We start from the raw sequence: 210,005 nt of genomic DNA on the forward strand, positions 1-210,005 counted from the left end.
GAGTTGGTTTTTTTTTTTTTTGTTCCAATTCGAGCTGCACTATAGTAAGGCAGCAAGGGGCGCAGCTACGGGGGAGCCAAGGGAGGCAGCTGCTGCCCAGGCAAAAAGATTTGCCCCTTGTTTTTCAAAGGTTAGGAGTGACTTTTTGAGTCGTCAAGCACCCAGACTGTTTGAATCTGTTACAGCCTATTTCCAGGAACGAGGAGCTCATTCCAATTGATCTCCACATGAAACCGGCTAACTTGGACTTTCGAACAGATTATCTTATTTCAGGATCCGCCGGACGGGAAGGCGGGTGCAGTCGTCTGACTCCATCTCTGCTGAGGAGTCCCTTCAAATCTACTTTTTGGGTTCTGACAATATTATTAACACGGTCCAGAACGTTACTGATAAGGTGACACACATCACAACAGGAAAGTGAATGTGTTCAGAAAAAAACCAAAAACGTTGGGCGTGAAATGATGATGGAACCACTGCTTTGTTTTTCGACATAAAATCCAACAATTTCCTTGGAAAAGATAAAGTTCCGTCTCATTGGTAAGCTAATGATGGATCCCACAGGTCAGACAGGGAGCGGTTATAATGATGGTAGTCCTTTAAAATATTTACTGAATTACCATCTGCACTTTTATGGCTGATTTGCAGCCATTTTGTGACTCCAGACGACGTGAAAGATCAAATCCATCCTTTTATCGTCTCATGTTTGCTGAGCCAGCACGGCCAGCTTGTCGTCGTGAAGGAAAGTCTTTCATCACGAGCCGATAGGAATCCTTCATAGTGAGGCGTGTGTTCAGAGGGGGGGGGCTGCTGCCTTATTGATCAGATCGGATCTTTATAAGAGCAGCGCGTCTGGCAAGAAGGGATGATGGATTGAAACAGGAACACCGTTCTTCATCATCTCCTTTTCTGACTTCTGTGTGTAGTCAGCGAATGTGGACGAATGAACGCTGATGTTGCACCAGCTGTGACATTCCTTGTAAGAGGAAAAACAATGCGTAAAAGATGGAGAGCTTTAACACATTTTACTTCTCAGATCATTAAAATACTCTTCTGAAGCCTCATTTATAGAAGTTTCTACATAAAGAGAAGTTGGTGGAAATGTGTTCACCAAACGTGTCATATTTAGAAAAATGCAATATCTTTTATTGAATGTATTAATTGATATCTAAAGTAGGTTTTATATATTTTTGGATTGTGCAACTATTTTTTAAGCTTAAAATAAAGCAATCAAACCAAATCAAATGTGGAAAAAGATTTAATTGTGTGTGAAAAATTTTGATGTAAAAAAAAACCCAGAGCTTTTTACAAAAACACACTAATGAAACATTTGTGCGCTGATATTTGCATTTTATTGCTAGATTATTAATTATAGATTATTTCATTATTTATTATGTAATGAGACAGACTCAAGTCCATCCTTCTATCCGTCCGTTTCGGAACGCGCTGGATCCCTTTTAAAACACGGACACATGGAATATTTGGGTTGGGACGTCATTCACACGTCACTACCAAATCTGAGTCCCTGATTGGTCAAAGTTCCACCTGGTTTAACTCTTAACGCATTGAAGGCGTTGAGAGTTAAACGTTTTGTCTGTAGAACTCGAAAATGGTCGTAGAAATTTGCATAATTATGTGTAAATGCGAGATTTGAACTCGAAACCTGGAAGCGCTAATTTACATAGTTTTCATTAGAAGTAGTGGAGAATTGAACGTGGTAGGTGGATGGATGGATGGATGGATAGATGGATGGATGGATGGATGGATGGATAGATGGATGGATAGATGGTCATTGTCAGATCTTTAAAATGTAAAAGTGGTTCATTCATTAAATAAAAAAAAGTAAACTAGAAAGAGTCTCGGAGTTGAATGCTATATGGCTGAATGAAAATTAAACTTAAAGGCTAATAATTAACTAAAAAATAAAGTTGACCACAAAAAAAAGTCAGAATTGCACAATAACAAAAGACATTTTTGTGAAAAATGCCAGCGCCGGGTCTCAAACCAGTGAACTTCTGCACTCAGTATTCCTCATGTATTTCAATGGAGTCAAAAATCCTGGAATATCTTAAAAAGTTCAAGGATTTGAAGGACCAAAATTCATAGCTGGACTAAGCTGAAAGAGCTGAAGATTTTAATAGTCGAATGGTTAAAATAGCTAAGAAATGGTGGAAGAAACAGGAAAACTTCTTTATAGCATTGAACCAATAATCTGCAAATAATAAAAAGTTTTTCTAAATTTTACTACAAAATTTGCATTTTGAATTATTGACTGTTACTACTATTTTTTTTAATTGCTATAGATTGATCTGCATCTAATTCTGATGAGGAAAAACTAGAAACGGTGATACTTTGGCAGAAAAGAATGGAGGTAAAGACAAAGGTAAAGTTTTTTCCTTTTGTTTGTTTCAACATCTCTGCGGGTGACTGCGCTGTTGCACACAGGGAAGCAGCTCGGCCTGCTGGCAGGGATGTTATGGCGTTCGGCCAGCTTCACACCTTTAACACCTGTCCAATTGCAAGCTGCGCGGAACTGAAGTTGCCTTCAGAATTAAGGAAAGGAGAAAAAAAAGAAACCGTGGGGTGGAGGGGAACAGATGGCAGCACAAACACTGCACACCTACGCCGCATTTCAATGCACAGAAGATCAAAAGTCTCAAACGACTTATTGTTTGTTAAAAGACAAAGAATTTGAAGTGAACCGTGAATTTTCTTGGTTCTTTGCACCATAAGTTGTTGAATGGAGCCTCGTCAAATCATAAATACTTTTCTATACTCTTTGTTCTTATTGACGTGTTTTCTTTTCTGCTTTTTTGTTTAAAAGAAATGTTTTTTAATGTTGTTTAACTGCTTGATGCTGATAACCTAAATCAGGTGTGTTCGGTCAGTCAGGATGTGAAATCACTTGAATCAGCTAATCAACAGCAAGCAGTCCAGGGAGAGCTGGAAAACGGCAGGGTTGAGCCTCTTGAGGACCGGGGTTGGCCACCCCTGGCCTAAGCTCTTGTCTCATCCGTTTGAGTGGAGATTTGAAGGAGAAAGTTTTGTCCTCAGCTGAAATTTACCAACAGGTTTATGTGACCCACATATAAGAATGAACAATTTACCAAGTAATCCTTTTGTATTGAGAATAAACAGTTGTAATGTATAATCATATCAAAAATGTGTTGTTTTCTAAGGGGCCTTCTCTTTAAAGAGACTTTAAAACTTTTAGGATTTTATGATCAGAAAAAAAAGCATAAATAAAAAAAAAAGATGAGCCAAAATAAGCAGATGGTAAACAGAAAAATTTATTTTTGTTTCTAAATTCTGTACTTTTTCCTGTTTCAGCAAAGTTTTCAGGTCAAAGGTTGTAAAACTTTGAGTTTCCACAGCTTGATTGCTGGGGCTTTGTTCATTTGAAACTGGAAAATCTATCATTTATTGACAAAATAATCTTCATTTCATTTGTGACGAAGCGGAAACACAAACTATTTGATCTTTTTGAGGAAGTTGAAAAACGTTAAATGAAGATTTAAACATAGATGTCAAATTATCTGTGTATGTTGAGAATTCTTAGAAAACTGTAAATGGCACACAGACCAGTGTAAACGCAGCTGTTTTTGTCCAAAGGAAATTCAATTGAGGATTTAAAATCCAGTTCTGCACATTTTCTGATCTTCTCATCAATCAAATTGCTTCTAATTAAAACCGGACTCATCGCCTCTAAAGTTTTCCACCGAACATGATGTCATCAAATTAGTTTGTCTTCAAAAACCTTGTGCGATCCTAATTTGTGGTTCATTTTTGGTGGCAGCAGCTTGAATGCCCACAATTCCAGAGTAATTAACCAACATCTTTTTTTACCTCGTCCCAGATGTTCCGCGCTCATTCGTTCTCTTCAGACGAATCTGTTACTTTCACACTTTCATCTAATTCCTGCCACAACGCCTTTGCTTTTTTAGCACCTGGCGACATTTTCTCTGTCCTCGCATTTATGCCTCTGCCAACACCTTTAATCGCTGCATCGGGTACGGGAGTTTAAAAAAACAGGGGAAAGTTTGATTTAGGAGTTGGAGCTTGGTCCGTTTCCAAGGAAAATTAGCATTAAAAGAAACAACGGAACGGCACCCTAACAAAAAAAAAGGAAAATAAATAAACAAAAAGACAATTACAGCGAGCAAATTTGATCCCATGGGTTCTCTAGGATTAAAAAAGGGACATACAATACAGACCAAAAGTTTGGACACACTTTTCTATTGATTTGAATGAGAAGGTGTGTCCAAACTTTTGGTCTGTACTGGATGTTTGTTTATAACAAAATAAGTAAATGTGTGCTTTGAGCATCTGGAAAAGCGCAGAAAAATCCAATCCATTATATTATTATTATTATCCACTAAAATCCTTTTTCTAATACCCCCTGTTGATGGTGTACAGAAAGAGTGCAAATATAGACAGAAATTGAGCAAGCAAGGTCAATATTTATTTCCCCTACGAGAATGAAGTACTTGAGAAGCAGGAGATAAACGTTCAGATTTGAATGTCAACTTTATCCTGATAATTACAAGTTGTTTTAAATGTCCTAGACAAAAGATCAGTTCCAAATGAAACGGGGGGGTCATCTTTTCAAATACAAAGAATTTGAGGCAAAGCAGGCAACAGTGGGTGCGTCCGCATAAGCTTCAGCAGTGGGGGTGACAAGAGAATAGAATAGAATTTCTTTATGTAGCACTTTCCCAAGAAAAAAATCACAAAGTGCTTTACAAAAGGAGCATACAATCATATCAAAACACAAAAAAGTAATAGAATACAATAATAAAACAAACACAGTAAAACGTAGCCAAACAAAAATAAAATCAACTAAAACCTCTCCTGAATAAAAACGTCTTGACCTGAGATTTAAAAAAGTCAATCTGATGCAACGACGATGGGAGGGAGTTCCAAAGAGGAGGCTTGAAATGAGAGATCCCCTCTAGTCTTGATGTGGGTTTTTGGAATGCTTCAAAGATTTTGGTTGGAAGACCTCAAGGATCGGGCCAAAGAGTATGGGCTTAAAAGGTCAGATATGTACGTCGGAGCTTGACAAGGCTCTGAAAAAAGTATAAGTAGAATTTTAAAATCAATTCTAAATTTGACTGGTAACCAATGTAGGAGGAGTGATGTGTGTCCGTTTACTGGTTCCTGTTAAAAGCTTTGCTGCAGAGATTTGGGCAAGTCGAAGGCGGTTGAGGAAACGTTTGTTAAAACAGGTAAAAAGAGAGTTGCAGTAATCTAAACGAGAAGAAATAGAAGCATGGATAATTGTTTCCAGGTCAGATCGGGACAAAATATTTTATAATTTGCCACGTTGCTAAGATGATAAAAACAGTTTTTTAATATCGATTTTGAGTGACCTTCCAGGGACATGGACCTGTGAAACAACATCCCAAGATTTCTGAACCTTGACTGGACAGAAGAGCTCAGAGACCCAAGGTGTTGTCTGATGGAAGGGATTTTATGTTCTGGGGCACAAATCAGCGTCTCGGTTTTCTGGGTATTTAAGACTAAATGATTATTGTTCAGCCATGTTTTAGTGCTTGTCAAGCAATTCAACAAATTTTGTAGTTTGTAGAAATAAATTTTGGGAAAGAACAGTAGAGCTGGATATCGTCTGCATAGAAATGATATGAAATGTAGCTGAACTTCATGGAATGCTGGGAGTAGCATACAGCATGTAAGTGCCAGTAGTTGCACGTTTTACAGTCAATCGTTTAACCAAGCAAGTTGAGGTCTACTGTGATCACATCTTATAAAGTTCACATGCAGTGAAGTGCATTGCTGTGAGGTCCAAGATATCTGTGTGTAGGTCTTGGGTGAAAACTTTGAATAAATGCAAGAACTACACTGAGTGACCCCTCTCGCATTCTAAACAGGAAGTACCCGCTGGTTACAGGAAGCCAAAATCCTGTAGACTTCTAAAGAGGGACAAACAGCTATTACTCAGTCATTCTATTTGTCAGAGTAATTATTTATGCTCTGATACCTTTTTTATTTACCATGTTCTTGCAAATGTAACTTTTTTTAATGATTTTTTTTCTGTAGTTCAGGTTATTCAAGTTATTAACTGATCAATCAGATGCCTCCATAAAAAGTATGTGGTCTTATGTTGAAAGCTTGACACGTTTGATAGAGAGATTCTCCTGAGCCCACTTTAAAGTGGAAAGGATGTGTACTTCAAATAAACTTACTCCTAATTTGGCAAGAGTGGTTGCTATAGAAATATTGACTCAGACCGACTCGGACCAATCATTGGTTACTGACATCGCCTGGCTCCAACATGGCGATGTCCATATCATGTAAATATGCCAACTGAATTGTCTCTCTTTTGTTGAAACCCAAAGCGCGTAATTTTCTATGGGAGACGTCACACTCACTTGGTCCAGTTTTTATACACAGTTGATGGGTGGCAGTGATGCAGGTGAGTCAGGACTGATTGTAGCCTAAGCAACAAATATTGACATTGCTTATTGTCCTGAAATCCAATCTGCCCACAGGTCATCCAATCTGCCCAATCCTGGTCCTTGAGATCACCCTGCCTGTTTTCCAGTTCTCTTCACTGCTCTCTGATGATTGGCTCACTCAGGTGTCTACTTATTGTGATTGACTGAACACACCTGATCCAGGAAATCAGCAGCAAGAGGTGCAGGGAGAACAGGTGATGTGGTAGATTTCGAGGATAAATAAGAATTAGGCAGCCCTGATCTGGATCGATTGTCTTTCAGAGTAATTTGATGTTTCCGCACTCTTTTCCGATGACTCAGCACAACTGTTGTCTGATGACTCAGCACTTCATTTTCAAGAAAGGTGTAGCTGGAGACGAACTAACCATAGACTTTCACATGCTGACTAAAATGTTGATTCTCCTCTATTAATGAAAGAAAAACCCACTATGGTCGCTGTACCTCAAACCTGACAAAAGGTGTGTAGTGTATAGGATGGTGATTAGGGTTCTAGGGAGTTCAGTGTATAGGTATGTGGGGTGTATGGTGTATAGGGTGGTGTACAGTGTCATGTATAGGGTGTGTAGTGCATAGGGTAATGTGTAGGGTCGTAGGTTGTGTAGTGAACAAGGTCATCTGTTGGGTCACTGGGTTTATAGTGTATAGGGTGGTGTGTAGGATTGTAGAGTGTGTAGTGTATAGGGTGGTGTGTAGGGTTGTAAGGAGTTCAGTATGTAGGCTTTGTAGTGTCATGGGGTGTGCAGTACATAGAGTGGTTTGTAGGGTATGTAATGAATTGGGTCATGCATAGGGTTGTGTGTACTGTGTAGGTTGGTGTGTAGTGTATTGGGTTATAGGGTTACCAGGTTGTGAATAGGATCGTAGGGTGTGTAGTGTACAGTATTGTTTACAGGGTGTGTATTGCATAGAATCATGTGTAGAGTCGCAGGGAGTTTAATATAGGGTCGTAAGGTGTATAGTGTATAAGGTGGTGTTTAGGGTCGAAAGGAGTTCAGTATGTATGGTCGTGAGGTGTGTAGTATATAGGGTCTTTTATAAAAAGACTATATATATTTTGTGTTTACCACTGTCGGACAGTCATCCGATACATTTAACAACATATTGTACTAAATATGTATATAAACAGTACGTGAAAACCAACTGAACTTGTGCAACAAAGTTCAATGGCTTGAATATATGATAATGGAGCCTCACCGTCAAAGGGACAATTTATGCATAATAAAAGATCCATAGATTGTAGTAAAAAAAGAAAAAAAAGCTATGGACCTGATTAACTACAGATGGTGTCTGTAAAAACAGCTGTGAACTTGACACTAGGTTCACACAGGTTTCACATGATGTTCTGACTGTAAATCAAATAATTCATAAGATTGATAAAACGATACAAGCCACTATGCTTGTTCCAATGTTGCGTTTTTAACCTGGATGTCTTTTCTGTGCATAGCCCCCTCTTCTACACCCCTCCTGCACTCTTCTTCTTTTTCAAAGGCCTGGGTGCGGCCCTGTTGGACAGTTTTACCCTCACTGGGACCCGATCTTCGTTTCTCTCCGTCATGAGTATAAAAACAGCCTGAGCAGATATCGAGCTTTTGCTGCAACAGCCAGAGTGTCCCGCCTTAGCGCTCGCAGACAAAACAACATGCAGCTTGCCGTGAAAATGAGGTCAACGAAAGGCTGCAGAATGTTTCATTTGCTCCAGCAGCATTTATTTTCTATTCTTCATCGCATCAATTGAAGTTACAGTCCAAAGCGCCGGCTAATTCTTCCTTAAAATACTGCACCTGTTATCTATTGTGGAATCATTCTCATCTGGTCACCCACAAATTGCCTTGTTTTGTGTTCAAACCCACAATCAACTCATACCTTAACCCTTGTGCTATCTTAGATGACCCCACCCTTACTTTGACGTGTTCTCCCTACCATGACAAAGGTGGATAAAGGTGGAAAGATTTACCATGTCCCCCAGTGAAGATCACAAATCATTGAAGAAAAAAGGTTCAGCCCACCATCTAGTGGGTCTAGATGACCCAACTCCCAATGTTTAAGTGACTAGGATAGCACAAGGGTTAAAATCTACATAATGGAACCCAATGCCTTTCTGCTTACTCTCAGCATTAAAGGGGTTGGATTGGGGGTGACTGCAGCTCACTGCTCTCCCAGGAGAAAAGTCAACTGCAGAGAATGCTTCACACATAAAGTTGTGTAGCATTCACGAGGACTTGAATTAACTTACTCAATTTGTATTCAGCTCTCTTCTCAGAGCAAGAAGACCGTGGTTCGAATCCTAGTTGGGACCTTTCAGTGTAGAGTTTGCATACTTTCTTTGTGCATGTAAGGGTTTTATCGGGGCACTCGGGGTATTCTTCTCAGAGACCAAAAACATGCTTCAAAAGTTAAGCCTTAGTCACATGCACTTGTACAGGGGTTGACCATTTTTTGGGTTGTCCGGGCACGTGGAGGCTCATCACATCTTAAGGTGAGCGCAGTTCTGTTCCCCTGAAGCTCATGTAGCCACAGTAAGTGCCACCACGAAAATGGAATGGTTGATTATCTGGTATGTGCTAAGTGTATCGTGAAGTATTTGTAAGAAAAATAGAAGTTAGTGTTAATGTGTAGGTGGTACATGTGTCTGTAGGATATCCACACAAACTACGCTCTGATTGTCTAATTACCGAAATTTGCGCTAATCACACAAAAAGCACCATTGGAGCCCCTAGTGGAGTTTTCAAGGTTTGGGGGGTGTCGAAAAAAAAGGAAAAATTCATACAACAATACCTGTGATTCGCTTACTCCACCCTTACTTACTCTTGCTTGTAAAGTATTAGCCATGTCCTCTTGCCAGCATCATGCCTGTGGTAAAAAAAATGTGCATTAACATTTACGGTCTAAAGACTAATCGAGTGGTCTACAACTTTTATACTTCTTGCAGGTGGAGGTGTAGGGTTATGCATTTTTCACCAACAAACAGCCTGTATCCATGAGTAAGGACATTTGTGACCAAAGCCTTAACTGGTGACTCTAAACCGAGGGTGTCAGAATCCAGGCCTTGAGGCCGCATGTTTTCCAACTAACCCGCCATATTGAAGTTCCTCATTGGCAAAACAGACCTGATCCATTAGTAGCTGATAAGTCAGGATTTCTGAAAAACCATCAGGATTCTTGGCCTCCAAGGCCTAAAGTTTGACACCCCTGGTCTAAACTGTCACATAGGTGTGGATGTGTGTGTGATTATGAAGCTCTGCAACAGCATGGCGAACCATCCAGGGTGTGTTCCGCCTTCTCCCAACAATGGCTTGGATAGGCTCCAACAACCCCAGGATCCTGAAAGGAAAGAAGCAGGTTTGGAAAAATGGACGGATGGACTTTTTCCTCTGGTTTTTATCTTAATTTTACTTCCCCTATTCCACAGTAATTTCTATGTCTCAAAATTTACTTTTGTTTCAATTATTTACAAAAGCCGTAATCAAAAGTGGGATATAGAAAGTCTCGGCCTCTACTGTTTCCACAAACATCTCCGCTGGCTGACTGAGGAGAAGTGTTTGCAATGTAGTTTCATTGAATTAGAGATGTTTGGGGTTTTTTTATGTGTGATTTCAGAGGTTAGGAATGCCCACACTGGGGCAAGACGGCAGCTTTATTCAGTTTTTGGTTATTTCACTCAAATGTTTTTTATCATCGCCTTCTTTTTTTGATGAATGAAAGTGCAGCTTTAGCTGCACGGGCTCCTGTGCGCCGCAGCTCCGGCGCTGTGACAAATGACTGGAGACCCAGTGGCTGCAAACACAGTAAACAAGGCTGGAGCTGCCACCGCCGTTCCGCCGAGCTTGCTCCGACTCATTTATCTCCTTTGGTGGTTTGATGACACCATGCTGCAAACACAATGAAGATGGGCACGGCAGTTCATACTGTACACCCCCTGACTCCATGCTTCTCTCTGTGTTTATATGCCTCATCCCTGAACCGCGGCACTTCCTCGCCTCAACACCAGCATCACCATAAATCCTGCGAGAATGAGTCATTTCTGTTTTTGCCGCTCCTCCATCCCACGTTCTCCTCAAACCTGCCGCTAAAGTAATGACATTTTCTTTAAATACAGACAGTTTATTATCGTCTTGTTTCTGCCACCCAGATATTTGTCAGGGAAAACATGCCTTAATATCAACATTTACAAGTCAAATGGTTCTACTTTATTTTCCTTTGCCGGCTTTTGTATTCCTTCATTTGAAATGACGTTTTTGATCTAAAGAGATGTGAAAAAATACCCAGCACGTTTGCAGAAAGGCTGTGCCGGAGGCGAGCAGGAACAGTTTGTGCAAACCAAGAAATATCTTTTTAAAGCAAAGAGTAAAAGTTTGCCAATTTTTTTTTCCAACCTAACTGTTAGGAATAAACAATTGTGATGTAATTCCCAACTGTCGGATGAAGATTTGAATATGTTATTTTTTAACCATTTTGCTTATAAAAAAGTAACAGAGTTATCAGAAGGGTCTTAAACTTTTCTGTATTTATTTAAGTGAGATATTGAAGACGAGCGCCGATGAAAATTGTGTTTTTTACATGTTCTCGTCACAGTTTTCTGACGATGAAGTCCATTTCCCAAAAAAAAGGCTCAAAAAGCATTTTTGAGTATTTCTTTTTTCAAATTGCTGTACATCAGGAGCAGACAGAAAAATGCAATTTGCAAAAGAGTTTATTGATTTATCTTTTGGCTCCCTGATCTGCTCCATCCTGATGCATCCACTTGTAGATGACTAGATCCACGTACGTCTTCATTTTCCCCGTCTGAGCTAGAATCTGGCTCAAAACTGTACAACTGGATTGCTCCAATATTTCTCGCCATTCTTGATGGTCCAGCTATGTTAGGTTTGGGGTATGAAGGACTGTAAGCTACCAGGTGAGCGTGTAAACAGTTATGGATGACGGGAAGGGAGGTGGGGTTGCTATTTGACATCAGTCCCGCTCACAACTCAGAGGAGGATTTCTAATGAACTTCTTCTGTTCTGCTTGAACTGCCTGCTTTTTTGGTTTGCCTAACAAAGGGAAAAAAACAATCTTACCAAAAATGTTTACATCATATGTGTGTCATCCTAGATAGCTCCTTATCTTTTCAGTCCCACATCAATAACATTACTCGGTTAGCCCATTTCCATTTATGTAACATTAATCATCTGCGCCTCTCCCTCACTGTCCTCTCTGCTTCTATCCTGGTCCACAGTCTGGTCACTTCCTGTCTAGACTACTGTAATTCTCTTTGGTCTCCCCCAAAAAACCCTCAATAAGCTTCAATCGGTCCAGAACTCAGCTGCCCGCATCATCTCCAGAACCCCCTCCTTCAGTCATATCACCCCGGTTCTCTACCAGCTGCACTGGCTTCCCATAACCTTCAGAATCCAATTCAAACTCCTCCTGTTCACCTTTAAGCCCCTCCATGACCTGGCCCCTCCTTATCTCTCCGACTTCATCCATATTAAAACCCCCTCTCGTTCTCCTCGGTCGTCCTCCTCTGTTCAGCTCTCTTCCTCCTGCCAGACTTGTCACCATGGGAAGCAGAGCCTTCAGCTGCTCGGCTCCCAAACTCTGGAATTCCCTCCCTCCTGATCTCCGTTACATAGACTCTCTTCCAACTTTCAAATCCAAACTCAAAGATCACCTGTTTCTGTCTGCCTTCCCATCCTGATTCACTTTTGATTTTTCTTTTATGTTTATTGTGCTTTCAATGTTTATTTTTAATCTTTGTCTGTACAGTGTCCTTGGGTTTCATGAAAGACGCTTTAAATAAAATGGATTATTGTTTTTATTTTATTATTGATTTTTTATATATACTAGGAGCTACTAAAATGAAACATTTTTTGGACCTTTCATTTGTAAAATAATATACTAAAAATGTACTGATACTGGAAGTAAGGACTTGACTCATTATTGACTTTTCATGGCTCTTTTTATTTTTATATGTGTGGATTTTTGGTGAATTCGATAACAGTTGTGCTATCTTAGATGACCCCACCCTTACATTGACGTGTTCTCCCTACCATGACAAAGGTGGATAAAGGTGGAAAGATTTCATGTAATCCATGGACACCAGTGAAGATCACAAATCACTGAAGAAAAAAGGTTCAGAGGTCTGTCTAGTGGGTCTAGATGACCCAACTCCCAATGGTAAAGTGCCTAGGATAGCACAATGGTTACAGCATGCACCTCTGCATGACAGACTATAAGTCAGTGATCCAACCATGTTTGATCCAACGTGTCCAAGTGGTCTTTTAAGTATGATTATGCTGTTGTTATACTTGTGGTTTTCTAGGACGTAGTTTTAGCAGAGCGGCAGGAAGTCATTCGAAATTTGCCTAAAAGATGTGTGCGGGAACTTTGATGCAGCGCAACACCCCCCCCCCCCCCCCCCCCCTTCAGCTTTCTGTCATAGCAAGGAGCCTTTGCCCCTCCCAGTGAATTTTCTATGCCACAAATATAGTCTTTTTCAAACTTCCTGTTTTTGTTTGCTAGTGATTCCCAGTTATTTAGATAAAGAAATACTCAGAAATGCAATTTTAAGCTTCATTTTTTATTATACATGTCGTCCATCAGAAAAATGCCACAAAAATGTGTTAAAAACACCAAAAAATAGGATTTTTTTCAGCAAAAATGAAAGCTGACAGGTTACACGAAGGCTTAAAAAAAGCCCCCCCCCCCCCCCCCCCCCCGACACACACATCCAACTCTCCTTTATTTCTTATCAGCTCTGAAGGAACCAAACTTTTCAAGTGAAATTTTGTGCCCCCTCCCACTGTTGCTAGGCAACAGGTTTCATAATAACCTCGGCTGAAGTCTTTCTTGGCCAAAAGAGACAGACAGAGATTTGAGTGAAGCAACTATTGTAATTCAGCAACAAACCTGCGAAATGCGAAGGAAGTGTTGTGTTTGCTGCAGCTCAGTCACTCTGCAAATCTAACTCTTGCCAGGAGCCTCAAGTCATTTCAGCTGGTCGCACACATGCTGTCCGTTTCCTCCGACATGCCTGCCAATGCACTAACACTCCCCCCTAGCCGGGATGCCAATTTCAAAAATGGGGGGTGAGGGGTGTTGCTGTGATTCTAGCTCAGGTTCTTGCTGGATGACTGAGACGTCCTGAATTTTTTTTGTTTTGTTTTTTTGCTCATCACATATTCAACAAAGCGCCCCTCTGACGAACACAGGTACCATCCTCGTTCTCTTCTTTTATTTCAGTCCAACAAGTCTTGAAAGTGGGGCGCAGCAGTGGGGGAGGAAAGGGAGGGGGGCACAACAGCCGTCAAATATAATGACTGGGAATATCTCCAGAAGAATAACACTTAATTATGAACATAATTGCATCCTTGCTTTAAGATGAGGCATAAAGAAATGAGACTGGCATGAAAACACTTTTTTTTTTTTTTTTAAAGGGTGTGCTCACCACATAATCACTGCCTGCAGGTTGACTAAAATGAGGTTAATTAGAAACAGACTGCGTCTGGAAAATGGCAAGAAAAAAGTAATTTTATGTAAGTCGTCGCGTCCAAGTCTGAGGTAAGTAACTTCCATCCATCAGTTGTGGATCAAACTGCATTAAACCTCCCAGTCGGACATGAAACAAGTTATCGTAAGACGAGTTAATACAACAGGTTTTAAGCCACACTTTTTCAAATGCTAAAAATGTCGGTTCAACTCAAAACGTGACCACAAAAGATTCCCACAAAGCTTCTTTGGAAAACAAACCCGAAAAATAATTCTCCAAACATCCATCCGTCCTCGACGATCATGTATGTTATCAGCTGGTCCTTCCATCCACAAATTGTGTCCATCAGGTGGTTTTTCCATCCATCTATAATTATTTACTTCATCCATCTGCTAATTCATCTGTCCATCTACCCAGCTAACCATCAGTTTACCATCCAGATGTTGATTTTTTTGTGTTTAAGGTAATCTTTTATTTTAGTAACATTTTCAAATGCTTTTAACACACCCATTTAAATAATATTTGAATTTATCCAACACACTACTGGATACTAAAAAACACTGTTTATCAGTGTTATTATTTTTTTTTTTTTGTCCGTTGTGTGTTCTGATAAATCCGCTTCAGCATTTGTTTTGGGATAAATCTAAATTTAACCCCTTCACGGTGTATGTCGCTAATTCACAATGTACCATTTTATCCAAGGCTTCAGTTAAACTAGGGTCGCCTTGAACTGAAAAAATGTTTCTACATCACAGGAAATAAATTCAGACATGACGGGGTTAATATTTTTTGCTTTTAGGAGCTGTATGATCTCTGCATGATCCTCGATTCTCGCCTGTCTCTGACCCACGTCTGACAAGACAGCAGTTGTAGATGTCTTGGCCTGTATGTATTAATATGCTGCTTATACATTTATCAGCGTTTGTAAATCCTTTGATACATTTATAAAACATTTGTTAGAATTTATTTACAAATATACATGTTAATAAATTGCTTTGTAATTATTCAATATAATGTGTTTTCTAAAGGTTTATTAGTCCTTTTGAGGCCCCTCAATATGAAGCATGATCTATATGTTCATCTATAAAAGGCTTATTTATGATTCCTTTGTAACCGATTGATAAACACATCGACCATGTCTTCGTTATTAGTTTGAGTGTTTTGCAGCCTCCTAACCCAAAGTTTGGTCTATTTCTTTCTAAAAAGAAAAACAATGTAGTACAAAAAATTAACTGTACAGTGTTCCCTTGTTGTTCGCAGGAGTTATGTTCTAAAAATAGTCCACGATAGATGTAATCCATGAAGTAGAATTACAGATCTTTTAAGGCATCACTACACATTTTATACACTTTTGTCAGACAGACATCAAGATTTTTGGATTTTTTTTTTGTCTTCATTAAACTCTGAAGTGTGAAACCTTCATAGAAAAATAAGTCCAGTATTATATTAGTGTGCTCGTGATTGAAGATTTGGCAAAATAACTAGCATTCTGTACAGGAGACACTGCGCGGAGGACATTGATAGACAAGGTCTGCAGCCAATCAGGACGCAGAACGAAAAACTTGGTAGGTGAGCGCATCTTTGTTCTGTTTCAATCAAATTATATTTGAGATTTTAATGTGGTCAAAATGCATTTCATCTGATCAAAGTGCCTCTTCTGAGGTCATTTAAAACAGTAAAGAAAACTTCAGAAGTTCAAACAATATGTATATATATTTCAATTTAAAGAGACTGTTCTTTAAAAAGTACATTTTCTTGCTCACGTTATGAGAACAAAGTGAAGCGAGAAGTTTGTGGAAGTCTAAAAGAAAACGAGACGCCGTTTGAGGCTCCAGAAAGCGGAAATAAAGAATTCCTTGGAGAGAGTTGTTGACTTAATGCTCAGTTTCCCCACAGTGTCATTTTTCACTTTCCTTATCTCCTGCACCTTGAAGACGGCAGCAGAGCAGTCTGCTGTGCTCCAGGAACGCAGCACTGGTCTCTGGAGAAAAAAAGGCCCTTCGTTGGGTATTGAACAGTCCTGTAACCGTGCCTTTCAGCTGTGTCTGAGACCATTGCCTTCTCTCTGAAATGTTAACGTTTGAGAGTTGTTGTTTTTCCAACAATGAAGGGATGAAAAAAAATTCCTATATCTCTGTGGACATCAGTGCTTTTAGCAGACCCTAGACATCGTCTGGGCTTTGAGTCGCTGACAGACCAGTGTGAAAAACGGAAACGCTCCAGGATGGGCTGGCAGTCGCTTCTAAAACAAAAGTTGTTGTGGGGAAAAAGGGTAGTGCCTTTTTACTGTTGAAAGGTTTTCATTTTCTGATTATTTTTTTTAAAACGGTTCAACCAAAACAAATTGATAAAACATTGTATCCTTTATTTTCTGCTTTTCGGCAGGAAAATCTTCAAATGTATTCAAAAGAGTCCTTTGGTTTTTCAGAAAAATGAATGGACACGTTCTGACCTCTGACTCTTGCAGTGTCTTTGGGATTTTGTTTGCATTACCTTGCTTTTGTAAAGATTCTCTGGGTGCTTGTGACATTGATTCGTTACTTTAAAGTCATATTTCCTAGAAGGGAGAAATTTTGTTGATTAACATCTAAAACCTGGTTAAAAATGATGAGGAAGTTCAGAAGTTAAGATTTCATCTCTTCTACAAGAAAACCTGCAATGTTTTAACACAAGACCTATAGATGCAAAATGTGTTTTTAACAACACTTGATACAAATGTATTAGTGTGAAAAAACAGAATTGTCTTAATGTTTTGACCTGTAGTGCTCTCATCTCTTGACTTTTGATGATGATAATCAATGCCAAAACCTTCCAGAGCGCTGAAACACTGCTGAAGCACCGAACAATTCAGGTGTCTTCCCTTTCGTTATAAGACATGTGACCAGAACAGGAACCTGGACACCAATTTTTAAGTCTGTAACCCTAACTTGGACATGCAGACAGAGGGCCTGTCAGTATTCAATTGAAGTAAATCTTGGGATTGGGATCAAATACTTGAACCTCTTTTTCAAGGACGTGGAACCACAGACTTTGCCATTTTCTTAAAGTAAAAGTTTAGCCCAATCTTTGATTACCTGAGAGCACATTTGACAATAGACTCCAAACTAAGACTTGTGACTGCAACTTGAGTCACAAGTTTACATGAGAGTTGACATATTAGTATGTTAGTCTGATCCATAACTGTCCTCAAAATCTTAGTCTGGGATTATAACTGGATTTATGGTGAAGTTTTGGAGTGATGTTTCTGTGATACTTACAACGGAAAAATGTAAACTTGAATTGTACTTGCAAGGAAACTCTCTTTGAACACTTCCACCTGTACAGTATGCATCTATCCAAAACGTCTAATTTATTCAGGCAAGGAAAGACGTGACTAAAGGCAAGGCCAAGGAGTGACTATCTCACACACTTTTGCAGATTTGATCGCATTTATTTTTGATCAGACTGTGAAGACTTTGGTGCATCAAGTAGAGGTCATTTTTTTCTCCAGGGGATATTTCAGGAGACACTTAAATATTGGCATAAGTGCTGACTTTTTGTTTTGTTGATCATTCAACATAAAAAAGACCACAATGATAGGAGTGATAAGACTAGATGTAAAACTCACATCTCAGAGAAAGATTTTCTTTACTGAACCTTCTGTCTCCTTTAAAGACGGCGCTAAAGCCGTTGTCACATGCATCAGTAGAGGGGTTGACCCGTGCTGCAGGTTCAAGGATTGTCCAGGGCCTTGGAGGGTTGGTTGGTTCAAGATGCACCTTAAAGGTAGCACAGTTATGTTTTTGCAGTTCGCCTAAGAAAATGGAACGGACGTTTGTTCACTTAATTCTTTTCTGTCTGGGATTGTCTCACAGACTCCGTTTATATATTTAGGGAGTGCCAAAAAATGTCCTCACTTGAGTTGCTTTGGATTGTTTTTACACTTGGTTAACCAAGGAAAGAACTGAAGTGGATTAAACCAACAAAAGTGATTAGTTGGGTGTAATCGAGTATTATTTATAAAGCCTTAGTCACAAGGACCTGGGGGGGGCTGACCGGTACAGGCTGGGTTTGTCGGTTGTCCTGGACCCGTAGAGGGGTCATAGACAGGAGCAGCCGCATCTTTAAGGAAGCACAGGTGTGTTTTGGATTTCCCTTGTATCTCGTCCGGCCACCTTAAGGGGATGTCATGAAAATGGAACATACGATTGTTGTGCCTATGGTAAGTGTATTGTAAAGTATTAGTAGCCTAATGTAAGGTGAAGACAATTATGACCCTCGTCATTACCAATATGCAAGTAGTACTGGTGCGTTGCTGATTGTGTGCTCCACGCACTGTCTGCACATGTGATACGTAAATGTCCGTAGGACGCCCAAACTTCGATTTGCATACTCAGGTATGCAAGGAGTGCGCACTTATCACGTGAACAGCACTAATGGGTTTAGTCTGCGGGATCTGGAAACACGCCTGTATCTCGCCTACTTTGCCCTCACTTACCTATGGCTTGTCGTCCAACCGTTCACTACGACTTGTCGCTCGCAGCACCCCATAGAAACAATGTCCATGAACATTTTCACTCTACGGATTCTCCGACCGGTGGAGGACCTTCGTGTTTTGTGCAGGTTTGCCCATTTTTCACCTGCACACAGACGGTATACACCCGGTAGAGTAGCGCTGACAAGTGATTAAACTGAAACAAAAATTCAGGAGCTACAACTCTTCTCTCCTGTTTGTCTTTCTCTCATTCAGACTTGTCATGTACAGATATGTGCTTGATGATACAAAACGGTAAAAAAAGAAAAAAAAATCAGCAGTTAAGGCACATGCTGTTTGCTCAAAGAACTTTGAAGCGAGGACACCTTTAGGCAGCAGAGAGGGAAAGATAAAGGAAACAAAGCAGGGAAACAGGACAGACTGAATCAATGTTTTTGTACTTTCTTAAAAAAAAAAAAAGAAAAGACGACTGGTACAAGTAGTGAATAATCGCTAGATCCTTCTGTAAGAAGAAAAGCCTTCACAACATCCACACTCTTTATGTTCAGACAAACCATTACCCACAGCTGTCATGAAGAGAACACCTCACAGAGAAAATACAACTGCTATTGACTTTGCCTTGCTATGCCAGAGATTTTTTTTTTTCTGTAAAACTAGAAATATTGGAAAATGTAGCTGAAACTTGTTTTGGCAGCTCAGTTCTTGGGTCATGTCTTTTATTTTGAAGGTTTTTCGGTTCTAAATTTTCGCATCGCGCCTCTGTGCAACAGTGCCTTGACCCTATCTCTTTCCCCTCTGGATTCCTTCATCCACCCTGGGGATTTGAGCGTATAACTCAACTTTATAAAGATTTGTCATCAAACCTTCATTACATTCTGTGCTGCAGCTCAGAATGAAGATGATTCTCCTGAATGCAGTCAAACACCTGTCATTTAGAAATGTTGTTGAAATGCTAATGAACCAGCACTCAAGTTGGACATCTTGGCCTCATAATAGACTCAAGCTTCATCTTCAAATCCATCAATCTAATTTATAATCCTGCTGAATCTCTTTCGACTGTTTGGCAAAGGCGAAGTTACACGCTAAACAGGTCACTAGTATTTTGCAGGACCACACACTAGAGCCCTGGGCGGAACTGTTTTCTTCATCCAGCGCCCGCCGAATTTCTGACCATTACCGCCCGCTCCCGCAACGTATGTATTACACTCCCGAATTCTGACTTTTTTCTCAGAATTCTGACTTTAATCTCACAACTACAGAGGCCTGTGAGCAACTTCCTTCAGTTAGCTTTAGCAGCACTGTGGAGTCATACATGCAGAGTGGAATTAACGAAAATGTCCTCTTTAAGTTTCTTGTTGCGTGCAGAAGTTTACCAGGCCACCGATCTTTATTTTGACTTTATTACAATATTTAGCTCTCAGCCGTCCTGTCATGTCACTTTTTATCGTCTTATTGGCCGACAAGCAGGATAGTGCCTCGTTTAAGAATTATTTTTTTTCATAACATTTAATACCAGACCACGCACATTTGCTTCCTTTACATTTCCATGAGTGTAAAGGAGGCGCAGGTTGCAGAAGTCACATGACACGTCGGAGTCATGTGACTGGATATGCAATCCAAGGCAACCGTCATCTCTTCCTCGGAGAGTACAGACAGAAAAAACAGCCATGTGTTGATTATTTTTAACACCCACATTAGCAAAGCTAATTTTTGATTTGATTGTTCCTTTTTCAACATCTAACTATATGAGAAGAACAGTGCTGTTTAGATCTTCTGTTGCATGGAATCAAGTGTCTGTAAGGACAAGGCTTATTAGTAACAAATATCACTTCAAAAAGATTTTAAAACTAAGATACATGGACTATTTACAATAACTAATAATTTGAATGATTTGCTGTTATGAAATGTATTATTGTTGATGTTATGTTGCTATGTGTTGATATGCTGGTAAAAAATGAAATTGTTTTAACTTATTTTAACATGTGAAGCTTTTAAGGTAAATATGATGAATTAGTCACTGTATTTTGTGAAATCAGTTTTGGGTTTTGTGAAATTGGTATAATGTATGTAATTTTTGCGTATGGACCCCAGGAAGACTAGCGACCACTTTGTGGAAGCTAATGGGGCTCCAAATAAATAAATAAATAAATAATCCTGTCTATCAATGGTGCTACAATGTTTACAGAGGATATGCTTTAATTTTTGGACAGGTGTAGTTTTGAGAGTTAGGGACAGTTTTAATGTAACGTCATCAGGTAGTTCTCCAAAATAAATCAGATAATATTGACTCAATGTAGATCAGGATTTTCTAAGGATGCATTTTCACTCTATTTGGATGCACCTGATTTCTCCCAGGTGTCAAATGTTGTCAAAGGTTTGCACACAGTAATATGGAAGGTCCATGTTGGTGAAAGTTCTCATTTATCCAGGTGATGTCTTGAAATTGAGTCTTGGCATATGGATTTCAAATCTTTCTTGAAAGAAAAGATGGAACTCCACATGCCGAGACTTAATTTTAAGACAAAGAAGATGGTTATTTTCTTATATTTTTACTCTGACATCAAATAAAACTCATTTACTTTTATGAATGTATAACTGATGATTGTAATGTTTTTGTGCGCCATTCTGATTTAATTGCTTGAAATAAACCATTTCCAAATCAAATAAAACAAAATCAAAATTTACAGTCAATGGTGCTGACCACTGCACCAAAATACATTATTTATCAACTTTTTTTTTTATCCTAGTCAAATACAGAGACTCAGAGGTCTGATGTTCACTCTGAATTTTTTACACTTTCTTTGCAGGTCGGACTGAAAGTGTCATTTCTGCTTTTTTTTCTTGGATTAGGTGTGTTTAGTCCTCTTGAAACTGTTTTTCCCCAGACATTTTCTTTATTTTATTTGATCTGTAAATACAAAAATTCACAGGGATTTGGGTAGAGATGTATTTACATTTATTTCACATATGAAGAAATGAAAAGTATCTTATTGCAAAAATATTTTCATTAAATAGTAGTGAGCATTAGCAGTTAATGGGTTTATAGGGATTCAACGAATGCAGGGTTATTGGTTGGCCCTCAAACATTTTCACCTCACAAAATTTGGCTCTTTACAAAAAGTTTGGACACCTCTTACCTAAAATAAGAGGCTCTTTTAGATCGAATGGCTCAAGGATATACAAGATTAAGTCATTGTCTTAAAACAGGTCGTTACATCTTTTAAACTAAAAACCAGATCAAAAAAACGTTTGGGCTTTTGCAGTCTCTCACTAAATCTTAGGTAAAATCAGCTTAAGCTTTTCATACAGATCGTGTTGTGAAACATTTGAACGTCCCGACCTTCTTTACTTTCATTCACAAAAGTTCTTTTTCTTTAAATTCTCATACGATCTAACTCACAGAAATGAAATGCAGAGCGCTTTGGGATAAATGTGAAACGCCTGGCACAAGTTAAACCTTTTTTATGCAGCTTTTTCATCAGAGGTTTGTCTTTGTTCTGATGCCAGACATCAAATATTCAAATGTCTTTCCTTCTACTTATTAGAAGATTTATTATTTGTAAGGTAATGATGAATATTTTGTGTTAAATAACCCATATCTCTTTCATGACATTCATATTTGTGGTTAATTTTATATCATCATTTTGCCAGGAACTAGAAATGATCAGTAAGCAGTATCTGGTCTAAGTCATCATTTCTATGACAACCACTCTGGCCAATCAGGAGTGAGTTTATTGGAAGGGAGATGTGAGACCACATATTTTTATGCATCTGAATAGTCGGTAAATAACTTGGATGACTTGCAATAAAGAAAAATATAATGTGAAAAATTATTAGGATTAGGAAGAAGATGGTATCAGAGCTAAACAGTTCATTTGACAAACAGAATGACTGTTTATTTCTCTATAGATGTCTATGGCTTCTTGGAACCGGCAGCTACTTCCTGTTTTAAATGCCAGGGGGAAGAATCCCTCAGACCATGTCTCAGATACAGGCAATAGGTCAGTGTAACAGACTGATGGATTATTATTTATTCATAAGAATTGAACATATATGTTGTAAACAGTTTAAAATGCTCACCATAGTTAAATAGTATAGGCTTGGCTTTGAGTTCGACCCCTCTGTAGACAGTTGAGAGAAAAAGAACTGTCAAAGTCCATGGTGCTCTTCATCCACAGACACACTCATCCATACTTTATTCGGGTTAAGCAGAAGGGCTGCTCTTTTGATTTCTGGTCATCGAATAAACGACAAGATTCTGAAGTGCTTCATTGGAGTCAACATCCAAGAAAGTCCTGGATAACAGTTGTGGTGAAAAGAAACGGCAGGATTTTCATGAATGATGTTGAATGAGAAGGCGGATAATACACTGTTGGGGAAGTCAGTATCTTCATAATTGACGGGGAAAGAATTAAAAAACAGTCTCACCCAGAGTTTTAGAGAGGGGCTCAACAAAAACAAACCAGCATGTTTCTTTGCATCATTCAGCACCCCTGCTCAGGAATGAAATAGAAAACAAAAGAGGAAGTTAGAATTATCCCTGCTCTGACTCACAGCGTGAAAACACTCTGGACATCTCACTTGTGGCACTGATTAGTTCACATTAGCGCTCTTGCAGCGCTTTCTCTATTTCATGTTTCCTCCCACAAGTGAATAAAAAACCTGCTTTATTTCAGTAACCTTAAATTGTTACAAAACACAAGCTGGAGTAAAAGACCTACTCCAATAAAAATGGTGGTTTTTTTGTGTTTTTAATATGTTCTTGGGGTATTTTTCTGATGTGTTAAGCGAATTAGGCTTAAAATTGCATTTCTGGGTATTTATTTGTTTCAATTGTGATTTAGGAGCAGATGAAAAAATGCCGTTGGAAAAAGGTTGTATTTGTGACGTAAAAAAAAAAAAACACTGGATAAGCCACAAGCTCCCTGCTCCGCTTCATTCAGATGCATCCACTTGTAGACGACTAGACTGATCTACATCTTTGTTTTCCCCGTCTGAGCTGGAATCTGGCTCAAAACTGTACGGCTGGATAACTCTACTAATGCTATGTTGGGGTTGTGAGGGGCTGTAAGCTAGTAGCATGTAAACAGATTTCAGGAAGTGTGTGCGTGTGTGTGTGTGTGGGGGGGGGGCACTAATGAACTTGCTCGAAACTGTGGTGATTTCTCACCATTTACTGCCACTCTGCAAAAACTACGTCCAATAAAATTACAGCTGTTCGCTTTGTCTACAAAAAATACAATCATTATTAACCCTTGTGCTTTCCTAGGCACTTTAACATTGGGAGTTGGGTCATCTAGACCCACTAGACAGTGCTCTGAACCTTTTTTCTTCAATAATTTGTGATCTTCACTGGTTTCCATGGATTACATGAAATCTTTCCACCTTTTTCCACCTTTGTCATGGTAGGGAGAACACGTCAAAGTAAGAGGGTGGGGTCATCTAAGATAGCACAAGGGTTAAAAAACAACTGGAAACACTTTTAAAATGGATCAAAACATAATCGGGGTTGGACTTTAAGGAACGCGGTTTGTGAGAATGTAAAAAACTTTTTTTAATCCTTTTTTTTTTAAATGATCTCCACAATATATTTTTTTTAATAAAAAGACAACAAAAACTGTATTCACCACGTTGTTGTGTGTAGCAGGAGCAGACGGTTCTTCCCCCAGCAGTCACAATGATAGATTTCCCATTTGGAAATGCTTTAGTAAGTCACGCAGCCATGCGATAACAGCATAAACTAAAGAGCAAGGACTTCAGGAGACACTTAAGGCGTCATTAGAACCTCGTTACACATCTCATAACAAAGTCAAAGCGTGTCGTTTTAATTAGCAGGGCTGACCTTGTTCTTTGCATCCACACTGCTCTGCACAGAGAAGCATCTAGAAATTCAAAGAGCAAACATCAGACACTTTGTTTGACTTTGGAATTGCAGTGTTTGATTTCCTAAAGTAGTGTTCATCAGAGGAGCTGCAGCACACTGCAGGAACACTGCAACGGAAATGCCCCAAAAACTGGGAGGGGCTGTTCTTTTGATTGAAATATTCAAATCAATAACTCTGTGCATAATTATGCAGAAATTCTGCAATGTGCAGTCAGTGGGTTTCCAAACATTTTGCAAAGACGGCCCGATTTGGTGACGTGAAAATGCGTGAGGGCCAACCAAGGAGTCTGCATTCTTTAAACCCTTATAGTAACAATAAATGCAAATGATTTTTTTTTTGGAATAGTTTGCTTTTCTTCAAATACATTTTGTAAATTTTTAGCAAAATTTTGGAGAATTTCAGATTTGAAGACCAGAAATAAAATCAAGAAAAATGTCTGTCTTGGAAAAAAAAACACCTTTGGCCAAAATTAAATCTGAGATCATTTAAATTTTTCCTTGTTATTTACTATTAAATGCTCACTAAACTTCAAAATATAAATGATGTGAACAGGACCCCCCCCCTCTCTATAATCACCCTCCTACCCCCTCTCATACAACCCTCTCTTCCCTCCTTTTCTTTTCCGACCGGTCCACCGCAAAAATGTTACAAATATGATTAAGATGAATAAAGTTTGGCCTAGATTACAAAAGGGGTTTATTCAGACATACCTCTGGTGTGTCAGAACATTCATAACCTCTGTTGTTAAAGTAAAATAAGTCCAACACAAGAGGCCTTCCGCTCTCATCTGTTTGCCCAGCTGTTGGACAAGTAAAAAAGAAAAAGATGTGAACCGGAAAATAACACAAATCTTAGAAGTACAAACCACTGTGGTTTTGATCACAGAATCAAATAAATCTGTTCTTCACGTTTGGTAATTAAGGCTCTGAAGGTCAAGTAGCTGCAGGTTGTTGTCACAGGTTTATAACGGCTTAGGACATAATTTAGCCAATCACAATCAAGAAATTGTACACACAATGTCCAGTCCTCAACGCTTTTGTCTGCACCACTTCTGTCCAAACAGGCTCTGAGTCTTATTATTTTGGTTTCTTAACACTTCAAAATGAAAGGAAAACCAGATTGTAGCCATCCCTAATGATCTAAAACCATATATTAGTTGAGCTGCTTGATAGAAATGATGAAATATCCGTAGAAAGAAGAAGGTTGTGCTCAGGAAGCCAGGCGGTGGGAGCTGACGTGGACTTCAGATGAAGACACAAAAGTTTCATGACATCTTGAATTGCTTCCATAAGGGAACATCAGGAAAAAACTAAAGACATACAGCTCTTAACCTGAAACCTATTTATCTGGATCTGATTTATGAACATCTGCCAAAGGACTGAAATGTTCTGAAGTGCGACACTCGGACTATGTACCACATGGATCCTGCATTATAAATGACTGCATGCAGACACAATGGCCGTGACCTTTTGAGCGTTGCATCATCAGTCCATTAATAATGCACGCCGCAGCACTTTGCTCGGTGCAATTACAGCATTTCATACTGTTAGTCAGAAACACAACAGCTCACTCTAATGCTGCTTCTCGCCACCTTTGTCTGTCTGCCGGACCTTAAGGGCCCGTTTAAAAATGAATGAGCGGTGTTTACGCTGTAAATATCCGCTGGTGGTGTGCCGTGGGTTATTAGAAATGTAAAAAGCTACTGTTGTGCTTGATTACGGATGTGTCTGCTGTGAACGTGAACTGCAGCATTTCTCACAGTCTGGTTGAAGGACGACTTGTGTAGTTAACAACGTGTACAAGTCTTCCCCTAATTTAACAGTGAGTGGGGGCTGCGGTGATACATTTTTGAGAGCATGTTGAAATCTGTGGAGACAAAGAAGTTACTCAAGTTGCATTAGACAACAAATTAGTGTAACATTTCTTTTTTTCCCTACAGGTCTTTTTAGTCATTGTGGATCCTGCTTTCAAACTTAAAAGCCAGGTTTTAGTCCCCTATGTAAATTCTATTTCTTTCTTTCTCAAAGATGTAATAATTTAACACTTTAATACCACAGCTTTATCTGCAGTGTTGACAATCTTTCAATCACTATAACTCTTCAACAGTTTATGCAGTTTTTTAAATGTATTTTTTAACTTGTACTATTGTGTTGGACAGATTTTACTGTCACAATAGGGGGTTATGAAGCTTCTGACACATGAGGTATGTATTTGTATAACCCCCTTTTATATTAGAGGCTAACTTTATTTATATTGATTATGTTTGTTTACATTTCCTCTTGGACTAGGCGGAAAGAAAGCAAGAGAGAAGAAGAGAGTGAGATGTTAGACATGGGGGGATACGGGTACATGCAAACGGATTCTGAAAGGGAGAAAAGCCGTCTTGCACTGATCTGCAATTCTCTACAGTAGTGAAGTGCTTTCACAAACAATGTAAGTCACCTGATAATGACACAGAGACTTTACAGCAGTAAACAACATCAACATAAATTAGCTGATACTGATGTGGAGAAAAGCAGCTTTACGTAGAACCGCATTTCTCTGTGTCAGAATCTGTCAAAATTGTGTGTATGTGTCTAAATGGTTACTGTAGTTCAAAGAGTGTGTGTTGTTTAGGTGTCGCCGGCGACATCTGCAGTGTTAGATCTTTAAGAGCGGAGCTTGACTACTGTAACTTTTTAGCAGTTAAAGAAATCAGTATAATTCCGTTGGATTCTGAAGTGGAGAAAAGCAGCCTTTTGCCTTGTGTTATGCAACTCTTTACGTTAGAAAACCGTACAAAGCCGACATAAAATTCTGCTTTTTCCACGCCAGCATCAGCTGATCACTTAAACGGTCGAATATTTATGGTATGTCAAAGAGCCTGTGTCAGTTAGGTGTTGCCGGCGACGTCTACGATGTCAGTCATGTCCAACGTCAGTTTTTCTTTTTTTTAAATTTTACATTGACTTAGAAGTTTTGGGAAACATTACAGCTAAGATATTTAGACAGTAATTTGCCATTTAATTGAAACTATAACTGACTCAACCAGACTATTCCCAGACTCAAACCTGTGGAGCGCTGGTACCTATGCAGTGTCAGGGCCACTGCCCCACAGCCCGGGGCAATAGGAGCAACATCAAACCTTAAATGCAATCAAAACGGTTTTCTCTATGAATATTTACATAAAGACAAAGAGACTTTGTAAAAGTTAGCCTACGTTATGAGGAGAAAATCATCTTAAGTCAAAGTACATCACAGCGAATGATTGGCAGCAGTTGCAGTGCAGAAGGGGCTGCAGGTGAAACAGCCAGGGGCAGTTAAGGTATCGACCAAACAGTGTTTGTTGTATTTGTAACATGGAATTGTCTCCATTCAGACAAGTTTAAAGCAATTTTTGCTGCAGGTGAACAAATGGCCCCCGGACTTTGCCATCAATCAGTGGCTCCTCCTTCATTAGTGTACTCCTAAAAACCTTGTGTCTTTGTAATTGTGTGTCTAGTTATTGCAGCCAAGTTAATAATTAATTTGAATAAACTGCACCAACATAATTGGCGAATTCCTGCTCATCTTCTACTTAAGTCAGCCTTTCTCTGCGTTGGACTTAGTTCTATTTTTTGCCCTATATCAATTTTTCATATGTAGCCATTTGTCTTCGGGGAATGAATATCATTTCAGCAGTGGATTCTGGGGTTTTTACCCATCCCTGCAGCGGTACGCTGACACTTCCCCAGGACCAGAAGCGGTGAGGGAAAAGGCTGGCTTTCACTTTATTTTTTACTTAAAACTTTGTCCTACTTCTCTCTGGTCGCTTTGAAGAGGCGTGCCGCTTTGACTTCACGCTTTTCCACTCATGTCAGTTTTCCCGGCGAGCACCCACCCTGCATTCCAATCATCGTCGAATTTTTTTCCCCTTCCAAGTCAATTTCCTCCAGTTGCTATATTTCACCGGCGGCAACAATTGACCCGATCCAGAGCAACATGAATGGGTTTCGGTGGCACCTGATTATCAGGCTGCTTGATGAGTCTGGGCTCAGACTCCCACCAAGCTCTGCTGCTAAGAAAACAGAGACTTGCTCCAGATGGCCGTGCCCTTTAGAAGTCTCTCTCTTTGCTGTAATGGAGTGACTTGGCTTTTACTCCCCGGACTCGGTGGTGGGATCAGTCCAGGCGGCTGCTGTTAATGAGCCTCGGCGTTCCCTCCTCTGTCATGCTGGGATTTCTGGCTCACAGTATATTTTACTTCTGGTTTTTCTGCCTGCATGGAATATGAGAGAAAATTAGAAGGCCACATGACGTTACCACCATCAGTCTGTTCCTGCATGGCACGCACAGTTGGGAGTACAAACCCAACAACTTCCACTTGTACTGAACTCTTTCCTGTTAAAATGATCCATAACTTTTATTTTCTTCAACTATTCAAAATCTTTTCAACAAATATTGCCATATTTTCCACTAAAGCCTTAATTTTTATGTGGTTTATAATCCAGAGTGCCTCAAAGATTCGTTTTTGGTTGTTCTTTCTGATGTTGAAACAAATTTAAAAAGTACACAGCGTCCTGTCAAATGTTTGGTAATTGTGAATACGCTATGGCAGCTATTGCAGCCGTGTTGGAATGTTTTTTTTTTTTTTACTAACAAGGTTGGGAGTTAGTGTAGTCACAGTAACATTTGTTTTAGCGGTATCACCCTGTTTTTCTAAGCGTTGTAAACAAGGTTGGGAGTCACACCGGGCATGTGTGATTCCTTCAAAGGCGAACATGGGTTTTTTAACACGCTTTTAGCATGTTATGTACACATTTGACTGTTGCTGTGCCATACTAGTGCATGTAGTCACAGTTAGAAGAGGCTTGATGCAAAATGTAGAAATGGTGCAAATCTCGCTAATCTTGCGCCAGGCTTTATATTCAAAGCTCTATTCCGATATATGAAAGACTTTCAAACTTTTTCAGACTTTCAAGAGTCATAGAATTCAAGCGGACAAACCACAATTATTCATTTCTCCTCCATGATCAATTTACAAATGGTTCGCACTCGTGTTTTGAAAAGAACAGGACTTCTTTGTAACTACCAAATCCGAGTCCCTGATTGTTCAAAGTTCAACTTTCGTTCCATTGCTGCATATTTTAGACATAGAGCCTGAAAACAGACTTAAAAACCTGCGAAGCCCGAAACGTACATAAATGTGCATTTCCAAAGCCCGGTGTGAACGTAGCAATAGCGTAGCGTCTAACGTGTTTAACATGAAGCATGTTACAAACCAGTTGTAGAATTACTGTGAACACAAAAGTCTGACTGACTGATGGTTTTACCTCTGATATTGTTTTGTCTCACTTAATTTGTCTTATAGTTCGGTTCGCCCTACATATGACATACGTTTGAAAACAGGCTTTTCACTGGCGGTGCGCCTGACAATCTGGTGCGCACTAAAGTACGTAAAATGGGGTACTGGTTTTAAATTGGCTAGAACTGGGATCACCTCAAGGCTGTACATGTTTTGTTTTAGAGCTCTACCTTTATTTTTCTGTTAATCATCAGTTTGAAATCCTCTCACATTTTCTTTGATTTGCATGAATTTGCTCTTTAAATCGTCCCTCCGTCCATTTCATTTTAGAACCCGTTAATTCCCAGTCTGGCTCATGGGGTTGCAAACTAAGGGGCAATTTAAAGTAATAATGTAACCTATGATGCAGTTTTTGAACTGTGGGATGAAGCTTGAGTGTCTAAATGTTCAAAGTCAGATGTTGGAATGATGAAAAAGCAGTGACCTAAATGTCTGGGACAGGATTTGTGAAAAGTAACACAGAGGATGATACGCACAGATTCCTTCAAAGAATGACTATTTCAGGCTGGAGAGAGAATCAGTATTAAATGATTAATGCCTTGCAGGGCTCCCTCTCTGTACTCTCTCTGCCACCTGATGAGGAAGGTTTGAGAACGGGTGAAAACTGTTTTGAACAGAGGTGAAAGCTGTAAAAGGTCTAATGAAAAAAGGAAATATTGAGAACCAGAATGTTGTTTTGGACTGGAGGCAATGTAAACAGCAGAAAACTTCTTTTAGCTGCTAGTGGATGTTTGGGACGCATGGCAGCAAAAAAGGAGACGTCTTAGAAATAAAATAACGATTTATTTTTGGTACAGAAAGATGTGCACAAAATAAGTCCATAAATATTTGGCGGTTAGGTTCTGGATCAGGCACTCATAGGGCCCTACGGGTGCTTGAGCACCTGCCCTTTTAGCATCGTAATAAAAAGTGCCCTAGTGTCCTCTTGTTTTTTCTTGTTTTGTTGTATTAACATTAATACATTTATGTTAGAGATACAAGAAAAAATGTGGCTTCAAAATCCCACCGGTATTCTATTAAACCTGTTTTCTTGGAATACGGGGGGTTCTGAGCTGCCGCTTCTGTCTTTGGAGTTTCACTCACCGCTAGAGAGGGTTAGGGACAGCCGGGGACACTGAGAGTTGCTGCTGCTCCACGGAGAACTGAGGAGACAGTGAAGCTAATCTGAAAGTTCTGGTCTAATTAGTCTTTGTCTATGATTCAAAGAGCTTAAATATAGTTCATAGTTTGGAAAACGCTCTATAATAGTCAAGAAGTCACTTTTTACTTTAGTCAGAGGTCTGAGACGAGCATCATTTCAACACAGGAAGGTGGGTACTAAGTTCAAAATAACACATCAGGGAAATTTCAAAATAAATGAACAATATTTACGGTGAGTTCATAGCTTCCTCACTACAGGTCTGACACTACATTTATCTGTTCAAAGTAATATTTTCTGATTAGAAATACCTTCTGTATCATTCAGTTTAGCAATCTTCAGTAATAAAACCTTTCCAGTCATAAGAAAAGCCTGTTTGGAAGATCAGATGCAAAAGAAAATTTAGCTGAGAATCCTAATCTAGAATCAGAGTCACACTGGATGCAGCTGTCAGGACCTGGAGGTGTAGGAGCCAAAATGCAGGAAGCTGGGCTTGGAGACAGAAACGTAAACATTTCATAAATAGACTGAAACGAGACAAAAACCATGGAGAAACAAAAAGCAGATAAGGCAGATGATCTGACAACATCAAACTGAAAAACAGACACCTTCTACTCACTGAAGACGATGAACAAAAATGAAGACAGAGGCGGATAATTAACATGAACCTGGAGTGACTGCAGGGAACAGAAGACGACCAAAAGACCACTGAAAAACGGAACTAAACTGCAGAATCGTCACAGCAACGGTATGATATCATCAAATATTACTAATAATTTCAGCAATCTGGGGTTGAAAGTTGTTTGATGTCTGTGTTTAAAATATTACCATCTTAAACTTGATTCCTGTTAATTCTGCCCGTAGCACGTTGTGCCGAAATAAATAGCCGCCAGTGTTTTTATAGCTTTGATGTCTTCCAAGTCTGTGATAAAGTGAATGAACTCATGTTGACAATAATTTGTTTACATAAAAGAAATAATTGTATAATTGCACCGCTACTAAGGACACATAGCTGTGTATTTATCTATTAGAAGCTTATTTTCAAATTTTACTTAATTTCCATCATGTTTAAAGGACAAAAGAAAATGTTGTTTTTGCTGCCCTTTTCTGACCTTGAGCGTCTGCCGCTCTAGAATTCTGTGCACGCCCCTGCTCTGGATGGATGACGCCTTGTGTTTATGGGATATGCTTTGTCTATGGATGCATTACCCCAGATGAAGGTGATTAACCCTTTAACAGCAGAAATGTCAGCGGTGACACATAAATAACAGAAGATTTGACCTACCCTCCCACCGTTTACACGATAAACGTGAATCAGCTGATTCTGTCAAAAGCAGCTTCAGAATCAGCTGATTTACGTTGATGTACTCTCTTCATTACTGTAGAGTGTTGTAAATCAACGCAAAGCTGCTTTTCTTCACTTCAGAATCTGTTGGAATCATTTTAATTGCAAATGGTTAAAGAATTATGGTAGTTAAAAGAATGTCAACACTTGAGCTCTATAGCCTGGTATTAAAGGATTAAAAGCCAAACCATGCCTATAAATGGCTCCTGGTGGAGAATTGGGTGGATGAGGTTTAGGGCAACCGTCTGGAATACTAAGAGAATAACACTCAAGAAAGAAGTGAAAATCTGATTCTGATTGGCTAAGAAGAAGTAATTGGTTTCCTGGTCTTCGAGATTTAACTGGACTGAAGTTGTAATGATGAGCGGCGTTTAGAGTACAGCAACAGCAGCCCAAATTTCCTGGAAGCGACCAAAATCTTCCTTGATAAAATTACACCAAAGCTTCCCAAAAGAGTGTACTACAGTAAATACTTATAGTTTTTATTTTTTGATAGAAGTGAAATGCAAAGAAAGAATTTTGGAAATCTAATATAAAAATGTTCAAATGAAAAAAAAAATAGTTTACTAAAAATAACTTATATGACGTGCTGAATTGTAAAATCCCATCCTGGTCATCTTTTGAGGTCTTTTAAACGCGTTACCAGTAATCTTTTAAGTACGATTTTGCTGCTTTTAGTCAAATTAAAAAACCCGTGTCTTTTTCCACAACATAGTTTTTGCAGAACGACATGGAGTTCATTGGAAATTCACCTCTGAGTTGTGGGCAGGTTTGTTGCCGTGAAGTAAGCCCACCCCTACTTCCTGTCATCCCTCTGTTTATTCCAGGGCTGTTCGTTCCTGGTCCTCAAGATTTACCACTCTGCCTGTTTTCCAGCTCTCCCTGCACTGCCGGCTGCTGATTCCCTGGACCAGGTGAGTTTATTTATTCAGAATTTGGCTAATTGAGCTGATCAGCAAACACCAGGGCTTAGAGATCTGGAAAACAGTCAGGGTGTTAGATCTCGAGGACTAGGAATGAGTAGCCCTGGTTTACACTCTCTTCTGCTAGCTTCCAGCCCCTCACAACCCCAACAGAGCATTATTGGTGAATAAAAAATAGGCAGCAATATTGGAGCTATCCAGACTTACAGTTTGGAGCCAGATGCCAGCTCATACGAGGAAAACAAAGACGTAGATGGATCTAGTTGTCCACAAGTGGATGTATCAGAATGAAGCAAAGCAGTGAGCTTCTGGCCCACCCAGCGTATTTTCCTCATCAGAAATCGGATCTTTTTTAAACATACAAGAATATGTTAAAAACAACTAAAACACCATTTTCAATGGAAATGTCCATCCATTCACATCCTCTCAACTGTTCAGATCTTTACTAAAATTTAGCTTCATCACCTTAATACTATAACTGCTTCTTTTTTTTTTTTTTTTTACCATGTAGACATTTGCAGATTGATGTACAGGTTGAGATGAGTTCAAATGAGTATTTCTCAGACCTTCAGGTTTGCTTTTATTCTTAATAATGTTATTTTTCTTCTACTACAAAGTGTTCTCTTTACTGCGACTTTGTGACTTTCAGCCATTAAACAAATTCTATAGCGCGAAAAAAGAAACCTTTTCTAACTGAAAATGAAACGACAGACAAATTGGATCATTATGGAGGAATAAACACTTTAGCGGCAGATCATTCTTTGAGTTCTTGTGTTTGTTATATTCTCCATCAGTGGGAGATGAGGATAACTGAGTTCCTAACTGCTGTTACTTTCCAGCTGCAGCTTTTAACTCGAGCTGTCATCTGCTTTGTTTTTCTTCTGCGTGGTCTGAAACCATGGTTACCGGAATATGTCGCACATTTGTGAAAATACCTTTTTCCTTCCTGTCAGTCCTTCATGTCACCTCCATCACTACACAATGTCAAGGGGCCTCACTTTTTCACTCGGCTTTTAGGAATGCGTTTCGATTTGCTCAAGAATTTCTGCTGGATGAAGGACGGGATTCTTTCAGTTGTTTGCCGTGCGTGCTGAAGGTGGATTAATAATCATGACTCGCTCACAAAGAGGCGTAGAGAGGGCGCGTGCGTCACCATGGCGAGGCCTGAATCACTACAGGAAGCGCGGACCTACAGCCTGTTTGTGTGCCGCACTCTTTTGGATGGGGGAGTATTTTTAAATTAGCCCCAACTGGGAGGGGAGTCGTGCGGAAAAGTAAGAAGGTTGCAAAACAAAAACAATTTCTGATTCACTTCCTGAGAAATTAATTCATCCACTTTAAATAACTCTGGGGGTTAGAGAGCATAATTTTCAGAGTAGCAGCAAAGGTGAGAAATTGTTTTGATATTGCAGCTTGATACCTGGGAGTTTGAAATTAATATAACTGGAATTTTTCCATTTGTTTCTCAGATTAAAAAAAAAAAATAGATGCGGTTACCTTATTTTCCGCACCATAAGGCGGACCTAACAGCCTTTTCTTGTTTTAAATGACAGTGCGTCTAATAATCTGGAGTGCTTTATACAGTACAGACCAAAAGTTTGGACACACCTTCCCATTCATTTGAATGGGAAGGTGTGTCCAAACCTTTGGTCTGTACTGTATATGGATTAATTCTGGTTGTACTTACTGATGTCAACGCAGTTTTGAGAGGTACATAGAGGCCCTCTGTCAAAATTTCAGACACATTTTTTTTCATTGTAAATAAGGTTGGGGTTTTTTGTAAAAATGCTAACGCGGCTAACATGTAGCAGTGGGTAAGTTGGGAGTTAGCGTAATCACAGTAGCATTTGTTTTAGCCTTATCAGTCATTTTTTATGTGCTGCAAATGAGGTGAGGTGTTACAAGTATTGTGAAAACGTTAACACTTCTAATGTGGCTAACGTGTAGCGTGTTACAAACAAGTTCTAGAGTTACTGTGAATGCAATTAAAGTCTGACTGACTGACGGACTAACTTATCTCTGACTCTTTTGTCTGGCTTATCGCGCCTTATGGTTCAGTCCACTTTATATGTCTCATAAATGCAAAAATAGACCATTTATTGGTGGTGTGCGGAAAAAGCGGCTTTATTGTTAGTACTTTTATTCTTTAGCTGTCTTGCTCAGTTATTTCAACTTTTTCCTGCTGCCCTCTGTTGCACAGTGCAGATCATAAATTGTGTTTCTGTTTCTAACCCTGAATTTACACTGGTCCTCTGGCGGATTCTGAAGCAAAGAAAAGCAGCCTTATTCTAATATGCAACACTTTACATTATTAATGTGTTGCATATTGGTACAAAGCCGTTATCAAAAGGCACTTTTCTCTGTCAGAATCAGCAGATACACGTTGATTGTGTAAATGGTCAAAGAAGCTTGCATTTTTGAGGTGTCGCCACTGACATCCTTGATGTTAAAAAGTTCAATTTGACCTCAAATGTTCTTTAGACAATATAAAAATAATTACTAATCCATACCTTTCACTGTCTGGCATGTTGAAAACTCTGGCTTTTTTATTATTTGAATGTACACTACTGTGTTTTTTATTTACAAATGTGTGTCACATAGCTACATAAGATGGGATAGGCTGAAATTTGGATGCTACAACAGGCATCATTTTTCACCTCTGCCACAAACTTACAAGAAAGCGGGAATAGTAAAGTCCTAAAAATGAGGAAAAAAAACCTGCCATTGTTTCTTTTCATACTTTATAGACTCCTTGCCTCAGTATACAACAAAAACTCCAAGCGTCTTCTCGATCTCGCCAGGTAATGGTGAATTATTTATGCCTGTTCTCTGTAGTTTTATTATCAATCGTCACAAGTTTCACTAGTTTGAGAAACTTTCCCTCCCCTAAATCTTGCAGGAGTGGTTGAACATGAACCGCTTTCAGCATCCCTGGTGGCAGAAGCCACAGACTCCCCTCCAAGTCCCCATGATTCATCGGAGGTCAGATTAAAGTGGGTCAAAAACTGACTTTCTCTCTTCATTCAGACACAGAGGCCTCCTTCCCCAAAGAGACAATTAGAGGGAAAAAACCTGTGCTGCCTCAGCAAGCAAATACGATTTCAGAGATGTAACATAATAGAAGTGTGACTTAAGGCATAGGCAGAGGCCACTGTCGACATATTACAAAGTGGTTCTCTGATTAAAGCTGCGACAGTCGTAATAGCATGACAAATGACAATGGGATTTCATGCAATCACAGATATCATGTTCATTTGCGGCTGCACAGTTATTATTGGGAAGGTAGTCCTGCCGTTGAGTTTAATTGCAGTCCTCTATGTCTGAGGCACGAAATGAAGGTGGGAGTGCAAAGGCTCCACAGATTTTATCTATCAGAGAAGCAGAGCTTTGTTTTTCGGTCCCATGTGAAGCAATTTGTTGAGCCAGCACAGACATTACACAGCCAGGCATGGGTGTCAATTATTACAGACAGGTCAGATCCTGATTAAAAGGTCTGGATATAAAAAGAATCCCTGATTTGTCTGTTTTTTCTTATTATTCTTTCTTGAACACTCCTGCTTGCACCGAGAGAAAAAAAATTGCTGGCACCAACACCAGCATGTTCATTTATGAACCATAAATGCAGGAAAAAACAAGAAGGCAGAAACTTATCTGAGGAAAAAGACAAAACCTAAACACAATAAAACCCCATTGTTTTTTTTGATGGTTTACTTAAATTATAAACTTTAATAATTTAGTTTATGTCTTCAGATAATGTAATAAATGGTGATTGTGAAAAGACTTAAATGCAGGGGGTGGACTTCATGGTAAAAAAAAGATAAATTAACTTAAACCTGGTGTACTATGAACAAATCCAAAAACAGGTTTGCTTGAACAGTAAAGAAGTTACAAGCAACTACAAAAAACAAAGCAAGAAAAACAGTTAAACTTAAAAAGGTACCAATTCTCACAAAACCCTCTCCTTGGTGGGCAGATCCCAGAGGCTTGAAGGACATCCAGATACTGATACGTCTAGATATCCACAGTGACACAGGAATGCAGAGGAGAGTCTATCCTGATTTCCTCAGAAATCGATTGACAGAAAAGGAACGTCCAAAGTGATTTCCAAAGGACCAGACGGGCAGAAGAGGAGCCTCCAAGCTTCTTTGATCAGGAATGGACAAACAGAAGAGGAATGTCTAAACTAATGTCCTCAGGCAGGAACCTGCAGAGGTGGAGCGTCTTAAATGATTTGATCAGAAACAGATTGTCAGGAGAGAAATGTCTTGACCGATTTCCTTAAGCCAGAACTAGCAAAAGAGGAGCATCTTAGCTGATTTCCTGAGGAGCGTTCAGTAGAAGAGCAGTGTCCTAGTATTTTTCCTCAGGAGCAAATGAGCAGAAGAGACAGTTCTAAACTGATTTCTAAATGGACCAACTGAAGAGGAGCATCTAAGCTAATCTCCCCAGAAATGGACCTAAAGATAAGAAGAGTCTTAGCTGATTTCCTCCAGAATAGACCCGCAGAAGAGAAGTGTCAAAACTGATTTAATCAGAAAAAAAACTGGTAGAAGAAGATGTTTCTGGTGGCACAAGCGAGCAGATAAGGACCAGCCCAGCAACTACAACAAGAAAGGCTAACAGGGGAACAGGAGAAGGGCCTCCCAAAGACATCATCAGGAGCAGACCAACAAAAGAGGAGCATCTTTGAAACTTGCTTAGAAGCATGGCTTTATCAAAACAACCAAAAACTGAAAATGGCACCAATACTCTGTGTTTACACCAAATTCTGCCTTTAGAAGTCACCACAGCATATAATCTGTTGTGATGCACAGTAGATCTGTGCTCTGCATCTGCTTCTGTAACATCAACCGTCTTCATGTCCTCCTTTACAGGAACTTCCTCTGTGCTCTTTATCTTTCGAGCTCAAAAAAAGAGAAGATGTAGCAGCCCTGAAATACGAATACCAACTTTGATTGGCTTTGATGTATCTGTAAAATGGTAAACAAAGGACAGTTTTCCGGTTTAATACTTGGCAAAACTTTACACGTTTCAGTGGTTTACAAATGTGAGGTTGCACTTTGCCTCAGGATTGTGCCATCTTTGAAGTGGTAATCCTATTTTGCAAATATACTTTAAAAAAAAAAATGTTTTTACAACTTATCAAGAAAATCCTACTATTAGCAGCTTTTAATTTTTTTTATCTTCATTACACCCATATTGACACAAATCTGCCATTCTTAAGGGACTTTGCAAGTTTTGGTTTGCTCTAAAACACCTTCAGCTAATAAAAGGTTTTGTAGTAGAACTTAAACTTACAATCATATGTGACAAAAACTGCACTAGTTTCTGGACATTAACTAATGACTAATTGGCTTATGGGAAACCTTCACTTTGAAAAATAATATATTAGGAGGGACGTCCAGCTCTTCTGTATAAGCTTTTGTAAAGTGTGATAATAATGATTTACCCCATTGGCTTTCTGAAAGAGCAGCCCAGAGTTCAAGAAATTTGTTATTGGGCACCAATTTTGCACCAAAAACTCTAATATGCAGATGATACTCTGTTTTAACTATATTATTTGATTGGACATACGTACTTATTTTTAAACGGCTTGTACAGGAAATTACTATTTGTTTATTTACTGAACTATAAAGTGTATGAAATTGTTTTTTCAAACACAGGATTTCAAACACTTTTAAAACTAAAAATGCAGACCCACCATCTAAAAATATTGACACAAAAGGATAAAAACATTTCGTTCCTCATTCCTAAATATTTTGGCCAAGGCAGCAGCATGTTTTTTGGGGAAATAAAATCACAGTTATTGTCAGATGGTAGGGGGGTATAATTGGCTCCAAAAGTACAAATAATTTCTGAATCCACTTAGAAGCTGTTTTATATTGACTACAGTGATTGGGCTTATAAGCAGCTCCATAGAGCTTTCTGTCCGTCACATCTGAACCAGCTGGTAAAGTAAAAATTATAGACACATTGAATCAGTTATCAGTGTTGGGGGTAATAAATTACAAAGTAACGAATTACTTCAGTAACAGAGTAACGTAATGAATTACAATTCAATTTTCTTTAATCAAATTACAATTATTAGACTACAGAAAGCCTCATTACTTCATTACTCACATTATAAAGACATAATAGAATAGAGGTTTATTGTCAAATGGACAACTTACACTGACATACAAACTGTTGTTCCAGTACAACCCAAACAAGATCAGACACACAACAAAAATACACACTTACAGTTCAGAGTTGGCTGAGGCGCAGCCATGTTAGGCGCACCTTGCTTTGTTAGTTACTGACACATGCATGCATGCGTGCTAATGCAGAGTTGGAGATTGGTCAAAGTAAGAAAAGAAGAGAGTGGAAATATGGACGTGGACATGGAGGATATTGAAATTATTTCCAATCACAAAGGCAAAAACATTTCAGGTAAGTGCAAGTTGTGTCCTCGAGATGAACTGCTTTCCACTGCCCTAGTGTCTATGAGCAACCTTTTTATATACTATGTAGGCTACTATAGAATGTACCTTTTTCATGTTCATGTGGTGAAGTTAATGAGGTGGTGCTAAAAAAAAACTGATTGTTTCTGTGTGGCTTTTATGTTTTCATTTTGTGGATTTTAAAAGGGTTTCTTGATTGTGCTAGCTTTATTCCTTTGAGAATTTGTATACGAGTAGAAGCAAGTGAAGTAACGAGTACTGAATTACTTTTTAAATTGGGGAATGAGTAAAGTAATTTAATTACAATTTTATGCAGTAACTAAGGTACAATAATCAATTATTGTTTGAAAGTAATTTACCCAAAAATGTTATGATGAAATAAATAGTAATCTCAAGCCAAACTGTTTAAATGAAGCCCTCAAACATGTAATTTGTTTCTTTTCTTTCTTTGTTGTTTTTAGTGGATTTTTTGGGGGAATGGGGGGGGCAGGGGAGATAAGACTCAAAACTCATCTCTTTACCTTAGCTTTTAAAAAGTTTTCATATTTCCTCATGTTTTTATTTGACTTTACTAAACAGTTTTTCCCTGTTTGTTTTTGTGTACGCGAGTTGTTGTTATGTTATTTATTTTAGTTTATTTTTATTTTTTTAGGTGTTCTGTACCAGCGATCTACTCTTTTGTCTTGCTTAACTTGTCTTATAGTTCGGTGCTCCTTATTTATGACATAAGTATGAAAATAGATAATCAATTGACGGTCTGCCTTGTAATCCACTGAGCTCTATATTGCCAAAGATATGCTACATATGCAGCATTTTGTGCTGTTATTTTTTACTCAATAGTAATGAAACCCTTTTCTGCTTTTATTGGATTTAAGATGATATGTTACTGATGATCAACAGACCGTGATGGATTGATTACCATGATTGATACAAAGTTCTGTCATTTTTCTGATTTGCTGTATCCATTCAAGTGTTAATATTGATCTTAGGTTGCATGCACATGACTGCATTTCCCCTATAGATCATAATGCTGTAAGCCATAGCTTTAACCTCCTGAAGAAAACATGCCATCAAGTAAAATAATATTATCAGTTTTTTTTTCTTTCTTTCTTTTTTTTAACAAAACTCCAAACGTTATGTATAGTGTTTTGTAAGAAATGGAGACTTAAAATGGGTGGTGCAAAGTATGGGGTAAGATTTTTATACTGTTAGTTCATAAAATACTGAGTGATTATTAAAAACAAATTTGACATATTTGTACACTGCAAAACTTTTTTGTTCTGGAAATCTGATACAGGAACTCAAAGTAGCTACTAATTTGTACTTCCTTTCCCTTATTTCCTGAACTATTGTCATGTGATGATTAGCAGAAAAAAGGATAAATATGGTGGTGATGTAAACAGCTAGATTGAAACAGCCTGGCTCATTTTGTTGCTCACATACAGGGGGGGGGGGTGGTATTCCAGAAAGCAGGTTATGCTAGTTACCACGGAAGTTTGAGGTTAAGGAAGCGGATAACCTCAGCTTTGGGTTTTCAAAAATGGAAGTATGTTTCAGGGTAGGTCAAGTTGCCATAGCAACTCATGCTCTGAACATAACCTGGTCTGGAGCAGGTTTAGTTGAAGGTTAGTTTGTTTTCAGAGAGGTGAAGCAGAAATGTGTGTCCATTTGAAGATGATGAAGATGAGTGGATGAAGAAGCTCAGACATTACTTTTTCCACCATGGCAGCCTGTACTGTCTGTCTTAATTTGTTCTACTGTTTCACAGTGTTCTCACACCTTCAAGTGAGTTTACTCCCAGGGTCTCATCTATGTCTCCCTTTAGTCACAATATAGTTTTGAAGATCACAAAAATCTAATTTTAACCTAGACCGGGCAGTTTTTAGAAATGAATCACATTTAGAGCCAAACACAACAGAAGTTTCTTATCGGGCATTTAAAAACACTCTGAGACTTGTACATCAGAATTAGTTATAAAAGAATGTTTATTTTAAGCTATTGCTTCTGCTGATGGATCCGCAGAGCACCAAATGACAGTGTTTCACATGAAATTCCCTCTTTTTATTCTCTTTTTTTGCTTTTTTAATTTTTTTTTTTTTTTGTGTGCAGGAAACAGTTATACAACAATTTGCGTTCTTTGAGAAAGTATTTGCCTGAAACTCAAACCTACTTTAGTGAAATACTTTTTATTACCACAAGACTAAAATAGGAATGCACATTAAACACACATTTTTTCCCCTGGTTTTCAATTCGGTCATTTGAAGAGGACAGAACAGTAGAAATCCATCATTGATGCATTGAATAAACTGTTTCTTTTTAATGACGGTGTCTGATAGAACCACCCTCACCCACATGATTGAATGCATCTCACATTACATTTCTGTAACACTTGCCCGAGTTGTTCAATATCAGGAAGTTCATAATGTGACACTTGGTGTCCCGCTGGGTTATGCAGTAATTATATGAAATGAATACTTTAATTATGTAGCTGCTTCTGATAAGTGGGTTTTTTGCCCTTGGTGGAGCTTGTATTCCTGGATCTCCAGCTCTTTCTCCACAGATCATGAAACCGTGATCTGCCCCGGCTGCTCTCTTTCTATTTCGGGCTTGGGCGTCTCACCGGGGAGTTGACTATATTGATAATGGTGTGCACACTGCGGGCATAGCTTCCTGTGGGGTTTGTCCTTACCTGAATGGCCCCGGGAGTTATTATCAGTAACGATAATGACTTCTCTCTTTTTCGGCTGCTTTGCCGGGTGACTCCTCAGAAGGAGGTCAGACATAAAAACACCACCTCCTTTTGTCAGAAAGCTCTTAAAGTCGGTCTTTTGTTGAAAAAATATGTCATGAATCCACTGAACTGCCTAAGACAGCAAGAACTAAAAATATTATCATCAGACATTTTGATCTTTTGATCCATTTTTTTGAAATATTTCACTGTCTTAATAAAAAATAAAACTGTTTTGACGACCTTTAAAGGTTTGTCACAAGGCTTTAGTTTAAAGAAATATTTTTACTTCTGGATTTAAAAATGTGTGACAGAGAAGCCATTTACCCATACATTTCCTTTGGAAAACCTCTGAAATGACTCCAACTGCACGTAACAGGAGAAAGAATTCTATATCTGAATCTTATGAGTCTAAATTTTAAGCATTTTTTCAGATCCAACTATTCATTCACATCTTTTTTTACAATTCCTACCACTCTGTGTTCTCTGTATGTTAATGCTTGGTTAATTTAAATGAGTGAATTTACTGATTTTAGTTCATTTCAGTCAGCAAATTCCAAAATAGGTCTCATTAGGAAGGGATTACCAAAAACAGAGATTATGAATCTCAAAGTTGAAAAAAATCCAGGGGATGTAGCCTCTTAAATCCCTATTTGCCTTTATCTAAATCCCATAATATCATATCAATGTTTTATTTGCATGCAAATGTTGCTGTATTTAATAACTTATTCTGACTAATAACATTTTTGAAGTTGTCTTCTTTCCTATTTAACACAATTTTCTTTCACATTTTATGCTTAGAAATAAATGCATTGATGTATTTTCTTTTGTGTGACCTTACTTCTGCCTAACTATTTTGAAAAACTGATATTCTATAGACTTTTTTTCTTCTATTCTTGCATGAGAAACTGAAAATATACACATCCTCTTTTGTCTGATAATTTATTCATATTTTAATGCATCACTTCAGAAAAAGAAGCAGGTGTCTCTGAGAAAACGGTGAAACTGAAGTCTTACTGTAGAAAAAAAAATACTTTAATCTTGTTAACATGCAAAACAACACTTAGAACCAGGGCTGTTATAAACTGCTTTAGATCAGAATATACATAAATATGATTAATTAGTTTTTTCTACTTCACTGTTGTTCAGATGCAGCTTAGTTTTGACATCGAGCTGACATCAGGCAATCCCTGTTCACCCGAACACAAACTCTGATTTGTTTGCTTGTTGTGCTTGAACGCGGTTAACCGGTTAACACTGGAGATGTTACCAGTAGCCGTTGTTACATGTGCAAATTATCTTTGATCGGATCAAAGGTCATATTAGAATGGAACTGTGTGCATGGGCCCAGAAACACTTATTCCGATTATAACAAACGTTTACATACGCCACACTATCGGTCGGGATAAATCATTTGGACATGCGCAGAACTCTCTAAAATACCGGAAACTGGCGTAAAAAAGAAATGAGTTCCGTTGTAAACAAACAGAGATGACCTTCTAAACGTGCTTTTTCAATTATTTTTATGATTATTGTGAATAGCCTGTTCGCTCATCATTTGATTTTAAATCTGTGCGGTCAGTGCTTTTTTGTCGCGGAAGGGAGCCGGAAGAAGGGTTAGGAGTAGGCTAACACGTGCTAACAACATTTAGCCTTGTTTGAACACAAAATCCATGCGGTCAATGCCACAACCTGCATCTAGGCTGCACGTTTATATGCGGGAATAACATCAGCCTTTATTTTGTCTGAACTAATAACACAAATCAACGTGATTGTTTACACGGTTTCTAAAGACTGTGCGGCATTTTTGCTTTGAAAAGCTGCTTCTGTTAGCTCACACACTGCCCCAAAGCCTCTCCTCTGCTTGGGGACACAGTTCTACCAAGAGACACGGTCCTCCTGAGTTCGGCAACTTCCTCACGCAGAGCGGCAAGACGGACTGCACACCGGAGTACACTCGTGACAAAGCATTCTCCCCTGCCCGCAAACACATGCACCACAATCGGATCAACAATCGGCATAACCCACCTATCTCGATCGGTAAGAAGTTTTGATCCGAATGAGTCTGATCGGGGCAGAGTTTCCGAACGGCATGTTTACGCACTTTTGTCCAAGTAAATGCAGCTAGTAACACCTAAATAACACAAATTCTTTGACATGCCATCACTCTTTGACCGTGAAGCAGCTAATTTTGACAAGAGTTTTCATTTCGGTGTGCTTTTCTCTGTGACAAAGTCAGCTGATTTACGTTGACCGCGTGACCAATCTATCGTAGTCAACGTAAAATATAGTTTATCAGGACAAGGTTGATTTTCTCCGTTTCAAAATCAGCTAAAATTAGGTTGATTGGATAAATGGTTGAAAAATTACAGCAGTCAAAAGACTGTATTAAAGTGTCATGGGAATGGCGCCAGAGCGTAGATGAGTGAACTCACTGTGGTACATATCTGCTGTGATCTCTAAACATGCCAGGGTAAGTCACTGTGTCATGTGACTGCTGTGAGGGTAGCGGGGGTCTGCTCTCAGCTTCGGAGCTTCATGTGTAATAGAACAGTTGGGGTCAAAAATTGTACTCGTTGACTGTGTAAGAGAACTGGACCGTGTGAGTGTGACACATAGAAAATGACTTACTTCTGGCTCCAATCAGACAAAGTCAATTTAGTCGTCATTTTTTCACGATACGGATGTCGCCATGTTGGACCTAGATGACGTCGCTAAGCAGTGATTGGTCTGAATCGATTGAAGTTAACATTTAGGTGGCAACCACTTTCGCCAATCAGGAGGGATCTTGTTGGAAGTCCACACCCCTACCCCTTGAAAGCGGGCACAGGGGAACCGTCAATCAGATGTTTTGAACATTTGGAACGTTCAACGGCACCACATGCTTTTATTAAGGCATCTGATTGGTCAGTCTATAACTAGAATAACTTGCAATGAAGAAAAACTATGAAAAGAATGGGATTAGCAAGAACATTTTAACAATTTCTTCATTTCCATTGTCCAAGTCAACAGTGACAGGCATATCTGACATGTTAAAAAAAAGTAGCAGAACAATAATGGTTATTCTGACAAACAGAATGACTTAATAACTGTTTATTATTTATGCTTATTACTCAATTTGGGATTTTGGGATCTTGGAACAAACCACTCCTTTTTTGGAAAACAATAGGGGAGGGCTCACTGAGTCCATTTTTCTTCATACAGTTAATGATTGTACTCTAGAATGGCTTGGAACTGAGTGGCCCTTCCATGCAGCTGTGGTCACTTGGTGCTGGGTAGAAAGTCTTAACCTGTGAAGTTTAGAAAGGCAGCTTTGCACTGATAAGCAACACTGTACATGTGTGAAGTGTTTACGCAATCAAGGTAAATTAGATCATTTGCGCATCAATTATGAAGTCTCTCCCTCCATTTCAGTCAAAAAATACAAAGATAAATCTAACTGGAGGCCCTCATAGTTGCCCCCCCCCTCGCGTTTAAAGTTTTAAACCTTTAACACTGAAGACGTTTCTGTCAAAACCTACTGTGCCCTTTGACAAACTGTAACCCCTTACACGATCAATGTGAATCAGCTGATTTGGAGAGAAAACCGACTTAGCGCTGTTATCCCCAAGTCGAAGAAATTTAAACACTGGGGCTAAAGCTCAGATGAGCTTCTAGCAGAGGTGCGCTACTTCTGCTTCAGGCTAAAGTTGTGGAATTTCTGTTTCTGGCTAATGATGTCAGAGCGTCATCTTGTCTGTAGCCAGGTCAAGCTCACAATAAAACTAAAACATTAAAACTGACATGCCACGGAAATTAATGATGATAGATTTATTTAATATTTTTTTTTTTAAATGTTTTGTGTCTTCAACCAAAATTTAGGACAGTTTGTTAAAAAAACAGAAAAAATCTTGTTTAATATACCACAAAAAGTGATACACGTCTGGGTCACGTGGTATGAGACGTTTCTCTGTATTGATAAAAAAACATTATTGTGAACTGTACATTTTTTATTGCATTGAATCCTGTATAAGATGGGGGGGGGGGGGGGGGGGGGGGTCTGAGACTCATCGTATCTCGTTTTGGAGCTGCTTTAGTCCTTCCGGACAGCGCGCGCGGCAGGACGTCCTCGGATGCTGCTCGTCGGAACAGCCGAACAGGTAAGGAAAAGCGTCCGCGTGCTGTCTCTGCTGCGCGTGCGACGTCCCGCGCGGAATTCTAGGCGCTGTCTTTTTTATTTATTTATTTTTTAAGTTAGCTTGTGAAGCGCGGTTTGAGCAGGCTTCCGGGAGCACATTTAATCCCGGGGAAAAGATAAATGGAGAGAGGGACCTTCTGAGAAGCAGACGCGCGCGCTCCATGTACGAGACCAGCACACGCGTGTGGATGGGGTTGTGACGTGACTCATGAAATTTGTAAGTAGGAATCAGGAATTAGGTCTGAATGAGAAGTGCGTCTTCACGTGCTGGGGGTATAAATGAACACATGTGACATAACATGAATTTCCCTTTGGCTTGAAATTAAGAAAGTTTTTTAAATGGGATAATTTTTTTTAATTTTTTTTTATTTTTAGAAAAAGACTATTTGCTTTATTTACGTTCTATGTAATACATTTTTCTTACTTTCAGAAAAAAAATATTTGAGGGAACACCTTCAGATGTCTGTTGTTACAATTTATGAAAAACAAACAAACAAAAAAAAACTGTTTGGACCAAATTATCATGTTTCCCTTGTTACATTTAGAACCTCTTGTAGAATATAAATACAGATATTTACCCACTAAACTGTTTATCTCTGACTTCATCCATAGGAGGTGGGAATTTTTACTGTACATTTACTCCACCTAACTCAACAAAATTCCAAAAGTGGAGAATAGTAATAACGTAAAGTGACATTAATGTTGAGTTCCCCTGTGGGTCTACTAATTAAGAAATAAAACACACACACACCTGCACACACACCCACACACACACACACACGCCCTATAATAAAAACATTTTAACTCTTAGAAAAAAAAAAGAAGAAAAAAACACAACATATATAAATTACTGCTATTAGTAGAAGATTAACAATGGATGAGTTTCTAACAGCAGGTTAAGTTATTATTGGTTTGAAAATCTGACTTTTAACCATTGACTGTAAGGGTGTAACAATTGATTTTTATAATGATTCTATGCATATCGTAATTTGTGGTTGCTGATAAGATTCATTGATGTCGATGTTGGTTCATTTTAAACAACCTGGGACAGAATGAGTGTGACATCACTAGTAGAAACTGTTCACTTCCTGCTCCAATGAAATGAAGTCAATTCAGTTTTTTGCAATACGGATGCTGCTATGTTGTAGCCAGACGACATTAGTCAGTACGGATGGGTCTGATTCAAAATGAGTCATAATTTCTATGGCAACCGCTCTGGCCTATCAGGAGGGACCTTGCTTGAAGTCCACACCCCTACCACTTGAAAGTGGGCTGCATGAAATCTGTCAATCAAACACTTTGACTGTTTGATGTGGGGTCCAGTGGGCACCAAATGCTTTTATTTAGCTATTTTATTGGCTAATTTATAACTTGAATAACTTGCTCTACCGAAAAAAAGCCTGAAAAATAATTAGGATTAGCAAAAAACACTAAAAAATAAACCAGTAGAACAAGAACTATTCTGTCAAATCTACAGAAGGCTATGGGATTTTGGCTTCTTGGTTCCAGTTGGGACTTCCTGTTTAGAATCCGAGCAAGGGGGAGTCACTCATTGTATACATTCAATAGTTTTTACCATTGGAATCATTTACTTACCTTTGATACAAACCTCTAGTGGTCAATTGTAGAACTGCAATAAGTCATACCTTTAGGTTTGCTTTGACTAAGTCAGTGTTATTCAACTAGTGTTTTGTGAGAGATGGTCAGATGTGCTGTGGGAAATTACTAATTATCACTGATCACTGAAGAAAAACCTTTGATGGTAGCTCCTCCCACACGCAGCGGGAGCGTCAGGTTGATAATCACTCTTGGAGAAAAGTCGAGCAGCGACTTTGACGCCGCTTAAAACCTGGGTGGAGGACATAAATCCTGTTTAATTGACAATTGATTGAATGACGCACGAGGAGGTGTGGGTGTGGGTGGGGGGTGGGGGGGGGGCAATCTGCAGCACACGTTTGTGCAGAACCGGGGCTAGTGATCCGTACGAATCACGGATTATCCGTGCACCCCTAGCAGCTTCCCGCGGGATCCGGTGTCAGACCCTGTGAAAAGTGAATAAAATAATTAAACTCAGAGATGTGAGTCTGTCCGGCATCAGCACCACTGCATTTCACTGCAACTCCCATGATGCATTGGGTTAATGTGATGGCATCTGTTACTGCGTTGCTGTTAACTGTTATGAAGCACAACAAACACAAACATATTTTTAACAGTCTCTAAATATTCATGAAAGCAGGGAAACAGTTTAGTTTTCCTTCAAGTTCATGTTGGAGAACAAAGGAAATACAGTCAGAGATTCCAGTGTTTGGTCCAAATCATCTCAATAAAACAAACAGCTGCTTTCTGATAATATCTGGAATGAAGAACAAATTCAATTTCAAACTTTATTCACTTTTGAAAAACTTGAAATTAGGTTTAAATTTAAGTAAGGTAAAGTGGCCAACAGACACATTTAACTAAAATGAAACATTTAATCACCCAAAAAGAAACAAAACATTTTTATCAGTTTCTTTTTTGACTTAGACAACATAAAAACTAATAAAATGTGAGCGTATTCATTTTTGTGTAGTTACAATTAAACTTATAAGTATGAGTGTAATGTTGGTCTTAGGTCTGAAATTTATCAAACGTGTTGTAATAACAAACAATATTTAAAATACAGCTTAGAAAGAATGTCATTTGATTTGTTTTTTGTGAGATTTACATGAAATTGCATTTTAATAAACTGGAGGGAAAAACAACTACCTGGTCAAATTTTCAACTAAATTATTTGAAAACTTTTATTGAACACCATTGCAACTTTTAGAAAAAACAGTTGCAACTTCAAATTTTTGATGCCTCAATTATTACAAAATATACATCTATACAGAATACAGTTATATTTATTTATTATTTTGGTTGTGCCGCATGATTTTTGTCAAGGAAAAAGTGGACAAAGGGCACAGAACATAGGGGCTTGATCTCGTAATACAAACGACCGTAAATCAGTTGTTTAGCAATTGCTTAATGTGTGAACAAATGGTTTGATAGGTTGTAAAAACCACAATAAGGCATTTTCATTAGCGGTAGTTAACCCCATTAACACCAGAGCTCTAGTTCCCGTGTTTGCATTCTTTTGACTAGTGTAAGTCTTCAAATGTTTACGTTCTGCAGCTTTCCACCATAGTGCAACACTCTTAAGTTAATAGTGTGCTGCACATCAGTGCAAAGCAAGCACGAAAAGCCACTTTTCTTCACGTCAGAATCAGCTGATGCACGTTAAAGAGTTGCAGACACATCCCGGATCTGGATCAACTGATTGAACAGTTCACAATGCTGTTGAACAAGCATTGTTAGAAGAAGAGTCACCACCCAGAAGAGCACCACATCTAATAACTGCTATTAGCCATTTTCATTCAGATGAAGTCCCCTCAAATTGTATTCAATAATCACACTTCTCTGTCGCTTAGTCCACTGAAATGATGATTAATATGCCACTTTGCAGCTTAATTTCTAAGCATGGCCTTAATAAGCCCGCAGCCCTATAAATTACTCTCAGGAGGATTTTGTGGGGAACACACATGGGGCCCTTCATGTCTTCATCCCGCTCAATGACACAAACAGGCTACTCCTTTTTATTCAGTTGTTGTTTTGTGAGGAATGGATGCAACTTGCATTTGTTTTGCAGTCTACATACTTAAAAAAATCTTTCTAAATAGGAGTTTGTAGATTACCGGTGTCTGATTGATTACTTCTCCTGTTTTCTTTTAAATCAACATCAAGCAATGAAATTGCAAGCTCCTTTTCATTTTATTTTATTTGTTCTGGAAATGCCAGAAAAAAATTATCATCTTAATTACCGTATCTTCCAGACTATAAGCCGCTACTTTTGTCACCAACTTTCAACCCTGCAGTTTATTCAATGACGCGACTAATTTATGCTTTTATTTAACGGCGCCAGGAGCGCTCCGGCAGTCTCAGAGGGGAGACTGCCTTCATAATTCTATGTCCATCCACAAGCGCGATTGCTTTGACACTCACTAAAGCAGCCAAACAGCATAGACCTGACTTCAGCTCTTAGACACTTCAGTCATGGTGCAATCAAAGAAACACCCATGCTCAGCCGCATCCCACAATCCTTTGGTGCCATTAGACCCAACGTGCACGTGACCGCCACTATAATATGATAGAGAGAGAGAGAGAGAGAAAGAGAGAGCGAGAGAGAGAGAGAGAGAGAGAGAGCGAGAGAGAGATATAGATATAGATAGATAGATAGATAGATAGATAGATAGATAGATAGATAGATAGATAGATAGATAGATAGATAGATAGATAGATAGATAGATAGATAGATAGATAGATAGATAGATAGATAGATAGATAGATAGATAGATAGATAGATAGGACTTTATTGATCCCCGGAGGGAAATTCGGTTGTCACAGCAGCGAAAAACAAGAAAAATAGCAGTTGGAAGGTATGAAAAACAAAGTAGCAATGAGTAAGAATAAAAAATAGTAATAAAACAAGGTGGAAGTAAAAGTACAGGTCATAAATAACGGATTGAATAAGGCAATAAATAGCAGCAGCGGTTTCAGCAGTCCTAGACCGTGTTGTTGAATAGTCTGACTGCTGTTGGGATGAAGGAGCTCCGGTATCGTTCTTTTTTGCACTGGGGGTGCAGCAGTCTCTGGCTGAATGAGCTACTCATAGTCCTCACCGTTGCATAGAGGGGGTGAGAGGGGTTGTTCCGGATGCTGGACAGCTTGGTCAGCATCCTCCTCTCACCTACAGAGTCCACTGGGTCCAGGGGACAGCCCAGGACAGAGCTAGCTCTCTTCCCCAGCTTGTCCAGTTTCTTTTTGTCCCTATCATTAATTCCTCCACACCAGCAGACCACAGCATAGAAAGTTGCTGATGCAACGACAGTCATGACGCAGCTTTCAAGTTAAAAGCAATCGTTAAAAGCAGTGTAAAAAATCCTCCATCACCAACAGGTTGGAAAAGCCGTGCCAGAAGTTTCCTTCACTGTGGAAGGAAACTTTTGCCGCGCAGAGCCGCGTAGATCGCCCAGCGGCGCATGCCGCGCGCGCTTATAAGTCACTGCTGCTCTCTTTTACTGGTATGTTTTTTCATCCAGCCCTGTTATTTCCACATTGCTGCCGTGTCACAGGAGGAAGGAGGGGAGAGCTGCTCTCGCGTTCCGCTGGAGCTCCCTGCTCCTTCTTAACCCTTGTGCTATCTTAGATGACCCCACCCTTGCATTAACGTGTTATTCCTACTAGGAAAAAGTTGGATAAAGGTGGAAAGATTTCATGTTATCCATGGCCACCAGGTTGGTTCACAAATCATTGAAGAAAAAAGGTTCAGCGCACTGTGTAGTGGGTCTATATGACCCAACTCCCAATGGTAAAGTGGCTAGGATAGCACAATGGTTAAACACGCACGCGGTTTCAGCACAAATACATCCTCAATCTACAACACAGTGTGGTGAACCGGGGGTTAGCCCCGCCTTAAACCCCTAAGACTCATGGGAAGTGGGGAATCAGAGTGTGGATATCCACACCATAACTGAGGGAGCTGTGAGCTGAAGTGAGGTCCATGCTGTTTGGCAGATGTGGTGTGTTCAAATAAATAGGATAAACTACTGGTTACTCCTTTCTCACTAAAACTACTGTGGTCTCAGAGACGTGCCAATTGAAATGCCACAACATGTGGGTTGTATACAAGTAAGGCTTGCGTATGTAAAAAGTGGTTAATCCTCATTAAAGTGGGTGGGTGCGGGGTTGTAATCAGGTGCGCTCTATAACCCGGCAATTTTGGTAGATCTAAATAGAAGTGTAAAGGACATCTTTAACTCCTTAACAACAGAACTTTAGCTTCAGTGCGGACATTCTTTTGTCTAATGCAACTCTTCAACCGCTTATGCAATTAACGTAAATCCATTGTATTCTGGAGTGGAGGAAAGCAGCTTTGCACTGACATGCAACACTTTCCAGTAGTGCACATTGATGCTATACCGCTTGTTTTTGCAACATAATCTTCCCATTTTATTGTGTGAGACGGACTTTGCAGGACTCTGAGCTGTTAACCCCTCTGGTAGTCAAATGTAATGTAAAAAGTTACAATTTTATAAAAAGATCATATAAAGTTATTTGAGAAAAGCAGTCAGTCATATGAAAGATTTGCTTCATTAAAAATCATGTCATCAACAGATAGACCAACCAATATTTTAGCCACAAAGTTAGGATGCAAAGAAATACAGCATTCCCAATGATCCTAGATTTTTTTCTTGCTTGGATGTCCTATTTGGTTGATCAAAAGCACGCATTTTTTCGGAATGTGTGAACACAACTGTATGAAATCATACATCCCATTTTGAAACACTTTCATTACTGACATTTCAGACTGGGTGTCACAGTTCCACACTGTGTCTGGTTGGACTTTCATGGCTTCTGCTGAGTAGCTGCTGTCTGAGCAGGTAGTGAGCGAGTTGGCTGAGGAATAATCTTCACAAGGCGGGATGAAGATAACAGTGATGTATGGAGCAGATGTGGTGGTTTAACACCCAGAGCAGGCTGTTGTCAGGCAGGGTCAGGTCTGTGAGGTTGGTGTCAGGCCTACTATTCGACAGCGTTAATGGCAGCAGGTTGTTGCCAGCGGAGGCCACCTCTATATACAGCGTCTGCAGATGCTATAATTAATTCTGCTGTTGCGGCTCAGGCATCTGTCAGTTGTTTCTGCTCTTCACATAAATACTTTCGTGGCCAGTGGCCAGCCATTGTGAGGCAGTTGTGCTGCCTCTACCGAGCTCCTCGATTAAGGGATGGTTTCTTCTTCCTAATCTACCCCTTACCTTGTCAATACTGTACATATTATCGTAAGCATACAAATGTAAGATTTTGAGGTAAGATTTACTCTAGGCAAGGCAAGGCAAGTTTATTTGTATAGCACAATTCATACACAAAGTAATTCAAGGTGCTTCACAAAACAGAAAAATGCATTAAAATCACAATACATCATAGAAATAATGAACATAAAATTTACTTTAAAAGAAAAGAAAAAAAAATTTGAAAACTGATTTAAAAATAAAGGAAGGAAAGGAAAGAAAAGTGCAGATAGGACCTTTCAGTCATATACACGGCTAAACAGAAATTTTTTAAGTCTAGATTTGAACATGAGCACAGAAGAGGCCTGTCTTACGACTTCAGGGAGGCTGTTCCAGATTTTAGCTGCAGAATATTGAAACGCTGATTCCCCTTGTTTAGTTCTGACTCTGGGGATCAACAGGAGGCCGGCCCCTGAGGTCCTCAGAGTACGAAATGGTTCATATGGCACTAACATGTCAGAGATGTACTTTGGTGCTCGGCCATGGAGAGACTTGTACACAAGCAGAGCTGCTTTGAAGTCTATTCTTTGAGGTACAGGGAGCCAGTGCAGAGACCTGAGCACAGGACTAATGTGATCATACTTCCTGGTTCTGGTCAGGACTCGAGCAGCAGCATTCTGGATGTACTGAAGCTGTTTTACAGCTCGTTTGGAGAGGCCGGTGAGCAGGCCGTTACAGTAGTCTAACCTGCTGGAGACAAATGCATGAATAAGTATCTCCAGGTCTGGCTTTGACACTATGTTTTTGATTTTGGCAATGTTTTTCAGATGGTAAAATGCCGCTGATGTTACTGACTTGATATGGCTGTTAAAATTTAGGTCAGAGTCCATGATTACCCCTAGATTTCTGACTTGATTGGAGGGTTTAAGAGACAGAGAATGAAGGTAGCTGCTGAGACTTTCTCTTTGTTTCTGTGGGCCAAAAATAATAACTTCGGTCTTGTTTGAGTTTAGCTGGAGAAAGTTGTTCTGCATCCACGCACTGATCTGTTGGAGGCAGTGGCTGAGTGAATCCACCGGCCCATATTCACCTGTTGTCAGTGACACATAGATCTGAGTATCATCTGCATAGTTGTGATAAGATATGTTATTACTGCGTATTAACTGCCCTAGTGGCAGCATGTAGAGATTGAACAGAAGGGGTCCCAGGATCGATCCCTGGGGCACACCACAAGTCAAGGCCATGTAGTCTGAGACACAACTCCCAATTTCAACAAAGTATTTCCTGTCTTCCAGATAAGACTTGAGCCAACTTAGGGCAGATCCAGAGATGCCAACCCAGTCTTGGAGTCTGTGCAAAAGGATCCCATGATCAACAGTATCAAAGGCAGCACTCAGGTCTAGCAGGATTAAGACAGTGACTTTGCCATCATCAGTGTTCAGGCGGATGTCGTTGGTTACCTTGATAAGAGCAGTTTCTGTGCTATGATGGGGTCTAAAACCTGACTGGAAAACATCAAATGAATTGTTTAATGAGAGAAAATCAGTGAGCTGTTGGTAGACAACTTTTTCAAGGACTTTTCCTAAAAATGGCAGATTAGAGATAGGTCTGTAATTATTCAGTACAGTGGGATCAAGACCGTTTTTCTTCAGGAGAGGTTTAATGACTGCAGTTTTTAAGGCCTCTGGAAATATTCCAGATTGAAGAGACATGTTAACTATTTGAGTAATTGATGGCAACACACTGTTCAGGACAGACTTTAGAAATCTAGTGGGTAACACAACAAGGCAGCATGTAGACGAGCTCAGACGGGTGATGGTCTCTTGGACAGTTTGGTCAGTGACAGGTACAAAGTGAGTCAGCTTAGAGTGAGTAGGTGGCCGTTCGATAGTTATATGTGTTGTGGAGTTGATGGCTTTTTTAATGCCCTGAACCTTGTCATTAAAAAATACAGCAAACTCGTTACATTTAGGTGTGCAAACCAGTTCTATTGGTAGCTGGGTTGGAGGGTTAGTTAATCTGTTTACTGTTGTGAACAGGACACGAGAGTTGTTGCTGCAACTTCCAATGATTTCAGAGAAGTACCTTTCCCTTGTTCTGCATAAGATCTGGTTGTAAGCGTACAACTCCCCCTTATACATTTCATAATGAACCTGGAGTTTTGACTTGCGCCACTTTCGCTCAGCTCTGCGGCACTGTTGTTTCTGTGTCCTGACTAGATCATCGTTCCTCCGGGGAGCTTTCTGTCTATGTTTTCGCAATTTAACCTTCATAGGGGCAATGGCATCCAGAACATTCAAGATGCTAGAAGTAACAGAATTCAGCATTTCATCAACATTGGCACCAGAGGCGTTTTCAGGGTTTATCATTTCTACAAACTGTGCCCTAGTGCTCTCATTTATTTGTCTCCTTTGGACAGCTGCAGGGCCAGGCGGGGGTTTGGGAGTAACAGACAGGTCAAAGAATACACAGAAATGATCAGAGAGGGCGACATCAACCACACTGACATTGTAAATATTAACCCCCTTTGTGATGAGCAGGTCCAGAGTGTGCCCTCTGCTGTGGGTGGGGCAAACTACATGCTGAATTAGATCAAAGGTTTCAAGGACAGCATTGAGCTCTTTTGCATTTCTGTCATTGACATTATCAACATGAACATTAAAATCACCTGTAATGACTAGACCATCAAAGTCTGTGCACACAACTGAGAGCATTTCAGTGAAATCATCAATGAAACTTTGGCTGTGCTGAGGAGGTTTGTACATGACTATGCAGAGTAAGGGAGGAGTTTGTTTTAACTCAATCTTAAAGGACACATACTCAAATGATGAAAACACACCAAATGATAGTCTGCGGGTTGCAATATTATCTCTAAACAGTGCAGAAACGCCTCCACCCTTTTTATTTTCTCGTATTTCCGATACATGTTTGTAGTTGGGGGGAGTTGATTCGACTAGAACTATGTTTCCTGTGTTTTTGTCAAGCCATGTTTCAGTTAAAAACATAAAATCAAGATTAAAAGAAGAGATAAGATTATTGATTAAAAATGATTTGTTGCATAAAGATCTGACATTGAGTGCGGCAAGTTTGAGATTAGTTTCCTTGGGACTGGTCAAAACCTTCTTACTGGGGATATGAACTAGATTTCTTTGATTGGACAGTCTAACTGCCCTTTTTTGCATTCTACGTGGTGCAACTACAGGTATAGCACCAGAAGGAAGCTGTTCATCACAGGGCCCCAGTTTGACATAACCTTTCCTAGGACACTGGGGGCCCGTTTCATCCTAGCTCTGGGGGATAGCACGTCTAGAGGCGTGCAGGGGAGGTCGAGTTGAGGGTAGTTTGGGTGTTGGACCAGGAGGAGCGGGAGCTGGACGGGATTTGGGTGAACGATGGAGGGGGCGTGTTGGAGGGGCTTTGGATGAAGGACGTGTTGGAGGGACTTTGGGTGAAGGATAAGGAGGGAGTGCTGGAGGGGTAGGAGAGCTCCTGTGTGGTGTGAGGCTCACAGGTGTTAGGGGAGCCATCTTAATTCCTGACTTAATGAGGCTATCAAAATGGCTAGGTAGGGCCATGGGTGAAAGTGGGGGGGGACGAAAAGGAAAGTGAGTCTTCACTGGGAGTAGATGTAGCAGGGGGCGCCCACAGCTGGTCAGACGGTGGTATTTCTGGGGCCAAATCTGGTGGTTGTTGTTGTGGTTCTGCGGTTGGGTCCTTAGCTGGCGGTGGTTGTTGTGATGCTGGTGCAGCTGAGTCCTTAGATGGAGGTGGTTGTGGTGCTGGTGCTGCCAGCCTCATTCTACTCTATGAACACAGAAAGCTGGAAATTACTGTAGAGATGGGCTATTATTCCCCTCGTAGACGCAATGGTGACGGATAAACATGGTTCATTTGGTAGTAAATGAGGGAATAGTATCGTATTTAAGGCTACAAAATGGAGACAACAACACAGCATAAACATTTCAGAGTTTCATGAAATTATCAGTAAAGCAGTTTGGTGTTATTAAAGCTGGATTTAGTATTACCGATTAGTGTACGGATCATTGGAGATCAACTTTTACTACAGACTGGCTATTATTGTAGGCGAATTTTGATACGTCTTTTCAAACTCGTTGTTTGTTGGAAATGGGCTACTAGTAGATAATTGTCAGAAGTAGGAGCTTTGTCTCCCCCTCTGGTCACTGGCGGGAACTGTCTCCAGAGTTCTAATCACACTACAGCTCCCAGCAACCCCAGCACACACTTCCTGGATGCCACACACCTGTCTCTAATTCATTCAACAAATACAGTCTACTTAAGCCCTGCACTGAGCCATCTCAGTGCCAAGTATTGTTTGAGCCACTCAGCCATTCTTACCGAGCGTTATATTTGGACCTGATCTTTTGTCTTCTGACCCAGTGTCTGACTGTGTTTGCCTGCCGTCTGCCCCGAATCTCGCCTGAATCCTGACTACCATTTCTCTCCTCTGATGATCTTATGCCTGCTATTGGGTGTGACGAAAACCGCATCACCGTGATGCGGTGATTAGGGCTGCAGCTATCGATTCTTTTTGTAATCGATTAATCTAGCACTTAATCGATTGATTAATCGAGTAATCGGATAAAACGATTTGTGTGTTTTTTTGAACAACCAAAACAAATAATGCATAACAAAAATGATGTGGTTGTAAAATGAACAAGCATTTGATTTTAAAGATCCGCTCTGATGCAAATGTTACTTTTGGTGTTTTAAGTTGGTCTTGAGAAGTGGCGGAGCTAGAACATTTTGGATGGGGGGGGCAGAAGACTTTGAAAGGGTGGCACAACACCAAAGTGGAAGGCCATTAAAAATAAAATAATCAGAAAAACATATTTGATCATTATCATTGTTTATATTTCGTGTAAAAATAATGCTTTTGTTATTTTTGCAATGCTTAAAGAAGCCTCGCGGTCCGCCGAAAGGCGAGCTACCGCCTGTCCCAGCCCCTGCCTCTCGGCGCCCCCTCGATGCTCTTACCTGAGTGTCCCGCGGGGTCCGAAGCATTTACTTTGAAAAAATTAGTGTTCAAAGCAGGCCCAGTCGCCTGAATACCGCAGCTAGGGGCTCTCGCCGCCCGCCGAGGCGGCCTGCACTGGTCGCCGTGGAGGGGGCGCGGAGCGGCTGACGCCGCCCCTCGCTCGCTGCTGGCGGCACGCGCGGATCCCGCGCCTAAGGCGTCAGGGTTCCAGCGGTCACGCAGATGTCTTCTGTTCAGATGCTGAATCATGGAAGATGTGCTGTTGTGGTATGCCAGCTCTATTTTGCAGTAGAGACACTGCACCTTGTTCTCTTCTTTATTAAGTGTGTAATGATCCCACACTTGAGACAATTTCTGCCGTTTATTTATAGATCAATTCTCCGCCATCGCGCCAACTAAATTCAAAATAATAATAAACGGTCCGTGTGACACAATCAAATCCCTGCGCCACGCGTATAGTGCGCGTCATACGAATTTAACGCGGTTTCGAGGCAGAGTTTTTGCCTTCGAGGAACTTTTGTAATCGAGTAACTCGAGTAACTCGAGGAATCGTTTCAGCCCTAGCCGTGATGACCTCATCACGCACTTTTTGTTTTTTGAAAGTTTTTTTATTTTTATTTTTTAAGTTCTGCATATGGTGCGTGATTTGAACTATAATAAACACATTAAACACATTCATCTTTGCTGATAATTTACTTTTTCTGCTAGTCCTGTGTTCAGACTTCAAGGGTTTCTGGGGGAAACCTTTTATTAGTGTTCTCCTTCACTCCCTCTTGCTGGTGTGCGGCTGTCATTCCCTCTACGATGCACGCGGCGGGCTCCCTCTACTCACACACACGCGCCTGGTTTCAGAAACACATCCTCATTCTACAGCAGAAGTTTCCGTCATACAAAGAAATACGGCAAATTTACTGCGTTCTAATTATTCATTTCCATTGGATTCATTTCCATTACAAGCGTTCTGTGCGTTCTTGAGTGCGCGACACGGCCGCCCGCTGGAGGATTTTGTGTCGGGGGAGGGGGTTATTACTGTTCTGCTTCACTCTGTAACACCAAACATGAACGCGTACTGTTAGATTTCCATGAATATCCCTACATGTTTTGTTTGGGAACTATTTTGTGCAGCGCAACGTTACGTGTCTGTATAAACAGAGGCGGTGTTCTTCATGGGTGTCAGGCTTCATGGCTACCGGAAAGGTGACAAAGTGTCTGCAGTCTCATTTATTACTGGGCAATATAGAATATTCTGAGAAGATGTCTGTACCAGAGAGCACAGGTGAAGCCTCGTGAGCTGCTCGCGAGCGGTCAGCTGCAGAAGAATCAACACGCACCCCCAACACACTTGTGCGTGCTCCTTCCTCCTACACACACAGCGCGCTGACACACATACACATAGTCATTCTTTTATTCATTCATATTCTTCCGTTTTTCCCTTTCGGGGTCACTGGACTGCCAGAGCCTATCCCGCCCACTTGTGGGCAAAAGCAGGGGACACCCTGGACTGTTCACCACTCTGTCGCAGGGTAGAGTGTTACACACCAATGCACTCTCACATTCACACCTAGGGACATTTTAGGTTGACTAATTAACCTATGAAGCGTGTTTTTGGATGGTGTCCCCGAAGAAAACGGTGTCCCCGGAGAAAACCCCTGCATGCACGGGTAGAACATGCAAGCTCCACACAGAATTTGTGTTCTAGTCCCCTATTGATGTTCTAGTCCAGGTCCAGGTCCCCCAGCCGGGACTTGAACCGGGGCCTTCTTGCTGTGAGGCATGAGCGCTAACCACTGTGCCAGCATCGGTCATTCTACAACACCTATATAGTTAGTTCATTAGTTATATAGGTAGTAGTTAGTTGTTACTGTTATTTGTTTATAAAGAATACTACGTTGTATTTGTAGTCATTGCGATGTGGCCGCCGGGGGATTTTGTGTTTGGGTGGGGGGTGGGGTTACACGCGACACCGCGACCCCTGCTGGTTCATTACCGCGGTGATCAAAAATCCCACACCGTCACAGCTATTGACTCCTGCCCGCCTGACCCTGATTTAGCTTTCTGGACTTTTAGCTGAACAAATAAACCTGCTGCATTTGGATCCAGCCATCTGCCTGGTCTTGTGACAGGGGTGTAGGGATTCATTTTAACAATTTGATTCACATCATAATTTGTTATGGCCGATAAGATTCGTTGTCAATGTTGTTTTATTTTGTTCAATTCGATTCAATGACCTCAAATCAATCCAGGAGATCTTTAGCCAAAACTTTAATCAGTGTGACTCAGAGATAAATAACTGGCTACTGAAAAGTGCTGGTGAAGTTTTCCAAATTTCTTGCAAGATAATCAAGTGTAAATAAATATGTGTACAAATGAAGAGGTGAACAAGAATTAATGACAAATTCATTCATTTTAATAAGTTCAGCCCACTGTTGTTTTTCTACAACAAAATAATACATATGGAACATTATTAGAACATTCTAGAAAACTGTATGGTCACATGTCTTTGCAAATTTCAAAGTGTTCTGACTTATTGGACTGTAGTGATGGTTTGATCTTTTGTTGCAGTCATCACACGTCTGTTGTCCGCTGTGCGTTTTACCTAAAAGTAAAATAAACATACCAAGCATCAATCCAAATGGATTTTCCAATATTGATATAATTGACTTATTTCATTTTGAAACAATTGTATTATGGTATTTGTCGATTTGATTAGCAGCTTGCTGCAGACAGACCGATCTGGTTGAATTGATTAATCGTAAACCACTAGGCAATTTTAATGTTGTCAAGGATCTTCACAGTCCCACCAGCTCCCCTGATCGGCAAACTCGGGCTGAGATTCCTCCTTTTAAGAAAACACAACTAGAGTTCATCGTTGTGAAGCATTTAGGAGTTTCTTCTTGGGATTTCACCTTAGAAAAAGTGTCTGTGTCCACTCTGGTTGTTTCCACTTTTAAGAAAAAGACACTAAAGTCGTTGTCACAAAGCACTTGCAAGGTTATTCTTAGCGATTTCACCTCGCAAAAAGTGTTTGAAAACTAATAATGGTCCCTGTATTAATTTACACTGATAAACTGTGGTTGAGTTTCCACTTTAAAGAAAATGACACTAATGTTAATTGTCATCAAGCAATTGTGAGATTCTTCTTAGTGATTTGACCTTGAAAAGAGCATTTCAAAGCCAACAATGGTCCTTTAGTTTAGTTTAAGGTGATAAAAGTGCATGCTTTTGGATAAAAAATAAAAACCAAGGGTATAAGTGTTCATTGGATACAGGAGTTGAGGATCTTTCTTCAGTAGTTTTTGCAGTCCTTGATGTGATAAAAAAAAAACGAAGTAACGTCTATCTCTCAGCTCTGTTGATCTAAACCTTGTGCAGTTGTTGAAGTGACTATTAAACAGACTTATTGCCATACTCATGGGGTTAACGGTTGCATCAAGATAGAAGATGGAAAAATAATCCTCAGGATTAAATTGAGTGTTTTTTGGCCTTGCTCTGAGGGCTCAGGCTGTAATAACAGCATTGAAAGGCTGCTGGAGGTCCTCGACATAGCTGCAATCAAATTACTTCCAACTTCAATGCTCAAAGAAAATACAAAGAGTGGACAACAAATCTTCAATGTTAGAGACCGATATAGTCACAGTTATTGGTGCCTAAGTGGTTCCTACAGGCTCTCATCTCATGGAGTGTACTTACAACCTTTATTATAACTTAGCATTATGCCTTAGTCCTTGTTGTGTGTTCTGGGATATACAAGAGGCTATTTCTTTTCCAGCACATCTGTATGCCATAATAAAGTTATGAGAGGCTTTCTGCAGAGCTCCTACCTGCATTGCCCCTGTAGAGGTAGTTATGAAGCAATCTGTCCTTCTCTCAGTAATGTCTTCCTCACTGTCGTGCTGTTTTCTTCCAGCTGTTTTTCATGCCTTTATTCAGCTTGTAGAATGCCACAGATATGCAGGTGAACCATGAACAGACAGGGAGGTAAATGGTGGCTATGGTGCTTCAGAGAACAAAAAGGTAGACACACTCACTGGCCAGAGATTCAGTATAGAAAGATATTGATCCATTCATTTAATTGAAAAAAGGAAAAATGGATCAGGAAAATAGACATTATAGTCAAAGTAACAGTCCTTGTAAATGTTGAACTATAAAAATCTCATGAGGTCAAGAGAAGGAGGTAGCGGGAATCTGTGCACATCCAGAAAAACAAAGGAGTTCCAGCAAGTATCCTATCCTGCTCACACTTAGTGTTCCTGTCCAGCCAAAATCAACAGAAATCACATTAGGCACTTCATCTGATGCATTATCATGTTGTTAGCACAGTCTTCATCACACACTACTGTGAGAAACTCCTCAGTGACCCCTCCCCGTCCCCCCATGCCTGAAATTCTGCCTGTGGACCTCATAGCAATCTTTCAGAGTGCTCTTGGGCAAGACTTCTCCTGGCTTTTTGAAGGAAACTCGCTTTTTGTGTTCATTTCAAACATATCCCATTTTGACTGCATGATAATGTACTTTTTTTAACAAGTTGATTCCCAAAGAACCAATAAAACCAAAACCCTGAAACTGGTGGGCCGCTTGAGTTCAGAAGGCATAACTGGACAAACGGGAGACCAAACTGCATTTTTTTTTTAGACTCAAACATAAACAATTCTTAGACTGAAGCATTATTATATGTTATAATAAATATATGCACTGGATTCTGTCAATTGATTTATTAATTCAATAATCTGAAACATTCGATGGAAATTGACTCAATCTGCTCAATCTATCTCAGTCTCATATATTGCTCTATTACAAAATGACAATAAATAAAGATTAAGAAAAGATTGTGTATTAAATTTTCTAATTTGCTTATAAGCAAGTAACAATGAAATAAAATGTTTCAGTTGGCTTCTACTAAGCCTGGTATAATGTAATAAAACAGTGAGTAAGAAATCGTTCAATTTATTACAATACATGTTTGATGCTTTCAATGCGAACATACTGCTATGCAATGATTCACTTTTACCACGATTAATTGTGTAACATATGGTTCAGTTTAAAACAGAGAATTCTGGAAACCCTAGTGTTTACATTTCAAATGTTCAAGGGGGGGGGGGGGGCAGTCACCACATAGTTTTATTGGGACATCTAACTTACACGACAGAAAAAAATATACAATGAAAAAATGGATCAGCAAAAACATGTTCAGAAAAAATATTCTGACAAAGATGACTGAATAATAGCTGTTTATGTATCATTAGAAGTCTGTGGGATTTTGGCTTCTTGGAGCCACTGGGCACTTCCTGTTTAGAACAGAAGGGGGGAGGGGGTCACCAAGTCCAGATCGCACATACGGTCAATGGCAGATTTGCTTTCACATTTTTATTTGCATTCAAAAACTATTTTTTTTGCTTTCAAAAACTTTTTTTGCATTTGTAAAACACATGTTTTCGCATGCGTCGCATGCTGACTACTCTGAGCTCGACTTGGTGTGATATAACTGCTACCTCCAAACAAGTTCTCACATGCGTTGTGTGTCATCTCACTTTTTCCCTATCTTTGATTTTGCTGAGTTAAGTTTCTGTTTAGCGTCACAAAGCTATCATCAAACAGACTGCTGATTGGTCCAGATTCTAACCAATCAAATCACCACATTTATCTAACATAGTATCTGCTACCGAGGCTCAGAGGCTGAACCAGCTCTTTTTACCCTCGGTTTTGTCTCTTTGGATGAAGACGTTTCAATTTTTTTTTATCATTTTAATAATAATTCATACTTTCTTTCTTTTTTAGCATTTATTAATTTTTTTATAAGTCAGATTTGTAAATATATGGCTGAGTATCTCCTGAAACTGTACATTTTAGCTGCTGACATTAAGTCAACAGGTTTCTTAAGATTTAAGCACATATTATTTTATGCTGCAGAAGTGTTTGGGGTTAGATTAACAGCAATAATAAGCAAAATAATGATGGCTCACCACAGTAGACTCAATGTATTTAACAGAAGAAACATGTGTAACTTTTATGTTAATTTTCACAGCGTCTTATGTTTTAGAACTCGTGAGCGTTTTTGTCCAAAGTTTTTAAAAAAAGTACTTGTGAAAAAATGCAATTTTCTCTTAATATTTCAACATTTATTGATTAAAATAAAAACAATAGTTCAGATACAAATCTTAAAAATGTTACTTCCTGCAGGACGGAGTCGGAGCTCGGACATTTTTTTTTCTGCAAAACTTGGTTTGATTTTATTTGCTTTGCTGCTCCTTCTGAGTTTTACTCTGGGAGAAACGGGCCAGAATGGTTGAAAACAGCAGAATCCCGTACGAACAGAACCGACACAAAGTCCATCTCTGCAATGGCGGTTCTACACTAACTTACTCCCTGGGCGAGTAGACCCCCCCCCTCCCCCACACACATACAAAATTTGACAACATCCTTTCGTGTTCCCTATCTTCTATTTAGCCATTTTACACAGAAAATGCATGAATTTTATAGACTTGTATTACAGGGGGTCAAACTAAGTCACACAGGGGGCCTAAATCCAAAACTCGCTTTAGGTTTTGGGCCGAAGAAGATAAACATTTACTGAACACACTAAAGCTAAACTTTTAAAACTTTTAAACCTTCAATGCTGAATTTTTTGAACACAAATATGAATAAAAACAGACAGGAACATTAAGCCAAAAATAAATCAAGTTAAACCTTAAATAATATATAATATTTTGCTCTCCATAAAAAAAATTCTGTCAAAATTATACAAATATGAGAATGCTGCACAACAAAACAAACAAAGCCTGAAAATATTTATAATAAGAAATTACAAATCAAATCATTCTGTTTTCTTTGCTCTTATCATTTTTTAGAGCTGGACTCCTGCTTCATTTTTAGCAATAATTTCTTGGTTTGTGACATCCTGTGTGTGTCTTTGTGAAACATATCAGACGGATTGGATCTAAAAAAAAAACTTAATGTGAGTATTATTTTTAGGTCTCCTAAAACATTAAAAACTAAATCATAGAACTCATCATTGGGATAACTCCAAAAATATTTGGCATTTCCCTAATTTTGTGCAACACCAACAGTAAAAATCCTCCAAAAAACCTCAATCCATTCATAAAAAATGATCTACAGTTTATTTATGATCTCTTAAAGTGCAGCTGTTTTACTGCATTACTTGCTGTCTTGGTGTCAAATACTGAAACCAGCTAAATGACAGAAAAGACACGTAATAAAAATATCTACAATAGTTAGTAAAGAATGACATTACTAACATGAGCTGCTGAGTGATCCAACAGCACGCCATGATCGAGGTGTTGCGTAGTGTAGGCTGCGCACCTCGCTGCCTGCGCCCACCACCCCTCCCCTTCCCTCTGGCACGGCTCTGTCTTTATGACGGGAGCGCGCAGCTGCAGCCTAGAGTTGATTGTTAGAGTGAAAAAGACTCCCAATTACCTGTTTGTGTGTGATTCACCCAGCCGCCGGTGAGTTGCGCCCCCCTTTTGAATTTTTTGACTTGTTATGCTCCAAAGACTACCGTAAAGAGGTTTGGGCGCAAGTGTCTGGCAGCAGAGGGCGGTGGTCACGGGCACGTTGGGTCTGCTGTGTTGGAGCGGGGAATTGTGGGAAATAATCCCCATTGCCTGCTAAGGTCGAAATTGGGCTGAGCACGGGTTTGTCTTCTGCCTGAGTGCATTTTCATGTGACTGTCTTACGTTGTTTCACTCTTAGTTATTTCATCCTTTTTTTTTTTTGGACCATAAGTGTGGAGAGGGGAGAGGATGAAGAGATGGGTGCGATGTTAAGTGTCAGATCCGTCAAAATTTAAGCGCAAAGTATCGGCTGCAGTAAGCACGTCAAAATGAAAGCTGAAAGTCTCCTCTTAGACTTAGGTATTTAGGAAACTGCCGCCCTGGGCCACCGCCCACCTCGCCCATATCAAAAACCGCCAATGCATGTCTGCCTCCAAGCACCGTCAATATGAGACAGAGATTGGTTAGAATCTGGACCAATCAGTCGGGTGTTTGATGGCAGCTTTGTCAAACTGAAACCTAACTCAGCAAAATCAAAGATAGGAAAAAAGTGAGATGACACACAACGCATGCGAAAACATTTTTGGCGGTGGCAGTTATATCACGCTGTCGCGCTCAGAGTAGTCAGCAAAATGAAAGATAGGAAAAAAGCGAGATTTGACACAACGCATGCGAAAACATGTGTTTTGAAAACGCAAAAAGTTTTTGAATGCAAAAAAATGTGAAAGCATAATAAAAAAAAAATTAAAAGCAAATATTTAATATTTTCATTTTTAACATAGAAAGTTTTGTGTGCAAGTAGTGGCAGAAATATCACTCCATAGGAGGCTGACTGAAACCTGACATGCAAAAGAGATATTATAGTTGTGTCCTGAAGGGGGCCATCTTGATTCAAAGTGTATCTTAGCAGCCATGCTTGCACCATCTGACACTTTGCACATTTCTTTGCTGTTACTGCATTAAGAAAGAATTTAGTTTTACATGGCCCGGGTGAATATGGGCAGCTGCAAAGACACAGCAGCTCTGTGTGTTTACTCTCAGTAATGCTCCGGCAAACTCAGATATTATAAAAATCAATGTCTAAACACATGGTAATGAAGTCAATAAACAGAGACAGACTCGTGTTTTATCATAACACCAGTAATTAAATCACCTTGTGACAGATGATGTGTTCGGTGGGTCAGTACTAAGTGAAAATATTAATTTGCGGATTTCCAATGCAAACATGTGCTGTTGGATTTAGAGGATTAAGCTTCAGCTGTTCGGATATTTGAATTGGTATGAATAATTGATTGCATGAGTTGAGGTCAAAGAAAACAACAGATTCAAGAATTATTCATGAAACTGTATAAAAACTTTAGGGGGAAAAATGTTTTTGGCCAGGAAAAAAAAGTGATGGAAGAGGAAGAGTGGATCTCAGCTCAGAGTCAAGCCCCTTTCCATTCTTCATCCTTCAAAGCAGTGGAAGTGATTTATTTATAAGCTGAGCTTCTTCTTCCGGGGAGCGTTAAACAAAGGTAGATCAGACAACGGTGACAAATCTGCTGGGAAAAACAAATTACAAATCAAAAGAAATCAAATCGAGGTGTGAACTGGTTAACGCAGCGTTTTGCCGTGCAGGTTTCCGTGCAGCTGCCGCGATCGACAGCTCTGTTCCGCAGCACCTCGACACGCAGCTGATGCTGCTCCTGAAGGGATTTCTTTTCCTTTGAAACTCAATGTAAAACACTGCTATGTGTCTTTAGGACTTTTTGCAGCTGCATGTCAGAAAAACAACATTTCTAGCTGCAGCACTTTCAACAAGCCTCCATCAGAGAGTGAAGGTCACCCCTCTGTCCTGCTACGTCGCCTCACAGCTCGTTGTCCTTTCACAATGGTTTTCTTTCAGTCACTTTGGATTATGGCAGGGCTTTTTCACTGAAATTGCTCATCAGTTTCTTTTAATTTTTTTAAATCTTTTACACCTGCTCATTGGCGACACCTAAATAACACAAGTTCAAACATACCAGAACTCTTCGACCATTTACGCGATTTACGTAAATCAGCTGATTCTGACACGGTGAAAAGTAGCTTTGCACCGATGTGCAACAGATTACTAAAGGAAAGTGTTGCAATCTCGTAAGCAATGTTAAAAAGTGAAGACCCAAAGCGCTAACCGGTCCCATTTACACACTGATGGCAGTTTTTCACTTTTATATCAAAATCATGAAAACCAACATACCTACAATAAAAAACATAAAATAAAACAAGCAAGTCAATACCAACCCTCAAAAGCTGGTGTAACTTTGAAACTTGGTGATGAGCGCAGGCCAAAAGTTTAAAAACAGTTCTTCTAAAATCTTTGCGACTTCCTGTAGTTCTGTTTTTTTTTTTAATTAGGGTAAAACTATTGACCTTACTCGTGATCACTCAAGCAAACAAGATACCTTCACACCGCAATCAGGTATGACTAGAAATTGAATAACAAGTAAATCCCTTATGACACTTTACATTAGATTTTTTTTGGAAACAAAACATAATCAACTACTGGGTGTTTAACAGTCACACAGTGTCAGCCTGATTTTTTTGTCAAGCTGAATATCACACATTTCTGAGCGTTTCATATTGCGGTTAAGCCCAGCAACGGTCGAACGTTGCTGAGCATGCTCTTCCAAGAGGTACTTTCATTGGGACTGCAGGGAAACCATGCCGCTCAAGTGCAAGTGCCAACTACTGTCGGCTTTAGACTAAGCCGCCACTGGTTGATCCTAAGTGGCATGTGAATCTAAAGACGCACAGGTTTTGTTTACAAATCCCACCAACCGCATGACAGGACTTGTCAGGTTCATCAAACCAGACCAAATCCAGAAATAGAAGCTTTTTATAAACCATTAAACAGGCGAAAAGCAGTGTAGACAGGTACAATGTAGATTTGAAATAAAACATAAAAAACCTGAAAAGTTTCTGTGGTTTTACCCTTAACTTGTTCTTTTTCTCTCCCCTAAAGTGGTCAAATATAATATTATACATATTTTATGTGTACATTTGCAAATCCTAATGTATAAATTAATTTTAATTTGAATGCTGTTTGATCACTGTCTCCATTCAGATCTAATTGCTGAAACGGAAAGCGTCAGCTTTGAAATGTAAATTGGGATTGATAATCATAAGACAACACTGCTTTGTGATGAAACGCAATCAAATCCAGACTTTTCCTCGATAATTCATCGCTCACTTCACTGAATTCATTTTAATTTTAACTGCATAGTTTATTCATACACTTCTATAATTTTCACCCCGTTCTTTTAAGGCTTTGAGCCTTACTGCTGCATTTTACCATCTGGATCGGGAGCCTTCTGTCTGTGATGGGAGTCTCTCAGTACATGCAGCCAATAACATGCATGATATATCATTGACTCCAGCTGAACGAGAGTCACTGGCTTCAGCCAGGAGTCGGCATTGGACAGAGAGGTGCAGAACTGTTCTGCAAATGTAGACGCCAACAAACAAAGAGCTGCATGACACAGGGCCACCGAGAAAACAAATGTACAAGCACAGAGCTGTGTCTAATGTTTGGATGATTGAAGCATTTACTCGTGCATTTCCTGAAACTGCCGGCTGAGCAACATCCTGTCAGCTCTTTTTGTATTCAAAGCAGCTTGACAGGTTGAGCAATGTGTTCCCTCCGGTGCTTCTTTCAATTAAATCCTCAGGAAGTCAATTTATTGATGACAATCTAAGAATTTGCATGGATCTTTCTCTTTCTCTCTCTCTCACTATACATGTATATATATACCGGTATGTATATTTTTATTTATTTATTTTTTCATAGTATTGAATATGAAAGACATTTTTTGTAGCACATGTTGCTGAAATGCTTTGAATTGTACAGCATAGCAAGTTAATCCTTAGTCACTACTACACTTACAGCTTGATGCAGGCTGTATACGGGCAAACCTGTATGAGGCAACCAAGGGGCCCACATAAAATAGCTATTGGTGCGAAAATGTTCATACACATCTTATTCTATAGGCATGCTGTGGGCGACAGGTCCTAGCAAACATATAGGTGAAACGTAGGCGTCTCATATGAATTCTTGTTTTAGACCCTCCCTCAATCCTCTGGATTTTGCAAGGGGCCAGTTACTGCTGTTGATGTAATAAGATAAGATAAGATAGGACTTTTTTGATCCCTGGAGGGAAATTCAGTTGTCACAACAGCCAAAACAAGAAATATAGCAGTTAGAAAAAACAAAGTAGCATTAAGTAAGAATAAAATTGTAATAATAGAAAGTGGAAGTGAAAGTACACACAAAAATAACAAGGTAAGTAGTAAAAAAACAGGAGCGGTTTCAGCAGTCCTAGACCATGTTTTTGTATAGCCTGACTGCTGTTTGGACGAAGGATCTCTGGTATCGTTCCTCATGGTCCTCGCTGCAGCATACAGAGGGTGGGAGGGGTTGTTCCGAGTGCTGGCTAGCTTGGTCAGCATCCTCCTCTCATCTACAGAGTCCACTGAATCCAGGGGACAGCCCAGGACAGAGCTAGCTCTCTTCACTAGCTTGTCCAGTTTGTTTTTGTCCCTATCATTAATTCCTCCACACCAGCAGACCACAGCATAGAAAGTTGCTGATGCAATGACAGTTTCATAGAAGGTATTGAGTAGTGGCCTACACACATAAAAGGACCTCAGTCTCCTCAGGAGGTGGAGGCCACTCTGACCCTTCTTATGCAAGAGCCTTGTGTTGGCTGACCAGTCCAGTTTATTGTTGGTGTGAACACCCAGGTACGTGTACTTGTAAACATCCACCCTCTTGATGTCCAGTCCCTGAATGACCACTCGAGGAGACAGAGAAGCCTTTTTGTTGAAGCCTTTGTTTTGGTGGAATTGATGTGAAGGTGATTGAAGGTGTGATAACTGTGTGCCCGTTGAGTGCATGCACTTATCACGGTACAGGGTAAGAGTTATAGGAAATTATACAATCATAATGTAGTTTGTGCGGGCATCAATGTTTTTTATTGATACAAAGTGTTGCACATTTATTAGCTGACAATGGATTGGAAATAACATGGCTTCTATAATCTTCACAGAGTTGGTCTTTAAAAGAAAAAAGTTTTCAACTTGTCGTTGTTGTTTACCTTCGGCATATCCCTTCAGGGGTTGCCACATTAAATTAGCTTTTTCTGATTCGCACAGGTGGTTTAGCAGATAGTTTTATGCCGAATGTCCTTCCTGACACAAACCTGTGTTTTATCCGGGCTGGGGACTGGCACAGGGGGGTGGGGACCGGGTTCCAACTGTTACTGTCAGGGAAACAGATTGAAACCTAGATGCAAGAAGGACTCGAACATGGCATAATTGTTCTAAAAAGTTTATGGAACAAATAAAGTCTAGTTCTGAGTAGAGTGCATTAGATCACATGTGTCAAACTCAAAGCCTGCGGGCCAAATGTGGCCCATCATGTCATCTTATGTGGCCCACAAGAGCATTAAAGTTTTTAATATCTTAAAATCATAAATTGGTGTGTATTGATTCATAATCGGGGAATCGGACATGATATTGAATTGGGCAACTATATATTAGGACTTAATATGTAATGAGTTGACACCCCTGCATTAGAGGCACTGGTACAGTAGACTCTAAATAGAGATTGTGACCAACCTGTGTTGGTCACCAGCTGGTGACCAACAGGGAAAAACCAGAGGGGAGGCCATAAAGGAGACGTCACAGCTAACCAGCAAGAACAAAGCATAAGAAAACCATAACCAAAGTGAAAGCAAGGCGGAAATCATGACATCAACCTGTGAAATGAACAATTGAAACTTGATTGAAACCAAACTTGTGATTTAAAAGAGCAGTGGCTTACAATGCAGATGGGCGGAGTCTAACACATAAGGTGGTTGAGGTACAATTCAGCACCACAAGTATCTTTAATTTCCTTTCATGTTCTGCTCTCTTGTGCTGACGCGGCGTTCTGCTAATATCTCACTTTCCATGAAGTCCCCTTAGTTTAGTTCTGGTGAGATGAATGGAATTTAGAGTGAGCCTTTTAAGGGTTTGATGGGGATTCTCAAAACCTCCCAGTCATAAACCACAAGCTGTTCCCTCAAGTGGCCGCAAATATACCTTTAAAGTTTGCAAGCTCTTATCAGGCCTAGAACAGCGTCACATTCTAGTGCGTGCAGGTACCCGTGTTGCATGAGCGCTTTCTTATCAGCCCTCTTTGAATGTATAACGGAGCTGTGCAGGAATGAATGAATGCCGGTAATGAGAGCTTCCTTGCTATTAAGCCAAATTTTCTGCGCCCCTTTCTTGTTGCGTACACAGAGCAGCATAAACGGGGAAACTCAGCGCCCTGCTGCTTGATTAATGCACCGCACAGTAAATGGGTCTGCAATGATCCGCTGGGCTGATGAGCCGCTTGCTTTCCACACCGAACGGGTACCTTGACAGCGTTTCCCGCTTTTCTACATGAGAATCTGCATGTCCAATGGCGAAAGTGGGCTTGCTTGTGTTAACAGAGGGAGTCGCTCATCCGAAGTAGTATTCCTTGGTTTCTGCTGCACGGCGGCTCACTGGAGCAGGCTCCTTGGTTAGAGGCCAGTATGCCCTCTGCTCGGCGCTCGTCACCGCAAGCCCGCCTTTGTTGATTTTGCTCTCCAGTGGCACTGTCAGTCATCTGCCTCTGTGACCTGACTAATTCCCCACCCGCCTTGTCTAACCCAGGCTGTGGTTCCAGCTTCAGCCTTTACTCTCAGTAAAGCTCCTCGAGACATCATAATTCCAAGGCTACTTGTATCCTTTTCAGAGCGTTGGGGGGTGGGGGTAGCTCCTGACATTTGTGATTATTCTAAACCTTTAACCTCTCTTTTCCATTATATGTACACACTGAGGTGTGATAGATTAGGCCTTATCTCCTCGGCCACATTGCCGCTTCCTTTTTTTCCTTATTGTTTTTTGTCTACACAGAGGAAAAATCCTCAGGAATTCATAAGTGAGCTTTGTCCTAATGTCAGGGCAGCATAAATACAACCCGCAGTGTGGGGGGCTTAAAAGGATCGCTGGAATAGGAAACAAACAAGCAAAAGGATGAGTAAAAATAGTCACTCTGCTGTTACTTTATCAAAACCTTTTCATAGAAATCAGATATTTTTGGAACGTAGATACATAAAAATAAAAATATTTCGTTTGGTTCTGTCTTTTCAAAACCAAATTGAGTCATTTGAGATTTTTGAAAATTGCGTTTTTAATATATATAAAGAAAAATTACGATTTAAACGGGGTTTCTGATTAGTTCTTTCTTTAAATTGCAGTGAATCGGGAGCAGAAGAAAAAAATTTGATTGGAAAAAGCAGTTGTGGAGTTGAAGCTACAACGGCAAGCTGCAAGCTCCTTCCTCCGCTCCATTCTGATGCATCCATTTGTAGACATCTAGATCCATGCACGTCTTCATTTTCCGCATCCAATCTGAAATCTAGCCCAAAAATGTTGTCGTTGTTGTTGAACTGCTAGTTTTAGGTTTGGGGTGTTAAAGGCTGTAAACTAGTAAGAGAGCATGTGAACAGTTACAGATGATGAGAACCAACAACCAACAACCATCCTGCCAACAACTAAGAGGCAAATTTCTAAGGAACAACTGTTGCTCTGCAGAAACTATGTCCTAGAAAACGATTCAGGTTTCATGATTTTGGCTTAAAATGGCATAAACATAATTAAAAGACCACTGGGAATGTTTTCACAGTAGCTCATAAGATGATTGGAGTGGTTATTTAAACCCATAACGTGGTCGAAAAATTCAGTCTGAGGTTGAAAGACTACAGTTCTATTAAACTTTAAAGCAGACGCACAGCAGTACGGACCAAAAAAAAGCCATTGCTCCGATTAGAAGCATTCCAGCGAAAGTTTCCAGTCCTACTTTGCCTAAGTATTTTTGTGGTAAAGTTGTATTGTTTAACATTGACATTCACACAGACATAATTGGTTGGGTAAGCCACCAAGTGAATTCCCACAAAACTGCTGTGGCTCTCATTATTCAGAAGACTTGAGTTTGTGGCTAGGCTTGGCACCTAATATTAGGTGAAACCATTTCCCCTGGTGACTAAGTGACTACACAACATTCTAGCTTGTATTTTTTTTAGAGTATTTTTTGCTGTTGTACTAATCACCATCATGGTTGTACTGGAGTTAGAAAAGGTTGTGCGAAACACACTAATACCATAGGAAACCAATCAAAATATAAAAACTTTTTCAACAAAATATTCAGATTTTCTTAATGTAAATCTCCAACATAAAATGCTTATTTTCTGTTTTGCTAAAAAATTACAATACATATCTTATTTAGTGATGCAAATTGCTGTACATTTATTAGCTCAACATGGGTTGGAATTAATATGGTTTCTATAACCTTCATGAAGTTGGCCTTAAAAAAAAAAAAAGACAGAAAACAGAAAAAAAATGAATAACCTAAAAAAAAACAACCCAAACAACATATAAAATCAAACAGCCTGTTTAAAATGTATGAGATAAAAATGTTATGTAAAAACAGTCATGATTACTTGCCCCTCGTAGAATATTAACATAAAAGTCACATAGTCTATAAATGTTGTTTTGGTCGTGTTCTCTCGTTTCTTCTTGTTTTCACCTGCCTTTTGAGACTTGGTGTCGGGTACTAGGGGCTAGCAGTTGGTGGTTGGAGCTGTGTCTGTATTTCATTACCTGTAAAAATTGCTTCTTTAGTGCCTTTTTCTCCCAATAGTGAGTATGTCCTGAAGATGTAAGGGTTTTACCGCATCTCCCGAGTACTGGCTTACCTTTATCAGCCGTAACCTGAACAAACAAGAACTGGACCTTCAGCTGTGGACATTTCTGGTTGAGTTCTAGCCTCAATCGAATAAGCAAGGAAGAAGCAGGAATGCTCCTGCCGGATTGTGAAAGGTATGATTGGATTAAGTTCAAGCTTCCTGTCAGGTGCTGGTATCTGTGCGGAGCTGGCGGTGATGAGTGAAGCTGCTGCACCTGTGGTGGCGGTGGAGGATGGATGGCCTCAGACTACAAAGTTCAGGAGAAATGTGCCCAGCGTGCCATTAGGGAATAGAGAGGAGATGATTCATTTTCAGCATCACTACACAGAGAATGATCTCATTACTTGGTGTGACTGGACAGTCCCAGATCCCTGAACACTGCAGAAGCCGTACAAGACACAAGGATGTGTTTGTGAGTCGAATACAACACAAAAAAAACCAACGCTCTGGGAGAAACGTTTTGACTTTAATCGTATCTGGTATAGAACAGATGATGTCGAGTTACTTTGTTCCTATGCTTACATCTTTATACTTTATAGTCACATAAATGATTTATTGAGTTGTAATTTAATGAAAAAACAAATTAATCAGTACCTCTTGGATCTTGGACATTTCTGTAATTGTTGCCTTACAGTATGCCCAAAGTTGCGGCAAGTTTTCTTCAAAGTTGCAATATTTTTCAACAATAATTTTCAACTAAAGGCTGTGGGAGGATGTACAAATTTTAAATCAGTTGTTTTTTGTTTACCCAGTTCATTGAAGTGCAATTTTATGTAATTCCACACATATTACATCAAACAAACATCAAACAACTTTAAGCCATTTTCCGCGCATGTTTAAACATTTCTTGTCAGTCGTTGACTTTGATTTGTGCTTCAACTCAAAGATTACAAGAACAAAGCAATTTATCTGCCAAGTTCAAACTGCCCGTTCCATGTTGTGTAATATAGTACAAATAGAATAGTGAGCTGTAGTGAGTCACGATAAAACGATGACCCCACAACCCACAGGAAGCTGGTTACACGGCTAATCACCATCTTTGGCCATGAATTTCATTGTGACTGAGGGTGTATTCAGACTGAAAAAAATCATTTAGTCCTCACTGAGTCCGCTTCATTTGGTCCAGATCGAGTACTAAACCTTGTGTTCGGTCTGTATTCAGACTGCCATCAAGCGGACTTTCCTGTTCCAGACCAACTTTACAACCGTATAAATGTGACTATTGAATTATTTATAGAATATTTTAAACTATTTAGATCTCATTTAGTTTCTACTGAGGATCTGAGCCGGTGCCTTTGAGGACCTGCAATATTCAGTAACGTTTCTCCAAAGGCAGTTGGCGTTTTTAATTTACTGCTGTTGCTTATTCGGACTTTCTAACTGTACACGTCAAAGCTCGTGGTTATTGCAGTTTGTGTGGACCGTAAGAGGCATGAAAGGTGACCTTGCAGCTTAGAGACGCCAGATGGTTAAAGGGAATAAATAAACAGGGTCAGAATAACTTTAAACCTTGACCACACGGCGCAGCTTGCATTCTAACTGGGGTGTTACATATGGAAAGGCAGGTTTTTCTTTGTAAGAGCACAATTCAAGTTTTAAAATTCAGATACAGTGATTTTTCTTTCTCCTCCTTCTTTTATGTGCAATAAAACGAGGACATTGAATGTCTCATGTTTAATAGATGTCAGTCTATGCTGCACATGCTGCTCTGCCTTAAAGTGAGAAGAGGAAGATGGTCCCCAGTGTGTGAGTCAGCTGCTGCAGGTTGGATCAGTGCAGCAGTTGAAGGATGTTGACTTTGTCAAGGTTGACTTCGTTGCACATATGACTTGATAGAGATGACATGATTTCTGCCGACATCACCTTTGATGTCTTTAAGCAGCATAAAGTCCAGGCCAGGATTCCTCAAACACCACACATGTGTAGTTGAAGTCTAAAGGAACCCACCAGACCTACCTTTTTTCATTTTTTTTTATGATAAAGGTTTAAGGTGTTAAGAGATAAAAAAAAATGAAACAAGAAAAATACCAAGTATACACATTATGTGTGTAATACAGTGTTCTATTGCCCCATCCTGGTTCACGTGTCGTGGTCTCACTGTTTTTAATGGTGCATTGTGTTCTGCGTCCTGATTCGCTCTAGGCCAAGGATGTCAGAATCCAGGGCTCGATGGCCGGTGTCCAACATGTTTTCCAACCAACCTCCCTTAGAAGCTCTTTATTGGCTAAGCACACCTGATCCAGGTGATCGGCAGCAGGTGAGGCGGGATTTCTGGAAAACCAGCAGGAGGCTGCTATGGAAGCCTGGAGTTTGACACACCTGTACTAAACAATGATACTATTGCATTCATATGAAGAGAATTGAAATATAAATTTCTCTGAAACAAATCAACTTTAAAATAAAACGTAGCATCAATATTGCAAAAGGAAAACATAATCTCACTTAATGGCTCCAGCCACATAAAAATTGGATTATTTCTATGAGCTTCACTCAGAAAGACCATTATTCTGAATCAAAATGCAGTCTCCTGGTCATTACTGCACTGTGTACAGCTGTAAACCTGGAAAAACCATCTTGTTACTGGGAGGCCAAACAGTGGGTTGCACTGCAGACGGGCCACAGGAGGCATGGTTGGGGTGATTATGGGGAACGACAATGGTAGGGGCCATTCAACACAACTGACAGGTTTAATGAAGCCATTTTGCTTTAGAGGTCTAGAGAAGAGGGGTGTGTTAGGATCAAGAGTGTTAAAGAGGGGAGTAAATTGAACTGCACTTTAAAAGTTATGAAGGGTGAGTCAAGCTTGAATGTGAAAAGGGCAAGAGTCCAGGAGCAGCTTGATGGAACTCAAATTAATTTGTTTAAAATGGGGCTCTACAGTACAATCGACCTCCATAAAAATTAATCTGATTCAGATACGTGTAAAAAAATCTTATTCCTTAGGCAATGTTCACACCGCCTTCGGCAACCTCCGTTCAGGCAACCACTACCAATGAAAAGTCTATGTAAAAGCGGGAATGTGTGCATTTCAGAGATTTGAGTGTAAAATTCTCGTATTTTTCAAGTCACTATGCAAGTTTTTAAGTCAGTTTTCAGGCTCTACATACAAAACTAATGTCCATTAAATGCACATTAAAAAACTACACCATTTGAACTTTGAAAAATTAAGGACTTGGATTTGGTAGTGACATATGGGGTAGGATCTTCTTTATTTCACGGAAGTGCCAACTGGTTGAAATGTGACCATGAAGGAGAAATTAACAATTGGAGTTTGTGCTAGGCTGGAGTTATATGACAACAAGTCTTTCATTTAGCAGATTAGAGCTGGGAAAGAAAATCCTGGAGCAAGATTTGTGAGTTTTGCAGCGCTTCGACATTTCACAACAAGCCTCTTCCAACTGTGAGTACTTGTGCTAATAGTAACAAGTAATGTCAGTGTGAACACCATACGCGATCAGCAATCTCCTTTTAACACAATCTTGAATGCTTTATGGCTCGATAGGTACTGTTTTATGGCAAAAATGAGTAAACCTGACCAGGGCATGTATGTGCCTCTCAAAAAATATCAAGGTCATAGACCACTCAGTGACCCTCTAGAGCGAAAAGGTTCCTGCACATTTTTTTACTACAGGCATCCAGCAAGCCACGGGTCGTAGCGAACACCTATACAAGACAAAGGGGAATAGTAAAGGTAAAGTAGACGTGTTGTTTTGATTTTTCAGTTTTTCAGCCCCTTTAAAACTGTTAGACTGTGCATTGGACTCATGAGTGCTGCTCATGTGATAAGTCTATTTGCGTGTCTCATACAGGATTTTCCATTTTTGCCCCCCAGACAGCCATGTCTAGCTGTAAGCGCAGTTTTGACTAATGCTTTACTAGCAACTAGAAAAGGGATTCTCAAGTTTTTGTAGCGGAGGGCCAAATTAAGAATGCGACTTTAGACTGGGAGCCAATTTTGGCGAAAAAAATGGATAAACAGAAAACGTTGTTTTTAATAACTTTAATGACCAAGTGTCATTTGAACAGTTAACCAGGCCCTCCAGATGTTTTCCCAGTTGCTGTCGGAGGTTGCTGCCCAGATCTTCTACACATCTAGTAATTGTATCATTTGACAGACTTTTTTTTTTTTCATACAATGTCAGCTACTTTCAGTAGACATTGTTTTTCCCCGTCATTGAAGGGCCATTTCCAAAGCCACAAGATAGCTAACTTCTGTCACAGATTCACTGGATTTAGCCATTTTTGTAAACATTATCTGCTGTGCAGCATAGCCTCGTTGTTTTGTTGAAGTTTATTGTTGCCCCCCTCCGGTAAATTTGACATAGTTTTTATTATTTGTATCATAGTGACGATTTGTATTGAATTCTTTGAGCATTGCATTTACCTGCTTACAAATAAGGCACAGGACTTTATCCAGCCCATGCGGTACAAGAAAGTAAGCATTTGTCTACTTAGCTCGAAGGCGCCTTTTCTCCTCGCTAACACAACGTTTTTCCTCAAAGAAATCTGCTCTCTCTCCGAATCCTGCTCTGATTCCATTTCTACTGCGTCACGGTCCTTCCTTTTGCAGAGGCAGTGACATAGAAAATGTTGTCTGCCCTCTTGCGGTGAAATTAATACACTGCACTGTTGACACCCAAGTGTAATTACCTTTTTTCCTGCAGATGTAGCCAGAAACCACAAAACAATATTTTTCCAAGCAATCTACAGCAGGTTTGATAACCATCAATTAGGATTTAGTGAGGGCCACAAAACTTTTTCCCGCGGGCCACCATTGGCCCCTGGGCCACACTTTGAGAACCCCTGAACTAAAGTGTAGACATACAGCATAAATGCCTTCAACTTACAGTAGTCTTGCAAATACTTCAAGACATACTTGTTACACAGACAACAATCATATGATACATTTTTAATAATTGTCATACTAGCCCCAGGGAAACTGCAAAACACTCGTGCACTCCCATCTCTGTGATCCTCCACGGACCTGGACAACCCAAACACCTGCAGCACCTGTATAAGTCAGCCTCCACAGGTGCATGTGAATATAGCTTTGGCAGAATGACAGCCACATTTGACCAAATATATTCAAAACAGATTTATGTTACGGATTTTGAATAGCAGTAGATGGAAAAAAAGATTTTTTCTTTTTTTTTTAATCTCCGCGAAGCCAAAACAATCCCAATTGGATGCAGACATCAAGAGTTTTGATCATATGTTTTATCTCTTCAGCACAGAAAACTCAGCCATGGACTTTAATAATTCTAGAAATGTTTTCGTTTTTCCTAAGTACCCGACCAAAGACACGGATTCCTCCACAATTTAAAAGAAGTCTAAACATCAACTCCAAGAGCAGTTACTTGGTCCTCGGTTTGAAAATTCAAATATTGAACTGTCTGCCAGATATGATGAGGCTTAATGATCAACTTTTTAAAAAAAAGGTGGACTTGCTGAGCTTTCTTCCTTCCTTGCTGCATTTCTATGAGCTTTAGTACTTGAGATTCCTGTGAAAGTACCAAACATGCAGGGAAGCCAGTGAATGCGATCATCCCACAACCTTGGCAGTATGCTTGTTCACGTCTAATGGCATCCTCCCTGGAAAGACAAAATTGGCTTTTAGATTATGTGCCTTAATGTCCAAGGAGTGGCAATCATACTTTATCTCCTCCATGCTTTCGCTCCCTGATGTGTTGTTTTAGAGCTCCATCAGAGATAATATGGCAAGTTCAATTCGAGGCAGGGTTCACACAGACAAAAAAAATCAGGAGAAGTCAGCATGACTGGAAGACTTTCATTTTGTTGACTTTGTCCCACACTCTGATCTAATAAAACCAGTTTTCCCAATTGTGTTAAGTACCAGAAGGTTGATCGGGAAAAAATATACATTATCCAAGCTTATTCAACAGATAAATTGGCTGAAAGATTTAGAAATGTGGCAGTTTGGTGGTAAAAGCTGCTGGTGGAAGGTTGGGTTGGAGCCAAATCCTGAGGCAGAAAGAAAGCTTTGCAAATCTGGTTCCAAACTGTGCAAATCAGCCAGAAAAATGTTTGCCACAGGTGAACTGTGATTCATCCTACAACGTTTAGCTGATCACTGACTGAATGCTCTGATGTCTCTGTGGATGTTTACTCCCACCCAAGATGTGTCCAACCTCTCCAAGGAAGGTTGCTATAATCAGATTCCTCCTGTGCTGTAGAACCATGTAGAACCATGAAGCAGCATAAAGCAACAAGTTGCTGGATGTTTACAATCATTACAGTCAGGTTTATCAGTGATGTAAATCCATAAGGAGGCGGGGCCTGTCCACACACACACCCAGATACCACAAACATATCTGTTGGCTCCAAATAATAAAAAAAAAACGTCCACATACAAAACATGTCAACATGTACACAGTTCAACTGATGTTCACTCAAGCATACTTATGCATTCGGACCGACCCGTGTGAAATATTTCATTCAGTCACACAAACTAGTTGTGCAAAGGGGAGATAGCACCTGTGCTCGAGTGGGTCTTTATGTTCTACTAAAGTGAATGATGGAATGTAATAATACATAGTTTCTGCAGAGCAGCAGGAGTTCATTAGAAATTCCCCTCTGAGTTGTGGGCGGGACTGTTGGCACTGAGTAAACTGCTCTCATTTCATATCTTGCCTTTGTTTAAACGCTCTCCCGCTACCTTACAGCCCCTCACAACCCATTACAAGCCAACACAAGCACATTACAGGTGCTACAAAAATGGCAAGCTATATTGTAGCTATCTAGCCATACAGTTTTTAACTCAGACAGCAGCTCAGACGAGGAAAATGAAGTCGTACGTGGATCTATTCGTCTACAAGTGGATGCATCAAAATAGGGTGGAGCAGAGAGATTGTGGCCTGCTGGTTGTATTTGTACAATTTTCAAATCATCTACTTCTCATTCACAACACAATTTGAATAAAAAAAAAATACTCAGAAATGCCCTTTTAATCTTAGGTTTTTTATATATGTCCTCCATCATCAGAAAAATGCTACAAGAACATCTTAAAAACACAATTTTTGTCAGAGTTGGTCTTTAAAGACTTTATCTGAGTTTATACGTGTATAAAAGTATTTTAGTAGCTTTAGAACATTATTATGACTCAAAAATATAGATACCTTTCACTTGTAGTGTGCATAGATAAACTTTTGCTGAAGTACATTTTTTGAGTAGCTGCTAAAAGTTAAGGAAAGTTGGAAAAAGTTGTACATAGCTGAATAAATGTTTTATGTTGAAGTTTCCCGACTTTTAAGTGGATTCCAACAAACTTTCCAAACTAGCAAAAGTATTTATGAAGTTATCTGTCAACAATGTGAAAGTTTGCTAATATTTGCTGCTCTATCACATTCATTTCAGTGGGACTTAAAGAGTTAAGAATCCCCAAAACATCGTGACGTTGCGATCTGGCCTCAGCACCCGCAGGTCCCTCCCACCCCTAACACCATCCGCCGTCTGAGCTGTGGACAAAAACAGACGGTGAGTGTTAGCCCTGATAGCAGAGGTAACTTTGAGTGGTGGCCTATCAGAGGCTCACTGGCTGTGGAGCTGGATGGGATTTGAAGAGCTGGCCTTCCATTAATCATATTCAAATCAGCTTCCTGCTGAATGCCCCCCTCCAAACCTCTCACTTCTCCCATGTGCTTATCTTAATGTGGACAGATGAAGCCCCGCCGCTCTTTGTCATTTCTAGTAGTGGTGATCATTTCCCACTGACTCACTAGTAATGATGCCAAATTTCCCGCTTACTCAAAACTGTACAAATAAAAACAAATTTGAGAAGATTGTTCTTTATTATAATCATAAAAAGTAATACAATGAAAACATAAATGGTAATTGTTGTATAGTGCTATTTTCCAACTCTTAAGTCATTTTGGATTCAGCTCTGCTTCAATTTGACTAATTTCACCATTACTCAGAAATGACAGCGGCTTTTTTGATAAATCTATCTCCGATGTACAGCTGGTCAAAACACTCTTAATTCCACTAAGAGTTTACAGAAATCTATCCATGTGTAGACAGATAAGAATTTCATTATGCTCCAAAGGACTATGAATATCAAATGGGAATTTGTCACAGATTGCCGTCTCTGTCTGCATCTCAAAGATTTAAAAGAGGTGTTTGCCTGGTGATCCATGTGAAAGACCGGACCTGAATGAGAAATGTAAAAGCGCTGCTGTAAGCAACATGCAGCCTGCATCCTGACCTGTGCTTTAAAGAGCTGTTTTATCAAAGCGGCTATGCTGTCATCTGTCATCAAATCTAAATGCAGCTTGATGTATTGTCCAACCCATTAGTGGGTGTTATAAAGGGTTTGGGTGATTGTTATAAAAAGAGAAAGAAAAAGAGATGTTCTACATTTTTATGCTTTTTCAATAATCTAACTGTTACTTTATAGCAGTGTTGAGAACAATAGTTTTGAAAGTAAATTGATATATTTACTCACTACTTAATCTAAAAAAGAATTGAGTTAGTCGCTGGATAATTCTTTAATAACACTGATGAGTTAACAGAAAAAGTATGTTTTTGCGTTTTGCTACATTCATGTTGGGCATGTGATGCATGTTCAAGAACGCGCTAAATGTGCGTTCAGCATATGATGTTCACAGTAGACTGTCCGACTCCATACTCGCTTACCTCCGCCACCTACAGTTGGTGCGAAACCTCAATGCAATGAAAATAATGGGAATCTTGATCCAAGGTTTTCTTTCACAGCTCCATTCTGATGTATAAAAGACTTTGTGTCATATATTTCCGCCTGGAAACAAACCACAAATATTCATTTCTCTGCCACGATTGGCGATACTGTGAATTAAAAGGGACGCCACAAATAAACCCAAGTCCCTGACTGATAAAAAAAAAAAAATCCACCTATTTTAACTCTCAACCTGCTTTCAGTGGCTGCGTGTTTTGTTTGTGGTGCCAGATAATGGTTGTAGAAACTTGCATAGCGATGACTGAAACACAGATATATGAACATTTACATAGACTTTTCATTGAAAGAGTCACCTAAACACATGTTGCCGAGGGCGGTGTGAATGTAGCTTTCCTGTATTATTTTATTCACACACAACTGGGCTTTTTTTTTTAACCCTTTAAAGACCCACCCCGATCATCTGTTTTGTCTGCTTCTGATTTACAGTGCCTCACAACGACAGTAAAGAAATACTCATTCATCCTTTCATTCATCCATTTTCTTAACCGTTTTTCCCTTTCGGGGTCACGGGGCTGCCGGAGCCTATCCTGGCTACTTGTGGGCGAAGGCAGGGGACAACCTGGACAGGTTGCCAGTCTGTCGCAGGGTAGAATGTCCACAAACACACAACCATTCACACCTAGGGACAATTTAAAGTTGCCAATTAACCTATGAAGCATGTTTTTGGACGGTGGGAGGAAGCTGGAGACCCTGGAGAAAACCCACGCATGCACGGGGAGAACATGCAAACTCCACACAGAAAGGTCCCCCGTTGATGTAATTTTTCACGTCCCCCAGCCGGGACTTGAACCGGAGGCCTTCTTGCTCTGAGGCAAGAGCGCTAACCACTGCGCAGCCGAAGAAATACTCAGAAATGAAATTATTCATTTTGTTTTCGTCATAAATTCTCTATCATCTGAAAAACCCCACCAATTACATGATTTTGAATTGAAGGGTTCTTTAACTCCCCCGATGTTGTCAGCAGACCCTAAATACCACATACTCTTTGACCTACCGTAACTCTTCGACCGTTTCCTTGATCAACTTAAATCAGCTGATTCTGTTGCAGAGCATAGGGGCTTTGCTCCGTTATGCAACACTTGGGGCTAAGCCCATATTCTCTGCAACAGAATCAGGTATTTTACGTTATTTACGTAAGTACTTCACTGCTGTAAAGCGTCGCATTTCAGCGCAAAGCTGCTTTTCTCCGCTTCAGAATACACTGAAATTACATTAATTGCAACAATGGTTGAAAAGATACGTAGTCTCAAGAATGCCAACACTGGAGCTAAAGATTTAGTGTGAAAGAGTTAAATAACAAAGCATGTTTAATTATATGTTAGATGCCTGCTTCCTATGCAGACATTGGTCATCTGAGTTTAATTTAAGTAATGCTGACTTTAATTAAAGAAAACTGTTGCAGTGAAATGTTGAATTGTTTTTACGTCATTAGAAAGTTGGTCACTAATATTGAAAATCAGAAGTTTTCCTCATAAGGAGCAACCTTTTTAATAATAATGAAAAGCAGAATTCTTAAGAAGTCAATTATTGACATATGTTCTGCTGTTTTCTTATTTTTGTTGCTGTTCAGTTGTTCAACTCCACCACCTCACTTTAGCCCTTCTTCTTATTTATTCTGCAGCTCCAAAAGGGACTTTAAGTAAAAGAAAATGTAAATTTCAAGGGTCGGAAATTATGTGAGGTGTTGTCAGGAAACTGCACGCAGAGCATTTATTCCCGGGCCGCTGTGTGATGCTTTACAGCAAGGAGATGTTAATGATTGCAACTTTCTGTGAACACGGCTTTTGTGCAACGCTGCTGCTGCTGCTGCTGCTGGGGTGTCATTTTGTTTTGTTTTTCATTTTTAAGTCGTGGGGAAAAAAATGTAGAGATTTGATTTTACTGAAAAGAAAATGCAATATATTTCTTTTTAGAACAAAAAGCAGGGCAGAGAGAGGTGTACATCTTGTTGCCTTTACTTTACCTATTAGCCATTCAACCTTGGAGTGTCTAAGCACTGGTTTCTACCAAAATATACATTTTTAGAGAGCTTAAACAACATGCAAGGTGAGACGCAGGCATGTCATATGGAATTTCGATTTTTCTTTTACCCCCCCAAACCCTGTGCGCTGTACATGCATCACTCCTACATCATTAGTGCGTGTAACTTACAGTAGCCCACTAGTACTTCACAAAAGACTTACTACACGTAGACAATAGTACGATCCATTTTACTGAGGTGGCCGTACAAGTAGGGGTGTGACGATAACCGCATCACCACCGTGCGTGGTTTCAGAAACACATCCTCATTGTACAACAGAAGTTTTTTGTCTCGTGAGGAAATACGACACATTTACTGCGTTCTAATAATTAATTTCCATTGTATTCATTTTCATTACAAGCTGCGTGCGATCTTAAGTGGCACGGCCGCCCGCCGGAGGATTTTGTGTTGGGGGGGTATATTACTGTTCTGCTTCACTCTGTAACACCAAACATGAACGTGCAACTGTTAGATTTCAATGAATATCACTACATGTTTTGTTTGGGAACTATTTTGTAGCGCAAAGTTACGTGTCTGAATAAACATGGGTATCAGGCTTCATGGCTACTGGAAAGGTGACAAAGTGTCTGCAGTCTCGTTTATTACTGGGCAATATAGAATATTCAGAGAAGATGTCTGTACCAGAGAGCACAGGTGAAGCCTTGTGTGCTGCTCGAGAGCAGTCCGCTGCAGAAGAATGAACATGCACCCCTAACACACGTGTGCGCGCTCCTTCCTCCTACACACGCAGTGCACTGACACACATACACATAGTCATTCTAAGATACCTACATAGTTAGTTCATTGGTTAGATACATAGTACTTAGCTGTTACTGTTGTTTGTTAATAAAGAATACTGCGCTGTAATTGTATTCATTTGCGACGCAGCCGCCGGGGTATTTTGTGTTTGCGACCCCCTTAAGATGCGACAGCTTCTCTCTCAGACTCTCCACAGGCCTAATCCAAAAATCTGCAGCATTCGTAGGTTGCTAGTGCACTGCTTGGGTAAATGTTTTCAAAAGCTACAAATTTATCAGCAATTAAAGACTAATAAATGCATCAAAACCTACTTAAAAATGTATGCATCATCTAATTCAATAAATAAAGTTACCAAATAGAAGTAAAAGTGGCAACAACAAAAAAAGAAATATTGCCAAATTAAGCTCAAAAAAGATTCATCTTGAGTAAAAAATGCTAAATTATGCTAAAAGCTAAATCAGTTAAACGCCCCGTGAGATGGTTAAAAAATGCAAATTTTTGCTATTTATTTAGGAAAATGCTAAAGTTAATGCTAAATCATGCTACATTTTCATCATATTTCATTATAATAAAGGAACCAAAAATGGAAACTCTTTCTGTTTTGTTCTTATATGTGCAAATAAAAGTCTCCTCTTGTTGGTCAGTAATTACAGCTGGAAGTGTTACGATAAAACTGGATTATTGTTCAAATTAGTACCTTTTATAATAAACATGAGCACCTTAATTAAAATGTATTTATACTTGGAGCCAAAACTGTGATTATTTCATATTACTGTAATTACGGCCAGCCCAAGATTGCATCGGTGCGTCTGTGTATTCACAGTCGTGTTGGAAAAAGGACTAATAATGTTCAATTTTCTGCAATTTAAGCAGTCTCAAAGAATTTGCATTTCATGTAGAAACGTGTAAATGTCAACAGTTCTTCAATCTTTCTTTTCTGATGAAATTATTATTAATGCAGTGCGGTAAGACATCCCACCTAAAAAGATAAAAAATGCCAAACACCTCTGTGTCCGACACACTAAATTTTATTTTTATTCAGACGTCCAGAAACCAGTGGAGAAATATAAAAAACAAGATAATTGATGGGAAAAAAATCTTCAAGCATTTAAGGAGGATACAAAGTTGTTATTTGTCAAAATAAGTTACAACACTTGTGTAAATAAAGCTTATGGAGAATTTGGAAACATTGTAAACAAACAGCTAAGTGATAAATCAGCTAAAAAATATTGGGGCTGAAAAGAAGTTCACTCCATTGTTTCTTTATGCTTATATAGCCGAATAACTAAGGTAATTAAGGGGTAAATAATGTTGTATCTCTAAAGAATACTTTGTTGGTTAACCCTTTTAATACCCCAGAAATAACACAACTATCACAATAAATAATACATTCTCTTCTCCTACCAGAACTCTTCAATCAATCAATCAATGTAATTCAGTTGTTTCTGACGCAGAAAAAACTGGGTTTGCATATCGGCTTTCCACCAATATGCAACAGATGACTAACGTCAAGTGTTGCATGTCAGCACAAGGCTTCTTTCCTTCGCTTCAGAATCCACTGGAATTAAGTTGATTGCATCTACAGTAAAAAGAATATCAACATTGGAGCTAATGTTGTCTAGAAACAAGATGTAAATTTAGCTGTTGAAGTTTATTTACAAACCATCATTCTTTAGATGATCAGGGTTTATTTGTTTGCTAAACAAAGTAAAATATGTTCAACCCTTGTGCTTTCCAAGGCACCTTAAGTTAGGAGTGGGGTCATCTGGACCCCACAAAACAGTGCGCTGAACCTTTTCCCGCCAATGATTCTTGATCCTCAATGGTGTCCATCCTCTCCACCTTTATCCACCTTTGTCAAGGTAGGGATAACTCGTCAATGTAAGGGTGGGGTCATCTGGACCCCATAGACAGCACAAGGGTTAACAGACATACATACAGTGGACATTGGTGTATTACTATAGTTTCTGTCTAATTTGAGTAATAAAAACCTTCTGATGTTATATTATTATAGTTTGCCTTAATTAGTTTTCCTCGTGTGATTAAAATGTACCAGCCGTCTATATGGCATAAAATCTGTTTAAAAGTATTGAAATGTCACATTGTCTGAGCCCACTCCCCCTGCGCTGTAGCAGGAGTTCTTTATAAATATGTCAAAGCTTGATTTCTCTGATAGGAAGTGCGTTTTGATTGCCAGAGCACTACTCTACATCAGCAGCCAAGGGGAGCACTTAGCAATAAAGTGCCAGGAATAATCCAGCAGTGAAGCAGCTGTGTGAAGCATCTCTGTTTCACTCCTTCCCCGACTCTGGGTGACATGTGTGTGATTGACGTTCCTTTTTAGAGTGAGGAGGGAAAAAAAAGCCTCGGTTTCTCATCCAGCATCGAGCTGTTTCACTCCAATAAATCCTGACACTGAACTAATTGGTCTTGGTGCTGAACCTTAAATTGTTCAGCGGGCGCTGACAGGCAAGGGAAAACAGTGACTGGTACAGTTGCATGTTCTTTTAATAAAAAACCTGTGTGGAGGTTGCCATCCTAGACTGTCACACTGACAGGCAGAGAAAAAAAAAGAATACATTACTGTTCCGTCTTTGACAGGATCGGGCAACAATTTTCTCTTCCACACAACAATTACTCCTATAATCTTTTTTTCAATTGTTGACATCCAATTACATAAGCGTACTTCACTTTTTTGAAAACTAAAATGTCAAAAAGTCAAAATGTCCTTTTTTGGTATGTTTGTATGGTGACCTGGAAGTCTTATTCAAAGAAAAATCTTCAAAACTTTTGAGAGAAAGTTTATTTAGCCCAATTTTAGCTCAGAATAGGATTTCAACTTTTGAAAAAGTCCAGTGTTTACCCCTCCTTCGCCCAACAGGGACCGGGAAAGGCTAAGCAAGGTGCTTTAAATTAAAGACAAATTTACTAATATATTAAGTAGATGTATTGTTTTTTCCACACTATAGGGCGCAACAGATTGCAACTCGAAACTTAAATTGTCTATTTTTGAACATCTTATATATGAGTTGCATTAAGCAAGACTAAAGAGCCACAGTTGTCTATCAAACAGTCAGACTTTAACTACGTTCAAATCAAATCAAATCAAATCAAATCAAACTTTATTTATAAAATAGCGCTTCTCATGCACTTTGTGCAGCTCGAAGCGCTTTAACACTAAAAACAGTAAACACACAACATTACAATAAAAACCCCAACCCACCCTTCACCCTTCCCACTCCCCTCCATTAAACCACATGACCCATGGCTCCCACGTACAATGAAATATGACTATGTAACTGTAAAAGAATAAATAAATAAATAAATAAATAAATAAATAAATAAATAAATAAATAAACAAACAAACAAACAAGTATGGCTTGGCTCTGCTGTGAGGAAACAGTATCTGGGAATCCTTTCATACCAGGAGCCAGCCTGGCCACCGGAACATCGCCACAGTGCCCACCCAGACCGGGACAACACCGGGGTCCCCCTCACAGCCAAAAGCTGTAAAATTAGACCCCAGCCGCCCCAGCAAGGGCAACAACTGCAGCAACAACCGCTGACCAAACCGGCATCCCTGGAGGAAAAGACCCCCTCAAGAAACACTGGGGCTAAAATCATAAGATGCTAAAATTAAAAACATAAAATTGAAAATAAGATGCGTAAAATTAAAATAAATACATAAAATAGCCTATACTAAAACTAATAGAATAAATTAGCAGTTAAAATCAACTAAAAGCTAAATTAAAAAGGTGGGTCTTGAGCCTCTTCTTAAAAACCTCTACAGTCTCTGCGGCCCTGAGGCTCTCCGGAAGGCCGTTCCACAGGCGAGGACCATAATGGCAGAACGAAGCCTCACCATAAGTTTTGGTCCTCACCTTGGGAACAACTAAGAGGCCAGCACCGGAGGACCTCAGGGTCCGCGAGGGCTCATATTTTAAAAGAATATCATTTAAATAAGAAGGCCCAAGACCATAAAAACATTTATAAACCATTAAAAGAATCTTAAAATCAATCCTGAAACGCACAGGGAGCCAATGCAGCGATTTTAAAACCGGTGTAATGTGTTCTCGCCCTCTGGTTCTCGTCAGAACTCGTGCCGCTGAGTTCTGTAGAAGTTGTAAGTTTGAAAGAGACTTTTTGGGTAAACCAGAGAGCAGGGCATTACAATAATCTAAACGACTGAAAATAAAAGCATGCATTAGTACCTCTTCACAGTAATTCTAGAACTTGTTTGTATCATGCTACATGTTAGCTAAGTTAGAAGCGTCAGCCTCCTTAGTGTATCTACAATACCTGTAACTCCCAACCTTGTTTGAGACGGATAAAAAACCAGACTGATACAGCTAAAACAAACGTCACTTGTACTACGCTAACTTCCAAACTTTGTTAGTAACACGTGAAAAACAGGCTGACGCCGCTAGATGTTAGCCATGTTGGCGAATTCACAACACCTGTAACTCTCAACCTTGTTTGCAACATGTAAAAAAACAAAAACAGACAGACACTCCAACATTATTAAACACAACAAGATTTAATCCATAAAAGACACTTGCCGCACAAAAAAAAGAGGATTTTTTTAAAGAAATTGTTAAATATGGAGTAAAATACTGTAGTTCCTCATTGACCACAGGAGTTAGGTTTGAAAAATAATCTGCAGAATGTGAAATCCTTGGCTATGTCCGAATTCCCACCCTAATCCCTAACTACTAAAAAACTAAATAGTGCGGGACTATTTAGTGCCCTGGATTTTATAAGCAATTCAGACACATCTCTCACTACTTTTTTTTCTTTTTCTTCAAACATTGAATATGACGTCATTGTTAAAATCTCATTGATATGAGCGTTTTGCAACGACCATTTATGAATCCACTGTGTTCTGAAGTTGAAAATGTTAATATTTTATTAAAAGTTACATATAACCCTTGTGCTATCTTAGATGACCCCACCCTTACATTAATGTGTTCTCCCTACCATGACAAAGGTGGATAAAGGTGGAAAGATTTCATGTAATCCATGGACACCAGTGAAGATCACAAATCCTTGAAGAAAAAAGGTTCAGCGCACTGTCTAGTGGGTCTAGATCAGTGTTTTTCAACCTTTTTTGAGCCACGGCACACTTTAACCTTGCCAAAATCCCGCGGCACACCAGCATCCAAAGAAAAAAAAGAAGCAGAAATTCATGGTCTTTGTTGATCGAGCCCCCCCCCCCCCCCCCCCCCCCCCGCCCCCCGCAATCTAACGTGCATTTTTGTGATAGTTGTGGTGGAAAAAGCAGGAAAAGCAGGAAGTTGCGGCAGTTTTTTTCTAAGATGAAATAAAAGTTACGTTAGAAAATTTAGAAACTGTTTGTTGTGGTTTCAAGACGTTAAACAAGGAGGACTCATTGTGCGTTGAGACACTGTCCCTTTAAGCCAGTGCATCATGGGAGATGTAGTGTGAAAACTACCGAAAGAGGGACGAAAGACTCGCGTCTCTGAGCTTCATTGTTTTGTTCATTTGGCCCACGGTCTGACACCAGACTCTGTGGAAAGCTACACCGCTAAAGACGAGCTTTAGCTGGTATTTTTGTTAGAACTGAGCGACTTTTTGAGCTAATTTGGAACAAGGAAGTGAAGACTTGAACCACTTCTGATTGGTCAGACTGATGACATGTGATTTAGCCTTAAAGAATGATTGGCGGAGACAGTTAAAGGGGCGGGACTTTTCCGCAAACACTTATAGCTGCAGGTAAATCGCGGTAACGTCATTCTTATCAAAATGTATTTAATAGAATTAAATAAACACAAAGAAAATGTAATTGTATGATCTTTTATATTCCTAACTACTCAGTTTTTTATCAGGGCCTGTTTGGATGAACAAAGAGCTGATTTCCTGGAGATGGGAAATGTTTTTAGATCAGTGAAGTAGGGCAATTCCCCACGGCACACTTGACCATCTCTCACGGCACACTAGTGTGCCGCGGCACACTGGTTGAAAAACACTGCTCTAGATGACCCAACTCCCAATGTTAAAGTGGCTAGGATAGCCCAAGGTTTAAATAAACTTCCTTTGCAGAAATTGTTCAGATGCAATGCATTGTGGTCCATATTTGCCAATCTGGAGAACATCGATGCACACTGGTTTTTCGCAGAAAATGTCTGGGAAATTTCTAGGGCACTCGATTTTGGAAATGTAGATTTGGACAGCTCTACAAAATGGCGAACGCACTATATAGTGATTAGGGAAGGAATTCGGACACAACCCCTATCTTTATTTTCTGAAACTATTATGTTTTGAGGCTGTCAAACTCCTCACTACACACTTATACACTTTGTTCTCAAACAGACAAATAATTTTACAGTTTTCCCTTTTGTTTAAACTGTTAAAGTTCATAGAAAAAAAACTTATGAGAAAAAAAATTGAAAACGAAGATTGACTAGAGACACAGCCCGGAGGAGACTGTTTGACAATGGTCAATAACCATCCAGTGCCTTGTTAAAAATAAATAAAGGAGCATGTAAAATTGTACCCCCAGAAAATCTACAAAACAGGTAGACTCCGTAAGGTGAACCGTGACATGGCAAGGGGATAGTATACATTCAAATAATTGATGACAATAGTCAATAACGTAAAATGAAACTAAATTAGTTTCACCAGAAAGAATCAAATGACAAAGTTTTTCATTTATCCTATTAATCCTTTAGAACAGGAGGAGCTTTTGCTCCAGTGTTTACATTCTTTTGACCATCTATACTCCTTAACCATCCACATAATTAGCATAGCTTCAGCAGAATTGAAACTGGAGAAAAGCAGCTTTGAGCTGATATGCAACACTTAACAGCAGTTTTTACAAAATTCACGTAAATTAGCTGATTCTGTTGCAGAGAAAAGGGGCTTTGCGCCTAACTTGGTAGACAACATTTTACATGTTGCATATTGATGCAAAACCGACATGAAAACACATACAGTATTTCCCTGCGTCTGAATCAGCTGATTCGTGTTTATCATGAATACGGCCAGAGAGTTACGGTATATCAGAGAGGGTGTTATTTTGGTGTCGCAGAAAAAAGCTACAGTATTAAAGAGCTAATATGCCCTCAGAAATCTGAAACTAGGAGAAATCACTTTAAGTGATGTACAGTACACTCCAAGGGAATAAAACTTTCAGGCTTATGAATATTATATTATACTTTAAATTAATCATCATCTTGAAGTATAAATAATTTCAGAGCTATACTTTGCTCAAAGTTTTACATTTACTTAACATTTAACTGCACATTTGCATTTAGCATTAACATCAATCAGCTTCATAGAACTGTTTTACATTTCCTCCAGCTAATTAGTAATAATATTTAAGTATTTGCAACCTTTCATTAGCTCTTATTTATGAGGATCCACACAAATCTAGTTTTTAGGTCCCTGTTGATTTGTCTAATGTGTTTGGCATTTGAGGAATCGCATTGATTACTTTTTTGTTGGGTTTTTATCAAGCTTATTTTCCGTTGCCTTACCCATTCTTTAGCTAATAAATCATTTTTCTCTTTTGCGTAAACTCTATCAGCAGAAATGAATATCAGCAATAGCGCACGTTTGTGCAGCTCTCTCTTGTCTTTTGGGTGACGTATTAGCCTGTCTTCCATTAGGGTTGTCAGCTAGATCAAATGATGTGAGATGACTTGCATGGTTATCCAACGAAAACAGCAATAAACACTCATAAATAAATGACAGAGTGGCTCCGTTCAGTGTTTTTGTTTTTTTGTTGTTTTATAGCTGATTTATTTGACCCACTCTGTCTGATTCTGCTCCAATCCATGGCTCTCATGCGGCACAGTCGGTTTTCTAGAGTCTCGGCACCTGGATGCGCTGGACCATATCTCGTTTTCTCTTCAGTGCAATTGATCTTGAACTGTGAAAGGGAAGCCTGCCAACTTTACATAATTGGATTTCAAAAGATTGCTCTTGTTTTTGAGGCTTGCATCAATCTCTGTACCTATTAGAGCCAATGAAGTAAATCTTATTGTCATTTCATTTTTTTTTTTATTGATGATATGCATTGGAGCTGTGCGTTATATACGTCATGCTGGTGAATATGAAAGTGTCCTAAAGAGAGGGACTGTATTTATGCGCTTGACTCTGATCTCTCACTTCCCTTTAAATGTACTTTTTTAAAGAAAACTTGTTTACTTGCTTTTGTAGGTTTTCTGGCAGAGGGTATATTAAGAAAAGACTGACGGGTAAAAAATGCTCACGTATGTGATCGCATATGCCCTCATAAACAGAAAACAATGGCTTGGCAGCTGTGAGCTTTGTCCCTCTTTTTTCAATCGTTTCCCTGCACTTTCAGGCGCACAGCAGAGAGCTGCCATCGTTCCCAGTTTCTGTGAGTCTGATAAGACTCTGCTCAGTTCATTGCGGTTTGTCACAGGCTGCAGGCGCCATGTTCAGTGGACAAAAGCTTTGCATACTAATTTCAGCATCACATTTCCCAGGCAGGAGCCGGAGCAGCAGCTGTGGACACGAGTATTTTAGCGAGCTTTCCTCCAGCCGCCCCTCCACTCGCCACTGCTCCCTACTCCAAAATATGAAACGAGCAGCAGTGAAACGAAGCGCCACATTTAATTGGCCAACATGATCGATGTTGACTGCAGACTTTTGGGTTTGTGGAGGGAGTGGCTCAGTGTTTTTTTTTATAGATAACACTAAAATGTGTGTTTTTGCTTGTGAAAATCTGTTTTTAACGTTTGCACACTTTGAAATTCTGCTTTTTGGGGCTCCAGTCTGAGATTGGACACTTAGCAAAAGTGAGGTCAGCAAAGTAATTGCAAAGATCTGGGGCATGGTGACATTTCTGCAGGTTCTCAAAGGGCTTTTTATCAAGCTAAAGTTTGAAAGTAAAGAAAAGAAAAATGACTAACAAGACCATAGTCTGTAGGGAACCAGTCTTTAGAACAAAACCTAACATTAAAGTTTACTAAAGAAAATCTTAATTTTTAGTCTTAAATACAGACTCTTCATTAGGTAAACTCATTCCGTCCAGCCTGTTTAATTATAGCCACTGTTGTTTTAGGGTGTATTCAGACTGGAAAAATCCTTTTCTCTGGATCAAGTCTGCTTACATTGTTCCAGATCGAGTCCTGTACCTTGGGTTTGGTTGTGACTAAAGATCTCTTCAGTCATTGGCCAGAAACTACGAGGGCGAGTCAAAACAACAAGAGAAAGACGGACGTGCTGCGCTTTACAATTCTTATCGGGACAGTTAACTTATTAAAACTTTATATTTCGATTACCAGTTTTAAACATCTGGAACACCACTTTTTACTTGTTATATTGGTACGGTGAAGGCATGCTGCAAGGCGGTTACTGGCAAGGAGACGTGCCGTCTCTTTAACTCAGAGGATGGTACAGTGCTGAGTAGATTTTGGGTATGAAGGTTGGCTGCTAAGTGTTTATGACATATATTGTCGGGAATACAGTGTGAGAACCAATTTGTTACGTTAAAAGTTGTTTTAATGGGCCTGCATTCATCCGACACCATTTCTTTGAGTTACTGTGTCTCATCATTCTGGTGTTATGGCATTGTTTTTGAGAGAATTCTGTTAAGGAACCTACAAGGTAGCTTTTAGGATAAAGTCACAGCAGTGTCGTGCGCGTGCCGAGACACAGAAAAGCACGTTAGAAGCGTTTACAGTGGTGTTGATAAGAAAATTCTAACAAGAAAACAGCTGGACTCTTTTTTTCTGTTTGATAAAACAACAGATGCTGCTTTACCTCTGTCCGCGGCTCATCTGTTGCTACATTCCTACTCTGTTTACGTCGGCTACGGTGGAATCTCAGAGCGAACCGAATCTCAGTCCGATTGGAAACGAACCGAGACCACCTCAAAAGATGAGTTAGAGAGCGGTTCCTGGTCCCAGACCAGGGTCAGCTCGGGTGCATTCAGACTGAAAATTTGTTCCAGATTATCTGGGATAACGAAACTCTATGTTTAGTCTGAATACACCCTTATTTTTTTCTTGAAAGTATGAAGCACCAGTTATTTTATGCTTTATTTTAAACGCTATTTGAAAATCTAAGGTGGCTGTAATCTTTTTGTCAACTTGTTTAAAATCAATTCATTTCTTAAAATCTCTTGTAGCATTTTCATTTGGGTTTTTTTTCTGCCATTGTTCAATTTCTACATTGCATTTCTACTTTCTTACACATTCTATCCTATACTCCCATAATATAATTCCATAAGACAAACTTGTTTCATTAAGCTACTTTCAACTATGTATGACCAATTTTCCTCCGTGCAAAATGTACATAGTGGCTGTGTGCCACAGCCTTTAGCTTGGATCGTATCATCTACATCTTTTAGCCTTCTTGAATTTGTTTTTTCAGCTTTTACATTATATTTGTCATGATTCGGAGGTGAGACAGACCCAGATGCTGAAACGCGGAAGGGGGACACAGGTAAGGAGTAGGTAAGTAATAAGGTTTATTCTTTGGTCCGGCGTGGTTGGGGGTCTTGGGGTGGTTGGAGTTCCTGGCGAAGTTAGTGATCATGGCCAGACTTGAGGTTCTGATGTAGTTGAGATTCGTGGCATGGCAGGAGATCTTGGCGAGCTCGGGACCCGTGGTATGTCGGAAGGCTATGGCGAAGGATGGTTCTCTCAGGAGATTTCAGGAATGTAGTGGCTGCTCGTGGAAGCGTCTGACTCCGGTGACTCTGGTGGCATGAAGTCCTGAGGCAGAAAAGCAAGATTTAGCTATAGAACAAGACAAGGGAGCCAGACTTGAGACTTGGTTAGACTGAGCACCATCAGGGGCAACGAACTGGCGATGAATGCTGGAGCTGGGTAGAGCAGAGTCTTGATAAGGTGAGTAGTCACAGCTGGTGGAGTCAGGAGCAAAGCAGAGAAGGGAGGGGGAGGAGAACTGACTGAGGCACCATGACAAGATTTCTCCTTTTTCATCTTTTTTCTCTATTTGCTCTGATTTGCTGACCTTCTTAAACCACCTGAAAAGTGTATTCTGGTTGCAAGAGAAACTTCTGAGGATTATTAATGAACACTGCTAACTACTCTAAAGCTTGTTAAGTCATGTTTCTGCCACTGATACTTTTGATTACACGAATCCAAACTATGTCTTCTGTCTCTATTTCTGGGTAATTGTACAGTATCTTGCGTTTCTGACAAATTCCTCACAGCAAGAGTTTCTTTTATGCTGCGTGCGCACATTGCTGACTGCTGTGTGCTTAAATGTGGTTTGATTTATTCTTGCACATAGGAGCAGCACTGTTTGACTCTAAATCCCCCCCCCCCCCCCAGGTGATCTAATATGAGGTTCATTAAGAATAAAGACAGATTTAGGACGACCACTTCACTGCAAAATGGCCAAAAGGACATTTTTCTCTCAGCAAGAAACCTGACGTCACTCATGTATACGTCGCCTTGAAGAAATCTCATATTTTTCCATTTTTTTAAATGATAAGAAAATGTTTTTGCACATCAGCTGAACTTATGAAAGTAAAGTGAATGTTGTCACTGTATTGTCACTGTTTATCGGATCTCTTTGCTTCACAGCTTTAAAGCGGATCGCTGCATTAGAGGTTTAGCCGTTTAATTCCACTGACTTTAGTTGTGCCCACTCAAGTTAAGTGGTTTCCTGAGCTGGAGTTCCTGCTATGGCTCTGAAAACTCTGTGTGGGATCAAGCTTTGAGCTCAGTAGCTGCTCTGCCTCACAGATCATTTGTCTCTGAATTGCAAAATAAAAGCCTTTGAGGTATTTTGAGGTGAGGGTAAGCTTGGAATTGCTACCTTATAATGTTTTTCAATCTAATTTTGGCCACTTTCTGCTGAATTTATACTGGGTAACGTGGTTGGAGAGCATGGAAAAAGACTAGTGTTTGTTGAATGGATGGAACTGATGTACACCAGTCACTCATGCATTCATATGTGTGTAAGTACGGTATGTATGTGTGTGTGTGTGTGGGGGGGGGGGGGGGGGGGTACGTGTGTGTGTGTGTATGTGTGTCAGTCAGTGAGAATAAAAAGACCCAAAACCTGTACCGAGTGTGCAGGTGGCCCCCACAAAATATCAAGGTCGTATACCGCTAGGTCAGGGGTCACCAACCTTTGTGAGACTGAGGGCTATTTCATGGGCACTAAGTGGTATGAAGGGCGCCACAGGACATGTTTGCTAAAAACAAATTGATGAACAAATGAACAAATTAGACAATGAAAGTATTGTTTGTGTGGGCATCCTATGGGCGTCCTACAGGCACTTACGTATTATGGGCATATCCCGTGCGTGCAGTGTTCAAGTCAAGAAGAAGCCAGTATACCTCACTAACGACCAGCTATGTCATAAGTGCGTGCAACTTATGTTAGCCTTATGAATACTTCACGTTACAAATACCACACGCATGACAATGGTACATTCCATTTTATGATGTCCCTCAGGAGTGGCAATATAAGCCATAGGTGAATAGTAGAGGTGTAACGATACGCTAAAATCTCAATTCGGTTTGGTTTAGAATTTCATACGGCTTGGTTTGGTACATTTCGGTTTGGTACTGCTGTTTAACAAATCTGCCTGATATGAACTGCTATTTAATGAACTATTACTTTATTGTTATTTATTGTGTGTGTGTGTGTGTGTGTGTGTGTGTGTGTGTGTGTGTGTGTGTTTTGCTGCCAGACACCTGGATTTCTCCCTTGGGAGATTAATAAAGTTTTTAACTATCGATCTATCTGTTTTCGGTATTTTTTCGGTACAAAGAACTAAGGCTGAAAAAAATTACTTACAAAATGCATTTATTGGTTTTACATAACAATAAATAGAATAGACCCCATTAGGTGATCTGCTTAGTAAAATAGGAAATACTAATAGCTGCTACGAACCAAAAATACTTGACTTATTAGATAGTTAACATTGGCCTGAAAAAAAACATTTTAACTTGCACATTTTTTTTCTTGTTGACGCGATTGTTACAGTCGTTTTAAATTCGTCAACAGATTGGATGTGTTACCTGTGGCATAAGCCATCTTTTTGTAACAATGTCGATACACAGCATTCGACTTATCCAATTGTCTTTTTCCTTCATGGATATTGACAACAGAGCCACAGTGTTTCCACACAGGAGAGAGTAAGGAATTGGGGGGGGGGGTCCTCATCTCTGGCCTCGCGTCTGCATTAGCCATATGTTGACATGCTTACTGTCGTCACCTAATAGCGTCTCGGAGGAAACTCACTGCTAACATTACTTCCGCCTCGGCACAAAGATACTGCAGTGGCGACCTCAGCCGACCTCCGCCTATAGCCACAAAGAGTCATGGGACGTGTGAAATCTTGTCTGTTGAATCCTTCACTATCACTGAGAGAGCTATGAAGAGAAGTGAGGTTCATGTTGTTACGCTGTTTTTTGTGTGTTCATAATAAATTAGTATTAATGCCGGAAAGGAAATGGAGCAATCTATTTCTCTGTCTACTCTCTCCGCAACTGTTTGAGGGCGTTTTTTTATGTGGCAAGGACAGTCAACGCAGCTGGTGAAGTAGCAGCTTGGCTCTCGTTTCCCCGCTACGAGAGACAAACAGCTGGGTCCTTACAATGCATATGCGGTAGAAAAAAGAAAAAAACGTACCGAAACGGTACAGAAGTGAACCAAACCGAAACTGCTTTACCGAAAGGGTTCGGTTAGACTACGTATATCGTTACACCCCTAGTGAATAGGCTAGACTGGAATGGAATGGAATAGAATAGAATAGAATAAGATGCTGCCACACCTGTATCCAACCCAAAAGCCTGCGGGACCCAAAAAGTCAACCCCTCATATGGGTAAATGGGTGAAGGCTTTAATACAAGTTGTTTTGGAAACATTAAAGATATATTTTGTTTAATTTAAAACTAAATAAATTTGCTACAAATGTTGTTTCTAACACACAAAAGAAAAAAGAAATCAATTTCAGTCCTTTTTTTTTTCTCCCAGCAAACCAAGTTTTCTAAAAGAAAAGAATCAACCAGCATCATGAGTGGAGCTCAGAAGGTGTCGGATCATTGAATCAATATTGTTGTTGCCATGAAACTGAGCTGCATATGGACCCTTTTCCTTTCCATTGAGGGTGGGACGTGTTTGGTAGAAACAGGGCTGACTCATTTTCTGTTGCTCTGAACTCACTCTGTGCTTTTGGAGGAGCTTGTGGCCTTGTGTGACCCGACATGCTGTCTCCTGTTAACCTGCTTGTTAAAGAACAACTTTGTCCTACAGTCTTGAAACTAAAGGAGTTTGGGAATTAAAGTTAAACAATACAATACAATACAATACAATACAATACAATACAATACAATACATCTAATCTAAAAGGTTTTAACATTTGAAGTAGCCTGGATAATATGCTCCACACAGTGATGGTTATAAAAATCTTCGTAAATCTGCACTATTCCAGACATTTCTGAAGATCAATAAAAAAATCTAACAAGTCTAGACATTATTGTCACTATTTTAAAGCCTTTGCAACTTTTACAAGGTAACATGCATTTCTGTTTAACCTTTTAACAGTGGATAAGTCGCCGGCAACACCTAAAGAACACACAAATATCAGAATTCTTTGGCTGTATATGCAATTAAAATAAGTCTGAAGCAACGAGAAAAGCAGCTTTGTGGCGAAATGCAACACTTCACAGTAGTCATATTTTTTCATTTTATTTGTTATTTCCTTAATGGAAGCTAACTAAATAAACCTTTAAAAAATGAATCCTTTTTCTATCTCCTCCTGTGCTCCATTCTATCGAAAATAATTCCTGAATACGCTAAAATCAGGAGTACTGTGGGTGCCTTAAATTTAGCAACTATAATTTATTCATCACGTCATGTTTTAAGAGATGACGCAGCGCTTTACAGTGTACAAAAATACATATCAGTAGTTTTAAATTAAAGTTTCACGTTTTTTGCAATTTTTGAAGCAGTAATCCTAGGAAGAAATTTTAATTTGACTGCAGTTCTACATTAAAATATTTGTAAAACAGATATTTTTGTAAATATAGTTTAGTTCTATAATGTTATGCCACTTAAAGCTAATATATTTTGTACCAATCTTCTAATATTTATTTTCATCTAAAGTTTTTGATTAAAAAACTAATTATAAAGAGATATGACTAATGTAGCTTTAGTAATAATGAATATTTTATTAGCATATTTAGTGTTTGTTTTTTAAATGTTTTTTAGTTTTTCTACTTTTATTTAAAGAAAGTTTTTCATATATCTTTTTAAATTTTACCTTTGAATTTTTTGTATTTTGTATTTTTTTTTCATATGTATTTTTTTATCCGACATACGTTATAAACAAGTTAAGATCTGAATAAATAACTGTAATTTGGTGTAAAACAATAAACCGGTATAATAAAGAATGAGGATGCTGATGAATAATAAACAAAAAAAAAAAAAAACAAAAAAAACAAGGCACCTTAAACGTTGGGATCCCTCACTGATGTTAGAATTATCAATGATTTAATAAAGTTGAAGATATCCCCACAGAAAGTCCCAGTTTTTTAGAGTAAAAGCAAAGACGGGGATGTCAAATGATCTTTGTGGGCTGCAGAATGCAGCTGTATGCTCCCCCATATATGTTCCAGATAAAAACGCTGCCACAATTAAGAGCGGAGCTTGTCTAATGGGGATGATGCCATGAAAAATGTCTGGAGGCCTCAGCAAAGACTTGGTGGTCTGTGCTGAGGAATCTCTGAGCTGCAAGTCTGATGCAAAAGATCTGGAAATGAACTAATCCATAAAATTCAACCTACTTGTTATGATAAATATTTGTGTTTATTTTTCTTAAATAAAAGTGCGAAACTTTGTTTTCATGCTAAATAGATGCATTACTTCAACAACATTTAAAAAGAAGTGAATAAAGGAAATACTTTAGAAATATTATTTTAGTCTTTACATTAACTGGAAAAAAAAAACTTTTTTTGTCTCTTACAAACAGAGCGCCTGCTGAAGACCAGCAGTGTTGGTGATTGGAGATTGGCCTGCAATCAGCTAATGGAGCGCCTGTAACAGATCATTATGACCCACCTTCATCACCGATGCAGACAAGCTCTAATGAGAAGCTGTTATGACTAACAAAAATACATATGAGTGAGTGCATGGATGAGGACAGGCCCCTCGCTGGGGCCCGCTGGGACTCACCCTCCCTTTTGCAGGGTGGGGAGGGCACTGGGGGCGGATGCAGGAGGGGGGGTGAGGGAGGGTGTAGAAGAATTATACTTTTTCTTTTCTATCTTAAGAAAACGGAATTATTTGTATTTATTTATTTGTCATAAGTTCTGTGTCAAAAACTGTCTGAAGTGTGCAACCAATTTCTACTTGGATCATTTTTGACACGCTACATGTTAGCTTCATTAGCATTTTCACAATATCGGTAATTCCCAACCTTGTTTGCAACCATAAAAGAAACTGACTGATACTGCTTAAATAAATGTTACTATGACTACGGTAACTCCCAACCTTGTTACAAACACATGAAAACAAAAGAGTTTGACACGGCTACATATTAGCCATCAACGCCAGCATGCACAACCACCACGGGTGATCCATATCACAATTTTTTTTTTTTTTTTTTTTTTTATTTTTTTTTTTCAACTTGTCCTGTCCAACAGCTAGGCAGACAGATGAGAGCTGAGGGCCTCTTGGGTTGGACATATTTTACTTTAACAAGAGGGGTTATTAATCTTCAGACAAACCAAAGGTATGTCTGAATAAACCCCTTTTGTAATTGAGGCCAAACTTTATTAATTTCAAACATGTCTGAAAATCTTTGGTGTTGGACCGGACGGAAAAGGAAAGAGGGGAAGAAGAGAGAGGGACGTTAGAGAGAGGGGGGGTAGGGGGTGATAATAGGAGGGGAAGGGGGATAAGACCATGAAGCAGCATAAAGCAGCAAGTTTACTGGTTGTTAATCATTATGGTAAGGTTCAAATGTAAAAAAAAACAAAAAAAGAAGGGCGGAGCCTGTCCACACACACACTCAAATGTTATAAACACACCTGTTAGTTGCAAAAATGTCCACCTGTCGACATGTACACAAAACAGATAGTGTTCACACGCATACTTATGCCTTAAAACCAACTAGTGTGAAATATTTCAGTCATTCAGTCTGTTGAGCTAACACCTGTGCTCAGGTGAGTGTTTATGTTCTTCTAAAATGGATGGTGGAACGTGAAAAGAAGGAGGGAGAGTGCCCAGCCATCCATCCCCACCCCAAGACCCCCACCGCACCAGCAGCGGCAGCCGGAATCCCCCCAACGCCACACGGGAACCGGCAGGGAACAACCGCCGCCCGGGCGACCAAGCCCGCCACCCAGGCCAGGGCCAGCAGGGCCGCCGCAAGGCCCCCAGAGCCAGAGAGCAGGGAGGCACGGAGGGAAAGAGGGCGCCGCCCCAGCCCAACCAGGAGAGCAGCCCCCCCGCCGCGCCGGGAGAACCCAACGCAGGGCCCCACCGGAGAAGGACGCCCACAGCCCCAGACGAGCACCCCACCACCACCCAGGAGTTCCGGGCATCCCCCCGCCCCAACCCCAGGTACGAGCCAGGACCCCCCAAGGGAGACCCACTCCGCACTCCAGGCAGCCATCCGCCCGGCCCACGGTTGGTCCAGGGAGGAGCGAGGCAGGGGCCCGCCGCCCCCGCCCAGAAGGGGGGAACCCCGGGGAAAAAAGAGGGCCCACAAGGGGTGTTGTAAATATGGCCCGACCAGGCTCGGTCACAGTTGGAAATTTGGCGGGGCCCAGCACTCAGGAGCAAGGACCAGAACCCACCCCCCAGGGACACGAACACCCCCGGCTCAGATGTAATGTGAACCCCCCCACCGCGCGGAGAGAGCACCGCCGGGCCCAGGAAGCCGGCACCCCGGGGACACAGCCGCCGTTGCAAAGGGGCCCGTACCCCCCACCAGGGAAAAGGCAGGGGACAGATGGTCCTAGGTCCCACCTTCCTTGCAAAATGTGTGTGCGTGTATGTGTGTTTGAGAGAGTGTGTGTGTGCATGTGTGTGTGTTTATGTTGGGATGTATATATTGAGGGGGGAGGGGTGTGTGTACTAAGGGGGGTGCGGTTAAAATTGGCGGGTAGGGCACTAAGGGGACGTCTCCTGATTACTCACAGTGACGTCCCCTCACCCTCCCCACCAAGGGGCCCTAAATGTCTAAGGTGCGGTTAAAATTGGCGGGTAGGGTGCTAGGAGGACATCCGCTGCTTGCTGGCAGTGATGTCCAAGCACCCCCCCTACCAAGGGCCCTACATGTCTAAGGTGCGAATAAAACCGAAAGAGGGGGGGCCCACTCCATACGGCAACCACAGGAGGGGGGTCACTGCCTAGTAAACCCCCCCCCCAAGGCTCATCGCAGGCTAAGCCCCCCACCCCCTCACCCTATTATGAGGTTATATGAGGAAGGGGGTAAGTTGGGGACAGATGATAGACTGTCCCCCGGTGGTCAAACAGCCGTCCCCCGCCCCCCCCCCAGCAAGGGGGCCAGGCCCACCCAGCCCCGGGGCCCCACCCCCGGAGGCGCAGACACCCCAGGCCCAGCACCACCACCCCCACACAGAGAGAGGGGAGCCAGAAAGCGCCGGCCCCCCCCGGAGCAAGCCCAGGCCCCCACCCCCAAACGCCGGCCCTAGAAGAGCTCTGGTCAGGCCTCGACGGGACCGAGGCAGCCAACCGGCCGGGGAAACCGCCGATGGCCTCAGCGGAGACCCCGACCCGTCAACCCCCCCTGCCCCGTACCAATAGTGCCCCCCCCTCCCCCATAATGCCCCCCCACAGGACAGGGCCGACAAGACCCCCACCCCACCCCACCCCCAGACCCCGCAGCCGAAGCGGATGACACCCAGAGCGACCGGGGGCCCCAAGAGGGTTGTCCCGTCCCGCCCCAGAGCCAGGGAAGGGCCGATCCCAGCCCCAGGTGTAGACGGGAAGCCCATCCAGCGCCGCTGGGCCCCCCCCCCGAGCAGCGCCCCCCGCCAACCCCCCCCAGCACAGGCAAAGGGACCACCCCCCCAAGCCAAGCCAGACCACCACCCCACCCCCCCACCACGCACCCCCACACCCAAGCCCAGAGGACCACGCAGCGCCCCAGGCCGCCCCACCCAGGCGCCGGACCCGACCCCCCGACCAACGGAGCCCCCACCACCCCCGGCCAGGCACCGGAGGCCCCGACCCCCACCCCGGCCCACGGCAGAAGGGCAAGGAGCAGCGACGACCATGCCCCCCCCACCCCCTAAGTCACGGAGTTAGCTATGGGAGACCAGAGAGACCGAATTCTTTCAAAGTTACTTGAACTTTGGGCTGACATTTTTTCCAAGCTGATATGATCAAGCAGCAGATTTCTGTGTTGACTTATATTTATATTTTTTTTGCTTTTCCAATTTTTTAAAATAGTTTTTTTAGCAATGCAAAGAGTTATGAAAATGATAGAGCCTAATCCTCCTTCTACATCGATGGCACTCATGTCACCAAGCACACAAAGTGACGGTGAAGCTGTGATTGAAACCTTAAGCCAGACTGATAGATCGGCACATACCTGCTGCCAGAGAGCCTGGACAGGCGTGCAGAACCATAGTGCATGCATGTAATTGTCGGGTAGATTACTGTCACAGTGCTGACAAATGTCTGAGTTACTGAGACCCATCTTGAACATCCTCTGTCCAGTGTAGTAAATTCTGTGAAGAGTTTTGAAATGGATTAGCTGCAGATTTGGATTTTTTGTCATTTTAAAGGTGTTTAGACAAAGTTCTGACCAAAAACTTTCATCTGTGCTGATGCTCAAATCCGCATCCCATTTTGTTGTCGGAAGTGAAATATTGTTATCTAAATTACATAAAAGTTTGTATATTTTGGAGAGAGTTTTATTCATTGAGAAATTGATCAGAGTGGTAACTACATCTGGTAGCTTTAAATCGTTGTCTCTGTATTTAAACTTTTTAGTAATAATTGATTTAAGTTGCTGATATTCCAAGAAGTTATATATTCCGTGTTTGTCTTGAAGTTCCTGGGGAGTTATGAATCTTCTATTAATAATTATGTGCTCTAGTTGTTTTATGCCCCCTGCTTGCCAAGCTGGGAAGTGGATAATTTTTTTGTTTATGAGGATGTCTGGGTTGTTCCAGATGGGTGTCATTTTGCACGGTTGAATTGATGATTTTGATATTTTGAGAAATTCCCACCAGGCTGTTAAAGTGGCATTTATATTAATACTTTTGAAACAATCCTGTCTTTTAACTATTTGACTAATAAATGGAAGATCTGACAGGTTGATCTTTCCACATAACGCCTGTTCCAAGTCTAACCATGAGTTGGTTTCTGGATTATTTTTTAACCATTTTAAGATGTATTGTAATCTATTTGCAAGAAAGTAATTGTGGAAGTTAGGTAATTCTAATCCTCCACAGCTTTTTGCAGATTTTAAAGTTTTTAGACTAATTCTTGCAGGTTTATTGTTCCATAGAAAGCTTGATATGGATGAGTCTAATGTTTTGAACCATTTTAATGGCGGTTGTGTGGGAATCATTGAGAAGAGATAATTAACTTTGGGTAAGATTTTCATTTTAACCGTGGCTACCTTGCCCATAAGGGACAAAGGCAGGTTGGTCCAGCGTGTTAGATCGTCCTGTATGTTTTTCAGTAATGGGGTGTAGTTTAGCAGCACCAGTTCTGATATTTTGGGGGAAAAATAAATACCTAGATATTTTATATTGCCTGATTTAACTGGTATTGTGAGTCCTTGCTCCGCATTACTGTTCAGTGGTAATAAAACAGATTTATTCCAATTAATGGAATAGTCTGATATAGAAGAGAATTCATTAATGATTGTTGCCGTTTCATTTACAGAATGTATATTACTTAAAAACAGTAATATGTCATCTGCATAGAGACTAATTTTATGATGGCTGTGTTTGGTTTTAATTCCTTTAATACTCTCATTCTGTCTTATTGCTGCAGCTAGAGGCTCGATAAATATTGCAAAAAGAGAGGGGGAGAGTGGGCAACCCTGTCTAGTTCCTCTTCCAAGAAAAAACCTGTTGGAAGTCTGTTTATTAGTTCTAACTGATGCATTGGGGTTGTGATATAATATTTTGATCCAATTGATGAATGATTCTCCAAACCCAAACTTATGGAGGGCAGCAATGAGGAACTTCCAATTTACTCTATCAAAGGCTTTTTCAGCATCCAGTGATAGTATAGTCATTTCCTGGTTTTTGATGGTGGCAAAGTCTATTATGTTAACGAGTCTGCGGACATTGTCATCCGAGTGTCTGCCTTTGATGAATCCAGTTTGATCAAAGTCAATTATGTGAGGAGTGACTTTTTCTATTCTCTGTGCTAGTGCTTTGCAGATAATTTTTACATCTGCATTAATTAAAGAAATGGGGCGATAGCTTGAAGGACTCGTGGGGTCTTTGTCTGGTTTTAGAAGAAGGATAATGTTGGCAGAGTTCATGTTAGGTGGTAGAGATTGGCTTTCATTGATAAATTTTACCGTTTTATAAAACGTTGGTGCCAGTTGTTCCCAGAATTCCTTATAAAACTCTGCAGGAAAGCCGTCAGGCCCTGGTGCTTTACCATTAGGCATAAGTGACAGAGCTTCATGAAGCTCAGACAACGAGAGCGGAGAGTCTAAATTTGTGATTTGATCTTCGTTTAACTTGGGCAGGTTTATATTGTTGAGAAATGAGTTGATGCTTTGTTCTGATGGATTGATCTGTGGAGTGTATAAGTTTTGATAAAAGTCTTTAAACGCATTATTAATTTTTGCCGGGTCATGGGTGACATTCCCTGTTTGGTCCATAATCGAAGTGATTGTTGATTTTTCTTTATTAATTTTAAGCTGATTAGCTAGAAATTTGCCAGATTTATTTGAGTTTTCATATCTTTCCAGTCGAAGCCTTTGTATTTGAAATTGTGTTTGTTTATTGATGATGTCATTTAACTGCAGCTTTAAATTTTTCAGGTCCCCCAGTATGTGTTCCTGTGCAGAAGCAGCATAAGCAGTCTCCAGAGTTTTTATTTTATTTCCTAATTCTAATAAATCTGCTTTCTCCTTGCGTTTTTTATGCGTTGAATAAGAGATGATTTTCCCTCTCATGACTGCTTTTGCTGCTTCCCAAAGAATACTTGGTGATATTTCAGAAGTATCGTTGAATTCTAAGAAGGTTGCCCACTCTTTTTTAAAGAATTCAATAAATTCCTGGTCTTTTAACAGAGACGTATTAAACCTCCAGGTTGAACCCGAGGGTCTGGGTACTTCCCTTGAAATAGTAACAGAAACTGGTGCATGGTCACTGATAATAATTGGATGAATGTTTGAACTTTTAATTTCTTTCAAAAGGGAGTTACTGACTAATAAATAATCTAAACGAGATTGTGAATGGTGAACTGGAGAAAAAAAGGTGAACCCTTTAGTGTTTGGATGACATGAGCGCCACGCGTCGCAGAGACCCAGATCATTCATGTACTGCTTTAGAATACTTGCAGACCGCCATGTACGCTGGTTTGCTGCTGTGCTGAGTCTGTCAAGTTCAGGGTCCAAAACAAGGTTGACGTCTCCTCCTATAATGATTGTGGAGTCAGAGTGAACTGAGAGTGAGGTGAAGAATCTGTGAAAGAAGGAAGAGTCGTCAAAATTAGGACCATAGATGCTGGCTATGCAAAAGTCCTTGTTCTGAATGGATATATTAATGATTACAAATCTGCCTTCTGGGTCAGTAACTGTATCCTTATGAGTAAATGTAACATTTTTATTAATCAAAACTGCAACCCCTCTTTGTTTGGAGTTGAAACTGGCAGAATACATAGCTGGATACTGGGAACAGCACAGGAGATGACCAGCTGATAAAGATAAATGGGTCTCCTGCAGCAGAGCTATATCTGCTTTAAGATCATTCAGGTGATTTAACACTTTCAATCTCTTTGGCCCAGAACCAAGTCCGTGCACATTCCAGCTAACGATGTTAAGACTGTTCATAGCTGTTCTAACCGGGAGAGTGCAAGGCTAAATAGTGCGTGTGCCCGTCCGTGTGCGCGTGCCCGCTGTGCGTACCTGCTACACTGACAAGCGCTATGCGTTGTGGGTGAACGTGTCTTGGCTATGAGCTGCATGTTACGTGCGTCCTGTGTGAGCCTAAGTGAGGTTTTTGCAGTTTATCAACGTGTGTGTGCGGGATCGCGTGTGCATGCTCTTATGCACGCTAGTATGCGCGCGCGCCCGTTCCGTGCATAAATAAATACTCACCGTGGTTGCGTTGACTTTACCTGATTCACATATGAGGACATGGGAAGGGGGGGGGACAAGAGAAAAGAGAGAGGGAAAGAGAAAGAACAAAAAACAAAAACAACGAAACAACAACAGAAACATGAATGTGAGAGAAAGAAAAAACACTTTTCCTGAGAGGTGTGGATTATTGATGATCCGATTATTTCCTAGTTAAATAAGTTTGCGGGTTTCTTCTGGGCAGCGCAGATGTCAGTGCGCCTCTGAAAGCCTTCAGCACAGCCAGGGTGTTACCTCGGGGTCCCGGAACAGCTTGCCATTCACAAAAAGTTTATCAACGGCAACCACCGCACGAGCTCCAGCAGACAGGTGCTTCCTCCTCAGCGGGAAGAGGATTTTCCGCCGGCGGAGGATCTCGCCTGGAAACTGATCATTCACGCTGTAATGTGTGTCTTTCAGCTCTCGCCCTCTGCTTTTTACCTGCATCTTTTGTTTATAATGTTCAAATTTAGCAACAATAGGACGGGGACGCTGATTGTCCGGCCTTTTTCCTCCGAGCCGGTGAACCCAGTGGAAGGAGATCTTCTGGACTTCTTCCTTGGGGAGTTTCAGATGGACCTCCATGAAGGACTTAACAATGTTCTCCGGGACTTCCCCTGCCTCTTCTGGAATCCCTGCGAACACTAGATTGTCCCTCATGCTCCTCGCCTGAAGATCCAGGAGGGTTTCCTTGATGGATCGGTTTTCCTCAGAGAGACGGGCGGTGTCGTGGCCCAAGGTCTTGACGGTCTCTCTGAGGGCCTGGTTCTCCGCTGCGAGCTCCTGCACCTGCTGTTGGCTGAACTCCAGAGACTCTCGCAGACCTTGGAATTCCTTATGGAGGATCTCCAGCAGATTTAAACGGCAATCAAGGCTGGAGAGCCTTTTATCAATTGAATCCAGGATATCACTCATGTTGCTGCCTGGGGAGGAGGCAGCCCCGGGGGAGTCTTCGGGACGGTTGCGTTTGGTGGACAGAGTGGCGGTGTTGGATTTCTTCATGAGGCAGGTATTGAAACACTCGTCGATGTAATTCTCCAGATCCTCCAGGTCCTCCAGGTCATCCAGGCTGGCAAATGCTTGACAAACTTTTTCAGATTTTTATTTTTTAAACTTTCTGGATTATTTAAATATGGCGGTGTAATTAAATAAATCAAAAATGTTTGTTCACAACTTACGCGCCGCCAAGTAAACTCACCACACTCCTCTCGTCGGCTCTCGCGATACTACAGCATCACGTCCGATACTACAGCATCACGTCACTATTAATATTATTACTCTGGATTACAAGGTGCCGTTGTTTTGGGAAAAAAAATTAAGGTTTTTGAGTGCGCCTTACACCTCATAAAATAAGAAAATTACTTTTTTAAGTGACCAAAAACTTTGCAATGGATTTTTGATGGAAGCCACTAACCCTTTAAATGATTTTGAAATTTAAATAGACATTAGCTTCTATTAATATGACTCCAGCTCTTACCCTGAAATATTGCTGTCTTCCTAAAGTGAGTGGAAGTTTGACATTTAAATGCATTTTATGATCAATGCAACCGAACGATGCATTCACACCGGGCTCAAAGCTCGCATGTTTTTAAGGTACAAAACGTGCAGCAATTGAGCTGAACTTTGACCACTCAGGGACTCCGATTTGGGAAGGATGAATGGTTTGCGTCCTTTTCAATACACAGAATTACCAACCGTTTGAGATCAATCATGAATTAGAAATTATAATTGCGGTTTGTGACCGTTCGGATATATATGATATCAAGTCTTTTATATATCGGAATAGAGCTGTGAAAAATCAAAGTATTACTATCACTGATTTGACATTTCACACCAAGCGTCTTCCTACTCTAAGTACATGCGCAAGCATCGGATAGCGACAGACCCGTGTGAAAACCATATGCTAAAAGCAAGTACAAAAACCCACGTTCAGCACATTCCTGAACACTCTACACATGCCCAGTGTGTTTGTAGCATAATGCTAAGGTTTGGCTGCAGTGTGTTCTTCCTGTGAACAACAGAACAGACCAAAATGATCACTTTAGGCTTCAAAAAGTAAGATGACTCAGGAGGTAAGACTTTATGTTTCTTCTTGTTGTTTATTCTCACTTTTTGTGGTTTTAAGATGTAGGTGTGCAGACACCACTGATGTCAGAGTGAACGTGTTATTTTGTGCTTGAATTAAGCAGGAGGGGAATGAAAAAAAGCATCTTTTTTTTCTCTCTCCCCTCAAACTGCAGGAACTAATTCAAATGCACACACTTTCCTCGAGAACAGCGTGTGCTTGTTCAGACGTCTGCACTCTGCCATCACTTCCATCCTGAAAATGTCACCGTCTTTTGTCTTCTTGTATTTGTTTTTCCTATTACCTATTTTTCTGTAAAAGCACACAGTCATTTTCTTCCACACGGGCAGCTGTCACATGCATGTGTGCCTTTTGTTTAAATTACTGTTAGTTGGCTTGTTAGTGCTTCATGATGGCCAGGATGGGCTGGTTAGGCCAAATATAGACCAGTTATCCAACCGTACAAGGACACACGACCTTCAGAATGTCTCTGTTCTTACAGTGCTGTAAAAACGAAACAAAAAAACCTGCAGGTTTATTCAAAACCTGTAAGCACCGACTGTAATTTCTCAGCTGGTGACACATGCCACTGCGGATATCTAATAATGAGCAGGCTTGTCTGAGTATACAACTTTCGTTGAAGATGAGGAGAAATGTCTTATAAGCTGTTAAAGTCATTGCCTTCCTTCCTTAGCCCATCCAACTGGAGCCCGGGACCTGGCGCTTAATGGGTGTCCTGTCTCCAGGGTTGACAACCTGGCCAAGGCCCAGCCAGGGCCAAATTAATTGAAACCACCAGGGTGCATGTGAGGGCAAGAGTGAAGGAGACTACAGGGGATGCTGTTGTCAGGCTGGAAATATAAGATGGAGAAACCTAGCATTAGTTTTACTCTTTTTTTCTATGACTATTTGCTGTATTTGTGTTTCCATCGAGCTAATTAAATCAAAAAGCTCTACGTTCTGTTTTAGAAAGGACTTGTCTTGGGTCTTGCTTGAGCAGCCTCATCCAAAGCTCAAACAAACGGAGCCCAAAGGTGCCAATCTTAGCAGAAAAAAAAGCCTCTATATTAGAAAAAACTGATAAAGCAATTTGGACCCGGCCCCTGTATCATGTCTGATGTTGTTTGTGCTTCCAGACTAGCTTGTTACAAAAAAGAGCTTATTGGAAGGAAATTTGAAGAAGGTAGCAAAAAAAAAAAAAAAAACAACAACAAGCTGCACACTCGATAAGAACTTTAATAAACCACCATATGTTCTCCGCCATGGGAAATTGGTCTAAATCTAAAGGGAAAGGAAATTCTTAAAAAAAAATATCCACAACAATATTTGATTCCTTTGTAATAAAAAATCATTTCAGTTTTGCATTTCTGAGTATTTCTCCTTTTAATTCGCTGTCAATCAAACTGTCACAAAGATGCTCTTTTTGAATTATGAGCTTTTGTGATGTCAGAACGGCCCAAGAGTGTATGTGCATTGCACAAGCTCAGGTGCGGGAGAAGAGAAGATGGCACATTGCTGCATTCCCCGCTTCTAAGTGCATCCAAGGCTGGATTTTGTTGTTAGCTGCACATATTTAAAATGAAACTTATAGTTAAAGACCCATTAGCTCTCACCTAGGTGTGTGAATGGTGTTCTTTGCATTTGATCTATCACCTGGAGGAGAAGTGAGCTGCAAAAACAGCCACGCTCACGAACCATTTGGTGGTTTAACCTTAATAGTAACCCGTGATCCTAAACTTAACTCTTCCTCTGGGTCCCTGCAGCACTGGCCGCACGTATTAGGAAAATTACGTGCGAATAGACACTTTCTTCCTGGCATTTTATTTAATTTGCTGTGCGAGTGAATTCAACATTCTGCATGTACCAGCATCAAATCAGTTGTGAGCCACAGCCAGTGCTGATTGCTGCTGCAATGTAGCCTACATTATAATGTAATTCAAAGCATTTTTCATGGACTTATCAAAGTTCTTTTTCATGTTTGATTGTATTGAACAGCAGTGTCTGGTGAACACATTTGTTTTGTCATTCCACACATTGTTCATAAATTGTCGAATGTCACTTTTCTACGTTTCTTTATTGCTAAAGATAAACTTTTGTGAATCAGTGTTGTTTGTGCCCCTCCTCCTTGTGTCAAGCTCTTCACTCATGCAAGACACAGCTATCATCATCAGAAAGGGGGCATCAAGGGCAGGCCAATTCAGTGGCTAGAGCTGTGACGGTGTGGGAGTTTTGATCATCGCAGTGAAGAAGCAGCATGAGTCGCAGGTTAACCGCACCCCCGCACCCCACCGCCAACCAACACAAAATCCCCGGCGGCCGCGTCGGAAATGAATACAATTATAATTACAACGCAGTATTCTTTATTAACAAATAACAGTAATAACTAAGTACTAACTATCTAACTCTGAAATAACTATATCGGTGTTGTAGAATGAGTATATGTATGTGTGTTAGCGCACTGCATGTGTAAGAGGAAGGAGCGCGTGCCGCGCGGCGAGAGTGAGTGAGAGCGCGCACATGTGTGTTGGGGGTGCGCGCGTTCATGTTTGGTGTTATGGTGTAAAGGAGAACAGTAATAAAAGGTTTCCCCCAGAAGAACGGTGATTGATTCTTCGTCACATCCCCACCAATGGCTACGCCCATATCGAGGAGGTTTTGGAAACAGAGGCTTCAGATAGACATGAAATATGTCTTTTTAGGACTTTTAGGTTGTGGGATTTGGGTTTAAAACTTCATAATCATAATTAAAAAACAACTGGGAACATGTTTTTTTTCAATGTCAAAGGGGTTTTGAAAAACCTATGGTGAATATGGAGACTTATCAATTTTAAAATTCAGCAGAAACAGAACTGGAAAGTCTGGTTTGAATGCCCAAAGAATAATCTCTCTCATTTGTGATCTATCTGCACATTTTCATGGGAATTTTAAGGTTGGCATATCGCAGGCACAATAAAAAGTTTAGAAAAGCTGAGACCAGATTTAACGCAAATCTATTTTTAGAGGGAATTCAGTGGCAGCTGTCTGTGTGACACAAACGCCATTAACTCCTGAAGGGGGAGACGGTCAGTCATAAATTGCTGATGCTGTAACACCAACATCATCACACTATACTGCATCATCACAGTCGCTCAGGCTTCTGTCAACAGTTGCCGCCTGGCAATTGCAGCTGTCAGTCACTTGAGTTATGTAGAAGGCAGAGGTGGTATTTCAGACAATGTAGAGGGGGTTTTATCATCCTTTCCCAGTTGGTCAAACAACACAATACTAATTTTAGCTGAGGAGGGGGTGTACAAAGCATAGGTTTCTCATGATAAGGCTTGGGCTGAATTCTATCAGCTTAATCTCCCAGAGAGGGAACGTTTCTTAGTATGGTTGATGCAAAAATGTCTTCCTGGATCTTTTAAGAGCCAGTGACCTCTGTCAACCAAGGGAATTGCTCCTCTACATCAGGAGAAGCAGGATGAGATTGCATAAGCCTCTAGTTGGGATACACACCAGACATCATGTTGGTGCACGCCCCAGTTGACACTCAAACTTCCTATTTGAAGCTGGTTTAAAGACAAAAGTAACTGGAGCCAGATCAGTTCACCAGGTAACCACTACTTGAATACAGGTTCAGGATGGTTACCAAGAAAAAAAAGTTATTTGGCCTACTGTAACTCTTTGCGCTTTTACATGATCAACTTGAATCCACTTATTCTGACATGAAGAAAAGTGGCTTTGCATATTGGCTTTGCCCCCAAATGCAATACTTTGTTATGCAGCTCTATAGCACGTTCTAAGCATTTCCTTTTTTGAGATGAGGAAGACGTTCTCTTCGGCCAAAACTGAAATGACACTGAGGCTCAAACTCAAATGAGTTTAAGCCAGCGGGAGATGTGATCACAGCCTCATCCATCGTATTTGTTTGTTGGTAGAACTCCGACACACTTAATGGGTTTCATTTACCTAAGAGAAGAAAAAAAGGCAAAAAAAAAAACTGTGAAGTAAAAAATCTCAAGCATCCTGTTGGGCTGTTTCTTTGAAACTTTGTTTTTACAAATGTCACATCTTCTGGCTTTCTTTTGTTGCCATATATTGAGCTTTTCTCATTACACAGAAAGGCTCAACATAACTTTGTTGTTGGTTTTTGTTGTTGGTTTTTTATCTGATCTTGAAGCCGTGGTGAGAAAACGATGAGGAAGTCGTATTCAGATTCCCCAGGGGGAGAAATGTTTTTTATCTGTGCCCACTGTTTAGGAATCATGGAAAGGACTACAAAATATAACAGATATCCCATCTGTTAGCTTGGAATTGCATATCCACCCATTTGCTTTTAAAATTCCTTCTTCATCCTGTCCACGGCCCCCTGTGGGTTGAAGTCGAATCCAGCTGTCATCAGGCAATAGTTGTGGGAGGGGCAATGTCCCAAAAATGTTGGCAATTGATCACAGAATCACATGAAGATAAATGAGTCAAACAGTGACGCAGATTTTATTTAGATCTGCTGGTTAACCCAACATGCTTTTAGTTGCACCTGGATCCATGTCCACAAGCTATGAATCCCTCGATACAAAGCAAAATTATAAATGTGTCTAATAGTCATGTTGATCCACCTTTTTGTTTCCTGCATCATCTGGAAAGATTTTACAGTTCTGCCATCAGTCAGTTCCACAATGACCACATTCAAATATTAAACTTTAGAAATTAACAATAAAGAAAAACTAAGTCACAACTGCCCTTATGAGTAGGCAGGGGCTGTCTGCAGGTGGTCCGCATCAAATATCCAGGTTGTAGACCACTCAATGAGTCAGTAGAGGGAAAGCATTCATGCACAATTTTATTCCAAGAGCATGCAATGAGGGAGAGGTCGTAGTGAACACTTACATAGCATGCAAAGGAGAAGTGAAAGTGAATAAGGAGAAAGTGTGTCATGCCAATTTTTACTTTTTTCTATTGGAGCCCGTTAGTGCTGTTCATGTGATAAGTACGCACTCCTTGTGTCTCAGAGCGTAGTTTGTGTGAGTGTCATACAGATGTCACATGGGTCCTTTTTAGCATCGCTTGTACGCTCCATGCATGTCGCATTCACACTCGCTTTGTAAAGGGGTCTAGTACTCGTACCTCACTAATGATTAGAATGTGGTGTTAAGGCCCGTACACACCGGGACGAATATTCGCCAGCAGTTATTCGCCAGCGTTTTTCAACACGTTTTTTGTGTTCACACCCAGGCGATTTTCGCTGACGATGAGAAGAGCAAATATGCAATTTCATTCCCTGACATTAGATGGCGCTTTTTATTAAACAGAAATACTCCTGTACACAAGGTGGCGCTGCGCAACTTTACGCTTCTTAAAGTCACTTTTCACTATGAAGAAGAGATCAAGTATTTACGCGCTTGTCAGAATCAAACAAAGAAAACATGAATATTTCCAGCACCAGTAGCTCCAGCTCCAGTTCCAGCGATGAAGATATTATTGTTCTGTTGAATGACGAAAGACGCCGGAAAAGACGCCGATTTTGGGTACATCACATAGTTACGAGAAGGGAAGAACATGGGGAGTTTTATCGTCTGGTACAAGAGCTGAAAATGTATCATGAGCGTTTTCGGGGATATTTTAGAATGTCCGTCAGTGAGTGCATCTTCTTCGTCTTATTTCTTTGCGGCAGTGTAGACGCTACTTGGCGTATATCTTCTTCGCCGTGACGTATGTTTGCTCAGCAAGACAGTTTTGTGTTTGAGCGCCCCCAAGTTGTGTTTTAATGTAACTTCAGAAGCTCCAGGCACGTGTGCAAAAGCGCCATTCTCATTGGTCGTGTAGTTTTTGACGCGGCGCGTCAAACCAAAAAACGAACCCGAGGCGTTTTTTAAAAAGTGACGCTTTGACGCGTCACTTTTTAAAAAAAAGTGACGTCCCAGTGTGTACGGGCCTTTAGGGTACCATAAAATTGCATCACCCGTACATCCAAAGTGCGTGCAATGTACATTAGCCATACAAATATTTCACAATAAATGCATGCACAACAATCAGACATTCTATTATTATGATGATGAACTTACAAGACCAACTGTAGACGTCTATAAATTAGTCCAATCCAGCAGTTTGTGGGAGGGGCTGAGTTACTGACTGCAGCATCAGCTGACAGTTTAGAATCGTAAAAATAGGTACCACATATCAGATTCTAAATACCAGTCAATACTTGTGTTTTTTTGTTGTTTTATAATACGCCTTTTTTCAAAAAAGTCGCTGGATAGGTTTGCTAATAGCGTCTCTTTTGACATAAAAAGGACAAGAGTTTTTTTTTAAGTTTGACTTAAAAAGCTAATTTTGATGGAACCACCATAAAAGAGTTGAATGCTTTTTTTAAAACTGATGTAGCATCTTGCCACCAGTGTGTGTGGCCAGTAAGTACCTTTTTTGAATCAAGTGTATTTTCTTTCCAAAAAAAATACATGATTCAGAGTAATTAGTACAAATGAAAAAAAACATAAAATTAAAGAAAAAACACTCTCACTCTCAACTTTTATAACAAACATTGATTAAACTGGTGTTAGAGCCTCAATCTATTCATACGTTGTCATGCTTTCATTTGGCCAACAGCTTTCTTTGTTCTTTGCCATCCATTTGATAAAATTGAAGCTTTAAATGTGTTTCAATTACAGATAAAAGCCTCAGAATTTAATTTTTCATCTATAAACTAAAAGTCTTTTTGTTTTGTTTTTTTCTGTATCCTTTTTTATCCAAACTGTTACTTTGTTTTATGGTGCTGAGTATGACTTCTTGTAGTACATATGCATGCATGGTACATAGTACAGAATTTGCTCCTAACATTTCAACACGTTGATTGCATTATGTTATGCTCTCACACTCAAAAATTTAGTGAAGACATGTTTTTGAAGCTGTGCATTCACCCGTGAACTTGTAACTACCAGAAGCAATGTGGGATCCAGCGTCTTCCCCAGAGATACATTTGTGGGCAGGCAGGCGGTAATCAAACCTGCCATCTTTCGATCAGATATCAACCACTCTACCTTTGCACTACAGCTGCCCCCAATGCCAATACAGTTGTTCAGGTTTAGGGTTTAAGTCTTTTATTGCCATTTTTACATGTTAAACAAATATATTGGAATTTTTCTTCAGCAGTTCTCAAGTCAGGGTAAATACAGAAGGACAACAAAATAAGAAAACTTACAAGGTTCATAAATAAGATGAGGAACAACATGTAACCATTGTGCTATCCTAGGCACTTCAACGTTGGGAGTTGGGTCATCTAGACCCACTAGACAGTGCGCTAAACCTTTTTTCTTCAATGATTTGTGATCTTCACTGGTGTCATGGATTACATCCATGGACACCAGGTAGGACACCATTCCTACCTTTGTCATGGTAGGAATAACACGTCAAAGTAAGGGTGGGGTCATCTAAGGTAGCACAAGGGTTAAGAAAGAGAGAAGTAGATTAAAATTAAAATTATAAAATATTGCAGTGTCCCAACCTTTTTAATTATGGCACTTTTGTCATGGGTTCAACATATTTTGGTGGTTAATTGTTCACTGCACTTAGTGTCCCAGCTGGTTAACATGTAGTGTGGTTCAGCTCAGTTCAGTCCAGTCTGCCCTCTCTTATATCCAGTGCTAGCATTCTGATTGCATCTGGGAAGAAACTGTTGTGGAAGCGTGTGCTGTGTGCGTGGATGCTTTCAGGCCTGCGGCGTCTGAGGTTATGGCCTCAGTCCACACACTGCATCAGTGCCTGGGCAGGGCGGTGCTTGTCCCTGATGACCTTCGCCGCTCTCCTGCTGCGTTGTCTGTAGATGGTCTCGATGGATGGAAGATTGCAACCTATGATTTTTCCAGCTGTGTTGATGACCCTTTGCAGCATCTTCTTCTCTTTTCATAGTTTTTTGCAGGGACTGTATTCTAAAAAGAACGTGCGACAGGTGAAATCCATGAAGTTTAAAGGTTTTAAAACCCCTCACTATACACTTTATACACTTAACTCAAACAGGCATTAGCATTTTAACACTTTTCTCACTGGATTAACCTCTTAAAGTTCAAACCTTCATTGAAAAATAAGTCCGGCATTATAGAATAAAAACAAAAATCTGATCGGGATCAGAGATTTGGAGAGGTGTAAGTCTCTGTGTAGGAGAAACGGCACAGGGAAGATTGATTGGCAATGGTCTTCAGCCAAAAAGGAAGCTGCAAAATTGCACTAGAAAAAAATATCCACAAAATCGTGATAAGTGAACCACAATATAGAGAGGGCCCAGTGTAGTAGTGCTTCAAACACAGTCAGTGTAACACAATGTTATTGTGGTCTTAGGTGAAAATTTGTTTTTCTTGAACTTTGGCTCCAGCTAATCATGAGCTTCTTTAGGACACTGAATTACTAGCATTACATTTTGGTTACTCAACATTGATGAAGGTTCTCATTTATCCAGGTTCCATCATCTTGAAGTTGAGTTTTGCCATCTGGACTTAAAATCTTCTTTCTTCCAACGTTTTGGCTTTGTTTCTTTTGATAACTGGTTGAAAATTGCTTATAAGACAGAAGCTCCCAAACTTTTGCATCACGTAATTGGATTGACCTGAAGAAAACTAAAAGTCCCTTAAAATGCCTTTTTGTTACATTTTCAGAGGTTGTCGTCCTGCCCTGCTGGCATACTAAGGTTCCCGAGAGCTGTAGGGACATATAAAATACATGCTCTCACCATCCAAATCAGGGCGGTTTTGGTGCAGAGGTAGAGTGGTTGAACTCCGATTGGAATATCGTTCAGTTCCAACCCTGCCCGCCCACATGTTAAAGTCTCCTTGGGCAAGGCACTTAACCCAAAATTGCTCCTGGTGGTTACTGGTTGGCAGCAGACAGCACACATCAGTGTGTAAATGTTGGGTGAATGAGACTGTGACTGTTAAGCACTTTGGGCTGTGTGTGTGTGTGTGTGTGTATATATATCTATGTATATATATATCTATATGTATCCGTATATTAGGGCTGCACGATATGAGGAAAACTCACGATATGCGTGATCAATATTGCGATGACGATATAATTTGCGATAAATGAACAAATAGCAAAAACGACAAAAACATTTCCATTTCACTGCAGAATTTTAATTTAAATAAGAGTCAAAATACCTTGGATTATTCTCCAAATTACCCTTGTCTAATTAGGAGGGCAACATAAGAGCTCCATCTGATTTGTCAAAATAATAAAAATATTTATTCAATTCATTAAAGAGTTCAAGTTGTAATAAGATTGTTTTAGCACATTTAAGGTTTACCATTTATTGCGATTTTCGCCGACTTTTGCTATACGGATATTGCACAGCTTGAAATTGCGAAAACGATAAATTTGCGGAGGCCTACTGTGTATATATATATATATATGTATATATATATATATATATATATATATATATATATATATATATATATATATATATATATATATATATATATATATATATATATATATTTTAAGTATACGCATGCCATGTTCACTGGACCTTTATTAAAAAAATAATAAAATAGAGATTCTAACTGCAGCTACATTCGTTTCCAGGACGTGGACTGACATTACTGGAAGTGCTACCACACAAGCTCTATTGAAGAAATGCTCCGATGCTCCGCAGCTGAAGTGGAAATTTTTCCTGCTTCAGATAACGGAATCTGACTGCACAGATGCTTCAGGGAGGAATGATGTTTGTGCACACAAGGCAAAGGTCAAGGCTGAATCTTCACGTCACATATCCAGCAGGCTATGAGCAAAAGTTGAGGACTTTTACCGCCTTTAATATGTAGCTCGGAAAGGTTAAATGACGTGGTTATGTGTAGGCAGTTCATCGCCTTAGGCATGATTTATTTTGTTGTTACAATTGATTCCCCCCCATCTGCAGCGGAAAGCTGAATAATAAATGGGTTTCGTCAAACAGCAAGACGTCCAGCTGTGTGCTTTTTGAATACAGTGTTTCAGTCATCCAACAACTTCTGTAGTGGCTTCTGTTGATGAATTAGTCTCCTTCTGTCTCCTTTTTTTGTGTTACCTGACAAATGAGTCTGTTCATTGTCTTTGCTGTGAATTGGCTGCAGATCTCAGAATGGAAACATACATCACTTGTACTAAAATCAATCAAGTGGAGAAGAAAAACCTGATGCAACACCGTCAAACACTCCAGGCCTGAAATTTGAAACCATGAATTATTCATTTGTGGCACTTTAATGAAAGTGAAAAGAGTTTTCCTATCATTCATAATCTGTACCGCTGGCGTAATGCGACTCAGAAGGGGTTTCTGAGAGGCCAAGTGAGACCTGAGAGTGGAGAGAAGCAGGTTCAGATGTCTTTTCAAAGCTCGGGGAGATGGAAGTCAACTCTTTAGGAAGGAAAATCTGAATCTGTGTTTCAAAGAATGACTCGTGCTGGCGCTCATCCATTAATGAACCTCTGGCTCTTTTGAAAAAGAGGACGGCCGTCGTGCCTTCCCTGGAACCAGCAGGTACATGCTGCCCTGCTGCTATAGATCCTTTTTCCAGACTGTGAATGTTTCGGCCACATCCCCTCTGGACATGTTTAGCAAAGTTAAGATGTTCCTAAAGAGTTTTTTTGGCAGCTTTTTCCAATGAGAACGTCCCGCTGATATTAATTGGGCCGTTTAAACAGACTGACCAGTGTTAACCAGGAAAAAATAACAACTGCCCTTAAGATTTGGGGTAATCTTTAGAGTACTTTTTTATAATTCTCTTTTACACTGAACAAATATAAATGCAACACTTTGTTTTTGATCCAATTTGTCATGAGATGAACTCAAATATCTGAAATATTTTCTACAAACAGAAATGAACCATTTCTCTCAACTATTGTTCACAAAAAATCTGTCTAAATTTGTGACAGTAAGCATTTGTCCTTTACTAAGATAACCCAACCCACCCTCACATGTGTGCCATGAAGAAATGCTGATTAGACAGCATATTTAATGCACAAGTGTGTCTTAGACTGTCCATCATAAAAGGCCACTTTGAAATGTGCCGTTTTGTTTTATTGGGGTATCTTAAAAACCGCCCCGTATCTGGTGTGTCAACCATTTGCCTCCTGCTGTGCAACACATCCCCTTTGCCTGATCAAATACTGTGGTGTCCTGTTAAGGATTCAGTCGTCCGTCCATTATACATGTTATGACTTGACATTATATATTTACTTTAAGTACTTTTGCTACTTGGCTGGAGTCATAACTGTATTGTGTAGTACAAAACCCTATGAGGGAGTACAAAATGAATGTTGAATGTGTTATGTAACTCATTTGCCTGATAAATGAGATACAACCATTTTCTAGCTTCCTGCTGGTATCTACATAATTGCCAACGAGAAAACAGACAAATGAAGTGCACTTTTATACAAAATTTGCTGTTGTGAAGCCTAATGATATGTACAAGATAGGAGAACCGACACCTAACTGTGAGCACGAGTCTTCTGGGAAAAGCTACCACCTTACTGATAGCTGTGGAACAGCAATTATGAGCTGCCTGTCAGGTATAATTAGCTCAAACCAAGGAGTCATTAAGCAACAACCAATTGGCTTTGTGAAGGTGGCACCTTTTTTTTTTTATTAGGTGTAGAGTTTGATATATAAATATAAAATGTACCCACATTTACTAATAGGCTCTATAAGAAAACCTAAAATAAAAACTGTCACCATAAATTACCGGTTTATTTGTTGTCAACCCTGAGCATTCTCATTCCTAACTTGTGTCCTTACCTAACAGGAACCTCTCAACAACTGAACCAGGTACATTTACTGTCACTGGAGCACAGGCACAGAGCTGGTTATTGCCAATTGTCCTTGTGTGTGGGTGACACACCGGCTGTGCCGTTTATAAACTCTGACTAGACAATCTTCTTATGGAGACGCCGTTATTAAAAAGTAACATGAATAATATGAGGAAATCTAAGAGGAGGTGTTGTTTTCCAATCGAACTGCCAGCACTGGATTCGTGTTTGGGTATAATTCTGACAGTGCTGTTTTAAACTGCAATTGTAACCACAGCCAAAGTCCTGAGAGGCCTGTGACAGGAGGCCACACAGGTGGATTATTGTTATTTTCAGAGCCGCAGGAATAAGGCTAGAACACTGTATTGTATTTGTAAAAAGATTTTGAAATCCCATTCTAGAGAATATGGTAAAAAAAACAAAAAAACATGTTTTTTGTTAAATTAATGCGGCATCCCCTAACACTTTTACACCAGGTAAATGAGATGAACAAATCATGACAACTTTTTTAGATAATGTCTCCAAAAGGGAACATGCACCTAAGATGAAAATGTCAGACCCCTTCATGATTTCTAAGTGGGAGAACGCACAAAATCACAGGGTGTTTAAACACTTATTTGCCTCACTGCAGTTGCAGTGTTGACATTCTTTCGACCACTGTAGCTCTTCAACATTTTACACAACTAACATTATTCCAGCAGATTCTTAAGCAGAAAAAAACAGCCTTCCGCTGATATGCAACACTTTATAGTAGCGAAGTGCTTGTACAATCAACAAAAACCACTGACTCTATCCCAGAGAGAAGCAGCTTTGCGGCATTACGCAACTCTTGATGTCTCATAATCCGCTGGACTCATGTTTATGGCGTAAACAGTCGAAGAGTAACGGTAGGTTAAAGAGCATGTCTTCCTTAGCTGTCGCCGGCAACATCTCCAGTGTTAACCCTTGTGCTATCTTAGATGACCCCACCCTTCCATTGACGTGTTATCCCTACCATGACAAAGGTGGATAAAGGTGGAAAGATTTCATGTAATCCATGGACACCAGTGAAGTTCACAAATCATTGAAGAAAACAGGTTCAGAGCACTGTTTAGTGGGTCTAGATGACCCAACTCCCAATGGTAAAGTGCCTAGGATAGCACAAGGGTTACAGGGTCAAAAAGCCACATTGCACCTATATGAACAATTATGGGTTATCTCCTTAAATGAAAACTGAAGGCCCTACTGTATTAAAGAGTACTCATAGTCTTGCTTAGGTTGTAGACAGAATACTGGCTTTTTTATCTTTTCTTTTCACTCTCACCTTTTAGGAGTCGCTACAGCAAATCTCAAACAGTTTGCCTTTAATTTTACGGCAGATGCCCTACCTGACCCCCTCTCTATTGGGACGTGCTGCCAATGACAGAGCACCTTGTAGTCCCACCTAAGGCCTAACTTAGGCCTAACTCATGCTTTGCTTCAGTGATAAAGTCTGTTTAGGGCAGATTAGCTGTATTTCTCAGTATACCATAAATATACTATTTTATATTTCTTATGATTTTACAGCTGAATCCAATAAATTAAGAATACAAGGTCAGTATAATACTTGTAAGAATTGGTAATGTTGTCTAAGCACTCAAAATAAAAGGAAAAATAATGTAAAAAGCAATGTCCGAGATATAAAGGATTGTTATGGCCCCATTATTTTAATGAGGTTAAAAACTTTGTTGGACTTTTAAAATTATTATTGTTGCTGCAGCAACAAACGGAATCAAACAACAGTATTATTTTAGTTTGAATTGCTCAAACTTCCAGAATTAGAATTACAGACCGAGCAGTATTTGTAAAGATTTTTATGAACCCCTTCTATAAAGTGTATCTTAAAACTTATATTGTGATTCTAAATGAAAAAGCCTGGACCCTTAAATGAGTCAAACGTCTATCAACTGGAATTGTTATTTTGCCACTAGAGCTTTAAATAAGGCAAACCCCTGCTGTATTTGTGAAAATGGCTACAATTGGAGTCATTAATAAATCTTGTCTCTGTCCATTAGAATAAGAACTAAAGTCCACATTTAAAGATGGAGAAATCCATTTTTAGCCAAATTCTTCTTAGACATTGATGGGAAATTGAGTGAAAAAGTTAATATCTAGACATAGTGGGTGGGAGTGTGGAGTCTGAAACAAAATTTAGCCTCATCAATTGTTAGTGCCTTTACTCTTTTGCAAATTTTCGGTGAAATTAGTCTTGATCTACATAGATGGGACATTAACTATTGACATTAGGAATTCTTTTTGTAAACAAAATAAATCCCGTTAAACCGAAAAACACTGTCCGATTGATGCAAAACCCTATCCAGTTGTAGAATAAGCCAAGATAACCTGCATGATTTGTTAACATTGACTGTAATGACTTGACGATTACAAACTAAGAACAGTTAGAACATGTCTTTATTTTTCAACTTGTCTTGTCCAGCAGCTGAGCAAATAAGACTTGAAGGCCTTTGTGTAGGACAGATTTCACTGTCACATATGGGAGTTATGAATCTTCTGACACATGAGGTGTGTATTTATATAAACCCCTTTTGTAATTGAAGCTAAAAAAAAATGAAGAGATAAGGAGACAGTTAGAGATGGGGTATAAGGGTACCAAAAAAAGGGGAGAATAGGAAAAAAAGGGGAAGGGGGCAAGTGGGAATTTAGAAAAAATACTTTCTGTTGTGGAGACAGACAATTGGTCAGTATGAGTTGGTTCAAAGCATAAAAAAAATTGTGATGAAAATTTGAAAAATGACACAAACAAGTTAACGGGAAATGGAAAAAACAATAGACTATGTGATGTTTGCATTATGTTTTGTAAAGCATTCATCCCTGACAGCATTTTTTTGTCATGAACATAAAGGGGTCAAGACGATAAAACTTAAAAGAAGGCAACAGATACTGATTAGTTTTATGACTATAGACGTTATGAATCATTTTACCTGCAAATACAAGAGTTATGAAACACGAGGGGAGTTCTTTTGTTACAACTAAATCCCTTTAAGGCCTCTTACAGAAGGAAAACAGCTTGTCTAGCTGGTTGTGCTTAATGAATGTATGAATGAATAGAAGTGGGTATTTTAAAGTTTTTCTCTCTTTAATCTAGATTTTCATTTGCTTGACTCTGCTCTGTCTTTTAATGAGCTTTAATGTGATCCTTAAAAAATCTTGTTTTTTTGATAGAAACCATGAAAGAAAGATGTTTTTTTCTCCAAGTACTGATGCACTTCTAAGATCCTTTCTATTATTCTGATGTTGACTGCAAAAGCTACTGTTTGTCCCAACAGTTGTTTTTTAAACATACTGATGGTCAATCCTCCGTCAGGGCTCTTACAGGGACGGTGGGACCATTTCTCAACCTTAAAGCCTGCAATGTTAAGCGTGCACTTTTACAGGAGGCAGAACACCATCCAGGTAAAAACTAATGGCACTACTTTGAAAAAGGAATACAGGGCAAGCTCCAACATATGACTGAACACTGCAGAGCCTTGAACATGGCAGTCAAGAAAAAGAAATTCCCTCAAATTAATAAATTGTGGCCACAAATTACCATTTTGTGTGCTGAAATCAGCAACTTGTGGCCACAATTATGTACTTACTGGCTAGGAATTGTCATTTTATTAGCATTTTGAGGGCACACATTTTTATTTGTATGCATTAATAAGCATTTTCTGTGCACAAATTAGAATTGTGCACACCAAACACCAATTTGTGTGCACAAACTTATATTTTGTGCACAATTTAGCATTCTGTGTGCTTAAACTCCTATTTTATTTTTATTGTGTAAAGGTATATGTATGGTTGATACTAAGGGTTGCACAGAGGCATAGTGGCTATCCTTGTTGTAGTGAGACAAGAGCACTAACCACTGCCCTACTGTTCATCCCTGCAAGTCATTCATCTATTTTCAAAAGCCGTCAACCTATTGACCAAACCTTTGCACATTGATTTATCAGAAGATACGTTTTTTAGAGTTTTTTTTAAACTTTGAGTTCCAGGATAACATGTTTGACGAACCAGGTCTGGACTTTTGAGGACCCAGGAACCAGCCTGGCACCAAAGAGCTTTTGAGCTGATTGATCGGGTGTTTGACAGCAAACATACACACACACACACACACACACACTCACACACACACACACACACGCACACACACCTTGGATCAGTCAGGGAGTGCAACAACTAAAGTAAGACAGCATCATGACCTACTGCCTTGTAACTAAATAAGCTTTTCTTTGCCTGCTGTGTCTCCCGGGTTATGAAAACCGAGAATAAACACGAAAAGAGGCCACATGTTACCTGTATTTAGAGTTTAGTGAGAGCTGGATAAATTGGTCTCCAGCTCCCAGTTGTATTTAAGTAGTACAGCAGTTAAAGGGCTGAAGCTGTGATGCTGACTTCCCCCCTGAAATGTCGCCCTTATTTTCTCAAAGAGGCTGGGTGTGAGGGAATCCTTTACTTGCCCTCGACTGGTGACATTCAGGTAATTGGGCACCCGTCTGAGAAGCACCTGGTTTTTTACCTTCAGACAACTGTTTTAAAGGCTCCACCAACACTGAGCCTTTTTAGATCTGATCTGCCATTGCAAAGTGAGTGGAAAGTGGGATTTATATGATACGTTATGAATATTTCATGTAGAAGTGAGTAGATGAAGATGTAATGCATAGGGAATTCTACACGCCACCATGTTTATGCTCTTTGCAAAGACAACAAACACAAATCAAAAGTTAAAACGCTGAGTTGTACTTAACTTTTTTGAATATTTCGTCTTTTTCGTTAGGTTTTGAATATTTATATAAGTCTGTTCCTGCATTTCAGCCTCATGAGTGAACCGAAAAGAGCTGTGACCAAGACTTTACTGAAATAAAATGGAAACGGAAATCAGTTTTGGCAAACGCAGTGACGAGATTAAGTCTAACTTAAATCTAAAGCAAAAGTAATCTGCTTTTGCTTTTAATTCTCCGAAAAATTCACACTTTCTACTATTTTCCGGAGTCTAATTCGCACCCCTGACCGAACTATGAAAAAGAAATGTAACTTATATTCCAGAAAATACAGTAACATGGTATTTACAATTTACACAAATCAATTTTTATAAACAATATTATAGCTATAGTAAAAAAAGTTAACTTTTTTTGTTTTGGAAAACACACAACTGTATTTTAACTTTAAAAGTCAGACTTCTTTTAATCATGATGCCTTTGTTTTAATATTCTCTTTGTAGGCCTGCTTAGCTTCTGGGCATTGATGTCTTCTGCTTTGCTAATGATAATTGTTGAATACCCACGCAAGCATGGACAACCCTAAATATCTTCTTTGCAGGCTATGTCAAATTACTACAATTAATAAATATTTTCACTACCAATGAATACACACCTTTATTTAAATACTAGGCTACCCAAATCAATTTAAAGCATCCGTTTCTGCTTTCTCATAAAGTAGAATATTCTAATAGAAGGGATTTCTGATTTAGATTGTTAGTTGATTAGAAAAAATGTTTTTATGTGAATCATCCTCAAAGCATTTCCTTTATGATTTAGATGTATTTATGTATTTTATCTAAAAGGGTTTTATGAGTAGGCCTATAGGACAAATTGTGTCAATGCTGTAGTTTAATTACTTAACAAATGTCTTTCCGTTTTAGCACAAAAACTTTATTTTTCTTGTGCGTTTTTTAAGTGTTTAATAACGTTCTTAGATTGGAGCCAGTAATGTTGTTTGGCCTAGAGACAGTAGCTCTGAGGAAAAGACAGGAAGCAGAGCTGGAGGTAGCAGAGACGAAGATGCTGAGGTTGTCTTTGGGAGTGACCAGGATGGGGAATGAGTGCATCAGAGGGACTAAAGCCAGAGAGGCCAGACTGAGATGGTTCAGACGTGACCAGAGGAGAGACATTAGAGGCCAGCAAGAGGTCTACAGGAAGACCCAACAGGGGGTTTGTGGATGCAGTGAAAGAAGATATGAATGTAGTTGGTGTTAGAGGAGAAGATGCAGAAGACAGGGTTAGATGGAGGAAGCTGATTCACTGTGGCGATACTTGAAAGGAAAAACTAAAAGGAAAAGAAGGAGATTGGTTCAATGAAAAATAGCTGAGAAAAATGTTTCTATGTTGAAAATATTACCTTAAATGTACAGAAGAGTTCGTCCTTTTACAATTCCAAAAACCAGTATCATGGAAATGTCACAACTGTTTCTGCTAAACACTAGTGTGTATCGATGAGCCCTAGATTGGCAAATATAAACCACAATGCATTGCGTTTGAATGATTTGTCATTTTAAAAAAGAAATGTGTGCAAGTTTATTTTTTATAAATCATCCATGTTTTCATCATCATACAGTTCATAAATTGTCTTAGTAAAAGGTTCATATTTATTAAGTTTGTACTTTGAAGAAAACAAAAGAGTTGTGAGGATGTGTTTAAATCGTATTAAATTCAATGGCACTTAATATCCCTGACAGGGCTTAGGAAGTAGTTAGTTTCTCCCTGATCCCTAACTACTAAAATAGATAAAGTGTAGGACTCTCTAGTGCCCTGGATTTTAAAAGCAATTCGTGCTGTCACTGATCTCACAGAGTTAAAAACCTAATAAATACAAACATTTTACAAAGACTATTGATGAATCAACTATTTCTAATGATAAAAACGTGGAGGTTGCATCGATACACACTAGTTTTTCGCAGAGACTTCTGGGAAATTTCTAGGGCACTGGATTTTAGAATTGTAGCCCTACAAAACGGCAAACCCACTATATAGTGCACTATGTAGTGAGTAGTGAAGGAATTCGGACACAACCTTAGTTTGAAATATGTAGGAGACACAAGCGCACAACAAGAAAGGCATGGAGGAGACAAAAAATGACTTCCAGTTCCTCCCTTGTCTTCTGCCTTAGTCATTTCTTTTGTATGTAACACGTTTTTAAGTTTTGACGCTTTACAAATATGATTGTGTAACAACTATTTTCTATTGCCAGCATAATCATCTATCATGACACATTTCCTACCTCAAGTGTCTTCCATATGGATTTTGAGTGTCTAAATAAACTCCTGCTCTCTCTTTTTCATACAGTTGTCAGTTTTCCACATTAGCTTTAGTTTGTCACTTTCCTTGTATTATTTATGTTACAATTTTGTCTTGGCAGTCAGCGCAACAGATTCTCTGCCACACAGTTTTTAAGCCCTACTTGTAGAAATTTGGCTGGAGAGTCATTATAAAGAAAAATATTTAGCCAGGGTCATTATCGAGACACTCAAGCTGTTCTGTTCCAGATTTATCCCTCCAAGTAGTTTCTTTTTTATTTCAGCAAAATAAAAAATAAATAAAAACCTCAGCATATGTTGCTTCCAGTTGTTAAAGTATTTAGAACCTGGTTTACTGTGCTCTATCCTTCATGTTAAAGACAAACTAAACTCTGTTTTATTATTATTATAACAAGCTCCCATAGTTCCTCCATTTTCATTTCTTCCTGTTGTTTCTCTCTTTCTCTCCTAGCTGGAAAAGCGTGAGCAGACTCCACTTACTCTGCAAGCACTTAATCAGTGAGGAACATGCTTGTCGTTGGCCTTTGTGATTTATTACCTGCTATAAATGACTGCGACCAGAGCTGCTTTTTTTTTTTTTCTTTTGGTACGCAGAGGAGCTGCGGCAGCACACACTGATCTCCTTCTCACTGCACATGTCTTTGCACAAGTGTTCTCTCTTATTCTAATTCCTTACTGATTGTAGGTTATTGAGGACAATGATCACACATCACACTCAGGAGTGATTATAACAAGTCGTACACACGCAGGCTAATGGCTACTCGTTGTATGGCATTCTGAGCTCTCTTTTGAAGGATATTTATGTCGGTAATGATGGGGCTGTAAGCAGAGATGACTGTCCCAACCTTCAACCACAAGCCTTGATTACACCAACCACTTAGGCCAATGCAGACGTCACTCTATCAAAAATAGGGAACAAAAAGTCACTTTTGTGGCGGTTAGCACTGTTGACTCAAAGCTGCATTGTCAGTTCCATGTTCACAATCCAGGGTATTTGCCCCCGAAGTACCCTATATTCCGCATCATAGGTCGCTCTGGAGTCACAGCAGTCAAAAATGCAGAATAAAGAAGAAAAAATTATCCTTTGTGTCACTTTGGAACAACTCCCCCAAGCCTGGCGTAAAACTGAGCGGCACTTCTTCTTTTGTGTTGCAGTCAGTAGTAAATACTAATACACACACATACAATACCCTCTAGTGGTTGTTGCTTTTTTTCTTTAAATCACATAAATCATACCCTAGTATGAAGCTACGTACACACCAAACATTTAACGTGTGTACTTGAACGGCGTTTAGCCCATGGCATTCACACTGGACAAACAAGGAGTGGCTTATTCTTCTTCTTCTACTAGCTCATGTTCACCACCTGCACTTACAAGAGGCTTGGTGCAAAATGTCGAAGTGGTGCAAATCTCGCAAATCTTGCTCCAGGCTTTTTCCTTCACTGTTTTATTCCGATATGTGAAATACTTTGTGTCTCAGAATTCCTGTCAGACACAATCAATATTTTCTCCTTCATTTTTAAACGATTGGCACTTCTGTGAATTAAAAAAGACCCCAACCATACGTTGCTACCAATTTGGAGTCCCTGATTGGCCAAAGTTCAACCTGGTTTAACTTTAACACATGTTCAATTTACATAGTCTGAAAACAGTTGTGGAAACTTGAATAGCTACATGGGAATGTGAAAATTTTGGACGCGGAAGCCAGAGACATCCATGTATGTGGATTTTTGTTTGGAAGTGGACACGTGAACATGCGTTACGGAGGGTGGTTGAAAGTAATTAAAGGTTTTAAGACAGGGCCGGCCTCCTGCTTGGTTTCCAGAAATACTGCCTTATCTGCTGTTGATTACCTGTGTTTAGTCAATACAGAGCTTCAAAGGCAGGTTGGTCCAAAACATAGGGGCATCAAGGCCTGGATTTGGGCACCCCTACTTTCAGACGTGCGGCAATACAAGATCAGGATCAGCGACAGAGAAGCATCCTTTAAAATGAGCATTAGCTTTTAAATCGCCTGCCATGTGTTCTCCAGCAGCCGCTGCTCCAAGCTCCCATGCAGTATAAGGCTGATGTCTTAATACACTGCTGAGAATCATCGAGGTAAGCATTAAAAACCCTTAATTATGTCTCACAAGGCTGCTGAAGTTCATTTCTGTAGTTGCACGTTTAACCAATCACTTAAGGGTAATGAAGTGGAACATGGCTTTGGAGAGGTCCTGGGATTGCCAGTGTTTAGAGCTGCTGCCTCAAGAGAGAAGCTTCACTTCACTTCACCAAACCTTCAGTCGATATTTACTCATAAACTTCCCTCATGCTATCTCAAACTTCGGGGAGAAAAGTAGGTGCGAGCACATTATCTGTGCCGGTATGTTACAGTATCAGGGATTATCCCTGACAGCTTCCCTTCCAGGCACCATTAGCTTGGCCTTATTCCTTTTGGTATTTTCCAACACCTGCGACCAATCATCCTCTATGCACAAGTCTCATAACCAGTGTTTTTTTTTTCTTTTTTATTACGTCACTATAATTAAGCACTGGAATCACAATCAGCTTCTTTACGTTTCCTGAACGGTCACCAGAAGATGACTCCCCTGTGGAGTCCGCTGCATCATTAAAACAGAGCTGTGCTGAGTGTAGCATGACTCCAATTCCATATGGAATAGCAATATGCACATTACTACACAATAGATAGTATTGTTTGAATCCTAACTCTACTTTAACAAGTGTAGACAGGTAACTGCTTGTGTTTCTATTTTTGAAATATGAAGAAACATCTTGCATATAGAAAAAAATATTGTCTTTTTTGGGACAGAAATCAGTTTTTTTGTGTTGTGCAGTTACAGCATGTTAGGTCCATTTGATGGAGGCAAACACCCCAAACCGATAACGAATATACCAAGCAAAAACCTATAATGAGATTTTATGCAGTTAAGTTATTCTATAAATTATGTTGTAAAAATGAAGGTTAAAGAAAAAATCACAAAAACGTCTCCGACTACTTTTGGACGCTGAACTCACCTGTTCAACTTTTCAAAACAAATATTAGAGCATAAGCTTCAACCCTCTAACTGATACTGGCTACACCTAAAGTTCACGTCGCACAGCCACTACGTACATTTTAGGAGCCCTTCGGTCATCATCAGTCGTCGATGTGCACAGATGTCCGTCAAGGGTGTCGGCCGACGGGTCTTCACATGAATTCGGTTTTTAGCTGTATCATTTTTCTGGTCGGTTTAGAATTAAGCAGTTAAGGTTTATTTTACGTAGATTGTACACAATTATTACGTACGTCTTATGCAATTGTGCAAGATTTTTGCAAGATTACAAGAATCACAAGAACTTTTAGCTGTCGACAAGCGTTTCACATATGTCTAACAGGCTTCTCACACATGTACCACTGATGTTTAACTTTTATATTGCGTATACTGCGCAAAAATCACATAATTGGTTCTATGGGTCACATTATTGACGCACGAATCCCTACTAAATTGCATATAAACAGCACAATAATCACACACAGTTCATGTTCTATGTTTATGTACGTGTTCTTTGCGTGTTTTTTTGTTCTGCTTTAATGTGGTTTTAATGTGATTCATTTATTATCTGTGAAAATTTCACGTACAGACCACTTTGGTTTTACTTTTTCCACTTGTAATCATGTATAACCAATTTTCAGCCGTGCAAAATGTGCAAAATGTACGTTGTGGTTGTGTGACACAGCCTTAAATAACATATCTATGATCTCCCGCAACTCTTGGATTATTCATGCAATCAACGTAAATCAGCTGGTTCTGACGGAGAGAAAAGCAGTTTTTTGTATTGGTTTTGCTCCAATATAAAACGTGTTACGAACGTAAAGTGTTGTTGAACAGTGCAAAACTACTTTTCTCAGCACCAGAATCCCCTGATTTTGTTAATTGCGTAAACACTTCCCTACTGTAAAGTGTTGCATTTCAACACAAAGCTACTTTTCTCCATTTTAGAATCTGCTGGAATTTCATTCATTGCGTAAACGGTTGAAGAGTTACAGTAGTCGAAAGAATGTCAACGCTGTCGCTAAAGATCTTATCTATTATTCTATTTGTCAAAATAACATTTGTTTAAAAAAAAAATTTAACTTGTCCTGTCCAACAGCTGGGCAAACAGATGAGAGCTGAAGGCCTCTTGTGTTGGACATATTTTACTTTAACAACAGGGGTTGTGAATCTTCTGACAAACCAGAGGTATGTCTGAATAAACCCCTTTTGTAATCGTGGCCAAACTTTATTCATTTTAGTCATATTTGAAAATCTTTTGTGTTGGACCGGACGGAAAAGGAAAGGAGGGAGGAAGAAAGAGGGATATTAGAGAAAGGAGGGATAGGAGGGTAATTATAGAGGTGGGGGGGTAAAACCATGAATCAGCATAAAGCAACAAGTTTCTGGATGGTTATACTCATTACATTGAGGTTCAGATGTAATACATGTCTATAAGGGCGGAGCCTGTCCACACACACACTCAAATGTTATAAACACACCTGTTTGCTCCAAAAACGTTCACATGTCAACATGTACACAATACAGATATTGTTCACACACACATACTTATGCATTCAAACCAACTAGTGTGAAATATTTCATTTGATCACGCAAAGTATTTGTGTAAAGGTGAGCTAACACCTGTGCTCGAGTGAGTGTTTATGTTCTTCTAAAATGGATGATGGAATGTAAAAAGAAGGAGGGAGAGAGGCCTCCTACTTAACCATTCTTGCTCTGCTAACATTTTTTAAAAACATTTTCTTGATAATCCTATTTTTTTAAATGATTTTTTTTTTTGTAATTTGAGTAATTCAAGCTATAAAGCGATGCCTCAATAAAGGTATGTGGTGGCTGCTGGCCTCCATGTCCAACATTTGCTTATGTTTAATGGACAGATTTCCGACATATTCCTTCTTTTTGACGATGTCTGGCTCCAACATGGCGACGTCCATATCGTAAATAAACTCACACTCAGACACACACTCAGTCTGGTTCAACCTCAAGTCTGAGGTCGATGAGACCAAAAGGCTCCATCATCTTTAAAAGTCTCCATGGTAGCAACAACATTTGAATTTTGAAGCTGGTTTTGAAATAAATAAATAATTGAGGCCAATTAAGTTTACCAGGAGGTCACCAGGTGGCCGGTTACACACTTGAGTTGATTTTAGATTTTTCTCCAGTAATCAGAACTTTGTCGCCTGCCTTTGAAAAAACAACAAAAACATAAATACGACTAAACCTTTTTCCTTTCAATTGAGTTTTGCTCAGCCAATGTCATTTCAAGTGTCTGCCAAGCTTCTAATGAAATTAATTTAAGCTTTTAAAAATTAATTGTGTAGTTATTATGTATTTATGTTTTAAAAAGCTTTTTAATACTCGTGTATTCAATGTTACAAAATAGACTTTCAAAAGTTAATTTTAGGGAACATATTTTCATGGGGTCCTGCCGACTTGTAAACTTGAGTAGAAAAGGTGAATACTAGGGATCCAAAGGATTACAGATAAGTATCAATAATCAATGTAGTACTCAGAGTTAGCAAATACAAACAAGAATATCTTAAATATTCTTCTTCTTTCTGGCAAACTTTGTCAATTTCTCTCCCTGTTGTGTTCTCTAATGTCTTTCCCTTTCTATGTCCATGTGATGTTATCTTTTATGTACTGCTCCGTGGATCACGTATCGAGAAGTGTATTGAATCATGTGAGAGGAAAAGATACAAACCCCTAGTAAATACACAGGTGTGCATTCAGTCATTGAGTAATAAAGATGTCTTGAACAGTCCTTAGGGGGCAGCACTGCACATTTACTGAGTGTCCCCTGATAGCTTTGCTGAACAAATTACAGCTGCGTGGTACTGTAAACACTTGGATCTCTTTTCATTTCAGTGATTTGGGAAATTGTTGTATTTGGAAGTGAGTTACAGTTGTTAGAGGTTCAGAAAGCTTCCATCCAAGCTGGTGGAAGAAGATTATCCAGGGCTTTTAAAGTGATGAGATGATGGTCAGCAGTTTCAGCTGCTGTCATCATCGTTGCCCATGTAGGGATGTTTACCCAACATGGGTCATCGCTTTCTCCTGAAGTGATGACCCATGGTCTTCAGGGGAGTCTGATGGGGTCATACTGGATTTTAACCTCTAAAAGAGAGGTTTCTGAATAATACAGTTTTGGAAGAATTTCATGTGTTTGTTAGGGTTTGTATCATCCAGCAGGGATAAGAGTGTGTGTCTCTTTTGTGTGGGTGTGTCTTTTGGTTGACACTTTTTGCAGTCTTTGGATTTGAATAAAGAAATATCTATCTATTTTAAGCTTAATTTTGTAAATATATGCCCTTCATCATTAGAGAAATATCACAAGAACATGTTAAAAACACAAAAAACACAATTTTTATCAGAGTAGGTCTAGTGGGTAATTCCCCCCTCTTCCTCTCAGTTTATTCTTTTGTCTATGCTTGCTAGAAATGCACACATATAGTACATATAAAATGTACCCTCAAACACAAAAGGGGTTTATACTAATATACACTTCTTGTGCTCAGAGATACATAACCCCCTATTTTAACAGCAAAATCGTTCCAGGAAGAGAAGCTCTCAGCTACAGTATCCTTGCTCATCTGCTGGAAAGGAGGAAAAAAAAAACTTGGACACTTTGTAATCGTTTGCGTCTCTCATGTCCGAAGCCAGAAATCTTGTTTATTTATTTATTTTGTTAATTCCAAATCCATGTCAAATATTGTTTCTCTACCTGAAATGTTTGAGGGGAATGCAGGTCAAGTTTGCAGTTTAAAGACAAAAAGGTTAAAAAATCTGAAAAGTTTTACTTCACTATTTTTGGTAAAGACCCATTCCGATGAAAATGATGTTTTTGGTGTTTTTAACACGACCATCTGGTATTGTTGGTATTGTATTTGTGACATAGAATATATGCTGATTGGGACAAAAGATCCCTGCCCTGCTCCACTCTGATGCAGACAAATGAATCCGTGTACGTCTTTGTTTTCCTTTTCTGAGCTGGCGTCTGGCTCACAACATTACAGCTTGATAGTTCCAATGTTGCTCATCATGTTTGTTGCACTGGAAATGCTAGGTCGCGGGCAATGAGCTATATCGCAAGAGGAGACACGCCCGCTTGGGAAGCCTGGCCAACAGTGGCGGAGCACAACCCCAATCCGGATGAGGTTTTCTGCACTTACAGGACAGTGCTTTCTATAGCCTTTGGTGGCATCGAAGTAGGGTTTATATAATTTATATATATTTATCTTTTTACACACACATATATATATATATATATATATATATATATATATATATATATATATATATATATATATATATATATATATATATATACGTAGTTTCTTGTTGTTAAATAAGAGAAACAGCTTAAAGCAGGTGTCACCAACACGGTGCCCGCGGGCACCCGGTCGCCCGCAAGGACCACATGAGTCGCCCGCGGGCCTGTTCCAAAAATAGCACATCTCATAGAGAGCTGCGTCTAAAAATTAATTTTGTTCTGTTGCTATTATTTTTTTAATCACACTTGTATGTATATAGATTTAAAAAATACTATCTTAAAAATACTTTAAGGTTAACGCGCACAATATTTACCTATGGGCAGTAAAGTAGAGCTTGTGGGATGTGGAGAGTAAGCTAGCGGGCGCTGTATGCACTTTCGTACCCCAAAAACATGGCAGAAAAAAGAAAGAAAACGTATCTCTTTCACAGTGAATGGGAAGAGGAGTTCTTTTTTACGACTGTAAAAGAAACCTGCGTGTGTCTGATTTGCGGGACGACCGTGGCGACAGCAAAACGGCACAATGTGGAGAGACATTTCAATACGTGTCACAAAAGCTACCATGATAAATATCCACCTGCAAGCGCCCTACGGGCAGAAAAAGCCCGTGAGCTAAAGACCGCTCTGGGTAAGCAACAGTCTTTTTTTACGAGGCCGGCCAAAAACTCACAAAAAACATCCGAAGCCTCGTTTAGAGCTACACATTTTCTGATCAAGAAAAAAAAGGCATTTACAGATGGAGAAGTTGTCAAAGAAGCGATGTTATTAATTGCTAACACTGTATTTAAAGACGAGAAAAATGGAAGCGACCTAATCTCCACTCTTTCCGACGTCCAACTGGGGGCATCTACGATGGCAAGACGAGTATCAGCTATGTCCAGTAACTTGGTCGATCAGTTGGAGCAGGATCTGGCGAAGTGCAAGTGGTTTAGCCTCCAGTGCGATGAGTCCGTGGACAGCAGCAGTACAGCGCAGTTATTGGTTTTTATCCGGATGGTGTTTAATGATTTCTCCACAAAAGAAGAACTCCTGACACTACTGCCCTTAAAGACAACTACGAGAGGAGTTGACATTTATAACACGGTGAAGGAGTTTTTCGTGCAGAAAAAGGTGCCATTGGAAAAGCTGGTAGCGGTGACAACAGACGGGGCTCCTGCTATGGTCGGCCGACAGACAGGTTTCATCGCTCACTGTAAACGTGACCCAGACTTCCCCAAATTTCTGCATTACCATTGCATCATTCACCAGCAGGCGTTGTGTGCGAAAGTGATCGGCTTTGGGCACGTGATGACTCCCGTTGTGAAAATCATAAACAACATCCGCTCCAAAGCAAAGCAGCACAGGATTTTCAAGGTACTATTAGAGGAGATGTCAGCAGAATATGGGGACCTACTGCTACACACAGAAATCAGATGGCTCAGCAGAGGACGAGTTTTGCATCGTTTTTTGTCTCTTTTGCGTGAAATCAAAGAGTTCATGCAGTCCAAAGGCGAAGATGTCTCACTGCTAGAGGACACAGAGTGGACACTTGACCTTGCATTTTTGGTGGACATTACTGGGAAACTAAACCTCCTGAACTGCCAGCTGCAAGGCAAAGGTAAGACTGTTGTCGATATGATAAGTGCTTTAAATGCATTTAAAGCCAAAATGAATGCATTCTCTGCAGATTTACAGAGAAAAAAAGTTCTGCACTTTCCCTCTGTGCAGTCAGTGCTGAAAGACAATGCTTCTGCATCTGAGACATTTGAAAAAGTGGCAGAAAAGTACATTGAAGTAATAAACAGACTTGGGCAAGAGTTTGAGAATAGGTTTTGTGACCTTCATCAGCTTGAACCATGTGTGTTCTTCATTTCCAACCCTTTCATGAATGGGGACACAACATGCTTTGCTGAGCAGTTAAGTGCAACGTTCAACTTGGATGCTGGACAGGTGGAGATTGAAATTATAACATTGCAAAATGATCTCCATCTCAAAGCCTACCAGGCTGCACCAAACTTTTGGCGCCTTGTTGACACAGAGAAGTACAGTGGAGTATGCACAGCAGCCATGAAGGTTGCCAGCCTGTTTGGCTCAACCTATCTCTGTGAATCAGCATTTTCTGACATGAACTTCATCAAAAACAAACACAGAACACGCCTCACTGATGCACATCTGAGAGACTCACTCACAGTTGCAGTGTCAAGTTACACACCAGATTACAACACACTGGTGAACAGCATGCAATGCCAGTCTTCCCACTAACCAAGGACGGATACCAGATGTAGTCAGTGACAACATGGTAGTGCCATGGCAAAGTTGAATTAAAATATTGAAGAATTGTGTTCAATTTAAAAGTGTGTTCATGACATTTAAAAGTTATAATTTTGTTAAACATAACACAGACTTGGCCATTAGTTCAAAATGTGAAATAAAAAATGTATTACATATTTAAAAATATGTAAGTTGATTTTGTTTAACATTACATAATTGTTAACTTTTTGAAACATGTTGCAACATAGTTCATGATTTGTTAACAGGGCATGTCAGTGGCTTGTGCAAATGGGATATTTTTTGCTAAAATGTAGTGATGTAAGTGATCATCTGAAAATGTAACAAATACTGTGATTAATAGAGATAAAGTGTTGAATATTGATATCTGTTTCCCACCTTGTTGTCATTTTTGATAATCATTGTTAGAAATCATTAACATGATCAGTGTTTTTACATAGGTGAGTATTACTAATCATTATAAATAATGTATAACTAAAGGCAAACTGAGCAAATTTGTTATTTCAGAAGAGCGTATCAAACTGGTAGCCCTTCGTATGATTCAGTAACCGTGAAGTAGCTCTCAGTTTCAAAAAGGTTGGTGACCCCTGGCTTAAAGCTTAGCTTAAAAGCTAAAGCTTAAATGAAAAACGCACATTTGCAGGATTTCTTACTGATAAGAAAAATTATTACAAAGAAGTTTTAGACCTCTTTGACATGTAATTTAAATTATTTAGAAAAGACCAACAATAAGTCAATAATAATTCAATAATAATAAAAATTATATTATTAAAAATAAATCAATAGTAAGTCAATAATAATAATAATAATAATAATAATAATAATAATAATAATAAATAATAACAATAAATAAATAACATGTCAATAAATAATAATAAGTCAATAATAAATGATGATGATAATAATAATAAATAATAAATCAATAATAAGTCAACAAAAAGTCCAGAAGTTAACAATAGATTTACCCTAAAAAAAACAAAGAAAAACAATAGATTTACCCTACTGATTCATGTGAGTGATCCATTTGAGTAACACAGATGGGATGGTGCCGGGTTTCAAGCAAACAGTCTGGCCAGTCTTAACTAAATCTGTTTCCACAAAATGTTTTGAACATAGCCAGACTGTATTGCTAGTTAGTACCACAGTGATCCATTTGGGTTAGTTCTTCTGATAGCTAAGGCCCACCTTTTACTTAAGTCAGAATCCATTGGAAACCTGCAAGAAAAATTCAATCACTGAGTCAGAAATGTATAAATCTATATTACAATAGCTTAGTATACTGTATATAGGTTTAACAACATAACATTTACATTTATATCAACAGCAAATTATATGTACATCATGCAGCATGTTGATACTAGCCCTGCAGCATCATGCATGTCAACATGTGTACTATAATGAAGCCCCTGCAGCATTAAAAGGAAAAAATTATAGTTCTTACCTGTGAAATGTTATGCCTTCCTCATTCTTGGACACATTTCTCAGATTTTGGCAGTTGAAACCCGCACAATGAACTGACATTTAAAAAACTTCACCAAGATGGTGGTGCACTCCTCCCATAAGGGTTCACCTGACGTCTCCTCTAGCGATTTAACTCATTGGTCGTGGGTGTGAGGGGCTGTAAGCTAGTGAGATAGAGTGTAAACAAAGGCATGTTGGGGGAAAAAGTGGAGACTTATTCCGCACAAACAGTACCCGCCCACAACTCAGAGGCAAATTTCCAAAGAACTACCGCCGCTCTGCAGAAACCATGTCCTAGAAAGCAACACAGGTTGTTTTTATTGTGGCTAAAAGCAGGATAATCATACTAAAAAAAATCACTGGAAAAACTTTGAAAACAGATCAAAAGATGATGGAGTGGGTTTTGAATCAACTGTCGCCGTAAAAAGAGAGAAAAGGAAAAAAACAATTAAAATAGTTACTCATGACTTTACAGTGAAAAAAATCTGTAAGTTAGTTTCTAAATGATATTCTAATTTGTTGAGCTGAGGTTTGAAACAGCAGCCTTGTTGCTTGGTAGCAGGCAAGTCACATTTTTTCCTTTTGGAGGTTTGAATTATTCACTTTTCTTGTATTAAACCTTGTTTTGAAATAAAAACATGCGCTTAAACCATGTGGAATTTATCATCTATTTTCACAAGATTCTATTTTGGCGTTAATTTGAATTTTAACTCGCATTGATTAGGAGCTCCTTTGCAATGACGGCCAACGAGAGTGTGGAGTGCAGACAGGCTTTTATGGCAGCGTGTCGGAGAAAACATCGATGCGGAATTTCTTAGGGCCCAAAATAAAAGCCTTTCATCTCACCGTAATTACCGTATGTGGCTGCCATTAATCTAGAACCTTCATCCAACACCTTAATTAACACATAATTACTTTAGACTAGAGATGGCTCTGAATAGCTGGCGGCAAATGTTATTGAAAGAAGGGAACGTTTCAAATGCCCACATAGATAAAAAGACAGGACTTCAGTCCTGGAGTAAAGTTTCCTTATTGTTTCTTTTTCTGCAAGAGAAAATACATCAGTTCAGTCTCTCTTGGACAGAGAGGCATCAACCAGCATCTCAGTATCGATCAGTTTGTGCATCTTTGATTGAGGCCATGACAAGTCTGTGGGCAGAACGACAAGCAAGAAGCCAGAAGGTTAAAATACTGGAAACCAAATCCATAATGATGACGGTCCACACAAGTTTGAATGATCAGTACAGAGAACACGCACGAAAAAAATAATAATGTGGAGCAAAGAAAACCATCATTACTGCATAAAAGAAAATTGCAGGTTATCACTGTCGTTGTGGTTCGTTCAGTTGTGTTTTTTGTTCTGGAAGTCCAGTTGTTTCTTGAATGGGTTTCCCCTATAAGTGCCTACGCACCAGTTTCAAGAACGCACATTTAGTCTGTGGTGTTCACACAGCAGACAAGTAGATAGTGGCAGGGAGGGGCGTCTTCTTCTTTTGTTTTTCTACTGTTTATTAATGTTTGTCCTCCTTCTTCGGTGGGATGAGTCTTGATGCAAAATGTCAAAGCGGTGTAAATCTCATGAATCTTTCTCTAGACTTTTTCCTTCACGGCTCTATTGAAATAATAGTAATAATAAGACTTGGTGTCATAAAATTCCGGTCAGACAGAAAAGCGGAATTAATAATTTTTTTCTGTGATCGTGTTTACAGCGGTTGGTACTTTCGTGTTTTGAAAAGGTCGCTACCAAATCCAAGTCCCTAATTGGTCATAGTTCCTGATTATTCAAACAGTTGAACTTCCAGCGGGCGATCAATGGTTGCCCATTCTGTACGTAGAACCCAGGACGGTACTTAAAAACTGCATGAACAAAAACATTTTGAATGCAGATTCCTGAAATTCGGGTTGTCATGCTTGTACATTGACTTTTCTTATTGAAAGTGGCTGCTTAAATGCGAGCCGATGCAGCCGGTTTTAACGTAGCTAGAGTGTATTTTTTGGTTGTGTCCTAATTTCTTCGCTACTCACTACTTAGTGCCCTATGTCAATCAATCAGTCAACCAATCAAGCTTTATTTTCATGTGTCCTTCGTACAGCCACATTGTAGACAAAGTGAAATAGCATTTCCTGGAGCCATAAGAATGGAGAAAAAAACACTTCTGACCCCCATCTACCTCCCAGTCTCACTTCTATCTAACTCAACCCAAACTTATCTCTATACGCTCACAAAAAAGAATGCACAGTGATGTTATTTGCCCAACCAATCAACAAGTCCATCTCCCCCTGATCCATCACGATTTGAATAAAGAAATACTCAGAAACACAGTTTTAATCCTAAATTCTTTTATATGTGTCCTCCATCATCAGAAAAATGCCACAAGAGCATTTTCAAAACACCAAAACACTACGTCCGGTCTTTAAGCCTTTAGTACTGAAGATGTCGTTAAAATAACATACGCTCTTCACTTTTTGGCCATTTACTCAACTTCCCTAATTGGATTCTAAATCTACGCAAGAATAAGTTGGTTCACGTTGATTGAGTTAACATTTTACTACTGGAAAGTGTTGTGTATCAGCGCAAAGGCTGCTTTCCTCCACTTTAGAATCTGTTAGAATTATGGAAATTGTGCAAACAGTTGAAGAGTTTCGGTATATCTATATCTATATAGGAACGTCAACACAAGCTCTAAAGCTTAGTTTTTAAACGGTTATTGACAAAATTGGGTGGAGGTATATAACAGGTACCCACTGTTATGTCAAGGACTCTGGTAAGCCACTCGTGCAATCCCAAAAAAGGTCTCTGAAACAGCTCATTTTCACAAAAAAGGGCAATTTATTGCTTCAGCGTTCAAGGCCAACACAACAAACAAAAGCTTTGATGGTGCCTTGAGATTACCTTCCAAAAGATGAAAACAAAACACTCAGTATTGAACTTACACTCCCTAAAACAAACACAAATAAATAAATAACAGAGAAGGAAATACCGGTGAGCTAATATTTCATTTACAAAACCCAGAAGGAAACACAAAGTCTGGGCTGATGTAGCAGGAGACAAGGGAAGGGTGGAACTGGAGGCAGCAGGTGTTCAAACGGGCTTCATCCCCATGACTTGCTGACAATCAGGCTCTCAGGACATGAGCTGCACCTGTTCACACACTGCGAAAAGTCACATACACAACTGGAAAAAAATGGTAAAAAGCATTTTTATTGACAGATTGTACAGTTTATCTTCAAGACGTAATGCTTGTTATTTATAAAATGCTTTTATTGTATATTATTCTTTTTATATTTGATCACATTTTATTGATAAGCGAAGATGTTGAACAGTTTGGGTTTTTGTAGCTATGACGGTACATTGGCCACTCGCGTTATCGTGGGTCACCTTTCGATTCTGTTCTTCTGGTTCTTCTTTCAGTGCAATTTTGCTTTTTTAATTCTAAAACCAGACCTATTTTTCTAGAAATGTTTGAACATTGAGAGTTTAAACAAGAGAGAAAAGTTTTAAAATGTTCATGGCTGTCTGGGAAAAGTTTATGAAGTGAGGAGTTTTAGAGCCTAGATCATGACGTCATCTTGTAAAAGCAGCACATAAACATCTGAGACTCCAGATTTAAGACTCTTTTCTGCCTGCAGATCAAATAAGTGACTATAGTTTGCAAGGATAAAGGGGTTGGACAGGTGTATGTGACCACCGACACACACATTTTACATTAAGACATGAAAAACTAGACCACAGTGAATTCCATCCATCCTCTAATCCTGCTGAATTCCTTTCGGGGTCACATGGTTGCTGGAGCCAACCAGCTGCTGTTGGTTGGATACACTCAGAACTTTTTGCCAGTTTGTAGCAGGGCCACACACACGTCTACTCCTAGAGGCTATTTTGAGTCATCAATTAACCTATAGAGCATGTTCTGGACTGTAGAAGAAAACCAGAGAAAATCCATGCATGCACAGAGGAAAGCAGGCAAACTCCACTCAGAAATAACCACAGAAATTCATACATCCTTTTTTCAACTTTCATTGGGAAGTAGCTTTGACTTTATTCCAAAGACTTGAAAATATTTTTTTTAAACAAATCAAATCTTTGCTGTTTGATTGTTGTGAAGGAAAGGAAATGTAAAATTTACACTGATAATATAATCATCAGAAATATTTTAACAGAAGAAATATATTAAAAAAGCATGCCTAAAATTTATTTTCAAATTTATGTTTTTGTTTTTTTTACATGTTACATTGTTAAACTTTGTTGTGAAATGCAGTCTTATTGCATCACAATTCACACTGGTGAACCACACTCACATGTTTTTGCAGGTCTTTTTTTGTAGATATAGCACATATGTTTAATAAACACCTTCACAAAACTCACCCATGCTTTTGGCAGGTCCCTCTTCGCACAAATATTTGTGTTTCTGCAGCAAACCTGCTGAAATAAGTCCCGGCTGGTTATGTTTCAAGCTGGAGATTTCAAGTCATACCCTCCTTTTGCAGCTGAAATATTCATTCATGTCTCAATGGGCTTTAAAGTGTGCAGCCTTTTTTTTTCCAATTAGAATTGATGTAGATTTCTTATAAAGGGTTGTTTTTTTATCTCTTCCAGGGGAGAAACTGGCAGTGTTTACCCAGGAAGAGTTGTGTGCTCTCCGGCAGCTGGACGAAAAAGAAAGAGAAGCTTTGACCTTGGAAAATGAAGATGCTGTTGCCATGGGAACTATTAATTCTTCTGTCACTCAAAGACTGCCTTGCTGGTAAGGTGCCAAGACAAAGTCACGTTTTTTATTTATGACACTTCTGAAAAGTCTTTGACGGTGAGCTTTCGCCGTATTGAGCATGTTCCAGCCCCTCATTTAATTAGAAAAGTCACAGAAGGTGGCTTCATTTATCAGCTTTTGCATCCAAAGACTATTGGGATGTCTGGCTTTCTCAAAAGGCACACGATGGTACATCCCCGAGAAAATTGGACTAAAATGCAGGTTGACTTTATATTCTTTAACACAAAGTTTTACTGTTTTCTTTCAACAGAAATTCAAAATCTTTCTCCTGGAATGAAAGTCTAAAGCTACATTCACACCGCCCTGGAATTCTATGACACTTTTTAAATATTGCATTTTCTGCACTATAAGACACTCCTAAAAGGCTACATTTTTTCAAAAATCCTTATAATCCAAAGTGCAATTTAAAAAAGTTCATTCTGGTTGTGTTTTCTGTGTTCATAAGAGGAACAAGGCAATCTTTCAAATGTCAGTCTGTTTTTTTTAATCAGTTCCAAACAAGGTTGGGTGTTTTGTAAACACGCTAACATGTAGCGTGTCAGACTGGTTTATTGGCATGTTACAAACAAGGTTGGGAGTTAACATATTCTCAGTAAGGTTTGTTTTAGCTGTATCAGTCTGTTTTTATGTGTTGCAAACAAGGCATGGCAAGTATTGTTAATATACTAACTTTGCTAATGCGTGACGTGTCACAAACATGGTTAATAAAGTTTAAGTCTCTGACTCTTTTTTTCTTGCTTAATTTATCTTATAGTTTCGTGCGCACTATTTATGACATAAGTTAAAAAATAGATCATTCATTTACGGTGGGATTTATAATCCGGTGCACCCAATAGTACGCAAAATACAGTGCATACATTTTTTCTCCACTACATGGAAAGTAAATTCCCAGACCAGTTGAGAGATGCAGCCTCTCCAGTGTGTCCTAGGTCTTTTTAGGGGTTTCCCCCCGGTGGGACATGGGGCATCTTGAACACAGATGCAACATCAGATGGCTCCTCTGGAGTAGCGACTCTACTCTGAGCTCTCTCCCCTATGTCTAAAGTAGTGCCCAACCACCCTGCAATGGAAACTCATTTCAGCCGCTTGTACCCAGAACCCTGTTCTTTTGATTATGACCCAGAACTCACGACCATCGGTGAGAGTTTGAACAGAGATTGACCGAAAAACTGAGAGCTTTGGTGACTCAGCTAATGTTTTTACCACAATGGACCCACACACAGCGGACACAGCACCAATCCACCTGTCTTCGTCTTCTATCACTCACGAACAAGATCCCAAGATAATAAACTCCTCCACGTAGGTGCAGGAGCTCTTTCCCACTGCCTTTTTCTGGTCTCAGACCCAGATCCCAGCTAACGCAACTGAACTGGTGTTAACTCTTCTCAGTCACATTTACAGGATCTTATCTTTTTTTATTTTTTTTCCTGGTGTAGGAATGGAAGGTTACGCGGTGCCTTTCTACTCCCTATGAAGCTCCCATTTGCATGTTTTCCCATGAAGCCTAATTAAGTTTAATTACGCCTCGCCGCTCATGTGTGTTCATGTATACCAGCGGTCAGTCCAGCTGGTGTGTACTCAAACCAGAAACACAAAGCACTCAATCATTTCCCATGCGAAACAGCCCAGCGATTAGAGGTTCATTAATTTGTTTAATTTAAGGACACTGCTGTTTGGGTAAAATATGAAGCACCTCCCTCAGAGGCTGCTGAAGCGAAGCCCCCACCTGCGGCAAAGACTCCCACTCCCATTAGGATGACAATGATGATGTGGTTGGGGAACGCTCATTGTCCTACTCAAGGTTAGCAAACCATACATAGAAGAGGTCCCAGACTTACGTTGGGGAGAAGGATTTAGCTTCATTCAGGACAGTTAGGCCAGTGAGGAGGAAAAAGTGTAAAGAAATGTGGGATTTTATGGAAGGAATTGGTTCACCATTAGGGATCGGTACCAAAACTTCGTGCCAAGTTGGTACTGGTGCCGGGCTATACGATCAGTACTATGTAAAAAACGTGGATTTCTTTGCCTAGTTCAGTGCAGCTTTTTGAACATATACATGCACTTCACATGAAAAGATTAAATGTGAGTGACCTGATGAATAAGAGTAACGTATAGAATGGTCCATAAAAGACGGACGGCGTGGCGATGAGTGGTGAAAGACAGGTTTAAGTCCTTTCAAGATAAAATAAATATCGATTCTCTTAATCCCTGAGGCCATGACCCTGACTAACCCCCGCCCCATTTTAGTACTGAATACTTTTTAGTGAGAGACTACCTGCATACGCTAAACCATGTAAACTGTCTAAAAAACAACATCTGATAAGCTTATTTAGTTTTAGAGAAAAAAATGTAATGAATAAAATAAAAAATGCAGTAGTTTGTCTGTAAATAATTAATTGCGATTTACAAGATAATTTGACACCTCTAGTAAAACTACATTCATGCCGGATGTGTGCAACTTACATTATCCTTATGAATACTTCACAATACACTTGCCACACACGTGACAATCGCAGAATTAAATTTTCATGACAACCCTTAAGGAGGCTGCACAAGCCACACCTGTGCACTCTTTGAAAAGTGGCCACACCTGCCTATGACCCTTTATGGGCTCAGACAACCCTAAAACCTGCAGTACCCGTACGAGTCAACCCCTCTAAGGGTGCATGTGACAAAGGGTTTGCATTTAGTTATGGTTTTGTCAGTTTGTTTTTTGACTCTCCATGCTACCTCTGGCGAAATGGCACCCTGAAGATTTTCCCCAAATGAATATTGTGTACCAAAACTTTGTGCCAAGACGGTACCAGTGGTACAGATGTATATGGTATCATCAGTACTTCCTTTTGGTGCTTTGTTTCCAACATATCAATCCCTTGCATTCAATTCAGGTCTGATTTACAATTCTAGCCAAACATTAGAATGAGTGGGGCCGTGAGGGTGGGAAGAGCTCAGATGGCGATGGAAGCAAACATTTTTCTGTACTTTACAGCAAAAGTTTCTAGTCCTGCAACTTCATGGATAAAAGTGACGTGTACAACACTCAAAAGACTGACATTGTGGCAACGAACAGTGAAATATATGAATACTTCAGCATCTGTGAAAAAAGAGATGCAGCGTTGCAGTGCAGACTGTCAGAAGGAAGGAAACATAGCAAACGCCATTTACCGGAACAATTTCAAAAGTACCAGTTCAGCACCGGATAGAATCCAAACAGTACCCATCCCTATTCACCATCAGTTAATTACTTTAGAGCATTAATAGTTTATCTGGAGCAGACCAGATGGACAAGCCTGACAGAGCCCACGTCGTGCATACAAGCAAGAACAGCTTTGCAGGATCTGCTTTCGTCACATGATCTGTTGTGATGATCAAAGTTGTCATGCAAATGTTTTGACAAAGTCATCCTGCTGGCTGTGGAAATATGTTAAACAAGGCTAAATTCTATCAAAACTCCATTAAACCTGAATCAAGTAGTTAATATTTCTGTTGAAGTTATTTTAATACATTATCTGTTTGGTTTTATGGATTTTATTGCAAATGGTAATTTAAGCACAAAACCCTGTTTTTCAGGAATCTCTGTGGTAATTCTCTAAATTTCCTTCTCGTCTCAGACTTCTAATTCCTGCTAACCGCAGCTATGAACTGCCATCCTCAGGTCTTTTAGCAGATGTTCTGTACTGGTGTGCACACATGTAAACACACAACACACAGCAGCAGAAAAAGCCAAAGGGACAGCAGAGCATATCTAATCTTGTTTTTATAACTATTTCTTGTCAAGTTGAATATGAAGTAAAATGCAATTCAAATACATTTCCATTTTGACCCTCTATGGCATTTTTAGTTGTTATGAAAAGCTTAAACTGGGGCTTTAATCAATTTAATCCATTTTTTTTAAGTTGTGCTTAGAAAAGCAAGAAAAAACAATCAACATTCAATGAAAGTCATATTTAGGTTTTGTTCACACTGCTGGCTGTAATTCAGATTTTTTTGCTCCTATGCGACTTGTATCTGGTCTTTTCATGACAGTCTGAACGACACAGATCCGATCTTTTCAAAAGCGACCCAGGCCACTAGGATATGTGGTCCTGAATCCGATACGTATCTGATCTTTTCAAATGCGACCGCCGTCTGACCGGCCAGGCCACATGTATCCAACCCAACACAATGTATCCAATCCAACCGAAATTAAGTGCCACAGTTAACAAAGTATACGGTACCGGTAGTACCGGTAGTACTGGATGCACCGATGCCTGTACCTAATTGGCACTGGTACTCACCCCCACGTTAAAATCAGCTGACTCACATGAATGGTCGAAGAGTTACAGTATGTCAAAGAGTGTGTATTATTCAGGTGTCGCTGGGAACATCTTTGATGTTAAATGATCTGAAGCACCTTATTGCCTCACTCCCCAAAAGTGCAGCACAGTGGTCTCTTCTATCGTTTTTTTCCATGATCAGAGAAGTCGTACTCGTATCAAATAGGTTGTAAAAGTTATCATAATGAAAAACTATTATTTCTGTATTGTGCACACATTATATTGGAGACATGGGTCGCTACAGCAATGGTATGCTCCAGTCATAAGCCGGCTTTGTTCTGGGGAGCCCATGTAACATCTGCACCTAGGCTCGGGTTTCAATCAAAATCCAAAGCACATCATTTGACAGATTTTTTTTAATTTGATCAAATTAGTTTTAACTCATTTTGCCATCGGATTGCTACCTCCCCTGACTTTACCACGGTATCCACCTGACCAAAGCATGTGTTTCGTATTTGTTTTGAAAAGTTTTTTTTTTTTTTTAGTGTTTTTAGTCAAGCAAGGAATTACTTTTCCAACATTTTCACTGCAGTTTTCAGTTGCTTACTTTTACTGTTATGGTACACATAAGAACACTCTAAAAAGTTTTACTTTGAAGGTCCATAGAGATCTCATTTGTACACCCCTCCATAAACGTATTCTTCTGTAAAATGAGGGTATACTCAAGAGCTACCAAACGTTGTTCTTCAAACCTTCCATCCGGCTTCTCAAGTTATCCCCACCTCCTATGAACTGGATCAACTGATTCCAAGTTCTGTTCAGTTTTCAAATCAACAGTTCACATCATGAAACAACTGTTTAATATCTATAACAAGATGACATGAAGTAAAGAATGAACCTCCTTCTCCACCTCGCTGCAGGGACGGAGACCGTTTTCCGTTTGTTATCTGCTCTCGCAGAAGTAGGCGGTAGCTTCTCCTGGATAAAGGTATCCACGCCGGGCTGTGTTTGCTTCAGGCCAGCAGCAGCCACGGCTTTCTCACACAACTCCGGGTGATGCAGTTTCAATGCTGCCGGAGCGTCTTTTAATTGCTGCTCTCGCTTCTCCTTGTTTTTCCCCTCCGCCATTTTTGTTTGAATGTGTATTCTCCTTCGTCCGCCCGCAACATCCAATCTCGCAACGAGCGCCCCCTATCGCCCCTCCGTAGAATTGTCTTACCAAAGAATGGTTAATATAACGTTTTACAGGGTCTTTAAACATAAATAAAAGGTCGATACTTGATTAAGACGTCTCGAGAATCAATCGCAGGACTAAATATCGCGATATAGCACCATATCGATATTTTTGCACACCCCTAGTTCATAGCCAGAATGACTTTGTTTCTAGCCCTATGCCTCTGCTCGTGTCTACACTTCATCACAGAAAAATATCTGCTTATAGGAGCTAGCTCTTTGGTGAGACAGATTAACCCTTTAGCACTGGCACTGTTGTCAGGGACAGCAAAACAACACAGGGTCCTTGAACTGCCCTAAGTCTTTGATCGTTTACTCAATCATTCAACATGTTTGGCACAAAGCTGCTTTTCTCAGCTTCAGAATCCATTGGAATGAGAACCAGAATGAGAACTAGTAGTGAAAAATGGATTATTGAAGCTTAAGACAGGTTAAGTTATATGAATGTTTTTTATAACTGCTTTCAGTAGTAAAAAAAATTGAAGTCTATTGTTTACGTCACAAGTGGAAATTACCAACAAAATAAATTTTGTATGTACAGACAATCTTTCAAAGAAGTCTAAAGTTAATTATATGAATGGGTTTAAGACTTGTGTGCAGCTTAACCAGTAGGTTATCTTTTGTTAATTGTTCTCTCATCTTAATGGGGAACATCCGCCTGCATTAGACAGCTTATTAAATGCAAAATCTACTCAAAGCAAAAATGTTGACAGTTAATTATAACAGCAAGCAGAGTTTACATGCAGTTTCCTGAGAGCTGACTAATTTGTTTTTAACGTCACTGTCACTTGCTCTGTGTCATTATGCCGCCTCTGTTATTTAAATGTGCAGAGCTATCAGAAAAAAAGAGAAATTCCATAATTGTGTTTTATTTGGAAATCAATAATGAACCGTCAACTCCTGAGGAAACACAAAAAAATTGGCACATACCGCTGGCCTGGCAAAACATACATATATATATAAATTATTTTTTTTCTTTTTAAATTAAAATGATGCTCTACACTCAGCGGACCCGTTGCTATGGCAACCATTCAAAGCTAAGTCAACAGTAGGAACCAACAGGGAAGCACAAAGGAATGAGACAGCGAATAAAGATTAGGTGGATACTGCGGTGGGTTCAGGAAGGTATGTGTCTTTTGTAAACGGTTATGGTCTGTGAAAATGAATACGGGGGGGTCTGTGTTGTAATATTAAATGTGCACCTCCCTCTCAATCAGCCAACACCAGAGCATTATTTTGATCACAGACACGAACCCAACACCGACCAGCGGATAATGTTGTTAAACAAGGCTTCTGGAGCACCAGGATTTTTTTAAAATGTACTACGAGAGAATTTGACACCATTATTTACCATAATATTGCAGTCACATCAAAAATGCTGAATTAATTGGACTCATACCCAGACTGTACTGAGTAAGGCAGATGATTTGAATTGACAGGGGTACCTACTGCAAAAAATTGTTTCTTTAAAGACTATAGTGAGGCCCTAAACTCACATCAAATGTCTTAAACTATAGATGTTAGAAGGAAAAAAATGAAGCCGTTAAGGCCCTACCATACTAGAAAAACCACACCAAAACAACCCTTGGTGATTGTAGACGTACATACATCCAGACAGCGCCTGTAGAGAGCCAGGAAGCATCGTAGAGCAAGTGCTATGGAGGTAAGTGGTGCTTGGCTAGCCATACCATTAGAGAAAACCACACCTGCAATGATGCTGCTTACACCACTCAACTCACCAATGGCTGAGCACCAAGCTACCAGGGCAAGTCCTATAAATAACCTTAATGGTATGACATTTTCTCCGCCTATACCCCAGATTCACAAAACTTAGATAAGGCCGGAGATTGGCCCCAAATCTCCATTCACTATACAGTTCTGTTGTTTGGTCAACGTATTTTGGAGACTAAGCGATTAAAAACTCACAATAAAACTTTCACATAATAGGTTTGCGCAAAGAAAGTTGGTGTTTCGGAGTTGGGAAATAAAGTTATTTGACAAACTCAATAATTTACATACCTAAGTGTCATGTAAGGTTATGATTTTGAATGAAAAAGTGAAAACTGTCATCTTAGTTAGACAAATAACAAATAGTCCCAACAGAATAAGAACAGAGGGAGCTCTCTGAGGTCTAATGCTTATATGTTTAATATAAATTAACCTTGCCAACAATGTACACTGTGCTGTTGGATTATTATTAGACTGCTCTCATAGTGATCCTCAAGCGTGGCCTTCTCTGCTTGTGGGTTACACATGAGCGCGTTCTGGATCCAGTCAGTCCGGGGATGTCCTCTCCTAATTTGTTTGCTGCTTTCACTTTACAGAAAATGCTCGCCATGGTCCCGTCTTCTCCCAGGAACCCAGTGACATTATCTTCCCAATGAGCACAGGTGATAACTTGGTCATCATCAATTGTAAAGCCAAAGGAAATCCTCCTCCTCACTACAGGTAAGGGCTTTAATCAACCATGAGGTCATAGGGGTGGATCATTGCTGAGTTCAAACCAGGGAGTCATCTTGCCAACCAACTCAGATTGTTAACAATTTTAAAAGAGCTACTGTGCTTTTCTTAACCCATAGGTGGAAAGTAAATGGAGAGGACCTAGATACAAACTCTGACTCTAACTATAGACTTCTAGAGGGGAACCTGCTGATCAGCAACCCTGATTTCATCAGTCATGGAGGAGTGTATCAGTGCATCGCAACCAACGTTTTTGGGACCATCGTCAGCCGCAATGCAAGAGTCCAGTTTGCATGTGAGTCCAACATACTGAGTCTTCTGCTACGCTGATGGAGGGCTCCATATTTTATATCAAGATCTTTTATTTACGCTGCTGTCAAGTGGCTGGAAACTTATCTAAAGTCTGACAAACTAACATTGTTAAACGCAACAGTCAGTTGACTGAACTAGACCAAACTTAGACAAAGCTTAGACAAAGCATTAGCAACTTTTTGCTTTCAGACAGTGACTCAAAAATGTATTTACAAAATATTGAAACCTGTCAGAAATAGGGGAAAGGTTAACATGTGACCTAACTCGAGTTTCGGGAATTAGCACTTTTGTGTCTTTATTTTTACCTCCAGGACAGATCTGTCAGATCAGAAGCATGAGGTGTTACACTTGGGATTGTGCAAACCGTCATTTCTTGTCATGGTGTCCCTGCTGGATGTTTAAAAGGATCACAGTGACATTCTCTGATGCTAATAACCTTTAAAAAATTAAGACAAAAAACTGAAACACAATATGTTAATAAAAGGTTTATTTGTGTCCAAAAAATACTAAATTGTGCACACAAAATACAAAATTTTGGCCACAAACTATAAACTTGAGGGATCAATTCATTGATAATTTTTTTCTCAATATAAATCTATGGGATTTTGACTTCTTGGAGCCAGCAGGTACTTACTGTTTGCAATGTGAGTTGGTGAAGGGTCACTCTGTCCAGTTCTCATATACAGTCAATGGGCTCAACCCAGCATACCTGTAAGTAAGGTAGATCTTCCTTCTTAGAATTCCACTAAAGCTTCACTACGTTTTACAGAAAATCTGTGGTTTAGGTTCACAAATGGAAGAATATATACAGGAAATGAAAAAAATCAAAGATTTGTTTGTGTGGAAAAACCTCTGGAAGGTAGTTTCACTAAATCCTTTTCTCTTTTATTTTGAGACAGGGAAAATAATCAGCTGCTGCTTTGAGCACTGAGTACTCAACAGAGCTTTATGGAAATGGCATTTACTAAACGCCGGAAAACAAATAGTAGCATCACCCCCTACATTTCTAATATCATTGACATTTCCTAATGTCAGCATTATTTTCTTTCGTCTTGAGTGAAAGGTGGGGGTTTGCTGATGATTCCCCTCTTCCCTTACCCCTCCTCCCACTTCAATCCAGATCTAATAAAGTGTTATCTTGACTGGCAGGAAATTCTGCGCCTCTCTTCATTGTTCCTGGACGGAAATGCGTTCATAACATCGAAGATCCTGCAGGTTTTATCTGGCTTTCAGGTGAAATGCACATCCTCATAGTTATGAGCCCGTCTCCATGAGATTGAAGACGGCCAACATCGTATGAAATCAGATCCTTACTTTAAAATTAAAATAATTTTTTGGGTGCATTTCTTTCCTGTAATTGTGTCCTCCAGTAGTCCTACATTGTTTTCCCAATTCTACTGTCTTTCTTAGTGTCCATTACATCAAAAATGTGACCCCGGAATAATCACAATTAACCTAAATTCGCACACACCTTGCATCCAGTGAAAATTAATTTCGGGCATACCCCCACTCCCAAAAATAATGAAATCACAACATTCTCCCACTGTGATATCATTATTGCCAAAAAAATATGAATGGGACCAAAATCTCTCAAAAACTCCCAAAATGTCAAAATCCACTAACAAAATCAAAAACAAAGTCTGTAGTCGACAATACAACCAAAGTTTTGTTGACCTTTGACCTTGGGTAGAGGTTTCCATGTTGACTTTTTCCAAAACATAACCTTCAGTACCTTCTACAAATTTTAACTCTTCCACGGATTTTGATCTATCACCTCCTAACTTCTCAAGCGTCATTAGCAAGCTGACAAAAAATATTCTTGTAGACTTTTAACAGCGTTCACGTTTTCACGCTCGCAAAACTGCCGTTTCCCTGTTTCTCACACGTTTCTCACCTGAATATTGGCAAAATGTATCACAGACATTGTTGGCTCAAGCTGAATAAAACAATATGACAGAGGATATTAACATGTTAGGCAAGTGGGTGTGGTTAACACAAAACCTCGGTTGCCGAGGAAATCAGAAAATTTACTTTTGCGGATTCTTCCAAAAACTACATAGACCAGTTTGATGCACCCAGGAGATAAAAAAGGTCATTGTTACTATGGAGCAAAAACAATGAATTTTTCACATGCAGCTCTGACCAGTGAAGGCGGGTCAAAAGGGGGAAGGCAGGGGCGGGTACCGCCTGCAGGCAGCTTTAAGTTTAAAACATCTCGTTCTTACCGGGAGTCTCAGCAGTGGAAGACTTGAAGACTTGATGTTTTGCAGCTCTGATTTCATGAAGGCTGATATTTTGCTGTGCTCTTTTGGGACCCGATGGTATTTCCAGGAATTGATGTGCCCACCCCCACCACCTACCTCCACCCTACCTACTATTTTCTTATTGTGCAGCACTTAATTAAAGGTGAAAGCTCCCCAAACTCCCAGTTGGTGCATCGCTCACCAACGAAAATGTTCACTTTTCTTTAACCCGGATAAAAGGTGGTTTGGTTTATTTTTATGTTTTTTCTTCTTTTTCCACAGTTCTGCAGAGCTTCAGCAGGAAGCCGAGGAACCCAGTGTCAGTCAGGGAGGGTCAAGCTGTGGTTCTGCTCTGTGCCCCCCCTTCCCATCATGGAGGTACGGCGCTCAAGCTGTAACTCTTATGCTCTGCCTGCAGAGGTTTGACAATCTCAGCAGTTTTATTGTTCCTCACTGCTGACTATTATCTCCCTGTAACACCACAATGGCTTCTGCTTTTACAACCCTGATCATTCGGCTGTCGCTGTTCTTCTTGAACTCTGACAGGCTGTTTTCTGCCTGCTTTTTCTGACCTGTTGGCTGGGGGGTTGGGGGTTGGTGCATGTAAAGACCCCTGCTTCGTCTGTCCTTTACAGCCGCATGCTCTTTAACCTTCAGCTAACCTTGAGATGTCTGACCGGCTCAGGGCTCGATCACTGTCAGGTCTCGTTCTGCAATTATGAGCCTTAGAAACAGACCAGAATAGATACTGTTTTGTTTTATTTAACACAAATAAAAAGACATTTCGGCAGTTTGGGGAGTTTCATAAAAGAGGTCACTAAGTTGTGGTTCAGGATTCAATAGTCAGAAAGAAACTTTTTCCGATCCATGAGTAAGTGCTTGGAAGGAAACTGCTGACCCCAAAGAAAACAAAAGTTCATCTAACATTAAAGAAAAAAACATCTGGAATATCTTCAAAAATTTGGGACAAAAATCCAGTGGACCGAGTAGACAGAAGAGGAAAAGAACCTCTAAGCAACAGTCAAACACAGAGGTGTGACGGTGTGATGCTACTTCTCGGCATCTACCAAAAAATCTTCAACAAGAACTATAGCTGTGAGTTCATTTGCTAATGGCTTAGTCGCAATTGCCTCTATAGGTGTCTGCAGGTGAAAAACTGGCCAAACTTTGCACTACATATCAAGACCCTATAGCTCTCGGTGGACCTGCAGAGTGAAAACGTTTCTGCACATTCTTCGATGGGCATGCTGCGAGCAACAGGTCGTAGCATGCACTTAAACAACACATGAGGGGAACGTAAAGGTGAAGTAGGTGACATGCAAACATTTTGTACGATTAAAAAAAATGTTTAAACCCCCAAAACCAGCATAACGTGCAAGCTGTGTGTTGAGGCTGTTCGCGCGATGTGTCTGCGTTTCTTGTTTGTAGCATGATTTCAGAAATCAAACAGTAAAAGTGTAGTTTGTGTAGGCATACCACAGGCATCCTATGGGCACTTATCAATCGTGCGTGTGGCATTTGGCCACAGTCATTATACTCTAATGAGTAGAGTATAACATAAAGGCAGTGTACAACAGCACCACCTTACAGTACGCATTAAGTTCCAAATCAAATTAATTTTATTTATAAAGCACCTTTCATGTAAAACAAACAAAACAACTGTACATAAAAACAAACAAGAATGCAGAAAACACCAATCCCTATTCACGCACTAAAGTAATTAAATAAGCCCCGCACAATAAAATACACAAAAACAAACACAAGTAAGAGAGAAATGACTAAAGAAAAAGGTTAGGAGAGAGAACCCAGAAGGCGCCGTCCTCCCTGTCCTCCTGTTGGCCGGGGTGTCAGCATAGACACAAACACCCCAGCTAAGGGTGAGAAAACACTCGTAAACAGTCTAACTTGGCTGAACATTAAACAAATAAATATGTGTTAAAATATCATAAAATATAAGAGTAAAAAAAGAAAAGAAAAAAAATTACAATAAACAAATAAGTATGTGAAAAAATATCATAAAATATAGTAAAAATTCTAGATTTAACAAATTTTTTTCTTTTAAGTACCTTTCTGTCGCACACCTAGGTGTGCGAAATTTGATCTCCGCATTTGACCCATCCCCTGGGGGAGCGGTGAGCTGCAGACAAGCCGCGCTCGGGAGGCGGTAGCGTTAAGGGTCTTGCCTAAGGACCCTCACTGAGTGATGTTAATGCCATTGATATGGTAATTGCCCCCAGTACCATTGCTCATTCCCCTCCGGGAATCGAACCCTGGATTCCTGCATGATAGTCTCTCACCTTACAAAACCGAGCTACCCAGCTGGTAGCTATATGTGATAAAATATCATAAAACATAATAGTAAAAAAAAAAATAAAGCTTCGAAAAGTTATGATATGAGATGTAATTAAAAACTGAGTTAAACAGGTGTGTCTTTAGTTTCTTTTATAAAAACCTCGACAGTAGATGAGGCCCTCACATCCTCAGGTAGGCCGTTCTACAGAAGAGGCCCCCAGTTTCTGAACGAGGCCTCGCCGTGATTCTTTGTCATGACCCTAGGGACCTTCAGCAGGCCTGCACCTGAGGACCTAAGGGCTTAAAATCAATCCTGGAGCTGACAGGGAGCCAGTGCAGAGATTTTAGGATTGGTGTAATGTGCTTCCTAGGTCTCGTTAAAAGGCGAACCTTGCGGTTCCTTTCTCAAGGTGTTCTACAACCCTCCATGACCCCTGTCTACATAGAAACCCGTTGTCCCCATACAGGTCATCCCCCATACGAGTGCAAGTAAGTAAGGCTTGAAGCTGAAAAGCAGCAGAACAAGAAACTGACCCTCTAAATGAAATTCAGACGTTGCTGCTGAGGGTGGAAAAGGAGTAGTTTTTCAGTTCAGGGAGCAAATACTTGATCATACTTGACTGTACAGATGGGTTATTTATTCAGCTATAATGAAACTTGTAATCTTTTGAGGAATAGGATTTTTTTGGGCAAAGTAATAGGTGAGAAACCCGCAAAAACAACAAAAGTGGGCTCTCTGAAGTATGGGGTGCTTTGTCTTCTCCACCGGTGGGGGGGTTTCTGCTGGCCGGTCTTCTGCTGGGTAAGTCTGTTGTGGCAGCAGGAGCGTTTATGCCGCGCACCGCTGTGTAATCTGTGTGCAGCTGATTAGCGCTCCATCAAAGTGGTCCGCTGTCCTGCGGCGACTCCTGCCCACCAGCACAATTTCACGCCAGGGTTCCCTCCTTTCCATGCTCTCTGTCTCCTGATAAAACCTCCGGCCAAGTGGGATTCCACACTCCAGCAATTTGCCCTCCAACCTGCCTCCATCTTGCTTTAAACGCTTCCATCTCGATTCCACTCAAAAAACAGAGCATAGTCACACACTTGATGGGATTAGCTCAGTGTCACAATGCCAGCTTCAGGTGCCCAAAAATTGAAAATGCCCCAAAATTGGATTTCGGATGATTTCAAAGCTTCCTAAAGGCTTTGATGCTGTTCTTCAGGAAATCAAAGAAACAATCGCCTGAAACCTCTCTGGGCAATCGATACCTAAGTGGCCAAAAGGAGCAGCTCTGAGAGTTTGGCTGTGTCAGAGGACTCAGGATTATGTGGCTGCGAGTCCTTTGCTGTGAGACCACAGCTCTTTAGCAGTGCCGCTCTCTGATAGGTTCTAATCATGAAAGGTCCGTCAGCTCTTGCCCTCGCTTCTCTTCTAATGGTTTTAATTCAGTGTCCCCTCAAGAAAGTGAGTGGAACTTTGTAGCATCCGTCGTGTCTGCAGGAATGGCCGCAGTAAGCCGTTTGTCTGCTTCTGGAGGGCTGACTTCATTCTGCTCTTCCTGCACCGTTCTCTCCATATCTCCAGCCTGCATGTGTGGGTTTCACTGTGACGTTTACACCTTCCTCCCATTCTTTATCATCATCTCGACGTCTGTCCTTATTAATCCATCTGATGATAAAAGTGGAAGTCTACATTCTATTTTTACCATGAAATATATAGAACAGACCGCGCCTTCGTCCATCCTTTCAGCCATCATACTGTCCATATATTTGGCCGTTTGTCTGTCTGTCTGTCTGTCTGTCTGTCTGTCTGTCTTCCCACCCATGGGGATGTTCTTCCCATCCAGTCAACTATACATCTATCTAACTATCTGTCTGTCCATGTTTTAAGTCTGTCTGTCCATCCATCCATCCATACATTTGTTTGCTGGTCATCCATCCAACCACCCATCTGTTTGTCCATCCATCCATCCATCCATCCATCCATCCATCCATCCATCCATCCATCCATCCATCCATCCATTCATCCATCCGTCTGTCTATTTTTTTTAACTTTATTTATTTAATTTTATTATTACGCACAACATACGTTATGTCGTAATAGCGTACATAAGTTATTACTTTTTGTATTTTTTTTGCACATTTTGTAATTGTATTTTTGTATTTTTGCACATTTTGAACACCAATCTTTTGCACATTGCTGTTTTTCTTCTCCTCTTTTTTTCTTTCTCTTTTTTTGCACTGAACTGCTGTAGCAAGTGAATTTCCCCAACGTGGGATCAATAAAGAATATGTTATCTTATCTTATCCATTATTCATCCATTCAACATGTTTGTCTCTCCATCATTTGTCTACTCATATGTCTACCTATCCATTCATCCACCTGTCTGTCCAGCTATCCATTTTTTCTATCCACCCATTTGTCTATACATCAATCATCCACTCATTCATCTATCTATCCATCTATCCATCCATCCATCCATCCATCCATCCATCCATCCATCCATCCATCCATCCATCCATCCATCCATCCATCCATCCATCCATCCATCCATGCATCCATCCATCCATCCATCCATCCATCCATCTATCCATCCATCCATCCATCCATCCATCCATCCATCCATCCATCCGTTGGTCTGTCCGTCCCTCCCTCCCTCCCGCCCTCCCAGAAAGTATTTGGAAAATCTAAAATATTGGGACTTTACTTTGTTATTCTACTTTTTTATTTCTTCTATGACTTATTGCATCAACTGAATGTGGTTTTAGGTTTGGTTTCGCCTGTGACGATGGTCATGAATAAAAATCAAACATACAAAGATCAATATAAAATCTGAAAGAACTCATAGAAATGTTCTCCTGCAGAAATCCAATATTCGTGGGTGTCCAACAGAGAGCCCCGCCCCCTTCAGCAGGACGCCCGTCGCTTTATCTCTCAGAGGACAGGAAATCTTTACATTGCCAAAGTTGAAGCTGAAGATGCTGGAAATTATACTTGTGCAGTGAGAAACATGATGACCAATTCCTCCGAGTTCAGCTCACCGACCCCCCTGGTGGTGCGACGGGATGGTAAGGAATTTCACTTCCTGTTATGCTCTGAAATCACACACTGGGAGATGAGTAACGGGTTTTTCCAGTATCATATTTTTAATTTAACTGCTGGACATTGTATCTTAAAACCCTGTTCTCATGCGCAGTGATCATGGGGGAGTATGAGCCCAAGATTGAGGTTCGTTTTCCTGAGACCCTCCACATCTCTAAAGGAATGTCCGTGAAGTTGGAATGTTTTGCTTTAGGAAAGTAAGTCAGAAAGGTTGATGTTAGGAGGCTCTGGTGGGGCTCCAACTAACCCTCTGCGTGTTCCTTCTATAGTCCCGTTCCTTCCATCTCATGGAGAAGAGCTGATGGGAATTCACTCGCCGCAAAAATTAAGATCAACCACTCCGTTCTGGAAATCCCTTATTTCAGCCCAGAAGATGGTGGAGTCTACGAGTGTGTCGCTGAAAACTACAGGGGCAAAAATGTTGCTAAGGGGCACCTGATATTTCAAAGTAAGAGTTATTGTTAAAACATTTATATAAAACGGAGGGGAATCCATACCTCTATTTTGTGTTTGTTGCAATTCACATCTGTGAAACTTAAAAAATGCTTTGGAAAAACAGAAGTTCTTCTGAGATTTTGTTTCTGTGTTCAGCTGAAGGTAAGTTATTCATTGGAAGGAAATTAATCCAGTTTATTGCCCCCTAAATTCAAGAAACTTCTTCAAAAATAACCTATAAGAACCCAAACCTTTTTTTCTTGAAAATAAAATTATGTGTATTTTACCACAAACCAAGTGGACCACAGAACCTATTTCTGATTTTTTTTTCTGTTACACTGATGTCACCATAGGTTCTTATGGGTTTTTAAGCGAGAAACACTTCCTGTCATAAGGTCAAAGGTATCGTCTGCTGGTTTTCTCTCCATGGCATCTAACTAAACACAATATCTTTAGAGCGTGTGAAATTATTCTTTCCTCTACTGTTACTAAACCTGGAACCTCCAATTGGTCTTCATATTTGAACCCTTAATCTCTAGTAAATGCAGTCAAACTATTTGATGAAAATTTTGTTGCAATGGGATACTTTTCATTTCTTCCCATAGAACAGAAATACAACTAAATCAATATTTACACAAAATATGAATATTGAATTTCGTTTTTGTAGACCAGAAATAAATAAAGGTTTATCCTGATCAAAAAAACTTATGATAACATTAAATCTGGTTTCATATGAAAAGTTACATAAAATACTCACTCTAAACTTCTAAACTTAGATCGTGTGATCAGGAAAAAAACATGGATGATTATCATAGTCAGAAGTAAAAAAACAATGCGGTTTTGATCTGAGAAACAAATAAATCTGTTCCTCCTGTTTGGCCCTTAAGACTCTAAAGATCAAGTAGCTGCAGGTTGTTCCAAGAGGTTTTACAATGGCTCATAACATAATTGAACCAGTCAGAATCGAAAAAACGTACACAGATTGGAAAGTTTTGAGGGCCGCAGATTACTGATTAAATGACAGTAGCCTGTGGAGATTGGAACACCGCATTTGGCCCACAGTCCAGACTTTGGACATGCCTGATCTAAGGCAACTGCAGCACAGGAATTACTTAATAATATAAATGCGGAAAACATAAATGTGTGTCCTTAACCCTTTAAGACTGTCACTGTTGCCAGCGACCATCTACTACGCAATCAGCGTAATTCTAAACACATTGTGACGTGTACATTGATTGTGTTAACATCTCCCTATTGTGAAGTCTTGCATTTCAATGCAAAGATGCTTTTCTCAGCTTCAGAATCCATTAAAATTATGCCAATTACCTAAACAATTGAATAGTTATGGTACCACAAAGAATGTCAACACTGGAAATAAAGCTCTGAAGTTAACGTGTTTTTTGGTCCTTACTCAAAATATTACCCCAGTGTAGTTTAGCAGAACATCAACTTACGTACTCCATTGGAGGTCCATCACTTTCTTATTACCAACTAGTGAGATCCATCTTACAGGTGCAGTAGTCAGGTGCCAGTGGGAAAACAAGTGTGCATAGTGACATTAAAACAATCTCTTTGGCATTGGCAGAAAGTCTTCAGGTTGAGTGGCGGCATTTGAACTCAAAGTCTTTCTTCTTGAAATGTTTTGCCACTTGGATGAGTCGAGACTGATGAGGCCACTTGGATGATGGTAAAACGCTTCAAGAAAAAAGACTTTAGGCCCAGATGCCATGACTCAACTTCAAAACAACATCGCCCGGATAAATGAAAATATTCAATATTCAACATATTGACAGAAGGATTTGTCAAATATTTCATGGCCTTAATCAACATTATCAGCTCTCCAGCTTAAGGTATCAAATAAGATTACGGGTAAATACGTATTTTCCAGTGATCAAGAGTGTTTTGTTGTTGCAACAAATTTATAATACATGTGCTTTGTACTTTTGTAACTAAATGTATTAATTCTAACCCCATCTCTACTGTAGATGTGGAACATCTACACTGGGGCCAAACACTAAAAGATGCTCAAATGGCCATCGATGCCAACCTGCAGTGGGAGTGCAAAGCCTTTGGTGAACCCAGGCCCACCTATAGATGGTTAAAGAACGGCCAACCACTTACAACACATGTAAGAAAAAAGCACCAAACAATATTTTCTGAATGAATGAAAACCCCAAAATGTGTGAAAACCCTGGTTTGTTTTCTTTAGGATAGGATCCACACTGAAGCCAACACACTGACAATTTCAAAGATTGCTCTGTCAGACTCCGGGATGTATCAGTGCATTGCTCAGAATGCCTTTGGATCCATCCACGCCAGTGCTGAGCTCAAAGTTGCAGGTAAGTCCAGCTGTTGTTTGCAACTGGAAAACGTTTTAGACCTTTCATTAATGACCATTAATTTGGTCGTTAATCAACAGTTTGGCAGAGAGTTTTGATGCCGGATTCCCTTCCTGACACAACCCTGTATTTTCAAAGCACAGGGACACCCAGATAGGCGGAAGCACGAAGATTTAGTTTGAGTTGGATGAGGTGAGACTGATTTAGTTTTAGTTCATTGCACGCACTGGGAATTGAACCCAGGTTTCCTGTGTGACAGTCCTACACTCAGATCATGGCGATTAAAGAGACTCAAAAACAGGCAACAAAAAAAATTGTTAGTTTAAAAATTCCCTGAAATAATCAGTGCTCACATTGTTGCTTTATATTTGGTTGCGAAAGAAAGTTAAAGAAGTTATGGAAGTGTAAAATTTCTAATATGACAGAGTATTAGTATTGTTATGACTTTATTTTTTATAAATGTATTGTTATTTAATTTTATAATGGCCTTAATACTCTGTTGAACTTCACACAAAATTGTGTGATTGGTTGTGTGACCAACCATTGAATGTGTCCTAAAACATATTTTTGTGGCACAAGACCCTGCTTTCATTAAATATTTTTATTTGTTTTCTCTATACCTACATTTTTAAGAAAATTCATTCTACAAAAAACAAAACAAAAAAATGCTGGATTCCTAATTTTTCTGGTCACCTCCAACACAGCAGAGGTGGAACCAGCTGACCAATCTGACCACTGTGTTTTTAGTTAAGTGACTGCACGTCTTTTCTGTGAAAACAGTGTGAAAGAGCGTTCCACAGGACCATGGCATTTTCTTTTTATTTCCATAATTGCTCGAAAAGTGAGCCAGGCTGCCGGTGAGATGTAATTTCTGTAATTGCCCGTGATGCACTTGACATTTTGTTGATGTGAAGCTACGTCCGTCCACAAAGCGAGACAAATGGCTTCAAACTGGGCGTCTCCCGCAGCATCGCCGCCTGACTTCACACGGAGGCCGGTGAAAAAAGCCACGGTTCTCCAGAGAGGCGGAGAGCTGGTGCTAGAATGTCGCCCTGACGCATCACCCAGAGCCACCATCTTGTGGTGGAGAGGAAGTGATCTTCTAAGAGGCGGTGGGAGGTGAGAGCCCCACACATGGTACAGATGCCCTTGTTGTTTTAAATGTCCTTGTTAGGTCAATGAAACGTTGTCTTCACAGTCAAAAAATAAAGGGGAAAATCTCTTCTAGAGGCATAAAAAACTTCTTAATTTGATGTAACAGTTTGCATCTTCAAAGCTGTTTCACAGCTCTTCAAAGGATTGGAGGAGGCAGATGTGGGAGGAGGAGTATGGGAAAAACCTGACTCCATCCTTTAGTGAAAACTTCAGTTAGCATAAGAAGCATCTGAGACATGAAAGCTATAAACGTCTGTGTCTTTTTAGCAAACATTAATACACACAAGAGTGCAGACACACAACAACTCCTGTGATTAGTCACTGGGTGGGGGGCGGGGAGGTTCCTGTAAGCTGGGCAGGATATAAGGAAATAGAGAAAATTGGATTCTGTTTCAGATAACCCCAGAAAAACTGTCCTGAAGTTCACACCCCTTTAGTATAACTCTTCTGAAGATGGGTTTCTCCCACATGAAAGCAGGATATCCTGCATCATTATGTTGTGGAAAGGTAAGAAATGACAACTTGTCGTTTTTTTCAGGCAGACACACGCAGCAGTGTTTTACAGGTAACTACCCTAGGGCGGTTCAGTCAATTAACTCACCTGCTCAGCGTCCTATTTAAGCCCAGGTGCGCAGTTGTTCATTCTCTTTCTTACCTTCAGCGCTCATTCTTCGCCCCTCCCTCCTTCCCGGCTTCCACCTGTGGGCTCCGTAAAGGGGGGTTTTGTTACCCGAAAGTTTTATGGAAATTTCTCATGGAATTGAACAGAGCCTTATGCCAAACGAAAAAGATGTGAATGCCAACTTAAAGAATGTGGAAAATTAATTATGTCAAATAAATATTTCTTACTGCAAGAGTTGTCTGACTGAAAACCATGCATATGGGTGGGGGGTGGGGGTCTTTCCTCAGAAACATTTTTTGTGTCATTTTCTCTCTGGGGGACAAAGTGACACCGGTTAAAACATTGGTTCTTCTTTCTGTTCTACTATATAAAATTTACAAGAATTTTGCATGAAATAAATCAAGACCTATGACACGTGTGTTCCAGCCACCACATCCAATGAAAAGTCTATGTATATTCTTATATGCGCGTTTCAGGCTTCTGCGTTCAAAACTCTGGTATTTCATGCATCATTGCGAAAAATTTTAAAGTCAGTTTTTGGGCTTTACACACAAAACAAGTGGCCATTGAAGGTGTGTTAATAGTTAAACCAGTTGAACTTTGGCCAATCAGGGACTCCGGTTTGGTAGTGAAGAGCCAACTGTTTGAAAATTGATCATGGAGGAGAAATTAATAAGTGCAGTTTGTGCGCGGTTGGAATTCTATGACACCAAATCTTTCATAAATCCCAGAAGAGCTGTGAAAAAAAAAGCCAAAAGATCTGCACCACTTCAACATTTCGCACCAAGCCTCTACCAACTGCAAGTACGTGCACTGGAATCAGGTAACGACTGTCCAGGGTGAACGCCATGCTAAAAGAACCCTCATCAAATGCCTGGTGTGTACCATGTAGGTATCTAACCATTGATTTAAACAGCAATTCGATTCATATCATAGCTTAACATACGATTCAATTGATATTGGTTTATTTTGGACGATCCAATTCAATTCGATTCACTGACCTAAAATTGATCCAGGACATTTGGCCAAAAATTCAACCAGAAGAAAATGCCTGTGTACTGAACAATGCAGCTGAAGTTTTCCAGATTCCTTGTATTTTGTTCCAAGATAATCAAGTGTACATTCATGGCAAAACCATTTACATTTTAGTTTATTCTAGTCCACTTTTTTCCCACATAAAAATAACACTAATGTAACATAATTAGAACATTACACAACACTACTGTATATGGTCACAAGTCTTTGCAAAATTTAAAGTGTCACAGAAACAGTTAAAAAAATCTGCAATGCTTCAGTCCAAATGGCACTTTTTATTGATTATAATCGATTTTTTTAATCATATGAAAGTTAGTTAATTAATTTTAATTACGTTTTCCTAAATTGAATAATTTAAGCTGGATCAACTAGTTTCTTTTTTCTGTGTAAATCAGAAGTTTTTTTTTTCTTCTAATAATTCTTGTAAGTTTACATTCACATCTAATAGCAAATGATAAGCTTCAGAAAAAACACACAGCTTATTGTATAAAATTGTTTCTCTCTTATCTTCTTTTTCTCAAATAAATTCCTAGGAGCATAAATGAAGCCCATCTTTTGACCTCTGGTTTTATCTAAGCCAAAGAGAAACGCTTTTAGCAGCGTTTCACTAATCAAACTACTTCATTTTGACCCCCAGATTTAATATGTATTCACTCCGGCCATGCAGGAAAGCCCGTACACAGAGAGCAAGCCTGACATGCAGTTATTTATTGACAAAAATATCAAAGGCTGAGTGATGGAGGTGTACTCAGAACATGACCTGAGGGGCGATGAGGTGCAGAACAAACACAAACGTGAAGAACTATCTGCTTTGCAGACAAACTCGGTTCCGGACTGTGAGTTTCTATTATTTTCCAAATGTGCGGCGCCTCAATAACGCATCTCTTTTTTTCCCTCAAAAGCAGCCCATTGAAAACATGATAAATAATCCATCCCAGTGGAAACATTGTGAGGCAGAGCTGGGAGATTTTCTATGGGAGCACGGCTGTACATATTGATCAGAGAGAGAAGGGAGAACAGCAGCAAAAGACTTCACACTTCATCTGACTCCCACAAAACGCAGCATGCAAATCAATTACACAAAGGGACTCAGTTTGTGTTGCTAAATGGAGAGATTAAGCAGTTTGGTATGGCTGTGCGAATGCTCTCTTATTCATCTGTACTTCCTAAGACACAGTTTGAAAAGCAAACTTTTTTTTTTACTGTTGTTAAAAGTGTTCAAATATTCCAGGACTGCTGATTGGGTATTAAGATAGAAGTTACTTTTTACCAAACCAGTTAATTGGAATAGTAGAAGAGTTTCCAATGGGTGGTTGTGTGGCAAAGACTCGAAAACTGGGACCTAACCTATGCAAAACTAAACTTGAAGGCTTGGATTGTGGGGTTAAACCACCAAATGGGTCCAGAGTGTTGCTGTTACTGCAGCTCACTGCTCCCTCCTGGCAGAGGGGTCAAATGAGGAGAGCAAACTTTAGATTCACTGGAATGTGTGGCTGCTAAAGGCACCCGCTGAATGCAAATGTACCTCTGTGTCTGAGCCTGGAGAGAAGACAACCCAAGATGAGTTCTCTACTGTTGACACAACGTCACTATTGCTACTTTCATGGTTTCCATGCAAACTCACCAAAAAGAGAAATATGGATGTAAACGAAAAAGTATTTTCTGCAATTTTTTTTTCGTTCTTGTTTTTGTAGTTTATCAGATTTAAAAAATGGGTCAAACAAAGGTCAAATTCTACAAAAAACAGACAAACAATTTTTTGTAAGAGGAAATTCAAACTGTTCTTTGCCAGACTACAATCTGATCCTATACAGACCAGATCACACATATACCAGATCACATTCAGACCAGATCACACTTATATCAGATCCCATTTAGACCAGATCACATTCAGACCAGATCACACGTATACCAGATCACATTCAGACCAGATCACACTTATACCAAATCACATTCAGATCAGATCACACTTATAACAGATCCCATTTAGACTAGATCACACTTATACCAAATCCCATTCAGACCAGATCACACTTATATCAGATGCCATTTAGACCAGATCACATTCAGACCAGATCACACTTATACCAAATCACATTCAGACCAGATCACACTTATATCAGATCCCATTTAGACCAGATCACATTCAGACCAGATCACACTTATACCAAATCACATTCAGACCAGATCACACTTATACCAGATCCCATTTAGACTAGATCACACTTATACCAGATCCCATTCAGACCAGATCACACTTATATCAGATGCCATTTAGACCAGATCACACTTATATCAGATGCCATTTAGACCAGATCACATTCAGACCAGATCACACTTATACCAAATCACATTCAGACCAGATCACACTTATACCAGATCCCATTCAGACCAGATCACATTCAGAACAGATCACACTCTAACTTGATTGTGTTAAGTATGGATATTTTTTTTTTTTTTTTTTTTTTTTTTTTTTTTTTTTTTTTAACTTGTCCTGTCCAACAGCTAGGCAAACAGATGAGAGCTGAGGGCCTCTTGTGTTGGACATATTTTATTCTAACAAGAGGGGTTATTCATCTTCAGACAAACCAAAGGTATGTCTGAATAAACCCCTTTTGTAATTGAGGCCAAACTTTATTAATTTCAATCATGTTTGAAAATCTTTGGTGTTGGACCGGACGGAAAAGGAAAGAGGGGAACAAGAGAGAGGGACGTTAGAGAGAGGGGGGGGTAGGAGGGTGATAATAGGAGGGGAAGGGGGGTAAGACCATGAAGCAGCATAGAGCAGACAGGTTTACTGGTTGTTTATCGTTACGGTACGGTTCAAATGTAGTACAAAAAGGGCGGGGCCTGTTCACACACACTCAAATATTATCAACACCCCTGCTAGCCGCAGAAATGTCCACATGTCAACATGCACACAAAACAGATAGTGTTCACGAACGCATACCTATGCCTTTAAACCAACTAGTGTGAAATCTTTCATTCATTCAATCATGCAAACTATTAGTGCAAAGGTGAGCTAACACCTGTGCTCAGGTGAGTGTTTATGTTCTTCTAAAATGGATGGTGGAATGTGAAAAGAAGGAGGAGGAGCGCCCAGCCACCCCCACACCCATACCCCCGCCGCAGCAGCAGCGGCAGCCGGAATCCCCCCACCGCCACACGGGAACTGGCAGGGAACAACCGCCGCCCGGGCGACCAAGACCGCCACCCAGGCCAGGGCCAGCAGGACCGCCGCGAGGCCCCCAGAGCCAGAGAGCAGGGAGGCGCAGAGGGAAAGAGAGCGCCGCCCCAGCCCAGCCAGGAAAGCAGCCCCCCGCCGCGCCGGAAGAGCCCAACGCAGGGCCCCACCGGAGAGGGACGCCCACAGCCCCAGACGAGCACCCCACCACCACCCAGGAGTTCCGGGCATCCCCCCGCCCCGACCCCAGGTACGAGCCAGGACCCCCCAAGGGAGACCCGCTCCGCACTCCAGGCAGCCACCCACCCGGCCCACGGTTGGTCCAGGTAGGAGCAAGGCAGGGGCCCGCCGCCCCCGCCCAGGAGGGGGGAACCCCGGGGAAAAAAGGGCGGCCCATAAGGGATGTTATAAATATGGCCCGACCAGGCTCGGCCATGTTGGAAGTTTGGCGGGGCCCAGCGCCCAGGGGCAAGGACCAGGACCCACCCCCCAGGGACACGAACACCCCCGGCTCAGGTGTAATATGAACCCCCCCACCGCGCGGAGAGAGCACCGCCGGGCCCAGGGAGCCGGCACCCAAGGGACACGGCCGCCATCGCCAAGAGGCCCGCACCCCCCACCAGGGACGGGGCAGGGGACAGATGGACCCAGGTCCCACCTTCCTTGTAAAATGTGTGTGCGTGTATGGGTGTTTGAGAGGGTGTTTGTGTGCATGTGTGTGTGTTTATGTTTGAATGTATATATTGAAGGGGGAGGGGTGTGTGTACTAAGGGGGGTGCAGTTAAAATTGGCGAGTAGGGCACTAAGGGGACATCTCCTGATTACTCACAGTGATGTCCCCTCACCCTCCACACCAAGGGGCCCTAAATGTCTAAGGTGCGGTTAAAATTGGCGGGTAGGGTGCCAGGAGGACATCTGCTGCTTGCTTGCAGTGATGTCCAAGCACCCCCCCTACCAAGGACCCTACGTGTCTAAGGTGCAAATAAAACCGAAAGAGGGGGGGCCCACTCCATACGGCAACCATAGGAGGGGGGCCACTCCCAAGTAGCCCCCCCCCAAGGCGCATCGCAGGCTAAACCCCCCACCCCCTCACCCTAATATGAGGTTATATAAGGAAGGGGGTAAGTTGGGGACAGCTGGTAGACAAGTATGGATATTTAAAGGAATTTAAAAATCCAGGCTGATGTTATATTTGTAGATTGTATGCAGAAACAGACATGCTTGTTGCAGAGGAAGGAGCCCCTGATGAATAGCACAGTTCTCTTGTGAAACCTCTCATTAACTTTTCTGACCAATCGCCTGTTTCTTGGTCCCTTTAGGGGTTCTGGCTCATGTAGTCATATCACACTTTTTTACTTGTTTTGCTTCACTTCACGTGTCCTACAATCTAGTCCACCTTATGAATGAATATAGAACATTCATTTTGCCTTCACACCTTATAATCCAGTGAGTTTATGGGCTGAAAAATATATTCAATAGAAAACTAATCTAAATTTGGGTGTGGCCTGCTCACTGACAGTTAGCAGTGAAACCTTGACCTTTGGATTAGCCAGAATGGATGCGTTTTTAACAGCCATTTTTTACATTTTCATTTGTGGTATACCTTTAAACACTTCCAATTGGCAACCAGGAATGGTGGTCTCTAACGGTGGCCCAGAAAGGTCACAACACAACAAATTAACTTACCACACAACACAATACCTCACAACACAACACAATAACTTACCTCACAATACATTAACTCACAAAACAACACAATAACTTACCTCACAATACATTAACTCACAACACAAGACAATAACTTACCTCACAATACATTAACTCACAACACAAGACAATAACTTGCCTCACAACACAATAACTTACCTGACAATACATTAACTCACAACAAAAAGTAACATCACAGTGAGCTGTGGAGGGAGCACGTTTATTCTACAAGAGAAGCTTGTGTTCTGTTGTGAGTTATTGTGTTGTTGTTTTGAGTGTCGTGTGGTAAGTTAATGTGTTGTGTTGTGAGTTAATCTGTTGTGTTGTGATTTAATGTGTTATGTTGTGAGTTATTGTGTTGTGTTGTGAGTTATTGTGTTGTGAGTTAATGTGTTGTGTGGTAAGTTAATGTGTTGTGAGTTACTGTGTTGTGAGGTAAGTTTTTGTGTTGTGAGTTAATGTGTTGTGTTTTGACCCTTCTGGGCCACCGTAGTTTCTCTTAAGAGGGTTCATTTCCCAGATGGCTTGTAACCCCACCCCTTTGTGTGTCCTCTCAGAGGAGCTGAAGATAGGGGTTCCAGCTTCTAGCTGAGTATTCTTTTTTTTCGTTTTAATCTGACATAATCATGCAGGAATTGAAAATTGAATTTGTGCCGAAAAGATGCTTTAACCAATACCCCAACCTCTATCAACAAGTTGATTTAATCAACACTAGATTTGGACGTTTATCTATGTGCATAATCAATCTTTATAGATTGAAAGTATTTCACAAAATTTATTTAATCCATTTATTGTTTTATTAGCAATAAAATGAAAACCCAGTGGATTGTTTCAACAGAAACTGTGGATGTTTCTTAAAGAAATGAGCGTTGTCAGACAAACCCGGCTCCTCTCGCTCTGCTGGATGGATATTGATTGTTTTAGTTGCTGATCTTCATTCTATTTTATGTGAGAGCTGGAGAAACTGGGGAGAGAAACGCATCCAGAGAACCAGTTTTAGTTCAAGACTCAAAAAGTCATCTAAAACATTAATGGGGCTTTCGTCTGACAATTCCACAGCAGACGGAACAGCAGGCCTGTCAAACAGCAGGCGTACCTCAACTCTGCATTGGAAAAAAACAACTGTTTACATCCTTTTCTCTCTCTGTCTGAAATGTAGATTTGCTCTCTTCTTTTTGAGTGTGAATAATATTTTTTCAGAAATGGTCCTTGTGTTTTGTTGCTGCATATAGATGGTGTTTCACTAAAGCCTTAGTCACAACTGCCCTTAGGGGTGGATACGAGCTGTCTGCGGGCAAAAAATGGGCAAACCGGAAAGGGGCAAGCAGGTGACCTGCAAAATAGTTTTGGACTGTAGACTGTGTGAACCAGTAGAGCAAAAATGTTTCTTTGGGCTGTAGTGAACACTTAAAATACACAAGGTAAAGGTCATGTCACACAGAGACAATGCCACGTATGAAATTTTTGGTCTTTCGCTATACTTGATGTGATGTACGTAATTCATAAATGTCTTGCGTTTGTGCTTCGTCGATGTCCACAGATGTCCGTTGAAGGTTTTGACTGATGGGTCTTTATGTGAATTTGGTTTTGAGCTCTTCAAAAATTTTACTGACTTGAATGCAAACAGCATAATAATCACGTTGATTTTCGTGTTCTACCCTTCTCCGGTGGACTCCAACTTGGCAACATTGACTCGCACTGACCGCTAACCATCCCAAGGCGTGCTTGAAGTCCCGGCTTGATGAAACAGACTGAACAAAATCTTCAAAAAGTACTAAGGAAATCCAGTGGTCCCCTTTACAGAACCTGGATGTGCAGAGACGTTCTGTCTATAAAGATTATGGACAGAACGGGTGATGGAGAGCAGCGCTGACGGAGTCCAAAATAGTCTGTACAGTACATTTACTGCTGTGTAAACTAAAAGCTGCTGGTTCAGATGTAGTGATTATTTATGCATTTGTAATTTTTAAACTCTGAATTATGTAAATGTTTTAGATTTACCAGTGTTTTTTCATTTATTTGTTTTCTTTCCCAAAGCTTTTGTTCTGTTATCGTGGGCATTTAAAGCTATTCTATTGTCAAAGCTCAGTTTGTTTGTTTTTCACAAAAGCTTCGTTCTGCTTCAGCTGTCATAATTGTCATCTTCTGAAGTGTGCAAATAGACTTTTAGAGCCGATACTGAAGCTTGCATCTAAACGGGAATAAATGACGCTCTGCTTCAGACAGTTAGACTGCTTTTTTGTTGTTGTTTTTAAAGCCAATTAAGCAAATGAGAGACCTTTTGTTGTGTTTTCCTTTTTTTTGTCACTCACATCAGACAGACGGTCATGGAGGATGGGACGCTCCGCGTTACCAACATTACCAAGTTGGATGAAGGCAGGTACACATGTGTGGCCAGAAACCATTTTGGAGCGTCGAGCAGCTCGGGGTTGCTGGTGGTGAAAGGTATGGACGCTACTTTTGGAATCCAGTGTCTTCTAAATAAAAGCCTCTCAGCTTTTGTTCTGTCGCAAAAAAACTACCTGAACCATGAAATTGATAATAAATATAAAAACCTTTTATGCCCCCGCCGCCTTCTGACAGACGTATAAGTCATCTGCAGTTTTGTCAGCTTTGAATTATTGCTCATGTAACCGAGCAGGCGAACGGCCGCCACAGCTGTGACTGAGGGGTCCTTTCATTTCATTTAAGACATTCTGTCTGTTTTTTTTGTTGTTGTGTTTTTTGCTTTTAAACAATCACGATTACACAGAGAGTCTGTTATTTTCTTACTAGCCTACTTTGTGATTGCAGTGAGTTTAATTATTCATTGCTCAGCTTGCAAGAGGCTTCTCATTTCTAACTGGTTATTTAAGGTCACTTAATTATGCTGATAGACCAGAATCTGTCTCTCTATTCAGGGAAAATTAAGGTTTATTACCTCCTTCATTGGCCCAGATTTTATAGCAGCACAGTCTCTCTGTGTCGCCAGTGAAAAATGATCCTCTTTTATCTCCTCCTCTGCCGCCGCAGAGCCCACCAAGATCATTGCTCCACCTCTAAGTTCAGACGCTTCTGTGGGACAGAGTCTGGTGCTGCCCTGTGAGGTTGCCAGCGATTCGACCCTCAGCCCCGTCTTCAAGTGGTTTTTCAACGGCAAAGCTATTGATTTCAACAGGCAGGATCACTTTGAGATGATTGGAGGGGTAGGTACCAGTGTGATGCAATTTATGGCAAATATCGAGTTTGTTTTGTATCTGAGACAGACTGACATGGGCCATGGGTGGTTGGAAGCAAAACGTGAACTCTGATCAAAGCTTGACAGTGTTGCCAACAATATATTTACCTGTAGCTAGCAGCTCAATGTTTTACTTTAAAGAGTTAAACTGAGAAAAAAAAATGTTCAATATGACCAAAGGTCACCCAAAAATGGAATCTTTTTGCACTGAGCTTTGCTTTGATTCTGAGGTTTGAGTTGAGGCTCAACTTTTCCACACCAGAGCTTCCCCAAACGCTCTATAAGCGTTTGGGGAATTTAACGGGTTCCAAAAGATGAGAAAAGCAACTTTCCGGTGATATGCAACACTTTAACAATAGGAAAAGGATTTGTCACATGCATGCTGCGCATTTTTGGGTTGTCTTGGCCCGCAGAGGGGTCATGGAGAAGAACGGGGGAGGTTCAAGACCCATCTAAAGGAGAGCAATGTTGTATCCTGTAGTTCCCTTGAGACTAGTTGAAAATGGAGCGTGTCATTTTTGTGTGGTACCAGTGTGTGTCGTATTTGTGAGGCTAACAACAGTTACGCGCACTTATGACAAACGGATGATGCCGCCGTACGGCGCCCTTGCGCCACACTCTAGGAAGGTGTGTGTACTGGCTCGATAGTGACCGATTCACAAAATTGGGGGCCGGCTCTCGAAAAAATAAAGAATCTGTACAACAGGCCTGCATCTAAACGTCTTTACCCTCACTTTGCACTTGTGTTTTGTATAAGTGTTCACGTCAACCTGGACTCGCACGATGCCCGTAGAAAGACCGCGCACCACTGCAGACCGCGCATCCACCCATAAGGGCAGCTGTCTAATGTTTAAGGTCATTTTTTTGACCATGTTTAGAATGTTCCTCTGTTTAGTTACTGGCTGCCTTTGATCAATATTTGCTCATCTAATGAAATGACATGAGTGCCAAGATAAAACCCGCTTTTGAGTTTTATTTCATTACTATTTTGACTTGATATAACATCACAAACCCAGCAAAACACAGTCCATCCTACATGTTAGCGGCATTAGAGCATTAACAATAACCCCCAAGCTTGTTTTTAATACGTAAAAAACAGACCGATAGGGCTAAAGCAAACTTTACTGTGACTACGCTAACGCCCAACCTCAGAATACCACTGTCCAACATTAGGTGGGTTGACATAAAACCCCGATTTGGTTTGCAACTCAGAAAAAAAAGAGATTTTTTGACAGAGCGCTGTGTCAATATCTTGGTCAGGGCCAGTTAGAAACAGGGCGGCAGTGGCTCGGGTGGTTGAGCAGGTCGTCCAATGATCAAAGGGTCGGCGGCGCGATCACTGCTTCCTCCAGTCTACCGTCGTTGTGTCCTTGGGCAAGACGCCTCACCGCAGATAAATTTTATCTATTATTATTGCATACCTCTAAAACACCTAGACATCGACAAGCACAACCAGAATTTATCCATATAGAAGGCCATCGGATATTTATGGCACACTGTAGGTTTTTTTTAAAGTTCAAGCTTGTAAGTGCGCAGAAAATCTAGAAAACAGCTCGGCTTGTTTGGCCGTCGGGTTTAGTTGAATGTCCATCTTAGAGCCAAAAAATAATTGGTGTTTGTGAATAAATGTGCCATTGTTTTTGTACCAAACGTCTTTTTCTGGCTAAATTAAGCAAATGACTTTCCGTACTTGTATTTTAAGCATGGATGTAAAACTAAATATTGACTCATTAACTGAAGAGCTCAGTTCAGTTTCTATTCAAAAATAGTCACTTTTCTTTACTCAAAACAGAAGAATAATTAAAATACAGTACTTCTATCAATTTCTTAGCGAGGCCATTAAGTGAGTCTCTCCCGAGCTCCACCTCTACTTTCAAGCAGAACTAATTTTCTGGGAAAGCACCGGGGGAGATGTTTCATTTTATTTGCGGGTGTGTCAAACACCCTGTTGTAGTTAATTCTGAGCAGCTGGCAGATGTTGGTGACAGCCTGCAGCAGATCTCTCTGTATGAGCGCATCAGCCGGCTTCCTCCGGAACAAAGCAGTGTTGCATTTTCCCGGTTATAAGATTTATGATTCCTTTGGTTTGCGGCCCACTGACAAGGAAGCACAGTGATGGCATTTCTAACCAAAAAACAGCTGGCAAACGTCTTATTCTTTTGCAGGGGGATCAAATCTATGGTTACCACTTAAGTGAACCAGCATCAAGTGCATCAAAGCATTTCTAAAAGTGTTGCTGTAATCATTGATTTGGACGCTGAAAACAACCCTTTAAAACATGTGGTCTTTGTGGCCTTTAGGGGTTTGCAGGCGACCTGATGGTGAGGAACGTCCAGCTGAAGCATGCCGGGAAGTACGTGTGCATGGTGCAGACCGAGGTCGACACAGTTTCTGCTGCAGCAAACCTGATCGTCAGAGGTAAAGCTGTCTTTTCTCCAGACTTTAGGACCGTTTGTGTCACACTTGCAGGTTTGATATCTGCTAGCGCTTATTTTACTCAAACAGTTTGCTGTTGGCTCACCTGAAATCTGGTCCACTTTAGAACAAATGCCTCTGTTCACTTGCAAATGAATTTGGGTGCAGTTTACGTCAGTGGAAATGTACATAAACATGTCGGGAAAAAAGAATCCAAACAAAGTGCTTCCATGGTTTAAATGCTGTTTGTTGCAAGTAAAAAATGTAAGGCCTTAGTCACATGCACCCGCACAGGGGTTGACTTGTAGGGGTGCTGCGGATTTTTGGGTTGTTCAGGCCATAGACAGTCGTAGAAAGGAGCGGCCACATCTTAAAGAGAGCGTGGGTGTGTACTGTAGTTTCCTTCAGGCCACATTAAGGGACGTCATGAAAATGGAACATACAATTGTCGTGCCTTTCGTAAGTGTGTTGTGAAAATTGTGTAAGGATGTTTGTTGCATGCACTTACGACGTAGGAGGGATGCTATTGCACAGTGCCCTAATGCTGCACTCTAGTGGTTTGGAAAGTGGGCGCATTGGGTCATTACTGAGTACGCGGGCATGCTGCAGGTTGATTGTCTAATTTCTAACAGTGCGCACAGAGCGTGCAACGCTTGAACCCCACTAACGACCCCTTTGTACAGTGTGCAGGTGTCGCATGGCTGAAAAAAAAGAAAAAACCTGTACGACACGCCTGCATCTCACCTGCTGTTTTTTTACGTGTGTATGGAGTGATATTTGTGCCACGACGTTGCACACCAAACTTTCTAAGGTGCAAACGAAAATATTAAATATATGCTTTTCAAAAAAAAAATTTCTGTCGCGCTAAACTGAAACTTATCTAAGGAAAATCAAAGATAGGAAAAAGCTAGATGTGACACAACGCATGCGGAAACGTCTTTTGCAAACGCAAAAATATTTTTTGAAAGCAAAAAAAATAATAATGTAAAGCAAAAAACAAAGTTTTTGAAAGCAAAAAAATGTTTTAAAGCAGAGAAAAAATTTTTTGAAAAGAAAATATGTGTGCAACGTAGTGGCAAATATAAAATATAACTCCATACATGTGGACCTGTCGCCTGAATGCAGTGCGTAGAAAAGAATGTACATAAACATTTTTGCTTTATGGGCTCTTCTGGGGCTCACCTTCATGTTGTGCACAAGAGACACGGCGAGGTCGGAGGTTGATTGACAAGATTTAAGATGATTGACAGTTAAAGAAAATGTTTTTTCAAGAACAGGTTGATTTTTAGTTGATCACTAAATTGTAATGAAAACTTGTAAATTCAGTAAAATATACTATTTTTACACGTTGGTGTCTTTTTACCTTAATTTAAAAGTATATATATATATATATATATATATATATATAGGAGTTTTCGTAGAAGAAGAATCACAAAGCTTCAGATTAAGTTTCAGATTAAGACAGTTAAACTCAGCAGCAAATCCAGCCTATGCAGCTTTTCACATCCAAATTCTATTTACATGTGTAATCGGAAACACAGCAGCTTCAGGATCTTCTTTCAGGAGCAGGTAGTCCCACTGAGAACGCTGTGCTCCCTCTGCAGATTTCTAGGGCTTAGTGGGAAATCTGGTGTCAGTTCTCCCAGTCCAAGCCTGCTTGATCTCATGTTACTTCCTTTGATTTCACTGTAATTCTGAGAGGAAAACAGGCTCTCCTTTTTTTTTAAACCAAATCCTTTGAATTATCATTGTCTGTTGCTAACATCATCACATCTTCCTTCAGACAAAAAAAAAAAAACTGGCTGTTTTTTTTTTTGTACCACATTAATGTTATTGCTGCAAATCAGGAGCATGCAGTCGGACAGATGTAGATCATATAGTTTAATGGAAAACAAACACTGCAGAGACACAATGATAAGGTGTTAAGCTACTAGAGTTTATGTTGTGTGATTTTCTTTTGGCTTTCTCTTCACACGTCAGTCTCTGACGGCATGAAAACAGCTTCAAATAAATACAGCCGACGATTTTCTCTGAAGCTATTTTCACATGCAACCGTACAGGGGGCGACCTGTACGAGCTCTACAGGTTTTTGGGTTGTGGGGAGTAGCAGCCGGTTTAAGGTGCATCTTAAGGGGAGCGCAAGTGTGTGTTGCAGTTCCCTTTAGCCATGTGTTCACACTGGACAAGCAGGGAGGGGCTGCTTCTTCTTTCTCTACTATTTACCAGCGCACAGTTGGAAGGGACCTGGTGCACAATGCTGAGGCGGTGTAAATCTCATGAATGTTGCTCCAGGCCTTTTTATTTCGCAGCTGTGTTTCATGTATAATCTCACCCGGACACAAATCACTATTATTAATTTCTTCTCCATGATCAACTGTCAAACGTTTTAAAGTTCCATAAATGAAAAAAGGACACCATCCTTAAGTCATTACAAATCAGAGATCCTAATGGTCAAAGCTTGACCTGCATAAACTTTCAACGCACATATAAAGGCCATGTGTTTCGCACGTAGAGCCCACGAACTGTCCTAAAAATCTGCATAGCTGTGCACAAATGCAAGCGTGTTGAACGGGGAAACCTGAAACGCATGTTTACTTGACTTTTCATTAAAAGTGGTTGCTTGAACGGACGTTGCTCAGGGCGGCGTGAAGGTAGCTTTGGTAGCTTCCATTGAGACACGGGCTTATCTGCGTGCGAAAAATGAACAAACCTGTGAGAGGTTCATATAGAACACGTACCTAATACCTTAACAGCTCTAACAGGCCTTTTGTGCAGTGTGCAGGATTTGTGCGAGACAAAAAAATGCAGAAATAACACCTGCATCTCACTTACTTCACCCTTATTAATCCCCAAGTGTTGTATACATTTTTGGTAAGACCTGTTGCAAAAATCATACCCCATAGAAAATTATGAGCATGGACATTTTCACCCTACAGGCTCTCTGAACTTTATTTTAACGCAGGTCGCCTGCATGCATACCCATTTATTCACCTGCAAACAGCCCGAATCCACCCTGAACTTCAGATAGAAAAAGTTTTGAACTTCCATGACTCCCAATGACACAATTCTTTGACTTCCTGTTTGTGGCTGGTTAAAAAATAAAAGTAACTGGAGCCAAATCCTTTCTATCACTGACCACTAGTTCCTGTCCTCTTCAAAGCAAGACAATCCAGCTTCACCTATGTAGTTAAGTTTAACATCCACAACTATTCTGGAGGTAGAATTGTAATTTTGTAATTTTATAATTTTTAAAAACAATGTTGTTCAAACTGCAGTATTGCTGGGCACATTTATTTTACAATGACTAGTAGCAGGAGCAAAGGGAACTCCAAAATATTGGCCAAACCCCTCTGAATTAAATGAATGAGGGCATGATTGAAACTTTACAACTCCTTTAGGAGTACCAAAGGGCCTCACTATAAAAGGAAAACTGAAAAAAGTTTAAAAAATTAAGCGAATTAAGAACATAATTAAAAACAGCATAACATTTCAAAAAGCAGCCAGCAATAAAATACATAAAAAAAGAATTCCTTAAAACAAATAAAAGAAAATAAAAACGCCACCGACTTCTGAGCGTTAAAAGCTATTCTAAAAGGTAATTTTTTAATGGACATTTAAAGCTGTTAAGGTCAGATATTACGCGCAGTTCAGCAGGAATGTTATTCCATAACTGAAGGACAGCAATGGAAAAAGCGCGGTCACCCCAGTGTTTCTGTTGTGACCTGGGCACATCAAGCAACTATTGATTAGTAGACTCTAGAAGGTCTGCACACAGTTTAAAGATCAGTTACGTAAAGTGGGGCGAGACCACGAGGAGTTTATAAACAAACAGTAAAAGTTAGAACAGAATTTTAAAATGAACAGTGAAGTGAACTGAGTCCTGGAGTGATGGGTGCTCCTCTGGATGTTCCAGTTAACAATCGTGCTGCTGCATTCTGAACTACAGTCAGGACCACAAATATTTGGACAGAGACACATTCCTTCTAATTTAGTTTCTGTACATTACCACAGTGAATTTGAAATAAAACAACACAGATGCCATTGAAGTGCAGACTTTCAGCTTTTATTCCATGGGATTAACAAAAAGATTGCATAAAAATGTGAAAAACTAAAGCATTTTTTAAACACAATCCCTTCATTTCATGGGCTCGTGAGTAATGGGACAAATGACTTCCATGCTATTGCATGGGCAGGTGTGGGCAATTCACTTGTTATGTCATTATGAGTGTAGCAGATAAAAAGCCGGGAGTTGATTAGAAGACTTATGCTTGCATTTTGAAGATTTTGCTGTTTACAGACAACATGTGGTCAAAGGAGCTTTCCATGCAGGTGAAAGGAGCCATCATTAAGCTGAGAAAACAGAAAAAACAATGCGAGAGATTGCTACAGCATTAGGAGTGGCAAAATCAACAGTGTGGTACATCCTGAGAAAGAAAGAAAGAAAGCACTGGTGAACTCAGCAACGCAAAACCTGGACGTCCACGGAAGACAACAGTGATGGATGATGGCAGAATCATTTCCATGGTGAAGAAGAACCCGTTCACAACAGCAAACCAAATGAACAACACTCTCCAGGAGGTAGGCGTATCAATATCCAAGTCTACCATAAAAAGAAGACTGCATGAAAGTAGATACAGAGGTTACACTGCAAGATGCAAGACACTCATTAGCCCAAAGAATAGGAAGGCTAGATTGGACTTTGCCAAAAAGCATCTGAAAAAGCCAGCACAGCTCTGGAAAAACATTCTTTGGACAGGTGAAACCAAAATAAACCTCTACCAGAATGATGGCAAGAGAAAAGTATGGAAAAGGCGTGGAGAAGCTCATGATCCAAAGATCAGTACATCATCAGTAAAACACGGTGGAGGCAATGTGATGGCCTGGGCGTCCATGGCTGCTAGTGGCACTGGAACACTAGTGTTTATTAATGACGTGACACAGGACAGAAGCAGCCCAATGAATTCTGAGGTGTTCAGAGACAAACTGTCTGTGCAGATCCAGGTGATTGGGCGGCGTTTCATAATACAGATGGACAACCACCCAAAACATACAGCCAAAGCAACTCAGGAGTTTATTAAAGCAAAGAAGTAGAATATTCATCAATCACCAGATCGGAAACCAATGAGCATGCACTTCACTTGTTGAAGACTAAACGTCAGACAGAAAGGCCCACAAATAAACAGCAACTGAAAGCTGCTGCAGTAAAGGCCTGGCAGAGCATTCAGAAGGAGAAAACCCAGCATCTGGTGATGTCCATGAGTTCAAGACTTCAGGCTGTCATTGCCAACAAAGGGTTTTCAACCAAATATAATGACTATTTTGTTTTCAGTTATTTCATTTGTCCCATTACTTACGAGCCCATGAAATGAAGGGATTGTGTTTAAAAAATGCTTTCGTTTTTCAGATTTATAAGCAATCTTTTTGTTCAACCCATGGAATAAAAGCTGAAAGTCTGCACTTCAATGGCATCTGAGTTGTTTTATTTCAAATTCACTGTGTTAATGTACAGAAACTAAATTAGAAAGAATGTGTCTCTGTCCAAATATTTATGGTCCTGACTAACTGGAGACGATTCAGTGATCGCTGGATGACTCTGAAGTACAGAGAACTACAGAATGGGATTGGGGGTATTAGTTTACATCCATTTGCTGCTAATTTTCACACTGCTTCACACTGGCTTCCTGTTTCATCCCGGATTGAATACAAATTTCTCATCATCACCTACAAATGCATGGCCGGTCAGGCACCACCATACCTCCAGGAACTCCTCATTCCCCAGAAACATAGCCGTACCCTCCGTTCATCAGACAGCTTCCTTCTTCAGGTCCCCCCCACCAGACTCCGCACGATGGGAGACAGAGCATTTTGTTCTGCTGGACCAAGGCTTTGGAACTCCCTTCCTGTTCATCTCAGAACATCACAGACCCGGGACTCTTTTAAAGCCCTTTTAAAGACATTTCTAATTAAAAAAGCCTATGATTGCTAAACGTTTGTATTTTTTGCTTGTTAAGTGCTACTTTTATAGTTTTAAGTTAGTTTCGTAGTAAAATTTTCATTCATATCTTGTAGCACTTTGAGGTTTCATTTAATGAAAAGTGCATTATAAATTCAATCTATTGTTATTATTATTTTCATAGAAATTGGTCAATGTTTCAATTTAAGGTTCCTTTTACCAAACTTTAAGAGCTACGACCTTTGTTTAACCCTCGCGCTATCTTAGATGACCCCACCCTTGCATTGACGTGTTCTCCCTACCATGACAAAGGTGGATAAAGGTGAAAGATTTCATGTAATCCATGGACACCAGTGAAGATCACAAATCATTGAAGAAAAAAGGTTCAGAGCACTGTCTAGTGGGTCTAGATGACCCAACTCCCAATGGTAAAGTGCCTAGGATAGCACAAGGGTTAAATCAGTTCAACCACTGAAAACCTTTATTTTATCACTTTGACAAAAGTTAACAACAAAAAAACCCACAACACTGCAGCTAATGGGACGAGTTACCTTATAATTGTGAGATTGACAGAAAAAAAATGTAGATTTTTGCTCCATAAATAATAGTTAGCTAATCTACCTCTGCCGGTTCCAAGCCCGGTTTGAGAAGGTTGCGTCAGGAAGGGCATCCGGCGTAAAACATTGCCAAATCTACCATGCGACTCGTTCGCTGTGGCGACCCCTGATGGGAGAAACCAAAAGTGGAAGAAATAATAGTTAGCTAATCTTAACACATAAGTGAATATATTAGCTTGTTTTATATTAAGCCTATATTTACCAACGTGAGTAATACAGATCTGCACCTAACTTTATGTTGGGCAAGAATGTCCTCTTAATTTTTCATTTTCTTCTTAAAAAAGACTCTTAATGGTGTAGCTCTTTTTTCAGAACATTAATTGCACTGACCCTCAACCCTCCTGCTCTCCTTACTTACAGCCCCCCGGCTCTTTTCCTTTTCCTAATTAGAGAACATAGAAAAATATGTCTATATATCAGCATTGCCCTGGTAAAGTGTTGCATATCAGCGAAAAGTTGCTTTTTTTTACTTCAGAATGCGCTGGAAGTATGTAAACGGTTGAAGAGTTACTTACGGTAGTCAAAAGAATATCAACACTGGAGCTAAACGGTTTGAAAGCGGGTAAAGATTCTGCTGGTTAGAAGGAGCTCTGGGCTGTTTTACTTCAGCTGCTGCTTCAACGAGCCAACAGAAAATGGACATTTTGAAAAGTGACAGTAAAAAAATGTACTTGAACTTTATCTCTGATTCATTTTCAGAAGGTTTCATTTTTGAAGGATATTCATCCTATGGTTTTTATAACACATGCTTTTGTAAATAAATGCGAATATTGAAAGTTGGGTCATTTTAGAGTTAACATGTTTTTATAAAAATAATTAATAAAGTGACAAAGTTTTGTTTTTAATGAACTTTTAATGGTAAAACACCGTCACATAGACTCTGTTCACCCCACAGGATTTTTGGTTTCCTGGCTGGATTTCCTGTTTTATTTTGAAGGTCACATTAGTTCAACTTGTTATTTTTTATGTGATGGCTGTGTGGTAAACCAAGCTTCCAGTTTGGATAGTCCGACTTGGCTTTGTTTCATGTTGACAGTGGTGCCTGCAGGTTATTCCTCTGCTGTCTGTGTGAAGGTGGAGCTCCTCTTCCTCGTCCTGCCCGCTCATCACATGCACACCGCCCGCTCCTCTTCCTCTCAGGCCCTGTGGTGTCTCAGCTTCAGCCCTTCCGCCTCACATCCACCGCTGCCCGTCTGCTCTCCCACTCTTCTCAGAGCTTGCCAATCAGTCATCCGGACGCGCTGCCAGCTTTCCTCTGCCCTCACCTCCACCCACCTTTCCTTCCTTGACAACAGATAATAAAGTTTCTCATTCTGTCTAACTTGTCCTGCGTTTTGGGGCCACCTTGTTGTTCATAGCCGTCCTGCTGACCTGTAACATTCAGTATTGATGAGGCCGGTGCTCCCAGGAGAGCGGAGCTATGAATCACTTTGATGCCGTGGTGGAAAACGAAGGTGCAGAGCAGGAAGCCAGCGTGACACGGTCTGTTTTCCTGCAGTGAGGCTCACACTGCCGTGTGTTTCTGCTGTAATAGGTCCTCCAGGGGCCTCGGAGACCCCATCGGTGACTGACGTCACCGATACCACTGTGAAGCTGTCCTGGAGCCCAGCACCTGACAACCACAGCCCCATCACCATGTACACGGTGCAGGCAAGGACTCCCTTCTCTATTGGCTGGCAGACTATAAACACAGGTGCATTTTCTTCTTCCATTTCAGATTGAGAATGATGCATGCTGCTTTTGGTGCCAACGGGAGCTCTTCATCATAAATAACTTAGTATGACAAATTCTTCATTACTTATGGCACAAAAATGACAGCTAAAAAATGGAGATGCCATCGATCTGTTCACTCCAGTTCACGCGTTAATTCAGCAGGATGCCTGACTTAAAATAACAACGTGAAGCAGAGCAAGGTCAGCTGCATGAAGATATTTCAGGCCCTACAAGCCATCACTTTGACACCTGGATCAATATTTCCCAAAAAAAAAAAAAGGTTCTGACATTTGACGATCAGATTAAGAGATTAAATGAGATCAGAGCCTTTTTTTTTATGAGTAACCCTTACTGCACGCAGAGGATTGCATCTGTTCCCTCAGTATTTCTTTCATATTTCTTGTGCCACAGTCCCAACTGCCTTTATGGGTGTGGATATGGGCTTTCAGTAAGTAAAAGTAGGCAAATCTGTACGGGGCACGCACTGCATTTTAGACAACTTAGACAACACATAAGGGGGAAATAGAAGAGACGTAGGCGGGTAGTACAGATGTTCAAGTGATACGTGCGCCTGATGCACGCTCCACGCTTGCAGCCTGACTATTAGAAAGTACGAAATTAACCAATCGGAACATAGTTTGTGTGGACATCCTACGGGTGTCCTACAGGTACTTACATAGTACCTACACACCTCGTGTGTGCAGGATTTGTAAGGAGCCTGTGCACGCACCTTACTAATGACAAGAGTGTGCCGCAAGGGGAACCATCCAATATCACCCCTGGTACGTCATGAGTGCATGCAACTTACACATATATCATGATACATTCACCACACAGAACAACAATCGTACGTTCCATTTTCATGAAGTCCCCTAAGCTGGCCCCATGAGCCTGAAGGGAACTGTAAGACACACCTGCGCTCCCTTTAAGGTGTGGTCGCTCCTGTCTTTGACCCTCCATGGTCCCAAACAATCGCAACATCCATACGGTTGAACCCCCAAACAGGTGCATGTGGCTGAGGCATTAGCTACAAATACGCACACACACTTTCCTCAATCAACGTCAAAGTGCTGCATAATCCTTTCTCAAAGTTGGCTTTTTAAACACCACGTCAGGTCAAAAAGTACCTGTAAGAATAAGTTCAACATATTTAGAAGCTCCATTTTATTTATAAAGGGTATAAATGCAACTGAACTAATTTCCTTTTTAGCATTTTTCATCACGTGACAGCTTTTTGCCATGCACATGTACCCACACAATATGCTAGTCTTGACCTTAATGCGCTCTGATTGGTTGATATGTTTGAAAAAAAAGTGTTTAAGTTAAACCTCTGTGAAATGCTTCAGTATGAATAGAAACAGCACACGCTGAAAAAAAAGAAAAGAAAAATCCAAAAAAATAACAGAAGTGTAAAGAGCTGTTAGGTTAACAGAGGCAAAGTCAGGGATCTAACTACAGACCTGCTCTTACAGCTGTTCTTTTAAGACAGAGGCATCTCTCACTATCGCTACTTTAGATTTTTTTATAACAAGGTTTAAAACAGTGACGTGCGGTGAGGTTGATGGCTGGTGAGGCACTGACTCCTCTGGAGTCAGATTTACAATGAAAGATTTAAATATTTCACCATTCATCCAACAGCAGCTAGCAGCTTATAAAATACACACTAGAGCATATTTGTCCTACAGACAATATTTCTTTTATAGACATTGACAGAACACTCTTCTTGTGTATAAATTATTCATCCACTGTAAACAAATAAAAGTATACAGATATGTTCAGGACACATTTGACCCTCAGTAACTATTTCTGGTATTATTACAACTTCAAATTCTGGTGCTTTAATCAGTTATCAAATGTTGTCTGTGAAAATGATCATAAAAAAATGATTTTACTTACATTTTTTTCCAGTTACTCCCATGATATTTAAAAACAAACAAACATTGAAAAACATGCTTGGCCTTACATTTTTGAGTCTGTGTGCCAATCCTTCTCCACAAAAAGGTCTATGATCTGTTGGAGAAGTCTTCCTCATTCTCCTTTATTTTATAGGAGTTTCTCCCTCTCAGTGGAGAAAGAGATCCTCGGTTTCCGTTTCTACGGCACCTGTGTAGCTACAAAGCAGCTGTCAGCTCACGTCTGCCCCCTGCTGGTGAGGCATGCCTCACCTAAAGCCTTTTCTATGGGCCTACAGCACTGTTTTCAGCGCACGTGTCCGTTAACATTGAACCCTGCAGTCAGACATGAAGGACAGCGCTCCAGAGCCTCATCCAGAGTTTCCGCTCCGTCTGTGATCGCGCAACACTAAAATTTGCCGTTTTTAACCTCAGAAACTGTGAAAAACGTTGTTGAGTTGACTGATAAGGAATATTTAACACAGATCAGTGGAAAATAATATTTACTTAATTTAACTTTTTCTATTTTATCATGATCATGACAGGTGAGGCTGTGCCTCACTTGCCTCACCTGACTGCGCGTCACTGGTTTAAAAGCAAAATAGACTCAAGAAGATGAAAGTGTGTAGATTTTGAACAGTGTCATTATAAAATCCTGTTTTTTTATATTTGCTGTGTGGATTTTTTTTTTTACTTAAAAAAATACCAGCAACAGCAACACACAACTCAACTCTTGATTCTTTAATCCTAGTTCCTGATTCTGTGCCTGGACAGATGATGCACGCCTTTGTCACTGATCTGATCCCGTGGGTGGATTATGAATTCAGGGTGGTGGCAGTCAATGCGGTTGGTGTTGGAGAACCCAGCACACCATCAGAACCGATCCGGACCAAGCCAGCAGGTATGCAAACAATCCTTTCAGTGTTTCTTCTTTAAATGCACCTTTTTATATAAAATAATTTTTCCCCGTGTTTGTTTGGCTGCAAAATCATCATCCTCTTCCTAAAGATGAAGCTCTTTTACCAAAACCATTACACCATTAGCAAGTGTTTGATGTATTTCCATAAGCAATAGCATTTGATGGTTAAGGCAGAGATTTGCTGACCTTTCCTCGTTGTCTGCCCTTAACCATTAACTACAACAGCTTCCTCTTTCAGTGTATGCTGTCATTGATGCAAGGCCTCTTTGCCTCTATGACCTGCTGGAAAAATGTCCGTTTGGAATTGAAAAATTTTTTTTTTTTTTTTTTTTTTTTTTTTTTTTTTTTTTTTAACCTTGTCCTGTCCAACAGCTGGGCAAACAGATGAGAGCTGAGGGCCTCTTGTGTTGGACATATTTTACTTTAACAAGAGGGGTTATTAATCTTCAGACAAACCAAAGGTATGTCTGAATAAACCCCTTTTGTAATTGAGGCCAAACTTTATTAATTTCAAACATGTTTGAAGATCTTTGGTGTTGGACCGGACGGAAAAGGAAAGAGGGGAAGAAGAGAGAGGGACGTTAGAGAGAGGGGGGGAAGGAGGGTGATAGTAGGAGGGGAAGGGGGATAAGACCATGAAGCAGCATAAAGCAACAAGTTTACTGGTTGTTAATCACCATGGTAAGGCTCAAATGCAGTGCAAAAAGGGCGGAGCCTGTCCACACACACACCCAAGTGTCAAACACACCTGCTAGCTGCAAAAATGTCCATCTGTCGACATGTACACAAAACAGATAGTGCTCACACGCATACTTATGCCTTAAAACCAACTAGTGTGAAACATTTCAGTCATTCAGTCACGCAAACCGCCAGTGCAAAGGTGAGCCAACACCCGTGCTCAGGTGAGTGCTCATGTTCTTCTAAAATGGATGGTGGAATGTGTAAAGAAGGAGGGAGAGCGCCCAGCCATCCCCACCCCAAGACCCCCACCGCAGCAGCAGCGCCAGCCGGAATCCCCCCCACGCCACACGGAAACCGGCAGGAAACAACCGCCGCCCGGGCGACCAAGCCCGCCACCCAGGCCAGGGCCAGCAGGACCGCCGCAAGGCCCCCAGAGCCAGAGAGCAGGGAGGCACGGAGGGAAAGAGAGGGCCGCCCCAGCCCAACCAGGAGAACAGCCCCCCCGCCGCGCCGGGAGAACCCAACGCAGGGCCCCACCGGAGAGGGACGCCCACAGCCCCAGACGAGCACCCCACCACCACCCAGGAGTTCTGGGCATCCCCCCGCCCCAACCCCAGGTACGAGCCAGGACCCCCCAAGGGAGACCCGCCCCGCACTCCAGGCAGCCATCCGCCCTGCCCACGGTTGGTCCAGGGAGGAGCAAGGCAGGGGCCCGCCGCCCCCGCCCAGGAGGGGGGAACCCCGGGGAAAAAAGAGGGCCCACAAGGGGTGTTGTAAATATGGCCCGACCAGGCTCGGCCACAGTTGGAAATTTGGCGGGGCCCAGCGCTCAGGAGCAAGGACCAGAACCCACCCCCCAGGGACACCAACACCCCCCGGCTCAGATGTAATGTGAACCCCCCCACCGCGCGGAGAGAGCACCGCCGGGCCCAGGAAGCCGGCACCCCGGGGACACGGCCGCCGTTGCAAAGGGGCCCGTACCCCCCACCAGGGAAGAGGCAGGGGACAGATGGTCCTAGGTCCCACCTTCCTTGCAAAATGTGTGTGCGTGTATGTGTGTTTAAGAGGGTGTGTGTGTGCATGTGTGTGTGTTTATGTTGGGATGTATATATTGAGGGGGGAGGGGTGTGTGTACTAAAGGGGGTGCAGTTAAAATTGGCGGGTAGGGCATTAAGGGGACCTATCCTGATTACTCACAGTGATGTCCCCTCACCCCCCCCCACCAAGGGGCCCTAAATGTCTAAGGTGCGGTTAAAATTGGCGGGTAGGGTGCCAGGAGGACATCTGCTGCTTGCTGGCAGTGATGTCCAAGCCCCCCCCTCTACCAAGGGCCCTACATGTCTAAGGTGCAAATAAAACCGAAAGAGGGGGGGCCCACTCCATACGGCAACCATAGGAGGGGGGGCCACTGCCTAGTAAACCCCCCCCCCAAGGCTCATCGCAGGCTAAGCCCCCCACCCCCTCACCCTATTATGAGGTTATATGAGGAAGGGGGTAAGTTGGGGACAGCTGGTAGACTGTCCCCCGGTGGTCAAACAGCTGTCCCCCCCCCCCCCCCCCCCAGCAAGGGGGCCAGGCCCACCCAGCCCAGGGGCCCCACCCCCGGAGGCGCCGACACCCCAGGCCCAGCACCACCCACCCCACACAGAGGGAGAGGAGCCAGAAAGCGCCGGCCCCCCCCGGAGCAAGCCCAGGCCCCCACCCCCAAACGCCGGCCCTAGAAGAGCTCTGGTCAGGCCTCGACGGGACCGAGGCAGCCAACCGGCCGGGGAAACCGCCGATGGCCTCAGCGGAGACCCCAACCCGTCAACCCCCCCTGCCCCGTACCAATAGTGCCCCCCCCTCCCCCAGAATGCCCCCCCACAGGACAGGGCCGACAAGACCCCCCACCCCACCCCACCCCAGACCCCGCAGCCGAAGCGGATGACACCCAGAGCGCCCGGGGGCCCCAAGAGGGTTGTCCCGTCCCGCCCCAGAGCCAGGGAAGGGCTGATCCCAGCCCCAGGCGTAGATGGGAAAATTTTTTTTTTTCAAATCTTGGGTTTTCTTGTGTCTAACATGCTTTGCTGAAAGAGAAGGGTACATCCATGCCAAATATGGTGCTTGTACCACAAAATGCATTAATTTATACCATTTATTATGCAAATATGTTAAAAAGTGGGTCCACTATATAACCTTCGTAACAACAACATAAATTCAAAGTTGAAAAAACAAAAACTGAAATGGCTTTTAAAATTTAGCGTAGCGTGGAACGAATTTAGTAAAAAAAATCATTAAATTAATTTATTTCTCTCCTTTTTTTTAATTTAGCCTTTATCGTGGGATTTTTTGGGGAGGAAAAAGGAAGACATAATAAGATATTAACAAAATAATCAGCATTTATCATTGTTCATATTTTAGAATTTTTACATTTTCTAAGTTTTTTTAAAAAAAAACTATTGATTCCGCCTTTTTTATTTGTGGTTGAGGATCTGTCTATAACCTGATTCCCTTTATTGAAAATCAGCTTTCTGAAATTTTAGTTCTAAATTGCGTTCTTTTAAATCAAGCCTTTTCTCAAATGAATTTCGTATGTTCCATGGTAAACATTTATGATGCACTTTATATAATAATTTTAAAAACTGTATTTTACTAAATCTGTAAATTTCATAGTTTTGATTTAAAATGAGTCCTTACAGTCACTTGTTGTGATTATCATTATTGATTTTTCTGTAAAATCAAAATTGAATTTTTAAGTTTTGTTTTCCCAAATTTATATAGAGTAGATCAGGAATGGAATAAAAAAAGGGTTTGTATATGATACACAAGACAATGCATCCATTGACCATTCCTTCCCCCATATAAAATGTTCTGGCTCCACCACTGTTTTGTAGGGTTAACAGATTTTTTAAATGGGATTTTATGATCTGTGTAAAATTGATCACACAAAGAGCCTCTTCCCCTAAAAAACTGGTTCATATAAAATCAGGTTTGAGTGGGCTTTTAATTTAATCCCATACTGGTGTCCATTGTATAAATGTTTTCCAGTTTGTCCCACATTTCATGGGTTTGCCCTTACATTGTTAATTTGCTGTTTTCACTGCTTTTCCTTTCAATGTTGATTGTTTTCGCTTACTTTGTTTAAAACCATTTTTTATAACATCCAACAGTTTTCTTTCAAACTGATTTAGTGTAAATGAGGTTCTGGTGTGTTGTTGTCTCCATCTGGTTAACTCACATGGGAACACATGTCCTGTTGTGTCTCACATGTGCTAATAAATGCTCTGTAAACTGGGAGGGGGGAGCAAAAGTACCATTTTAGTGTGATTAGCTCCTTCTGTGAAGATAAGAAGCTGCAGACAGGCTGTGATCACCAAATTGAAAGCCACATAGTGTAACAGATTCTGCAGCACCTGCACCTGTCGATGAGCAGATCTCCTTTGTTTCTGTTCAGTTCCCAGGGTGGCTCCAATTAACGTGAGTGGTGGTGGGGGCACACAGGGGGAGCTAGTGATTACGTGGGAGGTAAGTGATGGATCTTTTCTTTGTGTTGCAAAAAATATTCGGTCTTAAGAATGGGGATGAAGTTTGTCTTAAAGCATGGAGCAACATCATATATCCTGAAATCCCACTCTGATCATCATTTGATCTATTGTAAGAGTTCTCAGTGGTCTTTTTAATTCTGATTATGAATTTGTTAGGCTAAATCAAAAAACTTGTGTCGTTTTCTAGGACATAGTTTCTGCAAAACAGCGGTAGTTCATTCAAAAGTCAAGTCTGAGTTTTGGGCCGGAATGTTACTGCGGAGTAAGACGCTCCTACTTACCTTCATCCATCTGTTTACATCTGATAGCTTACAGACCCTCACAACACCAACCTAACATTAGTGGTGCTACAAAAATGGGGAGAAATATCGGAGCTTTCCAGCCGTACAGTTCTGAGCCAGATCACAGCTCAGATTACGACAACAAAAGCTTACATGGATCTAGACGGCATATTTTTGTCTGCTCCTGATTCACAATGTTTTATATCTAATATATTCATAATATGGAAATTCTCAGAAATGCATTTTTAAGCTTAATGTTATTTATATAAGTCCTCCATCATGTGAAAAATGCCACAAGAACATGTTAAAAATTAACCAAAACCTGATTTGGAGTCTTAAGCTTTAAGTCAGATGCTTTGGGTTTTCAGTTGTACAGGCTTGCGGATGTTCGTAGACAGGGCCGGTTGCATCTTAAAGTGAACATAGATGTGTCTTGAAGTTCCCCTAAGGTTTTCATGGACACCTTAGGGCAGTGTTTTTCAACCAGTGTGCCGTGATAGATGGTCAGGTGTGTCGTGAGAAATTGCCCTCATTAACTGATCTAATAACATTTACCATCTCCAGGATATCAGCTCTTTCTTTATCCAAACAGGCCCTGATAAAACACTGAGTAGTTAGGAATTTGAAAGCTCATAAAAAACTTTTTTCTTTGTGTTTGTTTGACTCTATTAAAGACATTGGTTTGGCCACAGCTTCCGCTGTTTTAGGAAAAGTCCCGCCCCTTTAACTGTCTCCACCAATCCTTCTTTGAGGCTTAATCAACGTCTGACCAGTCTTCATCAGTCTGACCAATCAGAAGTAGTTAAAGTCTTCACTTCTTTGTTCAGATTCTACTCATAAAGTTGCTCAGTTCTAACAAAAAGACCAGCTAAAGCTCGTCTTTAAGGGTGTAGCTTTCAGCGGGATCCGGTATCAGACCGTGGAACAAGTGAACAAAACAATAAAGCTCAGAGACGCTAGTCTGTCTGGTGTTTGGCGGCTGTATGCACTACATCTCCCATGATACATTGGGTTAAGTGACAGAGTCTCAGCGCAGAATGAGTCTTACTTGTTAAACGTCTTGAAACCACAACGAAAACACATCAAACAGTTTTTAAATCTTCTAACTTAACTTTTATTACATCTTTTAGAAAAAACAGCTGCAACTTCCAGCTTTTTCTGCCACAATTATCACAAAAATGCATGTGAGATTGTGAAAGGGCTATAGATCAATACAGACTATGAGTTTCTCCTTTTTTTTAATTTTTGGACGCTGGTGTGCCGCGGGATTTTTGTTAAGGTTAAAGTGTGCCGTGGCTCAAAAAAGATAAAATTTAAACAAAAAACACTGCCTTAGGGAACGTCAGATTTATGCATGTGGTAAATGTATGTGTAAGTTGCACACACCTATGACCTATGGGTGATGCTCTCGTTCAGTGTATTTTCCTTTGCATATAATGCATTCATATCAAGTATTTTTCTTTAAAAGTTATTTATTTCTAGCATACGGACACGTTTGTTCCGCAAATTCTGTCTCTTTTTTTTTTTAAAGAAAAGATTCATCAACTGTAAGGCTACAAAATGTAGCACCAAACGATTTTGATATATCTGCTGGCAAGTAGTTTTTAGCTAAAGTTAATTTCAGTTTTATTTCCTGTAAGCATTGTAGATTGTTGTACTTTAATTAAATTAGGATTTTCTGATAAGCATGTCTAGTCCTTGTGCCTTCATAGACCCAAAAGCTATTCACCTTATTAGGTTGAGTAATTTTATCCTGCCTATACTCGGTTTCGTGTTAACTGTATGTTTTTTTATAAAGCTTGTTGGCCTTAGGCTGTCCATTCATTCAGTTTATTAACCTTCATGCTAATTTTGATGGAATTTACCCTTCATATTCAGTGTAAAAACAGATAATCTGGCCTGTAAACTCACATTGTCCATCATTAAAAATAGTGTTTTGTCTCATGGGCTCAGAGTTTTTCACTTCTGTCTAAAATGAACAGATTTGTACAGAGAATCACTTTAAAACTACATTTCTTTAAGAGGCTGGGCTTGTTTGGGATTCTGTCAATACTCTTTTTTTATATTAGTCATTCTGACTTCACCTGGCTAAATGTAAACTTTAGAATACAGTATTCCCCCCAAATTCTTCATGGGAGTTAAGGACCACCCGCCAATACGCAGAATCCACAAATAGGAAGAACCTCCTTGAGACGCAAAACTCTCATACAAGCGTCTTGAGCTGAGTTTTTGTGATGAACCGAGGAGTCACGTAACTGAACACAAATGTGAAAGCGCAAATAGTGAAATAGTAATAAGCGAGGCAACACTGTAACCCCTTATCCATAGTTCTATACTCAGCCCCCCCCCCCATGTAAAATGTTTTGCAGGTAATGTTGTTATTTAAAAAATATCAAGTTTAACTCTTTCCTATAGTAAGTGAGAGCCACTAGTAGTTTTCTGAGAGGACTTGATTTGGTTCATCTGATGCTGGTTCATGTTCTTTCACCACCTTTATCACATATTTACCTCCATTACCACACCTTTATCACCTCCTTATTACCTTTACCACCTTTACAACACCTTTGCCAACTTTTACTACGTTTATCACACATTTACCACTTTTACTAGCATCTACTTTAACACTTTTACCACCTTATCAACCTTTTACCAAAGAAAACCAGCTCAGTGGCCTTGTGGAAGAGTGTCCGCCCTGTTACCGGAAGGTCGGGTGTTCAAATCCAGGCTGAATCTTGTCACAGACTCTACAAATGGGACCCAATGCCTCCCTGCTTGACACTCAGCATTAAGGGGTTGGATTGGGGGGTTAGTCCACCAAATGGTTCCCGACCACGGCTGTGTCTGCAGCTCACCGCTCCCCCAGGGGATGGGTCAAATGCGGAGAACAAACAGCTAATGGTACTTTAACTTTACCACCTTCACCCCCAACAACTTATCCACTTTCACCAACAACAACTTTACCACCTTTAAATGTACCACCTCGTCTTTACCTTTACTAACTGCCTTCTTCACCTTTACCATCAACTTTACCACACTCTACCACCTTCACCACCTCCACTATATTCCCTAAAGAATATATTTAAGATGTCTCTTTTAAATGGCACTGAAACTTTTATAGCTATCTTTTTTTTTATGTCCATCTCTTTCTAAGCCAGTCCTTGAGGAACAGCAGAGCGGAGAGGATTTTGGTTACGTCGTTGCTTTCCGGCCTCTCGGTACCAGCGCCTGGATTCAGACTGCGGTTGCTTCACCTGACGCATCCAAATATGTGTACAGAAATGACAGCATCCCGCCCCTGTCCCAGTTCGAAGTGTCTGTGGGTGTGTTCAACAGCGTGGGGGAGGGGCCGTTCAGCCAAGTGGTCGTCGTGCTTTCTTCAGAAGGAGGCGAGCGGTTGGAGTTTCCTAGAAGATGTGAGGCTTTTCTCTGTATATCATCTTCATGGAGTGCATCTGTTTCCTGCAGAACCCTCCGAGGCGCCATCAGACATACGAGGCCGCGCCGCATCGGCATCAGAGATCGTGGTGTTCTGGGAGCCTGTTCCTTCCAGGTCCACGAACGAGATCATTTCATATGAGGTAGGACAGAGAGAGCAGGACCTAACACCAAAACAACAGGCGGTGAATGCTCTGAGATGTTGTGGTCACGTCGGTGCAGCCGATTTTTCAGACTAATCAAGGGAGTGAGGACATTTGTTGGCAGCTCCTCTAGTCTCTATAAAAGCTCTGAACCCAGGGGTGTCAGAGAGGTGTTATTGGAAGAAAATAGTAAATAAGAAAAAGTGTAAACACCATACATCACCTCCAGCTTCAACAAACATCCTCCTGAGAGGTTGCAGTGGAAAACCTTGATAAAAATAGACTTATTTTCTGCAACCCAGATACTTTCATGGGAGGGGGCAACTGTATGCCCAGGTGGCTGGACCTCTGCTGCAGAGCTTTGAGTTCACTACCATGTTTGGCACTTTTATTGTTGCTACACTTAACTCTGGAGCTTCATGTTTTAGGGGAAAGTAGGAGTTCAACTTTAATTGTTAAAATTCATTTGCTGTTATAATAGTAATTTAGTGTTCTTTTAGTGTTGTTTATAACTGATGTCTGCAAAGATGTTATTATCTTAATGTGGTTGCGGTGGAATACATTTAAAACTGCCAGCTTTTTTAATCACTTTACCTACTCTTTCTTGGTTTATTTCAAACCTTTCAAAATAGCCTTCTTAAGGCCATCCAAAACTGGCAAAATTTGGTAAACATCCAGAGTATGGTGAAAAGTGTATCACATTGAGGAAAAGGAAATAAGTTAACATTGAGTTATAGGGAAGATTGCATGCAAAAAAAAAAAACAAAACAGTTCAAGTGGTGTAAGTTCCTTTTGCAAAAGAAAACTTGATGTAAGGTTTTGGCTCGCAGGCTTCCAAGCGAATTAATTTGGTCATTTCTACCAGTACAGTAGCTTAAATCAAAAGGCCGTGTCACACAGACACTATGTAGATTTTGCGCATATTGCACAAATGAAAATTGGTCATACGTGAATACATGTGAAAAACGCGAGAAAAGCTGTGGTCTTTATGTGAAATTTTCACAAATGTATCACAAATGAACCGAGTTAAAACAATGGAAGAAGTACAAATAAACCACGCAAAGAACACGTAAATCAATGTAGAACATGAACAGTGCGGGATTATTGCGCTGCTATTATGCAATGCATTAGTGATTGGTGCATCAGTTACGTAATTTTACGGGATATGTGTGCCGTATACGCGATTCAAAATTTTACATGTGTGTGAAAAGTCTGATAGACATACGTGGACATTCATGGAAAGCCATAAATTTGTATTTGCACCGCGCAAAAATCCCACACAAATGCGACCGATTTACGCAATAATTGCCTATTAACTACGAAAAATGTGTGTCATACTCAACCAGCCAAAACCTTTGATCAGCTCAAAACCCAAATAACTTAAAACTCTCGACAGACATATTGTCAATGAATGATGAACGCAAGAACACTTATGAATTACGTTTAACATGCACAGATCACGAAAGACTGAAATGTCATACTTGGACAATGCGCAAAATGTACATGGTGGCTGGGTAACATGACCTTAAAGTAAAATGAACTGATCGTATATTATACGAAGCGTTATAAAGTATTATCAATTTTTCTGTGTTTTTTCGTGATCACGTTTTATCCTTTAAAATGCAAATAACACCTCAGAGTTTAACATTTCATACAAAAAATGCCCCAGCACCCGGTGTCTTTATCTTGTTTCTTACACTCACAATTTGAGTGGTGCTTTAATGCGTATTGCTGCCGTCATCTCAGCCACAATTTAAGATTCAAGGCAGCAAAAGTCTGCTTTCATCTTTCCCGATGCACACGTTTGGGTTCTCCGCACAGGTGGGATGACAAACTGTAAACTTCTTCTGTTTGGGGGTATTTTAAGTGTTTTTTTCCCAATAGCCTGGAAAAATCTGCTATAATTAAATTGCCTGTGAAAAAGGAACACATAAGATGCATCTGTTATCAGCGACTCCAGGCTCTGTTGCTAATCTGACTTTCCCAAGCAAGATCCCAGAGAAGCTGTGTGCAGCCAGTTGAATAAGTACCTGCTCTGAAGCCATCTGTTTGACATTTTCCTATCCGGCTTCCCTGCCTGGTGTTTGGGTCAAAAATGATCCTCCATATAAATAGAGATTGTGACAAGCTCCTAATCCTTCAGCTGCTCACTGTCGCTGTTGCTTTCTGTATTGCTGATTGTCAGATAAGTTATCATTTCAGGACTTTAAACATATGAGTTTTTGAGGATGCACAGTAGCCGATTGCAAAAACTGCTTCCTCACAGTTAATGTTTTTTTCTGGTAGGTGTCTGGACTAAGTCAGAGCTGGCTTCGCTTACAGCTACAGTACACAAGCATGATATGAGTTCCTTAACCAGCACCTGTCTGATTTAGCAGCTGCTTAAAACGGCCTCCAGGTAACCCTCATCTCTTTGGTCCAGCTTCTCTTCTGGGAGGAAGGAACTCAGCAGAGTGACGCTGGCAGAGTCAGAGCTCCCAACAACACAGCCCTGCTCGCTGGCCTGAAGGCCAGCACAGTTTATCAGATCTCAGTCAGGGCCCAGAACAGCGCTGGATTCGGACCCTGCAGCCCCGCTGTCAACATCAGCACCAGGAAACCCCGTGAGTGTGCAAGAGCGTCACAAGATCTAATCTTTAATTTGGCTAGAGTTCTCATTTCAAGTCCAAAGCAGTGCGTAATGCCTGCATCCTCATTGATTTTTACTAAAAAAAACTGGCTATGTTTAAACTCACAGTATTCTTTTAATTGGGTGTGTTTTTGTAATTTTACACAGATTCAGACTTTGGCGTTTTTGAGGGTGTATTCAGACTGAACACAGTTGGTCCGCTTGAATTGAACCAGAGTTCGTTTCCCCCGATAATCCGGAACAAATTTTCAGTCTGAATACACCCAAGCGGACCCTGGTCCAGGACCAGGGATTTAGTAAAGCTAACTTAGCTTACAGCATTTTATTTCCAGATCTACTTAACCATTGTTGGCATCATTCCTGCATTAATTGCATTTTTTTAACCATTACTCATTTGCTTCGTTCTCCAATATTGATTACATTTTGTTCAGCTAACTCAGTGCTTCTTTAATAGTGAGCCGGCCCCATGCGATGCCAGGGGGGGGCGTGCAGTTGTGGCGGTTTTAGGCACAGGCAATACGGGCAATTGCCCGGGGCGCAAATTTCATTTCAGGCACTTTAAGCTTTTATTCTGTTTTAGACTTTAACTTCTGTGCGGCTAAATAGAGTTAATATTTGTTGGAAGTGGATTTATATTGCTTTTTTCTTTTGTTAATGTTAAAAGATACAATTTTAGGTATACTTACACAATATTTATAGATACTAACCTAATATATTGTCACAGCAGCGAGTGTGTGTGTGTGAGTGTGTGTGTGTGTGTGGGGGGGCAAACATCTTCTAGGTGGGGGCAAAAAGTAATTGAGAAGCACTGCATTTATTGAACTTTTTCAGTTTGGCAATTTTTCTCTAAAAAATGCTTTAAAAAATCTGATGTCATTAAAACTATGAGAATGTAATATTTGAATTGATTTGAAATGGTTTATTTCAAGCAATCAAAGCAAGAATAATAAACATAACAGTACAATCAGCAGTTATACATTCGTACAGAGACTAACAATTTTGTAAATAATGTATCACCAAATACCTTTAGACGATCAAAAACACAATTTAATTTACTTTGATTTTTACTTTCATGCTTCCTGATGATGTTAGCACTCATCAAAAAAATGATTTAGTTTAAAAAAGTAAAGCCAGATGCCTCAAGGTATGACTGGTGTTTCTATGCAAAAAATGTTTAAAAAGCAACAAACTACATGCGTATTTGAATTTGCCTAAGTTATTATTTATTCATGTTTTTATTTTAAAAGGTTTTATCTAAATAAAATGTTATATATTTCTGTTATGATATAAATTCTAATGGAATAACGCAATAAACTAAAAATAGTTTCCCTTCATAAAAACTGCAAAAACTTTGATTTAAGAAAAAAAAAATCTGTTCTGCGATGATCAAAGTGATTTATTTTTATCACGTCTGAGTTTCTCGTTGCATCATCCTGTCACACACGCAGAAATATTCTCCTTGATAAGATAAGCAAATCCAGCCTTTAAGGCAAAGAAAAAGCGTTTATGTGCTTATTTGTTAGATGCCCTTCAGCAGTAAATCGCCTCACTGTTGCTGTCTGATAAGATCTGTCCGGGCTGCTCTTTTTTTTTTTCTTCACACAGTTGCGTAAACATGATCTGCTTCTGCCCCGTCTACGCTCTTTTGTTTCCACGTTTTCAGAGTGAAGGTTGACAAACTGGAGCCTTTTGTTCATTTCAGTGATCATCCCTGTTTTGTTTTTCTTCTCTGACGAATCTTTATGTCATAAATCTTTACACGCTAGAAGCACAACATTTTTATGTTTTTACAACTATAAATAACTTTTAAAAGCAAATTGGACCCACCGACTGCTAACCTTTTAACACCAGAGCTCCAGTGTTGACCTTCTTTGAATTACCTTAACTATTCAACTGCTTACGCAATCATTTCAAAGGATTCTGAAGGGCAGAAAAGCAGCTCTGCGCTGATTTTCAACTCTTTACAGTAGTTTAGTGTTGACGCAATCAGTGAAAATCAGCTGATTCTGTTGCCGGGCAAAGCGGCTGCACCATAATGCAATACTTTAGTAATGTGGTGCATATCGGTACTGCGGATCGGCGCAAATCTCCTTTTCTCCACGTCAGAATCGATTAAAGTTACATAAGTTACATAAACAGTTTAAGAAATGCAGTAGTTTAAAGGGCTTGTAAGATTCAGGTGTCGCCAGTGAAACCGCCGGTGTTAAGGGATCCAAGACCCACTGCAGTGAAAATGGTGTTTTTGGTGTTTTCAACATGTTCTTGTGGCATTTTTCTGATGATGGAGGACATGCATAAAGAAAATTCAGATTAAAATTCAATATCTGAGGATTTCTTAATTCCAAACGTTGTAAATCAGGGGCAGACGAAAGAAAAGCTTGTAGTTGTGACCTAGAAGCTACAATCACTGCGCTCCACTCTAATGAATCTTCTTGTAGACGTCTAGGCCCATGTAAGCTTTTGTTTTCCTCATCTGAGCCGTTATCTGCCTCAGAACTGTTTGGCTGGTCCAATGTTTCTCGCCATTTTTGTTGCACCGGTGAGGTTGGGTTGGGGTGTGTGAGCCCTATGTTTTGCCCAATGGGCTCACCAAGCGATCTACGACCTTACTTCAACAAAGAGAGGTGCAAATAATGAAGATTCATTTGTGATACAGAAATGTGCATGAAAGTCTTTTGTCGGTTAGCCTCTGGGCCCATGATATCTTTATTCTGGTGGGATAAGCTCGGACCATAGATGGACAAACCTCCAGGACCTAGACGGCCAGCAGAATTGTCTGGAATGTAGAGAGATAAACATCCATGAATTTAAAAACAGAAATGTTATTGTCATTGGCTGAGAAAAGAAGGCGGGGAATTTAACTGTTGAGTAAAGGCTTAATTGATGAGGTGCCTGTAGAGTGAGTGACCCAAGAACCCAGAGTACCCGAAAGTGAGGTAGACCTTCCTTATTGAAATTGTTCCTAAGCTTCACAATTTTGAGCAAACCACCTGTGGGTCCCGTACAGCAGTGGTCCCCAACTCTGAGTGTGGTACCGGTCCGTTGGTCACTTGGTACCAGGCCACAGACAACAGAAAGAAATATGTATGCTAACTTATTATTATTATTATTATTTACATTTTATCTATTTTCTGATTCTGAGGGAAGTTTAAATTTAGAAAAGTACCGGATTCTGTCCACCATATGGCTATGACTTACTCTTGATATATGTCAAGTCATTCCCTTTGGTCACGTATTTTAAAAACATTCGTGACCTTTTTAAAGTGGCTGCTCCGACCGCTAAATTAAAAGCCCCAAGATCACAAACTGAATAAAAATGCAATTGTAATGTTGTCTTTTTTTAATTTTTAAAAACCAAAACAACTTTTGCAAGTCAACAACTTTGTTTGATTGAATCTTCATCCGTAAAATATCTACAGACAGTTTCAAATAGTCTTTTTAAACTTAATTTCATGTAGCATCAGTTAACTTGATAAATAGATTTTTTGGAAACCGGAGGCTTCAACAGCTTCTTCACATCTGCTATAGAATTGATCGTAGGAGAATATCCTTCCTCAAATGTTGCTTTTGGGGTTTATGCTGCTTTTATACCCACTTTCACACAAGCTCTGAATGATGGTTTAGAGAACATTTCAGAAGTCAGAAGATGATGCATTCATTTGTCATCTTTGTGCTTCTATGATTTTGTATCTTCCAGCCCCCAGTCAGACTCCTGGGAGCATCAGGTGGAGCCTGACCAACTCTAAGATATTTCTAAACTGGGAACCTGTGAAGCCATCGGCAAATGAATCCGAGGTCACCGGATACAAGGTCAGCTTGTCGGCAAAGTAACACAAAGTGAGAAAAGGAATGCAGCCTGGATGTGCAGCTTTTCATCCCGGGGAAAGATGGAGTTACACAGAAACTTTACGGATTGGCTGTGTCTGCCTGCTGAAAATTAAAAGATCAGTTTCGGGCGATAAAACGAGTGGCGACGGGCTGCAACGATAATTCAGTATCTTCTTACCAAAACAACAATCAATCATGTTGTGTACTCGCCATGGAAGAAGACACTTTTTTTGATAATGCTTCCCCACAAACAACATATTTATTCAGCTGAGATTTGTGCTCCTGCCCATTTATGATAAGTTTACTGCAGTGAGGAAACATGCGGCAGATGCAGAGCAGCGATTTAACCATGTGACAAAAAGTGTGCGTAGGAAGCAAGAGGGCCGCCGCCAACACCAAAGCCATATGTTCACTCAAATGTTGGGGAAACATAAACCCGCTCCCGTGGATTCAATCATCCCCGTCTTTGATCTCCTTCAGGTGGAGTTCCGTCAGAACTGGAACAGCAGAACCCTTGTACTGGAAACCAATAAGACCAGCATAGAGCTTCAAATCCCCACCGGCGAGGACCACGTTATTGAGATCAAAGCCGTGACAGAGGGGGGCGATGGCACCAGCAGCGGTCCGATCCGCATACCAAAGTTGTCCGGTGAGTGTCAGAGGCTCCGCTATTTGAGGTGGAAATAAGCAGAACTCTAACAAATCCGCGAGTGATCAAAGTTCTTCATTTGCTGCTCAAAGCTTCTGCAGAAACCTCAGAAGATGGCAGGAATTTACAGATACACGATTCGGTAAAAAAAAAAAATCAAATCAAAGAAAGATAACCAGAATCAAAGAACTTTTGCAAATCTGCCTGATTTTATGCAAAAATAATAATTGCCCCTAAATCTGTTAGCTGGTTCTTGCCACCATCAGCAGCAACATCTGTGATGTCATTTGGACTTTTTCATGTCTCGGGATGGATTTAGTTTGGCTGTCATGTTCTCCCTCTGTGAGCTCCAGGAAGATTCTCCACAGTTCCAGGTATGACTCTTACTGAGGTTCCCTGGACTTCCATTAGCTGCAAAAGTGTCCTTTCAGACGTAAACATCTAAAGATTTAGTCACAACTGCTTTAGAGGCTGTTTGTGAGGAAAAAATGGGCAAACATGTACTGTTAGCTCACGCAGGTGTCTTACACCAAATATCAAAGACCGCTTGGTGACCCCGTAGAACGGGAATGTTCTAACCGATTATTTTCTACAGGAATGTTGCGGGTGATAGGTCGTAGTGAACACTAACAAGCAAGGGTAAGAAAGGGTAAAGTTCATGAGATGCAGGCGTGTTGTGCGAATTTTGCATATTTTTCAATACGCTCAAACCCTGCACCCTGTGAAGGACTTGGTTAGTGCTATTCATGTGACTCGTGTGTGCCCCTTGCATGCAACCACCTGTAAAGCTACGGAAACGTGACACTCCTTCATTCAACGCAAACATAGCTGATGGTGTTCACACTGGACAAGCAGGGAGGGGCTACTTCGTTTTTTTATTTCTGTTTACAAGCGCATGTCTGCCACATACAGTGGGAGGAGGCTTGGTGTAAAATGTCAAAGCGGTGTAAATGTCGCAAATTTTATTCCAGGTGTTTTCTTTCAAAGCTCTATTCTGGTTTAAAAAAGAATTGTTGTCACATAATCCTGGTCGGGCACAAAGAACAATTATTTACTTCTCCTTCATGATCAATTTTCAAAAGGTTGGCACTTCAATAAATGAAAAAGGACGTCTCATTATACGTCGCTATCTAATCCGAATCCCTGATTGGTCCGAGTTTGGCCTGGTTTAACTTTCTAAGTGCGTTCAGTGGCTTTACGTTTTGTACGTAGAGCTAAAAAAAACCGTCTTAAAAATATGCGTAACCACACTTCAGCAGGAGAGTTTTGAACACAGAAGATTGAAGCGCACATTTACGCACGTCTACATAGACTTTTTAGTAAGGATGTCGCTTGAACGCACTTTGCAGAAGGTGATGTGAGTATAACTTTAAAAATGAGGGAATTAGACAATCAGAGCATAGTTTGTGTGGTTATCCTACGGGCATCTTCTGGGCACTTTTGGATCACCTGAACACTGTGTGTGCATATTTGTGTGCATAAGGGAACCGTACGATAACACCACATATACATCATAAATGCATGTAGTTTATATTATCCTTAACAATACTTTACAACATACCATTCACACAACAATGGCACGCTCCATTTTCATGATGTCCCTTAAGTGGCCGCATGAGCTTTAAGGAAGCTGCTGACACACCTGTCTCTCCTCAAAATGCAGCGGCTTCTCTCTACGACCCGGACAACCAAAAACCCGCAGCAGGCATGCAGGTCAACTGCAACTTTAATCATTATTTTATTCTCTTAAATTTCTTGAAATAAAGCAAATAACACTTTTTTTTTCAGCTGCTCTTTACGTTTTTTAGGGAAAGGTTTATATCTGGGTTTGGCAGGGAAAATAGATCTTTTCTGAAAAAAAAGAAGAAAAAATGTGTGGAATCAAAGTTTATGAATGACTGAGCATGGAGGAGGAGGAGGAGCACAGTCATTTATTTATGACAAATATGCAAAAACCACCAGAAAATGGGACACATACTTTTTCCCAGCTCTCTGTCTCAAAGAAGGAACCAAAATGAGGTCTTTTTACCTTCTGTTTCCCAGTTTTTGATGAAAAACCACGTCAGTTTGATCTTTCCACCGTAAGAGTTTCTTCTCCATCTTCGCCCAGAGATCCGTTTCATTTGAAGCGCCTGAATTTTACACTTGATGACTGTCTGACGCAGCACAGCGCGGAAATACTGAAAAACTAATGACCATTACTCCGTGGTAATGAGGCAGACCTGCCTGACATTTTCAGCAGTTTATCTTCATCTCACAAGTATATTCTCCCCCCATGACTGGTGGGGGGGGTCAAGGCACTGGAAAAATGAACACAGATATGTGGAGCCCTGTTTTTCCTCTTTGACTTTTTTTCTCTTCTTCTCAGGCCTGAACTCCAGAGGATGCAGGAGTCCAGTTCTGCTGAAGATGTCTTTGATGCTCTGTGGAGTTGTCTTTACTTTCTTCACTTTCTAACTGCTGATGCCTTTTAGCCAACCATGAACCTCATAATGAAGACTTGCAAAAAGAGTCAGCAGCTTGAATGTTTTTCAGCCTCTGCCTCAAAAGCCAAAACTGAGTGATTGTCTCAAGTAGATTTTATTTTCCTTCAATGAAACACCTGCCTTTTTAAGCACAAAGAGGACTCGGACCGTTGACTTGGACTTTAGCTACAGTCGAGTTTATGCAAAAAGACCTGGCGACCTGCAGGGACTCGGCACTTAAAGTTTGGGACGTTCCAACTCTGCACTTCCTTCAGAAATGGTTTTGTGTGGTTAATCTAAAGGTCGTGTCACACAGCCACTACGTACATTTAGCGCATTTTCTACGTTTGAAATATCTGCGTTTCGTGATACATGCGTGGCAAACGTAAGTCATACATGTTTCTTGCGTTCGTCATTCGTCGATGTGCGCAGATGTCCGTTAAGGGTTTGGCCAAGCGGTTTTTACATAAAGAGCTCCTCATGTTTTTTGGTTGAGAATTCCGCAGTTTATGCATATTTTATATAACGTATTTGTAATTATAACAAAAATCCTACACAAGTGTGTGATTTTTGCATGGTGCATTCGCAAATTTGTGGCTTTCCACAACCATTCCAAATTTAACGGACGTTTCACGCATGTTCCACCGATGTATAACTTTTATATCACGAATACAACACACATGTTCAAATTATGTTAAATGATGCACATATCACTAATGAATTACATACAAACGGAACAATTATCACGCACGGGTTATGCTCTACTTTGATTTACGTGTTCTTTGCGTGGTTTATTTGTACTTCTTTCATGGTTTTAACATGGTTCATTTTTGATACATCTGCCAAAAATTGACGTAAAAAATCACAACTTTTCTCATTTTTTCCACGTATATTCACCTATGACTAATTTTCATCTATGCAATATGCTCAAAATGAACGTAGTGGCTGTGAGCCACGGCCTTCTAAACTGATGGAAGACCATGATGTGCTTTTGCAAAAGCCATGTCTGTTCTGTTTATGGACAGAACAGAGATTCAACATGGGCTACTTGGTACAGAGACCCACAAAGCAAAAATAAGACAGAGGAAGTCTGTTTTTAGTAATTTTAGCTTAGTACTTTTAGCTTTAGTTGTTTTTATTTCTTACTCTTACTATTACTTATTACTATTTTTTTTCACCCAGTTGCCAACTTTCAGAAACGTTTTTCCTCCAGTCGATATGCCTGACCATGCTTTAGGCTTTATTTACAGGTTTCAAATGGTGACGGTAGAGTTTATTGGTCTAGTGTATGTTTAACTCTCCCACTGCTCTTTAAGCACCAAACATACAACGGAAGTCTTAAATCGGTGGAGTCCTTTTTCCTTTTCCTTTATCTTTTTTCTTCTTCTTTTATTTGGAGTCTTCTGGACATAAACAGCAAATTTGACATCCTCTTCTCTCCTGGACCTACGCAAAGCAGCAAAACGTTGGAAACCACGATCCAATGCAGCAGTTTTTTTTTTATGGATTTGACCCTGAACTTTGACTTTCAGGCTCATCAAATTCGTAGCATTGATGTTGAGAGCGCCTTTTCATCTCTACTTGCAAAAAAATTGTATCAATTAGTTTGGTGATTTTCCAGTCTAAAGTCTGACGGGATCAGACTTTCTGATTTTAATTTTAATGGAACACGAGGGCAGACGTCTGTACAACAGTGCATAGAATGTAATTTAATTAAAGTCTTAATTGTATTTCATGTCATTGTGTGTATAATTGATTATGAGAATATCTCTGTTTGGGGGACGAAGCGCTTTAGACATTAATTAGACACACAACCTCAAAGGATGATTAGGATTATCATAACATAAAGATTTAGAATTAAGATTTATTCAGAGTTGTTGCTCATTAAGATTTTAACTATAACTATTTAAGTCCATTATAAGAATCTAAATGAATCAGAATATATCAGACTTTATATTGTTTTTAAGCTGTTAGGTTTGTGTGAGAAGCCACAATGTGGTGAATGCGTTTCCTGAAAAAAGGGATTTAGCTTATTCTGCGTTCACACCGAGCGCAATTTGTGCGCAAATTTGTGTCTTTCTTTGTCTTTCTTCTGACACACAGCGAAATGGCTGCTCGACATTTGTCTAAAAATGTGTTAATAAATTTAACTCTGCAGATTCGTGTGGGAGGAGCTTCTGTCAATCGTTTTTAGCCTCATCGCTAAATATCGCAACATTTAGAAGAATAAGATTCTCCTACATGTTTGATTCTGGACACCGGCCGCGGATCATATCCTCAACACCTCAGAGCTGATCAAAGCTGATCCTTGATTGGTTGACGCTACAGATGTCCCAATACGATCACGTGATCAGAAATCAGGCCCGATCAGGTAGATTGAGATTCAACCGGAATCAGATGTATTTTGGATCCAGGGTCGTATATTTATTTTATTCTTATTATTATGATCAGTGCTACAGTTTTCACACTTATTATTACAGATAAATATTCAACTAAAAGTGACGACATTTTTGATCACGACATTTTACACGTAAAGTGAAGCAGGAGCACAAAAACAGTTTGGTGAAGTTAGAGAGATATTCACAGATTCAGACTTCCAGGAAAATTGTAATAAATATAAACGTCTCTATTGGTTTATCTTATCGCAAACAATGACCTACACTGGTATTTCAAAAGAAAAAGATTGGGTTTTTGATCAGGACCTGACTGGGACACCCCTAGCTGACGCTATGCGTCTTCTTTGGCTAAGTTCAGATGTTTTAACTCTGATTTATTCTCACAGTAACGCCCGCAATGCACCCAATGCTGTAAACATGGCGCATGACCTCTGATCGTGTAAACTGGACGTCCCCGACACACGAATCACGTTCGGTGTGAACAAAGCCTTCGATTGTTTGGATTTTTTCTCTCTCTCGACAAAACCAAAAAAGTTTATTTTCTTTACAATGTTTTGAATCAACTGTAACTCCTCCCCCATCCCCATACCTTGATTCATTCATGCCGTACCGCTGTATTACGGAATCTCTGTGAGATTACGCAAACATTAAAGTTTCACGTTGAAACATCTCCATTAGCCGTCGGCCTTTGTTTTGATTTTTTTGCATCCTGCAGCAGGAGAGGCTGTTGCAGGTTTTTTACAGATGAGTTCGAAGAAGCTTTTGCTGCAGTTCAGAGACCGCAGTGATGAATCACGTCAGCAGCAGCAGCAGCAAAAGAAGAACCACTACAGAGGACTCGCTGCGTCCTGAGGGACTGCAGAGGGAGGAAATATAGAGATGGAGTTTGGATCTTCCCTCCGGACTTCCTTTGCCTGAGTTGTCGTCATCAAAACTGAACCTTTTTCCTTAATCGCTTAACAAA

The 210,005-nt window shown here is 40.3% G+C and overlaps 1 protein-coding gene across 2 annotated transcripts; it reads left to right on the top strand.

Moving 5' to 3' along the window:
- Positions 1–46,248: 46,248 nt before the first annotated feature.
- Positions 46,249–209,711, top strand: LOC101166787 (contactin-4-like). Of its 2 annotated transcripts, XM_020703384.1 has the most exons (24): positions 46,249–46,339; positions 81,845–81,964; positions 145,755–145,902; positions 153,740–153,863; positions 153,995–154,170; positions 156,713–156,808; positions 161,570–161,773; positions 161,902–162,004; positions 162,077–162,255; positions 164,228–164,370; positions 164,452–164,581; positions 165,550–165,700; positions 174,602–174,729; positions 175,297–175,469; positions 177,802–177,919; positions 186,021–186,179; positions 188,843–188,992; positions 193,125–193,195; positions 196,648–196,882; positions 196,962–197,074; positions 199,497–199,677; positions 203,401–203,513; positions 204,012–204,180; positions 206,549–209,711. In XM_020703384.1, the coding sequence occupies exons 3-24, from the start codon at positions 145,842–145,844 to the stop codon at positions 206,635–206,637; spliced, it is 3,066 nt and encodes a 1,021-aa protein (XP_020559043.1). In that variant the 5' UTR covers positions 46,249–46,339; positions 81,845–81,964; positions 145,755–145,841; the 3' UTR covers positions 206,638–209,711. The 2 variants fall into 2 exon arrangements, 1 of the variants encoding a protein (XP_020559043.1); XR_002290266.1 differs by lacking the exons at positions 204,012–204,180; positions 206,549–209,711 and having other exon boundaries at positions 196,652–196,882.
- Positions 209,712–210,005: the final 294 nt, after the last annotated feature.

This window comes from Oryzias latipes, chromosome 5 (genome assembly GCF_002234675.1).
Source record: "Oryzias latipes chromosome 5, ASM223467v1".
NCBI classification, from domain to species: Eukaryota; Metazoa; Chordata; class Actinopteri; order Beloniformes; family Adrianichthyidae; genus Oryzias; species Oryzias latipes.

What these genes read in the sequence shown, in the direction of transcription:
- LOC101166787 (XM_020703384.1), top strand. Translation starts at nt 145,842, where the DNA reads ATGAAGATGCTGTTGCCATGGGAACTATTAATTCTTCTGTCACTCAAA. An exon ending in AATCCTCCTCCTCACTACAG is followed by an intron (nt 153,864 to 153,994) that starts GTAAGGGCTTTA and finishes CTTAACCCATAG; the next exon opens with GTGGAAAGTAAATGGAGAGG. An exon ending in CGTGCTTTCTTCAGAAGGAG is followed by an intron (nt 196,883 to 196,961) that starts GCGAGCGGTTGG and finishes TGTTTCCTGCAG; the next exon opens with AACCCTCCGAGGCGCCATCA.